The sequence below is a fragment of the Melospiza georgiana genome, chromosome 12, assembly GCF_028018845.1.
Source record: "Melospiza georgiana isolate bMelGeo1 chromosome 12, bMelGeo1.pri, whole genome shotgun sequence".
NCBI lineage: Eukaryota > Metazoa > Chordata > Aves > Passeriformes > Passerellidae > Melospiza > Melospiza georgiana.
The window spans coordinates 6916297-7155576 of NC_080441.1; the positions used below are offsets into that span (position 1 = coordinate 6916297).

Below are 239280 nucleotides of genomic sequence, written 5' to 3' on the forward strand. Positions count from 1 at the left end.
GTATTTGTGGCATTTATCAGCTTCCACTTGCAGACACCGTTCAGAATTGTGGGCTGGTATTTGTGGCATTTATCAGCTTCCATTTGCAGACACCATTCAGAATTGTGCCCGCAGCCCTAGCAGGACCAGACAGGCTCTGTCACAACAGAGCCGAGGCCGCGCTGGCACCGCGCTCAGTGCCCAGCACTGCCCTGCCCGTGGGAGGGACCCGGCCAGCAGAAATGCAGCAGGGATTATTGGAAATGGCACCAAACAAAGGCAGACCCGGGCACTGCAGCAGGGCATGGGCTCAGCAGTGCCACACCTGGAGCACAACCCTGTGCTGTGGGGCCTTGTGCCCATAGAGGGACCCGAGACTGTGGCAGCCCAAGCCCCCTGGCTGTGACTGAGCACTGTGTGGTGAACATTCCCCAGCAGCTCTGGGGTCTGGGGCTGCTCCTCTCCCTGCTCTCCAGACACCTTGTTCCCTGGCACAGGAGAGCTGTGAAAAGTGGCTGGGATGGAGAGGAAGGCACACCTAAAATCCAGAGACCTGCCCAAAGGATATTTTGTTTGTTTGAACCTGTCCTAACACAAGGGTTGAAGCCTGAGCAATGAAACTACAATTATGGTATTTTTCTTTTTTCTTGTTGGAAGTGGCTGTTTTCTGAGCTCAGCTTGACTCACTGGATGATGTGTTCCGATGAAGTTGCTGACTGAGTAAGAAAATCAGAAAGTTCTTAAATACAACCACGGCTCAGCAGCAGCTGCAAAGCCACTTTGAGAGCTGCAGCACCAGCCCTTTGCTGTGTGAGCAGGATCCCTGCTGCCACACGAGGGGACACCAGTGTTTATCAGCCACTGTCACATGGAGGTAAAGCCCAGGCTGACCTCCTTCCACTCCTCCCACACCTCCATTGACTGCAGCACAGCCCTTCCCACCCTCAAGGAGTCACCTGAGGTCCCCAGCAATTCCTTTGAGCAGCAAGGCAGAACAAAGAGCAGGGCCATGGAAGTTACAACCATCAGATTCCTTTCTTTGCTCTATAGCAAGGAATAGCGACAAGTACGTTTTCTCCAAGGGAATCTTTTCTGCTCCCCTCATTCAACATCAGCAAGATACCTGGGTGACCCAAAAGATTCTGTGTGGGACATTTCAGTGTAATCTCTACCAAAATTAATGTGACTGATGGCAGCCGCATTATCCTGCTGGTTTTGTCAAAATTAAATGGTCTCTGGGAACACATTACAATATCCACATTGCAACATGCATGTGCAGCAAACTCCCAGGGCTACACAGGAGTAAAAGGACTTCATGGAGATGGGCTGTGCATGGGAAGTGCTCTTGCTCTTATTCTGGCAGCTTATTTTAGCCAACAACTTGAGTTAACACAGCCTCACTTTTTGCAGTCACTCCTTAGATGGTGGTGTGAAGCAAGAAGCAAAGGGAACCCTGCAGCAGGACTTCAGCCTGGGAAATCTGCACTGGAAGCTCATTTGCACACACCTTCCACTGGAACCTGAGGGAGGGCTGGACTTTTCCAGATGCAAGAGGTTGGTGCTGGCAGGTCCTCCCACTAGGGAAGGGCAGTTGAGGGACGAGAGCTGTGGGTGCTCTGTGAATTACTCAGTTGTTCCAGAGGAGTGAACAGGTTCATCTGCTCCCACCAGGTACCTGAGTGCAGGAGCTGTCTGCAAACTGCAGGAGCATTTCTAAAAAGCTGTAAAACACTTGTTGTGCCGTGTGTCTGAAGAGAGGTGTCTGTATAGGCACACAGAGCTGAGCCATGTGTAAGGATTGCTTAAAAAATCCCAAACCTGGAGCCTGTTGACACCAGCAGAGACGAAGGGGCCAACAGGACAGAAACTCAGAGCAGGCAGGAGGCAGTGGCAAGGCTGTTTGAGTAGCAGGGAGGAGGAAGAGGAAGAGCAGCCTGATCAGGTAACTCGCTGACGAGACACAAGGGCTGCACACGCCAGGGCTGGCGGCTCCAGCTGGCTCTGCCTCAATGAGCATCAGGTGTCAGGGCTCACATGCCAAGGCCCTGCCTCCCATGCAGACCTGGCAGCTGTTCAAATATCTCAGAAATCTTCTCTGGGCAGGCAGATTACAAGGGAAGATGAGACACAAACACCAGGCCAGGAGGGAGCTGCACTTCAGGACTCCCCTCGCCTTTGCAAGTCTTGAGTTGTGTGGTACGAGCTGGCAAGATTGTAATTCAGATCCTCAAATATGAAGTGCTGTTCTAGGAGAAAAAACCTCATCTGAATCTGGATTTGTGTGAAGGGTGCAAGGCTGGATGAGGTGCCTGGTAAGGACAGAGTCCAACAGTTCAGTTGAAGAATGTTTTTAGAACTCAGTTTATATTTAAAAGGGAAAATAAATGAATTTTTAGAGTCCCAAGCTAAACGACCAGGCAGCAGGAGCTAGAGTTCTTGCTGTAACCCATCCAGAACTGCTTGAACCAGTAGGAAACACCTTCAGAAATCTATCCCCAAAAAGTTCCATGAAACAGGGGTGAGAAGGGGGAGAACTGCTCTCAAAGCAGTTCCCATAGCACTGAGAGAAAACAACCTTTTTTCTGGGACAGAGAATACAGGACCTCACCTGAACCCTCCCTCCAGACAGCTAGAAAGCTGAAGGTTCCAGAAAAAGAAATAGGCTTGATGCTTTTTAAAGCTGTCTGGCTGCAGATGCTGACCTGACTTAGTGAACATGTTTGCAGAACAGAGCACGTGTACCTGTGACTGCAGAAATGTAAAATACCATAAAGTGCTCAACAGAGATGACAATAGGAGAATTTTGCTCCACACAACACTTTTTTTGCCTAACCTCTGTTCTTATCTCTTAACTGAAATCCATTCCTTAAATTGTAAATCTGTGATATCTGATGGGCTAATACGAGTTTTACACACTGATAGCATCAAGAGTTTTTAAATTTACTAAGGCTTATCAAAGTCTCAGGTTGCTTGGTTTCTTCAGAGCCTGGAAAAGTTTTCCAAAACTCAGTTCCCTGCTGGTGTAAATATTGTTTGGCAGCATCAGAAAGGCTTTCCAAGGGGAAGTGAGACAGACTGGAGCTCCTGTCTCTTTGAACTCCAGCCAAATGCATCTTAAATTACAAACTTGGACTGGTGTGGTCCTGCTCTTGATGAGAGTTTAAAGAGAATGTAAAACACAATGACACTGATCTTCTGTTTAATTGCCACACAAACCAGATAATTGAATACAGAGAATTAAAATAAAAACTGAGTATTTGATAATACAAAGTTGAGGGGGAAAAATCCAGCTATGCAAAATTACTGTGTTATCAGCGATTCTTGATCATTTTCATAGTTGAAAACGACCCAGAGATTTAATTAGTCTTGGAAAATGTTCTTCCTATAAAATCATGATAAAGGAAAATGTGAATCTTTTTATGCCTAAACAATCAGCAACTATTGAAATGAAGGAAGGTTGATACTGAAACTGAAACATCAGTCTTCATAGTCAAAATGTACAGAAGAATGTGACATGATTTATTTTAGGGCAAAATGTTGGCACTAATAAGCAGTAAAAACACTGGAAAATATGGCAAACTCAAACAGCTCATAGACTTCAATGCCTGAATGAATCACTGCTGTTATTCAATCCAATTGCCCAGAGTCTTGTGTTTATTCTTTTTAAAGTAGTCTTATTTAAGGAACCAACTTTCCAATTTCACATCACCTCAGTGGGATTTAAGGATGTTTAGTTAACAGCAATATGGAGAATTTTAAAACCTTCTGCAGCCCAGCTACTGCACTTCTCACTCTGCAGGAAAGCATTTTTTGGACACATCACCTGAGCATTCCAGCTTTAGATCAGAGGCCTCCTCCTTGCTTTGAACTTTGCAGACTCCAGGAATTGACAGCACCAGTCTCAACCATGGTTCAGGTTAAAAAAACTCCTGACCTTAGATCCTGAATGAGCTACCTGCACAGTGGAAGAAGCTGAAATTGAGACAACACAGCAGGGAATAGTAAGATTAAAAGCATTGCTAACTGTGCTTAACTTCAGTGACTTTCTGTTTTGGTGAGGTATTTGGGCTTAAAACTCTCAGGCAGCTGCATGGCTGCCTGCCAGAAGGAAGTTCACAGCAAAGCTGTTTGCACAGCATCAACCTATTTTTAGTGTAGGGTTTGGGAGGGAGTTTCTTCCTCCCCCTGTCCCAAGCCTCTGAAATGCTCTTCACTGGCAGGCAGAGCCTGATGGCAGTCTTTGCACAGGAATATGGAATTTCTTTTGGCCAGCAGAGTAAATTTGGGTCGTGCATATGTGCCAAGCAACCTGCATGTCTACCCAGGGTATGAAAAGCTGGGCAGCACCAGCCCTGGTTGTTTTCTTCTCAGCTGGAATGTTGTTTTAGGGAAAATAAAAGCAGAGAACCTAGTTTAAACAAAGTAAGATACCATCTCTGGCAAAAATACAGATAAAGGTTTAAGATTCTTGCCACAATAATTGGGTAAGAGAGCAGCCACTCCAAACTCTGTATCATCCCAGTGCACATCCACACACAATTAAGAAGTGGTTTGTGTGCACTAATCCTACATTCATAGGAAGTACTGCTGACACTTTTCTTATTCTTGCACAACAAAAATGTACATTTAAGGTGTGGGATGCATTCACTGTGAAAGCTGAAGTACTCCCAAAAATATGAAATGGAAGCATGGAGAGTGCCTTGCACTGGGTGGTGTCGGGAAGTTTGTACTGACTCTGCAGACATGGGCCACACTGCCAATGTGCCCACAGATGTTATTGCCACAAGTGCTTTTTTAAAGAAGGGATGGAAAAGGAAACACATGGCTGTGAGCCATGGCTGTGCTCCAGAGCTTTGCCAGTGCAGTGTTTGCTCTGGAGCAGCTCTGACCCCTCCCAGGCCTGGGTGTGAGAGAGTCACAGGGTAGTGCATGAACTGGGAGCTCTGCACTGTCCTTATCCCCTGCACCTCCAACCCCCATCTGTGCCTGCAGACCCCTCCTTCAAAATCTAAATTCCAGAGATTCCACAGCCTACCCAGGAAAGGTATTCCAGAGCTTTGTTGTTCCTGCTGTCAAGGCCCATTTTAATGTCTCAGCTCAGTATCTCCTGCTGTGATAGAATCTCTTTTCCTTGTCCTACCCACAGCAGTGGGAAAAAGTGTTTATTTCCTTCTTTGCACCTACCTCTGACTGATTTGAAAACATCTCTCCCATCACCTTGAAATCAGCCCAGTCCTCCATCCTGTCACCCCTCTCATTGCTTTTCTGGAGTCATCTCCAGCTGCTACCCATTTTGCAGGAAGTGCAGTGCCCACAGTTTGACACTATGCTCTGAGGAAGAGGGACCACACCATGTATCCTACAGATTACATTCCTGTTCATACATTCCATAACAACACTGGGTTTTTTTCAGGAACAGGATGCTGTTGAATCATGTTCAGCTGATGGCTGGCTGTAACCCCAGGAGAACTCTTCTGCACAAGTGCTACCGTAGCAGCCTGTCCTGTCCCATCCTGTATTTGTTCAGCTGATTGCAGCTTCTGCTGAAGTCTACAAACACACATTTGTCAAATCCATTGCTGGGCTTACTGCATCACATGCTAACTCTTTTGAATTTGTTCACTTTCAGTTGTATTTGTCTTCTGCTCAGTCAGTAGTTAGCTTAAGTCTGGTGCTCGCTACAATTTAATCAGCATATGCCATCCAAGTTGTTAATGAAAATACCAAATAATCTCAAATCAGAGAAGAACTGCAGAGAATCCCCCTCAATACATCCCTGCAGTGTGAATTTTTAATAATTATTCTGATAAGGTTTTCCAAACAGTTTTTATCACCTCACTTTAAAATTGGTGTCAGACCACATTTCCCTGCTATCTTACATAAAGTCATTAGAGTCACTTAAAATAAAGCTGTGCTCACTGCTTCTCCTCTGCTCAAGGAGTTTGTTAACTTGGTGCAGATTAACAAAAGTTGATCTTTCTTTTAGACACTCACTGATAAGCTTCCCTTTTCCATTAATTTTCCAGTTTAAACTATTGACCCTGAGTTCTGAGCAGGCAGAAGGAAGCAGAGACAAGCTGAGCCTTCAGAGTTTACAGCAGTCCCTTTGTGTCTAATGCTGGGAAGTAATTTACCATATGGGGTGTCTGACTTAGGCACCAGGACACCTACAGTTGTTGTGCTTGTGCTGCAATTCCTTACACAGGGCAGAGTAGGCAGAGCTTGTCTAAGTGAGGACCTGAGAGCCCTCAAAGCATTCACTGCTCTGCTCTGACACAACACAGGGACAATCAAAGTCTTTTCCTCCTGTGCCTATGCCCCCCCTCCACTGCTAGAAGTGTCCAGTCATACCAGTGAGAAATCCCATCCATGAATCAGAGAAGGTTATTCCACAATATCCTACACTTGCCTCAGGTGATTGGATTAAACCACAAAAAAAAAAAAAAAAAAAAAAAAATCCAGTAAATAAAGTAAACATGCATCCTGCAATAACTTCCATGGCATCACAAGCCATGTGATGAAATACTTCAAACATCAACTTTGGTAATAGAAGTCTTGAACAGCCTTTTCAAGAAACCTTTGCAAGATGGCTGTGGATTACAGCATCAATAATAACACTGTGGGATTGTCCTGTGCAGGGTCAGGAGCTGGACTCAATGATCCTTGTAGGTCCTGTCCAACCCAAGATTCTATGAATTCATCAACAAGACCTGATCATTTGGCAACTCTTAATTGAACATGATGCTCAACATTTTTTCCTGACACTTAAGTCTGTGCAGAAAGGATATGCTTGTTTTCAGGTCCCAGTAATTACCTACTATGCTCATTAAATCAACTCCTTGCTTAAGGTGATGACATAATAAAGTCTTCATCAATAGGGCAACAGTGCCCTTTCTCCTACAGAGTTTTCCCAGCACATTTGTTGATACTTTAAAATCACTGACAGGTATCACTGTTTTGCTCTAGGCAGTTGCATATTTGGACAAATCCAGTGATTTCCAAGCAATCCTTTGCTCTGTTAATCCCTTATGGAACATTTCTGTGGTTCCAAAGCACATCCTGGATGCAGGTGCATGTCTGCAGTGTGCTTCACTTGCACTGTCATGGAGCCCCAGCTGATAACCCAGCCCCAAGCAGCTGCTCACTCACTGCTCCTCCCAGTGGTACGGAGGAGAGAACTGCAAGGGTTAAAGGGAGAAAACACATGGGTTGAGATAAGGACAGTTTAATGGGGCAGAAAAAGATGAAAATAAGAATGGTGATGATGATAATGATAAAAGATTAGAATATACAAATCAGGTGATGCACAATCCAGCTCTCACCGGGTGCTGACAGATGCTTGGCCAGTTTCTGAGCAGCAGCCCCAGCCAGCTTTCCCCCAGTTTATGACACCATAGGGTAGGGAATATCCCTCTGGGTCAGCTCTCCTGGCTCTCTGCCTTCCCAACTTCTTGTATCCTTTAGCCACGAGAAGCTGAAAAGTCCTTGACTTAGTATAAACACTACTTAGCAACTACTAAACCATCAGTGTGTTATCAAGTGTATTCTTACACCAAATCCAAAACACAGCACTGTGCCAGCTACTAGAAGAAAATGAACCTTATCCCAGCTGAAACCAAGACATACTCTGCATTCCTTTGGTCTCTTAGTCTAAATTAATTCACTCTTGGGGAAAAAAAAAAAAAAAAGTTCTTGAAAGGTGAGAAAGGGAACCTCCAACAAGTCAGTAACTTTGCATTAAGCAGTGGTAAATCCAAAGCAGCTTACCCAGTGCAGAGTTAGGAACATAGACAGGCAGAGTTACCACCAAGTGCCACACTGTAAGCATGATGCCTTCTCACCTCTCTCCTGGAAATGTTTTCCTGGGCCTGTAACCTCAATAGGAAATACTGCATTTATGCATTAAAATGACAGTTTCAGAAGTGATACTTTTGGAAAAAGGACAGATATGCAAGCATGAAATTCATAACTCATTTATTGAATATATATATGCAAGGATACCAATAAAAAGAAACTAATACTGCAAACTACAACTTTGGAAGTAAAGCCAATATAACAGGAACAAAATATACATAACATTGTAGATAGGAATGCATTTACCCTCTTCCATACATTCCTTGTCTTTACACCTAATGTAAATATATGCTAGAGCAAAAGCTGCAAACGTTGGCCTAACCTGAGTGCTTTGACAAGCAACAGCTCTCCAGGATTTGTTAAGGGCTGAGATGTCACTGCAGACTAATGGCTGTGCATACAAATGCATGTACAGGAACTGCTTCACCAAGTATATAAATCAAGGGCTGTGTTCTGTTTTTTCACCTCCATCACTAATATAGTGGAATCTGACTCTGGTGACATGGAAGAAGAGTTACTAATTGCTATCATGCACTTTCAGTTCTCTTCAGATTAATTTAATCTAATGAGGATTAATTTTCCTGTCAATCTGATTCAGCATATTAATATTTTTGGAATGCACTGATTATCACCTGTCAGATAAGTCTGATATTTCAAATAGATTATCACCTCTTCATTTTTCACTCTGTTTTAGCATGAAGTTCTTTTTCCTATAGGCAGGAGTAAGAGGCAAACTCTTCCATTACACTACATTTTAGGGCCAGATTTGGCAGACTCAAAGCACTGCAGGTGAGCACAGCTTTGTACCTGGAGCTGAGACTTTGTGGAGTGTAGGTGTGGCTCCTACTGGAGCCTTATCACAGACCCTGGTGTGGATGGAGCAGCCTGTGCTGCAGGAGCAATGTTCCTCGTGCCCTGTCCCCCTGCCCTGGACAGCACAGCCACTGCTCTGGGGGACTGACCTGGGGACTCTGGCATTGCCCCAGCTGTATCCTCAAGATATCTGAACAGGATCCTTGTGATGCCTGTCCTTCCTTGGCACAGTCCTTCTGGGAATAGCAGAACCACAGATCTGTGAGACCACAGTGAGTTGGGGAGATCTCTTAATGGAGAGGTGCTGGGGAGAAAGCTCCCTTCTCAGAGGGGTCCAGGCATCTTAAACAGCACACAATCCTCTTGTGAGCAAAAGAAATGCCCAAAGGCAAAATGTAACAATAATAAAATAAAATTTAAAAAAAAATTAAAGTGAAACCAGTTTTTTAAGACAAGCTTTGTTGAATTCATGACATTGAATTCTCTGATTGTGAGATGAAAGCAGAAGGTGCCTAGTAAAAAAAAAAATCTCAGTAACAAATTGACTGTATTAATTTAACTAGCTAATTTAAACATACCTAGTTCACCTATAGAGCACTTTCGTTACTTCTAACATTTCTGGGAAGGCAGTAGATGCTCCAGAATAATCTTCAATATATGCTTGCAAAGATTACATTGCTTTACCAAAAAAAACCTGCAAACCAAAACAAACCCCCAAAAATTCAGAGAGACTGTCTGAAATTCCAAGCTAAAATACACATAAAAAGACAGCAATGGCAGTATTTTGTCTTTTTAAAAAATGATGTAAATGTTGTATACTATGATACATTGTCATGCTTTTTAAAACTACAATTAAGGATGTAAGAGATGTACAGTAAATACACTGCTGAGGTACATTTCTTCTAAATATTAACACCACGACAGAATTACTCCCCAGCAGGTGATGCTACTTGGGAACATATAAATACAATTTTTACATTGTAAGGCACTTTTACCCAGCATACATGAGTTGAAGTCAGTTATGACAAATTTGAGGCTTGTAAGAAAAGGTTTTTGCTTTTGACTTTGCTTCCATGAATTCTGAATTGATGACAGTTTCACTAGGCCATTTCAGCACTCAGGGGCAACAGGGAAATCAGCCACTTGCTTTTCTGCTACCCAAAGGTAAAGTGCTGTTCTGGTTCTTCAAGGCAAGGAATGGGTGAATTTATCCATAACAGGTGAGTTATTGGACTGAATATTATACTAAGCCACTGACACAACGAATTAGAGCTCAGTCTCAAGTACAGTCAGTATGCTGGCAGATCTACCCCATGCAAACTTAGTTAAATACAGTAGCTGCAAACAAAGTGCCTTTTTTCCATGGGAGGGCCATGTCTGAGGCACAAACTGAAGTAATTTAAATATTGAAGGATGCTATTTTGCATTCTAAAACTGTTCTGAGTGGCTGAGAAATGTTCATGTTCTAGGAGAAACAAAACACCTTGATAGACAATTTCAATAATCGATCTGTCATTGCAATTCAAGTCACGCTTTTAATTTTGAAAGTTACAAATACAAAATAAAAATGAGCAATGGCATCATGTTTAGAGCAGTAACTGAATATTTTCTGTACACAGCAATATTTCTTTCCAAACGGGATTATTCTCCAGGAAAGCAAACAGAATTGATTGAATTCTAACAGGTAAAATGTTAGAAACTCCAATATACAGTAATTGAGTCCCTCAAGACATTAAGGGAATGCATAAGAAGACAAATGACACACGTTAAATCTTTTAAAAATACAAGTAAAAAATGCTACAGAAACTCATGTTACATATGAACCGTTTTTGCAATACCAATCACAGAAGAACTGTAGCAGTTTATAGTCAAATCAGTGTCTTTTGCTTGTTTCCTTCCTTCAAATCCAGAAGTTTTGTTGGGAGTTCAGAGTGAAACAAGTCAAAACCCTAAACAAACAATAAGGTGATGTGGTAGCAACAGACAAACATGTGGACTAGGTTCAGCTTTTTGGTTTTATTTAAGTAAGTCTGAGGATGTGCTTTAACAGACCAATTGAAGAAGCCAGTAGCCATTAGAAATGACAAGGTGTTTTGAAAGCAGTCAGAGGACTGTTCTTTAGGTTTGGTATAGCCTAGATCTGAGCGTTCCCTCAAGGAACATCAAATTCTAGCAAGTAGAATTCCATGATGTGATTGTTGACAGAGAAAGGAAAAAAAAAATCACTAAAACAATAAGGATGATACGTGAACTTTCCCATATAGTGGTCATATGATTAAAAAATAAATACCAATCTCGCAAAAAAGTTTGCTTCCTCACTCTTCTTACAGAATATGGGACCTTTATGCACATTCTTGACAAAACATGAAGTGTTCCACACAACAGAGAACACCTGAGGTATGGACGTCAGATATGGTGGCTAAATTCCATAGTGAGTTAAGAGTTGTAACTCTCTGAAGTAAAAGAGATTGGGCTGCAAAGTCCAAACATTTGTATATCAGGGTTTTAATCACACTTGGTGAAGTGTTCTTTGTAAATCAGGACACAGAAAGAGGTGGGTTTTTGGGGAAAGAATGAACTACAGCCCTTTGGCATGAGTTCTAAAGCTCACAGCTCAGAACCAACAGCTGCTCAAGTAAATCTCCCGCAAACAATGCCGGGCGGAATGAGCAATCACAACAGGAACAACCTGAAATGTTCAAGCGTGCTTGGTGTACACAGAGTCCTCTCCTACTGCTGCTGCCCGAGCCAGACCAGCGCTGCCATCAACGGCTCCGGAACTCGTGCAGGAAGAAAATGCAAAATTCACAAAGTACCAGCTCGTTGCCATCAAAGACTTGTCCATGGTGTTAATTAAACTAGCTAAGACCTTCCCTCGTTGTGTGAATCCACTAAACAACTTACACATTCCAAATCTTAAAGTTTTTATTCAGTCCAGAAATATAGATCTTACTTCATTTCAATGTCTGCCTTAACTTTTGACACTGTACATATTACATATCATTTATATAGTGTTTCATTTTTTTCCAGACACTGCAGACTACAAACTACATAATATTGACATGTAAAACTCTGCCACTTACTGAAGGCTCACACACATGAACGTTTCAGGCAGTTCAATGAAATTTCTAACAGAGTTGGGTAGTAAAAAGTTACTAACCCTTTTCTGATTTTTAGAAAACAATTTAAAAGAATTAGTAGTTATGATGTCTTAGCCATTCCCAGTTCTATAACTCTGTCCCTTGAACCTGTTTAAAAAATGATGAAAACAATAGTAAATTTTAAATCATACAGAAAAGCATTTCACAGCTCTGACATTACATCTACATTTAGCAAAGAAATGAGGGCCTCCCTTCTTACACTGTTACAAAGTCAGCCGGATTTAAAAAACAACAAATCCTCCCCGTTCTTCTACAGTATGCCAATAAAAAGTACTCTGCATACACTAGATTTAAATACTTCACTGCAGTAAACTACATTAATTGAATATTGCGTTTCAGTCTTGGTAACAGATCTGTCAGGAGTAACTTCCATACCTAGTTTCCATTGAGCTGCTGCTGAGGAATGTCATTGTGGTCAGTGCCTGATTTGCCACGGCTTTTGCTTTCTCTTTCTTCATCCTCTTCATCTCTTTCATCGTTTCCACTATGGTTTTTACAATAGAGTCTGGCACAATAAAAGGAACAGTGAGGATTTACACTGAAAATATCCATCCAAACCTGACTTCTCTCTCAATTAGTTTTGAGATGTGCTACAAGTCAGTTGCAAACTCCTAAATCATTCACAGCTTCCAGTGAAGCATCAGTTAAACTGAGAAGGAAAACAAGGGTGAAGAGCAGCCAACAGAACTGTGACCAATCCCAGTTTTGCAGCCCTGCCTCTGTCACTGCTCAGTGAATGCCCTCTCGTGGGCACAGCACGGCAGCTCAGCTGCAGCCAAGCCACAGCTCTTCAGGAAGGATGGAAAATTGGGGGGTCCAAAAAGCCCCTGAAGGAAACTACAAACACATCAATATGGAGGAATCATGGCATCAATTTTCTTGATGTAAATTACAGATTATTGGAGAAGGAAAATATAATACAAGTCAAATAATTTTCTCATTTCTCCTATTTACAACAGTACAGAAATTTTAAATTAGCAGAGTAACTGAAATGTTTCATAAACTCAACAACTACTTAAAGATACTATTTTAAGCTAAATTTTGCCCTCTTTTTAAAGAACATATTGACTAGCCAAGTTAGGCAGAAAAAGTGTCATGAAATATCTTTACTTTTGTAGCAGATTCAACAATTACATAGGTCCTTACTTATAAATTCCTCGTGACATGTTCTCAATGTATTTAGCTTTGTCTTCTACTCCACAGTGGTAATGGTATGTTTTTATGCAGGCCTTGATTTCACACCCAATAGTAGCACCAGGCTGGCTGCAGAGTGTGCATTTCTGTGCAGGGGAAAAGAAGAACAACAACATTCAGCATCTCAGTCTTTTGTCTCTTAGTACTCAGTTTAATGCTCCTCATATTTATGGCAAATATTTTGCAACAGAGTAATTCCTCTTCCAGATCATCTTTCCAATGAAAAGTTAATCAAAGACATGGTAAACCAGAAACTGTAAGATAGCAACCCACAAAACATGAACACTAGGATTTACCTGTCTGTTGCACAGAAAATTGCTATGTGATTACAAAACAGGTTATTGCATGTCCAAGGCTATTTTATTGCTGCTGAAGTTAGTATACTAATATATAGAGAGTCTTAAATAATTATTTTCAAGGAAAATCATTGCTAGTTTTTTATTATCTGTCTGATCCCCTATACATTTCTTAGCACTTTAAAAACATCCTGAGTTTTAATAAAATACAGTGTGATGTTTTACCAGCATCCCCATGTCTAAGATCTTAAAATGTTTTCCTTCTAAAATACCAAAACAGTTGGAAACACTGGTTTGTTTCCAATTTTAGAGAATATATTCACTGCAAGAACTGCATATTCTCTAATTTTATGTGCAGCTCCACACAGTGTGTTTTTAGTAACACAGGTCCAAAGCTGTTACTCTCTTATAGTTACAGCACAGCTAATATGAATCATATGATTCTGTGATCATAACAGTTATGTACAATTGTCATAAAGAATCCCAAATACCACAAGCCCAAACACCACTAATATTAAGGTGATTCCTATCTGGCTGCCCTTCCCACAAGTAACAATATATTTTAATTTTGTGTTTAGAAAGAGATGGAAAAGATTACTCCATAAAAGGAAGGAGGCAGAGCTAACAGACCTTAGAAGAATCACTAACACATTAACCACATTCTGCAGGTACATACCATTCTTTTTCCTCTCTTGATTTCTTGAAGTACAGTTTTGATATCAAAATCACCAAATTCTGCCCTTGAAGTTGTTGTTAGCTGGACAGTGCCAGAGGAAAACAACTGTAAAACAAGCAAGTCAAAGTAATGTCAGGTCCAAAGATGATGGATGAACATCCTTCTTCAAGATGAACAAACCAAGATGTTTGGAATTTTTTTTTACAAGAATAACTGAGCACTGAACATCCTGTTTTGTGATCTCAGCATGTGCTTTACCAACAAACTAGGAAAAACCCTACACTGAGCAATTAAAGCATTCCTTCTGATCCCCACCTGACTGCTTTAATTAGAGTTGTTGTTGCCTTGGAGAAACTTCTTTTAAAAGACAGTGGAGTAGACGAGAAGTAATGATAGGATGAAAATATAAAGTAGTAAATGGGAAATATTATTAATTGCATTACTCAATGTTTAAGGAATATTCCATTTCCTACCCTGTGACATATATGTAATTCAGGTTCAACACAGATGTCAATACAGCTGTGAAGTCCTGAGGGATGAAAATGGAGAACAGAATACCATCCCTTCCATCATCATCCTGGTATATTCAGCTTTACCTGCCTTAAAGCTGAAGTTCAGGTAGACAAAGTAACAGAGATTTGCTGGAGTAAGACTCTGGCACAGAGCAGCTCTCTGTTTAGTGAGGGTGGGAACACAAAGTCAATGAGTAACTCCACAGACTGCCTGGACTATTTATTCTTTTTGAGGTACAACATAAACCAGTGAATTTTGTTACCCAAAGCCCCACCTCACTCACGGCACTGTCTGCTCATGTTCTTTGCAATGAGATCCTGTTCAGGCTGACAGTTCTACAAATGTGATCATCTAAAGGCAAGAGCTTCCTGGAACATCCATATCCCACACTCTACTTAACTCACACAGCCTGAATCCACAGGTCAAAAATGAACAAAGTTCATGGATTCTTCTCAGATTGTCTCTGAATGCCTGGGAAGTTGTTTTATTCTTGGAAAGGATTCTTTTAGTTAAAACTGTTTTCTGTTTTCATTTTTAAATACTTCATATGCATTTAGACACTAAGGGAGCATTTTTAATAAGCTAAAGCATCTCCCTGAGCTAATTCTATCTCTTAGCATGAAGCCAACTTTTATTCATATTGCCTGCAGTGAAAATAAATGAATTGCTCACTTTGCAACACTTCAGTGCTTAAGATCATCAGCATACAGACAATACTCAGCATAATTACATGTGAGGGAACTGTATTAAAATCTAAAATAGCAATTCAGACAAAATGCACAGAATAGACTGATTAACAACAATACTCACCATGCACTTATAGTGTGCTGCAGCCTTTTTGGCATTAAATATATGAAGCTTTCCTCTAGCTTCATTTTCTTCTTCACCTGCATGACAGAATCCACATTTAGGTTTTGTATCACTGGGGCTGCTTCTGTGGGGAGACCTGTCTCTCTGAAAGAAAAACATTTTACTAAAATATACTGCTGGGATACAAATAAGGTTGCAATTTTAAAAGCCTGTGGCCACCAGCTGGAGGCTCAGACAAATGCAAATTTTAACAAAACTTATATTTCAGAGAAGAAATATGCAATTCTGTCTTCTAAGAAGTTTAGCATATTTACTGCTTACATAGGAACTGCTTTCTATTTCATCTGTGCCATGTGAGGACGTAGATCTAGTGTCTTCTGATTGCCCTTTTAAATTTGTTTTTCTTGGCTTTCCCTTACGACCCCTCCTTTTTCCTTTGGGAGGTGAAGGCTCCAATTCGTGTTCATTGATATTTTCTTCTAAATCTGCTTTAGAAGTCAGAAAACATCATTAAATAAGATTCTCCACAATTTTATAAAAAATAAACTAAGAAAAAACCCCAAACCAAAACCAACCCACAACCCACCAACACTAGACAAGAAAAATCACAAGCTGTATTTTCCTAATTTTGGTCAGAAATAAAAAAAAGCACCTTTTCCTCATTTATTACAAACATGCAACTGCAGATCCTGAAAACATTACTTCTTCTATGTCATACACCTTTGCATCTTTATAACACAAGAAGGTTTAGTGTTTCTTACAACTTCTACTTTCAGACCTAAAATGTGTCCTCAGACACACATCTTCACCCTCACTGAAAATAACATTCATTTAACCTACACTGAAACTGGAAAGTGTTCTCACCCATGAAATATGCTGATAATTTATTTTAAAATGCATAACTCCAATGTATATTGCCCTTGATAGTATGCCAGTGTACCCAATAACACCTCTCTCCTTGCTTTATTAATTGATGCCTGTTGACTTAACAAAAAAAATTAATCCATTGGGTTATAACATCAAGCTTTAAAACTGAAAAGTATTTACCTTCAGTGAAACAAATCTACAGTTTTATGTCATTACAGAATATTTTTAGATCTGCAGCTAAAAGCAGCCTCCAGTTTAGAGGAAATCATCCCCACAGATAACATCTCATATCAAGTTTTTACAGACTATTAGGATCATAAGAACACATTTTTTAATACAGACATGCCAGAGGCCTGACAAGTTCCTTTACAAATGTCAGCTGAGCTGTGACTGCTGCACAGAGCTGAGCCCAGCCCTTTGGGCACAGTGGCCTTTGCACAACTCACAGCTCTAGAGAAGATACAAATCAATTCCACAAGATTGAGATTGCTTCCAATAAGATCTGGTTAAATTCTATCTGATAATTCCATCTAACAACCAGCTCTATTCAGTCACTAACAACTTTCCTACTCACAGAACCACCCTCCTTTTTTTCCTTTAATCTGTAGCACCCACCCTTGCTTGAAACACAAACAAATTTCAGATTTGTTTAAAGAACATGCACAGACCCTGCTGAAGGACTTTTCTTCTCAAAACCCAAACCACAAACGTCAGTATGAGCCCCCAAACAGAAGGAAATGGTAAAGATGTGGAACATGCACTTGATGCAAATTGCCATATTGTTTTAGTGTCCAGACAGGACATCTTAGCTGCAGACTAAATGCTGTCTTGCCAGCACTTGTCTTTCTTACCTATTATCACATAAAAATCAGATCACATTTCTATCTTGTGATAACAGAGACTCAGCTGCACAAAACATGAAGTCCAAGTGCTGAATATATTCCACAGCCCTCAAGTGGGAGCAGAAGACAAATGAAGCCCTGGCCCAGCCTGGCACACAAGGACATCCTGCTCAGCTCCATCCATTGGATCTGTCACCAATCCCCAAGGAAAGCTACAGCTTCTGCTCAGTTATTAAGGAAGGACAGAAAACTCATCCAAATGCACCACAACAGTTATACTGAAATTTATACAGATCTGCAAATTATTTTGGTTTAAACTTACAGATTATTCAGCAATATACAGATCTGCCCAAGTTGCTAAGACACATCAGTCTGTTTACAACATCCCTACACTTTAATATAAAAACTACTCTTTTCTAATTACATGTCAGAAGCACCATTTATTTTACACTGAAAAAAACCTAAATACATGATGACACAGATTATGTAATGAAAAAATACATTTTACATGTTTTTCTCAGTATTTCCTACCTAATATTACTTTTCATTTGTCACCACTTGCTCAATTCCCTAAGCAAGATTATGCAATTTAGATATTGACCTCTTAGACTGCACATAGCAAATTTTATTGCAATCTGAAAACCCTTCAAAAAGAATTCTCTTTTTATCTTGTTCATCACATGAACTCTCCACTGATTACTCAAAGAAACGTGTGAATATTTGTCTCTACTTTTACAGAAATCATAGATGGTTATTGTAGAAAAGCACTCTTACAAAAATGTGACTATTGAATCCATGACCCTTTAAATGACATCAGTAAGAAGTTAAAAAAATTCCTTCCAAAATAATTCAGTGGACTTCCCTACTATTTCATGAAACAAGACATAGTCCATTCACTGCTATTCTTTATCTTTTCCAAAGCTCCTTGTCAATTTTGTCAGCCAAAATGCTTTCTACCTCAGTCCACCCTTATTTTCTACAATAACATTAAAGCATGTCCTGAACTCTTTACAGTCCCACTTAAAAAAGACAGAAGTGAGTTATAATTGCTAAAAACCAAGCACACCTTATGAAAACCAATTTCTTAGATGTGCCAATCTCCTAACAGAATAAGTCCTTAAGTGCTATTTTTCAGTCTATAATTATTAGCATATTTAAGATCTGAAGAGTAAAAATGCTGTATTTTTAAAAGATAGTTTCAGTGTAAGATAAAAAAAACTTGAAGAATGCAAAGCTTTCTTTAAAGGACAACCCCTCTTCTGTGCTCAAAACTACGTCTTCCAGAGAAGGTCAGACATGAAAATCCAGATGCTACATGACACCCCTTCACTAAAATGCAATTCCTTGAAGATTTACATCTCCTACTTCAAGTGATGTGGACCTAGAGAGTAACAGCACCAAGATGTGAGGATCTGCTCTGCCACATCCATCCTCCAAGCCTGATTCCTCAAACATTAAAGCTCCTCTTGTTTTTACAGCACCCTGAACCCACAGAACAGAACAGGGGGACTGTAACCAGCTGTCAAACACATCTGCCCTGCATGGTCCTCATGTTTAATTCACAGCTTGGTGGGTGCCCTATCCCTCCCCTCAAGCCCACTGCCAGCTTACCCTGAGTTCCTGGCATCTGATGGTTGGGTGTTTCAAACTTCTCATGTCAGCTTGAACTAAGGAAAACACAAAAAGTTGTTCAACTCCTCCCTGACCAGGTGATGTTTTATCATGGATATCACCCATCCTCTGAATCCCCTGAGATTCCCTAGAATTCCCTCTTCAACTACCCCCCATCCCATATCCCTTTACTGCATTGCTTTTTAAAATCATGACAATTTTCTCAGTATAACTTTAGATAAAGTTCCAAGGAGGTTTCTATGAGCTTCCCTCAGAAGTCCCCAAACGCTAGATCTGAAAAAAGCCCAAAACACAACATGGCCTGAGAAAGGGGGGGTAAGGGTAGAAATCAAGAAGAAACAATCTACATTTTAAAAAGCACCTAGGAATAGGATATTGTAAATTCAGATGAGTAGCAACAAGCCCCTAATTTGCATTTTAGAAATCCATGAGCAGTACAAAGTACCACAGAAGGAACCCTGGCAAAATGCTGTATTACATCAACTGTTAACAGGGAGATTTAGCTTCAGAGAGAAATCTAAAAATTCTCCTTTGATCATGACTAGAAGGAAAAAGGATCAAGATGTTTTGCTGTTTAAAATAAGGCTTGGCAGAGAAGAGGCAGAGAAATCACTGATCCATACTGCATCAGCTTGAAATACACATGGAACCCCTTTCCAAAAGCCAGGTTAAAGCAAAGTAATAAAGAATTAAGTGATTTAAAGGTTGTGAAAGAACATGTAAAAAGAGGATGTGTACAATAAATATGGCTTTATTTACATCCTACAGTACCTTAAACAACCAAATAAGAGAGCCAGAAACAAAGCAGGTTGATTTTGTATGAGGAGGATAAAAGCTAAAACTACTGGCAAACTATATTTGCAAGTAGAACTGGACATGAAAAGAAGCCAAAGCATAGAATGTTGAAGGGGCTGAGACATGCTGTTATATTAATCTGAAATCACACATATGCAGGTAAAGTTTTACAGTGCATTTGGGATAAAAGAGAAACTAAAAATTCAAGGAACAAAATCAATCTTACTAGATTTTTAAAGGAGAAATGGAATATAGCAGAGAAAGAAAAGAGTACTTCAGCATGCTTGAGTAAAATCTCATTAAACTATGGCTGAAACCAAATAAACCATATGAGCCAACATCATTGTTTTAAATTGGAAAGAAACATAAAAAAAAAAAACCAAAAGAGCCTTACTGGCCCCATAGTTAATACTAAAAATGTGGATGCATCTATAAGCAATAATAAGAAACAGGGATTTGCAAAAATCCCCTTGCAATCAAACACAAAATCAGGTAAACTAATAATGAAATAATAGTAGTTTTTATCAGCAGATGATGTGAAATTAATGACCAAAATGCTGAATATATTTTTTGTGCTCTCTTTTTCAATGGAAAAAGAATAAGTTACATTAAACACATTTAAATTAAAGTAAGAACCGATAGGAAAAATTTAAGTTACCCCTTAGGTTCTGCCACTAATATGTTTTCCAAAAGCCCCAGACACTTGAATGAAGTGATGACTCTCATCCAGAAGTTATTTGTTATGAGGTATTTAAGATTATTTATTAAAGTACATTTAACATAGAAAAATAATAAAATAGTCCTTACTAACCACACAATTTAAATGTATTTTCAAGCAAAGAAACACTGGCAAAGACTGAAGACAGATGATGCACTTGGCTTATTTGCAGAATCACAAAGCTGATGAATTTGTTGAGCAGCTCAAGCCCCTCTGTGTAACACCTTTCCTAGATGGGAGGGAGAATCAGAACACCACAGGACAGCTCCTCAGACAGGACAAACCCCTCACCACATGACTTCTGCATTTTTCCTTTTCCCATTAGCCACGTGGTTTTCCATAAGAAAACCTTGGAGTTTCTGCACAAACCCTCATTAGTCTATAATGGGACACTGCTAATTCCTGCCTGGACCAAGTGCTGCTGTGGGAACACCAGGAACACATCTGGTGCCACACCCAGAGCATTCTCCAGGAGACAGAACCAGGCTGAGTTAGCAGAGCCCTGCAAGACTTTCTCACCACCAAAATCCAAAGGACCCCAAAGTGCAACATTACAGAAGCATTTACACCTGACTGTTCCTGCAAACAACCTGGGCCACAGAAAATGCAACAGGGAACAAACACTGCTGCTCAAAGAATCCAAGGATGAATCAGAATGTTACCTTACTAGAATGCCAAAAAGTTGCAGATGTTTTTCCTGCCTGGTTTTCACAGCACTTTGGGAAAGTCCTCAGTGCACTACAGATTGCAGTGTCCCAGAGAAATACCATCCTGACTGAACTTACTGAGCAGTGTGAGAAGCACAGATTCCATGTCTGATCTTCACACTGACATGAAAAGGATGCTAACACAGGGAATGTCCTTATTCCCACTGTGGAAACAGAATTCCCTGAGGCTTTGAGCACAGCTACAACAGAAATTACAGACATTTTATTTTCTGACCCCACAGTTCCAAGAGAAGTCACACAGCTCTTTGTTAGTCTTTGTCTTACCACTGTGTAACAAATGAAATTACATTCTTATCTTAGTTGATATTGAACTATTCCTCATCAGCTGAATTTGTTTTAAATCCAACACATCAGCCAGGGCAACCTCACCTGCAGGGAACTGAGACCAATTTCTTTCATTTTACAACAATTATTTTCAGTACATTGGAATAATTTCCAACAAACAGCTCCAAAACATCAGTTCAACAATACTTCATTCTTCACAAACAATAAATGCAATTGTATCAAACTGAACAGTAATTCAACTAATGGTTGGCTGTGATCATTTGAAAGCACTGGCACCAATTCCTGTAACCTATTAGGTACTGAAAACTTAGCTTGCCTAAAACTATGAATGAAGCTGGTACCTGAAGTTCAGTCATTTTGGTAAATTTGTAAACAGCAAGCCAAAACCCTAGATGTCCTTTATCCAGTTAATGGGAACAAAGAACAGAAAAACCACTCTGAATTACAGAAAGGAAACACAGGAGAAATACCATTTTCCCATTCTATGTCACCTAAATACCAGACCATATAGATAAATTAGATAAACCCAACAATGTGTTGAAACAGATAATGAATTTAAGAGCACAGTACTCTGCTGCCATGCTTGACATTTTCATATTCAAAGAAAGCAGAAGGTAGTTCAAGTCCTGTCATGTGAAGAAAAATTAATTCCCATCACTCATTAATTTTGTCTTGATGAGTAGATACCAAGCCTGATGAATCCTCACACCACCTGAATTTCATAACAGCAAAAAATACATCTATGAGATCCTTTTTATTAAGTCTTAGCAGGTAACTTAACCCCAACATAGGTCCTTCAAAATTATTTCCATGCAGCCTCAAGAGATTTTCTTTAATTGTTATTAAGTGTTTACCAGTCAGTCTTTTTAAACTAGAAGTGCAAGAGCCAGACCTCAGACTTGGGCAAGTCTGCCCCCAGAAGCATCCATTTTCTAGGGAAGGAAAGGAAAAATCTCACTATTATGCAGCAGTGCTGCCTACAGAAAATAAACTGTTCTGGACAAACCAAACACTCCTAAAAACTCTTTGAACATCTACTGACATCAGTGACAGAATAAAAATACTTGGACTGGAACGATTAAATCTGGACACAAAGAACCCACAGATGTTCTAAACTGACCAAGAAAAAAAACTGCAACAAATGAATAATAATAAAAAAATCCCAACCAAAATGCAACCCAGAGAAGGAGCAGTTAGGTGTCCATTAAAAAGAACTGATGGTTCCAGCACCTCACACTGGGTGACAGAACCACAGATAAGCTTTAACTGTTCTGTTAGGAAAACACTGCTAAGCAAAGATTAATGAAAATGAAACTAAAACAAGATTAAAAAGAAAGAAAGCCACTGTGTTAACATCTAGCTTCCCTGCCTGGTCTAGTCACTCTCCTCTGCCAAGTCCCTTATCTGGTTTCACACACCACCATTCTTTCACATTTAAATGCCTCCTTCACATTCACATTCTCATCAAGAAACAAACAAAATACAAATATAAAGCTTAATCTCACCATCCAACACCTTCCAGTTGTCATTTCACTTAGCAAACTTCAGCATTTAAGTATTAAGGAAAAAAACCTCCCAAGACCATTCTGAAACTCTGAAAACCACCCTGTAATTTCTGTCTGCTAAAGTTAATCAGTGTTCAATGTACCAAAATACCATTGCTATGGAAATTACTTATAGCATTGTATCAGGTGTATGCAATATATATTTCTACTTTATTTGATTTAAAGGAGGTCTATCACAAATGAGCCCCAGCTCCTGGTGTTATTAAACCCACAAAAATAAATAATAATTATTTTATGGTTAAAGTTTCCAAAACTGTATGGACTAAAATGAAAACAAAGTTTCCAACATTGTATGGACTAAAAAGAAAACAATCTTTGGGAAAGAGCACTGGGTGGAATTTCAGTGAAATATTAAATAAAGAACTGAAAACACGAATATAAAGTTTAGCTACATATAGTTCTAGAACTGCAAAGCTATTTCTAGAAGTGTAAAGCATGACAGAAGTAAATATTTCCAACAACAAAAAAAAAAGTGTGCAAAGTGCTAAATAATGTACTATCAGGTTCTTTGGCCTCAGCTGTTCTGAGTGACATTGAGGGCAGGAGAGAAGAAATACACAATCTAAGAGGCTCTTGATGAGTCTAGATTAGTGTTTTAATAAACTACCATCATCAACATTTAGTAAAAAAACTCATTTTTTTCCCAATATATCTATACAAAATTTAAAAGTCTTTGCTGCTAGAAAATGGCACTGTAAAACTGGAGATAATGGTTCCTGAAAACTCTTAAAGAAAAGCACAAGTTCAGATCCTGCAAGGAATCCCAAACAGAAAAAGTAATTCATTGGCTTTGAGCTCCATGCAGAATTGGAGGCATTTTTAAATACATATCAAACACTGAGACATTTGTGAGTAAGTATAAAAGATTATTTTAAAATATCAGTTAAAAAGATTAATCTCTCTGACTCAAAATGTCTTTAACATTCTGTGTCTGCTAACACACACAGTGACCCCAAAACAAACACAAGATAACGTGGCCTCTTCTCTTTGGAGAACTAATTACAACATAGATATTGTTTTTATTGTTTAAACCCAGTAAAGTTAGAGTTTTATATAGGCACACAACAATAATGATTTAAATAGACTAAAAAATAAAGAAATCCATTTCCTTTGGTATTTTTGCTGCCTTCAGGATCTTTCTGAACATTGAAATAACATCCAAACCTTTACCATTAATAAGTTCACTACCTGTAGCATAAAAAGCAACACATTATCTTAAAAATACATTTGGCATAGGGACTGAAGTAATTCATGAAGTTTAATTTTCCCTAAACAGTTGCATACTCCTCATTAATTAAATCTGAGGACATTTCAGCTTCAAACAATGCAAGAAGTAAACTACCAACCGTTAGCTTACCCAATTTCAGATACAGCAGAAAAAAAGAAAAATACTTAATAAAAACACAACAGCACAAGTAGTTTGGAATTTTAACAGACCACACAATATATCTGCATTTGTGGCATTTCACTATTCTTTTCTGCAAAGCTTTAGTGAATGGATCCATAAAACTTTTTTTTTAAACATTATGATTCAGAAACTTATCTGTAAGTGAACTCATCACAACCCTTTTCATTTACTATTGGGTGTTTCTTTTTTCAAGAGTTAAACTCTATTTACTAGTACAAAAAATAATGAATATTTAGGAACATCAGCAAAAATCAGCTGTTATCTGATAAAATATCTCAGATGTTAATATTGTGAATATTTAACTACAAATATTAGCCAGCTTCTTCCAGGGAATGTGTAACTTCTACCCAAACTTTGGTTTTATGGAGCAGCATATCTTTTGAACATCCTAAAATTTATGGTTGGGGTTTTTTTCCACCTCAATCAATAATTTTTAGAGAAAATACAGAAATCAGATGGACTTCCAAACTCATTGTTTTTCAAAAATATGTAGTTCTAATTTTTACTGAAAACATTTCTATTCTCCAGAAAAATTCAATTTAACCAAGTATCTTTCTACAATGGGAAAAATTTATATTGAATAATTTTACCTTCAGAGTTATGCGTAGTTTTCTTGTGTTTTCGACATAAAATCCTATAAACAAAGTAGTTGAAAACTGTCAAGTCAGTCACGAATCACAGATTATTTACTCATCTTTTAAATTTAAATGCCAGTACATTTTTCTCCCACTTATAAGACTCACTGATACACAAATCTTGCAGTGAAAATATGCTTTTCTAGCACATCACTATTTTGAATGCCACAATCATAATCAGAATTTTTTTGCAACAGTTTCGTTTAGATTCCAAAATGGGGTTTTGTTTTGCTTTGTTGCTTGTTTTTTAAACAAAGAATGTAAAATACAAATTAAAAACAAACATAACAAATGAATAATAGTTACATGTAAATGCCTTGTGAGGGTTTCTCTCTTATCTGAGCTTTATCATGCAAAGCACAGTAGTAGTGATATGTCTTGTGACATGTTTTCACATCACAGCCAATGGTCGCTCCAGGACAGTGGCACAAAGAGCACATCTGGAAAGGAGAAGAAAGAAATACTAAGCAAAAAGTAGCATGAATTATGCTGGGTTCAAAAATAATATATTTACCACTCCTGGTGACAAAAAATATGGATTTCTGCATTTGGTATTACTCTTCCTATCTCAGGTGTTTTGCATAATTTATTTTAAAAATTAGAAATTTGTTACAAGTGTGCAACAGTGCAATAACCATCAGATGCATTACCGACTCAACCACCATCATCAACTCAATGAAGAAAATAAGTAATTTATTTCTGTGGAATGTATCTAATGAAAGTGACACAGCTATTCACCTGAATATCCCTCTCACAAGGACAGTCTGTTTGTACCGACCATTTCAGAAAAGTTAAAATCATAATTTTACCTCTTTAATTCTGAATTATATTATAAAGGCAAGAGGGAAAAAAATTACACCCATTTGAGAATGAATCCTGCAGTCAGAAATACTGCCAACCTGCAAATTTACCTCAGGATCATCAACTGACTTTCCTTTTTTTTCTAAAGTCCTTTCCAAAACACTGAATTTAGTGAAATATTTGGTAAGTACAATTAATTTATTCCAACTAAACTAAATTTTGCTCTTTGTACTTATATTGCAAAAAAGATTAAAAGTGAGGCTGTTGCTTTACTCTTCTTTCCCATTAATTAATTCTTCTTGTATCAGACACACAGATAACAGCAGCTATCTAAATTAGCTTCTAAATTGCTCATGGTCCTTCTTATAGTGTGGTAGAAAAGGAACTAATTGACAGTATCACAATTTTTTTTTCTTTATTGTTCTCAACTGACTTAATACTCCCCAAAATCTCAGGATTTCCCATTAAACTGACCTCCCAAGACAACTGGAGCTTTTTCTTTGTATCCTGCATACTGTCAACACCCCCAAAAGGTTCCAGTCGATTCCAAATCTAAGTATGCAATGTAGGATATTCCCTACATATATATCTATATATCTCCCTATCTCTGTGAAAGCATTTTTTCTCCCCTGCACTCACTTAGTCAAGTTCTCCTTGCACTCTCAAATATGCCAAAAAAATATACCACCAAAGTTACCAAATATACCACCAGCCTGTTTTTCCATTTTAACGAAGTCAACTGAACAGTAAAAATGTCAAAGCCTTGGATCATCTCCATTTACTCCTCTGCAAGCTCTGAAATGGTACAGTTAAATGCTGTTGCCTAGTTGTTATCTCATTTTTTATGGGAATTTTATCTCATAAATCTGTTATCCATTATGGTTTTATATATCATAATTGCTGATCAAAGTTCTTTAGCAAAGCCTAGGCTTATATATCCGGCCAATCAAGTGTAGTCAGAACCTCAGTTTTTCCAAAGCCAGAAATGACTAAAAGAAAACTTTCTTTTTATGAACACCATAATATTTCTGTAAAACAAAGCACACACATTTCATCCATGTTCCTAGTAAGTAATAAAATACTTATTCCATTGGTGCATGTCTGCTATCCAAATGATCACTAGCTTAAGTTATATTGGGTATATTAGAAGTTTGATAAGCTGCAAATTAGGTATGTTCTTCAAAAAAAAAAAAAAAAAACAAAAAACCAACTTTTCCATTCAGAGATACTAGAAATAAAACAGAAAATTTAAATAATTAAGATATCAGTGATTTGTACTTCTAAATATTTAGACTTCGTAAGCTGCTGTGTCTGGCCTACCAAGGTCTGAACCTAGCACCTTTTCTCAGACAGATCTACTGCCATCAGAAAGTCTCTACATTCTGTCACTGTCCCTCTGGAAATGAGGTCTCCACTGTGAGAGCCCTGCTGGCCAGCAGCACCTCCTGAGGGAGCACAAACTGAGCCCAAGCCATCAAGAAATTCACCTAAGCCAGTGCTCTGGGGGTTTTTGCTGAATGTGCTCCCCTAGAATGGACCAGGCAAGCAGACCTGAGAGAAGGGATTTGTGCTAATGATAAACCTTTACCTTTAAACTTCCCACATGCCAGTGGAGAAAGACAAATTCCTCCAGAGAGTGATTCAGAGCTGCAGCTCTCTGCCAGCTACAGAGACAGGCACCTAAGTTAAGATCTAAAATTATCTTGTAGGATTTCTCAAAGAGGAACCAACTCAGGACTGTGAATCCATTACACTGACCAGATCCAGGTTTTCTACAAAAACCTGAACAAAGTTCCTGGTACACACAGCTGTGAGCTCCAAGAATGGAGCCATTGCAATAGAAGGAACATAAAGAGATTCAGAAGCAGAAAGAGAAACCACCAAAGACAAAAGAAAAAATCCTTTAAAACCCTTTAAGACACACAAGAATCAAGAAGTCTCTTTATGATCATTAGTTTCATTTACTACCATGGTCTTTGGAAAGCCCTGATCACAACATGAATGACTTGTGAACAGTTATTTCTTTCAGCTAATTAGAGCAAATGAAGTTTCCTAGATGGGAAAAGATTCAAATGAAGCAGTGGATGAAAGAGTAGACTATTATTATAAAATTGTAGTTCTACAAAATACTTTGGACTTCCTTTAGTGGTGCAAGAACTGGTAAATACATAGAGTGCTTTAAATAACGAAGCTGAAAGGTTTTAATGTGAGGAGTGAACTGATCATCTTGTAAAATTATTTTAAGAAGAGCCTCATTCATTTCCCCAAATTGGAAAACAACTAGTTCTAAATAAATAATAATAAAATGATTCCTTATGAATTTTTTAATTCCAGGAATTTAAAAAAGTCACTGCTGTGCAATCTCTTTAATTTTTTAGAGCTGCAATGACTACTGTACCCACATATCTCATAAACCCTCTACACTCACAGCATTATTTTTTAAAATCAATATAAAAGGAGCAAAAGGTATATTTGGTAATTTAAACTAGATTTTGGCAGTAAACCCATGTACTGGTAAAGGCACAATAACACCCTTCCCAGGAGCCTAAAGCGTGGATTTCTTTCAGAAATCTAACAGAAAATATTAAATAGATGAAATACACTGAACAACTTCCTTGCAAACTTTATGGAGGGTATGAAAATACTGTCTTTCATTTTCAAGATCCAAAATAGGGACTTACCAGTTTTGTGCCTCTCTTTATTTCTTTCTGAATGTCTTCAATAGAGAATCCACCAAGACTCTCATTATCAGTGTGTGAAGAAACCAGTGCGGACGAGAACAGCTAAAATTGCAAAGACAAAATCTGTATTTTAATTTTTAAGGGCATAAGTGATAGAGAAATTTATAGATATGAGACCCACCAAATTGCAGTGGTTAATCACGTGTGCCAATTCCAATCTGGGGGGTTTTTCCACGTGTTGGCAGCGTTTTCCCGGCTCCATCCCACTCCCGGTCACTCACCATACACTTGTGATGTGCCGCCACCTTCTGGTTCTCCGACATCAGCAACTGCCCACATTCGTTATCTTTATTCGAGCGACAGAAGCCACACTTCCTTTGTCTGGAGGAGACTTTCTTCTGTCCGACTGAGCTTGTCATGGTTTTAAATGACCTTAGAATGCCACTGCAATCCTCTCAATGCTACAGGGAGAAAGAACTGCAATCAGCATGTTAATATCAACAAAAGGCAAATTAACATAGCTTCATAAATAAAGTATTGGATGCTTGGAAGTGATTTGTACCTTTTCTTTATGCTGCTTCAATATAGCAAATAAACAAATGACTGGCAGAGGCACTATTTGGCCAAATTTTAATGAAATTATTTCAGCAAGAAAAAGCAGTTTCTTTACAAAATAAGTTTGAGAATTAAAATAAAACATTGGATGCTAATACAAAAGCAGAAAACTGAAAAGAAGAAAGTGGGAAATACAACAAGAGAATCGTCGGGGAAAAAAAGTTACTGCAACTCATTTTTATAGTTATTCATTACAGGAAAGGAACCTGTGGAAAATATATATATATAAGTACATGCAATGAAATTCATGCTATTGAACTTCTTCATAAACAGAAGCAAAGAAAACCAGAGTCCAGCACAGCCTCCTGCACAGGTTCTGGCTGTAAAGGCTCACAAAGTCTCAGGGCAGATGAGTGAAGAGTAGAGATGAGATGATAAAATGTTACCACTTTTGGTATCAGAGGTATCTTGTGGCTACTCAAACAGCTTTAGGAACAAAACTTTAGACACCTCTCTGAGGTGCTGCAGTGGAAACCTCCCCATGAGCAACAGTTCCTTTGGCAGCACTACACCAGTTTTCAGTGAGTGCACGAGAGCTGCAGTTCTCAGCTCAGAAAAGTAACTTAAAATTAAATCCAGTATGAATCACAAACTTTCAAAGTGCTACCAGCAACACGTTTCAAAATGTAACACTGAGGTCACAGAGCTCAACTCAGGCACACACAGCTCGTGCAGAAGTGAGAATACTCAATGAGTGCATGAATATCATTTGCTTCTACATCTACCAAGAAATAAAAAAAAAAAAAATCATCTTCTTCAAATAGACTTTCTTAGAGCTTTTTACTTTGGAGATTTGAGCCTTACTATCAGAATTTGCCACAACTGCAATAAAATCCTCCTCAGCCTTTCTCTTCGTTTGACTCGACTAAGTAAGTAAAGCCACCGTAGGGTCTGATATTTGTGTTGGAAAAAAGTGTAAAATCCAGCCCCAAATAAGAGAGCAGAGTTGCAAAACATCTGGACTGGGCTACAATGGCACAGATCTGCATGAAAATGCACGGCTGCTCTCTGGAAGTGGCATGGGCAGAGCCGGTGCTGTCAGGAGCTCATAATGCTGCTATCACTCACTCCGTCCTCAAGTTTCCATCGGCTCCTGCTCTCAGACCCTCCTGCTTCAAGGGATTTTCACAGACCTTGGAACTGCTGGCCTGCACCATTTATTGCAAAACTCCTCCTGCTCTAGAGGTGCCTGTGCTGCCCCCCAGGCTGTGCCCTCCCAACAGCTCCATTTGCTTTCTGTTCTAACCACGAGCAGTCCGAGCGCTGCCGCACACTCAGAACAAGAATGCAAAGATTTCGGATCTTGCTGATTTGCACAAAAAATGTAAATGTGCCAATCTGGATAAACAAGTCACACCCTTTGCAGTGGCAATAGGGAGTCCTTAAGTGTTAAAACACAAAAGAATTATTATACTGTATTCCTCTAAAGAAAAAATAAAGAGTATTCTGTAATCCCTTCTGAGCAGAAAGAATGGTTCCTGAAGAGACAGACAGATAGATATGTGTGTATGTATGTATATTAAAAAAGAAAAATCTGGGCAATTTTTAAAATTTAAATAATATTCAGGAGCAGAAAAATACCTACAAAAGACAAGTAGGAAGTAATATCACAAAGATTACTTGTTTACATCTCACATTCAACAGATCAACATAAATCACACAGGGGTGTTTACAAATATACTAACAAAGTGATGTAAATGCAAAAGTTCTGGTTTTGTATAAACAGTGTGGTATATAAACATACAATCACTTGAGTCTATCAGTTTCATTTTCTATTCAGATTATATTATTAAAATATTGACACCAACGATAGCAGTTATTAAAAGGAAGATCAGGAATTTCCCTGTAGACGTGCACAGGTCCTGCTGACTCTCAGCAACACAGGAATTACTAATAATACTACTCTTCAATTTAAGCAGCAAGTTTGTATTTTAGAAAATGAAAGTAATTTATAGCACAGATAAAAAAATTTTAAGTGGCTCTCATCATACTTCATTTGTAGGAAAAACAACTTTGCAAGACACAAGATTGTAAAGAAGCTGCTCAGAGCTCGCTGCTCTGCACTCCCAGTGCTCGACAGGGACGTCACTGCAGCAGCACCGGGAGCTGACACAGCCTCACTTCCTCAATGCTTCTGCAGAATTAGATCTTTTAAGGCTCACAGTGAAGTTAAAAATAATGTCTATCTTTACTCAATACACAGATGTTGATGTTTAAAAAAAAAAATCAAATATATGTTTTGAAATACTTCACAATTAGAAATAATTAAAACTTGAAAAATTATTCAAAACTCAAACGAGCCAAAAAGGAAGTTCACGTTCTTTTCACCATCAGATTAAATTACTCCGAAAGCATTTTACAAGGGTATCTAAAACTTTTCTCTCCAACCCCACGTTTGTTGAGGGGTTTTTTTGTTTGTTTGTTTCACTGGGCATTTACCCTATTTATACATTTTTTAAGAGTGCTGAAAAAAAATTTAGCATGAGAAACATCTATAGACCTCTCCATAAATTACATTTGCTTTCTCATAAATGTGAGAAGACACTATCTCAGATCACTTCTCTTTGTGCCAAAATGCACTTATCCTGTCCATTAAAACAAGAAACAAAACACATTTTCTAAGAAAGATGAACAAAGTAATGCAGCTACAGCCCCACAATGCTGAATCCAAGCACTCAAAATTCTGTTTTCTTCTCTCAAGTTAAATCACCCAGAACAACTAATCTAGTTTGCCAAGTATCAAGCTACATTTCATTGGAATGAGAAAAAATGCAACTTAAAAACAGCTCAATATTTTGGTTTTCATTGTTTTAAAAGGGTAACAAATGAGTAGGAATTACAAAAAACAGTGATTACATCTCCTGTTGATAGAATTTTGTTTGTCAGCTTTGTCAGAGTCTCACAGACTGGCTCACAAGGAGTGATGTACTGTGGAATCATTGGCTGGGAGATTTTCACTGTCTCCACCAAAATAGAACACAGATACTACAGACACAGAGATTATTCCATACAAATCAATTTTCCATGAGCTTGATCTAAGAAATGAGAAGTTACATGTACCCCAGAATCACAAAAACACAAATTCACTCATCCATTCTCCACCAAAAAATTTGGGTTCATTTGCATTCACATTTCTTATGGGCACCAAAGTATTAAATGTGGTGCTTTCCCTCCCAGCATCTTTATTTTATCTTTAAAGCAGCAGGTTTTACACCCTCCTGTAGTTTCTGTGCTGCTTTATTGAGCTCTAGGCAACAGATTTCCTGATGTAAAAGTGCAAGTTCAATAACTCTCAGGCACGGGATGCCCTCAGTGCATGAGACATTGCTCAGCACCAAAGAATGGAAAGTAACCTGCACTTTAATTTCTATTTATTGCCCAAACCTGTTTCAGGAGCCTGATTACAGGAGTTAAAACCTCACCTGTACTTCCTACAAAGGACAGTCATTTACAAGCTGCCCATGTAAAGTTTGTTTTGCTGTGTAATCTGTACGATTCCCAAACTAAATTTCAAAAACTTAGAATTTATATTTGTGAAGATAATTTCAGACACCTGGAGAGAACCTGTGGGAAGTAAACAAGCTTCAGAAAATGCCACTGCAGATGCTGAAGTGGTTTGGTCTCTCAGGAAGAGCTACAGAAAATATTTGTGCTGATTTTGCCAAGATGCTCACTGGAGATACCAGAGTCACAAGCTTACAAGTGCTTTGCAGTTTCCCGGGTCGGACACCCATTGTTGGGAGGTTTGTTTTGGAGAAAGGGGGAGTGAAGAAGGGGAGAGGGGAAGTATCCTGAGGGTTCTGTGGCTGAGAACCCAAATCACAGGTCCTATAGAAATTTTTATCCCAGAGTTACATTCACACAGCATCCTACAGCCACTATAAAAAGTAGGATGGGAATTTATCCATGCAACTTCCTTAAAAAAACCCAAAAAGACACCGAAGAGGGGTCAGATTCGAGGGGAGAAGGGCAAACCCTCGAACGCCTGAACAATGAGAGCAGAGCAGGTGAGTACGGCTGACACAAACAGAGCCCGCGGTCACGGAGATCTGGCAGCCGGCGCTCAGGGATCTCCAGGAAAGTTTCCATCCTCCCCCGGGGAGCGGGGCCGATAGCGGCGCCTCCGCCGCCGCCTCCCCGGGGACGGCCGGGGCCGGGCGGCATCTCCCGGGCAGGATCCGCCCGAGCTCCCCGGCCGGCACCGCCGGGCCCGACCCCTCCCCGAACGCGGGGCTCCGGGGGGAGCGCGGGGGGACGCGGCAAGGGCGACCCCCTCCCGATTCCGTGGGAATTTGGGGAAAACGGGACCGGGAGACAAGGGGGGGCGGATCCTCGCTGCAAGGAGGGCGCGGGCCGGGGCGGGCGGAGCGAGCGGCACCGCCGGCCCGGGGAGGGGGCAGGGGGGCGGTACCGGCACCCGGGGCACCCTGAGGGGACACTGCGGGGCGTCGCGACCCTCGCGGGGCTGCAGGGGCCGGCTGAAGCCCCGGGAGCGGCCGCGGCTGCGGGCGGGCGAGCCCCGGGCCGGGGGCTGCGGGCGGGCCGGGGGCGCCGCGCCTGCCCCTGGAGCGCGGCGCGGCGGCGGCGGGGCGGGCAGCGGGCGCTCGGCGGGTCGGTGTCGGTCACTCACCCGTGCGGCGGGCGGGGTGCGGGCGGAGGAGCCGCTCGGCACGGCCCGTCCCCGCTCGCGGGTCGCTCAGGGCCGCTCGCCCGCCGGGACCGGCGCGTTCATTCGGGGCTCGGGACGCGCCGCCGCCGCCGCCGAGCGCACGCACGCACGCACGAGCGGACGCACGCACGCACGCACGGCGCGCCTGGGCCGCGGCGGCGCTGCGGGGCGGTGCCCGATTGGCGGGAGCCCGGCGGCCGCCGCTCGCGGCCTCCTCTGCGCACGCGCGACGACGCGCGCGCCTTTCCCGCTCCCGGTTCCCGCTGCCCCCGCGGCGCTTCTCCGCGAGGCCGGGAAACGGAAGATGGGGCTGTGTGGGGAACGGCGGCTCTGCGCATGCGCTCCCACCGTCGCCACTTCCCCCGCAAGGTCCCGGCGCGAGCGAGCGCGGTTGGCGGGAGGCACGGACACACAGGGAGCGGTGCGCATGCGCAGCGCTCACCCGCAGCCGTTGTGGGGGGTGCGCGCGGCACTCGCACTGCTGCGGCCGCGCAGCCGCAGTGCCGCGCGCGTGCGCAGAGCGGGCGGCCAGGGGCGGGCGGCGCTGCGGCACCGCGCGCGCGCCCCGAGGGGAGGGGGGAGCGGCGCCGCGCGCGCTCCCTCACGGTGTGCCCCTACCCCCCCCCCCCCCCCGAGCCCCGACCGCCCTCACGGCCCGGCGGAACGGAACGGAACGGAATGGAATGATCGAGGTTGGCGGAAGACCTTCGAGATCATCAAGTCTAGCCCCCCATCCACCACTGCCACCACAACCCCTAAACCACATCACTCAGCGCCATATCTCGGTGCCTCTCAAGCACACCTTTGGTTCAGGAGGTGCAGTGGCAGTGCTGGCTGATGTGGTTTAGTGGTTTTGGGGTTGCGGTGCCAGCGCTGAGGGGATGGCTGGATTTGATGTTCTTGAAGGTCTCTTCCAGCCTTGACGGTTCTGTGGTCCTAAACCACATCACTCAGCGCCAGATCCAGACAGCCCTTAAACACCTCCAGGGATCGTGATTCCATCTCCTCCTTGTTCAGCCTATTCCAACACCTGACCACCCTAACACCTGAACACTGATTTTTTTTTTTCTAATACCAAATCTGAATCTCTGCTGTCGCCGTTTGAGGCCGTTTCCTCTCCGTACAGACCCGGCAGAGCAGACCGGCCCCAGCTCACTCCACCCGTCCCATGACGGGTGATGAGCTCCCCCCTAAGCCTCCCGGAGCCCCGGCTCCCTCAGCCGCTGCCCATCAGACTCCCAGTCCTTCCCAGTTCCCCAGTTTCGGTCTCTCCCAGTTCCCCAGTCCTCGCAGGAGGTTCCCCAGTCCTTGCAGGAGGTTCCCCAGGCATTACAGGAGCTCTGCTGCCCTTGGCTCCAGCGCTTCCATGTCCTTGTAAAAGTAAGAGGTCCAAAACTGAACGCAGTGCTTGAGGTGTGGCATCACAATAAGTAAAAAAATTACACTTCTTTTTTACAAAGTTGTCACATTGCACATGTTGATCGAATTACAATATAGTGAGACACCCAAATGCCGATACACATTTGAATTTTCAAGCTGCTACCATTTTACGCCACAATACATGGATGTTTTACACACATATGTATCCCTGCAGAAATTATTCTGCCATCTTGTTATTTTGTTTGTTATATTTCATAAATTAATTTTATTAATAAAAGTTTTCTTCATTTAGTTTCAGAATCCACTGCATGTCTTGAGGAAAACCTCTCCTTTCTCTTTGGTGTTCTTTGGTGTTTATTTACCGGTGAATGTTTATTGAATATCAGCTGTTGGGAAGGGAAATAAAGCCATAAAACAATTGCTTTGGGTTTTGCCTGAAAAACCTTTTCCAGTGGTTGTGCTTCCTTGTGAAGACAATTATTTTTGTTCTCCTCTGGCAATATTTTTGTCCTCCTTTGGCACTTTAAGGAGGAGCTTTAAAGGGCAGCATTTGAAAATACAACAGTAAAGATGGTGGTGATGGTTGTTTGATTTTGGAAGTCAGTGCAGAGCCAGTGCTGCTGTATAGCCTCAGCACCTGTGGAGGTGTCAGGAGAAACTTTCTGGGGAGAATCCTCCAGATTTCATGTTTAAGAACAAGGCTGAAAACCGAAAGTGTGGAGCACAGGCTAGATGTGGAGGCTACAATTTGAGTACTTTATCAGAAACTGATATTTAGTTGTATTTTAATCCTGATATTCCAAGCACGAGTGCATTTTCCTTTCTTTCTAAAGGAACTTAAAATGAACATAGCCAGCAGCTTTGCTCCTTCCAGCACAGCAGCTAAGAGCTCTCTAGGGATGCTGCACCTCACAGGAATACTGAGCTCTTGCACACTCACTTTCAATGAGAGGCTCAGCAAGGCAGAAGAATGAATGAGTTTTAGAAACAGCACATCCAGCTGACTTCATGTTTTGTCATCGTGGTGTTTTACAGCTAATTATTAATAACACATTATCCCAGGAATAATGACCATGTGCAGCAACATCCCAGATTTAATGTGAACTCCTAATAGCAGGTTATGATGAGCCAATTGGTTTCATGGGAGAAAATTACAACACAAGGAGATCCAAACTTTATGTTAAACTGTTTTGACTATGTTGGCAAGGAAACCACAGGCATTAACAACTGCAGGAGCTTTCAGAACTTCTCAGTACCTTGGGTTTGGCAAGCTCATTACCCACAAACTCCATTATTTACTTTCATCCATCTCAAGAGAGCAAGAAATGTTGCAATAAAGAGTCTAAAAAGACAAATTACAAAGTGGAGGTTGTCATTTAGTCACAGACAGCATTAACCCAGTTACTCTGTAGACCTCAGACTTATACAGAAATCATTTATCTCTCATCAGAGACATGATCAGCTCTGTTGATTTTCTGTAGGCCAGCTGTAATGCGGTCCAGTTTACAGTGACTTCAAGTGTGTGCAGTTAATTATTTTAGTTTAAATATTGGAGAATAAAATCTCATTTTTTTTTCCCATGAAGCAGTACCTGATTAAAACAAACCTCAAACATTATATAAGGTCTGTAAGAACAATCTGGAGGGTAATTATTTAAGGAAAATCATTTTTAGAACAGGTTAAATCCTCTAAAAAAATTTCTTTAGCTGCTGTATTTCTGTGAAGGATTCAAGCACCATCCAAAATGGAGCAGTCAGACAAATCTTGTCCATTCTGCAGCCTTGGTTTAGGTACAAGCTGTAGCTGAGGTTAAGCAGGGTGAGACCTCTGCAGCTGCCAAGAACAAACAGCCCAACCAAAACCCAGCTACTCACTCAAACATCCCTCACATTCTCTCTATGGACAGTGCTTTACACCTTATGAACAAAGGCAACATCTGTACAGGATAAGATTGCAAAGCAAGCTCTGCCAGCTTGGCTTTAAGGACATTCACAAAAAATGATTGCAAAGAGAGGAATGAAAATAATAAGAAAATGGATAATGGGTGTGAAATGTTCTGGGAAAAGAGAACACTGAATGGCTCAGCCATTCTGCAGGTACTCCCATTTATATCTTATCAGAAGGAAAAACAAAAACCCAAACAAACCAGTAAAACTTCTTGTAATTTTATTAATGGTCATTCAAATGTAGTTTAAAGATGATAATGAGGAAAGTTGACTGTGTGTCCTGGCTGGAGTCAAATATGGACATCAAAGTCCTGTGCCAAGGGAATTTGTGTCAGAAAGCTTTGAGCACCACCCCAAAACACTGCAGGCAAACAAGTCTCTTCTCTGATTGCACTGTACAACAGCAGCTTGGTTTTAAACTCTGGAATAAGTCTAAGCCAATAGGTATTAGATACTTAATTGCATTTGCTTGGTTTTGTACAAGACTGTTCTTATTTTCTTTCATTCTCAAAGGAGCTACAAAATGTCCAGATGTTAAATCTAAAGTGAAGCAAAACAAGTCCTTATAAATCCCCTTCAGAAGAACAAATGTTGCCAATGGTGACTGAAACCCTAATTACTACTACTGATTATTTTAGCATAAAGATGTGTATAAGGTACAGCGTTCCCAGTCCTGAAGCAGCTCTTTCATCTTCCACAATTACAAAATACAGAGGTTCTTCACTCACTCAAATTCACATTAATTGAGCACAAAACACAGGAGTACAGCAGCACATTGGCTGGATGAGTTATCACACTGTGCTGTATCCATAAGGACGCTGGTTTAGTGTTCTGTACCTCAATAGCTGCATCTTCTGTGTGCCACACGCTGCTCCCTGTGGTTCTGGGATAAACGCTCTGTTAAAGCATGAACAGATGCCTTTCCCAACCCAAGCCCAAGGTTTGTCTCTCAGTTTCTTGTTATTTCACATGGTATATGTTGTGCCATTAGAGTCTCGTGTCACTCCATCTCACTGCTTTTTTCTCTCTGTCTTATCCATATAGGTCACAAAATTTACAAGCAGGAGTTTCTATCTACAGGTTTATACTGCAGCCAGCATCTGCTATTTCCTAGACCTCTAATGCTGTGTTATACAAATATTTAAGAGATTATATTTCATATGTATGGACAGAGGTCTAGGTCTCAGTTACTTCATGCCTTACCTGTACTTTGGTATCTTGCAGAGTTCAGCATGACACAAGCAACCAACTCGGTCCTGCTCCTGTACAATTCACAAAATAATACTTAAAATGAGATGAGCATTACATAGCATCAGGATATTATAAGTACAAAGATAAAATGGCAACAAGAAGTAAGAATTTCCCACCATTTATGAGGTGGGAAGTATAATCATTGTTCAGATTCTTCTTTTGGAAAAGGAGAGAACTGAGAAAAATGTGAATGCTGAGTGTAGGCTTAACCAGTGGGACTTCACTGCTAATATCAAGAACATTGGATTTTGTAATTTTTTATTTCCAAAAGTAATAGAACAATACCAAACAAATTTGAAAAGGATTAATACAAGTTGTACTTGTTTTGATTTAATATGTAATTAATATAGATTCTGCCCTTGTTTTAAATGTACAACAGATGTTTGTGGTTGTAGTCAGTAACTGGAACATGCAAACCATTGAGGCTAGAGGTATAAAGAAGATAAATTTAAATATTGGTGAAAGACATTATAACCATTTGGGTTCTAGTATTTTTAAGGTTTTTTTTTTCTGCTAAAATAGAAATAGCTAATGCTACTCTAATTTAAATAACCATCTTTAAGTTTCTGAATTAAACAAGTCAGGGGCACTGGATGGTTCTAGGAGCCATTTTCAGAGCTATTGTTTCAAGCCATCTGTGGATTATGACAAACATCTCCTCATTTGAATTCAATATATTTTTAAAACCATCAGCACTTCCTTAAAAAGAAACCAATTTCAGTTGTACACCTCAGTTTTCCATCTAAGAGAGGAGTTCACAGTTATGGGTTTAACATATTCCTGTGTTTTCTGATACTGAATATCTTCTTTATAGTCAGACAATAAAGATATCCTAGACCCGCAGTTCCTATACTTTCTGAATGAACAAATGCTGTTAACTTCTTTATGATTTAGGGATCACTGTCAGATCTATCTGAAAACATTGGCTTGTGAGTACTGGCAGAGCATTGCAGACTGTCCTTTGGGAATACCTGCATGAGACAAGCAAAGCTGCAAAGAGTGGGTAAGACATGGGTGTTAGAATGACATTCAGAGTGAAACATTCTGGGAACAGTCCATAATTTTGGTCAGGCTCCCTCAAAAGAGGTGGATAATCTCTGTATGTGATTTGGGACTTGACTCTTGCTTATGTGGAGTTTATATCCTTTACCCTAAAGAAATCCTTTTTATATCCTTTTACTCCCAGAGGAGATGTGAGTGATCACCTGTACCTTTATTTTTACAACCAGCTCACCGACCTTTTCTGAGTGATTTTAGGCCAGCAGCTCTGCCTGAGCCTGGCAGTGACAACGTGTGGCTGGGGAGGGAACCCGCAGTCCCAGCTGGGACTGACACAACTTCGGGAAGGCATTTTCTTCAGGCTGTTTTTCAAAGCACAAGATGACAATTTTGGTGTATGGCCCAGGACAGTCTGTTGTCTGGAAACCCACCTGGCCTCACAAGGGAACTTTCTGAGAGCCCCAAGCTCTCCCTGTGAGAGAGATGATGATTATTCATTAAATATCAGCAATCAGCACGTCACTACCTCTCACACCCACACAGAGTGACTTGTTGCCAGCTCTTGTCCCAGAGCTGCTGGCTTTGAGCTCAGCTGACACAAACCACCCTGCAGAGCTCTCATTGCTTTACACTCCAGCAACATTGTCTGCCTGAATGGTGTGGAACAGCCGGGCAGAAAAGCTGTAAACAAAACACACACTGCCTTTGTGTTTTATGGCAACTTCCATGGTTTTCTGAACTGAAAGTATGGACTTTCCAGCAAATTACATTAGTGCTGCTGCAAAGGCTTTGTGTATTGCTATTTGTTACCTGGCCAGCAGCACAGAGGCATCTCAGTGTTGTCCAAAGTTCTTTCCCGTTTCCAGTACTTTTGGCAATGTGTGTTGCCTTCATGCTCTCGTATCATCCTGTAGAGGATAAAATTTAGTTATCACAAGAACTACTGCCTGGCAGGAAACCAGCCTTCTGACAGGTATGCAAAGGCTTGTAACAATTAACGTGTCTGTGTGTGGGCTAAAACTCACCAGGATTTTACATATCCCATCAAACAGTTCTTGCCAATTTTCAGCTCATCACTTCATGGAAATGCACTGCAGTTATCAGCAACCTATTACATTTAAGATTAAAAAACAAAAAGCAATTCTTAGTGCAAATAGACTGTGAAATGTATTTGAAAAGCAAGATAACAATGGCAAATTATATTTCAAGAGCTTTCTTCTAACAGTAACTATCACACTAACAGTACAACATTGGGACACTGGGAATACTTAAACTTGATAGTCTCTCCCAAGGACTGCAGTAAGCTTTAATAAGACTGTAAAGTCATTACCTGGAGCACCATTTACCATGGTTTCACTTGTCAGAAGTCAAGAGATGGACAGTATTTTAAAGACCCATGGCTCAGATTCTGCCAGTGTACACTGCCATGCTTCCATAGTCTGAACCTGAGCATTAATTCTCAGAAATATCCCGGGAGTATGGAAAAAATGTGCTAATCAGATTAGGTGCAGTGTTGGACTTTTCACTTTAAAATAGTAAGCCTTAGCTTAAACACATGGAAAATCTAGGAACTGCTATAGTGCTGAATTTGTGTTCATCTCCCCTTCTTCCTGTAGCTCATTTGGTGACATTGTCTATGAAACAAAATTGTGGGAGTAAAGCCCCAAAAGCATTTGCACCCAGGAAAGGCACCAGACCACTCACTCAAAAGAGATTTTAAATTAAATATGTAATAAACTTTCAGGTTCCTCCTTCCAGGACAGGCATGATGAAGAAGGAGCAGTGCTGGGTGACATTCTGCATGTGAGAGCAAGGACTCCAAGAACTAAAATCAGCAAATGGCAAGTGAGGGAGTTTTACCACAGGAGAGGAGAGAATTAGGGAGAGTTCACCATGGGAGTCAGGCAGGAGATTAGTTTTCATTTGGTTTAGCTTCAAGTCAAATGTGCTTCTAAATCATTGCAGAGAGAGATGAATGCAGTTGAGATTGTGGATTTGGGAGACAGAGGAAGAGGGAGAAGATTGGCAGCAAGATTTCCTTTGGCCACAAATGCCGTTTTTGCTTTACAAAAGCAGAGATGAATACTGAGCTGTGCAGGCTCAGCCCCGTGTAGGGCAGCCTGGAGAAGAGAAGCCTCAAACGCAGGACAGGACAAAGGCCACAGAAAGCTGCTTCAGCCTGTCACCCCTGAACTGGATGCTTCTGCTTAAAATTTCCCAAACAATTCTGCAGTGTCTCCCCTTCCTCCACTTACTGAGCTTCAGACTCGACCATGGTACAGCTGTAATAAAAGAAATTAACAAACCAACAAGTTTGAATCAGTGCAATTTATTTTACTTTCTTGCATCCATTTTTGTTTGTCTCAAATTGCCTCTACCCCGTTACTTTTCCATTTTGAACACCCTATCCCCTGCCCCCCTCCCATAAAATGCAGCTTCTACTTATAGGGTAATTTTGTCCTATAGCTTCTTATAATTTGATTTTTTTTTTAAGCTAGCTATTGTTTAATTACTACTTTGAAGTCAATTTAGCAGAAGAAAAATCCCTAGTTTAAGGTGGCTTTTTGCATCCCCACCAAGCTATTCAGCAGGGCATTCATCCAGGATACAAAACTGGGCTGAAGCTTTAGGAGTTGAATGGATCACTCCAGTAGAGATTTAATTTCCATGAAATTCCTCCATGAAAATCCACTCACTCCTCTTAGATCTGACAGACAGCCAAAGACCAGCCACTACCTTTGAATTGAGTAATTCTTAAATGCATCCCACCCCTCTTTGCCCCCCGTGTAAATATGAATTGCTGAGGCTCAGAGCGCCCGGGCAGACGACTTTAAACCACGCACAGAGCGCGGGCAGGAGGGGAAGGAAAGGCAAGCATATGACTCTGTGACGGCTAAACTTGGGGTGGCTCCATGAATGAGCCCCAAATCGCTCTGCTGCTGTTCCCGCAGGGGTCCCGGTTCGCGGGATCCTGCGGGCAGAGCCGGTCCCGGCGGCCCCGGTCCTCTGGCCCGGTGTGACCGCCCACCCCATGCCCATGTCATTGCCGGGTGTGTGCGTTGGACATTGAACTCCCCCCGCATCGCGGCGGGCCCGGCCGGGGGCGGTTCCCGATGGTAACACGGCAGAAGCCGCCGGGAGCTCGGTGTGCTGCCGGCAGCACGGTCCCGGTCCTGGGCCAGCGCGTCCCTGTTCCCTTCGCAACAGGAATCACCTCCATCCCATCCCATCCCATCCCATCCCATCCCATCCCATCCCATCCCATCCCATCCCATCCCATCCCATCCCATCCCATCCCCATCCCATCCCATCCCATCCCCATCCCATCCCTTCCCCATCCCCATCCCATCCCATCCCATCCCCATCCCCATCCCATCCCATCCCATCCCATCCCATCCCATCCCATCCCATCCCCATCCCATCCCCATCCCCATCCCCATCCCCATCCCCATCCCCATCCCCATCCCCATCCCATCCCATCCCATCCCATCCCCATCCCCATCCCATCCCATCCCATCCCATCCCCATCCCCATCCCCATCCCCATCCCCATCCCCATCCCCATCCCCATCCCATCCCATCCCATCCCATCCCATCCCATCCCATCCCATCCCATCCCATCCCCATCCCCATCCCCATCCCCATCCCCATCCCCATCCCCATCCCCATCCCCATCCCATCCCATCCCATCCCATCCCATCCCATCCCATCCCATCCCCATCCCATCCCATCCCATCCCATCCCATCCCATCCCATCCCATCCCATCCCATCCCCATCCCATCCCTTCCCCATCCCCATCCCATCCCATCCCATCCCCATCCCATCCCATCCCATCCCATCCCATCCCATCCCATCCCATCCCATCCCATCCCCATCCCCATCCCATCCCCATCCCGGCCCCTCGGACCGGGGGGTTCCTGCACACACAGCACAACCGGAGCCGCCGGTGCGGGTGCGGATTCCGCTCCTCTCCCCCCGCCTCCTTCCTCCCCCCGAACTCCCGGATTTCCTCCCACTCGTGTGCTTTAGGAAACGCTCACCCCGAAGTCACCACGTGCGGCACTTCATGGCTGGGACAAAACATGGGGGGTTGTTTATTTATAAAGCTGTAATATACCAGGCTGGCAAGATTTTACTACATTTATTCACTCCGCTTTTCTCCATTTAACAGCTGCCAGCTCCTTATTTTCCCGAGCGATGCTGCATTCGCACCGCTCTGTGCAAACCCCATTCCCGAGTCCCGGCTGCTGCTTTAACTTTGCTCGGACGCGACCTTGGCTGTTCAAATTTCAGTCCTTAGCTAAGCGCTGCTTTTCTCGCCCGAAGCGACTCTTCTGAAGTTTGCTGCTTTTTCCCTTAAGCTTTGTTTTAATCCCTCGGTTTCGAGACCTTTCCCGGGTGATGCCCGTTGTCTCTGGAAGCGGGGGCGGGCAGGAAAATGAGCCCCATTTTCCCGTTTTCCCATTTTCCCGTTTTCCCATTTTCCCTCTCCCCTCCCCGCAGCTCCAGGCGCGCTCCCAGCGAGCCCCGGCGGCTCCCGGGCATTTCTCGGCGCGGAGCTGCGGATGCCTTTGCATTCCAGGCACAATGACCCTCTGTTCCCTGCAAGCTTTCTTCGGCTCCAACATCTAAATCACCAGCCCCGCAGCAGGCAGAATCCCCTGCTCCTTCCTTCTTTGAAATGTTTATCTTTGCACCTCCTAACTCAGGTTCAAATGCTCCAACAAGGAATTTGGGAACCCCTTCTTTTCCTTTTGAACTCCTTTTCCTCTAGAATTTTTGTAATTGCCGCATTGCAGAAGTTTTTTTGTTTGTTTGCTTGTTTGCTTTCACTCTTTTTTCTCCCTTTCAATCCAATTTTTCAAACATCACCGATTCAGATGGATTAGCTTGACAAAAAAGTCCTGAGCACTGAAATTAGGATATGGTATCTCCTCCCAGAGTTTTCTCTCCATTCTTAAAAGTTTGTTTGCTATCACAGAGCAAAAAAACAAAAAAGTTTGAACAATATAATTTCACTTTGATGTGAATGCTGACTGGTTTTATTCTAGAAAGGTTTAAAAGTTTTAATACTTTTCCTTGGCAGTCCTGATATAAGGAAACTCACATACCAAGATGGTTTTAGTCAGTGTGAGAAGGGGTCTGACACACACCAATTAAACACACAGGAGCTCAGCTGTGTTTTAACTGTTGGTGTGGTATTAAAGCTTGATAAAGCTTTATAAAGTATTATATTAATTTGTTGGAGGAAATATACACTTTTAAAAACCAAATAAATGCTACAGTTCATGCATTAAACAAAACATCTCAAAAATTCAGTCAATTTTCTTGGACCTTTGTTTGAAATGTTTACATTTATGTATTACAAACCATATTTGTTGTAAACTTACTTAATTCAATCCCATCACCACTCAAACTCCTCGGAGTTCTTACTTTGTTTTAATATTTGCATTGGGATCTGAATATTTGAAACCCGGCTGCGGTTTGGGCGCTGAGTGTTATTTAAGAACTGTGGAGGTGTCAGACCTCATTACACCGAGCTACTAGAAAGCTCTGCAGAGTAAGGACAGGCAGCAGAGGCTGCCTCTGGTAACCCTGACAATTGCCCTTTAATCCTGACCTGCAGGATTCCTGATATTCCAGCCACAGCCCATTCTTTGTGCACAAACTGAGCAGAGACACAGAAACACATTTTTATACAGAAACACATTTCTGGAGGATCTTCAAGGGTATCTCCAAATCCCTGACAATTTAAACTAAATTAGAACATGAATCAAAACTTCCAGGAGTGAAAAATTTGGAATATGTTATTGTCATGTTTACCCAGATTTATCTGTTCAGGTATTTTTTATTGCACCATAGTTGCTGAACTTAAGAAATGAAAAAAAGTTATTGCTAAAAAGAGAAAAGTAACATTTTATCTGGATTTACATCAAAATCCCATAAGAAAAACTATTAAGTGAAATAAATTGCAGAAGGATTATGGTAAATGTTTGCTTGTTCTCAGAATTGGATAATCTAAAAAAAAAAAATATATATATACATATATATATATGTAAGAATTATAAGGAATATAAATGAGACACAAACAAGATTTTTGACACAGACTTTATATTTGTGGATGAGGAAAATAACAGCAGTAATATTTCACTTAATCAAAATTAAATAATTGGGTAGCAGTGAGTTCAGAGATGCTTTACTGGGTGTTGAGGATCCCCTGTGTGGTATGTGTATGGGTAAATTGAAATACAAATGCTGCAGAAAGGATGTCTTCTACTTCAGTTTCCATTGGTACTTGTCACTGACCTTAGAGGAGGTTCAGTGTAAAGTGGAGGCAGTCTGAAGTCCTGCATTTCTGTCTCAGTTGACTGAGGATTAATAATCACAGAATCTGTCTTCCTCCTCTGGGGGATTTTGAACCTCCCGATCCAGCAGTGATCAGACAGTAGCTCAGTTGTTTCAGCCCAGATTCAAACAAGCAGGTACTTCTGTCTCAGAGGTCAGCACCATGCTGGGATCTGAGACTAAATTAATCTGGAGAGGAGTCTGAAGTCACACAGGAAGAGTCTTATTGATCATAAGAGAATGGAAACTTCCCCTGAAGTCATCCCACAACGCTGTGATGTGCACTGAGTGCAGCCTGTTCTGCAGGGAGCAGCTTCTGCAGGGCAATTTGCCAGTGGTGCTTTCATGGAACTGGTCAGGAACAAACCCACAGCTGGATAAAGAACAGAGGGAAAAGAGAAAGGAAGGAAGGAAGGAAGGAAGGAAGGAAGGAAGGAAGGAAGGAAGGAAGGAAGGAAGGAAGGAAGGAAGGAAGGAAGGAAGGAAGGAAGGAAGGAAGGAAGGAAGGAAGGAAGGAAGGAAGGAAGGAAGGAAGGAAGGAAGGAAGGAAGGAAGGAAGGAAGGAAGGAGGGAAGGAGGGAAGGAGGGAAGGAGGGAAGGAGGGAAGGAAGGAAGGAAGGAGGGAAGGAGGGAAGGAGGGAAGGAGGGAAGGAGGGAAGGAGGGAAGGAGGGAAGGAGGGAAGGAGGGAAGGAGGGAAGGAGGGAAGGAGGGAAGGAGGGAAGGAGGGAAGGAGGGAAGGAGGGAAGGAGGGAAGGAAGGAAGGAAGGAAGGAAGGAAGGAAGGAAGGAAGGAAGGAAGGAAGGAAGGAAGGAAGGAAGGAAGGAAGGAAGGAAGGAAGGAAGGAAGGAAGGAAGGAAGGAAGGAAGGAAGGAAGGAAGGAAGGAAGGAAGGAAGGAAGGAAGGAAGGAAGGAAGGAAGGAAGGAAGGAAGGAAGGAAGGAAGGAAGGAAGGAAGGAAGGAAGGAAGGAAGGAAGGAAGGAAGGAAGGAAGGAAGGAAGGAAGGAAGGAAGGAAGGAAGGAAGGAAGGAAGGAAGGAAGGAAGGAAGGAAGGAAGGAAGGAAGGAAGGAAGGAAGGAAGGAAGGAAGGAAGGAAGGAAGGAAGGAAGGAAGGAAGGAATTCTGGCCAGCTTACCAATGAACACAATTAGCCATGACACATCTGCTTCATAATAAAGGGAAGACTGAGTTCCAGTGGAGCAACAAATACAAATACAACAAATACTCATATAGTCAGACACTGGAAGTTTGAATTTTCAAACACCCTAAAGGACATTGTATTGTGTAAGCGAAAGAAGCACTTCTAATTTCCTCCCACCATCCCCAACTGAACTTTTCTGCATCCCTGTTCAGACTCCAGCCTTTGCTTCATGCTGCAATCAGCCAATTCAGCTCAGTGAAGAGAAACTGAAGGAGAGCCTCCTTTGTGCCTCTGTCCTGCTCCAACACCAACCTGGGCACACAGGGAGCTGCCCCAAGCACCCACCCAGCTCTGCCAAGCTGGTTTGCCTCAGAAACCTCAGCAGCACAGTAACTCTGGATCTCAAATCTTTGGATACCCATCACATAAATGGATTTTATGCATCTATGTGAGGCAGTGTACAATGTGACCTACAAAAATAATTTGTGCTGGTGTAATTGCCTGGTAAATCAATTAAAAATTAAATAGGAACAGAAGGAGTTACCAAAATTATTCCAAAATGGATACAGGTACTCTGGGCAGCTTACTCCTACTGCAGAGGTAAATTATACAAGCTCAAAGCAACTGACTTGAGTTATACCTGCCTTTGGAGCTTCCCACATTCAAGCAGCAGCTCTCCAGCCTTGAGCTGATGAAAAGCTCTGGAAATGCAACAATTTTGGTTCAAAATCTCTGGGACTGCAATCTTATACTCTCAGTTTTGCCCTAAAAATGGGCTTCCTTACAGTATGTGTTAGACCTCTAAGCTAAACTGATAGCTAAGGGGCATAGGAGAGGAGAGAAAGAGAAATTCATCAAATTTCCTGCTGCAGCCGGATCTCAGAGGAAGTTGTTGCTTCCTGCAGCTTGGGTAGCCTTGGCTCCCTACAAGCCAGATGGAGATTCTTTAAAGAAATATCTATTTAGGTAAGTCAAAAGCTGGGCAGGAACAATCAGAGAGAAGTGCCAAACAAGGCTGGAAAGAACACCACCAGTCACAGAATCACAGAATGAGCTGGGCTGCAAGGGACCTTAATGATCAACTAATTCCAGCCCCTATCCCATGGAAATGGACAGTCCTGCCTGAAAAAAACCCAGAAGACACCAGATATTATGCTCTGAGGATAGATAACCCCACCATTATGCTATAGGAACAAGGTGCATCCACAGTCAAGCCCTGTATTTGTGAGTGACAAGGACATTGTGGAAGGGAGTGGAGAGGTATTGCTGCCTGCAACTTGTGACCTCAGTCCTCTGCCAAAAATTGCTGAGCCTGTAGGTCTAAGGACAGAGAGACTGATACTGCAATCCCTCTCTCTTTTTTATTTTTTGTTTTCAGTGCGAGTCAGTTGGAGAAGCAGCTTTGGTTTGGAAAGTATCCCTTGTCTGACTCTCTAACATCTGACTTGTGAAGAGCTGCATTGCTCTGTAGGTTCCCAGGTTTTCCTGGAGGTTCAGCACTTTATATATAAAATTTCACCTCCTGTGGGCACCTCTGTGCCCCCTAAGGGTAGTGGAAGGGTTTGGAGATGTCTCTACCTGACATCCATGATTCCTGTGGGTTGTACTGGTTGTTGGACAGAAGTCCAGGGAGTGTTGGAAAAAACTGTTTCCCATCCTGCACTCCATCCTCGTGCAGAAGAGCCCTGTGTGAACCCCTGACAGGTTAATGGAGCTGGGGGAGCTGAAAGGGCACAGGAGAGCAATTACAGCTCCTCATACTCCCTTAAAGGTATCTTGCTTTTCATCAAAACAATAAACACAAAATATGTTCCTGAGGCTTCTAATAAAGGATGACAATTTTTGTAGCGTGTAACTTCCAACATGAAATTATAAAAATAATATTTAAAATGCAATTATATGGCTTGAAGTGTATTCTCTATGTGACTTTCTTGTACATGGTGCAGGTTCATCTATATAAAATGTCATGGAAATGTGTGACATATATTATTATGTGCTTCAGCCTCAGCATTTACTTAGCCAAGGGTGTAATTAACACCTTGATAGAATGAAGTACATCCTATTTGTATAAATAAATACATCCTATTTGTATAAGTAGTGAGTGTTTGGTCTACATTGAGCAAGAGCTCAATATATGAACATTTATTGGAATAAGCCTTCCTCTCAAGTTTTCTCAGCTTCTGTCCTTGTCTTAAATGGAAGCACTGAACAAAACAGAAACAAACCATTCCTAGCCCCAAAACCTATACTTTTGTCTGATATTATTTTCTTTTTGTTTTAGGAAATCCTATTTGAAATTACCCTTCAGGCTGAGATGAGCACATGGAAATGGCAAACTGAGTTTAGGAAAATTGGGTCATCAAACAAGACAGGACAGTTTGGAGCAGCCAGGAACTGCTGCTTCATTAGAAGTTAAACCTTCACTCAGTAAATGTCAGAGCCACCAGTTGCCAGGGAAATCACCTTCCTATGGCACAGATGAGTGTGATCTATACATTCACCCAGACAAAATATCCAGTGTTAAATATCAGCGATTCAAGGCTGCTAATCTGGAAGTGACTCTGCAGTCTGGATTAGATAGAGCCAATATTTGAGCATTCCAGTGGCTGACAGATAAACTGGTTTTGTGTAATTCTGGTGAATTAGAAATACTTTCAATTTCCAAAGAAACAAGGGATCTGAACAACACAAAAGAGAAAGTCTTCTGGATGTGGGTACTTGGTCTTTTCCTCCAATTTCCAGGTGCACTCTATCTGCTCTTCGGAAAATCAGCATTGTACCTTGAGACTACCAGCAAGAGGAGGGACTGCAGGGGATCCAGAAAATAGCTTTAAATAGATTCTGTTATCTTCTTTTTCAGGGAAGATTTGGAAAGCTTTGGTATACATTTCAGTAACAAACCCAATAATTTACAAACTGCAGTGTTTATGTTGGGAAATGTATCCTGCTCTTCTGTGAGCAAAACAAAACGTCCTTATCATGATGGATTACTTTCTGAAAAAAAAAGAAAGAAAGAAAAAAGTGAATGGATCACAGAAGCTTCTGCCTGGCCGAAAAGGGAAGATGGGAACATGCGGCAATCCACTGACAAGTGCCATGAAATTTTTCAGAAGTAACTGTTTCAGGTTTTGCAAACTTTTTTTTTTTTTTAAACCAATTTATTTATTTATTAGGAAACTAAACAGAACAACCCTTGCTCAGAGGTAACACACTTCCCATGGAACACTTTACCTTGGGAAATAACTCACATTTTCCATCTTTAAGGGATGGGATCAGCCTGAGTGCTGAAGCACAGAGGAGCCTGGCACGGCACCGCAGGCTCCAGCACTTGGAGTCAATGAATAAATCGGGAGTCAATGAATAAATATCCCAGCCCCAGCAGCAGGGGATGATTCTCCTCTCTCCCAGCCCCTCTCCCCCCAGGACCCACCCTCGTGTCTGGCCATTCCCCATCCCCTGCAGCCCTTACCCAGCCCTTACCCAGCCCTTACCCAGCTTTTCTGCCTTTTCTCTGCTTTTGCTGTGCTGCTCTTGCTGGATGTTGGGAGCTGCTCCAGGGGACGTGGATGTGCCCAAAGGAGGGGAGTGACCACCAGGGCTCTTCTCCTTCAGAGCTGACCTCACCCAGGGCACCAAATTCCAACAATTAAATGGAATTAAATGGAAACTGCGCCTCCCCTTAAAGAGCCACCTTGTATCAGAAACACAAAAGCTGAAACAAGGATGGGGTGTGCTGTGAGGATGTTAAAAGAGATGCACTATCACAAATAACAACATTTATTTAGTATGATTAATCTTACTTTATGATTAATCATACTTTAAGGATGAAATATACATGTTTAAGAAATGTGCTTATTTCAAAGGTGAGCTGTAAATTTCCTGTCTGAAATTTAGTTTTCATTAGTGTTTTAAAAAGCATAAGGGGTCCTTAAGGACCATGATTTAACTGGAAGAAATAATAAGAAAATATTTAGATAATAAAGAAAATAATTCGTTAGTGCTTCACAATGAAGTCACAAATAGTGAAGTCCTTTTAAAAAGACAGTACAAAATTAATTAACCAATTTAATTACCTCTAGATATTAAAGTTGTGCTGCTTGGCAATCATTATTTGAATGCTAAAAACTACTCCAGGATTAATTATGTGACTCTATGAATAGATATTTATAAAAGTTTGGCTATTGAACTCTGTGTTTAATGAAACCTTTTCTCTTAAACTGCAACCTTAACTACAATTTAACAAATCCTTCAACTTGAGTTCTGCTACATGAAATATCCTCTATGTCTTGACCAAATTTAAGGTCCTTTAGCAGCCTTTTTATGCAGAATTTTAGGCTAGGAGGAACAAAAGGATGCACTTTTCACGACCCTGGAACCCTGTGACCACTGGGAAATCAAAAGGGTGGTGACACGAAGGAAAACTATTGTCCACAAAAATAAGCTCTTCAAGGGGCACCAGGAATGCACAATAAAATCCCAGTTTCCTTTGTGTAGCTGTTTATGCCTATGGCTTGCATCATCCAGAGCTCAAGAAAAGATCTAAACTAAAAAGGAATTCAGGTTTCTAAGAAAAATCTATGTTCTTTAAAAAAAACCCAAAAACTTTGTGAAAAAAAAAATCTTTTAAGAATTCATCATTTCTTTACAAATAAAATATGTAAGTCTGAGGTAATGGAAATCCTCCTGTCCTCTCTGTGGGAATTGGAGAGGAAGATTTAAAAAGTGATTCCAGCAAGTAGAAGCAGATGGGAAAATAACCTGATTTGTCAGAACTGGAGGATTTAGTGAATTTGTTGCCTTATTTTGTTACTAGAATGTAGCAGCATGCAAGAGCTTAATCAGAGAATGAGCTCTACTTCGACCTGAAAACATTTCAAGTAAAAACGCAAAAGAAAAAAATAAAAAAAGGAAAAGGACTGGTCTTAAATTCTTAATTAAGCAAAGCTGCAATTTAACTTCATAGCTTTTTCTTTCCCCCCGAAGGCTGAAAAATATAGAAAAACAGTAAATAAAAGATATAGAAAAATGTGTGAATCTCATGGTACACTCTCTGAAAGTAATTTATCATGTCATGTTTTGTCAGAAAATTTTTTAAAAAGTTTTTGTTGTTTAAGTCTTATTCAAAGACTTTTTCTAATTCAACTTGAAATCAGTGAAGAGAAAAAATTCCATTGACTTTTGTAAGCTTTGTCAGGGAACTGCCTGGTAATTTATTCAGAACATTATAATTAAATTTTCTTCTCATAAAAATGTTCAATAAAAATGTGTAAAATTTGCAGTTACTACACTTTTTTGGGGGGGGGGAGTTAAATGTCACTGGGGTATTTGCAGAGCAAAGTGAAAGCCGTGTGAGTGGAACAAGTTTAAGCAATGAAAATGGTCAGATACTACTTGTAAGCAAAAATGAAATCAACAGATTTTTCTCATTTCTCCTTAGAGACTTTCCAAGAAAGTAAGCAACAGCAGATTTGGAGAAAAAAACAAACAAACAAAACCACAGTTCAAAAAGCTGTAGCTTTAACAGTTTGCTTTTATATCAGGAAAGTGAAGAAGGTTTTTTTTTAAAGAAGGATTATTTTAAAATTGTATATTTTTACAATTAAACCGATTGTGGGAATTCATTAATGGGGAGTGATGCTAAAAACAGACACATTTTATGTTGCAGCTGCTGGCCATCTCTAAATAAATATAAAAGAAATCACTTTTGGAAAAGACGAACTGCGTTGAAGGCAGTAAGTTTTAAGCTGCTAAGGGGTTTTTAACGATGATTTCGGGGTGTGGGTTTGGCCGGAGAGCAGGGACGGGATCCTGCTGGAACTGGCCGAGCTCAGGGCGGGAGGAGCCGCAGGACAAAGCCCCGAGGAGCCCAAAGGCTGCAGTGACCTCTGCAGCCCTGGGGCACCGCCACAAACTGCGCTCTGCAGAGCTTTGGGAACCGAGCTGCCACATCTCCTGCCCTGAAAAGAACAAATTCACCTGGAATCCTGCGCAATCGTGTAACAGAAAATAAATAATTTCATCTCTCTTAAAAGGTTGATGTGGTTTTTTCACATTTAATCAAAACTTGCTGTTACAAAGGTTGGAAAGAGATTGCAAACAGGCAAATCTCTCATGTGTTAGAATTCATATTATTCTCACTGGATTTTCAGTCTTCATAAAGTTTTGTGCTTTCTGGTTAGTAAAAAGAGGAACTATTTCCCTTCTGGGCAAAGCAAAGCACTGTTACAAACTACAGTGATGCCACAAGCCATGGCAGTCATCAGCATTTTTAAATGCAACACTCATCAGGAGGAATTTAAGAGAAGAGGATCTGTCTAAATGAGTAATGTAGAAAGGAAAAGTCAAGCTAAATCAAAATAAACAAAACAGAAAGGCGTATTTTCTTAATACTTTACATTACAATCTGTGTAAGGTACAAAATCTCTGATGCACTGAATGCTTAAGTTGTGCAGAGGTTCACGTGGAAAATCCTGCTGCAGAATCTGCATTTTGGTTTTACATATAAATTTTAAAAAATTATATATACTGAGTGTACTCTTGTATTTTGCCTTACAATCTTCTAAGTTCTTAACAAATTGCACAGAGTTCTTTAAAGCAGAACACCCAAAATCTAACACAGAGGTACGTGGCAGAAAATATACTTTAAATCATTAAACAGATATATTTTTTCTGCCTTTTAATACAAAATTCTGGATCCATTATAACAAAAGGATGCACTCTGCACGACCTTGAGAGCCTGTGACCATTGGAAAATCAAAAGGGTAGTGACACTAAGGAAAACTATTGTCCAGAAAAATAAGCCTCTCCAAGGGGCACCAGGAATCCACAATAAAATCCCTGTTTCCAAGAAAATTCAGGCATTTCCATCAAAAAAGACTGGTAAGATAAATAGAATGTCCTCATAAGCCACAGATTCTTAATAATACAAAATGTCTAAGTCCATGGTAAACAAAGCCCCAAGGAAAACTAACATCTCCTAACTCAGGCTTCTCAAGCCCTGGGTCATGACCCAGTGCCTCGTCACAAGGTACCTCAAAAGCATTTCTGAGCTGCAATTGCAGGGAATTTGTTTTGCATAACATATATTTCAGTCAGAGTTTCACTCCTTGCAGAGCTCATACAACTCCTACAGCTGTCTCCTTGCTCATAGGTGTAATTTCAGGGTTAACAAGGATTGCTGTTGTTATCTTTTAAGGATTTCAGTTTCCATGTGAACACACACTGATCTGAAAGAAACCCCAGCACGTTAGTTGCTTTCTTGTTTTCTGCCCTTAAATTTTGTGCATTTTTGGGGTACAATCCCCAAATTTTTCAATAAATCCATTTGGAGACTTAAAATAATAATAGTAAATTAAATTTGCTATACATTTTTGCATTTTGCTTTATAATTTGGTATTAAGACTCTTAACCTTTCAATTACTTTTTTTTTTATTTGATTATTTTCAGTTTCTGTTAACGATTTCATGAGAGAATAAAATATTTGTGATAGATTCAAATCTCAGAATGCAGTATTTTGTGACAAATGAGTGTGGCTATGGTGACAAAGTCGTTTGCAGAACATCTGGGTTTAGGTTGAGTCCTGCCTGTAGCACTAAACTGATTTTATTCTACCCAAATCCTGAAGGAGGCAGAAGCCAACAAATCTTTCATCATTTTTTGCTGTTCAAAGGCATTTTTGCTATCGAATGCCATGGTTTTGCTAGTCAGCACTAGCAAGAATTAATTGAACAAGGGAAGTTATACATATCAATATTTTTAGTTGATTTATACTTTTGAAAGGCTCATTCTGCAAATATTTAGATACTTCAGTAAATCTGCTCACATATACAAAATTACTTGCATGTTTAGGTGTTTGCAGAATTGACCCATAATTTCCATAAAAATCTAAAAAAACCATGCCTGATTTTTCTCAAAGAGTTAATAAAAGGGGCATCTATGATGGGAGGATGTGAGAACTAGATGATTTATTTATTCACTCAGTTTAATACAAATCAATTTAATACAAATCAGTTTAATAAAAAATTAATACAAGTAAGTGTTACTGCCTCCAAGAATTTCTACACTTTGGCTTTAATTTTAACTTTTTATTCCTAAAAAAAAAACTTGTGGGGAGCATTCCTAAAGGTAGAATATGGTGAATTTCAAGGGCTGAATAACAATAATCTGTGTGTTTTCACCAATTTTTGCAAAGCTGACAACTCTGTGATGTAAACTGCAAATCTGCCATAGCTGGTTGCATATGGCTCATGTTTAACCAGAAAATAATTCCATGTAAGGAGCTGCACAGCAAACAGTTCTTAAACACTGACAGGACCTGGTGTCTTGAGAAGCATGATTTACATGGAGAAATACCTTTTGTCCACATCAGTTTTGTGTTCTTTGTGGGTTCATGAAATCACAGCACAGAAGTTGTTTCGTAATAGGCTACAGAGCAGGAGTAAATTTATGCAAAAAGGGAGAGGGATGTCGTTCCCGACCTCACAGCCCTAATTTCTAGGGAAAGGCTGTGCCAGCACGGGCGATTTTCGCGCATCATTGGAGGCAGGAGGCGTCTGCGGGCTGGAGGGCGGCAGCGGCAGGACGGACGGACGGACGGACGGACAGAGGGAAGGCTGTGTGTCCGCTGCAGATCCTCGCGGCTGCCAGCCAACCTCTCAGCGGTGCAGAGCAGCTTTCGCTGCGGTGCCGGGTCCTGGGCTGCCGTCGGATCCGGGGCTCCATCACACCGTGGATGCCGTCGCACCCCGGCTGCCCCCGGAGCAGAGATGCTGCTGCTGTCCCGGCTGCAGCGGTGCCGCCTCTGCTGCGCCCCACACGTCCCTGTCCCTCCCTGATCTTACAGCCAGCCGATCTTATTCCGTCTTTGGAACACTTTTCTCTCCCAGGGCTGTACTTCAACCTGTTTGCAGCCTGGGGGCAGAGCCACACCGGCTGTGCCGGCAGCCGGGAGATGCCGCCTCCCGGAGGGTTGTGCAGCTGGGACAGGGATGGGGGATAGATAACGCCTCCTTCTCTCTGACAGACATTCAGTCACCTCATTCTGAGGCAGAGAGGAGCTTCCCTCCTAAAATGACTTCTTTTTTTTTTTTTTTTTTTTTTTTTTTTTTTTTTTTTTTTTAAGTGTGAGCTCCAGCCTGTACCCATCCTCAGCCTCATTTCCTGTCTGGGCTGGATCTGTGGACTTTATTTCTCTGAGCAAGCTCATTTTCCCACTATGCTGAGGTCAATTACACATTTTTCCTCGTGGTAAGGTTTGTTTACCTCCTGTCATGCTGTTCTTTTCCCACAGAACATTTCGAACTCGGGATAACAGGATCATCCTTTTAGTATGCACATCCCAAAATGTGTTAAACAACTGTTAATGTATTTTATCTTCTTAGTAGGGATCTGGAGCACGACACAGGCACTGGAGAAAAGCGTTGCCTTGGGATGAGAGGTGAGATCCTGTGTTATGCCTGTAGCCAGAGAAGTGGGAGTATATAGCAGGTTTAAGATGGTTTTCTGCCCTTCTAATCCTGAGCTGCTCTGCAGGCTGGGGTAGACATCCTAGTGCTTAGTCAGCCTGAATCTCAATGTGTTTTAACTAACCTGTGAATTCAGCTGTTCCCTGAATTTACAAAATGCTCCTGTGAGAGGCAACAATCTCTAAAATGCACCTTCCAGTGCCCAGCTCCTGCACAAGTGCTGGGAAGGGAAACCATTGGAGGGGAACTTTGACAAGCTGCATAATGAAATACCTCCCCCAAACGGATGTAAAAACTACTTCACACTGTCCTGCTCCAAGGAGCTCATCCTCTCTGGCAGGACTTTGAATTTAATGAACACAGACAGAGATTTCTGTCAGTACTCTTGAAGCACAATCTGATGTTGCACAGAGAAAAGGGCCTGAGGGATGCTCTGGATGCTGGCTGAAGGACGAGCATCCTGCCACTTGCAGGTGGTTTACAGAGCCTGCCCTGCACCTGCTCAGGTTCTGTACATTTAACTGTCTGTAACCTGCTCAAGTTTCTGCTGAAAAAACAGAGGAATCCTTGCATTTCCTACTGCATGTAACTGTTAGAATTAAGAGTGGAATAAAGTTCCAGCTGGTTTTTTGCTATGCATGAAGATCAGGTGTGTGTGTAAACTCCCACATTTCCTACATGTACAACACCCAAACATCTGCCTCTTCTTAGAGGCTGCCTGACAGAAAGAGCTCCCAAAATCTAGCACCTGCTTGACTCCCCTGAGTGCACACAAGCTGCTCAACAGGGGAGAGGTACATCTCTTCTCTGGGATCAACACACAAACCACAGGACACAATGGAAACATGAAGACAAGGTCTGGTCCCTAGGTCTTCTCATCCGGTCCTTACATCAAATATTGGTAATGTATTTGGATTTCAGAGAAAAATGCAGGCAATGCTGTACATCATCCTGCAGTAACAGTTAATGAGCCCAACAAGATAACAATTTTATGTGTAACCTGGAGTCTAACAGTAATATACTGACTCATTTCTAAAATGCCACATGGGGTAAGGGAAGTATATTTTGGAAGGAGATGTCTCATCTAGAAATGACTTGAGCATATTTTTAAGTTTAGGCATAGAAAAAAAAAAAAGGTTAAACCAGTCCTGTTTAGTTCTCCTGCCCTGAAGGAGGAGTTCAGAGAGTGCACAGAGGTGAGTGGGGCAAATTCTTCCTGTGCTGAACCCATGGATGGGCTGAAGCAGGAGCATTCATGTCCAAATTGCCCACCGTGTGTATAAAATGTGCAGGAGCAGATTCATGGTGCAGCCTGCCTTTGTAGCTTGTTTTGATGGAAAGAACATCCCTCCTCAAGACACAGCTTTCATGGTTTGCAAATTTACATACTCCTCATTTAAGCTATTTACACAGTTTTAAGGGCTTAAGCACATATTTGGATTATGTGGCTCAATTTTAAGATTGAGCCACATAATCCAAATATTAAGATTTACACAAAATCTAGACAGTTCACAACATATTCAGATTGCCAGCTGTGGAGAAATAAAATCTATTCAGCAATTTTACAATAGGGGAAGTTGTGCACTGTTACAAAATAGAAACTATACTTCAGAATTAATATGCAGGGACATATGCATGAATTAAAATGCTGTGTTACATACACAAATTAGAAAACTCATCAAAATACCAGCAATATTTGGCAAAACTGGAAACCTGTGCATGAGAGGAATTCACCATCTGGCGTGAGATGAAGCAGGGAAGTCGTTACACAACAAAAACCTTCTGATGAGAAAGGCAAATCTCAAACCACAGAGGCTTTAATGCAGTGCTGTGGGCAGGTAAGATCCATGATTATCAAAAGGGCAGGAGGATGTGTGGGGTGACTGAAAAGGTGTTTAACAAGACAGACTATCCAGAGAATGTGAACCAGGGAATAGATGGCCAGCATTCAAAACTCTGCCTTCAAGAATTGATTTTGACACGAAAAAAAAATAAACTCTGTTCCTCAGCAAGTTAATGTGGGAAACATTTCTAATTTCAGCATTACACATGGCCCTATCCTGCACCACATAAAGACTCATTTAGTTATGCAAGCAGCTGCCTTTCAATTTGACAACTTATAACCAGTTTTCAGGATGTAACCCACCTGAAATGGGAAGGAAATAGATGAAGAACTGAGCGAAAGGATGAGTTCATTTAACTTCCCATGATGTTGTGAAGGTGGAGGTAACTCACAGAATCAAACCCCAGAGAAATTGCATAAAAGAGCTTTACAGAAATGTAATTTCAGCCTGCAAAAAAGTAATACATAATAAATGAAAAGGATTAGAAAGCTAAATGCAGACTTTAATATACTTAGCTACCAAATTGTGAAGATAAATGAGGCAGAGTTCATTCTATACATTTAAATTTTGTTATAATAAACATGTTTATAATAAATTGTCAAAGAGCTCCTAAAAGGACAGGTTTGAGACATTAGTATGCAGCAGTCCTTTACAGCATGTCAGAGATACAGTAAATGTTACATTATTTATTAGAGCAATCAATACAGTTAAAAAAAATTAAATTAGACATGAAGTCTATGCCATTACTGTACTCTTGTTTCTTATTTTATATGTAGATTTGTCTTATTTGGGACAGGGCTTAGTGTTTTTAAGTATATTTCACTTAGCTAAAATGCAAGGTAACACAGCTTATTTGTAGCCCATTTTCCCTTTTAAATAGTTTTACAAATGAAGCAAACAGAAATTAAAAGGTGAATGCCAGTTTCCAATGTCTTACGAATACAATGACAAAAGTGTGAAATATTTTTTAATAAAACCTCTATCATCAGTAATTTTTCATGACAAGTGCAAGCACATAGAAACAACTCAGAAAACTAATACTGAATTAAATTTTTCATTGACATTGAGGAAATTCTCAAGGTATCTTTTTTTATTCTGTCCTCGCAAGAGAAAAAATTTAATTCTACATCTTTTTCAGCTGAATGCTTTAAAATAAAGACAGTTCAGCAGCACGTGACAGGTAATCCACAGTTACACAAAAAACCCAAAGTGTACAGAAGACAAATGAAGACAACCTTTAAAGAACTTCACTGCTGCAAAGATTTACCAGAGTTGTGACTGTGTGAGAATTCACAGGAAAAGTTTGCAGCCTCCTTCTTATCAGAAGAATAAACTCCGTAGCTAATGATTAAAGTGGATTCTCTTAAATGTTCCTTTGAGTTTTTGTTTCTTTTTAAGATGACCTGATCTCTCCACACATTTTCTTCCAAAAGTACAAAGTATGGTGTCTGAAAGACTCCAGACCTGGCTATAAAATAGGGGTTTGGACACTGATTTTATACTGGTGTTCTGCCAGTTTAGAAGATCTTCAGGCTTTCAACTATTCCCAAAGTTTTGAGAAATAAGTTAATTTTATTAATCTGTCAGAAATCTTTCCATACAGAAACTAATCTCTGGATAGTTTGTTTTGAAAATAAATTTGTTGTTTCATGAAGATTCATCCCTCCTGGTTGTTTTTGATTTCTTTTATGCATTTGGATAGTTCAGCACAATTCACTGTGCCTTTTCCAGTATGAAAAAGTTCAGATAATAATTCTGATTTTGGTAGGGGAGCAGAAGCAGAGCACAGAGTCCAAGGCAAGCCTTGATCATAATTGTTAGAGTATGAATGAATCAGTAACCAAGAAGAGAGAGAACAGAATTATCTGCAGCAGAAAAAAAGTGAAAAGTGCAGTGAAGGAAACAGAAATATCTTCTCAGCACACATGCATACATGTGGATCCATTACAATAAAAGAAAAAAAAATTCTGTGTATTTGTTGTAAGGGTGAGGTATAAATTTTTCAGAATAAACTCTGAAAGTGATTTTCAGTAATTTTTACAAATTTTTTTCTCCTGTCTCTGTGTATGGATTGCACCTCACCTAGTTTTGCTAACAGACCTCCAAGCCCTCCCCACAGCAACGTGTTTTACAAGCACCACCTTGCAACCTATAAATCACTGTGTGCTTGAAAAGGCCATCAAAACTCTCTGCCCAGCTGACATGGCAGAGAACTGCTTTCACTACACAATACCCTTGAAAATATTAAGAAAACTTCTGGCACTTTTTTCTTTGGCCATTCCTTTTTTTAGCAACTGATGTATTTGCAGACCCCAGGACTCCCTTCCAAGATACACAAAAACACAAGTCAAAGGTCAGCAGGAGGATGTAAAAATACCATTTAATCTTATCTGTGCAACACTTCATGTAGCTTTATTTCACCATTTTCAGGCTCTCTTTGTTGAAAGACTAATTTATTTCTGAACTGACAAAAAGAGATAATCAATTTGCAGCATGAATTGAGTAAAAGCTCCTACCCTTACATGTAACTTTGTTCATATATAAGATTTGAATATGCTTATGATACAAACTTTTATATTAAAGAATTAAAAATCAATGCACAGCATACAAAACATTTTTATATAAAGTTTTCTAGTACTGTGTCATGTTTATTTGCTGCCAGTTTAAAAAAGTTTTGCTTTACAGAGTTAGACATGAAGTATCTTTTCTCTGAGAATGTTTTCCCTGTTACGCACATATGAGTTACTGGGACACTTGCATTTTCCATTGCTGTGCCAATTCACTATTCTGTTTCTCCAGGGGTGTTGATAACAAATTCACACACTCATGCTAAATTGCTGACTTCAGTGTTGAGCATTTTGCTCTCTTTTAGCATTTGTGGATCGGGACCTCAGAAAGGCACTTTGCCTAATCCGCAGAAAATTCAAATTTCGAATTTGACGGCGTCCTCCATTACACGTGATCTCCCTGCAGCTCCCAACCAGTAAATTCCGTATCAATCCCGGGCACTACAACACCAAAGTTTGCAGAGAGCAACCCGGCTGAGGTTTTTCCCTGATGATTTAGAAACAAATTGCAGTTTCTGGAAGAAAAGCAGCAGGAGCCCGTGGCCGGCAGTGCCTGCGCGGAGCCCGCCCGTCCTGCCCCGGCCCCGGCCGCGCCCGGGCTCGGCCGCTTTGTCTGAGGCCTCACACGCGCTGCACCTCGCCGGCCTCGCCCTCCGACCTGCGGGAACGGGGCCGCGGAGCCCGAATAAAGAAATTAAACACTAATAAATACGGCGGGGGAACGACGACGACACAAAAGCCCTTTTCTCGTTGTGTGCGAACGCAGTCCCGATAGATACTGCCCGGTTTCCATGGGGACATTTTGTTCTGACTTCAGATCCCGACGATCGGGGTGAGCTGAGGCACTTTTGGGGCTCTTTGGCCGAACCGAGCAGGGCTGCCCGGGGAAGTGGGGCAACACAATTCGTTATCAATCGATTTTAGGTAATTTATTCTTTTTAAAAAGATGATTACTCCTAATCCCTGAGGAACCGTGGCCGCTGGCTGGGCACAATTAGCACATTTTTAGCATTCCTGCGAGGGCCGCCCGCCAGGGCAGGACAAACACCCCGCGCTGGGGTCCCCAAGCAGCCCGGGAGCGGGGAGACCCCTCGGGGGGCTCCAGGTGCCGCAGGACCCCTCGGGATGCACCTCTGGGCTGCTCAGGTGCTGGGAGGCCATGGCGGCTGGACGGCGAGAGCCGCCAGCAGCACCGTAAGAGCCCAGCTCGGCCGGGACAGGACCCGCCACGTCATTTCGGGGCTTTTCACCCCAAAACGACCCAGGTTTCCTCCCATCGCTGCGCTGGTGGCCCTGAGCGACTGCGGCCACGCGTGGCCGTGGCGGCTGCGGTGGCTCTGGTTCCACGAGGGACGGGCGCAGCCCCCACATCCTAAGATCTCAAAATCCCTCACTCCCGATCGCTCACTCCCATCCCCGCCGAACCCCGCGGCCAGCCCGCCCCGTGCCGGCCCTGCCCGGGGTCTCCTCCATTGCCGTCCCCCCGCGGGAGGAAGGGGCGGCTGGGGGCGGCGGCTGCCATTGGCCGGGCAGCGGCGGCCGCAGCTGCAGGACACAATTAATTATGCTAATGGCGCGGGGAGCGGATGTGCTCGCTTCCCCCCGATCCCTCTCCCCGTTTTTGGCTGGCCGGGCGGGAGGAGCCGCCCTGGCCCGATCACATGATATTGTCTTCGCGCCACTTTCGTAAAACCCTTTTTATTCCAGGGCTCAGCTCGGCTCTAAGGTACCGTGTTTATCTTCCCCTTTCCCTGCTCTCTCCTTTGCGCTCCTTTTTTTGTTTCGCCTTCCCAAAACCGGCGCAAGCCCAAGGGCACTCCCCGCTTTGCGCCTCTTCTATTATTTTATTTATTTTATCGCTTTTCTCTTTTTTTTCCCTCTCTCTTTCTCTCTCTGCTCCGCACCCTTCCCTAGCCCCGCCGCAATCAGTGCCGGCCGGCGCGGGCTGCCCGGGGCTGGGGGACGGGCACCGGGACGGGCACCCCTGAGCCGGGGCTCGGTGCGGGGAGCGCGGGGGCGGCAGCGCTGTGCGGGGCTCGGGCGGCCGCCACCCACCTGTAGGAGTGCGCCGGGCTCGCCCCGCGCCCCGCGCGGGCCCGCGGCTCCTCCGCAACGCGGGGCCCCCCGCGCCCGCCCCGTCCACGGCCGGCGGCTTCCGCGGCACCAACAATGGACCGGGGAGGCGGCGGCGGGAGAGGCGGAAACTCGGGGCGGTGCGGGGTGGCGGGTCCGGGGCTGGGGGGCTCGGGGCTGGTTTTTGGGGGTCCCCGGGTGTTCCCCCGGGCCGTGAGGGGGGTGTGTGTATGTGTTGTGGGGGGGTGAGGGTGTCTCGCGCCGCCCCCGCGTGGCTGGTGCGCGTGGGGCGGGGGGGAGGGGGCGCGCGCGCGGCGAGCACATGGCGGCGGCGGGGGGGGGGGTGTGGATCGGCGGTGCGCATGCGCGGCGAGCGCGGGGCGCGCTGGGGGTTGTAGTGCGGAGGGGGGCGGGCCGGCGGCGCGCGCGCGCGGGCGGAGGGGGCGGTCGGGCGCGAGCCGCACCACGCGCTCGGCGGAGGCGCCGCTGCCGCCGTCGGGGCTCCGCGAGATCCCCGCGCGCGCTCCCACGGCGGCCCCGCGCAGGCAGGACCGGGCGGGGGCTGGGACGGCGGCACCGGGCGGGGGGGCCGCGGGGAGCCGGAGCGGGCACGGCGGCGGGAGGCGGCCGCGCTGCCCCGTCGGGCCGGGACAAAGGGGCCGCCCGCTGCCTTGCGGAGCCGCCCTCGGTTCAACTCGGCGCTGCGCTCGCGGCTCCCCGGTGTCCCGGGGCCGCGGGGCGGGCTGGGGTCCCTGGCGGTGGCGGCGGGCACAGAGGGGGGGCGAGCGGGCGGCTTGGCGCGTTTTTGGGGCTTTGAATGGAGGACTGCATTTCCCACCGTGCATTGTTCCGCCGCGCCGCCGCGCGCGGCCCCGGACGGGGCGGGCAGCACGTGGCGGGGCGCCCCGGGACCCTCCCGGGACGGGGCCGCCGCTCCCCTCTGCAAGTGCCGGTGCCAGCGCCGAGTGGCACCCCCGGGGATGCTCGGTGGCAGCGGGCGAGGGGGACGCCGTGCACGTGGCGAGCAGGGCCGAGCAGTGCCGGTGCCCGCCCCCCCGAGCAGATGGTCCGTGCTGGGAGATAACGGCGCCCCGGGGCAGATAAAGCCCCGCGGGGCTGGGGGCCCTCCCGGGCACGGCCACCGGCACCCGGAGCGGCTCCGCTTCGGGTTGAGCCCCTCGGGGGGCGGCCCCGCTGCCCCGGGGCATCCCCGACCGGAGCCTTCCCACCCCCGCAGGTTTGTAAGGCCGGGTCCTGACAGCGCGGCTCCGGAGGGAAGTGGAAATTTATTATAAGGAAAGTTTCCTTCCTCCGTTGCGGTGGGTCCGTCGCTTTTGTGCCGCACCGCAGCTCCCGCATCAGCTGCGGGACAGATACTCCATTATCCGATGCGGAGTTGCAGATCATGTGTCATAACTTATCCTGCACTACTGGGGGGAAATGTTGAGTGATTGGTGATGCAAGACCCTCGGTAAAGCTCTAGGAGAAAGGTCAACTAAAATGTCTCTCGTGCTGCAGTAACACATGAGAGCAGGAAACTGGGATGTTTTGATACTTTGCATTTTAACTGCCACTAAAATCTGGAAGAAGCCATTTTTACCTTAATTCATGGCAAAACAAGATGAAAACCTTTCCTCATGTGGTGTGCCCTCAGTTAAACTGCCTTCTGAAAACTCTTGGACCTATTTCTTCTCTATGCTTTAATAAGAAAAATCTCTTCTAAATTGAGAAGCAAATCCATATCTGTGTTATGCAACATTAATATTGGTCTTCTCTCTTGGCAGGTATTGTGCTTCAGTCAAGATGCTACTGTGATGCTTTAGCTGTGCTGAAACAAGACCTTGAAATTGAAGAGTTTGTGTCTGATGATGGGCCTCGAGTTGTGCAAAAGTGCTTACAGTGCAGGTAGAGTTTAGGATCTACTGCAGTTTAAGCACTTCTGGCATCACTGTGGCAATTCCATGATGGTGGCAGGGTACGGACGGAACCAGGATTGTTGTGCTGTGTTAGAGCCACGCTGCAAATGGTCCTTGTGTTAAGGTGCATCTAGTGCAGTTAGTGATGTAGCGTAGAATCTACTGCCCTAAATGCTCCTTCTGGCACAAGCTGCTGCCTGCACATCCAGAGAAACTGCATCCATCTGCCTTTGGCTCAGCAATTACTGTTTAGTTAAAGGTTGTTTTTTTTTTTTTCCATTGAAGGCAATTGCTCAGGAAGTAGTTTTGTCCTAGCAGTATCAAAGTGCTCATAGTGCAGGTAGCTTGGAATTGGACCTACTGTAATGTGGGCACTTACAGTACTGCTAGATAAAGTGCATCCTAGCCAGTGCCAATTGCTGGAGAAGATAGTGCTGATTACAGTCAGTTTTGCAGGTTTGCATCCCAGCTTACTAAAATTGCTGTGCAAATCCATGCAAAACTGACTGTGGTGGTGGTAAATCTGTGGTGAATAATGGGTTTTCAAGCTTTTTTATTTTTCTTCTGCCCTCACCTCCCTGCCCCTCCTTTTTTTTTTTAATTTCAAATGGAAGATGTGAAGATGCCTTGCACTGATTTCTCCATGGGTGGGGATTTGTTGCATTACTTGTAGCTGTGTGTAGAGTATTGCACTTGTCCCGGCCTGTGGAGGAAAGGAGGACTTGTCATCAGGCTGAGCTGCCCCAGGTTTGCCAGGTTGGTCAAGCTGTTTGTTTTGCTGTTGTCGGGTGGATCACGATGCAATTTTGATTAGTTTAGTAGGAGAAAAATTGCACGGTATCCATCTGTAAACCGCAAGACCTTCATCGCTGACAGCGTGCCTTGTGTCACTGCTCCTGCTCACAGGACTGTGAGCTCTCACAGTCCTGTGCTGGCTCCACAGCTTCAAGGGACACCAAGAAAGAAAACTTCCACGCTAAGGTTTGTCCACCATTTAAAAAGACCAAAAAAGCCCAAAATACGACGTGGAAGGGAAACTCCATGAACACTTGTGGTGGTCCAGGGAAGCACATTTTGGGGGTTTGTTCCTGTAATGTGTCAGTGACTATATGGTGGACTTACCAATAAAAAGATTTAAAACTAAAACTCGTGTTTAATGGATTTCATTAAGTGTGGTTGCAGTAGACAAGTAAGAATTAAAGGAGGTTTTTGCTGATTGTGGGTCACAGCCTCCCACAACCTCTTCTACTTTGATTTTAAAGAAGCATCTTGCTGCTGCTAATTCAGGGAGAATCTTTGCTAGGAAGGGGATGTTGCTCTCCAGGCCAGAAGGATGTCCACTCTGTGCTCACCCTTAAGCCATGGTCGTGCTCATTTTTTTATTGGCTCTTTGACTCTCTCAGCCTTGAAGTTGGGAGTGGAGCTGCATCCTATCTGGAATTGCTGCCTTGGGAGTGGGGACCCTGTGGTTTGTGACTGGCAGAACTGTGGGGCTGGAGCTGAAGCTGCTGTAGAAGCTGATTATAAGAGCTGAGAATCTCTGTGCTGATGGAGTGGTGGGACCTGGAGGCTTTGGAAAGGGAGGGTGCTGAACTGTGGGTGTGCAAGGTTTGATGGACATGATGGTGTTGAGACTGCTCCTGCATTGCTGTCCTGTGCTAAATGTTGGGCTTTGGCCTTTTTTGAGTGGTTTGTTTACTATGGGCAACCTCTTGAGGGGGTTGGTTGTATTCTTGAATTTCTGGATGTTTTTTCTAGCCTACCCCCATAAAACTGGTTACATGTGCATTGTGTAGCCAAAGTTGTGGATGTGCCCCAGCACTGCAGCGTGGGGCTGCTGCAGTTGCCTTGGCACAAGCAGATGTGGTCTGTGAAGTGGGTGGGCAGCACCAGCGAGTTTTCAACGCCCTTTTTTTCCCTCAGCTAAAACACTGTGGGATCCGAAAGACTCTTATTGCTGGTCTGGCTTACTGTGGCCAGCTGGGCTGATAGCACTGTGGGTCCCTGCTGGAAGCCTGTCCCCAGTGTCCCGTGCCCAGATGTGGTCTGGGGCTGGCTGGGAGCAGCAGGGAAGGCAACATGCCAATCACAGCAATACTTTATTGTTTGAAACTCTTATTGAGGGTGGTGCTGCAGCTGGTGGCTCTGGATGATTTTCTACCCCAGCATTTAATCTGAGCCTGAGTTGTAATCTTCCTTGTGCCTGGAAAGCTGTAATCTGGGCTTCAAATCCCTCTGCAAACGGGAGGAAAAGATGTTCCCTGAGTACAGAGCCCTTCTGGCTGCCCCACGTAGTGACAGTGAGGAACAATGGGTTGGAATGTATGATAATTGTGATTTACTGCAGTGTACCAGGAAGGCACTGGGATGTGTCTGTGCTGGGAATGAGGCTCAAGTTTGCTGTGGTGTTAGTGCACTCTTGGGAGATGCCCCAAGCCTGGCTTTGTATTGTTAAAACTGAGCTGCCCCCAGCTCTTTATGGGGTCTCACTGGTGCTTTTGGGGTGATGCAGGCACTGAGCTGCCCCCAGCTCTTTATGGGGTCTCACTGGTGCTTTTGGGGTGATGCAGGCCTGTGTTGGTGGGGTGGTACTGGAGGGAATTCTGTGCCACCAGCACTCAGCACAGCCAGTGTTCAGTGTGAGGGGCTGGTGGGGCCATCCCAGGCTGTGTCCCTGGTCAGGGCTTTGAGCCCTGTGTACAGTGTGTGTGGGCCAGAGCCTGAGAGGGTGCCTGAAGCCCCCTGGGCAGGCTGAGCTGTGGGCAGATCCCCCATGGCTTCAGCAGGGAGCAGGGTGGTGCTGGAGCTGCTGAGGGAGGGGTTGCTGTGTGTCCCTGTGGGCGAGAGCTCCATCAGCAGCGTAGTGTGGTGCTGTGCTGCCGAGTGTCTCCACAGTCTGTTCTGGGTGACAAGCCTGCCGTGCACTTTGGGTGCTTTGCGTGGATTTCCCTGACTCTGCTCAGAGTGCTGAAATATGGAAGGCAGCTGAGTGTTCCTGCAGTTGTAAACCAGCTCAGGCACTGGGGGAAGTGAGATCTGCTCCTGGGAGCAGCTTCTGCAAACTTGTGCCCTCTGTGTGCTTATGCTCAGTAGTAAGTTGGTTTTATTGTCAGGCTCTGGTCCTTGAGAGCACAGCAGGGTAGGTGGAGCCTCTCCAGGGCTGAGGGTGGAATGGTGAGGAGGGGTTAACCCACAGGGTATGGGAATTGCAGGATTTGGAAGTCAAAAATGCTCCTTATTAGCCCCTGAGCAAATATCTAAGGCTGATGAGGAGTGAAATGGTGTGAAAAGAGGCTCCATGTGATAGCAGAGTCTGGTTCTGAACTAACTCATCACTGCAATCCCATGGAGGCAGCTGTGTTATCTGTGAGCTCCTGTGTCCTTTCCTCTTGCTGAGGATGAACTCTTACCTGAGGATAAACTATTGGATTTCACACTTTGCAGAGCCCCTTTCCGAGGTCTCCCAGCCTTGCTCACAGCTGTGCCCAGCCCACAGCCTGTTTTACACTGCCCCAGGGTCAAGACTTAGGTTTCCAAAGGTTTAAAAATGCCGAAGCTGCTGTTATGAAGCAACAAATGACCTGTTTTTATACTAGCAGCACTGAGCAGAACTGCCTTGTCTTAAGCCCAGAGCATTGCTTTGGGAGCTTTTTCAGGAGATGTCCTTGATTCTGAGGGTTTGGGTGCTCTGAATGATCAGTGGAACCCCAGAAGGGCAGAAAAAGCTCAGAAAAACCCCACAAACAAGCTCTACTCCACAGCAAAGCAGCCTGAGAATGGTGGGTTTGGGTATTTTGGATGTCTGAACTCTGAGGGATGTGCAGAGCTGTGCAGTGTGGGGGCATCCACTCTGTTTTTGGAGCTGTGGAGTTTTATCTCTAGCTCCCTGCCAGGAGGGAATCCACAGGATCTTGGGCTTTTCTGGTGTGCCTTTTGGCTTGCCCTGACCCTGCCTTTGGGAAAGCTGAAGCCAGGGGTTCTCCCATCTGCTTTGGGATGCTCTGTGCAGCCCCTTCTCCCATGGGAAGCACTGGGGGGTGCAGTGCTCCAGCAGAGGAGGGAAAGGATGGAATCCCCCTGGCTGTGTGTGCCACGGCAGGGATGGCTGTTCTGCTTCTTAAACAAGGAGTTTAACCCATGAGAAGTTGTTGGACATCGATGCTGAAGGCTGGGGCTGTTCCTGGGATGTCAGAAAGGAGTCAGCACTGGTGATTTTTCACTGCAAGTATATAAATAGGTACACTGGGACGTGAGGGCTGGTCGTGGAAAGAGACAACTCTTGTTCTGGAAACTCCAGAGGGCTTCTAACATCACAGTGGCTGGGCTATTTTTGTAGAGTGGGAATATTTCATATTATTTCAGTCTCCTTCCTGTCACACAACACTTTGTTGTTTAATCTGTGTGTGGTTATTCCCAGCTGTAATCAGTGATTATCCTGCCGAGCACCCCATGGGTGCTTTGTTTTTCTCTTAAGGGGAGCTTGTTAATTCAGAAGTATTAAGAATTATCTTATCTTGTTTTTTAAAAAGTATCTTCTGCTGTTGATGGTCTTCAGAGGGGTTTTTAAATAGCATGTTCATATCTAAATCAGTGCAGTACAGCCAGGTAAGCATTTCTAACTGGTGAGTTTTTCACATGGTCTGTGTACTCACTGTCCATCATCTTTGGTTGCTCCCAAGTTACTTTTTTTTCAAAGTAATCACAGTCATGTCCAAAAAATCTGAGTATTTTTAAATTTTTTTCCACATGTTAACTAGGTTTAAATCATAGCTGACAGAGAGGAATAAGTGTTTCTGATTTGCTGATATTGGTCACTGGACCAACCATTGACCAGATCCAAACCAGCTCTTGACCAGGACCTGCTGGCTGAGGAAGTGATTGTGTGCTGCACCTGCCTTTTGTATCCAATCCCTGTGATAACGCACCACAATAACATTCCTCATTCTTTTTGCCTTTTTACACCTACCCAGGGATTTGAGTTGCTGTGCTGGCTGCAGCCAGGTCATAAGTCACCAGTTCTGTGGTTAATTACCTTTCCCACTCAAAGTGTTGCTTTGTAAAGGTTAAGTTTCATTTGCCAAAGGATTTTATGAAATGTAGAGAATTGCTCTACTGAATCAAAGAAGAAACCATCAATGCTTTTTTACACTTATATATATAGGTATAATATGATAAAGAATAATAATAATAATAATAATAATAATAATAATAATAATAATAATAATAAAAAGAATAATAATAATAATAATAATAATAAAATAATAATGATAAAGAAGAGGAAATTGGAAATTACCATTTTGTTATTCTGGTGATACAGAGCTGAGGTGATATTTTTTAAAACTTTTTTTTTTTTTTAAAGGAAATTTAAAGGTTTCTTTGGTGCTAAGTACCATCCTTGTGCTGTTCTCTGCTGGAGGAAGCACCCAGGTTGTTTCCTGGGTAGGTATCCTGCAACAACAGCAAATGGCTGGCAGGACAGATTGAAATCTTCAAAGAACAAATCTCTTGGGACTTCAAAGGCCACTCTTTGTCAGCCTGCCTGCCTGTCCAGAGAGTCATTGCAGCAATGAAAAGAAAATTAAGATCTTCCTGCCCTGAACCCACAGCCCCTTTCCTTCCTCCAAGGCCAGACCACTCCTCTGTGTACATTCCCTTGTCCCTCCCCATACCCAGCAATGCTGCAGGTGCCTGTTGGTGCTTTAATAAGCAGCACTTTTGGAAGTGGCACTGGCTCCCAGAACATCCACTTGTGTTCATTTTCAGTGCTCAGAGATGGGTGCTCAAATCCCTGCAGGAGGCTTGGAGATCCCAGCCTGCATCCCTGTGCTGAGGTTGGCTGCTGGAGGGGTTGATGGACCTTCAGCTGCAAACTGGTGCTGCCTGCAGCTGAGTTTGGAGCTTTCCAGCTGGGATGTGGGACGAACTGGGGACTGATGGGGAAGGACCATCCCAGGACATGGGAGCTTTGCCCTGCCCATCTATTCCAGACATTGCTCTGCCCTCAGACAGGCTGCAGCACTGGCCTCTCACAGGGCTTCTCACTTTTTCATTTTCCTCTTCTTATTTCCTTACTAAAAAGAGTCCTTTGTACCAACAGAAGTGTACTGGTTTCACTGGTGAAAAATGCGGATTTTCATTGATACGGAGTAAAAAGGATGTAAAAAGATGGGAAAAGAATTTAGTCTTTGCTTTCATTCTGAGTTTATGCAAACCTCCAAATACTTCTTTCCTCAAAGGACCAATTTCTGCTGAAACAAAATGATGATGATGATGATGAAAACCTTATAAATCGACCCTATAGCCAAAAAATGTTAAGCCTTATCCTTCAACCCAAGAGTAGCATATGACAGAGCTTGACTGGCTAAAAATGTTTTAGTTCTCTTTATCATAAGAAAGAAGAATGAGATGGCTGCTCACCCTCTGTTGTGGGGAGGCTTCATGGTAAGTGCTTCATCTGTAGTAAAAGCAGTGGTTAGCTTTGAAGAAAAATTTAAAATGAACAGAATTAGGGCTGCATCAGCAGAGTGTGGCTCTTCCACCACCAATCCCACGTGTGAGCAGTGGGGATGGAGGGAGCATTGCTTGTCATTCATTGCTCCTTCCTGTGCAATTCTGTTAGGGCAGTAAATACAGCAAAATACCCTGGTGTTAACCCTGATTGCTGCCTCGCCTTGGCTCTGCTCACAGGCCATTCCCAAGGCAGCCCTGTCGTAAACAGACCTGCTCAGAATTATTTTTATGTACCAAAAATCTCTTTTACCCAGTTACGCCTCACTCTCCAACTAAAACACGGGCCTGGCTTGTTTTAGGAGGTGCTGACAAGCAGATAAAATGGAATTAGAGCCTGTGCTGCTGCGGGCAGGGCTGCACTGCTGCCTTTCGTGGCTCCTCGCTCTTGGGCAGTTTGTGTTGCAGTGCTGGCGCTCCAGCTGCTGGGAGCCTGCTGGCAGAGCACGGGGATCAGCAGCTCCCAGAACCCCTGGGACGTGGATCTGTGTGAGTGCCCTGCCCTGTGGGCTCAGAGCCCCCCGTGCAGCTGCTGTGCCCGAGGTGCCTCAAAGCGGCGCCCGTCGGACCTGCTGCCGTGAGAGACTCACGGAAAGTGTGCGTGGGGAGGTGAAGCTGCAGCTGCTGCTTGTCTGGGCTGTGAAAATCCATGGCCACCATCCAGGCTGATCCTTTCCTTGCATTTATCCCTATTTTATATTGGCTGTCATAAGTCAGTGCCTTCAGGGAGGCCTTGAAGCTGCACAGGTGAGATGGGGACAGGACAGGTCCTTGGTGCTTGGACTGCACCCAAGGAGTTTTGCAAGCAGGAACATTAAATGAAGTTTGGAAGAAGTGGGAAGATGCCTTCCCTGTGGATCCACACCAGCTTGTGGAGCTCAGCTGGGCACCCACTGTCCCCCAGCATGTCCTTGAGTGGGAGTGGTGGCACAAGACCTCAGGGACTCTCCTGATCCTGGGCTTAGAAACTGCATCTGTGTTGGGCAGGATTTGCTTTGCTTCCACTTCCTTCCCGCTGTGGGATTCTGTTCTGCTTTTCCCATGTGTTCAGAAGCCACTGGCAGTGAGAATCAGCTCAGCTGTGCCTGTGTCCCATCAGGGGCTGGGGCTGCACTGTGGGTGTGCTGGCTCTCAGGGTGATGTGCAGGTCCATTCTCTTGTTTTCTGGCTGGTTTTGGGATCCTGCAAGCGCCAAGCAGCAGTTCCTGTGTCCTGTTTGCATGTCCTGTGTGAGCCATGAGCTGCAGCCCCATAGCAGAGCTCTCACTGGGGCCGGCAGCTGGGCACTCTTGGCCCCCAGCATCACCCCTGAGCTACTGTCCCAGCTGCTTCTTGTTGAGCCTGATCTTGCATCGGGGCTGGTTTGGGAGATCTGTGCATATCACTAATGTAAAAAAAAAAAAAAAGTTGATTGGGTGGGGAAAATGTAGCTTTCTCAGCTCTTACTCAGCTTGGTTTTATTTATTCTGGTTAATGTTGATTCTGGGTAAAGCTTTTATTCCCTGTCACGATAAGCTGTGCCTGCCCCAAGAGGCTGCCCAGAAACCACCTGTGAGTGCAATTTCCTTTCTGAGCTGCACCCTCATGGAAAGTGTCACTGGAGCTGTTTGGGAAAATCTACTCACTGTTCTGCCCAAACTGACAGCAAATGGGGCTTCTCCTCATTTTGGCTGCTCGCTGTCGCCCCATGGAGGGTTTGCCCCTCTGTGGGACCAGCTCGGGCAGGGCAGTGGGTGCTGCAGCCCTGGGGCTGTGCTGGGAGTCACCCATCCAGCAGAAGTGGGTGCTGTGCAGATGGGAAGGGGAGTAGGCACAAAAGGGGCTGAGAAAAAGCTGTGTGTGACTTTGCTGGGAGGGATTTTCTCCCTGCCTGGCTCCTGGCCCCTGCCCTGACACATTGCTGGACAGCTTTGGTCCAAAATCTTCAGCCTCCTGGTTTTTCATTCACCACATGAGGGCAGGCTGTTTCTAAGGAAAATACAGCGAGAAATCTTCATTCAGCTCGGTGGATAAATGCTCCAGCTCCAGGCTCGGGAGGGCTGAGTGCTGCAGCCCCTCCAGGTTTTGTTCCCCAAAAGCCAAGGGGGATGTGATGAGGTGGATGAGGAGCCAGGGCCTGGATGTGCAGTCCCCCCGAGCTCCATCATCCCCCTCGCCCAGGAGACCCCTCCTGGAGCCGTCTCACTGCGTTGTTATTCCTCTGGGCAAACTCCATTTACTCTAATGGCATTATTAGCTCTGCATAATAAATGTCTTTTCCCATCGTGCTGCTGCTCCTGCAGCTGCAGGTTTGTGGCGTTTCCCTGCCCTGGTACCCACATCCCCCCGAGGGCAGGGATGCTCTCAGCATCAGCTCCCTGGGGATTTACCACCACGGTCCCCACTGGCTTCACTGCTTCTGCCTGCTGGCTGCTGTGCAAGTTAACACAGCTTCAAGAGGTTTAAAAAGTGTTCAGAGTTAGCTGGAGTTTGTTGGGTAGCTGTTAGTGCTGCCTCTGACTTGAGTTTATGCCTCTCCTTGATTTTTAAATTTTTTTATGGACATGTAGCAGCCCAGTGGGAAGGTATGACTTGAAGAACAAAGCAATGTGGATTTGTCAGTGTGGCAAATAATAAAATTTGTCAGTGTGGGTTTATGACCTGTGGAGTTTAAGGCAGGGCAAGGACACTTGGGGTGTCAGAGGAGGCTGCTGAAGGCTTTGTGCCCTGGGCAGGAGCACAGGGGTGACAGTGGCACAGGGGCAGCCCTGAGGTGGCTCCAAGGATGTTCCTCTCCAAAGGAACTGTCCCTCTTCACCTGCACTGACAAAATGCTGTGCCCCCACTGGCAGCACCAGCTGCAGTTGCTGTGTCTGAGGGAATCCTGGTGCTCCCAGTCCTGCTGGCAGAGCTGCTGTCACCACATCACTGGAGGGGACACTGGAGGGGACACAACAGCCTGGGATGGGCAGGAAGCCCAAGCCCCTCGCTGAAAGGATGTGATTCCTGCTGGGAAAAAGCAGAATCCCACTGGATGTTATCTGTGGGATCAGACACATCCCAGTGACTGCAACCAACCCCGAGTCCCTCTCAGTTCCCTTGGGAATGGTGTGGGTGGGAGCTGTGCTGGGGAGCCCTCTCAGTGTGGCTCTGCCCTGCTCTGCTGCTCTCTCCAGGTTTGTCAAAGCTTCACTTGGGAAACACAGAAACCAAAACCCCACAGTGGAGCAAAGAAAGCAGCAAACCCCCAAACCCCAGAGGTGGCTGCTGGGGGAAGGGTCCAGTGTTGGTGTTTGGAGCCCTGAGAGTGAATTTGTGCCCTCCTGCTGCTCAAAACCTGATTTCTGCCCAAGCCCTGCCTGCCCTCAGGGCTGTGCCTGCAGGCACCAGTGGATTTAAATCAATGTAGATTGTTCCAGTCAACTCCTCCTAGAAATGCTTCTGCTTTGCTTGCTCTCTCAAATAATTTTTCATGTCCGCCTGTGTGAAGCATTTGGGAGGACACCTTGGATCCATTTAAAGTTTTTATTAGTGTCTTCAATCTGATGGAGCTGCTGCAGCTCTGTCCTGTGCCACAGATGTATCCTGGGGGGAGAATGGGCCAGGAAAACACAACCTGCACTTGTGGCAGCCCTGCTCTGCCTCATCCTCACCCTTCCATGGCACTGTGACTGCTGAGGCAAGGCAAGTAAATCCTGGCCTTGGGGCTGCCAGAGCCAGAGCATGTGCTGGGCCCTTGCCCTGACCACTGACAAATTTATTCTCTCTTTCTGCATTTTTTAAAATTGGGGTTTTTTTTTCCATCGAGAGGGGCATAAATAATTGGTGCTGAACTGTTGGGCTTTTTCCAGGTGGGAAGAGGTGGTTTTGTCAGTTGTTTTTTTCCTCACTGTGGTGTGATGAGTTGAAGTTCAAAGCAGCATCCAACAGCAGTTCAAAAGCATCAAAACAGCATCAGGGGAGGGAAGTGAGCAGGTGGGAAATTTCTGCCTCCAGGATGTGGCCCCTCAGCCCCAGTGGGGACAGAAATGTTATTTATCTTTGGTTCTCCTCTGCCATCACTCTCCTGTGGATTTACAGGAGTAAACAGCAAACAGGTCATGGTGGAGTTTAAGGATTGAATTTGGAGAATTATCCCCTCCATGAGTTTTGTTAATCTGTTTACAATGAGGGGGGAAGAAAAGTCAGTGCCCCGTGGGTGTTATCAGCTGATGAGATAAAGCCTTGGCTCCATCCCAGTCACCTCCCTGGTGCTCCCAGCAGGAGCAGGACCTGCCCAGGGGTGTGTGATGGTGTGGCTGGTTTGCTGCCAGGATGGAGCTGGCTGGGGAAATTGCTGACCTCTCTGGCTGCCAATGGTAGAATGGGTTAAAATAACTTCTCAGAGGAAAGTTCCCTCTGTCCCCAAGTCCTGTGCACCCCACCACCCAGAAAACATGGAGCACTGAATTGGAAAACTATTTTCACAGTGAATAGACTTCTCTGCTAAGTATGTAATCAGGTAGCAGCAGGCACAGGAATGAGTTAGTTGGATAAACAAAACCCAGGATTGTGGGTGTTAGCCCCTGGCTTGCAGCTGGTGTTGTGCTGGTCCCAGAGTTTTGGGATAACAGCAACATTTCCACCATTTCCTGGCACTGGCCCTGTGGGCTGAGCTCCTGCAGTTCTTTTATGCCCCTGTGTCAGGGTCTCTGACCTGGTGCCAAGCTCAAATCCAAGGAAATCCAGAGCAAATCTCTCTGCAGAGCTGTGTGCTGTTGGTAGAAGTGAAGGAAAGCTTTCCAGCTGCTCTGCAGGGAAATCCAGCCCTCTGCAAAATCCAGGAGCTGAAAGTCAACGAGAAAATTCCCCCTGACTTCAGCTGGGCAGGATTTGGGTTGGCATTAAAGGCTCAAAGTGCTGTTGCTGAGCCCAGCTCCATTGCCCCCTTTCCAGCACTGCAATCTGAGCACTGACCTCTGTTCTGGCAGAGTTCAGCATTCTGGATTTGCTGCTGCTCAGCTCTGCTGTGGTTTCTGAGGAGCTGGAGTGCTCAAACAGGGTTTGAGCCCCTCTGGCACAGGCTGTCCCTGCTCACAGCCCCTTCCCTTGGCTGGTAACCAACAGCTGGATTTCCCACCCCGTACCCCACAACCTGCATTTCATTTTCCCAGCTTGGGGTCACTGCTGACCTCTCTGGGCTTTTCTCAGTGGCTCTGGCAGCAGCCTGGCTGTGGGCTCGGGATGCTCAGCCTGATGCCAAGAACCAGGATCTGCTGTGCTCATGCAATGCTCTTCTGCGTTCAGCTCACCCTTAAAACACCCACAATTGCATTTTGAGACTCAGCACTTCTCTGGATCTGACCCTGGGAAAACAAAAGGCTGCTCCAGAGTGGTGTAAGATGTCCAAGGAGACAAACCACTTGACCTAGGCATTCTTTTTATTTTAAATCTGTAGATGCACAACCATTGGGAGGGGAAACAAGGCCAGTTTTTGTATTTATTGCTTTCCAAACAGACCAGGATTGCTGACATGCTGCCCCATTCCTGAGTGCCCTTAGTGACCAATCTTTAACATCACCCCATGGTGGTTAAACACAGATTTAACCCTTCCCTTTAGATCCAACGATCCATGTCTCTGGTGTCCTTGAGTCCTTCTCTTAGGGATTTGCCTGTGTTCAGGCCAGTTCCTAAGCTGACTCAGTGCCAAGTCTGTGGTGCTTCACTTGCCCTGGGGTTCTGTTTTAGCCACGATGGGCAGAAGGGATGTGACAAATTCCTGCAATGCTACTCGGATGAGCTGCTGCCCCTCAGGGTTGTGGGGGCACAGGGAGCCACAGATTCCTTTTGGACACAATCCTGCAATCAGGGTGAGCTGCCCAGCTCTGCTCCTGCTGGGACTGAGTGATGCACAGGGTTTGGGTGTTTTGCCCAAAATGCACCATTATTTGCTTTTTTCCCAGGCTGTTTCTGCCTGGGGCTGCTGTGGGGTGCAGAGAAGCAGTGATGGCAGAGCTCCTGCTGGGATCCCCATCTCTGTGCTGAGCCTTGCAGGCTCCTGATTTCTGCTCTCTCAGCTTCTGTGGGGTCTCACACTGCCTCCAGCATCACACCCCTGTGAGGTGGGGAGATGTGGGAGACACCAAACCAAGATCATGACAGTTCTGAGGCTTGGACATCAGCCTGCTCCATAATCAGAGGGAGCAAAAGGTGAAATCCTTGAATAAACATTTGTAAAACACTTGGGATTTGTAATTAAATACTGAGCAAGCCTTGGTGTGTTCTGCTGTGCCCCGGAGAGGCTCTTGCAAGTCACAAGGGATGGTCTGAGGTCTCCATGGTGGTTACAGACTCTCTCTAAGGCTGTGGGGGATGCATTTAGGGACTGGAGCAACCCCAAGATGAGGCTATGGCACTCTCAGAGCTGGCAGGCTGGAGTGGTGGCTCTCCCTCCTGAAATGCACCTGCCCAGAGCAGGGCCTGCTCCTGCTCTGCTCCAGTCTGGACAGTTGCTCTCTTTAACTTACACCACAAAAGCTCAACGTGGCTTTGTCCAGGTGGATCCCAGTGTGGTTTAAACACCATCACATTAAAAGATGCAAGTGGTGTCAATTTAATAATTATACTGTATTTCCACAACAGATGTTGACATTTCACTATTGTCCCAGAATTAAATGTCAAGTTATTCCTGCTCAGAGCTACCCCTGGAATGCTCAGGGATTCCATCTGCAGCTGTATTCAGAGCCTGCCTGCTCAGGCAGCGTTTCCAAGCAGGTTTTACATGGGCTGTGGTGAGTTCACGTGTGTACCCGAGAGCTGCCTGGGTTAATTAATTCCCTTTCCACACATTATAACCTAGAGAAGCAGAGCAGCTGGAGGGGGGAGGTTTTCTTTGAAGAAATCAGTAATTTTGCACATTGTGGGACCAACTTTTGGATTTCTGCTGCTGTTGCAACCTGGAAAACAGAAGCAGCAATCAAGAATGAAGGTGGAAGTGAATGCTGCAAACACGACAGATACATGATTAACTTGTAACAATTCATAACCCAAAATCCAGTCCAGAAACACTGGCACAGCTTTTAATTTTGCACTTCTCACTGCTTATGAGAAATCTCTAGCTATGCCTCTGAAGCACTTTCTGTGCCCTTGGCAGCTGTTGAAGCACTTTGCCTTCATTTGAGGGGTCAGGTAAATATCTCCGTGCACCACAGAGCTGACACAGGTGCCACGAGCTCTGCTGGTGCTGAGTGCCCCAAACCTCCTCATCAGAGGCAAACTCTGCTTTGCTCAGCTGTGCAATGCTGTCTGAGCACCCTGCCCTGCTGCAGGGGAAAGTGCACTGGGGGATTTGGGGAGACAGCAGGGATGGAGGAGGATTCCCTTGGGCAGCCCCTGATCTGCTCAGCTCAAGGAAAGGAAAGGAAAGGAAAGGAAAGGAAAAAGGAAAAAGGAAAAAGGAAAAAGGAAAAAGGAAAGGAAAGAAACCCTCAGGGTCTCTCTCTTGTACCATTTTCAGATTGAATCCAGATGCCTCCAGACCACCATAAATGGGTGAGGGGTAGGTACAATAGGAGGCAGTTTTGAAACTGTGGTGACAGGAGGGCAGCTAATCCACCCAGTACTTCTGATCTGATAGATTATGGGTTAATGTCTCCTCAAACAAAGGCCTCAGGTGATTGCAAGTATTTCCAGAAAAGAGACAAACCACCTGGTCTCAGCCAACTCTGCCATGAAATTGCAGCTCACACCAGCCATGATCTGGGCCTCAGGGCCACCTTTTAGGTGACAAAACCTAAATGTCCCTGTGTTTTTTGGGTGGCAGCTTGCAGCATGTGTGCCATTTTCAGCTCTCTGAGGGATTGTTGAGGTTATCAGCCAGAAGCTCAGAGAGTCCCTGTTTCTGGATAGTCTGAAAATGAACAAAGGGTAATAAAAAATAATTTGAGGAGGTTTTATTATTATTACATTTAGTGTAGGGTTGTTTCTTTAATGCTTGATATGTTTTTTCTACACTAGATAGGTGAGCTTATATTACATGGTAAAAAGCTATTAGTTTTCTCAAAAGATTGTCAATTTTCTTTCTAAATTGCTAAATTAAATTCTCTATTTTATGGGAATGCTCTTTCATTTGTGCAAAATCCTGTGCACAGATAGTTAGGCCAATCTCATCATGCAAGACCATTAGATGAACTAATTGGATCTGTCTTACTTGTACATTTCTATCAGGAATCTCTAATAAATGTGGGAATCCATTTGGAAATGAAGATGGCATCTTCATCTTGGAGCCTTGGAGATTTCTGGTGTTGCAGTTGCAGCCTGAGCAGAGCCAGGGGGAATGAGCTGCTTTGCCAGAGCCTTGTTCCAGGGTAGGAACCTGACCACATTCATGATCCTCACAAGCTGCTGAAGTGTGATGGTGTTCACAGGGGTCTGAGGATGAGGGAAGAGATGAGGATCTGACTCCATGTTTCAGAAGGGTTGATTTATTATTTTATGATATATATTATATTAAAACTACTAAAAATAGAAGAAAGGATTTCATTGGAAGGCTATCTAAGAATAGAAAAAGAAGGAATGATAACAAAGGTTTGTGGCTTGGACTCTCTGTCTGAGCCAGCTATTGGCCATTAATTAGAAGCAACCAACATGAGACCAATCACAGATGCACCTGTTGCATTCCACAGCAGCAGATAATCAATGTTTACATGTTGTTCCTGAGGCCTCCAGCTTCTCAGGAGGAAAACTCCTAAGGAAAGGATTTTTTATAAAAGATGTCTGTGACACTGAAGGACGCAGTTTCTCCAGGGTATTTAATTGATGCTGACCCCAGGGACAGCCCTGTCCCTTTGGGCTGTCACCAGGAAGGTGTGAGGGTGACCTCAGTGTGGCCACTGCTGATCCTCCTCAGAGCACTCATGGATTTATCTCCTTGCTGTCCCAGCAGAGCAGAGTGAAACCATCACCCCCTGTTGGAAATGGGGAGCTGTGGGAGCCAGGGAGCTCCCAGGGTTGTCTGGTCTGGAGGCATCTGAGTGGAGCTTCCACACTCTAAATCCCAACACTTCAAAGCTCACCTCTGCTTGGTCTGCCCTCCTGTGGATGCTCCAGAGGCTGGCACAGACTATCAGTGACTCCTTTCACACTCAAGTCCTCATCTGCTGGGTTCAGCCAGGGGTTTCAGGCAGGGCTGCTGTTAAGGGCATTGCTTTGCAGTTTGGAGTTGCCATTGAGTGGCTGGGGGTCCCAAAGGGTTGGGGGCTGCTGGCCCATGTGCAGGGTGTTGGAGCTCTCTCTGTGGCCGGATTCCTGTCCTGTGAGTGGGGACAGGTCTCTGTTCCCCGGGCAATGCCTGGCCTGGCAGACACTCTGCAGAACAGAGGGAACCCTTCATGCATTCTCAAGGTGCTTGGACTGGCAGGGTGTGTTTGTATTGGCTCAGTGCTTTGTATCACACAAAAATGAAGGATTTTGCTCTTACACTGAATATACTTTCCTGCTGAATCAGAGTCTTGCTTTCCAGGGGAAGCGAAACCAAAGCCACCCACACTCACTTTGTGAGTACTAAATACTGCTGACTGACACAATTCTCACTTGTGAGAGCAGCTTCTCATAGAGCCAGACCTCTTCTCCCCCAAGATCTTCCTTCTTACACTTTCCCAGGTCACCAATGGTGAAAAATCCCTGAAGGCCATGGGGAAGGCCTGAATGCTGCTTGCTCCACACTGCCAAAATCAGCTGGACATTTACTGCTGGCCTCAGGGAAGGTGCTGCCAGAGAAAGGGGGGCAAGGGGAGGTAAAGTCACTCAGCTCAAGCATGTATTGTTTAAATTATTCACTCTCTTCTAAAACAGACCATTGAATAATACATTGTGGTCACTTTTATTTTTAAATTCTTGCCCTTAGGCTGAGGTTAAAATGATGTCCTAAAATGCCACTTGCACTCGGGTTCCTCTGGAGATGCCCCCAGGCAGGGCCTTGGTCCCTGCTCTGCTCACCTGTGTTTCATGGCTCTGGGTCCTGAGTTGGGCAGAGTCAGCTCCAAGTCCTGCCCAGGCACCTCCAGTACCAGGAGACTGCTTTAAACAACTCCAAAGCACTGAAAATAACAACCTTGGCCTTGTTTCTATTTGCTTTTTCCATTGCTGGCCAAGCTCTCTGGGGTCATTTGTCAACAGCTTTGTTCCTTCTTCATTAATGAGAAGTTTTGACCTAATTGCACTAATCCCTGAGTTTATGGAAAAGCTCTGAAGTGCCCTACACAGTCAGAACATGGAGCAGTGGATGGAGCCCAGTAACTTGTTCTCATCCTGTTCCTGTGACATGCTCACACAGTGATTTCTGTGTTTGGAGAGAATTTCTACTTGAGACACCCATAGTTCAGGTGGGTTTTACAGTCTTATTTAAAAGACAGGGGGAGTCAGAAGAAAATACCTCTGCATCACACTGACCTGCTTCTTAACTTCTGCTTCATGTTTAATGGTAATAACATAAACCAAATCCCCCAAGAACTGTTTGAGAGCCTGACATTTATGCATTGTATGCAGGAATGATTTAGCATTTAAAAACAAAATAAATCTCTCTGTGTTAGGTGGTTCATTATTCTAACTGATTGGAAATGAGACAAATGTGAATGTTTAGTGAGGCTCCTTTTAAAACAAAACTTCCCTTCTGTCGATGAACTGTCCTCCTCCACAGGGCAGTGAAATCTGCCTGAGCATCCAGCAGGATAATTAGTTATTCCTTGGGAAATGCCTTCAAATGCACCAGTGTTAAATCTTTCTGGGTTCTTTTATTAATATTTGCCTTGTGCAAGAAAGATGCAATCTTAATAGCCAGCCCTGTGAGATCTATGAACATCCTGACAGAGGCAGGCGAGGATGCTGGTTCTGAAAAGCCCAGGGTGTGCTGAGCCCTGAGCCATCCTGCAGTACTTGGGTGGCTTCTGGGGCAGCTGCTGCTGGCATCACCTCGGGAGGGGTCGGTGCAAGGCTGTGGTTTCCCAGGGGATGGGCTGGAGCAGGGACAAAGGATGAGGGAGCTGCTGATGGCAAGGGACAGCCCTGCACGCCTTGGGGAGCCCTCACCTCCCAGGCAGAGCAGGGTTCTGGGACACAGCCATGCTCAGCACAGACACCACATCTGTGATGGGAGGCTGGAGCAGGAGAATCCCCAATAGGCCCAGAGAGCCTCTGGGAGCAGGAGGTGTCTGCAGCAGAGGGGCAGAACAGGGCTGTGCCCCATGGTGAGCAGAACGTGCACCTGGGGAACATCAGGCACTTCTCTTCTGCTGGATGAGGCTCAAAAAACCCCAGGGGCCTGGTGGGAACCTGGAGAAAGTGCCTGTAAAGACAGAAAATCCTTTGGTTTGCAATTTTTTCTCCTTGCCATGGAGTGCAGTGACCTTTCCTTAATGAGAGAGAAGAAGCCTGAGAAGGAGGGAGGGGGAGGAAGAAGATGCTGTGGAGGAAATGTCAGCAGCAGAGGTGGTGCCTGTCCTGCTGCACAGTGGCTGAGCCCCTCAGCAGCCTGCTCCAGCCCCAGAGCCACCCTGCCTGGGATGGAAACTCTTCACATTCCTCTGTTCCAGGGTCTGCTCCCTTGTCAGCACTTGGTGCTTGCTGGGGTTGCTCAATCCTCTGGCTCCAGCAAGGATTCCTGATCTGTATTGGTGAGCGAGTGGAACTCTCTGTCTCTACAATTTATTGAATTTTTGGGTATAAAAGCTGACACTTGGTCACCCATTTGCTCTTTTACCCACAAAATGGTGTTTGAGGAGGAGACCCACACTTGTGATACCTTTGGAATGCCTCATTACCCTGAGACTGGAGACAGCTTCTGCACGAGCCCAGCAGCAATAGTCCTCTATTACGTCTCTTCACAGAGTTTTTGCATATAATATTAAACATTAAAATAATTTAATAAGGCATAAATCAAATTTTACTACGGTGCCACTGCGCAGGATAAAAGCACTCCAGGAACTGCACCTGAATGTGTCGTGGCCTCCTCTGGAGTGGGAACAATTTATATATTCAATATAACTTCCCTTGCTTCTGCTGTAAATCCCATCTCAGAGCTGTGTGCTCTCCTCTTTGTGCAGTGGGATTTTGTCAGTTTTGCAGCTCTCCCTTGGGGCTGCCTGGGCTGCAGAGGTGCAGTGTGGCTCTGCCCCTGCTCTGTGCCCCCATCACCTCTGCTCCAGCAGCTCCCGAGCTGGCGCTGGGCTGTGGAGCCTTGCAGAGGACTGGGAGTGCTGCATCTCCCTGGGGTGATATCCAGAGAGCCCCTGTGCCTGCTCTGAAGCTGCCAGGCTGCTCCCACTGTGTGGAGCTGATCCCCAGCTCTGTGATTGCACATCCCAGCTCTCTGTGTGAGTGGGGCAGCCCTGGGCTGCTCATTGTTGGCAGCACTTTATTTCCGTAGGTGAATGCTCTGGGCTGGTCCCTTCTGGGCTGGCTCCTGGCAATGTCTCCTCCGTTGATTAATCACCAGGAGATGATAAATGAAAATATCAGCTTGAGAAATGCCTGCCCTGTGCTCCCAGCAGAGGTAGCAGTGCATGGTGAGCAGTTTTCTGCCATCCCTTCTGTTTGATTCCCTCTGCAGAGCTGCCTCTCAGGGATCCTCGTGTACTCAGGAGCTTTGCCAGTGCTCAGCCCCCCTCACTTGGGCACTGGTGAGGAGTGCTATCAGAGCCTTCCTCCCTGAGGTCTGCATCCCACCCCCAGTGTGCCCCTAACTGCAGCACACTGTGTGTCTCATCCTTTTATGCTCAGTTTGGGTTCTCCAGAGATGGAGGGTGTGTGGAGGAGCTTTTGAGCCACACCAGCTGTGTCTGTGCACTTTTGATTTTACAAAAGATGCAAAATCCTTCAGGTGACTGCATGGTTAGCTATACAGCCAGCTGCCCCTGCAAAACTTGTGCCTCATCCACAGTTAAGAGCTCATTTGGAAAAGTTGAGGTCTGGATGGGATTTTATTCATTATTATGAAATATTCTGCAATTTTTTGGCCTTTAACAGGAGAGAAGACTTATCAAATCCTCTGTAAAAAAGAGATCTCCAGGACTGGAGCTCAGAGATTTTCCAAGGCTCTGGGAGATATTTCTGATGTGTGACTGAAACCAGTACATACTTGGAAAAAAGTTCTAGGTCTGAAGTATCTCACTTTGGACAGGGAAAGTGATTTGTCTGTGCATTCTTGATGTACAGCCCTATTGGCATCTGCAGTGTCTTTAAGTGATGTATCTCTCTGAAGGCTTCACTGCTTCTGCTGTGTGATCTGCTCCCAACAAACTCCAGAGAGCGAGTGATTTATCAGCCACTGCTTTTGAGGGTGAGGAAAAGGCTAATGCTTTATGGATCTATCAGCATTCCTGTATGGCACACAGAATACAATATCCTGCCAAAGTGGGGAGGGATGTCTGCTACCTGGCAATCCATCATCTCTCCCAGTGCCCCATGGCAAATGCACTTTTCTTTTTTCCATCAGGCTATGTGCAAGTACCGTTATACAGTGAAGAGCTTCTCCCTTCTCCTCCTCCACAAATGGTTATGAAAACCTGAAAGCGCAGCTTCTGCAGGGTGCAGAACAAGATGGGAAGGGTCATTTTGGCTGGGAGAAGACGTCACTGCCTGCAGCTGCTGGTTCCAGCAGGACCTAAGAGATCTCAGGCAATGCAGCTGTGCCCCAGACAGCACAACAGGAGCACAGCAGGGAGGAGAAACCCAGGCCAAACATGCCCATGTAGACTGCCAGGTATGTGCCAAACCCACACAGATGTGTCAGCAGATGCTGCAGGATTTTCTCTTCTCCCTTGCCCCACAGTGATTTCCTCTGTTACAGGCATGGCTCAGCTGACCTTGTCCCCATGGAGCTCATCCATCCCATCCACAGAGCAAGTGAAATGTGTTTATAACCTGGAGAGCATCTACTGGGGAGTATGAATCCCTCTCCTACATCTCTCCTTGGTGTTTTAATTGATTCAGGGTTTTCCCAGTGGAGAACTTCATAAGAGCATTTGATAAAATCAGCTACACACGATCCTGCCTCTCATTACTCACAGGCTTGAGGCAGGTAGATGATTAAGTGAATTTTTTACGGTGTGAGCAGTTGTAACAAGGGAAATTATCATCCTGGATATGAGACAATGACTTGGCTCTTACTACATCTGCTGGCAGACAACTAACCCAGTGACTTTGCCTCTGATCTTGGAGCAAGCCTTCTGCTCTCTCCTCCAGGACAAACCTGCATTTGCTACCCCCCATTAAAAGGACAGGCCATATGGATGTGCCTGTGCTCAGGAAAATAGCTTCAGATGTTCATGGGGCTGATGTTGCAGTTCTGATGGAAGTCAGAGGGTCTGAAATTGTCACCTTGGGAATGTTTCTGCAGACACTGGCGGGGGAGAGCATCCTTTGGGCTTGGGGCTGGAGGTGCCACAGAGCATGACATTATTGTTGGTCCATGGATAGGATGGGGTTCACCCCTTATTTCCATTTAGGTGCATCCCAGACTTTATTACCCCAAGAAAAGTCAGTAATGCTAGAGTAAAAACTGGGGAAAATGAGTTTTCCATTAGGGAAAGTTTCCAGTTAAAATGTGAGTTCTTTTTCTTCCTGCCAGCAGACTTTGGGTACAACTCAGAAAAATGACTGAAAGAAAGGGTTGCCACTTGGTTTTGTTACATGTTTCTGGAAGCTTTAACTTGCTTTTGACACATCTCCTTGTTGATAAATACACTTTATTTTCACAGGGAGTCGTTGTCGAGATAATGTCAAATCCCACTGTGCAGCCAGATCCAGTAAAGAGCAGTAATGTTGTTTTCTAATTTGTCTGAAATCCTAAAGCACTCCCTCATCTGAGCAGAGATACCTAAATGGCACCTATTTGGCACTGGGTATAATTCTTTGCTCTAATGGCATGCTTGACAGTATCTGTGTACTTACCTGGAGCAGCACAAGCCTCCTGTACCTAAATGAAATACACACAGCACGTCTGAAGATGAACACAGGAGATGCTTGAATGCCTTTTAGACAACTCTAATTCAGGCCATAAACATAATATAGATTGCAATATTGTATATAAAGGAGTGCTTCAAACACCAGCCTTTGTGCTCTGCAATTCAGCCCAATTGATTCCTGACCTAACACAGCGCTGTACCCGAAAGTGTTGCATAAACATAACAAATCCATCACCAAATCAATGAAGGAGGTGCAGAAGAGGTGTGGCAGCTCTCTGGGGTGATGGCTCCCATCAGCCTCAGCCTGTGTGCTGGTGTTCCATGGAGGGCACCAGGAGAAATGAAAATGGGAAAAGGATGCTCCTCATCTGTATCACTGAGCCCATGCCTGCCCTCTGCTCTGCTGAGACCAGGCACAATTTGCATTGAGGAGCACCTGCACCTCTGAGCAAAATGAAATTTCTGGATTTCTCTGAATTCCTGCAAAGCAGGACTTTTTGCTGCCCGGTTAATGGGAATTTTGTCAGTCATGCTTACAAGAAACAATAAAGGGATAATAAATAGTGCAGTCTGTGGACAGCAACAGGCTCCGACAATCCATTACCCAACGAGACGTGTTGCACATTCCAGCTTATTAGACGCATATCCATAATATATTTTAACAATCTCTCCCTGGCAGGCATTTTCCTAGAACAAATACACAGTTTGGACTTCCATTTTTCACCCCTGTTCAAAATTTCAGAGTGAAAAAGAGCTAGTAGCGAGCCATTAGCAATAATTTGATCCTGCATTTGCGCTGGAAATTTTAAATAGATTTTTCTTCTGTTCTTCTGCTTGTACTTGCTCTGTCATTGTTTTTCTGTGCATGGTGCAGGCTGGGGGCGAGCAGTGAGGAGACTGCCTGGGCACTCACTATTTTGGCAGTTTTTCATACACGACCCTTGCTGTTTTAAATAGAGCCTTTCCTCACCCCACCTTCTTGCTTCCCACTTTGTACAGCTGCTTGCTGAGTGATGAGCAGCGTGGGCCCCCTCCAGCTGAGGGTGCAATGCTGGTATTTAGGGTCTTTTGCTGGTGAGATGGAGCTGCAATGTCCTTGCAGCTGGGGGACACAGGATCTGACCAGGACTGTGAGACCCTGGGGGACTTCAGCACAGTGAGTGAGGCATTCCCAAAGACTGCATCTGGAAACTGGTGCAGAAATGGAGAAACACGAGCTGCTCATGTAGAGCTGGCTGTTTCTAGGTAGCTCCTCTGGTGATTTGTCCTGTGCACACCCAACAGACCCGTGGCTCTCCTGGGCGTTCTGGAGACTGGGCTATCCAGATTTCAGTGCTGCCCCGGGGGTGCTCAGTGATGCTCACAGCCCCACACTCAGCACCACTCTGCCCTCACGGTGGAGTTTCCGGGTGAGTCCCACTCCGTCCCTCACCCTCACGGGAAGGGTCCAGTGCAGTGCGTGGAACCTCGCCTTCCCTTGCAGCCCCGGCTGGCAAGGGCTCAAGAGACGCTCTGTTCACTCTCGGTGCAGCCCTGTGAACCCGTGCAAACCGGGCACCGCGCACCCAGCTGCAAACCGGGCACCGCGCACCCCACCTCCCACGGCAGTGCACGCGTGGGGCTACGCAGGGTCCGCACCGCACAGGCACTGAGCGAGGGGGCACCGGGAGCGGCGCTGCGAGCGGGGTGAGCCCGCGGCTGTGCCGGTGCCGGTGCCGGGATCAGTGTCCGTGCCAGGGTCGGGGTCGGTGCCGGGATCAGGTATCGGGATCAGGGTTGGTGTCGGGGTCAGTGTCGGGATCAGGGTCGGGACCAGGGTCGGGGTCGGTGCCGGGATCAGGTATCGGGATCAGGGTCAGTTCGGTGCCGGGATCAGGGTCGGTGTCGGTGCCGGGATCGGTGCCGGGATCGGTGCCGGGATCAGGGCCGGTGTGGGTGCCGGTGCCGGTACCGGGCGGGATGGCGCGCACAGGTGCGGCGCGGGGCGGGTCGGGCGTGGCCCGGGTGGGCGGGGCCGCCCCGCGGGGCCCAATGAGCGCCGGGGCGGTGCCCGCGCGGGGCGAGTTTCCCGCGGGCGGGGGGCGGGCGCCAATCAGGGCCGGGGCGGGGCAGCGCGCGGGGCCGGGACCGGCGCCCCGGGAGCGCCGCGCGAGGCGCGGGCCGAGCTCCGCTGCGCTGCTCCCGGTCCCGGCGCGTCCCGGCACGGCGGCCATGCCCGCTGGCAGCGCCTAGAGGAGCGCCCCGCTGGCCCGGGAGGATGTCGCGGACCGGCGGAGTGCTGCTGCTGCTGCTGGCGGCCGCGCTGCTCGGTGCCCCGGCGGCCGCGCAGCTGGCGGGGGAAGCCGCCTGCCGCCCGGTCCGCGCCGCCTTCCAGGTGCTGCAGCCCGGAGCCAAGTGGGTGCCCGAGAGCCCCGTGCCAGGTGAGAGCGCTCTCCCCGAGGTGTCTGGCCGGCCGTCGTTGTCTCGCCGGGGGTCACCGGGGCCGTTCGGGTACGGGGCGAAGCGGCTGCAGTGCCTGGAGCCGGGGCTGCGGGCCGGGGTCGCCGTGGGCTGCGGGACGCTGCGGAGCCGGGTGCGGGCTGCCCGCTCTCCCGCGGGGAGCTGCCCTCCCCCGGCTGCAGGAGCTGACGGCCGCTCGGTGCTGGCGCGTCTCGGATGTGGGGATCACACGGAGCCGGTGATTACGTCGCGGCAATGGGAGCCCGCTGGAGAGCGGGTCTTTATTGCGCTCGGTTTGTTCGGGAGGGTTTTGCACCCCGGGTGCCCGAGGTGAGCCCGGCGCTGCCGGAGGCACCAGCCCGCCCCGTCCTCGCTTGCCGCTGTCGGGGTCCGGTGCGCGGTCCCCGGGAGCTCGCGGTGTCCCCGCCGGGCAGCGGACGCTCCGTGCGCCCGTCACGTCTCTGCAGGTCCCGGCTCCGCCAGAGCCGCTTCCCTCTGCCCGGGGTGTGCCGGGGTCCGAGGCAATCCCGCCCTGTGGGACTGCTCCGACAGCATCCCAAGCCTCATCCCAGCCTGAGCCCTGGGCTGCGCAGCTGCGGAGGATGGGGCTGCAAGGAGGCAGCCGGCGCTCCCCGGGCTGTGCGGGAGCCGTGCGGGGTGCGAGCCTGGCGGGTCTGGGAGAGGTGATAGGTGTTATTGTGCTCTGCAGTTCCCAGTACAGGTGGCTGCCGGGCTGGTACCGCACCAAACCTCACCACCTACCCAGTGCGAGGCTGCTTTCTGTATATATGCCTCATTCCTCTTTTAAAATGTAAGCGGAATACTTGAATTCTTTGCGTTTTAAAGGCTTTTTGGGGGCTCGGGAGTGCCGGTGCTGCAGGTGGTGGCTGTGTGCTGGCAGTGTGCGCGCACAGACGGATCGGGTTCAGGCTGCGTTCGGAGCTGCCCGAGAGCTCGGTGCTGCTGTGCCGGGCTCAACACGCAGCCGAGAACGCCTGCCCTGAAAAGCTTCAGATCAAAGTATGAAAAGCAAGAGATAACAGGCAAACGTGACAGGCAGGGGAGGTGCAGTGAGATCATCGCCAGCGGTGGCTGCTCTTAATAACGATGTGTTGAGTTGGGTTTCTTGCATTCGGTGTCGCACAGGCCACAAACACACGGGTTCCTTCAGCTGTGAGCTGCTGGCTGCAGCACAGGAGAGGGAGGGGAGAAATGGGGTGTCCGAAGCTGGGACCGTGAGGTGCTGTGGCTGCTGTAAATCCCAAGTCTTTTGGACTGTAGCAATGCCTCAGCTTATCAAGAGCTGTGAGAGATATGAGAGGAATTTAGCTGTAAGTCCCGGTGAGAGTGTACCCTTCCTATCCCTACCTGCCCTTACATTCTCTTCTCATGTAAATTTCAACACTTAATGCTCCTTTCAGACCAGCTGCAGGAGCAGCATCTCTTCTCTCTCTGTCCCACACAGCCTCAGTCTCCTGGTCAGTAAGGAAGGGGCACTGGAATACTTTCCAGTGAAATGTTTGCATGGAGAGTTGCAGGAAAGAGCTGCTCTTATCACCACTGAGTGGACAAATTCTGTTTGTCAGAAGGAAGTTGTTTCTTTGAAAGCCAGTGAGATTCTTGCTTTGATTCCTAGGTAACTTTGCTGAGTGTGTTTTTACACACTCCAGGGAGGTGATGGAGGGGTGGGCAGGTTCCTGGAGAATGGCTCCCATTGTATTGAGGGGCTGCAGTGGGATCAGTCCTTCCCCAGAAAGCAGCAGCATCCCCCAGCCTGGCCTGGCTGTGATTGCAGAGGGTGTTTTTGCCCTGGTGTCTTCCCTTCTCAGCAGGGTTCAGGTTGCTGGGGTTCCTCAGCTGGGTTCTCCCTGCCCTGTGAGCCCCAGGTGCATCCCTGACAGCCAGGAGGAGTGAGGAGCCCTGTGCTCTCTGCAGAGCCTGTGGGCAGCTGGATCAATAGCTCCTAACAGGGCTGGTGTTTCAAGTGAATGCTTCCAGCTTGTTACAATGATAAAGTTCCCACATATCAAATCGAAAGTGGATTTTACATTTGCCTAAGTACATAAACTTGATCATAATTAAAGCAATGACTGCTTGCTTATACCTTGGATCTGGCCCATCTTGCGTGACTCTGTGTGGTAATTACACTTCAGAGCACTTGCTTCTCCTACTAGCAGCTGCATAAATCTCTGTAATAGGGGAACATCACTCAAGGACTATTTTCCAGGCATCTGTTTATTACTTTTTTTCCTTTCCTACATCTGTCAATTAAAAAAAGTTTTGGAGTTCCCAGCCACAAATCACCGTGGAATCAATTCTGAGAACCTTTCCCAGTGGATCACACCACACTGGAGAAACTGAAGTTAAACAACTTATTTAAAACGTGTTTGTTTTTTTTTTTATTTTGACACAATTGTCTCTGGAAGGCCCATTTTGCATTATGAGCAGTTGCTGCTGAAGGAGTAAGTAGTGGAAATGCTGCTGAGTTGCAGCACACTCAGGAGAAATGTCCCACAGCTCAATTTTACTGCATCAGCATGCGTGGGCTGGAGGGACATGGGCACAGCAAGCTACGTAGGAGAGCTCGGAAATAGACAGACCACACTTCTAATTTTACAAAAACCCAAAAAAAGGCAATTCTGTTAAATGTGAGGGAAGTGCCATGCTGTTTCGTGAGCAGTGTTGGTGTTCTGGGAGTAGCTGCAGGCGTGCACCAGGCACTGAGAGGCTCCTCTGGTCCTGCAGTGTGGGGACCAGGATTTTGTCACTCTGGAGTTGCTTTGGCTGGCTCACAGGTGGGGAACAGCAAAGCCTAAGTGCTGTCAGCTGTGGCTGGCTGTTCTGAGGGGTGGGAGGGTGTAATTCATGGCAACACCTTGACTGGACCTGGATCAGAGATGTTGTGCTGGGGAGAGTGAAGGCAGGGTGATGGGAGGGTGCTTTTCTGGGTTTTGATGAAGATGAGACTGAATGCCAGCCTGTGGTTCTGTGCTGGGGTAGCTTCATGCTCAGTAATAACTAAATTCTCTTTTTGCTATGTTGCCTGTCTTGGTTTTCTTCCTCCATTTGTCTTTTCTCTGCATAATTTCTCCTATCTATAAACAGCAGCTTGAATTTCCATTTCTGCTGCTCTGTTTTTCTCTCCTGTCTGCCATTTGTGTTTCTCTCTATTGGTGGTGACAGGTAATTGGGCTGGTTCCTGTGGGTGGAGGGGAAGGGGTGAGCTGGTGCCTTGGCAGGATGGGGACAGGGGATGGGTGCCTCTGCTCTGGAACAGTGGAAAACTGAGGAATATTTATCTTGACAGAAATATATGTTGGCAGATCTGTTTTCCTTCTCCCGCAGCAAAGTGTTATTTCCAGCTTTTTGTTCGTTTTCTTTGATGGAAGCAAATATGGATTCACCCTAAGAAAATAGGAGATTAACCTTTTGGAGTTGAGGTGTAATGCTTTACAAGTGGCTGGCTGAGCATGTCAAGCTTTCTTCTCTATTTTTTATTTTTGGCAGCTGGTGTGTGTCAATGTGCAGTTTAAAAATTAAAAATCCCAACTCTTCCTGCTGAACTCGACGTGCCTTTGCTCATGAGCTGGTTCCCTTTGTACTCCTGCTCTTTTATTCTGTTTTTCCTGAGTGGGACTAATGATGCTCCTCCCTGTGCAGCCTTTCCATTTAGCTTAGCACGGTGGTTTAAAAGCTTAGTTTACTAGATAATTGAGTTTTCTGTTCTTAATTATTTCAGGCCTGCAAGTTGCTCTCTTGATAGTTGAGAGCAGGAGCAGAACCCTAAAATTTAGTAACCTCCCCAGGCAGTGGTTTTATAGTGAGATCATTAATTTTATTTTTTTTTTCCCAGGGGTTAACTTTAACAACATCCTGAACAGTGTTCTTCCTGCTCTTTGGAATGGCTGTGGGATGTGTGCATGTGACTGTAACAAATCTGTGTGGGGGAGTGAGTGCCCAAAGTTAACTCCATTGATGACAGTGTTTGTGCATTTCTTAGGAGGAAACTTTTACTCTGCAAAACCTATTTTTCACTGTAATGTCTTCTTTTAAAAGATGTGTTTTTATAGGGTGTTAGATTTGCATGAGAATCATCTGGCCAGCATTGTAAGAGCAGGGGAGGAATCCAGAGTCAGATGGTCTTGTGAAACACAAGATGGAATAGAAAATAAAGGATAATTAAGCAGTAATAAATATCCCATGTACTATGCATACTGTTCCAACTTAAATCACCTATTGAAAGAGTTGGTTTATAATTTATATCTCTTTAATTAGGTTTATAAAGATCAGCATTAAATCTGGGTTCTAAACAGTTGCATTTCCTTTTCCTCCCCCTAGATGCTGAGCATTAAAAGGCACTGACAGATGCACAACCCCCTAATCACATCATTTAAAAGGTTCTTAATAAAAAAGTATTGAAAAAGCTGGGGGAAAATCCACTATATTTAAATGTTGACTCACTGCTTTTATCTATTTAAAGCATGATGCTGGTTGTAAAACAACTGGAGGAGGCAAATTGACCCAAAACAGCATATTTCTCGTGGGTAATAGTACAAATTGGTGCGTTAGGAGGGTGGGAGGAACTCCTCTGACACTTTCAGACTGCAGAAGGCGAAGGTGCCACTGCTCGGAGTAGCAGAGCCCCTCACGTGGGGAGGAGGCCGCAGGGATGTGGCGTGAAGCAGGGACAGGTTCTTATTTTGGCAGTGCCTGGGGTAAGTTTGGGGGGATATTAATCTAATTTTAGCTGCCGTTGGATCTGGGTGGGAAGGCTCGTGTGCCTCAGCGTGCACAGCTTGCCTGCCTGTATCTGATGACAGGGTTGAAGCTATCCTGGGATGCTTAAAATCAAAGGAAAATCCTTCAGCCTTGTGAAGGAGTCCACAACTCCCCCTAGATGATCTTGAGGGTTTTTATTTTTGACATTTAATCCACTGAAATGATTTTCACTTCTGCTGTACTCACCACCTATCTGCGGGAATAATTGTACATCAAAGTCAAATGTAATGGTTTAAATTCACTGCCAGTAAAAATTCCCTGTCGGGAGGAGGAAGAGGCAGGGTGCTACTGAAATTAGTGCTGCTTTAGAGTTTATTTCTGTCAGCTGGGAGCCTATGCAAAATTGCTGGAGCATTTACACTGCTGTTCCCCAAGATGGCATAAATGGCACAGTTGTGATGGAGCCTGGTGCTCCTGCACCCATGCAAGGAAGGGGCTGCAGGCAGTGCCTTCTCAGCCGTGGGAGTTGGGTGTCAGAGGGTCAGGCTGCTGCGCTTGGCATCTCATCATCTCACTAATCTTGCCAAGATTGGTATCGTGAGCATCCAAATGCAATTTAATAAAACGGTTGCAGTAATTTGAGGGACACTTTCTTTCTGAAAATGAGTTTGTAGTGATTTATAGCAAAAGGAGAAGGTTGTTTGCAAGGGCTGAGACTGGCATTACAAGGTGTAATGACTTGAAACTTTAAGAAAAAGGGGTTGTGTAGGTTGGGAGATAAAAACGGTCTTAACAGTGAAGGGCCATTAGGCAGCGGAATGGGCTTTGCTATCTCACAAGCCGGAGTATGGCTGGAGGTGTTTGTGTTAGATAAAATGCTCAGAGGGGGTGGATGGGGAGGCTGAGGTAGGATTTGATGACTCACAGGACCTTTTCCCGTGCATTTTTTTGGAGGCAGAAACGTGTGGCACCCTAATTCATTTACTGCTGGTGTCTGCTCTGTGGGCTTGCTGAGCGTTCCCAGGCTCAGCGCGTCCTTCACGCTTCCCGAGCGTGGTCTGCGAGTCCTTGGGGCTCCTGGGGGCTGCAGAAAAGGCTCCTTCCAGCAATGGCACGAGCAAACCCCAAATACATTGGCCGGTCAAAAGCTCTGTCTCTGTTCCATCTGTGTCTGTGGGGCTGGGGTCAGCGGGGTGGCCTGGTGGCTCCTGGGGGACTGGCATTGAAACCTCCCGTCCCTGCTGCTCCTGGGGGATTTGGGGATGGAGTGTCGGAGCCAGCTCGCCATCTGGGAGAGCCATACACAGAAAAGAGCTGGCAGATGGGAGTCAGGCCCCCATTCCCTGTCCCTCTGTGGCAGCACTGTGCCAAGAAGGAGCTTTTCCCTGCTACCTTCCAAGAGCCTGCCCTGCCTGTGTTGTCCTGTTGTGTTTACGTTTCTTAGTTGGCTGTCTCTGTAAAACATTTTAAGCCGAGTTAATTCCCAGGCTTTTTGCCCCCCTCCTCTGTGATTGCTCTGATACAGCATGTGTCTGTCTTTTTACTGCAGAAAAAGAAAGATCCATTTAAGGGGAGAAGTTGGCTTAATTGCTAAAAAGAAGGATGGGATGTGAGTAGGTGACCTTGCTGCTTCCTATCCTTGGCTTTAACTTGCAGAGACCTCTTAATTGCCAACTCTCAGATTTTCTATATTGGTATTTCCATTAATCATGGAAGGATTTTTATTTTATAATTTGAAATGTGTCCGAATATAATAAATGTAGGAGGAAATAAGCTTTGTATTAAAAAGAAATTTATGGGCATACTGTAGTGTTAAAGAGACCATGCTAAGCCTTTTCGTGGTGTAAATTGAGTTGGGTTTGACTTTAAAAAACCTCTTTAACTTGCTGTTATACAACTGCTTCTCTCATTAATGCAGTATCTTGCTGTTACGTGGTTTTATGGTCCCTTTTATTTTTTCAGTGCATGAAATACCTGTCGCTGTGCTCCTCTGGAGTGGGTGAGTTCACAAATCACTGAGGCTTGAGCTTGAGACATTGGTGGTGCTGGTTCTGTGCCAGAGGGCTTGAGGAAGGGATTTGTTGGGCATCCTGCTTTGCAGAAGGGGAAACTGAGGCAGTGGGGAGTGATGGAGTCAGGATGGAGGTGTGGACCCTCTTTGTACAAGGTTTTTTTGCAGCAACAGCAGGGCCTGCACTGGTTAAATCTCCTTTCCCCACATGCAATGCATGTTGTAGATGAAGTGTTTCATGTTCCTTTTCCCATGCTGTGCCAGGGAAGGGATGGGGCTGGAGGGAGGAGGATTTCTGCTGTCGCTGCTCCTGAGCCCTGACAGCTGGTTTTCCCTTGGCACCGTGCACGACTCTTCTTCAGGAGGCACACGATTGAACTGACATTAATATTAATCCTGTTCTTCTAGACTACACTTGCAAAAGTGACTTTTGACACTTTCTAGTAATTAGGGAGGGAGTGGATGTGGTAAAAGATTCCTGTGAAGGAGAAAAGACGGGAACCTGAAAGGAAGCGTAATCCTTCCAGAGCAAAGATGTAAATTACCAAAGTAGCTTTTGCTGAGGAAAAACCCTCTATAACGAGCAGGAAGGCAGAGTGAGAGGTGTGAGGAGCCTTCCCTCTGTCAGTGCTGTTGGTCACTGGCCTGGGACTGCTTCCCAATCCAGGTTCCTGGCAGAGCTGAACCTAGCAGCAAACTGCTTTTTTTGGGCATGATGCAGTTTGGGTGGCAGACAGAAAAATGTGGGTGCTGGCTGTTCTCTGACCCTGGGCAGCCATTTGTAATGGAGCTGGTTTCTGCTGCTTGAGTTTCTAAGAGCAGCATCAGATTGGATGTGTTTTGCATAAGGAGAGCTATTTGCTTTGATACGAGCTTGTTGCTCTGCTTGTGTTTGGAGCCTCAGTTTGCTCTTAAAAGTTGATGGAAGATGGGGCCTTTCATTGCTGCTGCTGATTCCAACTCTTCTGTTTCATCTTCTCTTGTCTGAGCCTAGAAAGATTTCTATTTTCTTCCCCAGATTTTATTTATTTATAGTTAACAACACTTCTCTTGAAGTTGTCTACTTTCTCCATAAATAAATGCTTTGGGAATGTCAAAAATGAAGTTTAGTATCACTGAGCAGTGCTGGAGGTGCCAGAGCAAGTGGTGTCCCTCTGCCTTTGTCCCCCGGCTCTTGTCCCATCCTGGTGAATGTGTGAAGGTGCTGCTGAAGAGTTTCTTGCCTTGTACAGTGCTCAGAGCATCCCTCAGGATCTGTCCCTCTGCATTGGGACAGCCGCAAATGAAGCAATTTCTGCTTTGCCTGTTGCAAAGGAAGGATGGACTGGGGACATTTGGTTGTACAATTTAAAAGTCAGCTAAAAAGCCAAGTAAATCATTGTAGTTGTGTCCTTCTGTTATTACTGCTGTTGCTGGGGATACAATAGGGTAGAAATTGCAGGCAAATAGCGCTGTTTCTTCCAAATTACTTCAAGTCTTTATGCAAATCACGAGCCTATCCTCCTTGATGGAACTCCATCCATCGCTCTATTCCTTGTAAATCCACAGCCTCAAATCCTGTCTCTGTTTTGCAACTTTCCTGCCCTCACTGACTCCTCGCTGCTGTGGGCAGACAGGGGACAGCAGGGTGAGGCTGGGATCACTGCTCAGCACTGGCATAGTGGGGTGTGTGGGAGCTGGGGCAGGCACAGCTCTCAGGAGCCACTGCTCAGCAATCTGGGCTCTGCCTCACCCACCCTTCCCTTTGGCCAAGCTGCTTGCTCAGGACAAATTCCAGAAATGCCATCAATTTGCCTGAACAGTAATTGCTGGCCACAGTGATGCTTGGAGTTGGCTTCCTCTCTTAATGTGAATTGTTTACTTCTCCTGTGCCTCTCCAGGGACTGATCTGCAGGTCTGTGTCACCAAGGGCTCCACGTGCTGCACGAGGAAGATGGAGGAGAAGTACCAGGCAGCTGCCAGGCTGAACATGGAGCAGCTGCTGCAGTCTGCCAGCATGGAGCTCAAATTCCTGGTCATCCAGAATGCTGCTGTCTTCCAAGGTGAGCTGTGGTATTTTTGGGGTGCCCAGGATGAAGGGGGAATTGATGAATCTGAGTCCATGTTCTTAGAAGGCTAATTTATTATTATATGTTACTATATAATATTAAAGAATGCTGTGCTAAAACTATACTAAAGAATAGAGAAAGGCTTAAGAAGATATTAATAAAAAACTCATGACCAACTTCTCAGTCTGACACAGCTGAACAGTGATTGGTCATTGAGTAAAAACAATTCCCATGAAAGCAATCAAACATGCACCTGAAGTAAAAGCAATTCACATGAAACCAATCAAACATGCACCTGTTGGTAAACAATCTCCATTCCACATTCCAAAGCAGCAAAACACAGGAGGAGCAAATCAGATAATTATTGCTTTCATTTTTCTCTGAGGCTTCTCAGCTTCCCAGGAGAAGAAATCCTGGCAAAGGGACTCTTCAGAAAATGTGACAGTGAGCACTGGGGGTGCTCCAGTCCCCTGCAGGAGGAGGCAGCGTTTCTGCTCCTCTTCCTCAGCACTGGGCAATTGGAAGTGCAAATGGCTGGAAGCTTTCTGTTTGCTTGTTTTCATGTGTTTGAAGATATTATAGATGCTTGTTTATGATTAGGGATGGAATATACCTGGCTTGCTGAATGGTTGCTCTGCAGGGCTTGTCCTAAATATTCCTGCAGCTGTAAGAACGAATGGAAATTTAGAGGCTGAACTTCTTGAGGTGCAAATAAAAAAAAAAAAAAAAAAAAAACCACAACAAAAAACCCCAAAAAAACTAAAAACTAAAAAACTGCACCTTTCTAAGAATTAAAATCTCTATGCAAGTACTGTCTGGTCTGACTCTGGCAGTCCCAAAATAGGGGCTGCAGTGAGGTGGTCTGGTTGTCACCTCAGTGTAATGCTTGGTGAGATCTGCCTCAGCTGTGTGTATTGTTATTGTTATTCACTGCACAACAAAGTTGGTTTTTCTGTGGGAAAGGTGGCAGAGGCTGCTGGTCCCCAAATGTGCTCCCTGGTGCCCCATGGGGTATTTGAGTATTGGTGCCCCTGTGCTCTGCTGTCTGGGGCAGCTTTTTTTAAAATGATAATATGATGGTGTTGTTTGTTTGCTTGGATTTTTTTGCAAAATGTATCTTTATATTTTTTTTTTTAGTGTTGATGCACACTAGTTTATGCCACTTAAATCTGCAATAATTTTTTTAGGGCCTCATGGTTAATGTGCAGTGAAATGATTGCTTATTTGTTGAGTGCTGTCCTATTGAGGTTCCATCATTCTGTATTAATGGTGTTTTTGCCTGTATTTAAAAAAGAAGTCATGGGCAACCAAGCGTTTTTTCCTTCATGATTATATTTTTGCAGAATAATTGATTTATTTTTGTTTATGCCTCACTAATAGCAAGACCCAAGACCTGCTGAAGCCTGTGAGATCAGGTCAGAGCTCTGTTGTGGGCCACAACTGACTGATGAAGTTTAATATGTTGTTTTTCTCAATGTAAGATCAAATGAACTGCTGAGGAGATAACAGCACATTTTTTCCCCCCAGTAATTCTTAATGCATTAAGATCCAAATGCATTAATAACCAGAATGGAGTAAAAGTAATGAAAGATTGGTTTCCTAGGCATTGGAAATGTGGACCAGCTTCAGAAACGGTGAATAATCTGGGTGGAATACAAAGTGTGTGCCTCCCTCCTTCCCATTTGACAGAAGCTGCAGCATTGGTTTTTATTGTGGGTGGGAATGACACCTGTGGAACTGCAGGTTGTGCACAGCAGTTGGGTGCTCTGGCTCTGAACTTTCTGCCTCTTCAGGAGACAGTTGAATCCTTTGCTTTGATTTTATTATCCCCCCATTTTTTTTTTTTCAAAACTGTTATTTCCACCCTGGCCCAGGGATCCGTGCAGGGTTTTGAAGCTGAAGTTATTGTGAGCAGCTCTGGTATGTGCAATTGCCATTCTTGGTGGTGGGGAAGAAAAGCATTTAATTGGAACAGTTTCTGACCACTTCTGCTTATTAAAAAAGCTCTAAAGTGACTAAAAATCGTTTGCAGTCCCGTTGCAAGGAGGAATTCCTAGCTGGAACCATTGAGGAGCTCACTTTATCTTGTATAAAGTGTTTTGGGCTTGGAAGGACAATTCATTAGACTTGGAACACCATTTACTTTTGTTATCTTTACAATTAATCTGGAAGTTTGTAGAAGAACACTTTTTGAAATAGGTTGATCTTTTGATTGCTGGTTGTTGAAGAGTGTTTTGATGGTTGCAATGCCAGAGGCTGCTCCAGCTGTAGGAGTTGTGCAGGGCACTATTGGGGGGATGCTGGAGTGGGCAGGGAGGAGGAGCCCCAGTGTCCCCTGAGCATCTCCTGCAGGTCCTGGGGACAGATTCCCTGTGACTTTGGGAGCTGGGAGTGCTGGATGGGAGAGCTGGAAGCTGTGCCAGCTCTGAGATGTGCTCTGGCAGGGAACAGAGCTCCCAGTGTGTCCTTGGGTCAGACCCCCAGTCTGGGGACCCAGTGCAGAGGATGGATAATTGCATCTCTCTCCAGAGAGGGGAAATGTGTTGGTATGGAAACACAGCTCAGCCACTCATATTAAAAACACAAATGTGAAATCCTTCAGAGTTAATTTTAATATTTTTACCCTGCCATCTAAAGGGACTGCTAGTCTGACAAGCAGAATCTCACCCAGATGTTATTATTTTGCACCAAATTTAATTTCTTCCTGCTGAAGGTAGAGCAGCATCTCTGCTGATAAAGATCAAGGGAAATTGTCTGGCATTTACAGGAAATCTCATCCAGGCCTATCTGTTACAATGTTCACTTAGCAAAGTTTATTAGATTATTAGTTTTAGACCCTTGGGCATTTTCTTTATTGCAGTTATGAAGGAAAAATCCCAAGCAAAAAAATCTTCCCTTCACTAAATTTAAATGGTACAATTAGCTCCTGGTCTTATCTCGGAGGCATTTTTTAAAATTATGAAGATGATTTAAGTAGTGATTTAATCTTTTGGAAACTTGCTGTGTTTGACAGTGTTAAAATGGATTGTGGCTGCCTCGACTGCAGTTAAATCTTACTCCAGGATTTTTTTGTGGGCAGTTTTTTCACTTTTCCTTGGTGTATCCCTGCTGGTGCCTCCTGGTTGGGCTTCTCAGCTCTGAAGCTGGGATGAACCCCATCACCTCAGAACTGCTCATGTCTTGTTATGTTTATTGCTAAATGTTCTCATCCAAACTAAGCAGTAGTTTGTGCAACTCAACTGCTGGAGGGACTGGTGAGAACCTTGCCTTTGGTTTGCTTTCCCCCTCTTTTTCTTCTGATATTAGATCTTTGCTTTTTTTCAGTGAGGGAATTGAGGGAATTTCTGGCCCTACCACCATTGAGTCTCTTCCTACTGAAACAATGACAACAACAAAAAAATCCCTCAATGAATTCTGTTGATTTCCTAAACATTAAATCTGAATGGCTCAACTTTGTGAAAGGTGAACTTGAGCAGGAAAATACCAGTGTGGCTCTTCTTTATCTCCCCTTCCCTCACTAAAGAATGCTGTTCCCTGGGTTGTGTGTGTGCACGTTTATCAGCCTGATTCCTCCTGCTTCCCAAGCTTGGGAATTTGCTTTTGAATGGTCACTGAATTTCTTATCCTGCATATTGGCCACATTGCTTTGTGGATAACAGACTTTAAGCTTTAGCAGCTGCTCACTTGCAGCTTTTGTGGTACATTCCTACCAGTTCTCTGTTCAAGGGAAAAGGTACTTGAAAAGGGGGAAAGATGGTGACACAATTAAGCACAGAAGGACCTCTGAGAGAAGGGGGAACATCTGCACCCATTCTTGGTGTCAGATTTCCTGTTAATCTCCCCTTCCATCGAGTGAGGAGAGCAGGAACAGGAGAGCTGGCTGTGAGGGACTGCTTCTGCACAGAGAGCTGCTTTCAGTATTTTAAGTGATTGCTCAAATAAGTGAACAGCAGAATCTGGTGCTGCCTCTCTGCAGCTCCTTCTCTTGGTGCCAGTCCCATCCTGGAGGGACATTCCTATGTGGTGCCAACATGGAGCTGGGAGTGTGTCAGTGGCTCTGTGATCCCCTAGCAGTGGTGTAAGTCATGAGACACAAAAGGGGGCTGCTCCTGACCCTCAACTGAGCTGCCCCAGTGCTGGTGTGGGTGCAGAATTTGCTTCTGTCCACTTCCCAAAGAGCTCCTGTGGGGCTGCACTGCTGCTGGAGCTTGGGGAATGTGGTGGATGTGGGAAGGTTAGGAGTGTGCTAATCCAAAGTGAAAAATTGCCTGGGATGCTGCAGTTGAGGCCCCCTTGGTGAAGACCTGGAGGGGTAAATGAAGTCCTGGTCTATTCCCTCAAAGCCAGTGGCATCTTCCCTTCTGCAGATAGCAGCTGGAAAATAATAAAACCTGTGTTGGGGGAAACTTGCAGGGGCTACAGGGATTTGAGGGGATGTGTGCTTCACAGTGGTTTCTAGGAAGGCCATAATAAATCAACACCGACAAACCTGCCTGTACATGTTTATTTTCTTATTCTTGGGAGAATCCTGTTCCTTTTCTCCTCTGGATAGGGCCCTTGGTGGCTCTGGCAGAGCAGCTGCTGTGGGGAGGATGTCGATTCATCTCTCCTTGTGCGCTGTGGTAGGATAAAGGCAGAGCTGTAACTCTTAGTCCTACCAGGCAGCTCTGAAGGCTGTAAATCCTCCATTAGGCATAAATGCAGCCATTTTGGTTATTTATAGTTATTTACACTGTCCATTCATATCTGTCAGGAATGAAGGCAGTTCTGACATTGCAAGCTTCTATCAGGTTATCCTTAATCAGTTTAGAGGCACCTAAGCCACAAATATATCAAATAGCCAATCCTAATGTTGGAGTCCTCTAAAGTATGACTGAATTATTTATTTTGTTATGATGAAAATGTCTGGGCTTTATTGGGTTTTCTTTGAAGAACTTGATTCTGCTTGAAGTCTGGAAGATAAAAGATTAGCGATTGTCTCTCCAAGTTTCTTATTCCAAATCCTTCAAGGCTTTTCATTTTTCAAGAGCCTGTGTTACTATGTTAGAGTCAAGGTGAGGGAGCTGAGATTTCTTTTATTCCATTAAAGAGGTTTAACTATATAAAGTATTTTATCTTTACTAATTATGCCTTGCACAGGTAAGTCCAAGATACACATAGCAATTAGGTGAGAAGAGATTGGGCTGTGTGGTGGGAGCTTTTGCACATTAAGCACCACTGATACCAGCATTGCCCAGCAGAGCTTGTCTCATCATTTGGAATAGTCTAGTACTCCAGGGTCTTTAAGCCAATTAAGTTTTGATAATTCAAGGAGGTTTTTCAGGTGTTGGCAGTAGGAAGAGCCTTGGGTGGACTTCAGCACTGCATTGTTGCCTGTGGTGTGTTGGGGAGGGAGGAGGTGATATGGGGCAGGTGGGAGAAATCTCTGGCTTGGAAAGTCAAAAACTATTTGTGAATGTGGAGGTGAGAGGTGCTGGGACTGGGGAGGTTTTGGGGCTGAACCAGCCCTGCAGAGGGGAGATGGGACCTGCAGGTTACAGCTGTGCTGTGAGGATGGGCTTGGCTGTCTAGCCAGTGTGCAGGGCTTCTCAGCTTTTCTAAAAAGGAGGAAAGTGATTGCAATTAACTGAATAAATGTATAAAGTGATGCTTAGCAGGACTTGAAAGTGTCCTGGGTGGGGTGGTTAGTTTAGTAGCTTCAGGTGAGAAGTGCATGTGAAAATGTCAACTCCTGCTTGCGGGCTTGTAAAATACTAGGCTGACATTTCAGAGTGGACTCAAAGAATGAATCCAATTCATGGAAGAGAATATTAAAACTCTTATTAGACTTTACAAGTAAATAAGGTCAAGAAACAGATCTCTGTATCATCTTATCATTCCTCTTCCTAATTAGTCCTCTGCTAACTGGAGCCTTGCTGGTCCCTTCTGTGATGCACCTATCTCCACTGTGGCCCTTCTCTGCAAAAGCTTTTTAATTTGTTGTTGCTTTAATATCTCTTTTTAATAATTTGAATTTAAAATAGGAATTGTCTCACTGGATCAATTCAGGCTGGTGTTCTGCCTTTGGTGGGGTTTCCTGGCAGATGCTTTGGATGCCCAAAGTTTGTAGTGGAAAACTGTGGTGATACATTTACCAGGTTGAAAAGGATGCTCTAACCCAATGATTATGGGTAGGTGGAAATAATGTCTGCATAATGAGAGATCTCTGGTTGTCAGAATTGGTCTAGGGAGGTAATGTTTCCTTTCAAATAACCAGAACTTATTGTTCATAAATCACAGTTAATCTGTTTATTACACCAGCACACGATGCTGGAAGTCTGGAGTGTGCCATAATGCTTAGCTTTAGGAGCAGAGCTGTAATAGTTGCAGCAATTTCAAATGATTTGAAATTGGGGGATCAGCAAAATGCAGGAGTTTGTGGAGGCTCTGGGCATTAAAAATGACTGCTGAGGATTGATGAGTTTCTTTAACAAATTGTAAAATCCATCATGCAGGAGTTAGGGCATGAAACTGCCCTCCTGAGCCACATAAACCATGGCTTTGGAAGAACTGCATGACAGTGCATGCTACCGGGAAGGGATATTTTGAAAGATGTTTGGTTTTGCTTTTGTTTCTTCCTCTCATTGCCTGAAGTTTCCCTGCCAGCACAGCACTGGCATGCAGCTCATGGGGCTCTAGGGGTGCTGGATGGATCCTCCCTCAGAGGAGCCTCTCATGATGCTGGGCCTGAGGTGTGGGGCTCCCCTCCTGGCTCAGCCAGTACTACAGTGCTCCCATTTCCCATGATTTCCCAAAATCCTGCTCATAGTGGAGAGCTTGGCATGTCTCTGGGGTGTCTCCTTGCAGGAGGGACCTGGTTGGCTTTGGCTGCTGTTTCCCTGCATCCCCTCACCCATGGCCTCCCATGCTCCCACCTGCATTTCCATGCATGTGTTTGTTGACTGCTGCAGGAACCCTCTGGCATGTCCACAGAGCAGCAAATTGTGTGGTAGGAGACATCCCTGGCCCCCAGCCCTTGCTTTTGGGGCCTCCATGGCTTGAGGGGTGCAGCAGTGGGGAGCTGTGTGTGGTTCCCTCCCTGTGTTGTGACTCTGTTTCTGCCCTGCAATTAAACACTGCTGACGTCCTTCCCCTCTTGGGTGAAATGAGCCTTGGAGGTTAATAAGGGGCTTTTTGTGACTGCCTGTGTGCTGCTTCAGCAATTTTTAAGCATGGTACTTGGTGTCTGAGCCCAGGACGCTCAGTTCAGGGTGTGTGGAGGAGCTCCTGGATGTTTGTGGCTCCTGCTGCTGGGGGCTGTCCCCTGCCAGCTCTGCTGCTGCTTTTCTGCTGGGGAAGGGGATGGTGAAAGGGATATGGAAGGAGATGATGCTTTCTTCCTTCTGGAGGTGAGTGAGGAATTGGCTGTGTGCACCTGGGCCTGCTTCATGGTATTAATGCTGCAGCTCCACAGGGATGTCTGGCCCTGCAGGAAGATCTCAGCCTTGCTGGGGTACCTTTGGCACCTCCTGCAGCTTCTCCTTGTCCGTGTGGTGGTGCTGCCCCTGTCCCATCCCTGAACCATGCTGGCAGAGCACAGTGCCTGCCTGCACTCCCTGTCTGAGCTGAGAGACAGCAGGGAGTGAGGGCTCCCTGTTCCTCCACGTCTCAGCTTCCACAAGTGGCTGTTTGCTGTAATTACCTTCTGAGCTCCAAGTTATCATCTTTTGATAGTTCAAGTACTAACGTTCTTTAAATGCCTCCCAACGCTATAAAGCAGTCAAAAGACATCTCTTTAGCTTGCAGTAAGGTGATATAAATGTCATGTTACCCTTGAATGTGGTATTTATAGAACTGCTTGGTGCTGTTGAATATTTGTGTTTTATCCTTTGTAGTTTCAGTACAGAAATGGGCACAGCAGCATCTTCCATCACTTGTCCTGAAAGGATATATAGAGGCATTCTCATCCTGCAAAGTGCTTAAAATGCAAACAAGAGCTAGTTTGCATTTGCTGGGGAGGAAAGGAGGAAGGAAGCCAGCATCCAGCAATAAAGACAGGGGCTGTCTCTGTAACGAAAACATTTTGCTAGATTGTCATCTGCTTCACTTTTAAAGCAGCAATAAGATACAGTGATAAAATGGCCAATGGTGCATTTCATCTGAGGGAAATGAACTCTTGCTGAGCCAATTAAACTGTCAATACACTGTGGTTTCACGTTCCCCTGAGCAGACTGGGTCACCTCAGGTGTGTTACTCACTCTGACTTCACCACTGATGTGAAATCAATTTTAGCAATTTATAATCTTTCATTCTACTGTGAAAGTATATTAATCTGTGAAAAACACCACTCAGTCAGTGAGGACAGATGACATCTTTCCTCAGGAGTGTGTGTGTGGCTGGCAGTGCCTCTTGGATTATCTGGTGCACGCAAAAGTGTAACTTTGGACACTCTGGAGGCACTGACAATCCAGTTTTCAAGCGTGAGGTTTTATACTTAAAATGTTCAAAAAATCATAGCAGTGCCTTGGTCAAACTTTCCACTACTCATGTGAAATTGAGTAGTTTGAAATTGGCTTTATTCCCTCGGCCCAGAAGAGGCAGAGCTCTCCACATTGCTTTTGGTATCAAACAAGTGCTTGTGGCAGATTTATTACTGCTCCCTAGAAAGTAAAGCAGATGTGTCTGGCATGGATGGTGGAGAGATGCTGAGGGATGTGGGATCTTCTGTGTTTGTTTCTCAAACAGTATATTTGGGCTTAGGTTTCTCTCCTGCAGCTGTGAAGAGGATGCAGGCTGGACTGTGGAAAGCAGAATACCTGCATGAGTCCTTTTCATCCAGGTACACTGGAATATGCAGTACCTGGTGCTGTGTGTACTTGCAGCCCTCAGAGTGCAGCTGTCAGAGAGTCATGGAATCATTTAGGTTGGAAAAGACCTTTAAGCTCATTGAATCCAACCCTTAAGCCAGCACTGCCAAGCCCACCAGTAACCCTTGTCCCTAAGTGCCACATCCACGTGGTTTTTGAACACTTCCAGAGGGAGTGTTAGATGGAATCTGTGACTGCTGGGGTGTGCACGGTGCCTGGGCTTATTTAGGTGTTTTTGATGGGTGCTGGATTGTGGCCTGTGTCACACTGGCTGCTCAGAGAAGCACATCAGGGTTTGAGTGTGGCAGCCAGGGATGCACAGGAGATGAGGGAAAGTTCTGATGTGTCAAAGTGAAGCCATTTCCATGAAGTATTGCATTTAGGAATTAATGCATCTTCTATGACAGATTAAATGTGGGAAGCACTGCATGTTTAATCTGCTACTATTTAAAAAAAACCCCAAAACTTAATTGGAAAAAAATCCTCTGAATGTGTTCTTGGGAGAAAAAAAAAATCACAAACCTGTTGGTTTGCAAGTGAAGATTAAAAAAACCAACCCTCTGAGATAAGGCAAACCAAGGAGCAGTGCAGATCAATTGCAAATGAATTCTTTTGCTGATTAGCTCTTCCCAAATTTGTCATCTTCAAGTAAAAAAATCTATGATGAAGTGCCATAAAGAAGCAATTTTAAAAGCAGTAGAGAACAGTAAGGCTGTGTCTCTAGGATTACAGCTCACAGCTTTGGCATTCACTCCTTTTGAAGGAAATTGGTGAGTAACAGATTGCAGTAATGCAGAGTATTTGTATTGGTCAAATTCCTATTATGATCACAGTGAAAAATGATGTTCCTTTTTCTAGGGAAAGGAAATTAAATAGGCCTACTAATCCATGTAAGGAGATTGGTTTACATTAAAAGGAGGAAAGAATGTGAAGACTAATCAGATCAATGCATGCTCTCTAATCTATCTCATTAAAAAAATAAAATCAGATTGCTACTGAATTTCTGAGGAATTATATTGAAATGACACACATGCTTTTACTGCCTTTTAATTATGAAATTATTTCAATCTGCTTGAGTCTGCTGAGTAAGTAGGCTATCAACTGTTCTTAAATATTGGCTCATAAATTCAAAGTAGTTCTTTAAATGGGAGCAAATAGCATCCCTGGTCCTTCAGCTGAGAATGCCAGCCCAGATCACGACAGGGTCAGAGCTCCCATTTGTCCTGTGGAAATCTGTGCTGGTTGATTTAGGTGCACAGCTTCCCTCTGGATGAGGCTTTTAAGGTTGTTTTTTATGCTGTCAGGGGGGTGCTTGGTGTGCAGTGTCCAGCTGCACAGCCACGATCCAGCTCCCTGTGAGACCTGTGGGAATGGTGGTGTGCTCACTGGGTGCTGGCCTGGAGGCATTGTCACCTGTGGCTGTGTCAGCACTGTCCCCCTCAGTGGGGCTGTGGTGAGCAGCTGGGGGGGCTCTGCAGCTGAGCCTCCTCTTGTGCAGAAAAGACATTAAAAAAAATAAAACAGAGTGTTGTCTAAAGAGAAAAATGAGAAGAGTGCTGAATCTCTTGCACAGCATTTCTGCTTCCAGCAAACACTTCAGTCACAGGGAGCTGGCCTCTGTTCACATGTCAGTGAGACACATTGAAAACTTGGAGTTTGTTTGGCTGAGGAAACACAGGACAGTGGATAGTGCTGCTCAGCTTCTTGTGGAGCAGGGGGATGGTTGGTGACCTTTCTGTCTGTGCAAAGAGCTGTGTGTGGTGGCAGGATGGTGTTGGACTGTTGCAGTATGACATGAAATGAATGACACTCACATGCTGAGGTGTCCAAGGCAAAAAAGGCACGTTTATTTCCTGACCTTGATATTTACAGAATTCCAAAGTGACCATGGACTGGAGGATGAAATTGCCACCTCTGCAACCACACTGGTCATTACATTACCATACTGTGTTACATTTTAAAAACTCCTAAAAACTCCTCTTTGGGCCCCTTCTGCCAAGCTGGCAGGGTCTGCTCTGACCCTTGGACCTGACTGCAAGCAGAGGGTGTTGTTCCATCAAAAGAGGATTAACTTCAGCTGGCTGTGCCATTGTTTTCCAGTTGTTGATTAACTAAGGATCTCAAAGCTTGCTTTCATTTCAATCTCACTTATAGTTTTTATATTCTCAAAATCTTTTGCCAGACAATCATATTTATGTTTTTATGTTTATCATATTTATGTGTTTCATCTTCCCCAGCAGGGGGATGGTGGTGTGCAGCTGGGGCATGGCCTGAAGGCTGGCAGGCTCTGCAGGAACAGCCCAGCACCTCCTGGCTCGCTCAGGGCTCACATCTGCCCAGCTGTGCTGGGTTCCTCTGGGGATGGGGCTGAGGTGCTGCTGGCACAGAGGGGCAGCCACCCACAGCAGGGACCGTGGGGTCACACTGCTGCTGCAGGGCTGGAATAAATGGAGATAAATACCCCTGCATCCAGAGGGGTAGCCTTGAAAAGGGGGAAGGATCTGCCTTGAAAAGCACTGACGGAGCCTTCACTGTCCTTGGGAATGAGCTTTGTGGTTTCTGAAGAAAGACTAAAGGTATGTTTCCATACTGAGCAGCTCTTCTGTGTGTGTTGAGAGATGGCACTTGTGTGTTGGAATTTGCAGCAGCTGTAAAGCTGGAGGTGATAAGTTACTTTTTCCCCTTTCTTGCTTTGTTCATAGATTGTTTGTTTAGAGAATGGCCTGGAAATTATATTGGTAACCTTGTACATCACATTTTGCTACCAGTGAGGAGTAAACAATGTGTTTGACATTTGAAGAAATGGTTCATTTTCTAAGAGATGTGATTCAGAATCTGCTTCTTGAACTAATGGACAGTATAATGCTATTTTTTTACTAGGTTGCATAGATTTTTACCTTGAAGATGCTCTATAAAGTGCACTGCATTACCAGTGTTAAATAAAAGCAAACGCTTCACATCAAATGAGAAGGCAGTGTTTGAACTGGAGAGAGGTTCAAACCCATTTCTTTGTCTAGCTTGTGATGCTTCACTGTGATATAACAATAAAAAATAATTAGACTCACTAGTAAGTAAATATTTGGTACTGAAATGCATCTTGAAGATGCAGAGCTGGAAGCAAGTAACATCTCCAGATGCATGTTGATCTCCTAGATTTGTCTCACACTGACAGCTAGATCACAAAATTGTGTCCAGAAAACTGCATCAGGGCATCATTGAGGGGGAAAAGTTTATAAAGATTATGAACAAACCAGGCAATCTCTGCAACCTCAATTTGGTTTCTTGTGCACTGGAATACAGCCTTTAATTATAGCTTCATGTGTTTTCCCATAAGCTTCTTCCCTTCTGTAAAGGCACTGGATGAATGTCCCTTAATGAGTAGTTTTCTTTTTCCTTGTTGTTTGATGTCTATTTTTGAATACTTTTAACTGATACTTAAAGATAGAATTCTTCAAAATTTTCAGTTGCATGTGAGTACTTTATTTTCATGCTGCTTCATATGCTCACCACTGAGCAGAAGCACATTTCTTTCACAGGTAGAAAAACTAGAATTCAGAAGGACCCTAATGAAGACCTTTTGTGCTCATGCAGTGTAACAATAGATATTCAAGTTTTAGGTCTTGGGTTCAGCTTCTTTGGCTAAAGCTGGCTTTTACACCACAGTCCTTTGGTCCTCTGAAACTGGCAAGGCAAAGAGCTGAGGGGCAGTGTCCACTTTTGGGTACTTTCACTTGGTCTTCAAGTTAATAAAAAGAAGCATTAATGCACCAGGCCCTGGGCTCTCTTTTAAAAAGTGGGAGCTTTCAAGGTTGTTAATACAAAAACCAAAAAAATTCAACTCTTATTCCATCTCCCACTCTCATGACAAAAATGATTTGCATCTGGATGTGTTCCTGAAGGTACAGCAAAAACACACGAAACTTGACCACACCTCCAAATTGTGACCAAAAAGTTCATGTTTATACAGACTTGAACAAAATCCTGTCAAAAGCTGAGCTCTGTTTCAAAGTCTGGGAAATGCTTTAGCTAATTAAAGAAAAGGTCAGCAGGATTTCTTACTGTAGGCAAAAAAGGAAAGATAAATCTTTCTTCTCTGCCTTGTTCTTAGAAGCAGTTGAACTGTTTTGGCTGAAATTAAAATTTGCCTGAGGCAGACAAAAGGCACATGAAGTTGCAGTCCAGATGGTTGGAGTTTGGCAAAATTATAGGTAAGTAGGAATAGGATCTAAAGATCAGAAGCATCAGGCAACTGTAATAAGCAGGGCTACCAGCTCTTCCTGTAATCAGTTATGATATCTAATCTAATGTCTCTTGCAGAAAGCTCTTATGCTGCTCTGAAGTGTGATCATTCATTCAGGGAATTGGAAGGGACTCAAAGCTGCAGTTAAAGTGAGTTTGCTTGTGGAATGAGAGAGGGATTTTTATCCTCTGGATATGTCACCTCCTCTCAGCTGGATCTGCTGTGGCCATGTAGACCTCAGGTGCCTGTGATGTTGTTTTATTCATCCTATAATCAGATGTGTAATAGATGAACAAAACAAACCTTGATCACAAGCAAACCTTTCATAACTTTGAGTTTATTACTTATTTGCTGGTGCATTTGTAAAAAAAAGTTTTGCCCCAATCTTGTAAATGGTTCTGCCTCTTTTTTCATTTGTGCTTGTGATGCTGCAGGAGTCAGTGTAAGCAAATAAAGGCATGTGTGGGTATTTTTCCACTCAATGCCATTTTCTAAACCCTTTGGGGACTAACCCAGCAAGGGAACTTAGTTTATGGGCTGAAAAATGATCACCCGTTCAAGGACTTGACTCTAAACACTATGAATGTGCCAGAAAATGTTTAGAATTCCTTAGTGTGCTCAGAGGAGAGGAGAAACGGAGGAAGAAAAGAAAGAAAAGATGTGATTTTATCTGTGAGAGGAGCTGCAGAGAAGATGCTGCAGTAGCCCAAGTTGAGGCTCATGTCACCCTTTTGTGGAGAAAGCACTGCTCAGTTCTGTCAGTAGTGTTGATGCTTGTGGTTCTTGGAACAATAAAAAGTGTAAGGACCCCCAGCAGGCTGGAGCAAAGCTTCATTTGGAACAGGTGGCCCAGGGGAGTGTTTGAATCACTGTCCCATGAGGGATTTAAAAATCATGTAGGTCTGGTACTTGGGACATGGTTTAGTGGTGACTTGCCATTGCTGGCTCAGCAGTTGGACTCGATCTTAAGAGGGATTTTCCAGCCTGAAGGGTTCTGTGGTTCTGTGATTTTTAAGCAACACCAAAATGTTGAGTTGCTCTGGGTAAGAGGCAGTCTGCCCTGTTTATACACATTTTTGGTATTTCTGGCCATCAGCTGCAACAAGTGATGAAATTGGGTGGTGACTGAGCCCTTGGATCTTTAGGGCTGTAAAACTCTAGTGGAAATGGGGTTGGTGTCCTGCACCTTCAATGCCCATTGTGTCCCAGCCTTCCTGCAGAGGCTCTTCTGGGGAAGCAGAGATATATATATATGTATATATAAAATCTCCTTTTGTGCTTCTGCAGAGGTGTGAGAGGGGACATAACTCCCTGTGATGTGTGTGCAGGCTCCAGGCAGGGTGTTTGTGCTCGGGCTGGAGCCGGGGGCACAGTAAAACAGCAGCAGCTGAGCTCAGGGGTGACAGGGCACAGAAATCAGCACTCCCATGTGTTTTCTCTGAGGATGACCCCCTGCCTTGCCTTGGGTGGGCACCGAGGGGAGGCTTCAGGGATCCCTCTGAGACAAGCAGAGTCAACACAGCCCTTTCCTTCACCCCCTCTACAGACAGCTGTAATTTTGGGTTGCCACCTCTGCGTGCACAAGTGTCAAAGAAGGAATTGGAGGCTGACTGAGCCCTGAGGATCAAGCCTTGCCACTCTGCTCTCCTCTGGGCTTTGCATGCCCCTTCTCCCGAGCAGCATGCAGCTTTTCAGCCTGCTCTCAAGGCAGAGCCATTTGGTTTGGTGCTCATATGTTTAATTTGTGTTTGCTTTTCTAAGCAGCCAGTGGCTGACACTGCTTGGCTCCCTGGCCCCCTCCCGCTGCCTTCCCCTCCCAGAGCGAGGTGCCTGAGGAGGTCATGCAGTATTAATAGGGAAGCAGATCTCTGATTTTGTTTCTGCTTATGGACTCTGACATTTCTGACGTTTTCTGAAGTGTAAAACGTTTCTGAGAAAACAACAACTTGGCTTTTACTGAAAAATTAATTATGTTGGCTCTTTGCCCGTTGTGGTGGGCTTCTGACAGAAGATATGAGGGGCAAGGGTGAGGTGTGGAAGGACAGCAGGAACATCAGGGAGAGGAAATCTGCATTAAGGTACAAAGATCTGATTAAGCATGGATTATCAGGGAGTGATGGAAACTCTTCAGAAGGCATTACCTTCTGTGCACTTATGGTATAGAGCTAACACACATCCAAGTTTATTTGCTTCATAAATTTGGTTTTTCTCTAATTACAGTTAACAGACTATGGCTTTCTCTGCTCTTCTGTGATACTCTGTCTCTGTACCCCTCCATGCAGAGTTACACCATGTACAGCTCCTTGTGTGCTGCCCTGGGGAGCGTGTGGGAGTAAAATGGGGAAAACCAGCTGGGTTTGGTGCTTGCATGCACTTCTTAAGAGTTACAGACCCAGTAAAAAGCACAAGAGGAGGCAAAATACCAAAGGGCTGTGCTGTTAATCCTTTGTGACCTTTTCAGTGTTGGTTTTCCTTTTGTCCTTTGAAAGGAAGGGATCATCAGGGAGCTTTGCAGTAGGACTAAGGAAAGGATAATTCAAGTTCCTGCTGAAATCTGGGATTAGGGACAGCTTGTCCACATGAATTGCCATGAGGTAGCACTGGCTTGTAAATACACACACAAGTGTTTCTACCCAGCCCCTGTATGGGACAGTGGTGGTGCTGTCTGGTCTTGCTTCTCTCTGGGGTTTGCAGTCCAGGTGCAAACAGGTGACAGAGTTGAGTATGGACAAAAGAGGGGATGTAAATAAACATGTGTGTATTGATGAGCATGCAGAGATCTGTGGTCTCAGCATTACAGCAAAAACAAAAGAAAGGTGGGAAGGAAGGACCTGAAGGTGTAGAAATGAGTAGCTTTGCCCATGGTTCTGGTAGCCCTTCAGGTGTAGTGGAGCATGGGAGAAAAAATTGTCAGACAGTATTCCATTTTATTTCTTCAAGTGGTCATCAAGAAGAAATGGAGATAAAATATGGGCTGATAACATGAACAGAAAAAAGGAGTAGTTATTGTACTCAGAGCTTGCTTGGCCATTAGTATTCTATTAATTTTCCCCCTGCTTCTAATGATATGAGGAACACTGGATACACTTAAAAGGATGCATGTCATCAAAATGGTATCTGACAACAGTCTCTTCACTGCTTATGATGCTTTTGATTGTTAATGTAGCTAAAATGTAAATGATCAGAATATAAAAACTCCCTTTTGTCTTCCTAACATTTTCATCTGCCTATTAAACAGATTACATGGGAAAGTGAGTAGTCTGTTACTTAGTACAGTGGTGTCACTTTGAAATGCTTTATGGTATAGAATGAAGTGTCCTTGGTTTGTGTATTTTCCTGGTAGTAATGAATGCCATTCTAGGCTAAAGTCATACTTGCTCCTTCAAAATGCAGTTGCCTTGTCCATAATAGATAATTCTAGTTTTAATGCACTGTGTTACTGTCTTGCAGAGTTTTATGTCAGGATTTTAATAAGAACAAGTGGTGGAGGTGTAGAGCTGAGTTGGGCTCTTTCTGCAGACAGAGTTCAGAAATAAAGAGCAGAGCACTTCACTGGAGACTGGGGTCTCCAAAAAGGGGAACTTTGGCACCAGCACGAGCAGCTGTGAGGCTGGTGCTTGGTCAGAGCTGAGGATGGGGCTGTTCTGGTGTGCCCATGGGCTGTTCTGGTGTCCCCACGGGCCAGCTGGAAGGGTATTCCCTACCCTGCACAGGTTCCTGCAGTGGGTGTGGATGGGGAATGGGCTGGAACTGTAACTGGAGCTGTTTGTTTCTGTGAGCGCTGTGGTGAGCCTTGGTCATCCATGTCCTGCAGCTGGCATGGCACTGCATCAGGACATTTCATGGGCATTTGTGGCTGCCCTAGGGCACTGCCAGGCTGGCACTGAGGTGGCTGCAGGTCACCCAGGACCAGGGGTGAGTAGCAGCATAACCAGTGGTGAGGAGGCAGTCCTGAGGTCTCCTTGTACAGAAATGTGCCAGATGCCTCAAACTTGAAACTACTGACTTGAAAGTCGGCTCCCTGTCTCCCACAAGGCTTGATTTGCCCTTCTTGAAGCAGTGATGTTGCACACAGGTCCCTAAAGCATGCATGTTTTCTTTAAGGAAAGAGCAATACCATCTGCTGTTGCATCGTAATCAGTTTTGTGCAGATACAAATGGGAGATGGAAGGTCACTTCTTTTGTTTTCATTTGGTTCCTTCTTTCAGGAAAACTGCAGAGGTGTCACTGGATGCATGGGGGGCAGCTTTTTGTGTTCCTTTTCCATTTCAGTGAGGGTTACATCCAAAGAGAGCAAAGCATTTGCCACTCACCCTCTGCAGACCTCAACATTTCACACTTCCAAGCTGGAGTCTTCCTTGGAGAGCTGTGCTGGCCTAGATAAACAATAACTCTGGAGATTGTCTTCCCTCTGAGGTTTATTTACAGAAAGAGTGGTCAAATACTGGAATCATCTACCCAGGGAGGTGGTCGAGTCATCATCCCTCGAAGAGTTCAAAAAAAGACTGGATGTGGCGCTTGGTGCCATGATCTAGTTGAGGTGTTAGAACATGGGTTGGACTGGATGATCTTAAAGGTCTCTTCCAACCTTGAATTTCTGTGATCCTGTGATTTAGGGTGTGTGGAGCCTGTGGGATCCTGCTTTGTGTTGACACAAGGTGCAGATGGTTGGAGGAGAGGTTGGTCTTCAGCTCTGGGGATGGGCTGGATGCTCTTTGCAGGGAGGGAAACCTTGGGGTGGCCTCTGCTTATTTGCTAGGTCCCAGCTTTTTGGGGCTCATCTGAACGCTAAACAAGCATGTCTCCTTGACCAGTCACTGATGAACACACACTGCTGATTGCCATGCTGGAAAAAAGCAAATTTTTATAGTATTCTACACTACAAGTATTTTTTTAAAAGTACTTTTTTACTTTCCTGTAAAATGAGGTGAGCAATTGTTCTGTATTGACAGCTGGCTTGTAAATCAGCCACTCACTTGCCAGATGAGAACGTGGAAATGCCTTATAAGCACTTTGATGTTTTGTGATTGTTTTAATTCCAGAATGTTTAGAACCTCTTTGCCTTGGTGCAAAGTAAAATAAAACATGGTCTCTGACAGGTGCCAAAACAAGCATGGGAGGAATCTCTCCTCTGAGGGTCTGAGAAGGGGATTTGCAGAGGAACTGCTGCAGCCCCCAGGGAAGGAGCAACATTGGCTTTTGGATGTTAATTTCATTGTTTAAGGTCAGATTATGTTGATCTAAATCATGCAACTCATTCCATCAACAAGCAAGACTATTTACATAGCAGAGGGAATTTAAGTGCTGCATCTCTCCCTGGGTTTGTATTTAGGCTGCACCTGAAAAAATAAACTGGTGTCCATGTTAGGAGTGAGTTTATTATGCTTACCTTGTTGGAGAGGTGTTGAGCCGGGTATTTCCCTTATGGCAACTCACTTTTTATTGGTGTTTTTATGGCCCTTGCTGTGGTTGCCATTCATCTTATTTGACTTCAGAGCTGGTTTTCCAGTTGCTCTGTTTCTTTTGCAGTGAAATGAAGCAGCTTCTTCTCCACATACAGAATTACTTTCTTTTGACCTCCTCCCCTGCTTGCCAAAGTCCTACCCAGAGTTAATTTTGATGCCTTTGTAAATATTTTCAGTGCATAATGCAGCAACAGTGGCACTGTGTAGAGAATTCAGGGAAAAAAATCAATTTGAGAGCTGGACAGGAAAATGCCTGCTAGGTAAAAAACATTGGTTTCAGAAAATACCCCAAATGTCACAGCTTCCATTTTCCATCAGCCCAAGCTGCTGCCTTTCAGCTACCATGACCCAAGGAGGTCTGGGGATGGGTACCTGACTCATGAACAGTTTTGCACAGGGTATCCAGTGGAGGGTTTCCATGGGAATGGTTGAGCCTTGTGCACATTTATTGTTTTCCCTTCTTGCTTTATTGCAGGGTACCCTTGGAAGTGGTGTGAAGGGGAAAATCCCTCCACAGGCAGTGGTGCCGTCTGGTTGCTCTTGCCTTTGGGGGACAAAAACAGGTGCCAGGACACTGGTGTGACTTTTAAAGGAGTTTGTGGCTTTGTACAAGACCAGCAGCATGTCAGAGGTGTGCATGTGGCAAAAATCTGACTGTCAAAGAGGAGACCTGAAGAGGGATGGGCCAGGACCGTGTTCATTTGTTGTGGTGCTGTGGCCAGGGGTCTGTTGGCATGCACAGGGTCAGCAGCTGCCCTGATGCACGAAAATGGACATGTTCACTCTAAACCATAATGAGCAATTTGAATTTTGAAGTTCTTTTCTCCTCTCTATTTTTTAAATCACGCTTTCTTCCCTCTTTGCCTCCATGCAGAGCTCAGCACTGGCCCTGAAAGGGCCTTCATTATTCCCTTCTCTTTTACATTGCTCTGAAACTTGCCCTGTGGCTTGCACACCTCTGACTGTACACAACACAAACATTTCTCTTTCTTCTGTCTCTTCCTGACTAGACTGGGTCCTTTCTACAACCTGGTGAAATATTAAATGAAGAATCTTAGGAGTTCTAAAGTTTGTGTTGAACTCTATGCTGTGCTGAGAGAAGGGTCCATCACCAGATCTTCCACAGTCCTCAGATAAACTTGCATTGGGAGATGAATGGAGATAACCTGATAGGATCTGATCCTTTGGTAAAGTGATCATTACAGTGCAATGGACTTTTCCTTTAGTAGAAATCTTCATCTTCCTTTTTTTTTCATGTTCTAGTTAGAACAGCCTTTTCTTGTTGCCTGCTTCTGTCTTTCCCTCTCTTTCCCCAGAAAGAAGGGGAAAAATACCCCACAAAATTTTGAAGCAGTAGTTTAGGTTTGTTTCTTGTATCAAGGCGTTCCCATCCCTTTGGATGGGAATTTCCTTGCATTTCAAGACTACCAAAGGAAAGCATCACCCTTGAGCAGGAGAGGTGTGGCAGGAGACCTGGCTCCAGGAATTGGACAGACTGGTCACCTGCTCAGACCTGTGTTGCTGGAGCTGTGTGGGATCAGAGAAGCTCTGCTCTGCTCTGCTCTGGGAGGGCGATGACATTTTTCTTGCCTGTTTGGATTTCCAGAGAGATAAGATGTCAAATGGAACTAAACCAGCATTCTGCTCCTGAGAGCCAGGACTGGGCTTTTTGTCTCAGTTGGGGCTGTTTTCTCTGGGATTGTCTTTCTGCTGGAGCCCTGCTAAGTGTTTAATAGGTGCACCAGCTTCTGGGATTACAAGCACTTTACTGGAACCCTGTTTTGTGTACTGATATTCCCTATGGGAAAGCAGTGCTCAAGTGTTAAGAGACTGGATTCTGTTTCTCCCACCTCATATTATTGCCACAAATCGTATTATTTTAATGGAACAGGGATCCTTGTATTAGAGAATATGTTGTTTTGGCAAAAAAATTAAAGATGCATAGGAATTGTGATCATGTTGCAATAATTGCCTCAGTGGTAACATTAATGCTTTTTTCACTTCACTTGCTCCTTCTTGATTGAACAACCCTTTTCTGTAGGCTATAAATCTCAATGGCTTTACTAATAAAGAGCTAAATAGTCTAATAATGTTTCTAAATGTAGCATGGCTTCAGTGTTTTAGGTGAGTGCAATCTTTTGTCCAAACCCCAGTCCAGCCTGAGGGGTGTGACTGTGTCTTAGCTTCACAGTGATTTGCAGCAATGTCTTTGTTACTAAACTCCTTCTGTGGGGGACAGGTTCAGAGTTTAAAAAGTGATGTAGTTACCCAGTAACAGAGGGCTTTTAGTAATTTGAAATGGGAGATCAAGAACCCCAGTGAATTGCATCTGGGGGTGGTGCCCTTCTTGCCATGTGTCCAATACAAATAATGAAATGCTGCAATATATTAATGGCAGATCTTTGAAACCTGTGGTTTTACATTATGTCTGAAGCTCTGTTTTGCACCACCACCACAGAAGTTTCCCCACTCATTGCTCTGTTTGGGTGGATGGTGCTGCAGGCAGAGGCACTGGTTTGGATGGTGGGAGCTTGGGTAGGGTGGGTTTAGGGTTGTGGAGCCCTGGGCATGCAGGGAATGGAGATTTTGTCAGTCTTGTGCCATTCTTCAAAGTAGAAAATAGAATATTCTTCTGAGCAGGGATGTCATCTGCCTGAGCCCTTGCTGGAGAGGTGCTTTTGTTCTGGAAATGTTGGTTATTCAAATTGGTGAGAAGAAACATTTAAAGGGTTCTTAACTGCAGCTTAAGATTTTATGAATGGCTTTTCTTGCAGCTATAGCTGAAGTAAAGCCCCAAAGTGTTAGATGGTGCTTTTTAGCTGTCACTTGAAGGGATCAGCAAGTGTTTAGTCATTTGGAATCGCCAAGTTTGTCAGATTGCTAAGGGATAGCTTCCTGGGGAGTCAGAGAAATGAGACACTTGAGCACACAGCTCTGGGTGCCATTTGTTTTCTACTCCAGTTGGCATCATTGCCCAGGAGCACTAAATACAGTGATATTTTTGGATTTCTTTAGGGGGTGGTGTTTGTGTAGAGCTTAAATGTTTACCAGTCCAGCCACATACTAGAAATGCCTCAGGAGCTCAGCCTCTCAGGAAATGAGCAGGAGCTCTCAGTGCTGCTGCTGGAGCTGGCATTAGCAGGGTGATGCTGCTCCACAGCGCTCTTCTGCACATTCAGCAAGACCTTTCTTTGATGAAGTCACTTTGCTGTCTGTGACTTCAGGCTGCCATAAATTATTGTTGCTGAATCAAGAGTGCACTGACCCTAAATAAAGCCTCTTGTAGAAAACACCCTGGGCTAAAAGACCAGGCAAAAAAAAAAGTGTCCCTTCTGTAGCAGGTGCTGCCTTTTCTGAAGCTTCATTCTGCTGTTCTTGTACATGTGCTGGGCTGGGGGCTGTGGTCTGTGCAAATCCCTCCTTCAAAAATTAGTGGAGCAGAAATCCTGGGCAGGTATGCAAAAACCTGTCTTATGTGGGGACTTGGGTAAATGGAATTATTTTCATACATTTTTCCATGTGTGATGAAGAGTCAGTTTGAAGCTGGTGGGGGGATGATTTGGGACCTGCTGGAACATGGGTTAGAAGTGACAGATGCAGAAGAACACTGTCATTCTATCTGATGATGGAGTGGTGCTCTCAGATGGCATGGTGTGCTCTCCTTATGGCAGGCAGTGCTGCAGTGAGTTAGTGCTGCTCCATCCTCCTGGAGAGGGGCCCCAGCTGCATTTCCCTGAACTCTCCTTAATCTGTTGGGCTCCCAGCTCATTAATGGACTGCAAAGCTCAGCTCCTGAAATTCTTCTCAAGCCGGGATGTGACCTTTTGTGGCTTTTGCTGTGTGCCTCTAGCACGTAGCAGCGCTGTTCTGTGGCAGACCAGGAGAGAGACAGTGTTTTTCCATGAAGGTTATTTGCAGGTTTGTAGCTCTGGAACAGGGGCAGTGGGGAGATTCACGACAGGACCCACACCTTTGGTGGGCTTAGGGGGATTTTACACTCCCTGGAACATGTTTGTGTTGCAAAGGCAAAACTCTGGCAATGGGCTTCACCTCCCAGGCACAGAGAAGCAGGGAACAGACCAACTGCTGTACAAATCTCCCTTTGGAGTGTTTTCTTAGCAACCCAGTAACTGTTCTGGCAACAGATGATAAACGAACGGGGCTTAACTTTTAAGAGATAATGTTAAGCTTCCAGAACTGGGCATTGTGCTGGGAGCAGCTCAGCACAGCGAGCTGTCGTGCCTACATAATAAGGTTTTTGATCTGACAAGTTTTCCTGTAACTTCAGAGCAGGCTGGCAGGAGCAGAGGCATCCAGGGGGAGGCTCGATGAAATCTGTGCCGAGGGGGTGCCAGGAGGCTGCCTGTGAGCAGCACAGTCCTGCAGGGCACTTACAAAATGAGCAATTTGTGCCTCATTCCTTCAGGGTTTTTTTGATAGCTAGGTAAGCTGTTGCTGCAGTACTCTCAGGTGCCTTTACCTGCTTACAGGTGAGGAGTGTGTGCATGTGAGAGGCACCAGGAGCATCCCCTCACTCTGCTCCCCAGGCTGCCTGCAGAAGACAAGTTGATGCTTTGCAGATGTACCCAACGTGCCTGGATATAAAACATTGTGAAAATTCTGTGAAGAAGCTCAGCCCCTGGTCCGGCAAGGGCTATCTGAGCAATACCAAATGCTGAACCAGCTTTGATACCTAAATTGCTTTAGCAGGCTTTAATGTTTTTATTGCTTAAAAGAGGCAGAAGATATTCTTTTTGATGTGCTGGTTTTAGAGGTTTTTGGTTTTTTTTTTTTTTTTTTTTTTTTTGAGGAGGAAGGTGTTAGTTGATAAAGTGCACAGAGAAATAAATTTCTTGTATATATCTGAAAATCCTTATTTTGTCTGCATTCCACTTTCATCTTATGTTTCCTGTCAATTTATGTGCTTTCTGATAAATGCCACCTTTTGGTGTAAAACAGCTTGAATATTTAAAACATGGCATTTTGATTAGCTAAACTATAGATTTGCTTTGACATGTCATTTCTTTTGTTCTAAAATGCCCTGACAATTCATATCTGTGGCAGCCAAACAAGCAAATTTATGTACAAAGCTATTGTTCATTCCTGAAGTGTCACTGCTAAATGAGATGGAGTTTAAGCATTTGATTCCCCCCTCTTTGCATGATGGGAGGTCCATTTCTCAATAATGAAACCAGTTTTCTTGCAAAAATTCAATTAAATGAAATATCAAACATAAATCAGAATGGAGCTTGCTTTGAGTTCCCATATGTGCCTATTGCTGCAGTGATAACACTGGAAAAGGCATTCATTCTTCAAACTGTGCTTTTTGTCTCAGTGTTGTTTTTCTGGAGGAGAAAACTCACATGAAACAACAATGAAAAACAGAATTTCCATGGGCTACAAAGCTGGTCTTGATGTTCTCAGACTTGGAGGTGTGACAGCCTCTCCCAGAGCTCAGTGGGACTCCTGTAAGTGGGAAGAATTTCTGGAAAATGCTGTTTTCCTATCCTCAGGGATGGCTCAGACCAGTTGTTCTCCATGTGCTAGAGACTCATTGCAATGTCATTTCCATATCTTTCTAGAATCCTTGAAATGGAACTCTTGGTTTTCAGACATAATTTCAAGCAGTGTTAATGCCTTTATTTCATCCATTTGTATGAAATAGGAGAGTAAAGCCTTCCCTTGAGTTCTGGTTTCTGAAAATCTTTGCTGTCAGGACCAATGTGTTTTTTTTTAAAAAGATTCTTGTTTTTAAAGTTTAAAACCTTCTGGTGAGCTCATAGTGTGAAAATACTTTTTTTTCCCCTGTGTTAGAATAAGATTATATAAAAGGCTAACAGGTAGGTTAAAATACTTCAGATATATCTTGGAAAATCTATTTCAATTATGTTCTGTGTGCTTTTAGTGGAGACAATAAATCCTAAAGAATTAAGAGAGCCATAAAGATAAGTGTTATAGGAGAGTACGTCTCACATTTCACCTCTGGAAATTAAAATATTTGCTGTGAAATCAGATGTTATAAGGGTCACTGCTTTGCTTGTGGTCATTAATAGCAGGAGGTGACTGTTGGAAGAGCTAAGGGAAGCCGCTTCCCATAACATGGAAATTAAATGTGCAATTTACTGAAAATTCCCTTCCTTTTGAAATGGCTGTCTAATGCCAGGCTCCAAAGGGAACTTTGCTTTTTATTTCAAATTTGCATTTGGACGGACCATCTAAACTTTTATCTGCCTTGCATGAAGTATTGATTGCATTAGCATAACATGAAGTCTCTTTTCTGTTTGTCCAGTATAGCTGGGCAGTAAGGAAGATAAATTAGTTAAATTAGTTGTTTCCAAGATGTTAATGTTGTAAAAGTGAGAGCCCAAAGCAGCTCAGATCCAGGTCCCCTTGGCTGTACCTGTGTGTGCATCTCCAGGGGTGTCTGCTGCTGTTAATGCCACTCTGCTGCTGCCCAGGGGAAATTTGTATGACAAGTAACAATTACTTTGGACAACTACTGGCACTGCACTCAAAACCACCCCCAGATTTTATTGTAACAACATTTTCCACATGAAGACAGTAAAACCAATGAGGCAGAGCCTGCCTGGCCTCCTCCTTGTGGCTATGGGAGAGTTGTTGCAATGTCATAAATGGCCTAATATGTCTAAATGTGAGCTCTGTAGCTGAGTTAGGGCTTTTGGCTGTGCCCTGTAGTGCTCTTCTGTGGGTTACCATCCTGTGAAACTCTGGGTGCAGCTCTGGGGGCTCCTATGCCGGTACTTTATTTTTTAACTCCTGCCTGTATTGCTTTTGCAGTGCCTTCATTTGTTCCAGGGGTGGGGTGGGTCAGAGTTCCTGGAGCAGGGGTGGCTCTTGATCAGGGGTTTGTCAGCCGCTCTGCACCAGTATGCAGACCAGTATATGGATGAAATTCTATTAATAACACTCGGCACAAGCTCCAGGGCTGGGGCTGTGGCTCAGATCCCCCAGCAGGGTGGGAGCACCACAGTGTTTGGAGAGGCTCTGTAGAGCTCAGCTCCAAAGTGTGGTGGTTGTTGTTTTGTTCTGCCAGGGAGCAACAATCAGTGTGTAAAGGCAGTGCAAACATTGAGTTCTCATGGCTCACATGACAGCTTTCTGATAAGCTTTTATTTCTCAGACCCCAAGGTATTGGCTGTGTTGGGGCGGGTTTCACATCCTGACCTTTCTGCTTTGTTTTGCAAGAGCACAATGATATCCAGGCACACAGCAGGATGCTCCAGGGACTTCCCTGCCCTGAGTGATGTGTTCCCTGGGGGCTGCCAGGCAGCAGCTGGGCTGACAGATGAGCATCTCATCCCAGGAGTCCCTCACTGCCACTCTGCTCAGCAAACACAGCACTTGGGCATTGTGCTGGCAGTCCCAGGAGATGGAAATCTCTGTGCTTCAGCCTGCTCCTTGCTGTGATCTTCCAGTGAGGAGGGGAATGAAGAGATGCAGGAATCACCTTTTTCACTTAAATCATCTTTTGCCTTTGCATCTTGTGTGGTGTAAGCTACGTGCCAGAATTATTTCTTGTAGGTCTCTACTCGTGGATGACTTGTTCATAGGCTGGTCTGTTTTTGGAATTTTTTTTGGCTGATGGGATAGTCTGGTCTCAGAAGGGATATTTTGGAGTTTTTAGGCTCTGTATTGCTCACCCCTTATGTTTTTCATTTTTTCCCTCCCTAATGACTATTAAAAACAAGGCTGCTCCAGGTGAGTTGGTTGGAGAAGTTTGTTTTAGAGATGTTTTGCTGATCTGGGGTAAAGAGGCATCCATTTAACCTTGTTTAGAACTGCATCTCAGTGAAAAGCCATGCAAAGGATAGGATGAACCCTATCAATAGAGTTCAAACTACCTTTGCTTTAGTCAAACTGAAATCTAGGATGAGGAGTTTTCTTCCAACACCAGCCCCTCTTATTGTTGCTTTCCTCTGGATTCCTTGTAGTTGTCTTGCATCTTTCTTAACATCTGGCACGGCAGAGTGGATTTGACATCCAGTTAATATTTCACCATTTGATGACACAGAGCAGAAATTTCTCCTGTTTTATATATGGCACTTGGCATCACCCCTCCTGCCTTCCTTTTCCTGCCCCTTGAGCAGCCTTGGCTGCTTCTCCTGCTGTACTCCTGCCCATCCTGGTGTGTTTGTCCATGTGCTCCTGATGGTGGACATCTCTGGGCTCTTGGTTGAGCTGACTGAATCATCTCCCCAGTTTATCAGAAGATGTTGAACTGTAGTTCTTGTTCCCCAGAAACTTGAGGGGTTTTTTTTGGTTGGATTTTTTTTAATCTCCTCTCCAGTGGGGTCCTATTAAGAGCTCCCTTTTCCATCAAAGGGCAGCAGGAGTGCTCCTTCCCCTAAGTAGCAGTGTCCCTTAAAGCCACACATAGTTTGGGTGTCTGTTATGCATTAAGCAATAAGACCAGAAAGATGACTTGCAAAAACCCTGATTTATGCCCAGTCTGCTTTCTTTCCTTCCTTTAATGCTGTTAACTAAGGATGGCCCTTTCAATGCAGAGGGTAGTGACCCTCAGCTTTTGTGCTGTCCCCCATCCCTGCCAGCCCAGTGGCACTGGGGATGCTGTGCCAGCCCTGTGTCCTTCACCAGACCCTGCTCTGGGGTCCCCTCCCATGGGAATGGGTCAGCCTTTCTGCCTCTGTTTATCTGTAAATAATGGCCAGGCTGCAGAAATGTCCCTGGGTTTGTTCTGTCTAAAGCCATTTTAATATGCAGCCCCTATCCTGGGTGTGCTTCTGAAGGAGCTGTGAAACTAAAACCACTGCATTGTCACTTGGCATAGATTTGCTGCCCAGGTGCTGTGTGTGTGTTATTTTTTGGGATTTTTAGTGTGAAGAAAAGGGAATGATGTGGGATGCTGGGAAGGGCTGTGCTTGGTCTCAGGGGTGACTGTGCCTTGGCAGGCCTCTCTTTCATGTTTGCACATAAAAATGAAACCTGTGATTCAAAGTGGCCCAACTTGGACTGGGCTTTATGAGTCACTGGTGGGAGAGACTGAAACGTTCATGTGGTGAATATACAATGTCAAATGTGGGACACAGTGCAAGAAATTCAGTTTGCTGAGTCGCTGCAGGAGTACAGAGTTACTGAGTGCTCTGGGCCTTGCTGGGCTTTTAACAGAGGTGTAGGAGGGAAAAAAATCTGCCCACTGGGAACCTGCTGGCTAGGCCTGACCTCTGCAGTCTGTTCACTGAATAATTTAAGCTGGTAAGGATGTCTGGAGCTCATCTGGGCAGGGGTTGCAGTTTCTAAGTTCCTCTGCAGCTCGGGGCACTGCCCCAGCCCAGGGGCTGCCATCTCCCAGCCCGGTGAGCTTTGCCTGCATTTGGCTCCCTTTCCCTGCTCATGGTCTCTCTGTTTATTAGTCCTGCTGTTTCTCTGCCTTGGTGTGTTGCTGTTTTCAAAGATGCCTTGTCCCTAAATTCTGATTCACACACAGGAGTTGCAGGGTTGATATGAAGAGGTGATTTGCTGTTGATTTACCTGGTGCTGTTCATGGGCATGAATTTTTCTCTTCAGCATATTGAATTAGCTTGGGTCACTAAGTTTACAGGGGGCACCAGTTAAACCAATAGAACCAGCTTGAAATGATTACCTGATGGCACATGCAGAATACATGAGTTAACAAAAATGATTTAGGCCTCACAGAGCTCATGGGTTATAGTAATGTCCAACTGCACATAACTGTGAAATATTAAGCTTGGTCCTGGCATCGTTAAATATGATGAATCTCTGTCTCTGACACCATCCTCCAGTGACCAATGCCTCCAACAGGCATGGTTCTAATGCAGAAGTGTTTGATATTTGAGGTGAGGTGTGAACATTTTGAATGTTGTCTGCTTTGTGGAGTGTCTCCTACCTCAGGACTGCCTGGAGTTCCCTCAAACCCAGCCTCCTTGTGTTTGTTCTCAGCACTGGGCTGTTTGTGTTTTCAGTTCCTCATTCTTCATTAATGATGTACACAAGTGTCAGCAGAGCCTTCCTCTCCTGTTTGTTGCTCCTTGCAGTCATTGACACAGAGGCCTGTGTGATAAAGACTCATCAAAGTCGTCATTACTCTGCACTTATCTGCACACACCTGTCTGCTTTGTCTGTAAACCTCTCTTTGATCTGAGCCTGTTTCTGGCTCCATGCCTCATTATTTACTTTCCTGTAGCACTCCCTTCTGAAGAGCACACATCTCTTCTGTTTAATTCATGATGAAAATATATTGGTGTTCATATTTGTCTCTCTTTTTAGCCCAGGATACATAACAGTGACAAAACCCCTGAGCCTCCCAGTGCTTGTCTTGGTCTCAGGCTTGGTCTGAGATCCTGTCTGCTCCCAGCCCAAGGCAGCTGCTGTGTCAGGACTGTGGCTCTGGCTTGGCTTGTCACTGTAGGGAATTCAGTGACAGCCAGGAGTAAAACCTGGACTCGTGCTTGCCTCCTGGCATAGCTCAGAATCCGTGTAATGAATTGTATTTCATGTTTTTCATGCATAGCTGTGCTTTGCTGGGGAAAACTGACAAAGCAGTCAACACCAACTCCATTTGTCTCTTTCAGTTGTGCTGCAGGAATTATGTTAAAAGAGATGTCTCTTTTGTTGGGTTAGCAGATAAACTCAACCTAAAGTTATTTTCCAACTAAAATTACACTGTGATTCTGTCCTCTTGCTCAGGCAGGTGTCCCACACCTGTCCATGTGCTGCCCCAGCATGGAGCAGCAAAGCTGGCACCCAGCCCTGTGTGATCCCATTGTCCCCAAGGCTGTCCCACAGCCTCCAGTGGGCTGGGGAGGTGACTCCACCCATAAATATCCCTGAAACCCAATTCTGGGAAACAATTGCTGCTGCTGGGTGGAGGCAGGCGAGGCTGCCCAGGGCCCTGGCTCCCAGCTCCCAAAATCTGTGTGTTCAGTGTCTCCATTGCAGCTGCCATCAGCACATCCATCCACGTTCCTGAGTGTTGGTGTGGGGAGAGGAGGAGCTGGACAGAATTCCTGGAGGCACAGGAAGGTAACGTTTATCATCCCCACCCACAGATCCAGGCACTGTGTGTTCAGGGGCAGTTTGGCACTCCAGTGAGTTGGTTACACACCGTTGTGAGTTTTCATTATTATTTCCTGCAATGAAAAGAAAAGCATTAAGTTAAGGGATATAGACCAGTATATGAATGAAATTCTATTAATAATGTAATGCCTGTTCTTAGTGGTCTGAGAGTTTGGTTGCTGGTATTTCTGTCCCCTCCTCTTTTATCTTGGTTTGCAGGTAGATGAAGGTCTGGTTGTTCTTTATCCATATTGAAGGATTAAGACCCCAAAAATTTATGTTCTCTAACACAAAGGCTGCAAATAAACACACCAAGTAGTTAGGTGCTGTTGAATGCTGTGGTAATTACAGAGCATTAAATGACATTTGAGATAAAATCCCCTATGAACACACAACGGCTGTCAAGGTCAGGGTTTAACAAAGCTTGTCATTCCTATGCCTTAAAATGCAGATTGCACACCAAGTCCCAAAGGCCTCCTAACAGTGCAGGAGCTCTTTCCACCAGCAGTTGCACAGAAGTTTGAGCATTTCTCCTGAAATTAGTGAACCATTCATGAAGTCACGTGCTGTTGCGAATTTAGTTTTTGGAGAGATTGTTTAATTCCATTTGGACACTTGAGAGTTTATTGGTTAACAGGAGTGATAGCTTTCCTACAGCACTTATTATGCTGTTAAGGGAAAGTTTGCTGCTCCTGGTTTTATACAATTAGCCAAGGATGAGGGTTTGCTTTTTAAATTTTTTTCCCCCCAAAGCTGAGCCTGGGTAACTGCAGGGAGAGGCTTGAAAACCCAGCCTGGTCTTGCTTTAGAGTCTGTCAGGAGATAAATTAAATGAATCTGCCTTGTTTGTATTAAATGCCCTCGATTTTTAGCCTAATGACTTCTTTTTATTGCTTTGGGTGGGCCCAGAGTGAGCACAGGCTTTGCTGACCACAAACCCTCTGCTGCAGAGCAGTGTGCCTGTCCCAAACCTGCTCTGCTTTCCCTGCTGCTCCATTTACCTTCATCTCATCCCTGCTGAGCAAATTCCAGCCTGCCTGGAGGAGCATCATCCCCAGTGTGTGCTGCTGGCCAGGGGCTCCCGGAGTGCTGGTGGGGGGCTCTGAGGAGGACCCCAGACTCTCCCGTGCAGCTTCCTGAGCCTGCTGCCAAATTCCCCTGTGTGCATGGGATGTGATGGCGCCTGGAGAGCGGAGGGATGGCACGATGTGTGTCACTGCGTGCCCTTCCCAGTGCTGTGGCAGCTCCTGGGGACGCTGCAGCCTCTCCTCCTGCCCTCTGGCTCCAGCCTTGCTGTGCAGGAGCTCTGGCTCAGCAGAGCCAGGGAGCCACGTGCTTTGTAACTCGGTTTGTCCAGGCTGAAGAGGATTGTGCTGCTTCTGCTGTCACTTTGACAGATGTTTGCACTTCACAGACTGAATGGACTCGCTGTAGTTACATTTTGACTGAGGTATCACATAAAAAAAAAAAGTAGAAAATAATAGGCAAATCCCAATAGCACAGCCTGCCAGGGTCGGTGGGGCTGGTGAGGTGGGGGAAGGAATCAGCAGTTCTGGGCAGCAGTTTCTCTCTGGATAGCCATTTCTAATTTTAACAGGGTCTGCAGGCACTCGCTTTGCTGCTTCTGCTGCTGAAGTCGTGCTTCCTGAGCAGGCTCCTTAATTACAGTGGTTTAGCTCAAGTCTGTTTGAAATTTTTTTTTGACTAGCGGGTATGAAATGGAATTGGATCTCTCTGGAGCATTGAGATTGGTCAGAGCAGAAAGAGTAAGAAGGGAAAGTTACTTTAAAGTGGTATTCTTGAGAATCTTGCATCGAGCTTTGCCTGGTTTTATACCCAAAATACCACTTAAGCTGATGTTCATGTGGCTGGTATAAGACAGCAGAGTGTAGCCTGTAATTTGGGCTGCAGCTATTCACAGACCAGGCAGCACACTGAACCAGATGAAGCCAGATGCCAGCTAAATCAGCAGCATCCTCTTGCTCCCTTTTTTTTTTTTTTGCATTACGGAATTATATGTATGGAACTTGTTTGAATAATAACTATTGAGAAGGGAGAACTTGTCCCACTAATCATGAGCTTAAAATAGAATATTTATCTCAAAGTTGTTGCTTATACTTTGCTTTGCATCTTCTGTCTTGTGCCCTGTGCTGCTCAGTGGCTATGAGGCTGTGTTGGTCCAAAATCACAGTTCCCATTTAAAAAAACCAAACCCCTTATTTCAGTAAGATAAGATGAAGAAAGCTTTAAAGCTTTTCAAACCAGAGAGCACATGTCATCCCTCTTGGGACCATTGGTAAAAATTGATGCAAGAGACCAAAATTAGAGAGAGGAAATTATAAAATGCTTCTCCCTGCTTTTTCTTTTTCTTTCCTGAGTGACTTTAAAATATTCCCTTCCTGCAGATGGCTTGCTGTGCTGGGATGCCCCATATGTGGCATCATGTGTGTGCAATTACACATTTAGTCTTGATAAGTTGGACGTGTTTCTGTGGCCGGCTGTTTGTCAGTCATCAGCTTCAGCCCCCCTCCAAAGAGCCAGGGCTCTTCTTCCTTAATAACATTTTAGATCCTTTTCCTTCTCAGCTGAGTGACAGATATTAGCATATTCCTTTGGAAGGTGCTGCTGGGTGTTTGTACCAGTTGATGGGGTATTGGCAATCACAGATATTCTGTTTGTCGTTTAGCTCAGCGAGAAAAAAACGTGTCTGAATCTGATAAAGGAGAACACAGAAGCAGTGCTGGCAGCCAAATGTCTGCTTTAGCCCTAAATCACTTGTTTCCTAAAAGGAAAACAAATCTGAAGTGTGAAAATACCTTGGAGAGGTATTTTCCTGTCCATGGGAACTCACAGGTACTGATGAAAACTCAGCACATGGGGTTTGTTGGAGTGAATGAGCTTACTGCTGGTTTGTGCATTATTTTTTTTTTTAAGTGAAGAAGGCATGTTGTCTTTCTGCATAACTCTTCCCCATGGATAGCTATGACAGCTCTTCTGTCTTGCCTTCCTCTCCTGTCAGCATTAGGGCTGGATCCTGGGGGTCTGTTGAAAGGAGCCTTGTAAAGGACAAGGTGGATTGCTGGGCTGGATTGAAATTCTTGTTGCTTCCAGTGTGGCAGATTTGGGTGACTAACTGTCCAACAAACCCATCTGCTTGGGATTTAGAGGAAATACAGGAAAAGCAGGAAAAAGCCTGCTCTGTCAGTAGTACAGCATTAGAGCACACAGTGGGAACAGTTCTAGTCCATCAGCTGCAAAAATGATCTCCATCAGTAAATACCACTTTTCTGCACACAGGATCTGTTTCACTCTTCATGTGTGTTGCTGAATTAGGAATTGTGCTATTAAATTAGCTGTGAGCAGAGTGGTGTGTGCAGATAGGAGCGAAGGCTGCTCATACCTCATTCTGCAAAGGATGCAAAGGGAGGACATTTCCTCTCCCCATGCAGGGCCAGGTGACTCATTAGAGCATGTGCCTGTTGCTGTGTTGGGCTTTTGGGCTCTGTTGTCAGTTGGGACTACAAGCCAGAAATTAGTAACCCTCATGTAAAGGTTTCTCTTTAAAAGTACAGGTCTTTCTCAAAGCAGAGGAAAGAATTATGAGTTGCAGTCACTGGTCAGAGTTCCTGCTGCTGGTCCTTCCCCTTGCTCTCCTCTGCCCTCTACCCACCCATTGCTGTCTTGCTCTTCTCTTGTCCTCACCTCTTTGTTGAAGGCACCTTGGTGGTTCTTGTTCTGGTGCTTTGCTAACCTGAGGGGGTCCCAGGGGGACAGAATGTGGGTACTGCAGAGGAACAGATGTGCTCTACAGCACAACAGTTCAGAAATTAAAATACTTTTTAAAATTGTCCCAGTGTTAGCAAGAACTGGCTAGTAATTGCTGGCCTGTGGCTTTACCTCTGTCTGTTCAATCCCTTGTGGGGGCTGCTCTGATGCTGTGCCCCATTTCTCTTGCTCTTACCGGCTGCAGGATGGAGGGTTTGGGACACGGCCCCTGGAGCTGGGATGGCTGACACATCCCCACAGCAGTTAAGTGCTGGGTGTGAGGTGTTGCCTTATCTGCTTGAAGGTCCCTTTTGCAGCCAGAAGGGCATTAAAGACCTCTTGGTACAGCAACACTGAGGATCCCTCTGATCCATGAACTCCTTGTGGAGAGCTCAGGAAGAGATTCTTACCGAGGCAGGTTTCCAGCATTCCTCTTAGCAGCTCATTAGCCCTGAGCACTCTTGGATAAAATCGCCCTGGCATCTCTCCTGCAAAACTGCAAAACGTTTATTTTCGAGTGCAATAGATCTGCAATTGCCACCTGTACTGTGGGGTCACTGTCCTGTTCAGAGTCCTGACAATGAAGCTGTGAATGCCAGCTGTGAACTGGATGAGTGGTACCTGAGACCTGTATCCACACAGGAGCCAGACTTCTTTTCCCCTTTTTTTTTTTGCTAGAGCATAAAAGACACTCTTCTTCTTATTCCTCATGGCAGAGTCTCCTGCATTGCTTCTGAATTGAGCTTTTGTGAGAGGTACAGAAACAGAGATGGGCAGAAAGGTGGGTGATCTTGGGCAGGTGGCCTTTGTTTTACCAGCATGGGGGTAGCAGGATGTGGAGAGGATGAGGATGCAACTGGGCAGCACCAAGCAGATCTTCCTGCATGAGTCAGTGAGGAGGATTTGTGGCCTCTCCTGGGCTGATGCTGGCAGTCACAGGTGCCCTGTGATGGACGTGGTGGCTGCCTGGGTTGGAACTCAGCTCTGGGTTTAATGGGCTGAACTCTGGCAGAGATACTGAGGATGTGTCTGAGACTTGGCTCAGCCCCAGGCAGCTGTCCCAACCTGCACTTTGTGCCTTGCACACCAAGGGATTTTTATATCACCATCAGGCAGCCAGCACTCTTGCAATATGCTGTTAGTTGTTTTAATGCTATTTTATTCGTTAATAAATTCTTTTAGCTGTAACTTTAATCTGTAATGCTTTGGTATGGGGTGCCTGGGGAGGAAAGCAAGAATCCAGAAATCCTGTGAAAGCTTTTAATAAAGCATCAGCCCTTCCTGCAGTGCAGTCCTGTGGGAATTAACTGCTCTGTGCACGAGTGAATTCTCTCCCAGCCTTCCATGGGTGGCATCACTTTGCCCTCAGCTGGCACAGCACATGCTTGGCTGCTCTCTTGAGTGTAGTAAATGGGGCAGAACTTGTTTTCTTGGTGTTAGGGGACAGCAGTTCTGGAAAATGGACAAATCCTTTAAGAATAATGGGCTCAAGCATGTCACTAAAGCCTTCCATGGTGCTGGACTGGTTCCTTCCTTGTCCAGGCAGTGATGACAGAGCCCTGATGAGATGCCTGGTGTTGTGTTTCTGGTTCTTGTGCTGCTCAGCAGAGCTTTAACCACAAGCTGCATTGAGTTTGCAAGCAGTGGAGCCCAAACCAGTATGCCCTGCATGAAAGGTGCCCCCAAAAACCTGGGGCAGGCTCCCTCCAGCTTGTTTGATGCAGCTGGCACTGTGGTAGCCCTTGCTCTGTGTCTCCCCTGCTGATGTGGGACGTGTTTTGTCGTTTTCCAGGAAAGCTTTTATTTGAGGTTGAATTTTTTTTTCCTCCAGTGGGGGAGAAATTAATTACCACCCTTGCTCCTCTTACTGCCCTGAAGACCAGAAATAGTCAGGAACTTAATGTTCAAATGGCTCTAAAAACCAGTATCTCTAAATGTCAAGTTAATGTGCTCTGGGAACAATGTGACTCAAGGACCCTCTGTGAGCATCAAATTGCATCTGCTGCCACAAGGACTTGTGGGATTCTCTGAGGCAAACACAGTGGGGAGATTGAGAGTTTATTTCAGCTTTTTTCAGTTCTTTCTTCTAAAAGTAAAGTTTTATTTTTCTCATGCCTGTCCTCGCCACAAATGCAGCCTGAACCTGTCTGAGATGGCAGATTAAAAATGAAACCCTCATGAATGAGAAATGCAGCCTGCATTTTTTATGATGGCAGAAAAAGTAAACCCATTTTAAAATGTGCATATTTTTAAGAAAGTAAATGACTAAGTAGGTGAGATGTAGGTATCAATAAATATTTATTCCAAAGAAGTAATTTCTCAACAGAATTGGAAATTGTCTCATCCTTTTAGGCAATTAAAAATCAATGTTTGTTTTTCAGAGTGGAAGTAACATTTTTTCGGTTGCTTTTGGAGCGTGGCCACTGTTGAGTGAAAAGTTTCACAGCTACATGACATTTTTTTCAGAATAATTGCACTAAAAGGACAGGCTGATTTATAGGATGGATTGAAATGATCTTGAAATGCAGGGGAGGAAAAACCTCCCAGAATGAGTGAAATCTCCCAAATGTGAAATTGTTGTCTGAAAAAGAAGTTGGAAATGGGGCTCTGTGGTCTCCAGGTGGGCAGATGGTGAGTGCTGAGGCTGGGTCACATCCACTCAAGGTGTGAAATGGCCGTGGAGATTTATTAAATTGAGACAAATAATATATTCCAATGAGCCTTATTTTATAGACCAGATAAACAGATTAAAGCTCTGAAAAAGATGTGAATACATATTTAATATCTCGAGTACAGTTGGTCACTACTCGAGTGGCTTAGGTACACCTTCCACAAGAACTTAGGGACCTGATTCTGGGATTTTGGGGAGGAGTGTTGGTGCCTCCTGAGCCTGTTTTCTGTGTGTCTTTGGAAGCCTTGGTGGTGCAGGCAGTGGCATTGAGACAGCACAAGGGGCAGAGCAGTGATCACCACGCTGAGCTGTGAAATGCTGGCTCTGAGCTGCTGTGCTCGGTGGGGATCTGGTGTGGTGGGAACACCAGGTCCTTTGTGCTGCTTGAGTGGCCCTGTCCCCTCTGGGCATCCTGGCCATGTCACCCAGGTGGTCACTGTGGCCAGCAGCTGCTGCTGCCTTCCTGGACTGGTCAGCTGAGGTATTCACATGGCCTGTGAACAGAGAGAGATTCAGCTCTTTCCTGAGAAAGGCTGTGAGAGAAGCAGAGAAAAGAATGATCATAACGATTCTTATCTCATTTGCTGCTTCTGTGTTTGTGTTTCCCATGTGGAATGTGTTCTGGAGATTGTTTACCCGAGGTGATTTCTTGATTGGATTCTGGTGATGGTGTTTTGGATTCATTGACCAGTTGGATCCACGTGTGTTTGTTGGGACTCTCGGGCAGAGTCACAGGTTTTTCTAGTTAGTGAGTGATAGTTCTTGTTAGTGTAATATAGTTATAGTATAATAAAATAATTAATTAGCTTTCTGATAGCATGGAGTTGTGGGCATCATTCTTCCCGCCCATCAGGCATCATAGCACCAATAGTCAGCCCTGTGTGTGAGGTCACTGTGACCAAAAAATGCTGTACTTGGGTGAGGGTGGTTTCATTTTGTGGGGATAATCAGAGGGAAGAGTTTGATTTCCTCCCACCTTTTACATTTGTGTCACCTCTCAAACAGTGTGCCTGTGCCTTGGCTCAATGGCTTCTTACACCGACTGCTCTAAATGCATTTTAAAGAGCTGAGGAATGCACACACAGCAAGGTCATATAAATTAATAATTATCTAAGTGCTTCTGCCCTTTTCTGCCTCCAGAAAGGAGGTGAGGAGGGAAAAAACTTTTAACTGCCTTTTTTTTTCCTTTAAAAATCTCCCAAACTAGTTGTCAGGGCTGATCCTGGGCTCTGCTGTTTCAGCCACAGCCTTGGGCCCATTTGACTTCGTCACTGTCACATTGCCTGTGTTTGAGCCAGCACATGAATTTTCATTTCCAAACGTGTTTGGGTTTGTAATTCATACAGTGCAAATAGATTAATCACAAGCCATGCAGAACTTGTAATTATTAAAACTTGGAGTACAGAAGAGGTATAAATCATGACAGCGCTGCTTTCCAGCTGCCAATTAAAAATGGGAATTTAAGCTGCCTGAGCGTGGAGGGTTTAGGTTGGGAAGTTTCTGTGTCTTGAAGAAGAGTTAATGAAGAAAGTGCTTGCTCATAACTTCTCATTAAGTAACAACTGGATTTATGAAATACTGGCACTAGAAGAATAATTAGGAGCTTTCTATTATTGATGAGTTGGACTCTTAGGGAAGGATGCATTATCTCAAAGAGCGCCAACCCCGAAGCCTGGGCTGGTGCTCCAGCAGCAGCTGGAAGCGTGCCTGGACCACGTGGAGCCTGCCTGGGCTGTGCTGGGTGCTGGGAAGAGGAGCACATCCTCAGCTGGGTCCTGCTGCTGCCAGGCTGTGACCGAGCAGGGCTGGTGGGACCAGGCTGGCTGGGACAGAGTGTGGGACGGGATCCAATCCTGCACTCCCTCCTCCACAGTCACCCAGGAGTGATGCCAGGGCAGGGGCAGCACTTGCTGAGGGGTGGGGAGGTGGCACTGAGGACCATCACTGGGATACCCAGAGCAGAGGGGCCAGGAGAGTACACCAATGCCATTTTCTGCCTTTTTTGCCCTGTTCTTTGGTGATGTGTTAGTGGCACCCAGCACACCACAGCCCCCATGGTGCTCTGGGCTCTGCCAGAGCTGTGCCCATGGAGCAGATATCAGGAACCCCAACTGTTACTGACTCTCAGTACCAGAGCAGAGTTCCTTTCCTTGCAGAGCCAGAGCTGCTCTCATTCTCCAGGGAAGCCTCAGCCTTCAGGCTCCACGCGGGGCTGATGGAGCTGGGCAGCCCAAGGTTCTCCATCATGGTTCCCAGGGACTGTGGGGACTTCAGGCAGCCTTGTAAGGCTCTTGTAATTTTAAAACGTTTTGATAATGTTCCCCTCAGCTTTAATGTTACACATCCCTGCCTGTGTTCCACAGTAATTGAAAGGGATATTGGGCAAATTTGATCTGTCTGCCTTTGACTTATGCTGTCCTTATCTTGGCCTTCGTGTCATTAAGAAAAAAATTGGTATTGATCTGAGACTATACCACTACATTGTGCTGCAATTTTTCTTCCTTGCTAGTAGAATATAAATCGATAAAAGGCAGCTGCTTGCAACGTGGGGCAGATATGATGCTGTCATTTATATATTGTAAATCCAATGATAGCTGATCAAATCAGTGCGTCTGCTGTTCCAAACCCGACATGATTGAATTGTCAATAAAAAGGATTTTACAGTAAAGGAAGTTCTGCTGGCGATGTAAATGCCTGGAAGCCTCACTAAGTTTGATACAAGATGAAGCAGTAAGCTAGGCTATCATTATATAATTCCAACAGCCAAAATATTTGGATACTTGTGTTCTCACATGATAGTGGAGCTGGGAGGAAACCTTTTATTGAAACTTGTTTGAAGGAGAGTTATTCTGAGACTGAGGAATATGGATGGCTTCTTCTGAAATGAAGGTATGTTGGTGAGGGCTAAGAGAAATAGTGTAGGACTTGTTTGAAGTGAAGATGTGCAGGGTCAGGTCATTAGCAGGAAGGTTATCAGTGTTTCTGTTTGCTTGGAAACAAATCTTGCAGGAAGGAATGTGATTGATAGGATGGTAAGAAGAAACCAGCTCTGCTCCTGTGTGGAGTCTCTGTGAACATGAAGCCAGAATATGGTTCATGTTTTATTTTTCTGGACTGCAGAGAACACTGGTTTATGATAAATCTGTTCAGGAACCTTTTCTTGGGAGTTGGGCTGGAAGGTGCTGCAGGTAGTGCAAGGTGGTCCCGAGCCATTTGAGAGCTGATGGAGTTGCTGCTGTGACTTCCCTGAGTTGATTCAATTTCTGCTGCCCAAAGACCTCCCTGTGCCTTGTCTCAGCCCAGCTGGAGAAGCAGCTCCAGCAGGGAGAGAGGCTGCAGTCTGCTCCCCTGCATCCCCCACTGCAGCGTGCTGGAGTGGAGGTGGAGGGGAAGAGGATTCAGGGAAACACATGGAAACATATAGTGAAATCTAAGAAAAAAATGTGCCTTTCCAGAAAGACCTTGCATGTGAAACTCTTGGACACAGCCTCATGTAGTAGGTTTTTTTTTGTGACCCCATTTGGTGAGATGTAGTGAGACCAGATGAGGCTGTGAGATGATCTTGGCTGGATCCTGAGGGTATCCATGTAGATGGTCACCCATGGGAATGGGTCTGCATCCAGCAATGTGCTATTTTAAACTTGTTCATTCTTTTTGGATGCATTTTCCCAAGTTAAATGGCCAGTAGTAATGTGAGCTTTCATTTCTACCGATGAGCTTGGACCAGCTGCTGCCTGGTGCCAGGGGTTTGCTGTGTCAGAGATGGGAGCTCTGTGTCCCTGCAGGGCCGGCTGCCCTGGGCAGCTCCTTCAGACTTTCCCCACAATCTGCTGCAGGAAACCCCATTCCCTGCCCTGCATTTCTGCTCCACTTTTCCCCTGCTTGGTGGCTTCTCCTGGACCTTGCTGATGCTGTAGCTTTTAAAGGATGTGCTAATTCAATTGCTTGTGATGGACTGTGTTCTTAATCTCTTTATTGTGTTTCACCAATTTAGCTAAATCCTAAATCCATTAGGTACTCTCAGATTGCTTTACAAGTGTCCAGAGGAGGTGTTTGCAATAAATCCAGCCTAATACTCTCTGCAGACAGGGTTTAAAGACTTCAGACCTGGGCTGGAAGCAGAGTTTAAGGCTTTCAGGCCCGGGCTGAAAGGACTGATGCAGGAATGAGCTTGCACAGGAGCACAAAGGACAAGAAGCAATTCAGCTTCTGCTTCTTTACTTTTTTTCCCTACCATCTAGTTGATGTTGCTGTCTACTTCACTTTCTTGATGGAGGGAAAAACTTTGAGATGTGTGTGCTGAGAAACCAGCTATGGATATTCCCAGTCCCCTTTCACAAAAACCAGCGAGGAATCAAAATGTTCTGTTTGTTAAGTGAGGGTGGCAAAGCTCAGAGACAAACCCTCAACATTTCCTGTTAAATGCTTTTTCTTCTTTTTTTTTCCTCTCCTGTGTGAGGGTCGATGTACTGGCATTGCTAAACACAAACCTGCCACTTGCAAACTCTTTGCTTTCCTCTGTTCAGTTTGTGTTGCTTTCATGCTGCTTAAGCCAACAGAAATGCTTTGTTGTAGGACAGGAACTGTAGCTAATCATTCATTCAGGAGCAAAGGAAATTAGCTTTTTCTCCCTAATTTTCCTTTCCCAGCTCTGGAGGCAAACCCTGGAATGTGTTTGGCTCTGGGGGTGCCATCACACCCCGGTGCTGGCGAGGGTGGGAGCCCCAGCCCTGCAGGGTCCTGGCTCTGGTGCCACTCAGCCTGCAGGGAAAACACGTCTGAATTTCCAGGGCTGCATCTGGGAGGAATCATTTGTGGTTTGTGGCTGTTTGGAATGGCATCTTGTGCTTATATTCTGCTCATTAGGTCTGGGGATAAATGGCATGTCAGCCTGGGAAATGGGGAAGGGTAAGATGCCCGTGCTTTAAAACTGGTTGGCTTTCTTAATATATAAAGGTAAAGGCTGTAACTCCCTGAAGTCAGGGTAGGGTTGCACTGATGCTTTGTAAAGAAAGAGTAAAAATGCTCAGGGGTTTTATGGCACTGTATCTTAAGCCAGTCAGTCTTTGGGAGATTTGGGTATATTTTGTTTTAGCAGGGAAGTAAAGATGAGGATGGAACATGAGCATCTTCATAGGAAAGATGAATTTGCAAAATGTTTTGCTGTCTCACTTGAGTGGAAGCATGTGGTTTTCAGTTCCCATAACCTCAAGGCTTTACCAAATCATGATTAAAGCCCTCAGAACAATGTGATCGGCATTAAAATTGGTAAGTTTGAAAAATGATACACTGTGAGGTTTTCCTTAATTTACTTTTCTTGTCTGCCAGCACTACAGGTCACAGTTTCAAGCTTTTCCCATAACAGCAAGGGCTGGATTGTTTTGGTTTTTAATTGTAAACTGAGGTCTTTATTTAATCGGCTCTGTCCAAAGCTGGGGCTGGCAGAAAACAACAGATTGTGCAAGCTCTGAGAGCAATTCCAGTGGTTGGGAATAGATTCAGCCTTTGTCAAAAGTGAAACTTTCTACAAATGTCACTTATTTGAAGTGGGGAGTGTGCCAGTTGAAACCCACACGGCATTTATATCCCTTAAATTATAAGGTATGAAAATATTCACCTTGCAAAAGGCAGTTGTTCTTATTAAAGGTTGGCTTAATAGCTATCTCTATTTGAGCCTTTTGGGGAAGAAAAATACACTATTGACTGCATATACAAATTGGATGATAATTTAGGTAGTGCTTGATGGCAAATCAGGAGTTCATCAGAGGGGTAGATGACACTTCCAGCATTTTATATTGTTACTTTTTTTAAAAAAAGTTGTATCCTGTTTAATTCATAGTTAATGGTGGTTAATTCATCCATGTGCAATTAAAAACGCCCAATGCAGACTTCATGGAGACTGCACATAAAGCACAGAGGCTTAGCAGGGTTTTAGAGATTCATCTGGGTGCCTGGAATACAGAGGATCTTTGCTTTGGCTTGTCTAAGTGGTCTTTGTTTAACTGATAGCTGCTAACTTTGTTTAACTGATAACACATGTTGTGCTGTTACTGGTGTTGACCTTTTCCCAGTTAAACAGGCTTAAAATGAAAGTGTTTATGGGGGGATTCTGCAGCCCTGGCGTCCATGGGCTCTTTGTCTGGGCAGAGATTGGGGGTTGGTGTCTGGGGCAGTTCAGCAGAGAGCTGCATGTTTGCAGATTTTAAAGGTTTTTAACACACTCCCTGCACAGCCACCCTGGGCAGGAGCTGCTTTTTCCATTGCCAGTTTGAGCTTTGCCACTGTGGTTTCATTGCACTCTGGGTTTCTTGAGCATGTAAAATGCTGTCAAATTGGTACCAGGAGGAGGAGGGAGGTTTGCAGTTCAGCCTCGGGCTCAGCAGTAGCAGGGAAATCAAAGGAGTGTTTCCTGCCCCTCTCTGGAGCCTTTAGAGAAAGGCTGGTCCGTGTCTGCTCTGAGCTGCCGCTCCTGGACATCAGGAGGAGCTTTTCCAAAATCTGTCACAGTGAATGGACTGAGTTTCAAGAGAAGTGTCAGCAGTGGAGCGAGTCTGTCCCATCTGATCGCAGGCAGCTTTTCACTGAGCCATGGACTGAGCCTGCTGAGAGCCTCTCTCAGCTCTGTTCACCTGCTCTCAGCTGCCTTGAAGTTCCAGGGAATCTGTGAAGTGTTTGCAATGGAAAAGCACATGGGGAGGGTATCCACAGTGTTGCAACGTGACTGTGGTTAAGGTTTTTCCAGAAATGCCTTTGGGGATGCGGGGATGCTGCAGGGCGTTGTTGCCCTTCTGCTGCCTCCAGCTCCTTCCCCTGCCTCCAAAGGTCCCTCTATTGAGGGCTCAGGGTATTCTTGGATGGAAGTGTGGCTGCCCATCAGCTGTGGCCAAACTGCCCTGGGCTTTGCTCTTTTTGTCCTGGCTCAGGGTAAAGCTGTCCTAAGGGACCTTCCAAGGTCTTTGGTGAAAAGCTAAAAACCTTGGAGAAGTACAAGAATGTTTGTAGAATGCCATTTATTTCAAACAGGAAAATTACATAAATGCAGGATACTGTCTGCAAAGAGGATGTTCACCCCTCTTTGCCCATGTTGAGAAGTACATTTCTTTCCTGATGCCAGAGACAAGCATACAGGACTCCCCTGCTCTTTTCCCAAGGATCTTTTCTATTCCATGGTGCTGCATGGTGCTGGAGCTCAGCTTATCTTGGGCAAGGGAGGTTTGCACTCAGATCACAGAATCATTTAGGTCTGAAAAGACTTGAGGATCATTGAGTTCAGCTGTGAACCCAACACCTCTGAGCCATGTCCCAGGTGAAATGTCCATGCAACCTTTGAACACTTCAGAGATGATGGCTCCACCACTTCCCACAAGCAGCAAATGCTCAATTCAGAGAGTGGAAAATGGGTTTGCTCTGCTTTTTCATTTCTAGAGGTTGTTAAAACTCCCACTGTTTTGTTATCAAAAAGGATCCATCTCTGACATGCCTGAGCCAGCCAGTTAAGTGCAAACATCACAGGAAATGAAATTCTTGGTTCTTGACAAGAAGTGAAAGAGAAAATGGCTTTTCAAAGGGAAGTGTTCTTCTGGCAGGAACAATGGTAGGCTTGGGGTAGGAGAAGATGGTTGTCTTTGGATCAGAATTCTCTGTATTTGAACCTGAGCTCTTTTCCCCCTTGGTTTTTCTCCATGGATATTAAAAAACTCCCAGGTGTTGATTCCCAAAGCAACTCAGTAATTGTACCTAAATTGTTATAACCTCTCAAATAGGTCAGTGCTTCCACTGGAAGAGGAGATTATGGATGGGAGGGGAAGCAATGTGAAGGTTTAGAAAAAGGAATAAGCCTTTTCTTATTCAGTGGAGGATATCTGTAGAGGGAAGCGTGCAAGCAGTTACTCAAAGGCTCCCTAACACATTAAACACCTGCAGAGGGGCCGTTTCAGACAGGCCATGCTGCAGTATGTCTTTGAAATGACCCTCATGGGCTCTGCCCTCCCTGTCCAGCAATAAACTAATTTTCAGGACTAATGGTAAAATTCTGCAAGGCATGAATTCCCAACTTAAATAGATTTACAGTGAGTTCATAGTTCTTCCAGCACGTCTCTTGCAACCTATTTGTGGTGGCATCATTTTAACACTCACGGTAATTGAAAAAATTGTCAGGATTTACAGTCTTTTCTGACCTGTGTTTATCATACCCAGGAAAGACTCCTTAATAGACATAACATTTGGAGTATGGACATAGACCTTGTGTGGAAGTGTTCACAAGGAGGTCTCTCTGTGTGGTGACTTCTCCTTGGGAAAAGGGGGATTTTGGAATAATGAGCAGCTGATGCTTAACAAATGCCACCAAGAGGATCCCATGTGCTAAGAGTTGCAGAACAGACAAGTCAGAACAGTGTAGTGATGAAGATGAACCTTCAGCTTTGGAGGCAGTATATTCTGTGCTGGTTTCCATATGCAGCCTTTGAAATACCTGATCTTGTTTTGAGAGGACTACGATGAAAGTATCCTTTGGAGAAGCTGTTTATTCTTTTCCCAGGCATATTTGTCCTTGCTCCTTTTGTTATCATTATTTATAAATCAGAAGTTGTATTGATCTGGAGATTATGTGTTAAACCATGTCTGAGCAGTGGTTGCTCTATTACTGAGAAAAGCAGCTGCCATAAAACTTTTGGTAAATTTATCGATCGATACTCTCCATGTTCCTCTGCAGAAAAAGAGCAAGCTGAATTTTAATTTACTGGGAACACAGCTGAACACGTGGCCCCCGTGGGGCAAGGGATTTAAGCCTGTGAGGAACTTTCCAGAGATGAATAGTGCCATTACTTTGCAGGGGATTATTCATGTTCTTGAAGGAAAGCCTCTCTGGAGCAGGCAGTGGAGCCTCCGATCGATTCCTGGCAGCTGTGGCTGTGAGTCTTGCTCTGGAGAGCCAAATTATCATCTCGTGCTCCTGTTACAGTGCTTGCCTTGCTCTCACAGGGGGGAATAAGGAGATGATAAAACATCTCCCTTGTAAAATGAGTGTTAATCAAACCAGGGCTTTGAGCCAGGACTAGCAGGATGCAGGAGCCACGTGGGATGCTGGGTATGGACCAGCCATGGGCTCAGCTGGTGCCACCAGGATGTGATGTCCCTTCTCTGCTTCCTCCCTGGGCTGGGACCTGCCCATGCACCAGCTTAGGAAACAAAATCAAAACCAATCAAACAAAGAGAACACACAAAAAATATACCCCAAAACAACAACCCCCCTGAAAAAGCAAAGCAAACAAGCCCTGTTCAAACAAACAAAGGCAACCCACAAATAACCCAACCCAAAAAACCCATCAAACACACAAAACAGTTTTCATCAAAACAACCTCCCCCCAGCAAATCCACCAGTGATTTGGGGGGCTTCACTCAAGGAACCAAAGAGGAAGGAAGAGAAGAAGTGAGTCTGGTGTTTGGAAAGTGCTAAAGCTGGAACCTGGGGCCATCGTGAGGTCTCCCCTTTTTTTGTTTTTTTAAAGGATGGAAATGGTGCCTGGGGTTTGTGTGCCTGGCATGCCCTGGGTCCTGTTACTGGGGTGCTGCTGTGGCTGTGGTGTCCTGTGTCAGCCCCTGTGGTGTTTCAGACAGGAGGGGAGGGCTGGGTACCCTGCTCCCTCTCGAACAGATGCTGCTAAAATATTCTGCATTTGCTCAGTGGCTCAGGTGCTGCCAGGGAGCATTGGAGTGCCTGGTTGTGCCCGTGCTCCTGAGGTGATCCACAGTCTTATGACCATGATGGAAACCTCTGTCTTTCTCTGAGATGTCTTGAGACAAAACTAGCTTGGAAATCACTGAAATGCTTTTCAGAACCTGGACATTGTTCTGTGTCTTGAAAACTCCTTTGGGGGAAGAGTTAAACCAATGTTGGTTGCTGTATGTTACTGGGTAAATGGCTTTCCCAAGATCTGCCAGCACAGGTGGGAAACTGATAACAGAAATAAAGGGGCTGGAGTGACTAAAGAATGGTCAACAGGTGCCCTGATATAAGTGCAAGTCCTACGTGTGACTGTAGGGATCAAGAACTGATCTTCTGCCATTTGCTTTTCCTCAGACTGTTGAGATAACTTTAAAGAGAATTTGGCCAGGAGAGATTATTAAGGAAGGAATTTGCTGCTTAAATAAATAGTCTGCTCTCCATTGTTGGAGACTTAACAGGCTGATAAAAGCCCTCTGGAATGAAAGGGAGCCTGGAAAGCCAGTCTCAGATCTGCCTTGCTCTAAAGTTACTGAGACCAATGCACTTCCAAAGACTTCTTTTCGACTTTTTGAGTACAAGCTCAGTTTGCGGCTTCCTTTATCTTCATTTATTCTGATGAATAAAGGAATTTGCTAGGCTTGCTTTTTTTTTTTTTTTTTCAGAAGTTGCTTATAACTTTTAGTTTAAAATAAATAGAAGAACTATGCAAACTGGTGCCCTGGTCTTTAGAAATGCTTGGCTTATAAATTTGGGTGGGAGTGCATGAAATCATTTGCCCTCTACTTGATATGTGTGGCTTGTCATTCATCTTTGAAGAGGTGTGCTGCTTTTTTAATATCCTGATAACCCCATTAGGTGGATGTTGCAGCCTCCAATTAGTAAAATAAGGCAGTGTGGGTGACAAAGTGATGGGGTTTTATTGGTCTTTTTGTGGTTATTGTTGTTTGGTTTGTTTTGTTGGGGTATTTTTGTTTGGTTTTGTGTGTTTTTTGTTTTGGGGGGAGGGAATGTGCTTTGTGTTTAAAAATAAAACAAAAACAATCCTAGATGTGATTTTGCTGTGGTAAAATGCTTGGGTTTGTGATACCTGATCAGTTACCCAGGGCAGAGAGGTCTTTTTCCCAAGGTTTTTGTAGCTATTCCTGCTGCACTAGGCTGTGCTCCCTGGCTGAGCACCTGGCTTGAATTAAGTGTTGTAGATGGAGTCTGTTGTCTCTGCAGCAAATTGGAGAGGTAAGAGAGACTAGGAGCAAAGAAATGAAGTATTTGGAATTAAAAAACCAGGGAAGGTGAACTTGAACCCTGAGCCTTCTGTGGGTTTCAGCATCAGGATGGGGGCATGGAGAGAAGTTTATCTTTCTCTCATCTGCCAGGTTACAGCACAACCTTTACCTCCACCACAGCGACCTTTCAGCTGCAGAAGCCTCTTGCATCCTCTCACTCAAATTTTCCAGCTTGTGCTCCCAGGGTTTGATTTGAGCCTGCTTCTCCTGCTTATTCCTCTTGCCCTTTGATTTTGATAAAGAATCATGTTCACCCACCGCTTGCACCAGCCTCGACTGTTTGCATTTTTAACTTTGTCTGTATTAAATTTTCAGGAATCTGTTAAGCATTCACACATCTGTCACGGCACGAAGCGTTATCTTTCTTGATGCTGGGGAAAACAAATTACACAATGGATGTGCAACCAATATTTAATGAAAAACACCAGCAAACGTGATGCCCCAGAAAAGATTTTACTGCGGAGTCATTCTTGTGAAGTGTTTGCTGTGAGATTTTTTGGGGTTTTTTAAACTTTCACTGAATGTGGGTTCCCTGTGTCGACTTGGGTACTCCCAAGGGATCTCTCAAGGCATCCTGGTGCCCCTCAATAAAATATTGCTTGTCTGTGGTTCCATTGCAGTACCCTGACCCTGCTGTCATGCGTTTGTGGGTGGCAGAGTGGGGTACAGAGCTTCTCCAGGCAGGGTCTGGTCCAGGTGAGGGGCTGGCTGGAAATGAGGAGCTGTGGGCACCAGCATTTCTCATTTCCTTGCCTCTGGGCTGGTAGCAGCTTGTGTTGGTGAGCTCTGCAGTTTGCATTAACCAAGTTTTTGTGTGCAGGATATAAATATTAAATGGGAGAAGCACAGTGTGACTAATTGTGTAACAGCTGGACTGTTACCTGGACTGGAACAGGAGCGTTTTCAGGGCAGTTTGAGAGGGTATAATGAGATGGATCATACAGTATTTTTATTAGAAACTTCAGGGAGTGTATTTCAAACTGCCAGGGCGCTATATAAGCTGAACAATTAAACATAAATGGCTTTGGAGCTTGGTGTTTTGATAGAAACAGATAATTAGGAGAAGATGCTTTTCTGATAAAAGCATGAGGATTTAGCATTGGCTGGTGAGCAACACTGGCTTGGAAACTTTGGCTTCTGTGGTAGTGAAGGCAGCGGGCATGGAGATGGAAAAAGCTCTGTCTTATTTAAAGATGGGACCTTTACTCTCTTGGGCTGGTGGTGATGGAGCAAAGGTAGAAAGTGCAAACCTTGATGGCTTAAAATTAGGACAGAATAACAGGATTGTTCTATTTTTTATTACTAATGCTTTGAAGCTAATCTCATAAGCTTGGGAGCTCGAGACCATAATTGTTATGGTGACAATATTGTAAAAGTAATCAAAAAAGCTGTGTCATAGTTGGAAAAAAAAGCATTTCCTAAGCTTTATACCCAAATGTGCTCAGTGAAACAAACCCTGTAAGAGCAGCAGTGGCACCATCTGAAGGGTTCTGTAATGCCATAGACAAAAGTAATTATACTGCTTAGAAGAGCTTTTGTCTCCAGATAATGTTGTTAAAAACTTGCAGTGTAGTGTAAATCATAACAGAACAAATCTGGAGGCTGCTCTTATTGCTGCCAGGGGAAATTCTCTTAGATTTTGTTTCCTTTCTGCTCGATATATTGCAAACCTTTTCCAAGTTGGTAAATAAATATTACCTGCTGTTTGAAAAATGACTTGGGGTTCATCTCACCAGTAGTGCCTGTGGCTGCCAGACCATTATTGCAAACAGTTGTTCCTCTCTTGGTGAGCTCTGCTGTGTTTTGGGAACACAGGCTGTTGTGATGGGGCTGAAGTTGTCTGATTCATTGGAGATATTAAAAAGCATTTCCTCTTTTTAGAGCTCACTCACATGAGGATTCCTCTGGCTTCTTTTGCCACTTCTGAGCAGTGTCACAGCAAGAGCCAAGTCAGAAAATACTTGGTTGAGCTTACAAACACCCAAACTTTTAGCCTTTCCTTGATGAACATTTGAATTCCAGTCCATGGAGGTTGGTAGTTGTTTTGAGGAGCTGAGCAGTTTTGGCTTTTAGAGGTAAGGGCTGTTTAGAGGTTTGGGAACCTTGGGCCAGCAGGAGAGAGAGAGAGTTCATGATTGCAGGATTTGTGTGTCAAGGAACAGGAAAATCAGTGTTATAGGTGCAGTTCTAGTGCCTTGGTACTCATGTGCTGTGGGGTGCATGGGTCACAGAGTCCTGTACTCCACCTTTGCTCCCTTCCCAGCTGCCCATGGACGATGAGCTGCTGGTGCAGCAGGTTTTGCCGTGCAGCCCCTTCACCTCTGCTGAGCCTTTGCCAAGGAAGACTTGATTGCTGTGCTGAGTGACACCCAGCGAAGGACAGCTGTCCCTGTTGGAAGCTTGTCTTTACAGCAGAACCAGAGCAGGACATCACTGGAGGGGGAGCGTGAGGCCTGTGGCATGTCCTGGTGCCATGGTGGACCCTGCTGTCCCTCCTCCCAGAGGTCACAGTGCTGTGAGGAGGTGGCTCTGCTGCTCTTTGGTGAGCTGGCATGGGAGTCAGAAGGAGGACAGACCTTGTCTCACCTTTCTAAACACCTTCAGCTGCTTGTGAAGCAGCACTTGCTGAGCTTGGAATTGGAGGTGCTTTGCTGTAGCTGCCCCAGCTCTGCAGCTGCCATCAGGTTTTGGCTCTCCCCTCTCCAGTGGGATGCTAGGTGGGAATGGCTTGCTGGGGTCACCTGTGCCAGCTCCTTGTGGCTCAGACGACTGCATCACATAATCTCTTAAATAAACCCATCAAGTGGCAGGCTGGGCTGAGCTCCTGCAGCCTGGGGCAGCCAGCAGGTTAATCCAGAGCTCCTCCGGCCCCGCCGCCAACCCCTTTGAAGTTTGCTGCAGCTTAAGAGCCAACGTGCTTTCTCAGGCAAGCTGGCATTTTTACTAAGCAGCAGACTCTTATTATCTGGGCTGAGAACACAGTGATTTCCTTCTGCTGCCAGTAATCCCCACTCAGGGCACTGTTATGCTCTTTTACAATTTATTTTCTCTAATTGCCGGTTTGCAGCGGCCACGCAGCTCTCCCTGGGCTGTGTTCTGGGGAATTTTTGCACTTTGAAAGGAGCTTAGTCCTTCCTTCTGGCTGCTGGAATCAGGTATTTCAGCAAGAGTCCAGCTTGAAAATAAGTAATAACCTGTGCTTTTCATCTAGTGACTGATATCTGTGGTCTAGAGTAGGTTCAGCTGTTTCATTCATCCTTTGGGAGTCCTGATGAACTGCCCTTGACTGAGGCAGTCAGGATGTGCAGCCCCAGGGCACCAGTGCTGGGCTGGTGATGATGCTCTGGCTCCCATTCTGTAAGTGCTCCCTTGGCTTCTCTTTCCTGGTGTCTAAGCCACAAGCAGACAGTTTCTCCAAGAGAAGTACTGTGGGAAACTGTGCCAAAGTCTTTCCTAAAGTCCAGGGAGACCACATCCCCAGCCTTTGATCCACCAAGCTGCTCACCTTATCACTGAAGGAGATGAGGTTGGTCAAGCAGGACCATGGCCCCATGTGGGCTGGGCCTGATGCCCTGGCTGTCTTGTACATGCCATGTGATAGCACTCAAGGTGATCTCACCCTGCCAGGTCCTGTCACATTTGCCAGCCTCCAGTCACTTGGGACCTCCCTGGGTATACAGGACTGCTGGTAAATAATGGAAAATGACCTTGTGAGTTCTTCTGCCTGCTCCCTCAGTACCCTTGGGTGGATCACATCCAGCCCTGTTTGTGGGTATCTAAGTGGTGTAGCAGAGCCCTGACCATTTTCTCATGGATTATGGGGACTTTGTTCCACTCCCCATCCCCGTCTTCCAGCTCAGGGTGCTGGGTACCTGGAGAAGAACTGGTTTTACTAAAGACTGAGGTCAAGAAGGTGTTAAATACATCTGCCTTTTCCTCATCCTTTGTCCCTGTGTTTCTCCCTGCATCCACTAAAGGATGGAAATTATTCTGAGCCTTTCTTTTATGGCTAATGTGTTTAAAGGAACATGTCTTATACTCTGCTGTGTGTGCATCAGTGTGTGTACTCTACACAGGGATGGAGATTGTAAAATGTGAGCCCTGCTCAGCTGTGCAGTGCTTTTGCCTGCTGAAGTTGGGGGCAAGTCTGATGCTTTGCTTTGTATTCACACTGCTTCAGCCAGACCTGCAAAACAGCTGCCTTAAATGGCAGCTTTTGAAAATATCCTTGAAAAAAAAATAGAAGAGAGAAAAGATTGAACTATGCTCCAGCAATGAGTTTCAATAATGCCATGTTGTGAGTGGGGCGGATTTTACCAGCAGCAAACGCAGGCTGTGGGATTTTTATGGGGGATCAGACGCCTGTGTCACATCTATAATGCAATGTCCCCCCCGTGTCCCTGTGAGGTTCCCTCGTGGGAGCACAGGGGACTGACCCTCAAAGTTTCCTCCCGTTTGAAGTGCTCAGAGCCTGGCTGAGGGTCACTGCAGCTGCTGGCAGCTGGGGATATAGAATTCCTGCAGCCAGTGCTTTCTGAGGAATATTTCAGAATAAGCAACTACTGTGGGAGTTGGGTGGGAGAGATTTTGGATGTGTAAGACTTCTTTTTTACAAAGTTTTATTATTTCTTGCATCTATTAATAGGGCAGCAGGAGTCTCCATATGCCTTTATCGTCCCTGTTGCGCTTTCTAATGGATATATGCAAAAGCTCCCAGGCGCATAAAACAGACACTCTCAGCCAGTTATTACGGTAAAAATTATGTGCATGTCATGACCTTTAAAGCAGTGGGACTGTGTGTGCATGCTCTTCTGATGCACCACTGTTCTCCATTCCTTTCTGAAGCCCTTCTCGCCCTAGGAGGTTTGCATAGGAGCTTGGAATATTTTTCTAATCAGTGAAGAGTCTTTTGGCTCTGATGATAACTGGCAAAGCACAGAGGAGCGAGAAAATGGAAAAGTGGTGACTTTTCCTAAAGGGAACTAACAGAGAAGAGGGTAAAGGCGAATGGTGAGGCACAGCATGAAAATCCTGGCACTGTCTCCACTGCTGTCAAAAAAAACACACTGGTCCAAAATGTTCTTTGTGCTTTTTGAGGCAAAAGCTATTCTGGTGTCCTTGAGAATAAAGAGGGAGGAGAAAAGTTTTGTAATCCACATGTCCTCTTTAAAGAAACTTTTTTTTTTTGTTGTTTTAAAACTTTTAATAGTACAACCAGCATTTTATATAGCGCAATAGTGCGAGCAGTCTGTGTCACACCTGCTGCTGTGTTGCCTGGGGAGCTTTGCCATCCTCTGTCTGGGGTTCAGGAGCAGGATGCTGGCTGTCATGGCAGGGAGAGAGGGGCCCTGTGTCCCTGCACCACTGTGCAGGGACAAATCTCTGCTGTGAGGAAGGAAGGATTGCTGTCCCCTGGGAGCACAGATCTTGGCTTGCTGGGACAGTCCTGGTGTGAGTGTCTGGAGCTGTGGACAAAATGCTTCAGCACCATGCCTGGGAGGTGTGCAGGCACCACATGGGTGGAGACACTGTTTGCAGAAGTATATCAGTAATTTCTGCTCTGATCACTGCTCACACCAGAGCTTTCTGCATGCTGGGGTGTAGCAGCAGCACCCTGTCCTTCCAGGCATCCCTGAATAGGGTGCACCCAGGAAGAAAGAGCTGGAAGTTCTGGAGATGTGATGGTCTTGAAAGCTCTTGGGTAAGCCAGAGGTTATGCAGGGCGAGCAGCAAGGCCCAGCATTGCTTGTGCCAGTGCTGATACTGAACCCCTGAGGAGATGTGTCAGGCCATGCTCAGCTGCGTTCCAGCCTTAACAAATGGGGGAGAGAACTCTTATGGCTTTAAAAATTAAACATTCCCTTTAATTATTGAGCATGAATAATTTTCATGCAAATTGAGCCAGGATGTGTGTTTCCAGAATGACAGAGTTGAGAGCAGTTACATGGTGGGGTGTCAGTGACCTGTGAACTGAAAGGCTGTTCATTAATTTTAGCATTTTATGAATAGCACCCTGGAGGGTGGGACATGGGCTGGTGGAGCAAGCTGGCCAAAGGAAAAGGCTTTTGTTTGCACTGATAGCCTCGCCTTCTGATGCTTTAAGATGCAAACTGATGTGTGTGTGTAGGTATGTAGTCCTTATTTAGTGGGGTATGGATATTTGGGAAGCCTCCTGATGATGAGGGCTATAATTAAAGGAATAACTGTGGGGCTTCCCTGCTTACCTTATTGAGGAGATGTGGGCTGAAAGTCCTAAAGTTTTTGAAGGTAGAGATGAGAAAATGTGTTGTGGTTTTCCTAGCAAAATGATGGTGTCTGTCTAAAAGTTGAATTTCATGGGACAGTCTGATGTGTATGAGAGTGCTCCTGGCTGGGCAGCCACAGGTGGATGTGGCACCACTGGCTCTCAGCATGCTTTGGACAGTGGAGCAGCTCCCATCCAGGGCAGATGAAACATTGGATCTGCAGCTGAAGTGAGCCTGGTGCATTTGGGAAAACTGCAGCACTGTGGGGGCTTTTCCAGTGGCTTTGAGGACACGTGGTGCAGGGTACCTGCTGGGGGTAGAGTCAGGATATTGTCTGTGATTAAACTTGTATAAATATTTTCCTTTTCATAATGGAATGTCAGCATTTACTGTTTCCTAATTTTAAGCACTGTACAGTTTGTCAAACATTTATCTCTGCCTTAAATTAAGTCTGGAGATAGAATTCCTGTTAATTTCAAATCAATATGAAAGGGGGGAGAGAAAGAAATTGCAGTCTAGCCTTTTTCTTGAATCAATATTTTCTTTAAAAGCTGAAATGTTAACTAGATCATAGGGGTTTTTTTGCCATTTTGAAATGTAGCTTCTGCTTAAAGAATTTATGCATTTCCCCTGGAAGTTGCTGATGCTGGTGTTTTGCAGCAGGCACGGCTGCCAGCAGGTGTTTGACCCAAGGCAGGCAGGATGGGGCCAGCCCTGGCAGCAGTGATGTGGTGGAACATTATCCTCCCTGTTTGTGGGCTCACCATCTCTTAGTAACGTTTTTTTGTTGTTGTTGTTGTTCTGTTTTGCAGAAGCCTTCGACATTGTAGTGCGCCACGCAAGAAACTTCACCAACAGCATGTTCAGGACCTACTACCAGAGCATGGGGCCCAGGGCTCTTAAATTTGTTGGAGAACTTTTTACTGACATCTCGCTGTACATACTGGGCTCTGACATCAGTGTCAATGACATGATAAATGAATTTTTTGACAGTTTGTTCCCTTTGGTTTACTCTCACTTGATTAACCCCGACTTCCCCGATCCCTCTGAGGAAATGACCGAGTGTCTGTGGGCGGCCAGGAGAGACCTCAAAGTCTTTGGGAACCACCCCAAGACGATGATGACGCAGGTGTCCAAGTCCCTGCAGGTCACACGAGTCTTTCTGCAGGCTCTGAACCTGGGCATCGAGGTGATAAACACCACTGACCACCTCAAGTTCAGCAAGGAGTGCGGGCGGGCGCTGCTGAGGATGTGGTACTGCTCCCACTGCCAGGGGCTGCTCCTGGCCAAGCCCTGTGCCGGCTACTGCGGGGCCGTGATGCAGGGATGCCTGGCAGGTGTGCTGGAGATCCAGAACCTCTGGAAGGAGTACATCCAGGCTCTGGAGGGGCTGACCAGAGGCATGCATGGCATCTATGACATGGAGCACGTCCTGCTGAGCCTGTTCTCCGTGGTGCGCGACGCCGTCGTCCACGCGCAGAAGAACGAAGGGAAGCTCTCGACAGCTGTGAGTAGCTCTCTGCAGGTCCCCAGGCTCTCTTGTACATAAAATGTGTTGAAACCAAGCTGTTCCTTTCCTCCTGCCAGCAAACCCCAAGTGGCTCCAATTACCAACCCCTTCCCACCCCCTTCTGACCTTCCAGAAAAACTTTTGGTAGCGTTTGAAGCTGGTGTTTGCATGGCCTGGGTTTGCATCAGGGCTTTGCCTCTTTTCAGGTTTGTCAGAGCAGAAGGGTCTGGACTCACCCTAGGGTGTGAGATTGGGAGCTGAGATGTCCCAGCATCCTCCGTTTTCCCTGAGTGCTGTGCTTGCCCTGGGTAGCTCTGAAAGGCTGGTCCTGCTCTGCAAGTGTCCTCTGCCTCCTTTAACATCACAAAAATGTTCCTCCAAATAGATGCCAGGCAGAGGCATGTGCTGTAGCATCCCCTGATTTACCAAAGAAGAGCTGATTCTCCATCTTTTAGTAACTCATTCCAGTTTTGGGCTGCATTTAATGAGATTACTTCTTATTTTTACTTGACTCTTTAAAAACACATTTCAGGAATTTCTCAGCCTGTTGAGAAGCTGAGGCTGTCTTGCACTGAAAATCCTGCTGCTCCATTTGAACACCAAGGACAAATGTACTGTGATACTGTGGTGCTTGTTCTGCAGAGATTTTTCTTGAGACACAACTGAGCTGCTCTGTGTAGGTAGGGAAGAGTTAGAGATGGGGCAAAGGTGTAGGAGCGTTGTAATAGTTTGCTTAAAACCAAAGATGATTAAAATCTGACACTGTTCCCCTGTTATCTGCTTGTTCCTGCCATTCTTGACTCCTGTTTACAAAAGAGCTGTGTTTATGTAGGTCGCTGTACTACTTGCACTGTAAGTAACTCTTATCTTTTTTGGGGGTACCATGGAAATGGATCAGCTTATGGGCTTTGAGCTGTGTGGCACTGAGCCAGAGCACTCTGTGCTGTTCTTGTGCTGGCTTTGCCCTGCCACCACACTTGTGCAGGCTGTGGAACGTGGTGGTGGCACTCAGGGTGGTTTCCCAGCCCAGGAAGTTTGGCTCACATGGAGCATGCTTTCCCCACTGCTTGGAAGGGGTTTGGGGACCAAATTACTCTGGGTTGGATTGCTGTTGGGTTGTGGTGACCAGGAGGAGGCTGTGGCTGGGCTGGGTGTTGGGCAGCTGGCCCTAAGCAGGACTTGTGGGCAGCATGTTAAGCTCCAGGGCACAGTGCAGGACATTGAGTTTTAACCTGCCTGAGTCCCTTTCTGCAGAAAATCACTGTTTTACAGTGACACTGTTTTACAGCAGTCTGGAATCACTGCTTGAGCAGGGACGCTCCAGCTGAGAGTCAGGAGCAGCAGCTCTGCTGCTACAGAGCCAGGGGAAGTTCTCCCATCAGCCAGAACCATCTGTCATCCCTCTCTGGAGCAGCAGAGGAGCAGAGATGTAACTGTAGGTTTACCTTGAGTGCAGGTGAGGTGGAGAATTCATGTTGCAGTTGACAATGAGAGAAAACCCAGCTCAGCTTTGAGCCCAGTTGGCATTTCCAGGGCACTAAGAAACAAAACTTACTTCTGTATGTAGAGTGAGCCTCTCAAAAGATTTATTTTCATATTCAGCTGTGAGCAAAAGCATCCAGCATGTTTTCCATCAGTGAGCCCCCATGTGTGTGGGGGCTAAGGCAGAGCAGAAGCACTGTCCATGTGGGCTGTGTGCCAGGTTTTGTGAGCACAGACCTGGGCACTGCTGTAGGCTCTGAACAGTGTTTGTTCTCCCATGTTTTTCTTTTATTGACACGACAGCAAAAATGCACTTTTTCTTGGAGATGTCCATGTATGCAGTGAGCAAACACGACTGTCCCTTATATTACTGAATATTGACACCTTGATCTGTCTACAGAGAGTGAGTTTGTGGCAGGACAAGCAGCTGGAGCACCACTAAAGTCATCAACACAAAGCAGGAGAGCTACAATCTGCCCATCCTCTGCTAGACCAGAACTTAACTTCCTTTAAGTTAATAAATTAACTTCCTTTACAGTTAAAATTACTGGGCATTGCAAAACCATTCAGTGCTTTTGTACTTGGTGAAGCTGTTGGAATTCGTTAGTGCCATATGTAGCTAGGTACTTACTTAACCATAACTCCTCTTGATTATTTAATACTTCAGTGATTAGTTTCTTTGCTCTAGAGACATTTCTGCACTACTGGAGTGAAGGAGAAAAAAATCCAAGCCAAACAAGCCAGTTGCCTGGCAATTGTCACCAAAAAAGAATGGCCACTGGATTTTTGAAGTTTGTTTTTAAATCACTGATGTTACTCAGCTAAGGGTTTTATGTCAGACCTGAGCCCAAAGCAACTTTTTTTTTTTTTTTTCACAAGTGAGGATATGAGCTGTTCAGTGGAGAAATAAGGCAATAATGGAAGCACACAGTATTGCAGAGGGTCTAAGAGCTGAGCTGCATCAGGACCTGGGGTAATCTGGGGTAAATCTCTTTGTAAGATATCACTTTGTAAATGATAGAATACAACTTTTTATTTAGCTGTGCTATGATGAAAGTTTCTCTGTTAAACTTATCAGCACATATTGAGTTTCAAAGAATATACCTGGAAGCCAGCAGTTATATTTAGTGTAATTCTGTAAATATGATTGTTTTTAGACACTGTAGCCTTACCAAAGTATGAAATGCCTCAGGGGTTTTCTTTCAAAATGTGGTTTTTACACTCACTCTGGCTTCTCATATTGACCCCCTTTATTACTGACCTTGGCCACCACTGGTTCTGTAGGCAAAGTCCAGTTCACCTGCATGGTATTAAGAATAATGACAGGTTATTTAATTGTCATTAAAATCTTCTGGAATTATGGAAAACTTATCTTCCATGCCCATAGTGATTATATATGAATAAAACCACTAGTGCCCTCGCCTGTCCTTTGGGCTTCTTTTCTTTTTCCCAGCACTGGTGACATTTCTGCAGCAGTGGTTTTCCCTCCTGGTATTTCAGATCCTCAGGCCTGTTACCTGGCTGAGCATCTTTCTCCATGTGGTTGTTCCTTTTTCCCCTTTGCCACCCCCAGGCTGGGTGTGGGCATTCCCACACAGACCTGGACCCCAAGGGCTCCTGAGTTTGAGCTCCAGAGGTGCTGCAGAGCCTCCAGGTGGGTTTCTGAGGAGCTCTGCGGACCCCAAGAGGAGGAAATCATGCTGCTGTAAATCTGCTTTTGGAAGCTGTGTCTCCAGGCATGCATTTAAATGGGAGCCTGTGTGTTGTTGCAGGTCTGTAAACAGCAGTGCAGAACAGTGAATTCAGTAATGTGGCAGTAAACAGTTCCCATCCCAAGCCTTGCTTTAGTAGCTAATTTGTCAGCTGTGGTGTGTGTTAGGGCTTTATTATTTCTACAATTTGTCTGCTTAAAAACTTCACCCCTAAAACCTGCTATTAAAATACTTTATCAAGGAGGCTGACTCTCAGGGCACACTGGGAAAAAAAATTGCTGGCTAGGCCAATATCTGTATTAATTTTCTAATCTCCTACCTTTTCCCTGGTTGAAAATCTGCCTAGTATGTCCACCTCTGGTAGGTATCTTAACCATGAATGTAGGGAAGAATGATTTTAGTCAGTCTCTTTGTGCATTTTACCACAAACCAAGACAACTGGGAGAGATGCAGTACAAATAAGCTTAATAAAATATTCAACCCAGCACCTCCAAAAGTTAATGCTTTCTCTGGTATGGAATTACAAGGGAGACAGTTGGGGGATCTTACTTGGGTAAAAGTTGATCTCCTCTGAGGTTAGAATGATGGAATGGTTTAGGTTGGAAGGGACCTTGAAGATCATCAGTCCTGAGCCCCCCTTCCACTATCCCAGGTGGCTCCAAGCCCTGTCCAGCCTGGCCTTGGACATTACCAGGGATGGGGCAGCCACAGCTTCCCTGTGCCTGTGCCTCACCACCACCACCACAGTCAAGAACTTCTTCCTAATATCCAGTCTGAACCTCTGTCAGTGGAAGCCCTTCCTCCTTGTCCTATCCCTCCATGCCCTTGTAGTAAGTCCCAGTCCAGCTCTCCTGGAGCCCCATCAGGCCCTGGAAGGTGCAGTGAGGTCTCCTGGCAGCTTTCTCCTCTCCAGGCTGAGCAGCCCTGCCTCTCTCAGCCTGTCCCCATAGCAGAGATTCTCCAATCAGCTTTGTCACCCTCGCTCCAACAGGTCCATGTCCTTCTTATCTTGGGGCCCTTGGAGCTGGAGATGATCCAGGTGGGGTCTCGCTGGAGTGGAGGGACAGAATCCCCTCCCTCCCCCTGCTGCCTGCCCCATTTTTGATGCACCCCAGCTGCCCAGCCCCTGCTGCTCCCCTTGCAGTTGTTTGTGCAGCTCCACCTGCAGAGCATTGCCTAGAAAGGGAACAGCAGGGAGCTCAGCAAAGTCTTTTTTTTTTCCACTCAGAACTGATGACTGAGTTTTAGGAAATCCTAATAAATTGCAAAATTAACCAGAGCTTTGTTCAACCACTTGTACTCATCAGAAGGAGGGAAGCAGAAAGGTGCCAGTGCTGTATGGGAACAGAATGCAATTCGCAGTGTGCTTGTCCTGTGAGCAGATCCCTGCTGCTTTACCTTCCTGCAAACACCTTTAAAAGACTGTTTAGGTCTGGGTTAACTAGGTTATACGGCTGTGCTGCTGGGGTGCTGTTGTGGTGATGCCATTGTGCAGGCTGGGTTTGGTGTTATCCCAAAGCTGAAGTGCTCATCTCACCTGGCTCAGGGGGAGTGCTTGGTGTGAACCCAGCTCTGATGGCCTTGGGAAGCCTCAGAGGCAGGAAAACTGGCCCCTTGCTTCCCTAGATTTTAGGGAATCCTGGCAGGGAGTTCCTGAGTATGTTGTAAAGATAACGATGTGCTTTGGTTGATTGTAGCACCACAGTAACATTGCTGCAGTGTGTGCTCAAAACAGCAGTTCCAGCAGATACACAGGGCTGAAAATCAAGAATATGCAAATAAAGGGACTTTTGGCACCCAGGAATGAAAATATCACCCATTGCCATACACAGGTTTAGTTCATTTGTCAGCACAGTGATGCCAGGCTCCTTTCCCCCAAATGCTGCGCAGGAGCTGCTTTGGGGCCATCTCACCTGGTGCCTTGCTGGGAGCTGCTTTGCTCAGCAGGTTGCACGGGCAGGGAGCTCTGGTGAGTTTTCCCATCTGCAAATGGATTTTTCTGTCTGTACTAGAGCTGGCAAGAGCTTTGTGGGGAAAGCTTTGAAATTATGGCGCTGTTTGCGAAGTCCTTCCCTCTGAGACGCCGAGATCGGTTTCTTTGTACTTTTAATGTGTGTTGCTTTTTGTTGGCATCTCTCCTGGGAGAGTCAGCTGGATGTACAGACTCTGTATTTTCAAGTTCTTTATTGGCAAAGTTTAATCCTCAGGCTATTCTCTAATACTCTCTGGTAGCTAGCTCCATTTTTCACTTAGAGCTGGAAATACAGGAGAAGTTTTGGTTTGCAGTGATCTCAGACCCCCTCAGAACTATCCCAAGGTGTGTGAATTGTGTATTTTGTTATCCATTTTGTGATAGGCAGTGTAAGGTGCCTGATAAGCGTGTTAAAGCAAGCATCTGTTCCCCCTGCAGGATGAAAATAAAGCTTATTTGGAGGCCAGTATCAGCAGCATTCCTATTCCTGTGAAAACACCTTGGGAGTACTATGATTAGTTGTCTGAAGAGGTTTCAGGTAGTAAAGATTTTCTGACACTTGGGGTAGCATATGGCAAAGCACTGAATTGCAAGGTGTTGATTTTGAGCTAGAAAGCTCCAGCCTGGTGGCTTGGCTGGTTGGTGCTCAGAGAATAAGGGCAAAATTTATTAATGCCTGCACTTTTGTAACCCAGTATCAACAATTTTGATCCAGCTATTTTGGCACACTGCTGCAGGACTGGAATCTCTGGTTTGGTATGCAAATATGCAGTAGCAAATTAGGGGCCTCCATCTCATTCTTGGAAGGGACTTTGGCATGAATGCTCTTGACCATCACTTGCCTCTCCAGGGGAGTGAGACTCAGAGGTTATTCTCAAGCTAGTGAAAGCTTTTCCTCTTGTCTGGCCTGGGGAGGGAGACATTGCTGTCACAATTAATTAATTAATTCACTTGTAGCAAGAATTTTGCCTGTGAGGATGCAGGTGGCCTTTGGTCAGGGTTGTCCTTTTCCAGTGTGGGCAGAGTGGCACGCTGGTGTGCCCTCCTGCTTGCCCTGGTGGCATGGCAAGGCTTTGAGTCAGTTTGCCACTGAACTGGGTCTGCATGAAGCAAACTGAGTGTGTGGGGCTCTGCAGAGCTGCTGGGTGGAAGCAGTGGCCAGTGATGCTCAAACCTGTCAGCAGAGGTTTAATTTAAAAATAGCATTTGATTTTGCTTCTATTTGGAAATTGTTATATTATACTCTTCTTTGTTCTCCTTTTGTCCTTTTAACTGGATGTGTTCTGGCCTCTGAGATGTGCCATTTGAAGGGATTTGCAGTGAGGCCTTTATTTTAAATAAAAAGTAGGAGGTCGCTGCTGACAGTGCCCCTTCCTCACACAGCAGCACGTGGAGCATCCTTTGACAGAGTGTTTGATGTCCAACCCAACTTTGCACTGAAGACCACAGGAATCTGTTTGTTGACTTCAGTCTTGAGACAGATCACTTGGCTGGTGGCAACTTCATCCCCACTACTCTGCAGCTCAAAAGAGCTTTTTAAGGCTACTGCATTTTATGGATGGGAATATCATAGAGAACCCACTGAGCCTGGCTGGTCTCCCTTCAGATCATGTTGGCTGCATTGCAAGTGAGATGCACACAGGTTTGTGTGTGATGGGGTGTCTTGCATCTTTTCCAAGCTGAAGTCAGAACAAGCCTCAAGACCTCATGCAGTTTAATTACTGGTTATGTGTAGCTGTCTGCATGCACTGTGCCTTGGCGTGTTCCTTGTTTGAGTGGAGGAGCTAATTTGTTGTTTTTCAACTGGCTCCCGAGTGTTTAAAAAGATATTTGGTTCTGAGATGCCCTGGCATCAGTACAAAGAGCTCTCAGAGTTAGTGGGGCAGGATACAGGCTTAACAGCTGGAAATGAGGGTACACAGCTTTGCAATGTTTTGCAGATTTCTGCCCTGCACAGAACAGCTTCTTTTTTTTCTTATCTCTTCTTTTTCCTGGCTCCCATCCCAGCTGGGTTGGAAGCTGGACCTGGGATGCTTTGGATGTAGGAGAGGAGGGAGCTGCTGGTCATGAGGGAGGGGGTATATGGGGTGCCTTCAAGCTTTGAAATTTCAGGCTGTCTGATTTTTTAAAATAATTTGTAATGGTCAAGAACATAATGGGAGGTCTCTAAATAGATTGGATTTAAGCAGGAAAAAACCGAGTTTCATTCTGAGCCAAAGATCACACCATCAGAAACTTCCCTCCATGTGATTTGAGGCTTTGTCTGCATCAGAAACTGTGGGAGAGGTTCTGGCCAGGGAGGAGCTGCCCCTCTGAAAGGGGAGGGTTGGGGCACAGCCCTTTCACTGGGGCTGTGTTTGCAAATGAGCTTTGCAGCTGAAATTCCTTCAGAGTTAAACCAGCCTCATGCTCTGGGTCCTTGCTGAGATTGAGATTTGGTTTACCTGAGGGATGCTGCAAGCTGGTGCATGGCAGGAGCAGGAGACTGTTAGTGTGGGCTGATGCTGAGGGGACTGCAGAGGAGTGATACCCATGGCATGACCTGCCTTTATCCTTAACTCAGTCCCTCCAGACATGCCTTTGCCCTGTACATTTACTGTGGAATGGTGGAGCTGCCTGTGGAATTCTCTGTTCAAACTGCCCACACATCTTTCTTTTACCAGAGAGATCAAACCCCTGAGCATCAGCCCTGCAGACGTGGCTCCCTGCTCGCTGCAGCCTCCTGCAACCCCTATTAACAGAGATGCCTTATTAGCAAAATATATTCTGGCCCATTTCCTTTCCTGAAGATTTCTGTCCTTGCTTAGAGCCGCAGCTTTGCCAGCCCAGAGTTGTGCTCACCAATATCCATCTCGCTGTGCTTTTTACGCTAAACCCTCTTTTGGCCTCATTATCCGTGGCTGCCGTTTGCACTCAGGCCTCCGCCCGGGGTCATCCACCGGGCATCCTTCATCTGAACGGCCTGAGTTTACTTCCAGTGACAGAAACCCCCGTGAGTGCTGCTGCCTTCAAACCAGAGCTATCTCTGCCATTAGCAATGCTGATGAATGAGCCAAGAACAAACCAGAAAGTTAAAAGGGACCCTCTGCAAAGCAGGAGTGGTGCCCAGAGCTGCCCGGGCGGAGCAGCGGTGTTTTGTTTTGCACTGCAGAGGATGAGGGGCTGGGTTGCAATGAGTGGTTTTGGTTCATTTTGAATTCTCTGCCTGTGTGTGGTGCTGTGAATTGTATCATTTTTGCATCTTATTGTAAAGTGGCTTTGAGGTACCAAGCATGAAAGATGCTAAATACGTTTTGCTGGGGAAAAAAAATTTCAACAAACAATTGCCACAGATTTTTCATCCATCTGCTGCAGCAGTGCACCCCTCATTGCTGGATCCTCACTGCCCTGTCAGGCCACTGCAAAAAGAACTGGTGGCCTTTTACATCCCTACCTGTTGTCTTACCCCTCTAATGAGCCCCCGAGGGCACCGAGCCTGCTTTCAGTAGGTGAAGTTTGCTGCTAACTGCATTATTCTTGCAAAGATTTGTTTAAGCAAGAGCAGGCTGGCTGCAGAAAGCTGTGCTGATAGCCTACAGCTACTTGGGCAGAGCTATTTCTGTTTAAAAATAAAAAGAAAATAAAAAGCAAGGCAGCTGTTGGCAAATTTTGCAATTCTTTATGCAGGTGTATCTTTGTAACCTAATCAATTTTCACACCCAGTTCTCTTCCGTGCTACTGGCAAAGGTTGAGATGATGCTCTGAGGCAGTGACCTGGAGAGAACCAGCTGGAGAGCTGGGCGGTTACTGAGGAAAACTTGGGGGTGACTGATGTGCTCTAAGTTATGTCTTTCTGAAGCTTATTAACTCCTGGATTGCACATATTGATCTGTATCACTGTAAAATCAACCTCGTGCTGCTGCTCTCCAGAGAGCAGAGTGCAGGTATTCCTGTGCCTGTGCTGACACCTCAGTCATCCATCCTCTGTGTGCTCCCTGAGGGATGGCCCAAAAGCCATGGAGCAGAGGGCAGTGGGGCTGTGGGAGGTGATGCTGGAGTGGCTCTGATGGGCAAAATGTCACCATGAGCTCAGTGCAGATGGGCCCAAAAGGGTTTGCCCAGCAGAGGCTAAAAAAACACCTAGGAAGGTCAGCTCTGAGCTTTGCTTCATGCAGTTCCCTTTGTTTGGAGCCAGAAGGAAATGTAGTAACTCTTCACCTGTAGATTTTGGTGCAAAATGTTTATCTTTTCCATCAGTTGGGGAAATTCCCAGCTTGCAACTTGCAAGGTGAGTGGAAAGTAATGACGATAAACAAAAATGCATTACAAGTGTTTAGTCAATTTTTTCCCCCATCTAATGATTCTCCTACCTAATTTTGGAATTGTTGTGTATCAGTGTATTGGAATTCACTTCTGATAATCAAATACTAGTCCTCTGTTTGATGCTGTTAATAAAGGTGTTGTGATAAAGTTGGATTAATTTAATTTCTGTCTGCAAAAGGCTATTGTTGAATGAGTCCCTTTAATACATTAATCAGACATACAGCACTGTAACAAGGTTAAAAGTGCACACCGATTTCCATTATAAAGATATTCTCAATCAGGCAGAAACTAATCTAATGTTGTAAGTCATTTTGTAATTCAATTGTTCTAACCACAGTACATGTAAAAACAAGATGTCTTCCAATAAAGTCTCAAAAAAGCCCTGCAGATATTTATATCTTTATAGAAAGGAATGATTTACATTTTCAATAAGCCTTATTTGTCTTTAGGAAAAAACCTAATTCCTTTATCGAGCAAAAATCTAATGGGAGCCTTTTTACCTTGTTTGCCATGTTTTGGGTATATTATCTTGGTGCTGACCTGTAATTGGATTAGGTTAGGCCTGACTGTCAGGGAGAAAAAATTGCTGTGGATCTGGTAGCTTCAAAACTAAGAAAAAAATCTACAGATGAAGTTAGAAAAGAAGAAAGAAAAAAGAAAACAGGGCCCTCTCCTTTTGTTGGCCTTGAATGGATTAATTTTACCAGCAGCTAATCTCTGCTGCATGGAGCTATTTTTACTATTTTCCCTTAATGATAATTATTATGTTTCTCTTTTAGACTTTCACTGGAGAGGTCCGTGGCATGGCCATGGGAAAAGCCTCATGCCCCATTGCCAGGAGCTGCATAAAGTGTGAGGTTGTTCTGAGCTTTGCTGGAAAACAAATGTCTGTAATTTTTCTGCTGAAGAGATTCAGCAACTTCGCTGTTGAAATTATTTGGAGAGTTTTGGTGGCTCCAACCTTTTCTTAGCAGAGACTGGTGTTTGGAAAGAGAAAGGTGGATGGGGGGAGAAAATAGTTGCTGCTGGGAGGATTATTTCTATGTGAAGGTTAAAATAAGTAGGGTGATGGTAAGGAATGGGGAGTGCCTAACCCTTTGGGGTAGGAGGGATTTCCATGCACCATAGGAAGGGAGAAGGGCATTTTATAGCAAAAAGTACTTAGAGGTGTAAAAAACCTTTGGGATGGTTTTCGTATGAGCATTTATTGAAATATAAATCTGAAAAGCTGTGTGTACCTGTGAGCGTGGTCTGTGCAGGCTGCAAAACAAGCATTGCCTTTTACCTGCTTGTTTTGAGATCACCAGTTACAGCAGATTTAGTGGTAAGCCCTGTGTGTTCCATTTTAAATAAATATTACACTTGCTATTGGATTGCTGAGAGAGAGAGAGAACTAATTAAGGAGATGGGATATCATCTGTAAATTTTTCTTCCCTGAGATTTTATGAGCAGTAATTTGAAAAGAGCCATATTAAAGTCATTCAGGAACAAGTTAATGCTGCGTTTCTGAGAATATTGCCCTTCTACTCAAAGATTATATTAAAGAATAAACAGTGTACAGTAGCTAATTGCTAGCTGACACATTATAATGGCTTTATACTTTCAAAATTGAATTGGTCTGGTTTAAGGGAAAAAAAAAAAAAGGGAAAAGTAATGCAGTAACTTTTTAATTATTTAACAAAGTATTTCTCAAAGAATAATTGAATCTGGGCTCATGGCTGCAGGGGGGAAGAGAGGCTGGTAGGTATTGACCACATTTGCAACCCAACTGACACGGCTGCTGTTAAATACCCTGTTACAGGCTCTGACTCTGGCTTGTGTTCCAGACTGATGGCAGGTATCTGTTTTTCCTCTCTAAATTAGGCTGCTAGGAATTTATTTCTCTGGGATTGTTCCTTTCTGTAGTGCCGTAGGCACAAACACAGTGCAACATTAAAACCCACAGAAATCTGCCAAGGAAACCGATTAACCCATGGAAGGAAAATAACAAGCACGTGGTGATTGCCTGGAGCTGTCCTGCTGCCTGGCTTTGCCCAGTGAGGGTTTTTTTAAGATCTTGGTAAAAACTGGTGATCCCTCAAGCCCATTCCTTATTTCCCAGCCTGTTGTGATGGGGTAGATTTAATTGCCTGCAATAGGAGGGTCTTCTAGGGACCCATAGCAGCAATTGTGTGTTAGAGCATGCATGGAGTGCAGTTGTATAATTAAACTGTGTTTAGCATCCTTAGCAGAAGTGGGCTCTGCTGCCTTGAGTCCTGATTTTCTGTCAGGTGAGATGAGTCAGTGCTAATGCTGAAATCAGCTGTTTGAATTTGGAGCATCCTCAGCTTCCTTGGGGAGTCAGTCCCAGGGGCAGAGCAGCAGCCTGGGGTCAGGAGCAGCTCTCAGAGGGTCCCCCCTTTTCTGTGCTGCCTCCTCAGCCATGGAGCACCTTGGGGACTTGGGGCTCCACCAGGAGATGGACTCTGGCTACTGCCACCTTCTGCTCCTGAACCTGGCTTTAGCCAGTCTAACGTGTTCTGGGTTTCTCTGGATTTTGCTCCATTTTCCCTTTTGCTCTGCTGTAACCCTCCAGGCAAGGCTGGCTTCTCCTTCCAAGAATAAAGTCTTAGTTTGGTTGTCTAAGAAATATCAGATTGCGCAGATCTAAGTTAAAACCATAGTGGTGCATTAGTATGCTGCAGGGCCCTGTTCCAGGAAATGTCTGCACATAGGAAAACTGCTTAAGTGTGTGCCAAAAATTAAGCAAATGCTTTTTTCTTGACTCTCCCAGTTGGTTGGCTGCGTTGGGTCTGAGCCCTGGCTGGTGCTACAGCTGCCTGCCCTGTGGTTTGCTGCTGAGGTCCAGCCATCCAAACTGAAATACCAAATTCTTTGTTAAATATGGAATTAACAAAATGCTGGAGAGAAAGACTGACTTGAGAAGTTGTGCCTTAATTATATGTCATGGATTATAAAGACAGAAGGAACAACTGTGATCATTTAGTCCTACTTCCTCTCCACCTATAAATAACAATAAACAGGCTTTTGCTGAAACACAAAGCTGCTTTCTTTGGTGGATTAAACACTCCATGCTGGGGACGCCAGAGAGAAGAAACATCTTGTTTGCATTATTTTATGTAGGTTTGAAAGGGCTCGACTCAAGCTGAGGTCACGGTTCCTTTGAGAGAAAGGGCATCCTGTGCTGGGGGAAGCTGGGGCAGTGTGAGGGTTGGGACGTGGTGGGACACTGTGGAGGTGTCTTGTGTGCTGCATTGGCCATCACATCCTCCTGGGGACAGGCTGGTGGCCCACCAGCAGCACCGATTGGAGCTGCAGTGGTTGTTTCTTTCCAGTTTAAGGCATGTGAACTCTGATGCAGTACGGGGATGTGCAGGTGGAAATCCTGCAGCTTCAGCAGTTGGCAGCAAGGACTGAACCCATAAAAAGTCTCTTGTGCTCCTCACTGCTGTGCTGGGCTGGTGCACCCTCACCCTTGTGCAGTCTCTGGGGCAGAGTGATGGTGTAACCGTGCTGTGTGTCAGACCTGCCAGCTGCTGTGTCACCTCTGTCACGCTGACACAGGTGGCTGTGTGTGGCGCCCATCCTGCTCCTTGCCCTGAGAACCAGTCCCACCACTCCTCTAGGGCCTTGTGTTTCTGCTGTGACAATGACCTTCTGCAAAGCATTTTGTGATCCTCTATGTGCAGGATGGCAGTTGGGATTTAGAACTAGATGATCTTTAAGGTCCCTTCCAACCCAAGCCATTCTAGGAAAAATCAAGTTATATTTACTTTGAAAAATGCCTCCTTAATGCCTCTGTGTGGAATTAAGGAGGCATTTTGTGGTTCTGTAGCAGCTTGAAGGAGCTGGTCTTCAAGCCAGGTGGTGATGGCCTTCAGTACAACCTGGTCTGGTGGCTGCAGGGTCCCTGGGTGTTTGTAGCCCATGTCTGCAGCATGTGTTGGGCGTCACTGCGGGCACTGGTGTGACAGGCACTCTGTTATTTTAAGCATTAGTGTTTGTGTGCATTTTACACATTATAGCGTTGCATTATTTAAGGGTGATGCATTATTAAACGTTCTCCTCAGCACGGAGAGTAGGTCACTTCCTCTGATTCCTGTCTCTGCATGAGTGAGTTAGGATGCTGTCTCTTATGTAATCCTTGCAGTCTGAATAATGGAGATCGTAATACTATAGAGCTGATTAATAACATTTAGTACTCCATTAATGAGGAATTTTGTTGGAGTGTTCATTGAAGACATCTGTGTTACCATACTCAGTTTGTTCTTTCTGCTTGAGTGCCTGGAACCAGAAGAACAATCATTACTTAGTTAATAATGATGTGCTTCCTAAGATAAAGGCTTGTAAATTCATTTTTATGCCCATAATCACATTTTTCTGCTGTGAGAAGAGTGGGGGAGGTGGGAATTGTCTCTTTCCCATCTTCCTGACAAAATGTATCTAATGATTAGAAGCATATAATAAGAGTGTTTGTCCTAGCCAAATGTTTCTGCACTCCTGTTAATCAGCGTTGGTTTGAGAGCGCGGCACCGTTTGTGGAAGGCGATGCAATCACTGGGGCAGTGTGGCAGATTTAAATCTGTAATAAAAGCCCTGGGGAAATTAACAAGACAAAACATTAACCACAGACTAAACATTAACATATATTAGCATTTTTATTACACCTGTAGAAATGGTAAATGTGCTTGGTTACTACTATTAAAAAGTTTATGTTCTGTCCCACATCATCGCAATGTATATTTTTGGTTTAAGCCCTTTAGAATTTAATTAAGCGGAATTCTGTAGCAGCACTTGAGTAATAGACTTCAGGTTCACTTTTATGGTGACTTTGAAGATAAACGGGGCACAAATGCGATCTTTATAATGCTAATAAGACTTGTGATGTGTAGTGGAGCAGGTTGTTAAAAAGAATTGGGGAAGAGGCACCAATTCAAGCTGCTGTCTTCCTGTGGCTTTCAGCCTCCCTGGTCAAACTGGGCTCCATCACTGAAGAATGCTCAGGGTTTAGTGGGCATCACTTGGTTCCTCCAAAGACAGCAAATCTGTGGTCTCTTGATGTTCTGTGCACTCTGCAGCAAATCACCCTTTCAGAAGCTGTGTTCAAATCAATTATAATAGTTAATCTCTTTTCAGTTTGATGTGTGGCTTCTCCCAAAGGAAACCCACGAGTAAGTATAAAATGACTTATGTGAACTCCAGAGAGCAAAAGAGATTGTGGGAGGAAATCTTCAAAAATGAGGGCATCCCCTTGAGGGGAAAAAAATACTGTGTCTTCCTGGAGAATGAATCTATAAGCAGAAGAATTCATAGAAAAGGCAAATGGAAACTCCATGTAAAGTTTAAGCAAAGGTCAAACACAGCAAACTCTCCTTTAGAGCAGAGTGGAGCTCCTGGGCTGAATGAGAAGTGGCAGCAGCAGGTATCCAGCAGTGTCTAATGCAATCCCTTTTTCTCCAAGGAGAAGCTGATTAGCTACTTTTTTTGGTTGTTTTTTTTTCCTCTTCTAAATCATCTAAAAAATTACCTTTAAAATGTTCTTACTTTTAAAAGCAGAGCTCAGATTGGCACTGAGGATCCCAGTGTGCTGCTTTCCAATCCTTGCACCCCTGTATTTCCTGCTGATGTGCAAGATAAGATGTTTTTGCCCCATGTGGCCACACTGCCTTGTGCCTTGGCAGCAGAATCTTGGGTTCTGAGTTGTTGGAATGGCTCCTGAGGTATTAAAAAGTCTCTTTTTCCCAGCCCCACACTCGAAGAAGTAGTTGAGATTCCTCGGCTCTGTTTTTCAAGGTTGTTTATTTGCTCTTATCCAATACATTGTCTTTCTGACCCAATGAGATCTGTCCAGTAGGTTGGGCTGTGACACAGTCCCTGCCCTTGGGGTGGTGTGACCTTTTTATACTAAAATCTATATGTAGTTTATTTACAATAATTTTCCAATACCTATCACCAATGTTAGACAGTCTGTCTCTACTCTAAACCAATCCAGAAGTGTCACCATCACATCAGAAGATGGAGGACAGGAAGGAGAAGGAGAAAGACAGGACACGCCCAGATTCCTCCATCTTGCCTCTTGAACCCCCATTCTAAAAACCCCAAAATTCTACTTTTCCACGCTGTGGTAAATTCACCATCATTCTATTCAAACCCTTGTGGCTTGTAACGCTTCACACAAAGTTGGTGATTGTTACCATGGGTTAAAATTGAGGGCACAGCTGTCGTTGACTCTGTGCCGAGGTCTCTGAGCCCCTGCCAGGGTCTTGAGTCCTCCAGGGCAGTCAGGAGAATGTCCTGGGTTCCACCAGCAGAGCAGGTTCATCAGGAGCCTCAGTGGTGTCAGGGATGCCATCCTGCCATAGCCAGGCTGGAGCTGCCCTCCATCAGCTGCACGGGGGCTGAGATGCTTTGCACAGAACCTGCTGCTGTGGTCAGTCTTTCTTTGATAATTAACCCAAACCATCCCAGTTTCCTGGGCTGGCAGGTGCCCACAGAGATCAGCACTGTGCTTTACACCCATCCATCAGCTCAGCTGTAGCAAATCTGATCCCTGCAGTCCTCAGACACCTCTTATCTTAAATTAATGGGGAAGCCTTACAGTGGGCTGCTGCTGGTGCTGCTCCATTAGCCTTGCCCCTGTGCTCCCCTCAGATCAGTGTTCCCCCTAAAGCTGAGCCAATGTTCCCCCTGAAGCTGAGCCAATGTTCCCCCTGAAGCTGAGCCATCGCAGCTGCTGCCCCCGGGCACTGCCCAGCCCGGCTCTGGCACCTCCTGGGGCTGCAGTAAAGAGCTGGAGCAGAGGTTGTGGTCTCCTCAGAAGGCAAAGTGTTCCCCTCGTGGCCTGGGTCACACTCCTCATGGAGGAGGCTAATTAAATCAGGTAATTAGTGAGTTTGTTAATGAGCTGGGGCAGGATAGTTTTGCTTGGGCTGTTAAAGTGTTGGTGGCTTTGGGGGTTTGTAAAAGCTCAGGGCTTTGGGAAGGTTTTTCTTGCCTGGTGTCCTTGGCAGATAAAGTCCAACTCCTGTTGCCTAAAAAAACACTCTGGCATTTGATTTACTTAGTCATTTTTTTGTGGCTTAATGTGTCAAACTTCAGCCTATTCTGCACTAAGGCAGAGCTCTTGCACTGACTGTACTTTAGATAGGGCTGGTGTATATTTACCATCCCCCTGGTAGCGTGGGGAGGACAAGAGCCAGCGGTTCTGTTCTGTCAACTTGCTTTGAATTTCACATTTATATTTCTCTGTTGGAAGGAAACCACTTGTTAAATGCTCTTGCTTGATACAAGTGTGGCAACTGGATTAGAGATGCTCCCTTCCTTTTGCTCTCCCTCTTGCAGACACACACGGTGCTGAGGAGCTGACTGTCCTTGCTCTCCAATACTTGGAGAGCTGAATCATCACACTTGTTTCTCCTCAAGGTCTGAGCTTGTATCTATCCCTTCTCTGACTGCATTTTTCTTTTCTTTTTGGAGTCTGCTTTAAAATGGCAATGGTTAGGAAGAGATGGGGGAGCTGTGTTCATGTGTTCCTGAGCCTGCAGTGTGGACACAAAACGAGGGAAAGATTGAAACAAGATTTCTGAGCTGTTGTCCTCGGACTGCTTGTGGCCCAGCAGACTCTGGCAGATGGTTTGTGAAATCCTTCCCTCCCCCAAAAAGCACACACGATGCTGCCCCTGCAAATGAGCAGGCAATCTGTTACTTCTACTTTCACTCACTTTGTTTTAAAGTTCAAATCTCAGACAAGTTTTTGTTTGACTAAAGGGTGACAACTATTTCACTGTGGCTTCACAAGATGGGCTGCAGGGTTGGGCTTTTTTCCTGAGAAGGTTAGTTAATGCTTGAATAAATAAGTAAAAACTTGGTGGAAATTTTGAGCAGTGCATCCTTCTATCTGTAAATATTTCATCTGCTGTCCCGTGTCCCAGCTAATACAATCCTGTTTGTGGTTTCATCCCACACAGGAGGGATGGCTGGACTGGGTGATCAGTGATTTGGCTTGATGATCCACCATTGAACTGGATGATTGTAGAATTCTTTTCCAGCCTTATTCATTCAATGAATCTTGGAGCCTTGGTACCCAGGTGTTGTGAGGATGCAGCTGAGCCTCAGCTCCTGAGCAGGACTTGGGAGCAGAGGGGCTGAGCTCTCTGCAGTGCCGGTGGCAGATGAAGCATCCCCACTTTGCTGGGTCCCTCTGCTGTTTGAAGCAGGCTCTCGGGTGCTGCCATTGTTCACACTGTCACTGACCCTCCCCTCCCATTCAGTGCCTCCCTGCATCCTTGGGAAAAAGCCTTGATCCTGGACTTGCTCTTCTCTCAGAGTTTGGGAGGTTTTGCCAGCTGAAAACTGGGCTTTGGAAATGGATTGGAATTTTCACAGAGCTGGGGAGAATCAAAGGGAGTCATCACAAATGGCAGCTTCAAGTGTCGAACCTTTTCCCTCTCCTCCACTTCATGTGTCCATTCAGAGCTTGGGTGCAGTGATGCTGCTTTGTGGCACTGCTTCCTCTGTACCCCCTGTCCTGGAGCTTTTGTCTATCTTGTGTTTCCCTGGAGGAGGTTTCTGGCAGGTCTCATCTCTGCCTTGGGCAGAGGAAAAGCCCACAGAGACCCCTGAGCATCCTGACACTGTCCTGCTGCTCTGCCCTTTGCAGGGACTTGGCACCAGCCAGTATGGAAAGGGCATGGGGACATCCCCCATTCCACAGTAGGGGGGGTCTCAGATCCCAAATGCCCTTCTCCAGCTCTCCTGCTGTCCTGTGATTTCCTCCTATTCCTGTCTGCTTGCATCAGGGCACTACCTGTAAACGTTATGAGTGCTAACAGAAAGCCCAAAAGGCAAAGAAAATAGCCCAAAATGTGATCCATTTTCTGAATCCCTTCCTCCTTCTGTTTATGAAGCCTGCCAAGTGATTTAGGAAGGGCAGTAGGGCTGATACCTTCTTATGCAAAACTTGGTTTTGGCAAGGCAGAGAGGAGGCACAGCCAAGGGAGGGCACAAGAGGAAAAGCCAGGTAAGGTGCTGCAGAAACTGCCCCCCTGGCAGCTGCAGGAGCAACTGCTTTGGCAGAGGAAACTGCAGGTGCAGAGGGACTGGTGGCAGCATCTCTTCCCACCATGATGAGAACAGAAACTGCAGAGCCCAGCTCCCAGGAGGTTTCTGTTTTACTCTTTGTTGTACGGCAGCCTGAGCAAACAAACTCTGCTGCTCTTGATAATGAAAGAGGTGACATTACTAATTTATTTGCCCACCCAAATGTAGGATGTAATAGAACAGAATTAATCTCCTCTCTTTACACATCAGATGCTTGTAGCTTTGGGTGGCAGGCATGCTTTTAACCTCTGGTGTGCAGCTCCCTGGGATTGCCTTGATTCAATGTGGTGTGGAGATAAATGAGGTGCTGCAAGGAATGGGCATTTCATGGGTGGGTGGCTGGTCCCAAGCCTGATGTGGGTGGTGGGAGGAGGCTCAGAGGAAGAGAGGGTGGTGTTGGCTGTGGTGTTTTCATGGTCCCAGCCATCAGCCAAGCTCCTTTCACAGGCCAGCATGGGTGAGTCCTGCAAGAGCAGCACAGGGTGGATCAAAAGGAGACTTTGACAGTGGCAGTGATGGCACAGGAGGACAGATGTGCCTTGGCAGTGTCCCAGAGAAGGAAATGGTGGCAAACCCACCCACAGCAGGGTCTGCAGCAGTGGGCACTGCTGGGTGAGTCTCGGGACAGTGGCCATGCAAGGGAGCTTGAATGAGGCACTTTGGATTCCTTCCCTCGATGCTGCAGGCAGTTCCCAAATAATCTGTATGCTAATGAGCTAATTTGTGCCATTAGCAGAACCCTATTAATCAGGGCCTCCCACAACATGGCTGGGCTGTGGCCCCAGTGCTTGCTGTATTTTAGGGCCTGGGTTTTTAATTTAGTAGTGATGTGTATGGGGCTCATCCCTGGGCACCTGCAGTGCAGTCTGTGCAGATGCTGAGCTACCTCAAGGTGCAGAACCAGGAATTTTTCTTCACAGGTGAGGTGTTTCCTAAAGTCTGACAAGAGAGAGTCAGACTAGACTGCACTAGAGTGCAGAGTCTTGAGATGCTGTGGTGCTCAGGAAGGAAGGAGCAGGGAACATCTCAAGCCTCCCCCTGCCAGCCTAAGTTTAACTTGACACAGGAAGACTTGCCTGTCCCACCTGCAGCTTGGGGGTTTTGGTAGCCACAGGAACAGTTCAGTGACATTTTACCTGAACTTTCCTGCATTCCTTCCCCTTTTATACAATAGCCAGGTTGTAACCTTAGGACAGCATTTTGCTTTCAGGTGCTTGCTGAGCTCTGAGCAAGATGGGGATGACAGGAGGACAACAGCTCATGTGCAGGTGCCAGTGTGCATCTCAGCTGTTTGCCTGCAGTCCCAGCACTTCTCTCACTGCTGTGTTTGTGCTTCCAGATCAGCAGGATGTGTGGCCATGCCCAGCAGAGGCAGACTCGATCAGCTCCTTATCCAGAGGACCTTTTCATTGACAGGAAAGTCCTGAGAGTGACTCACGTGGAGCAAGAAGAAACCTTGTCGAGCAGGAGGAGGTGAGAATGCTGAGGCTGAGCTGGTGCCTGCTGCATGGGCTGCAGGAGCAGCCACCAGATGGAATGGCCCTGTGGAAGCAGATGGAAAAGCTCCTTATTTCCCCTACCCATAAATCTGGCTCTGAGCATCAGAGCTGCTCTGTGACAGGCTCTGAAGTGCAATGGGGTGTCCACATGGTTTTCTCACCTACTGCACCCAGGTTAATACACCAAATGCCTTGTCTGGGTTTCTTGGGCTCTGTTATAGTGTCTGAAATACTCACAGGTGTAGTTACAGATAGAAATGGTCACTCCAGATTGAATTGTTATGTTACACCATGTGTAGGTAGAGGGAATCTGTTTCATGCTTTTTGTGTAGTATTTTGTGGTAGTTCAGAGATGTTAACAGCCTTTCACTGAATATTTTCAAAGGAAGCAGGTGCCTCCACTGCTGGCACTGCACCTTGTGCTTCCTTCCCTGTGTAAGTAAAAGCTGTAATTAAGTGGGCTCACAGTGATGTGTCAGGGAGCAGCATCTCCCCTCTGGATCTGAAAACACACCCAGGGATACACAGTGCCTTTACTTCTGTCTTGAATAAAAGAAAAATCCCTGTGGAAGTGAAACAAGCAAGCTGGGCAATTTTTGAAGCTGGCAATAGACTAATTTGGGTGGATTTCTCTCTGAAGACTAACAGGGCCACATTCTTGACACTGTTCCCATGAGATACAGCACCAGGGCTTGCATTCCTCCCTTGTCTCAACACGTCGAGGTTACACAGCCCAGGCTCTGACAGAGATGTCCTTTGAAGGCTCTGAAGGCTCATGAAATCTGCTGAGATGAATGACATGGGTTCATAGCTGCAGATATGGAGGGTTCCTCCCTGCCCTGCAGGAGCTCTGCTCCCCAGGAACATTTCCTTCTGCTGCTCTCCAGCTCTGCTGGGCTTTGTGGCACAAGGCAGGGCCTGGGATGTGAGAGCTCAGTGCCATGGGCAGTGAGGCTTCTGCTTGGAGTTTGCCACAGCTGATGATCCAGGTCTCACCTCATTTTGGCTTTCCAAGTGTTGGTTGGATCTCCCCCCGCTGTTAGTGCAGGAGATGGAGGTAGGAGGTGGTTCACACAGGAGGTGACTGCCTGGAGCATCCCTTGGATTGTGCAGGGGCTGTGGGCTGAATTGCCACCCTGTGGAGGGGCTTTGGCTCATCAGACAGACCTGTTCATTAGCCTGGGCAGTGACAGACGGGATGGTGGGTGGTCAGAGGCAGGGACCCCCTTGCTGCCCGGCTGTCCCTGCGGGCTGTGCCAGCCCCTCACGGCAGGAACGGGCTCCGAGGCAGGGAAAAGCAGCGCAGAGCACAGCCCAGAGCCTTCCTTGTGCTGGTGTCGCCTGCCCCCAGCACAGAGCCCAGAGCCTTCCTTGTGCTGGTGTCGCCTGCCCCCAGCTGGCTGTCGCGGGCTGTGCCTGCAGAGGGAACCCCGCGGCATCCCAAGCAAGGAGGGATGAGGGAGCTGGACACCCCCTGCACACCACAGTGCCCAAGGCTGCAGGGCAGCTCCCCACAGCTGGCAGGGCAGGGATAACCCCTGGACAGCACCCAGGGGATGCCCCAGAGTGCTCCCTGCTCCAGGTGCTAATTCCTCATCATTCCTCCTAGCGAGCAAGGAGGTGAGCAAAACCCCTTGCCAAAGGGGGAAATGTCTGAAACCAAACAGGATGACTGTGAGGTCAAGCCTTACTGCCTCCAGTCCCTGCTATGCACGTTATCTTACTTTTGGTGCTATTTATCTAATTAAATGTGCTGCTATTCCCTGGTGACAGCTGCTGAGCGTTCCTGAGGGATCAGACCTGGGCTGGGGGGATGTCACATCCCACTCCAGAGCCTCTATCACCCCTCTGGAAACATCAGGGATCCCATGGTCAGTCTGTGGTACTCTGGCCCACTGCAGGTGACCAGCTGGAGATCCTTGTTGCTGAGAAGGGAGAGCACAGGCTTGGGATGCAGCCTGATTCACATCCCCTCTGTTGGTGCAAGCTCTGCTCCTGCAGCTCCTGCTGCCTTCCTGCAGCAGAGCCATTTTGATGGCATAACCTGCCCCTTTGAATGCAGACTGTGACCCCTTGGCCAACCCAGTGCTTCCCTTGAAATTGTGTCCCTTTGATGGTGCAGCATGAAACACAGCCTTAGCCATGTGTGCAGGTCTGTGCTGAGAATGTCAGCTCTGGTCTGCCACCAAAAATGCCACCTGCCCTTGCAGCAGTGCTGGATGGCCAATGTCAGCCAGAAAAAGCCCCTGAAGGGCTTCTGTTGTCTTCTGCAAAGCAGAGGGGACACTGAGCCCTTGCTGCTCAGAGGTACCCCATGGATGTGTGGCCTGAGCCAGTGGCACCTTTCCTTGGGTGCTGTGGGAGTGCAGAGACTGTGCCTGACTTTTGCCTGGTGCAAAGTTGGCCTGAGCTTGTGCTGCCCCCATATCCCTCCCCATCACCAGCAGTTTTGGCTGGGAAACATGGGTTCAGCCTTTGATTGAATAACATCAAAGAAAAACAGAAAGAGCTACTGATGCTTTGTGGTTTGTTTGCACCTAGCTGCTTTAATGTTGGTTGTTTGTGTGGGTACCTTCACTGGTTTAAATGCACCAACCTCCTCTTTTCTTCTTTTAACTGAGCACCCTTCTCTGTCCCTTTCTTCCAGGGAGCTGATTGCAAAGCTGAAGTCCCACAGTAGTTTTTACAGCCGCTTGCCAGAGTACATCTGCAGCCACAGCTCTGCTGTTCACAATGACACCCTTTGCTGGAACGGACAAGAAGTCGTGGAGAGGTGAATCTCATCTCCCTTGCCCTCCTACTCCTCCATCCTGCTCATTTTGTGTTAACCAGGCACAGGAGCAGTCTGAACAGGGCATGATTTGCTCCCTCAGGGTCCTTGTGCAGAGCAAGAGTCCAGCAGTGCTGCAGCTCACAGGGATGTGTGAGGTCTGCACAGACTCAAGTGGTTGTGTGCTGCCCTCCACTGAAATTTCTGTGTAGTGAAAATTCTGCATCCATGGGATTTGGGATTGGTGGGATTTGGTCAGGGTGGGCAGAGACAGGAGAGCAGCAGCAGCAGTTGGACCCTGCTCCCATGGGAGAGTGCCCCACACTGCTCTGGAGCAGCAGCAAGGGCATTGTCCCCATGCACTGCAGGGGCTGGGCATGTCTCCAGCCAGGCTTGGTGCCCTGATAGCAGGACAGTGTGGTTGGCATCCCCTGCCCCACCTAGGGAGGGCTAAGGAAGGCTCCCTTGTTGGATTTCTCCTTGCTGTGGCTCTCAGCTGGAGGAGGTGAGGACCACTGAGCTCTGGTGGTGCCACTGCTGCCCTGTGACCACCTTCCCACCACCGAGTCCTGGCTGTCCTCTCTGCATGGAGCCATTCCCACCAAGGTCCAGCCTGTGGCTGCTTGGCCCTGCCCCACTCACCATTTCATACTGGTGATAATTGAGGTTAACAGGGGCAGGCAATGCAGGATTCATACCATAAAGAGGAAGGAAGTGTTAATAGAAATGGAGATTTTTCTTGTAAAAAATTCCCCTTGGGAACGTTAAATAATGTGGAAATAGGACTTGGAAATGTTGTTTTCTAATTATACATAAATCTCCTCTAATCAGTCTACTTTGCAAAGCATCCTTTGCTATTGAGTAGTTTGCATAAGGGAAGAAATAGAAATAAGATCAGGAAGTGGTGAAATGTTGAGATATTAATTATGACTTCTTGATCAGTAACTTCAGGTGGTAATTAGCCTGTACTTGCAATACTGACCTGAAACACTGAATAGACCAAAATAGCATCAAACTCTCTTTTGAAAAAAAATTACTCAACATCTAAGATCACAGGCTTAGTAAAATGTACTAAGGTTGCCTAAGGAGAAATGTGTCCTCTATTGGTACTTATTTCTGGAAAATCTTGTGTTTCCGTGCCTGAGACATTCAATTAGAAAGAGAAAGATTATTTCAGTATTATCTCACTGATTGTTAATTAAAACTTCTAAAGCAGGGCTGTAAACACTGCAGCTCTGGAGAGGGGGAGCTGGGGTGAGGCCTTGGCCAACAACAATTCCCTGGGGTCACAGCCTTGGTGTGGATCCTGTGGTTTGGATCCTGCTGATGTCACAGCTGGGGGAAGTGGTGGCAGTGGAAGGGTGCTGAGTCCAGATCCTCCTGCAAATGTAAGTTCAGAGCTATTTGCTGATCCAGCATGACTTCAGGTGACAGATGGCCTTCAGCTTTCTGCTGAGAATACCAGGGGACCATCCTGGGTACAGTATGGCACATCCTGTAGGAGCCATGGCAGGCAGGGGGCAAGGCAGGGAGAGGATCAATCTGTGTGCATGAAGGGGGCACCAAGATTTCAGCCCCTGGCTGCTGAGTTAAGGAATAAATCCTCTACTGTGCCTTTCCACTCCTGTCCTTGCCCCCTCTGATCTGTAGCACAGATATCACCACCTCTGCCAGCTCCTATGAAATACTAGAAACAGTTCTCTTACAGATATTAGAGATTTTTGCTGTGAGCAGGGAGACTTCAGCTAAATAAAGCTGAGCTAAGATAATGGTCAAGGGTGCTCTTCTCCCAGGAGCCACTTGCAGAATGTTTCAAATAGAAAGATGTAGTTAAAAGGTAGTTAAAATGATCTCTGCTGGCTGCTTTGTGTGCTTTGATTTCCCAGCTTGGCATCTCTCTCAGAGTGTCTGGGAGGATTCCTGAAAATCGGGAGCATGTGAGGTAACAGTGCTGGAATACCCCAAGCTGCCAGTTCCTTTATTTCAGTGTTTTCCCCAAGAGGGAGCCAAGCATCTGTTCGTGGTGTAGCAGCTCTTACTGGAGCTATTCTGAGAATGTGTTTTATGTACTGGAGGAATTCTCTTCTCCTGCTGAACTGGTGTGTGTCTGTTGCTGATCAGACTCCATCTTGCCACTTTTTGCAAGAAGTTTGGTGTGGTTTCAATACCTGGTATTAATTCCAGGGTCCTGTCCTGGTGCTTGTCCCACATATGTGGTGGCTGCCAGGGGGAAGGATGGAGGAGCCATGGAGGGATGGTTCCTGTTCCTGTGGCTGGAGTGTTGGCATGGAGGGGCACATGCTCTGTGAAAGGACATGCAGGAGAGCCAAGGATGGGGTGTTTATGTCAGTGACCAGCTCAGGGGAGCCAAGGATGGGGTGTCCATGTCCAGCTGGAGTGCCTGGGGTTCCACCTGGAGGTGGATGAGGAGCTGACCAAGGGCTTTGGGGTCAGGATTAAAGGGAGGGCAGAGACAGGTGATGTTATAGTCCAGCTCTGCTTCAGGCCACCCCACCTGGCAGACTGGGTGGGTGAGACCCTTTATAGACAGACAGGAGCAGCCTCACCTTCACAAACCCTGACCCTCATGAGTGACTTCAACCCTGGTCTCTGTTGGAGGGACAGCACAGCAGGGCATGAGCAATCCCTGGGTTCCTGGATAAACTAGAAAGCTCCTGCTGAATCTGCTGCTCAGATGGAGACCAGGGCAGAGCAGTGGTTGGCTGGATCCTGTGCTTCCGTGTGTTTCCATGTCTGGTGCTGTGTGGGCAGTGGATGAAGCTGTTTGACCATTGTTGGGTCTGTAAGGTCAGTGTGAGCATCTGTATGAGCATGTCCAGGATTTGATTGTGTTCTTGTAGGGATTGTGGCTATTTACCTCTTGCATTTTTAATGTGGTACCTGAGTGTTCATTAAGTTAGAATAGAGCCCTACTGATTTATCCATTTCTAGACCTCCCTCTCATGACAAAATCTGTTAGTTATTCTAAGCCCTTTTCCTATAACATGTTAAATCAAGCCTGGAACAGCAACTTCACAGTCCTTGCCAGTGCACCCAAGGACAGGATAATACAGCAATGTGTGTCCTGTTATTTGATGGAACCAGTCCCTTCTGCACTCTGCAGTCCTCCTCCTCCTGTGGTTTTTTGACTTGGTATTTACTCTGTCCTGTTTATCCCAGTGCTTTGTTACCCACAGGCAATGAGAGTTTCTCTCCTCCTCATGGATTGGATGTGCTCAGTGTATTTCCACTGGGTCTCACTTCCTAGTCTGAGCCTAGAACCATCCTCTTTTTCCTCCTTGCCCTTAAGCCTCTGTCAGTTTGGGGCTCCAGTGCAATGCAGCAGGCTGGAGTATTTTATCCTGCTTTTAATCCCTTGGTTTTTTTAAACTGAATCTTACTTTGTGATCATTTGCTTCTCTCCATTGGACCATCTAATGGCAAGAATTCATCTCCTTCCCAAGGTTTGATCTGTGAGTTGATAGTTTTATTGCCATCCCTATTGTGGATTTAGGAACATGGTGCCTTAAAATGACTGCTTGCAAACAGTGGTAACCGTACAGGAAAGGTTGATTTTTCTGTAATGCAGAACAGTGCCTTGTGCCTTTTGCTGTGCTTTTGCATGGTTGAAGAACATAAGCCAAAGTGGGAAGAAAAAAATAAAAGGCAACACATTCCTGCTTTTCACACTTTTCAGAGTGTGTAAAAACACACTGTGCTTTTATGGGACACCACAAAGGTTTATAGCAAAAACCACAAGTGGCACATTTCACCACTTGCAAAGAGCTTGTTGAGGGTCACAGTGCTTGGTGTTTGTGGTAGCTGGAGACCAGACCTGCTGGATCTGTGTCTGTGCATCCCTGTGCACCTCTTTGCAGCTTTCCTGGGCTCAGTTCCAGGCATTTCCTGAGACAGACATGTAGGCATGGTGGGTTTGCAACAGCTTAACCCTGTGATGCTCTTCCTTTCCTCTGTCTTCATCCCCATCCTCTCACAGACTTGCTGCTGGTGCTGTTAGTGGTGAAATGTTGTCCCACCTCTCTTATCCTTATCTCCATCCCAAGCAGGAAAAAACCAGAGGTTGATTCTTATCACCAAGTCCCGACTGAGTAATTAGCTCATTTAAAGCCTTCAGCTTAAGTCAAGTAGGTGTTGAGATACCAAACTCACCTCAGTTTCTATGGGAGCTCAGCGCTGGAATCTGAAAGGTGATTCGAACTTTATATATAGTATCAGGGTTTTGCAGCATTTAATACTAAAAGCCTATTAAATCTAGATTCTCAGAGTTTAGTAATCTGCTTACATGAGTATATTCTTTTGAAGCTGTTCTGAATAGACTGACAGCAACATCTGCCCACTGCAAAACTTGTAAGCACATTGAGCCTTGCTGTTAGATATGCCACTTCCAAATTTCTCAAGACAAACATGTACATTAATCTAAATCACCAGCATAACTCTTGTTTTCTTTGTACCAATTCAAAATTAATATATTTTTAGCACCTTGCCAGATTCTCTTCTTCAAGCTAGAAGTCTCATATTTCCCTGCTGTTGCCAGTGTGCTGTGGTTTGTTTTAATCATACAAATCATAAACAATGAAAGCACAATTGGAAGCAAGACAGAAAAATGAGATTCTGTAATTGGAACAAAGGAAATTCCATGCCAGCAATAACCCTTTAGTTCATGAAGGGTTTGCTTATTTCTGGCAGTGCTGCAAAATATCTGATCCAATGGAATCCCCAAAGAGAGGGTTGTGTAACTTTTCAAGCCCATAAAACACAGCTTTGTAGCAAGTATAAGCTATAATGAAGGGATACTAGGCAAATTCAGTGGGTTATTGAGTGGCCATGATAGTTTCCAGAGTATTTCAGAAAAGAAGATAATGAATCTTCTCTATCCTGTTGCTTGGTCTCAGGTTTAGCCCGTTTTTCCATAATCTATTTGTCTTGAACTGAAATAAGAATAGAGGGAGACTTCAGGCTATCAACTCCCATTGTTTTGTTATGAACATTACAGTTTTTGCTGCTCCTTCTGAAGTCCCATCTCCAGAGCCAGGTGATTACCTGAGACCTCAGGTTTATGACCAAGGGCATCCTCTGCAGCACCCTCACTGCTGCAGAGCTTTGTGTGGGCAGCTGGGAAGGAGCAGCCCTTCTCTGGGCAGGGAACTGACACAGCAGGATCTGAGGGGGCTCTCTGAGCCTTCCAGGTGTTGATATTTGGAAATCCAGCAGAAAATGGTTCCTTTTTAGTTAGGTGAGAACACTCCCCACTGAGAGCGTTGGATCCTCCTGGCTGCTTTTGAAGCAGCTTGTTTGGAGCTGCTGCTGGTGTAAATTGGCTGCGGCATTTCGAGCTCTGCAGGGACTGCCTGGACTCTCTGCAAGCAGCAAACAAAGCCAGGAAGGCACCTGGGAGCCATGCACCCACCTCTCCCCTCTTCTTGCACTCCCATGAAACAGATGCCTGTATATGGCCATGGGATAGAGGGGACACACAGCCCATATGGGAGAGAAGAGTTGGGGGGGACCTGCACCCCACACCAGCCGTGTCTGGGATGGGGTGGGACTGACCAGATGTCTCTGGACCATCTGTTATTACAGAGAAAACTGTCAGGGAAAGAATTGTCACCTCTTCTTGGAGGCTTGTGGGCACATCCAGGAGTTGCACCCTCACTGCAGGGCAGCATGAGTGAGTTGGAAACAGATTTTCAAATCTTTTGGCCCCCACTGCTGATGTGGCACTGAGGTTGTCTCGCTAAAACAGAAATTAGCAGGGTCAGAGAGTAAAATGTTTAGTGGCTTCACCACTTGTACCACCTTTACTGACCCATGAAAACGAGCCAGAGGTAAGGGCTGGGTTCATGTAAAAAAGGGGGGGGTGAGTGACAGAACTTTTCTTCTCTTTCTCCATTTTTCATTTCTTTTGCCTCTGTGGTAAGGACTCGATGTCAGCAGTCCACATGATCTGTAGTAAGTCACACCTTGAAATGCAGAGCAGCTTTGGGGGTCTGGGGGAATGTTGCTCTCCCAAACTCAGTTACCAACTCTTGTGCACTGAAACCTCTGTGTTGTGTTGTGTCTGTGTTGTGTTTGTCCCCCACCCTCTCTCTCTGACAGGTGTAATTCAGTGAACACAGCAGAGGGAGAGCCTGGGAGGGATACTGTACTATTTAAAATGGAGATACATTTGAATAAATAATTTGCAGCTGGAAGGCAGGCATGAATTAATTGTTATTTGAATGACATACTTTCCTTTCCTTTTTCTAAAAGTGTAATTCTTTATGTTTGACTTTCAGGATTGCTTTCTTTAAATCACTTGTCAGGCATTGCAGTAACTCACCTCAAAGCCTAGCAGGGCTCAGTAGGATGAACACACATCTTACACTCATTGCCATGTATTTAAATAACATTTGTCATCTTGGCTTCTTTGCTCTGAAATGAAAGCTTGGAATGAGCTGCATTTGGGCTGGAAAGGCCAAACATTCACAGGAGACCTTTGTGGATGGTGGAGAGGAAAGGAGAGGGAAATCCCTCAATTTGACAGCATACTTGGGCATGTATGTCTGGTGTGTGAGAAGAAGCAGGAAGGGTCTGCAGTTGTACTCTCCCCACAGAAAACTTCAGATTATTGGTGTTTTCATAAGCTGGTTGTCTTTAAAGTAATTTTTAATGAGGGCTGCTTATCAGCACATTTAACAATGTGGCATTTGTGTTTGGAAAATGCCACATCCCCAGCAGGAGCCCATGCCCAGGGAGCCCAGGCAAGGAGATGCTGCTGGCTGATGTTGAGACACGTCAAAGAGAAAAGTATTTTGGGCTTTGCCTATGAAGTGTGAGCCAGACCACGCTCATGTTGCAACACTGATACCCCTTCAGCACAGACCCCCAGGGACTGGGGTGGGGGCTGTATCCTCTGTGCATATTTGCTGTTCCATGCTGGTATCAATCCCCGTGGCAGAGGCACCAGATGGGTTTCATGGAGTGGCACAAGTGTCCCTAAGAAGGGGCTGGTTTATTGGCATGAGCTGCAAACAGCTCGAGATGGCTGAGAGATTTCTCTTTTTCTGCACTGATTGGAGAACATGGGAGGAAGGGGGTGCCTTGGCTTTTTTGTCTCTGAGCCCATCGACCCTCCAGCTTGGGGGGGATGCAGAGGAGCCTGTGAGGGTGCTGTCCTGGGACCCCCAGCTTGCTGGGGTCTGCAAAGGCATCTCTCTGCCATATTAAGGCCAGGCTGCTGGGCCTGGCCTGCAGGGAGGGGTGCCAGCTGCCTTTTCCAGCTTCTCTGGCATTTCAGGAATGCAGGTCTCTCACTGAAGCTGCATTTCAAAGCTTTTAACCCTTTGGTTGGCTGCATCCCACTGAATGTGGCCACTCCAGGCTGGTGCTGGGCAGAGAGTGGCACAGCTGAGGGGATCTGGTGGCCCCCCTGTGTCTGAGCACACCAGGAGGTCTCAGCTTGGACAAAGTGCCCCCCAAAGCACCCCAGTCACACAGACCGTGGCTCTGCCTGGTGGGATGTAGCAGGTCCCCATGCATCTCCTTTTTTGCAGTTCATGCTCAAAAATGTGCAGCTCTGAGCCCATTGCCTTGCTGCTCCAAATGGTGTGTGTAATGTTGAAAATTGTTTATTTTGGATTGGGTACTTTCTCTTGTATGTGGCCGGGTGGGAAGCACCAGGAGGTGACACTGACACTCCATTTCTCCAACATCACTGTTTTAGGGAGAATTCCCTCTGCTAATGCTTTCAGGTTTGCTTCCTTCTCTAGCAGACTTTTTCCCCTGAGAAGGCTGATCTGAGGTCCTCACAACCCCAGCAGAACCTTCTGCAGAGCAGTTTAAGTCTCTGGACATGGAGTTATGGTATAGTATTGCTGTAGTACTGTGTTCCTCCCTCCTGTACTACTTTGTGTAGGCTACAGAAATCCTCTCTGGCAGCTGCTGCGTGGATTTCAGAAGGGATTTCGCCCACTCAAACCAAAGCTATTGTGTTTGTTTGTATAAAACTGTTTAGGAGAGAGATTGTATTAATTTAGGGATGCACCAAGTGGGCTTGGTTCTGCTCTTGCTAAAACCTGTGTGAGTTTCCTGATTAAATCTCTGAAACCACAGGAGACCTTTCAGCAATGCACTTCTGAGTGTTTTGAATTAAATTTGCAGTGACACCAAAGACAGGAATTTCTTTGTCATCTTTACACTCAGGCGTGCTGTGGATGTTTCCACCCAGTCTCCAGATGTGTTTGCCAGGCTGGCACGGTGGCATCGAGTGGCTGTGTGACAAAGGAGCAGCAGGGTTAATGTGAAAAAGCTCAGCCCGAGTTCCAGCACCGGGCAGGTCTGTGCCTGCAGCCTCTTCCCACGAGATGGTGCTGGAGCCTGCAGGGCTGTGCCACAGGGGCAGCTGCAGCCTGGCCCCAGCCTGGCCCCTTCTCCCCATCACTCACCCTGCACCCACCCTCCAGCTGCACTGAGAGGGCTTTTCTGCCCTGGGAGCCAGTGTTTCTCAGGTATAGCTGTGTTTTGTGCTTCCCAGGAAAAGGTAACTATTAAAAAAAGGTGTTTTTTGCAAAATGTTGAGTCCTGAGCCCCAGGGACAGGGAGTGGGGTCAGAGCTGGAGCTGTGCTGGTGCTGAAGTGCAGGGTGTGATGGCTCTGCAGGCAGCTGGGGCTTGGCAGAGCCAGGCTGATGAATCTGTGATGCCTGTACGTGGAAATGCTGCTATTGCCTGGAAAAGGAATTTACACAGGCATGTGTCCTGCGCTGCAGGCACAAACACCTCCCTGTTCCTGTCCTTGCTCCTGTGCCATCTCTTCAGTGCCACATCTGGTAGGGTTTCCAGCCATTAATGGGGATGCATTAGGGAGTGCCTGGTGTTGGGGACCAGCTGGAGGTGCAGAGAGCTCCTGTACATGGAACTCCTGCTCTGAGATGGCCTTGCAGTGGAAATCTGACTCAGTTGTGTAAGTAAATGATGTATTTCAGGTCAGGGCAGATTGCTGCTGCACCAGTATAGATCTGGGGTTGCCTTTGCATCCTCACATGTCTGAGTAGATCTCATCCTCTAGAGTTTAAGCAGAGTTTAATCCAAGCCCCTGGGTATCCTCAAGTCTCTCAGTGTGCCCTGATAGCTCTTGTGGTCAAATGTCCTCATGCCTCTTGCTTTCCACCCTAGCAAAGCATCCTCCCTGAGCTGGCCCCACCATCCCTCCTGTCTCCCTCCCCTCCTTTAAAAGCCTGCTAAAGTCCCACTTTCTCCCCAAACCCTTCTGAAATGGGCTGGCTGTGATTGCCTGAGCTTGCCTGGCAGCTGAGGATGGAAGATGAGCTGGCAGGGGAGAAGGGAGCTGACAGACAGGGAGGCAGCCACTGGGGCTGGTGCTGGGAGCTGGGTGAAAACATGATGAATGCAGGAAGGAAAATTGATGCTGTTTACCCATGGCACTGGAAAAGCAGATGTACAGTGAAGCAGAGTGGTGCTGGTGTTATCTCAGTGATCTCACTTCGGAGGCTGTGCCTGGCTTTGGTAGTGCCTGTGCTGGCAGCTCTGGGAGATGAGGAGTTGTTCAGTGCTGCAGAGCAGCACAGCCCATCCCTGGGCTCTGATGAAGGGCAGCAGAGCTCCAGAAGGCCCTGGTGTGCTCTGTGCCCCTGCTGGGGCTGCCTGCAGGCCGTGGGGGCAGCCAATGGCTCTGGCCCAAACCTGAGTTTGAGTTTGGTGCTTGTCTTGTGCTGGAGCATCATCAGCTGTTACCCAGGTCCTGAGTGCAGGGATGTGTAATTCCAAAGACAAGTGTGCAGCAGTTCTGTACCTCATCCCATCCCTTTAATCACTCTGGTAAACTTTGTCATTTCATAAATCTTGCAGCAAGTGAATGCATATTTCTTTCCTAAGTGCTGATGAAAAAGCTGAGTGCAGCTTGGCTGCTCTCCTCTGCAGAGCTGCCCTGGCAGTTTAATCTGGTCTGTGGGGGCTCTCCTGGTACCTGTGTAAATCAGGATAGCCTGTGGTGCAGAGCCCAGCTCTGTACCAAAGTCAGGGTACGTTCTGTCTGAGCAGTTACTTTGATCTCTAAGGCTGGATCTCATCAAAGGCTGAAATCAGGATTGTTTGACAACACCTATTTTCCATTAGCAATGTTGACAGCATTAATTATATTCTGATGCTTTAATTCTTTATTACTGAAATCACACATCAGTGATAGTCATTATTTTGCAAGGGGGTTGATGTTATGCTAATCAGCTTGCAGTTAACTGGGTCATCCCACTCATTTTTTTGGCTGTGGGCACAACACTACTGCTCTTGTACTGGAGTGTCTGTGGTCTGCCAAGATTTATTTTAAACAAACATGAGCAAGCCAGAATTTCTGAGCCAGCTTTTTTAGGACTCTTGGGTGCAAGTTATGTGAAAATATTTATCTCTATTGTATACTGTTTAACATCTTCCTTGGTTACTAATGGACTGGAAAGGACTTCATTGTCCTCAAGTGATACAACTACATCATCTTGCAAAGTCAGAGCAAAAATGTTTATGGGAATCTTCTGTCCTTTCTTTGTCATTATTAACTGTCTTGTGCTCTCTGTTTTGGAATGGGCTGGTGCCTGTCTTGGGATTTCTTAGTTTGTACTGAACTTTAAAGCTCTCTTCTCTATTAGCCCATCACATCGTGATCTTCTGTGTTCTCATTCCCACAGGTACAATCCCCAGATCACAAGGAATGGAGCAAAAGCCCAGGCTGGCAACCATGAGGTGAAGGTGAAAGGTCTGGAGCCAGTGATCAGCCAGATTATTGACAAGCTGAAACACATCAACCAGGTTTGTGGCAGACAGCAGGGCTGTCTCAGTGGGCGGTGTCCAAATCAGCTCAGCCTCCCCTGCACCCTCAAACAGAGATCCTGGGTGTCTCCATCTGCAGCAGCCCTGTGTGCAGAGCTGGTCCCATCCCAGCCCTGCACACACCAGGCCCTCAGGGCACACATGGCCAGTCCTGTCCTGTTGGATGCTGCTGCTGTGGTTGTGCATGGTGCAGCCTCCCAGGACTCAGCCTGTGCCTGCCTCATGTCTGGGTGCATGGCTCAGTACAAGAATGCTTCTGCTGGGCATCATCCATGCCCTTGGCAGTGCAGGTCCAGGAAAGATGGAGCTGATGGGGTGCCCTTGAGCATGATGTGCTGGCTGGGGGCCATGGGGGACATACCTGATGTCCCCTCTGGTTGGAGGAGTTCCTTTTGGCATTGCCCACAGCTGGCAAGAAGGGTCACTTTGCTGTGTCTCCCTGGGCATTTTCTCCCAGTCAGTAACGGGGAAATGGCAGAGCTGGATGAGATCCTTTCTGCTGGGGAGGAAGCTTCCTTGCCACTGCCTCAGACCTGGCATCCTTCCTGGGACAAGCAGTGTCTTGTCTCTGCCCATTATGCCACGCCAGGTTAGGCCTGTGAACCAGCCCTGCTGCTGCCAGGGCATCGGGTGGCAGCTCTGCCAGGGGTATAGGTGGCAGCAGGATGAGGTGGCAGCTCTGCAGAGTGTTCAGCCTGTGGCTGAGCCTCCCCAGCAGTGCTTTAGGCCAGCAGGGCTGGGGTCTGGCTCTGTGTGTCACTGAGTGTGGATGTCACAGGAGCTCAGGGGTGTTTCTCACAGGCTGACAGGGACAGGCTGGGCCTGCTGCTTTGCCAGGACACAGCACTGGCACCTCACAGGGCAAATCCTCGGGTGCTAATGCTGTTACCACAGCTGAGCTGACCCAGCTCTCCTGAGGGAGCTCTCCCCAGAGGGGACCTTGCCCACGAAGCTCTGGGTGGGTTCCTGGGGTTAAGCCCAGCTTTGCTGCCCAGCCGGGTGGGCTGTGAGGGCGGCTCTCTTTGGAGCTGCTGGCTGTGCAACTTTTCTGCTAAGCTCTGCTTTCCTGCCAGGGGACTGCCAGGGACTGTTTTCACAGCCATTCCTGTTTAACCTCCGAGGCAGGCATGCCTCATTAGGTGCTGTCTGGGAGCAGGATGCAGCAGGGGATTCGGGGTCCCAGGAGCACCCCACAAAGCAGGAGCTGCCATGGGCAGTGGCCCTACAGCCTGCTCTGCCTTCCCACACAATCCCTGTGCCATCTGCCAACAGCCCATCATTATTAGAAGGGGAAAAGCGGGGGGAATAGCATAATCAGCTCCCTATTAAATGGGGTAGAGGGCAGGCTTCAACCTGCAGGTGATAATGATATTTTGCCGTTCACAGTGAGAAAGTTGCAGTGAACAAAACATGGTTATTATGTACTTGAAACTGCTGACATAAAGTGGTTGTGAAATGCTGGCTGCCAGACTGGGTCAAGTTAGGTCTTTGCTGAACAGCTTGGGCTTCTGAGGAGTGGAGGTCTGTGGGGTGGGAGACCCTGGGTAAACACTGCTGTGCTCAGCTCAGCTGTTTGCAGCAATCTCTGTCAGCTGCTGCCCAGAGAAGAATTGTGGTGAGGGGTGAATTTGGTGAGTATGCTCAGCTCAGTCACAATCTCTTACAGTGCTTCCCCCACTGGCTTGCAGTGTCAGGTTGGAATTCAGGTTGGAATGTGTTATGGGGGGGTAAGTAAGCTGTTTTGGTTTGAGCAGCATAAATGTAAGAGCCTGAAAAATGTCAAACTCTCTTGTAAAGCTGTGTCTGAGAAAGAGGAGGAACTGAGAATAAAACCAGGAGAAAATGGGAAGTGATTTGTGCAAATTAATTACGAAGTTTGCTCAGAGAAGCTGCAGCTGCCCCATTCCTGCAAGTGCTCATGGCCAGGCTGGATGGGGCTGGAGGAAACTGGGCTAAGGAAGGTGTCCCTGCCCATGGCAGGGGATTGGAACTGCATGATCTGTAAGATCCCTTCCCACCCAAACCAGTCTGTAAATCTATTAAATGATTCTGTTCCTGTGGAGGGTCTCTAGTCAATGGTCAGTAGCTTATACACTAGGAAAGCAACTGTGGAGGTTACTTAAATTTGGGATTTGGGGTGTCAGAGCTTACCATCACACTTATTTTCTTGGCTGAAGGAAGTTTTGAGCTCTCTTTCACATCTGGAATGCATCTTGATTGCCAAAGAGTATTAAATGTGGAAGGAGCAGCAGCTCTGGATGAATTACAGTTCTGTCTCTCAGGTGTTGGCTTCAGATTTGGGAAGCAGTGGGAACTCCTGAGCTGCAGAGGGTTGAAAATCTCCTTATCCACCAAGCTCAAGGCAACAGTGGCTTTTAAGGATTTTCAGACATGCAGGATCTTTTGGAGAAAGGACCATCTTTGTGGTGCTCAGAGCTGTAAACTGGATTCCCATGTGGCTACCTTTAAATTACAAATCTTGTACGATGTTGTGGCTTCCTCCCAGTGTGTTGTGTTGGAGATACAGCCTGGATTTTGTGGCTGTGGGCAGACTCAGGAACCATGCTGTTTGGTTCAGCTTTCATAGAGGTCCACAGCTTTTATTTTTACTTGGAGATTTTTGCTAAATAACTGTAATTTGTTGATGGCTTCACCTTTATTCCAGGATGCTCCTGCTGCTGGAAGTGTCTGTTTTTTCAGTGTTGTGTGTACAAATTGTGCTTGCTCCTTAGTTCATGTCTTCTCAAACCTTATTTGAGTAAATGTACACACATTCACATGAGAAATTCTCATGAAACCTTTGCAGTTTGAAATGAAAATGAGGTTTGTGCATTAGAGTTAAACCCATGGGGATTGAAAGAAGCAGAGAAAACCTAACCCAGAGAAAAGGGGAAGTGCCCCAGACTATATTTTTGTGCTTTGAGCACCTTTGAGCATTTATTTATTTTTAAATAAATAAATGAATTAAACACAGTGCCTGAGCTGTGTGCTGTCTCAAGGCAGCCCTTTCTGGATGAGTCTCCCTCAGTGCTGCCTATTCATCACCTCAGACCATTTTTGTTTCACCCAAATGTGTGATTGTGGCTGATGCTATTTTTTGTGCATTGGTGGGTGAGATGCTTTATTATTGCCATATTGGAATTCCCCCCCCCCCCCCCCCCCCCCAGTTCTGTTAGATGTCTACTGAGTTTTGATTTGAGTTATTTTTGTTGTGTGCCCAGAGGCATGAACAGCCCATCCATAAATATTAGCATTGTTATCTCAGCTGGGAGGCTAAGGGTCACCTTCAGGAAAATGAGTTGGAATTGGTTCCTAACTTTTATTTCCCAGAGTGGACGGGGTCTGTTTCTAGCTGGAAGGGTTTCACTCATCCCTTGAGTGAAGCTATATAGAAACTGAAAGGTTATTCAGTGTCAGCACAGGGTCTGGCTCAGATTTTCTGTGGCTGGGTGACGTCCCCAGGCAGAAAGCTGTGTGCAAGGTGAGCCCTTTCCTCTGGGCACTCCATTTTCCTCCACGTTTGAGTGGCTGACACATGGGGTGAGCTCCAGGTTCTAACAGCCTGCATGGAGGTGGGAGCTGTGGTGTCACCTGTCCCTGTCCTGGCAGCCCTGGTGATTTCCTCTTGGTCATCCTCCTCCACAAAGGCTCTGGAGAGAGGCCCTGAGTGATGCTGGTGTAAGGATGCAGCAGGGACCTGTGGTACCAAACTGATGCGCCACTCCTGGTCCTCCCTCCTGTCCTGAAATAACTTTTATGTCCTTTGCAGTGCCCATGGGGCTCTGACAGTGTTGCAGCAGATGCTTTACCTCATCCTTAATGCCATTACCTCTTTAAGGTTGTGCCCAGTTGCAATCTCTTTTTTATGCTTAGGTAAATCCTGGTGTTTATCATAGTACTGTCTCAAGGAGGAGGAGCATAATTTTTTAAGAAAAGGAGGGGAAAAACACACCAAAAATTAATAGAGAAATCCATAAAAGGAAACTTAGCTGGGGAAGATGTGTCTTTACAAAATTGAATGGCCTGGAAACATATTGTACATTTCCAGACACTCGAGTTAAGGGCTCATTTAGAATATTTCAGATATACTGGAGTTTGACAGTTCTTTGGTTTCCACATCAAACAATCTGTAATTTATTGCCCCATATAGGGACTGTGTTTTTATCATATTGCATATTTTCTAGCCAGAAATCTAACTACCATATAACCTCTTGAAAAAATAAACCCTTTGGGGATGGGAATCCAGGCAATGTGCTTTCACAGACCCTGAGAAACTCCCTTTGATTTATTTCCTTGCAAATAAGGGGAAGACACAATTTCTTGGAGCATTACAGCTGTTCCCCCAAGCCTTTCTTCGTATGCTCAGTGTAAAGCCCCAGTCCTGCAGTGAGCCCTATGTGGAAGAGCCTCACGTTGCTCTGGAGGGGTTTGCAGGAGGATGAGAACAAAATTTAGAAGTTTTACGAGGCAGTAAAACACACAGCTATACCTGGAAAGGGGGGGAAAAAATAAAAAAGCCTGGGGGCCCAGAGGTGTGAAAGACCAGAGACAAAATAGAGCTGAAGTTCACAAAAAAAGCACAGAGCTGAAGTTCACAAAAAAAGCACGTCCTGGCATTTCCAGGGCCGTGTTTGAAGCTGGTTTGATCAACCAATATGTCCCATATTTGTTTGTAGGTTTAATGGGCTGTTTCCAGGCCTGGCTGCTGGGAGAGGGCATGGTGGAGGTCACCCAGAAGTTAATTTGGAAGGAGGCCAAAAGGCCACAACTTGATTGAATCAAATGTAAACAAAATAGGCCTGGGAACGGTGTGATGCCCTTGTGCCTGAGCCCCTGCAACCTCCTGGCTGCAAATACAGAGTGTGGAGCACTGGGACCAGTGAGGAGGGTCTGACCTCAGGGTGGCAAAGGGACCCAGACCCCGCTCAGGGCACACAGGGAAATTCAGAGTTTATTATGGGAGAGCTTTGGGAGCTGGGCACTTTGCAGGAATATATCTCCTCTTCAGAAAAATCCATTACTTTTGATGGATTTGGTGAAAGTTTTCCCTGTGCCTGCTAGGCTCTCTGAGGTTTATTATTCCCACTGTATTTTAATTCCCTGATCAGATGAAGCTGCATAATAATTAGAAAAATGTGCAGAGTGCCAGATCGTTAAATAATGCAAGGAACAACACTAATCACTTGAAAATACAATATTTAAATTGCACCAAAGCAAGTCACTTTTGACTCATTTTCCACCTTTAATAAGTTAGTAGTACAGTGTCTGAAGTGCTGTATATATGCAATATAATCTATCAAGTCCTCAGAAGAAATGTTAATAAATACAATAATTACTTGGACACGCCTTTTGTTCATCATTATTAAACAGTTTGTAACAATTAAAATATTAAAACCACATGTTGTTGAAAAGCAACCAGACATTGCAATTATTTCTTACTAAGGCTATTAAATAAAATCACAGAAGATTTTTATTTTAATAATAAATGCATTTTAGAATGGATCGGTTAATTCTTCTTTAGTACACAAAATGATCTATAGCTCCACCGAGTCTAGGCCTGGTATTTAAGTACTAATTCCATTGTCCTTTTAGCTGTGCCTTGGCTCCCATTAATGCTGGGTAAATGCTCTCCCACTCTGCATGGGGTTGGTACTGACAGGATTTTGCCAGGGCAGTTAAATCAGGGGAAGTGTGACCCTTGGTAAAGAGAATGTAATTAAATTTGAAGGTATCTGACTGTCAGCTGACTTTTCAAACCCAAACCCCTTCTTTCCCTCTTCAGGAGGAGCAGCACCTGCCTGGACCCTCTGGCAAACCCCCAGGTGTATTGGGATTGTTGGGGGGATGCTGTACCCACAGGTCACCCACACTGAGGCTTTTTAAACAGCCAGGGGTTGCTTGTTCCTGGTGTTTGATGCCTGTTTTCAAACAGAGGTGTATCCTGGAGTGCCTTATATGTGTGAAGGGTTTCAACTTAGTGGCTTCAGCTCCAGCAGGGACACAGGTGCTTCAGGTGTGTCCTGCAGGGACCATCCTCCAACAATGCTGTGGAAATCAGCTGTGGAAAAAAACAGATCCACACCTTTAAAGGAGATGAATTTGCTTTTGTGTCCAGAGCATGCAGCTGATGCCCAGTGGTGCCTTAAAACAAACACCAGATATCCTGTACCAGAGCAGAAGTTTATCCTGTTGTGGAGGAAACAAACCTGCAGGAATCCTTGTACAGCGAAGTGGAGCTATTGATAGCAGATTAACAGTTAATTACAGTCATTCTGGGCCTGGTTAATTGTATCAAGTGTCACCCTGTACTGTGACTCAGGCTGTAATTTAATCGGTGGAGGTGTCCTCCCTGATGGGCCCAGTAACAAAGGACACAGCTCTCTGGTGTTAGTGTGATGTTAGGTAGTTTTCTCATGGTTTTCTCCAAAATTTGACTTAACATCAAGCTGTTCCTCATTAAACTTCTTAGCTTGGCTTTGACCTGTGACTGGCTGCAGAGACTGGGTTGTATTTTCACGCTCGTGCTGCCAGACCCATGCAATGAGAGATTGCCCTTGCAGCCCTTCAAACTGTGGGCAAAGAGAGAAGTTTGGGTTGCAGCAAGGTTTGTTGTTGCCTGTTGCTCGGCTGTATTGCCAGGAGTGATATTTAAGAGAAGGAAATGTGCTTGGCTGGCTGGGGACATGTGTAAGGGGATGCTGCTGATGCAGCAGGGTCAGTGAGGAAGTGGCAGCAGCTGGCAGCAGGTGGGTGTTTGAGCCATCAGCAAACACCCTGAAGGGCAGGAAGTTACCTTTTATTTTTGGCAGGACCCCTTGAATACCTCCTGCCTAAGGATGGGAAAGGAGTTTACTGACCTTTTCCTGCAGCACATAATCTAAAAGCTGAGGGTGAGAATCACAGAGGTGCATTTCAGGGCTTCCTTTGGGAGTGTTGTGTCTCACTGAGGGAGGGTATAAAGTCACCAGCTTTGAACTTAATTTAAATCCTGAGTTGCTTCAGCTGTTCACTTGGTGTCTGCATCTGTGTGTGGGAGAGCCACACCAGGCAGGGCTGCCCCTGCCTGCAGCTCCAGAGGCCTGAGCCTTGCTCTGGGAACATTCAGCATCAGTGATGAGTTGCACCCAGTGTGTCAGCAGTGCCCATGCTGGAGCCTGGATGGTTGTGTCCTTATCCTGTTGGGATGGTTGTTTCTCTGTCCTGTTGGTAGATCCATCCTAGGTGCCAGTATTGACACTAGACAAGTTGAGTCCCTGGAGTTTTTTTTGGTTTTTGCAAGCAGCATCTGTGCTCTGAACGCAGAGGAGAGCTGAGAGCTCACCCAGGAGCAGTGCAGCCATCAGCTGTTAATTAGAGACCAGCTGCCTCATCCTGCCCAGCCAACGGGTTTGGGGGTGTTTGCCATGGAGTCCTCCTCCCCCTGTCTGATTTAAGTCTCTGCTGAAATCAACAGCTTGATAATTAACCCCACGTTGGGGTTGTCTTGTCTGCTGGGAGATAACTGGATTATAAGGCAGCTGTTCAGTTCCCTGGAAAGCTCTGTGGACCAGGGCACATCTATCAGAACTGCTTGTAGTTGCTTTTTGGGCTTCCAAAGCCTTGAAGGGAAGTGAATGCAAAAGTGAAACTTGGAAAGAGCTGCCCAGGTGGGCAGGATGCAGCCAGGGTGACTCAAGCTGATATTCTGGCAGAAACCTCTGTGCAGCACAACACTGCACAAAAATACACGATTTGAGGAGTGCCTATCCACTGGGAGCTTTTAGGGGAAAATGAAAGAGGCTGGGACAGGGGTTTGTGTTGCAGGAGGAGAAGAGGAATTTAAAAAACCCTTCTTGCCCAGCTCTCAATTGCTGTTTCCTACCTGGTGCCAAGGATGGGATGTTTGTCTCACAGGCTGCCCTGCGGACATCGCCAATGGCCAGAGAGCCGCCAGTGTGCCAGAGCCTGAGCCAAGAGGAACCTCCCAGCTGCTCCAACAGGCTGGGCTGGGCAGGAGGAGGCTGTGGGAACCCCTGGCTGCTGCACCCCCTGCCTGGGTCACCTGTACAGACCCTGATCCCCTCTGCAGAGCCATGGGGCTGTTAAAGGTGATGTGAGACCTGCACGTCCTTCCAGGTGCTCTTGCATCCAGGGCACCTTCCACCCAGGCCAACCCTGCTCAGATGTCTGAAGGAGGTGGTTGATGGTTCCACCTCTGCCTATTTTGTCTTGTTTCTTGTGTTCCTGCTTTGCTTGTTGTCTCATGTTTCATCTTCTGGTGACGTGCACTTTGGGCCTTCCTGAGTGGTGTTTGGATAGAAGAGCAGGGTTCTGCTCCAACAAAACTAAACAAAATATGGAAAATATGGGTAATGGCAGTGATGGGTCCTGGCCCATGTAGGCTCCCACACCCCTTCTTCACTCAGCTGCCAATGCCCTGAGGGGTGGCTGCTTGAGAGGTGGAGAAATTGCTCATTTCTAGTGACGCAGATGTAGGAAGGGATCATGAAGGGCCAGCGATAGTTAAGGCTTGGAAAGGCAAAACAGGAGAAGGGGCTGTAGTAGCCCAAAGAGGAAAGCAGCATTTCTCCAGCACTGGCATTGATGTAGGCTCAGGGGATGAGGCAGAAGCAGACAGGGACTGCCCAGGACCCCACCAGGCTGGGCTGGACCCCTCTGCCCTGCTCGGCACCCACACTGTCCTGTTCCTTCCTACAGCTGCACAAAAACAAGCTGTAAATAGCTGGGGTGGAAGGGGAAGGAACTGGATATAAGGTGAGTGAGCTGATTGTAAAGCCTGAGTAATCTCATTTTCACATGTGCCCGGTGATGAATGAGCAGTTGTTCAGGCCAGGGAAGTGACACCTCCCCTGCCTGGGGACTGCAGACAGGAGCTGGTCCCTGTGCCTGCCACCGTGCCAGCCAGGGCTTGACCTCCACAGGAGCATCCAGTGCTGGGCATCAGCCTGCCCTCACCAAACCAGAGCAATCCTTAATGCCCTGGAAGCCCTTCTGCTTCCAGAAGAGATTTACTGTGCAGTGCAGACTCGTGTTAATTACTGCCAGCACTTAGGAGTCTTTATCTGTCTTCCTTTCCCCATAGGGATGTTGGCAGTTTGGATAGCTAATCTGGAATTAAGCTGATGATCCATAAAGCAGGGCCACCCTTTGGTCAATAATTCACTGCTGTCACCAGCTTCTTTGTGCTATCAGGAGAGTGACCAGGAAAGCTGATTTACTGGCAGCCCAGAGCATCTCCTCTGGAGCTGTGGAGACAGTAAAGTGGGTCCTGCTGTGCTGGTAAACCCTGAGTGATGCATGGAAGGGATTTTTCCTGTTCCAGGTATTTTGAGTGCTAGAATTAAAGACTAAAACATTTTTATGGCTAAGGAGCCACAATATAAACTCAGAGCTATGGTTCACAACTTTAGTCAGCCACCACCATGGGCTGGTGCAGAGCCACAGGGCAGGAGTGACTCAAGATCAGTGTGTGGGGAGGGAATTCAGGGCCATCCCTTGCTCATGCTGCTCAGAGCAGGCAGGAGGTGCTGTCTGGGGCTTGTTCTGCTGAGTTCAGCTCCAGTAGCACAAACCCTGTGATGTCTCAAAGGAGGCAGCACAGGGAAGTGCAGGATTGGCCTTTAGAGCAGCTGAGAAAATGGCCATGCCCAACTCACCATTTTTCCAAGCACTGAAAATGACTTCTCCATCTTCAAATTCTGCTTTCACTTTATTAACTTTTGATTAGTGATCATTCTTTGTTCTTCTGAGCCTGAAGTAGGAATTGATTGAGGAACAGGTTTCTTCTCTGCCCTGTCTGTGCTGCCAAGGTGCAGCCAACTGGAAGGATCATAAGGAAACCACAATTCAGATGTTCTCCTCCCAGAATGGGTTCTTCTGTCTTCTGGGCCAGCACTGTGATCAGAAGGGCCTGCTGGTGTGCACACACTTATGTGTTCACTCTTGCTAGACAGAAGTATGGATCTTGGTTTTTGCAGATATTTAAAAAATTTTAAATATCCTTATTTTGAAATAGACTTTGGTGCTTGGCACCAGGGAACATTGAGTTTTTCTGTAATACGTGTTGCATTTTGCTGCTGCCCAAGAGGGGAAAGGCTGTCTGGAGCTTGGAAAGAAGCAATGAAAAGAATGATGCTGTTGATGTTGCACTGAGTTTGTATTGGTGCACGCTCCTGTGCCTCTCCACAGAGTGGATAAACCTAAGGGAGCTGGGAAATAGAAATGTGGTGTGGAGGGCACCAGCAATCTCATGAGGGTTGGTTAAATAATAAAGCATTTGCTAATAAAAGAAAATTTTTTCCATGCTATTTCCAGGGCTAATAAGCAGAGGAAGTGGAGAGAATAGATTCTGCTGTTGCATGCTTGTGCATGATCAGGCCACCAAATTCAAAACACATGAGTTTTGAAAAAGTCCACAACTTCAGCCTTATAAAATGGGTTCCTTTCCCTGATTCCTGCCTGTGATCAGATAATGACCTTGGTAAGCAAAACAAGCCCAGCTGTATTTCATAATGGGAATATACTTCTGTACATTGTAATGAGCTGTTAACAGGGAACAGTATCGTGTGAAAATCTGCACGTTTCCCATGATGCTGCCCTGATTCAAAAGCCACACATAAATTACTTGGTATTGCAGATTTCAAGGTCAGGATTGGCCAAATAAGATCTAGTTTTTCACCCCCAAAAAACAATGTTTTTAGCAGGCTGGAATTTAGAATGGAAAAAGCTGATCTGTTGGGAATCTCAGGAGTTGTGAGAAGTGCTTTGGTACCTGTGTCAGGTGCTTGAAAGTGTGTGGCTGGAGTGGGAGTGATGAAAGGGAAAATAACATTTTTGCTCCTCCAAAACTCCTCCTTACGAGGCTCCTGAAGGAAGGCATCCTGAGCTTTGCAAGCAGTTGTGAGCAGTTGTGAAATTCACTGAGCTTTGAGAGGTTTCTAACAGAGCCAGAGCTGGTTTTCCCTGCTAGGATGAGTTCCCAGGGTTCCCTTCCTGATGCCAAGCAGCACACAGACACATGGCTGGGGCTCCAGAGTAATTTCTGCACTGAGGCATTTTTTCTGCTGGATGTGAATACTTGATTATTAAGCATATATTACAATTCTGAATATTATTTTAGCTGTAAGTTTAGTCTCCATCCTCTCCAGCTTTTTAGGTTTGATCATATTCCAGAGGCTTACTAAAAACATGCAAAGAATTTCAGCGAAACTCTCTGGAACACTTTTTGTTAAATTCTTTCAGTCATGCAAGCTAAATTAAATGACAGCTCTGTCCACCAAAAGATTACAAATATCAATCAGACTTCTCCCCTAAACTCATGAAGGAATTAAATGTTTTTCTAAAAGTCTTCTATTCCCCTTAATAATCTCTTTGGCTGTTCTCTTTACTTTACATATTTTTGAAGTGTGTTGAAAGGGATGATTTCTGCCCTAAAGGAGCACATTGCTTGTAGCTTGCTGACAGTATTTAATCTGAATTTGTGGGCACAATTTTGGGTATTGCTCAAATTGATATTTGCAATACTGCGGGCTTATTTCCAAAAGGAGAAAACAGCTATTAAACTGCAGTCCAAGAAACATGATGCTGAGCTCTTTTCAGAGATGGGAGATTAATGATAAAAAAGTATGTTGCAGCTCCAACTGTTTATGTTAAAATTGGAAAAATAGGACCAGGTGGGCTCAGTGGGCTGGTGGGATGGGGAGCTCTGAGTAAAGTGGTTGTAAAGAATGAGGAGTTAAAAAGATTTCAGCATACAGTGGCCTGTCCAAGACAAGCTGAGTCATTACCCCACATCACTGCATCTGTTTTTGTCTGGTCACTGTGCAGTTATGAATAATTGTGTAAATCACGTGGGATGCCCTGGGGAGCTTTCTTAGCAGGCAGGCTCAGCACACCGTTCCCATCTGCCTCGTATTTTAAGCTGCAGGGAGACCACAAGACAAGCCAAAGAGCCAAGATGGCCTTGGAAACCAGATGGGACTGCCCAGTGTCCCCGGAGTCCCTCCTGCCCATCCTACCCACCCAGAGGGTGATGGTTTGAGCTGTGTCCAGGTCTGGGCCCTCAGTTTGGGGAGGATGTTGAGGGGCTGGAGCAGGTCCAGAGGGGGCAGCGAGGCTGGAGAGGGGCTGGGAACACAAACCCTGTGAGGAACAACTGAGGGAGCTGGGGGTGTTCAGCCTGGAGAAAAGGAGACTCAGGGGGGCCCTCCTCACTCTACAGCTCCCTGAAGGGTGCCTGTGCTCAGCTGGGGCTGGGCTCTTTCTCCAGCAGCGCTGACACAACCAGAGGTCACAGCCTCAAGCTGCATCAAGGGAAATACAGGTTGGATAGCAGGAAAAAGTTTTTCACTCAAAGGGTGATAAAGTTCTGGAATGGCTGCCTGGGGAGGTGGTGCAGTCCCCATCCCTGGGTGTGTTTAACAAAGCCTGGATGTGGCACTGGGTGCCAGGGTTTGGGTGAGCTGTTGGGGCTGGGTTGGACTCTCTGATCTTGAAGGTCTCTCCCAACCTGGTCATTCTGTGGTTCTGTGAAAGGGATGAGGTTGGAAGTAAAACTGGTGGACAGCTGATCCATTAGGACCTGTAGTGAGGAGCAGGGGCAGTTTGTTGCCATGGTGGCTGTGTGGATGGGCAGGGAAAGGCCCACAGCCCCCTCGGAGGTGTGGGGATGTGTGCCTGGCCTCCCACAGAGTGCTTGCTCCCTTTCCATCAGCTACATTACAGTGTATTTTTGCCATCATGGTTTAACAGAGAGGAGCAGATATGACAGTAAACTCTTACAGCTGGGTGAGTTGTGTTTAAGTTAAAGCTATCTCACTGTTACATACCACTTTAGTGATCACCAGACTCTGTATTTTCCTGCCTCTTACCATGGGCTTTAAACCACAGGACATGAATAAACTGTAATGTTAGGGTGCAGTCTGCTCTGCTTGCTATTTAAGGATGGGGAATCTATGTTCAGTACACCAAATATAATTTCATAAAGCATGCAAACCATCAGGGAGCTTGTGGAGTGGTTGATGAGTGGGCCTAGGGCTGCTGCTCTGGATGAAGATGAGACATCCAAGAGCATTCCTGTGTCTGGATATACCATTGGAGTGGAGTGGGACTTGCACCCCATGCCTGGTCTCCTGCTAACTCCTCCAGTAGGTTTTGTGTCATGGGCTCCATTTCTCCCACAGGCAGCAGCAAAATTTAATTGAACCTCTCTATAGTTATCAGCAGCTGGGGAGGGTGTGCCTGAGGATGGAGCTTTTCTCCTGGCAAAGGAAAGAGCAGTGTGGCAAAGGGATGTCACGTTCACTTGATCCAAAGTTGGGGCCCATGTGATGTTTCTCAGAAAGTTCCTGTTTTATTGTGGCTACAAAGGCATAGAAATTAAGCTGCTAATTCATGGCATGCCAAGGAAGAAAGTAGTACTACGAGAAATGCTCAGTTATTTTCATGTTTGAAAACACACAATTGAAAAATCCTGATTTTTTGCCTTGCCCCCCACTGAGCTTATTAAATCTGAAAATATCCCAAAGCTTAATTCTCTCTGCCAGAAAGTTCCTCTGCTCTTTTGGGTAAGGCATGAAAGTTGGGCTGCTTAGTGGGGTTCTGTCTGGCTTGTTCTTTTCCTGGGATGTAGGGGAGTGAGGATCCCACAGGGCAATGAGGATCCCACAGGGGAATGAGGATCCCACAGGGCAATGAAGATCCCACAGGGGAATGAGGATCCCACAGGGGAATGAGGATCCCACAGAGGAGTGAGGATCCCACAGGGGAATGAAGATCCCACAGGGGAATGAGGATCCTGCTGCTGAGCAGTCGTGGCCCCTTCCAGCACAATGCGCTTGGGTTTTGACAGTGGTGCACTGGGTTTGAACTGGTGTGTGTGCTAATTAATTAATTAATTAGCTGCTGTGCATGACAGATCCTCCTTCCAGCTCAGCTGAGGACTGCTGTTGCTGGGGGCTTTGTTTGGAGGAGCAAAGTGCAAGTGATGGTGTCAAGGCTTGGCTGGTTGGCATGTTTGGTGCCTGGGTGAGATCCTCCCTGTGCTACCCCCAGCATTGCACTTGCCTTCTTTGTTTGTTATTTTTTGTGGTTGCACCATATTCCGGGAGAAGCTTGTAAATGTCTAAACAAAGTCAAATTCCTGAAAAGTGAACTTAACCAGCCTCGGCCAACGCCTGTTGGAGGCCATGAGAGCACATCCCCTGAGTTTTGAGGAGATGAGCAGCATTTTGCTGCCTGCCATGGATGTGGCCAGCATGGTTCTCACAGCAGGCACATGGCAGGAGAGCCTTGCCTCAGCTGGGGAACCCAGAGGGGTCTCACATGGAGCCATTTGTTTTTCATTACGTTATGCTCCTCTAATATAAACACTGAGGTATGTGGACATTGCTGTGGACAGGGCGAGCCAGATGCCAAAGGCATTCCTCCAAGGCTGTATAAACTTCAGGAGATAAATATTTTAGAAACTGTTTTCTAAGGCTAGCATAATAGTTTAAAAATATAACCTAGATTCCAGATATTAAAAAATGCCTTGCAAGGCATGCATATTGCTGCAAGAGATGGAACTAACCAAACCCCTGAAGCATGTGGAAAGCTCCCATTTTGCAATATCTTCTCTGTTACTTTATCCTTTTCCTTTTTTTTTTTCCTTAGCGCTGAGATTAAATTCAAGAAGCTTTTAACAGCAGAGTGGCAGTGATAGAAATTTTCAGCATATATTAACTAGCTGACTCACACTTTTTCAAAGGGGATCTGGGTTTATGATGGAGTAGCTGGCTGCTTTCAGCAACAGCAGAATCAGGGAAGTCAGCGAAGAGAGGAAGCTGATAGTTTATAATGTGTCTAATCCCTGTGTGTGCTGTGATGGGAGTGTGGGGAGCTCCCACCCATGTTTGGAAAATGGTCCTGACCCCGTGCTCAGGGGAGGCATTCAAGTCCTGTCTCAGGGATCTGCAAACTCTCACTGTTACGCAGGACCCAGCTTTAAAACATCCTTTAAAATATGCTTTCATTGTGTCGCTTGGCTACCCCAAAAACTTTCACTAGCATCCTCTGTGCTTCAAGAGTGAGAAATGAGATTTTTAGGTTATGTTTGTGGGGTCCACACAGACCTGAGAGATCTGTCATTTCCTTTCATGTGTTACATCTGAAATGGGAGAGACAATTCCTGAAAGCAGTGAGATTCCCTGAACAGAGGCTCCTCTTGCTACTGTTTTTATGCCTGTCTGGCCTAGCTTTGGGCATGTGTTTTGTAGCTGACCCCAGAGCTTTGGTGACATTGGGGTCTGGCAGGGCTCTTGTGATTGTCGCTGGGCAGAAGCCCAGAATGACTCAAGGTGGTTTTGCCTCCTCCTTTTGTTTCTTGCACTGCAGTTTTTTGTGCAGATTTGTCCATGAATGAGCCTGAGCTCCTCAGTGCTTTGGCACAGGGAGTGTTGGGGTCCTGTCCCACTGTCCTGGCTCCACTGAATCCTGTCCCCCTGTGTCACCTGCTCCCCCAGCAGGTGAGGATGAGGGAGCAGGAGGGTGGGAGAAGCAGTGACTGACTGTGCCCCTCTTGTCTTCCAGCTGCTCAGAGGGATGACTTTGCCCCGCCGAAAAGCTCCGGGAAAAGCCGCGGAGGAGGAGGAGGAGAGCGGGGACTGCGACGATGAAGATGAGTGTGGCAGAGGCTCTGGGGATGGAGAGCTGAGAGTGAGGAACCAGCTCCGCTTCCTAGCAGGTGATGGGGATGTGGCACTGTCCCTCTGTGGGGTGCAGTGATGGGGATGTGGCACTGTCCCTCTGTGGGGTGCAGTGATGGGGATGTGGCACTGCAGCTCTGTGGGGTGCAGTGATGGGGATGTGGCACTGTCCCTCTGTGGGGTGCAGTGATGGGGATGTGGCACTGCCCCTCTGTGGGGTGCAGTGATGGGGATGTGGCACTGCAGCTCTGTGGGGTGCAGTGATGGGGATGTGGCACTGCAGCTCTGTGGGGTGCAGTGATGGGGATGTGGCACTGTCCCTCTGTGGGGTGCAGTGATGGGGATGTGGCACTGCCCCTCTGTGGGGTGCAGTGATGGGGATGTGGCACTGCAGCTCTGTGGGGCAGAGGTTTTGGTGATGATGTGGGGAGCTGCCCCTGAGGCCTGCTCAGGTGGACTCACTGCAGACACCCTGAATTGTCTTGGTTGGCCGTGGTGCTGGTCCAGGCAGCAGCTGGAGAAGAAATGCCTCTGCTTTTCCAGGCTGGTTCTGTGGGGGGGCATTGAGAGCAGCCCATTGGTGAGGATTTGAGGCAAGGTGAAAATCTGATCCAGGTCCCAGGGTCACCCTCTTCACTTCTGCAGTCCTGAGATTGGAGATGAGCTGCTCATCTTCCTGGAGGGCACCAGAGAGTCAGGAAGGTTTGTTTGACTGCAGCAAATGATGGTTATTTACGATGTAGCATATAGAAACCCCCAATAACTTTTTGCACATACCTCAGGCTCATTTTGCAGAAGTGATTTAGGTACTTGGAAGCCTAAAAATTGCTTTGCTCGCCAGTGTGAGTCATGTCCTTGGTTCCTCTGAAAACAGCCCTGAGGCCCTGCTGGGGTTATTAATGAGGCAGCCCCTGGTCACCCATGGGGAGGAGAAAGCAAAGGACCAGTTGTGGTTAGGGCACTCGTGCTGCTGGTGTGAGCCCTCTCCCAGGCCCATGAGCACTCTGTGGGGCTCAGCAGCATCTCCTGGCTTGTTCCTGTGAGCAAGCCCAGGCTGCTGGAGGCTGTGTCCAGCAGGGATGAGCAGTGCTGGGTGCTGCTGGAGGCTTGGCCCACTTGGTGCTGGTTCCAGTGCTGCACGGTGCTCTTTGAGAGACCAGACAACTGAACCTGGATAAAATCAGCTCTGCAGCTTTGAAGTTTAAAAGGCAAATTTGGGCTCCTAAACGAAGCACAGATGTTTATAAATTCCCTCCCATTGGTCTGGGATAATTAAAATATCCTTAATGAAGTGAGAGCTGAAATATTAAATGCCAGTCTCATATCAAAGATTATTGACACATTATGTAAAATGCATAAAATACATATATTCAGATATTAAGTAAGGGAAAGAAAAGACTTTTAAAGTCCTCCACTCCAAGTCTGAAAAAGAAACACAGAATTTTGAGAGGGCTAAAACACACTTAATTTCATCCAAGAACTAAATAACAAAGTTTATGTTAAGGAAACACAGGTGATTCACAGTGTCCTGTGCTGAGAGCAGAGATACGTGTTTCATTTTCCATGATCTTTGTGTCACACCTTGATGTTATTTTTAATGTGTTTCTAATTTCCTCTTAAAGCCTTCCCCACACTCTCATCAGTGATCTCTGAAGTTGGGTATGTGATCCTTTCTGCCTCTCTGGTTTAATCCCTGCATTGATTTCCCTGTAACTTGCCCCTCTTGTCACCGTGGCACAGAACATGCAGCAGGAGAGGAGGACTTGTCCTGTTTGTGCTGCCTGTGCTGTGGGATGGGTAAATATTAACTCTAGAGCAGTTGTGTCTCTGGGGCATGGGGCTCCTGGCAGGTAAAATCTTTGAGGTGCTGAGAGTGTGGGGTTTGTCCAGCAGGGCTTTGAGGCCCTGACTGAGCTCAGAGAGTGTGAGCTGTGCTGTCAGGGAGGCTTTCTCCTTGCTGGCCCCTGCCATGTGCTCTCTTTTTGTGTTTTGCTTTAGAGCAGAGAGGTGAAGCTGATATGACAGTGACAGAATCCTATTTGCTTGGTATTGGATATAAACTGTGACTCTGTTCAAGTTTTATGTTGGAAACCAGCCCAGGAAAAGTTGCTGACGGTGTGGAAATACTCATTTTCAACATTTTTGAGAATGATATTTCTTTTTACTTTGAAAGGGTATTTTTCAATTAATTTTTTTTCCATCGTATCACATGTACATAGCAAGAAATAAAAGGGACCAGAAACCATTCCACATTCCCCCCACAAACTTCCACAAATTCTAAATTTTAGGGTAGCATGCCCATTCGAAACGATGCCAGGCTTTGAAATCTGGAAACGTTTACAAAATGAACTTTTACATTTAATGTGGCTTTATCTCTCTCCTTCCTAAGGTGGTTACCCTGTAATAGAGGCAGAGGGATGGGAGTGGCTGGGTTGTGTTGCTGAGCAGGGCTTTCATCAGGATGCTCTGCAGTGTCAGGGCAGGGACAGGGATGGCAGGCTGTGCTGCAGTGCAGTGCTCAAACCAAACCCCTCTGAGCAGGTTTGAGTCCTCCTGCTGGCCCTCCAGGTTTGGGGCTTTCCCCTCCTTTCCTCAGGTGCTTGAGCAAATTGGAGAACAGTGGAGAACTCCTCCCTTCAAAGGGTTTCCCAAGCCTTGCAGATGGACTTGGTGATGCCTTGAGGAGGAGGAGAGGTGAATTTCCTGAACAGCCACCGATTTTGGCTGTTGGAGAGGTGAAAACTTTGGCAGATTCTGCCACCTCTGAGGTTTTGCATCTCTCATGGGATTTTCTCCTGCTCCCCACTGTGGCTCCTGCCAGCTAACTGCAAGCATCTGCTAGGCACTGGCCTCACCAAGATGTCCCCTCAGAAGGTCTTGAAAATAAAGAGATAAAAAAAGAGGGGGAAAAAAATGTCATTCTAAAATACAGACTAGTTTTGATTTATCGTCTGTTGTATAAAATGTAACCTTTGTTTCCTATTTATAATGAGCCTGCAGTAACTGGACAGTCAACCTAAACTTTAATGATTTAAACATACTTGTAAACTGTCAAGTCAGAAGTTTGTGAGTGACTATAAACATATGTTGGTGAGCCCTATATGCTAATAAATTCATTATTATGTTGCCCCAGTGGGAAACACGGAGATGGCAGGCTTTTTTTCATGATAGGTCTTTTATTGTTTGTCACATCTGCAACACATTAAGGGTTTTGAAGGCAGATGATGTTTACAATAAGGGGGAGGGCTGAAAACCTCCCAGCTCAGAGAAGGAGTGCATCCTGTTTGTCAATGGAGTACCCATGGAGCCAGCACCCTGGCCGTGCAGCTCTAAAAATAGAGCTCTGTACTTCTATTTATGCCACTCCAATGGCAAGGCATGTCTGCAAATGAATTATAGCATTTCCCCCCAAATTATGAGTCAGTGCAAATGTCTTCCAGGCTGTGAGATGCAGACATGTGCTCCCAGCCTGCTGGTTTCAGCCATCCTGCACCAACAGGCACCCAAAGGAAAAGGAGCCCAGGGTGGTTGGGGCTTTGCTGATGCTCCAGCCAGCCACTAATGAGCTCACCTGGGCTGTGCTCACTCCAGATGCCACTTGGAACCAAAGAGGTTGTCCCCAGTGAGCCTGAAATTAAAACATGGATGCTGGAGAGGCTCCTGTGCCAGGTGTGGGCTTTATTAAATGCTGGGGAAGAGGAGGTGCAGGCGTTCCAGGGGCTTTGCAAAGGTGGTTTGGTCCAGCTCAGCTGTATCCTGGGCTTCTCACAAGCTTTGCTGGGAGGAAAATATCTGTTTTAGTAGCTGAAGCACCCAGAGAACGTTCTGAACAATCCAGCAACTTGGAGAAGGGGTTGGGAGTCTGAGGGGAAGATTTACTCTTCCAAAATATCTGTGTTAGGCAGCAACAAAAGTTGTCTTGGGAACAGATGGATTTGGCAGAATGAAGTAGAAATAGTTTGTCCTGGGAAGGGAAGTTGGCCTCATCCCATGAGATATGTAAGGATAGATGTGTGCAATAAAAATTTATAAAGATGGCTCTGGAAGTTTGTGTGTGTAAAACAGCTCCCCTGCCTGGCTGCTCCTGCTGCAATGACCTGCAGTTATTGAGTTTTGCTCTCAGCTGTCCCTTGGCCATTTCGAAGCCCCCAAGGAAGTCCCCAGTTTTCCTGTGCCTTGCCCATTTGCTGCCAGACCCTTTGTGGTTTCCAACACTTCATGCCATACCAAGGTGCTTTCTGAAGAATCAGCACAGGCTCCCCCTTGACCTACCCAGATCTGTAACTCTTCGGTGACTCCTAGCTTGCTTTGCCACTGATTTGTCCTCTTGGCAGGGCTCTTTTTTCTGAGTGCTCTCATCATCAAATTGCAGATTTGAATATTGCCTCTGAGCTGGCCAGGTGAGGTGTGTTCCCAGGTGGAAAGGCTGTTTGTTGGTCCTTTTTTCCATGTTACAAAGGTGGAGTTGCTTCCAAATGGGAATTTGGGATGCACATCACAGGGCAGGGGAGGTCTCTGGGTGTGCCCTGTGTGGCACAGGGTGGGACCCCTGTGTTTCTGTCTTGCACCACGTTTTTGGAGCTGCTCTGAAACCCTGTGAGCTGCAACTTCCATCATGTTCTGCCCTCAAACAGCTCCCAATGCTCAGGAAAGCATTCCATGTCTGAGAGGTCTCAGTGCTGAGATGCTCCTACAGCTCAGCCTTTGGTGACCTTCCTCCCTTCCCCCTGTCCTCTCCTGGGTTTATTTCAGGAAGGTGCCACCAATCCAAGCTCCCCCTATTGATTTCAGGAGGGTTATTTCAGGAGGGTGCCATCCATCCAGGCTCCCTCCCTCATTTTGGGGTCGCACCTGTACCAGGGGACTTCCCTGTCCAGGTGGAGGCTGTGAATGGCAGAGGGGGAGGCCAGACAGACAGGGTCACTTTGGGTGCTGCCCTCCTGGTTTCTGCTGCTCATTTCTGTGGGAAAGGTTCCTTAGGAATGAGCATTTGTGCTGGAAAAGGGATGCTCCCAACCTGGGGACAGCAATCAGAGTCTGCCCAGGCTCACTCCATGTGTGTGCTGGGAGAGAGATGAACACCAGTTAAAATATTTACAAGCTGATGCATTCCCATCCTTTATGGGAATAAAGAGCAGTGATCCCTGCTCTGGCAGTGCCTCCAGGGTGCCTCTATCCCAGCACCTGTGGCTGCTGCTCTGCTCCATTGGCTGCTCATCCCTCTGCTGAGCCAGGCATTCTCCAGCCCCCAAATGGCTTCTGAAATGCTCCTGCCACAGGTGGGAGACATCCCCATCTCTGTGGCTGTGGCTGACAGTGCAGGGCCACGTGGCTCTTGTCCCATGCTGATGAACAGCCTGCAGCCTTGGCTGGCCCTGCTGACAAATATCCTGTGTGCAGGACCAATATTTACTGTGCCTCAGCAGGGCTGGCCTGGCCTTGGCTCAGGCACTGCCTGAGATGGGGTGGATTGACACAGCATCCTTCCCATGGGCATTTCTATCTGCTAAAAGCTTTAGGGCTTCTAACTACCATTTTAGTAGCAGAAAATTACTTTTTTTTTACTTTTTTTTTTTTTTTTTCTCTCCAAAGAGAGTGCTGTTGAATGCTTGACTGAAGCAAGGATAGCAGAAACATGCTGTTTTACAAGGCATTCATCCTGTCCCAGGGTGAAAAAATGACAAGGCCAAATGTCAGCTAGATTATCCTGATGGAAGAGCTGGAATTGTACAGACTGAAACAGTGCAATAGTCTGATTATTGTTCTATTTCAAATGTTTGTGTTTATTGAGCTTTTCTTTTAATGAAGGTCTGGTTGAAAGTCAAGAATTCATCATCATTGTCTAAATAAAACCTAAAAGATGGAGAGGGAGTCACATGTAGCAGTTGACTGACCCTCTAATTGAGTGGCAAGTTCATTAATTTACTTCTGACGTCAGCAAAAAATGATTTTTTTTTTATTGACAGACTGAGAAAATTATTGGTAGTGTTTGGAGGAGGACTTGTTCATAGCATCCTTCAGCTGGCTGTGCTGCTGTGACTCTTGCAGGCCTCACACTGTACACTGTGTGTGCATTTGGAAGGGTTCTTGTGACCTCTGTGCCTGGATTTCCTCCAAAGAAACACTGATTCCATGACTGAAGAAGTAGAAAGTCATTATCAGAATTTGTGCTTTGAGAAAAGCTACATATATGCAAAAGCCATCTATGGAAGCAGCAAGTAAATCCCCTGGGCATATTATCCCATGGGTCTATCTTTTTTGTTTGTTTCAATTTCACTCCATTTTTAAAATGTTTTTTAAGTTTTTCAGCGTTGTGCTTACAGACCCAAGTCCATCTGAGCAATTTGTATCTGGTATTTTTAGGACTTCTCTGCCCTGGTCCATTCTGAACCAAAGCAATGATGCACCATATTTTAAAGAGCTGAATCGGAGGAGGGGATATTCATAAATCACATGATGCATCACATTCCCAGTGTGAGCTGGTCTGAATCCTTCTTTGGGAAGCTCTGTGGGCTCAGTGTGGGGTGGCTGGGTGAGGCTGAAGGGCTGGAAACTCACTAAAGGTCAGATGAGATGGTGCCTCTGCTATAACACAAAAATGTGCCAAGGTCTCTGGGAGTCTGGGACTGCTCATCACTCCCAGATGTTTGTAATGCCAGTCTGCTGGCAAAGGGCTCACCCTCTAGTTAGGCTGCAAGTCTGAATAACAGCTTGTACTGTGCCAGGGTGTCTGAGGAGATGCTTTTCAACAGTGTAATTTGGGAGCTAATGTTTCTTTAAATTGTTACTGAGTGCAGCATCTTACATGACTGAACACCTCAAAACAATTTCAAGTATGCAAAAATGTGCCCAGTTGCAATAGTGATGGCCATATTTATCCTTAAAGGGTGATGAATCTGTTTTTTGTGGCTGAAAAAGACATGAATTCTGATGAAGTTGAGAAACACAATTCCTGACTTGGATACAGCCTTGCTTTTTGGTTTGGTGGTTTTGGGCTTTTTTTTTTCCTTTTTGCTGTTTTTCCTTGTGGAGAGGCAAAATAATTTAGCTGATTTTCTTTTTAAGGGACAACAATGAAGGTATATTTCAGACAGAAGCAGATCAGGTGCTGCTTGCTAAAGGCTCAACAAGATAACCTTACGCTGATAGTGAGGGCACTGGATCTGCACATTTTGTTGTACAAAGAGAGGTTTGTCTGCGAGCCTGATAACAATATAACATGTTGATTGACTTTTCACATAGGAGAGGGTGTCCCTTTCATGAGTGGCTTGGCTTTTGCTAATGCCTCACTGCAGGTAAGCTGATAAGAGAGCTTATGGGATGTAATAAATGAGGCTGCTGGGCACAGCCCTGCTGAGTGCTGTGGGAGAGGCTCTGGGCCTGGCTGATGTGTGTGCCCAGCACTCGTGTCAGTGTGCCAGCCCTCAGCTGTCAGACATCACAGGATGCCCAGGGCTGGGCCATCCCTGTGCTGCAGCTCCTGTTCCCAGAAAATGTGCTTAAGGCCAGCCTGGATGGGGTCTGAGCAGCCTGCTGCAGTGGGAGGTCACTGTCCATGGCAAGTGTGGTGGAACTAGATCATCCTTAAGGTCCCTTTGAATGACAAAAGAAAACAAGTTCATAGAACCAAGGTCCATCAAGGACCATAAAACAGGTCTGCCCAGAAAGTGTCGTGGGGAAATTCAGCTGCGTCCATGAATGTTGGGCCTGGTGTCCCTGTCTCACTGAAAGTGCACAGGAGGAGGGCCTGGTCTCTCAGCTGTGGCTGCTGCTCTGCTGTCCATCCTCTTGCTCTGAAGATGTCCAGGAGAGCAGATGCTGTGTCAGGTGGATCATGGAAACCTTCACTGGAAACGTTTTGGGTACAACTTTCAGAGCACTTTTTGAGCCCTATGTAGGACAAGATGGGGAATGCTCAAATTGTCCAGGCTGCCTTAAAAAGCCTGACCTCTTGGTTCCCCCCTTCAAATTGGAACAAATGTGTTTGTTTTTGTGCAGGTGGTGTCTGTGGCCATGACCTGGCAGTGTGGGTTGCAGCATTGTGGCAGCAGCCAGGAGCTCTGGGGAGCTGGGCTTGGCTTAGATGTGGTTGGGTGAGAGTCTGCATGGCAGCATCTCCCTGCCTGCATCCAACAGATCCCTGCATGCTGCAGGCAGCAGCACTGCCCTTTGAAAATTAGTTTTTACATCTTTCCATAAATAAAAATGTATGTGTCTGTGAAATAATCGGGCCTGATTAAATGAAGCTCTGAGTTCAGTATCTGGAAGATGTGGGGATCTGGATGGAACCTGGATGGAGCAAGAGGCATTGCTTGAGATGAGGTTTTTAAAATTAAATCAGTGGACAGCCCATGCTGGACTTGTGCACAGACCTGGCCACAGAGCCTGTTGCTGGTTGCTGTTGTTCCCCAGAAGAAAGAAACACAGACCTGCCCAGAAGGCAGCCTCTTTTTTAGTCCTTGCCAAAAAGGTATGGGGAAGGGGAAGAAGGATGCTTCTCCAGAGAAACCTCCTAGGATCCTGGACTTTGAGTCCTCATTTCTGTCTCTCTTCTCACCCCTGGCTTTGCAAGTGAAAATAGCATGAATTTGGGTCTGGCCTGCAAATCACTCATCAGTGGGTGCATTAGCAGGACAGGATCAATTACTGAGTCAACACTGCTCCGTGTGCTCCAGGAGCAGGGGATCCATCATGTGTCAGGCAGGAGCTCTCCTGGGCTGGTGTGCATTATCCTGAGCTGTGCACACACATCTGTGGGGCTGACACCAGCAGTAACATGAACTGAACCAGGTGTGTTTGCCTGAGCAGGGCTCCCCTGGTTCCCAGGTGGGCGTGCAGCAGATCCTGACCCCCGGTGCTGGGATGGATGAGCTGTGAGGTGTAGGAGGGGTGTCCCCCTTCCCAGGACCTGCCACCCCCTGTGCTCTGCCTTCCCCTGCATCCTGCCCTGGGGCTCTCACAGCTCCAGCAGGGCCCACCTGGGTTTCTGCCCCAGGAAAAAATTCCAGGCAAACAAGTGGTGCTGGAGTCTGCTGGCTGTGCCAGCTTCTCTGGGGCATCTCCCTTGGGCCAGAAGTGCCCTGGCTTCACAATTTAACCTCCCCTCATGTTGCTTTTAGGGCAAGCCAGAAACTTTCTGATGGGAGACTTTGTGTTGCAAACTGCCTCTGCTGGAACTGGGAGGCAGTGAAGCTTGCTGGAGCTTTGGATGGGATTTTCTTGTTCTGGAATGAACTGAAACATCTTTCTGTGCCCTTGCAGCAGGGAAGTGAAGCAGCAGCAGCCTGAAGCACAAGGTAATGCTGTCTGCTTTCACTCCACAGCAGCTTCTTGTCTCAAAGTCTGCTTGAAATTACATTTTTAATTATACCACAGGGGGGAAAATCCCCAAAACCAAATGAATTGATTGGACTTTGTTGGAATGGTGTGTCAGTTGGCCTTTTTAAAATTTTGTAAATTTAAACAACAAAAAATTTGGACACTTTTTGCTTTTGTTCTGCTTTGGAGCAGTAGCACATTCCCCCTCTTTTATGGGAATGGAAATCTGGCATGTTGACCAGCTTCTGTTGTTTCAGAAAGCATCTTCAATGGTATTTGGGGCTCTCAGTGACATCTTGCTGTCTGTCCCTGCTTTTCATTTGCTCTTTGCTTCCCATGGGACCTGGAGTGATGCTCTGCCCTCCCCTCCTGCAGGAGCTGGGGCTGTGCCCAGCACGGAGCTGGAATGCAAACCCAGCAGCACCTTCCCTTCCCTTCCCTTCCCTTCCCTTCCCTTCCCTTCCCTTCCCTTCCCTTCCCTTCCCTTCCCTTCCCTTCCCTTCCCTTCCCTTCCCTTCCCTTCCCTTCCCTTCCCTTCCCTTCCCTTCCCTTCCCTTCCCTTCCCTTCCCTTCCCTTCCCTTCCCTTCCCTTCCCTTCCCTTCCCTTCCCTTCCCTTCCCTTCCCTTCCCTTCCCTTCCCTTCCCTTCCCTTCCCTTCCCTTCCCTTCCCTTCCCTTCCCTTCCCTTCCCTTCCCTTCCCTTCCCTTCCCTTCCCTTCCCTTCCCTTCCCTTCCCTTCCCTTCCCTTCCCTTCCCTTCCCTTCCCTTCCCTTCCCTTCCCTTCCCTTCCCTTCCCTTCCCTTCCCTTCCCTTCCCTTCTTCCCTCACCTTCCTTCTTGGAAGGTGAATCCCTGTTTCTGTGCATCCCATCTCCAGGCAGGTGGGAGCTGCTGCCTTGGGCTGGCTCTTTGCTGGGTGAGAGGGGCCCTGTGCAGCACTGAGTGCCCACGGTGCTGCTGCTGCATCCCTTGGAGGTTCTGTGATGTGCAGGGATGGATGGTTTGCAGTGGCTGCTGAGCATCAGGTTTGGCAGCTGGACAGATTGCCAGGCCATCTGTCACTGCCTCAGTCCAGTGCAGGAGTCCCAGCAGGATTTCTAAAATGTAAATTACAACTGCAATGTGAGACACATCCTTTTGCTTTGCTGTTTTTTTCCTCCCTCCTTCCTGTTTGAATTCAGTATCTCGAGTCTGAAAAATTGCTGGACTCTAAGCTATTTTGCTTGTGTCTCATGGATACTGGAGACACTTCCTGCACAGGGAGGCAGACATCTGCTCCAGCCTGTTTTTGGAGTTTTTTGTGTCAGACAGCCTGCAGTTGGCAGGTGGGAGCCAGTGGTTATTATCAGAATCTGAGTAATATCCTCTGTCTCCTTGATATCTCTCTGCCGGCTGCTCTGCAGCTTTGGTATGTTTGCTTGTCCTCTTCTGCTTCTCTGTAGATCATTCCAGTAAAAAGTAAATAAAAAAAAAGGTTGTGTGCTCCCCAAAGTCATCACAGAACACAGCCTGCAGTATCTCTTCCCTTGTCCACATAAATCACTGCTAAAGCATGTGCAGGGAATGTGAAGGAATGCATTTATACCCAAAATGTTCCCCTCTCCCCCTCCCTGTGGAAGCAAACTTCCACTTGTGCTTCAGTGCCTGTTCTCAGGGAGCATCTGAGCACCATTCCCTCCTGTGTCCCTTCCTGACTCCTGTAGCTTTATTTGGGCTTTGGTGCCAGTCAGAAAGCTTTGCCCTGGAGTCTGGCAGCTCTTGTGGGGATGGAGATCCTGAATCTGCCCTCTCCAGTCAGGTTTGGATTGCTGGTTTGGATTTCCCTTCCCACCCCTCATTGCTTTATTTACCCCAGAACCATCAGGGATGCTCCCTAGCACTGCAGTACCAGAGCTCAATGGTTTTCCTGGGCCTCAGACCAGTCCCCCAGCCCTGCTGACCTTGTTTGCAGTGGATAAATACCAGCTGGTGGGTCAGGTTTGGATCTTGGAGGTTCAGCTGATGTCTTTCCCTCTCTTTGGCTTCTCCAGATGTTTTTTTGTGGCAGCCCTGAGCAGCAGAGGTGGTGCAGCACCATGGGCAGAGTGGCTCTGGTGCAGCCTGTGGTTCCCTCTATAAATAATTCCTCTGAACTTGGCCCTCAGGTGCCTCTGGGCTGCAGCACCAGCCTCAGGCTCTTGTTGATACTCTCTGGTCTGCTGGGCCAGACACCTAATGTTATTAGCAGACACTAAATAGGTCTCTCTTATTTAGTGGCCTTAATTTATTAAATCAGGCAGAAGTGCTGTGGGAAGAGGAGAGCTGGAATAGGGAGCAGAGCAAGCTTGAGTTTGTAATTGTCTGGATCAGGCCCCTGGAGATCCATGTGATCTGTGCACTAGAGGCAGTGCGATTGCAGTGACTCATAAACAGATGTGCCCAATTTACATTGCAGCTTAATACCTTTGTTTAAAAAAAATTGCCTTTTTAAAAAGACAAATGTGTTAAAGCAGATGTTTCCAGTAAAACAAATACTTGTGTGATTTACAAACAACTTCCTACCGCCAGAACTCATTAGAAAATGTGGATAAAAGAAAAAGAGTTCCTGTGTACCCAAAAGGATCCCAAAATAAGGACATAGCAGGGCAGTATTGCTTCACACTGAACAAAAGTTACTGCTGTGCTTGGGTTGGGAAGCAAGAGGTTCGAGCATGACTTTGGTTGCTGATAACTAAGGTTCACCCTGACCAGTTGCTCACACTCAGGAGCAGAAACCTGTCTGTAAAAATACTTAACCAGCTTCTGTTATGTAGGATAGAGGGTAACTATATGGGATTGCCTGGGGGCTCCTAAATCCCCTCCATCCCACTGAAACCTGCACTGGGGGACTGGATGGCTGCAGGATGGCACTGACCCTGAAGCAGAGCTAACAGGAGCAGCCCCTGGAGCAAGCCCTGCTCTGAGGAACCCCTCCCTGGGCATCATCTCCCCACAGCAGGAGGGGATGCTCAGGGGGTTCTGTGCCTCTGCCTCGCCTGCAGCTCAGGTGTGCCTGCTCACTGCTCCTCCAGCTTTTGGGAGGGTAATGCAGGCATGCACTGAGAAGCTCCTGCTGTTCCAGGTCTCTGAATTTTCCTCCTGCCCTGCAAGCCCAGCGCTCCTGTTTCACTCTGACACCCCATGTGGCCCTAATGGGTTTCCCAGGCTGCAGCTCCAGCACAGCCACCACTCTCTGTTAGCTGCAGGGGCTGGCAATCCCCTTTGCCTTCCAGCTCTCTGCAGCACAGGTAGCATATGTTTTTAATGCACTTGTCACCTATTTTATCCAGGCATTTATTGCAAAAGAAGCAGGGCCAGCAGATGTTTGTGGGTTGGCAGGCTGCTCCTCTCAATCCATTGTGAGTGCCCTGGACAAATGGCTGGTCCAGCTTCTGAGAGGACACAAAGTCATGCAGGCAGATAGAAAGATGGGGAGGCATCCAGCAAGCCTGAATGGAGCAGAACAGGGGAATCAGGAGCAGAGAGGGTTTTGTTTCTTTCCTAGAGCACTGCAGGAGAGTGACCGAGGCCGTGTCACTGTGTGGATTTGTTCCAGTGCAGAGTCAGCTCAGCAAATGCTCCAGTGAGGGTGGTTCCTGCAGCATCTTGGGGTGCCTGCCCATTGTTCTGCTTCCCATGGGACTGTGGGGGTGCCTCTTGCAGCTGGAGAAGCTGGAGGATGTCTCACCCAGGAATGGTCACACAGCAGCCAGGGGCACACAAGGAAACCACCAGGATGGTGTGAGCAGCTCCTGTTACTTCTCGTGGGTGTCTCATCAGGGATGTCCAGTTTGTCATTAGGAAAAATGACTGCTCATGTCAGGGGCTCTTGAGGAGAAGCAGGGGCTGGGTGGATGCCCTGGAGGGTGGCTGTGGGATGGGACTGCCCCTGGTGTGTCAGCTTTCCCTGCCTTGCCATGGGGAGTGATCCACAGCCAGACCTGGAGTGCTGCCTTCCCATGGGGACCTGCTGGGACGTGTCCAGAGGAATTAGAAGTATCCTGGGGGGAGGATTCTGCTGCTTCAGGGCACTCAGAGGTGCTTTTCTCAGCTCTCCTGTCAATGTTCCTGAAACCTCGCCACAACCCAGCTCAGTTTTAGCCGTCAGTGAATGGAGGCTTGTGCTTGGCTCTCAGGGACCAGAAGGTTTCAGTGCTTAATTAATTTCTTCAAAGTGAAGGGTGTAATTAATGCCTGGGGTGTGCTTTGAGACCCTAGAGTCTCTTGGGCAGTGTGAAATCTGCTTTGGTCTATGAAAATCATCTCTGGCCAGCCCTACACACCAGGCATGGGCATCTCAGCATAGCCACTCATCCTGTCACAGGGTTTGGGGTCTCCTGCTCTCTGCTGGTGCTGTCTTGTGGAGGCCATGGGCAGATGTAGCCCAAAACATCTTTCCTCTCCATGCTGCCAGTCCCCAACCAGTGCAAATCGTCCTCTGGAGCCAAATGGAAAAAAAAACGTCCCCTAATTCCTTAAAAAGGGGGCATCTCTGTCTCCTTCCCTGCTATGCCACACAAACCTTGGTGATTTGTTCCTGAATTCCCTTTGTTTTTCAGCAATTTCTTCAAAAGGGAAAATTGTCACCAGTTGCTTTGTGCTGGCATTAGAGTAAACTATCTTTCAAAGTCGAGGCAAACAGGGTTAAAAACTGATATATTTTGGAAGCTTAGGAGAGCTTAGGCAAATTTCCTTCCTGACATCTATAAAGCTTTTTTTTTTCTTGCTGTCAGCATTGTTTTTGTGAGTGTTAAACATGAACATAAAGGAGAATGCAACAGATTGCAGGTATGTTGAGTTCCAGCACAATCAAATGCCATTATTTAAAGAAGATGCTTTCAACCAAGTCTTTAAAATTCCCTCCTCAGTTATCAATTTTCAGGTGTATAAGTGCACAGAATTGTTCTCTGTCCCACCCCCTCGTGGCACCATCACTCACACTCTGGGTGATCCACAGACATTTTACACCACCAAGCATTAACAGAAATAAATTAACACTTTAAAAGCTTAAGTGTTGTATTTCATAGGAGTCAGGCAGGATATTTGGAAGGGAAAGAAATGTAAATGGAACGAAATTCTTAAGCAAGATTATTGATATGACAGGACTAAAGAGCTTGGGATTCTGTGAAAAGTGCCTCTTTTCATCCCTCTAATAAGTCCATTACTTGCACTCGGGAATATTTTAAGGTCCTTTTCATGCTGACTCTGGAGTTGAGCATGCTTTGCATTTCAAGCTTTGTCTATGAATCAGTAGAAGCCAAAGTTATTTCTGCTTTAAAATAACAGGAGCAGGGAACAGCTAATCTCTTTTCATTCTGAGTCCTTACATTATTTTACTGGACAGAGTTTGTGTTGGCTACAAAACAGGGCATTCACAAAATCTATGAGAAGGAATTTAGTCTAAGAATGAAGCCTAGATTGCAGTATGCATAAAGACTCCTTTTCCTAAGGCCATTAAGAAATTCCAAATCTGAGCTATTTTGAACAGTGACATTAAATTAGCCTTGCTAATTCCAGTAATTCAAGCCGATAGCTGAGTTTACAAATCTACTAGATGAGGCCTTCCCATAATTACAATCTCAATGTGCTTTTCAGCTAAGGTGAGTTGGCACAAAAAAAAAGATAAATAAATAAAAAGGGGGAAAATGCTCTTTCTGTTCTGGCTTTTGAGATGAATATCTCTAAAGAACAGTTAAGCAGCTGTATTGCACCAATAAGACATCCCCTGTCCTGGACTGGTAAGTTCATTTTGCCTTTAATGTGCAAGAGAAATGCAGGGGAGAGACTGGATTTTCCCCTGCTTTGTTTTTTCTGTTGTCTCTTTACAAAGGAGAATTCATGCTGCCGGTGCTTGTAGTTCAGTTTTTAGTTGTTTATTTACAGGTGGTAATTGTTCCTGGGAAAAGAAAGAGTGTGACTGGTTACCCTCTTTTGTGGGCAGAAAAAAACCCCAACCTTTGGTGGATAAATCCAGGTTAGAGCAGGTGCAACAATGATACAAAGGTGCAACTCTTATTATTCCTCTGTACAAAGATGTTGATTTGCAGATCCCAACACAGCTAAACATTCCCAGTGTGATGGGAGGGTTTTGAGAATGTGTTTTCAAAGCCATAAGGCACAAAAACATGAAACAAATAAAACTGAGTGCATTATTTAAAAGGGTGTTAATTTTATTAGAGCCGAGCTGAGGTAATATAAGGGCAAACCTAAGTATTCACATCAGCACTTAACTCGGGCTGCAATGTTCATAAAATGTCCTTTTGATCAAGCTGTGAGTGTTTTGATCCTTATTCTGTGAGCATCATTCAAAGTGACCTAACTGTAGCTCCAAACAGGCATCTGCAGCTGCAGAAGTCCTTGAGCAATAACAGGTCAGGAACTTGAATGTGTGCTCTGCCAGGAATGCTAATATTGCAATCCCTTGTTGTTGTTGTTGTTGTTCCCAATAAGAAGGAAAGGGCAAAAACTCTCACGAAATAAAACTTCCCAACAGAAAATTGTCCTACCAGCATCAACTGTGGATACTTGTGTCAATAATATTAAACAAAATGATGATTTTAATCTATCAGACTAATAATGGCATGGCTGCTAAATAATTTTATATCATCCCCACATGGGTGTTTGACCTTTCTCTTCTTGGTAGCACTGTCACCACTGGCACATTGGTGATTTTCCTGATTTAAGAGGATGTTTTTCTCCTGGGCACCCCCAGGATTTGGGTGCAAGTCCTGCAGCTCACAAACCATGGCAGCACATTGCACAACCACGTGGAGCCTGTTTGGAGTAGGGATGGATGCTTGCAGAACCTGGCAGTCATCCCACCTTGTCCACAGGCTCAGGTACATGCAGCAGATTGTGCCCCCAAATACTGCTTATGGCAAAGTCAGGTAGAAACAGCTCTGCCGTTTTTAGGGTGCTGCTTTTGCTCTCCAAGGCTGGGATGATGGTGGGAAGGAGTGAGGTGGGATGGGGGGCACAAGCAAGGCTCTTTTTCTGAGGCAGTGAAGAGATGGGGGAGGCAGAAATGCAATTCTTGATTTCCAGGAAACTCTTATCTCTAATCTCTGTAATCCATTTTAGAGAGGATTTTGTGATTTTGAAGGGATTTACAAACTGGATTACATAGCCTTTTTATTTTGATTTTCCACTGTGATTGTGACATCCCTGAGAGAGAGAGCCATGATTGCTTCAGATAGGATGGAGAAGGAGGCAGCTGTGTGCTTGGGCCTTGGAGCCCTATTGAGTTGTCACCTCCTTGCTGGGTCAGTGGAGGTGTCCCCAGAACAATTTGGATTCTCCCACATGACCGGTGTGTCCTCATCCCTGGCACCTTCCTGTGGCAGTACCAGCTGTCCTGGGGAGATGCCAGCAGGAGCTCAGGGCCAGTCCCCTCCATCCCTTGCTCCCTCCCTCTGCACTGGGAGCAGTCCAGGTGATCTCCTTGAGCTCCAGCATGGTCCCAAGCATGACAGGGATGCCCTTGGACCCCAGGAAGGTGCCAGTGTGATGGCAGAGATCCAGCACAGCCCAGGCACTGCAGCCACACTGTCCTGGTGCTCAGCAGGGGTGACACTGGGATTCCCATTGGAGCTGCCACCACCATTCAATCCAGCTTTTTGCACCCTCATTCCAGTGCTTTGGGGTCAGGGTTTGCTCTGGCCTGGGAGGGGCAGGGAGCAGAAATCAGCCAGGGTTTGTGTCAGAGGTTACAGGCACCCAGTGAGCAGGTGGGCTTAATTTGTGTCTTTCTTCACTGCCATGCAGTGCAAAGCCAGGTCCTGGTGTCAGACTACAGAGGCTGTTCCTGGGGCTGCTTCCAGTGCAGGGAAGATTCCTGAAGCTGTTAAAACATTCAGCCTATGAACCCAAACCTTCTTCTATATGAAGTGGAAAAGTTGGGTGTGGTGATGTTTCCCAGGACCTTCTGCATTACTCCATTTTTACAGTCACTTTAATGTTGTTTTAATGCAGGTCCAGGATTTTTTAAAAATTGGTTTATTTATGCAGGTTAATACAATGAGAAAAGCCAGGTGATGCTGTTGCCACGTGGCTCCCTTGCCTTGGCAGCTCTCTCACCTCAGCTCCTGCTCCATGCAAACATTCCCCTGGCATGGAAGGGGGAGCTGGCTGTCCCTCCATGCTGGGGACCCTGGCAGTGCCAGAGCACCAAACCTCAGGAAGTTTCTCCAGGAGCAGAGGCAGGCTGAGCAGAGGAGCATGGAGCATGAACCTGCCTGCCACTTCTGCTGTGGGCTGAGCTGGGGTGTCCATGCACAACCCAAACTCTTGGGTTCTGACCTGAAATCTCACTCGAGATATTTCCCTTGGCATCGTGAGTTGTAGCCTGGTGGATGTGCAGGGATTTTTCACTGAGTGTAGACATTGCACAAAGTCCTTGTCCCCTCTGACTGAAGAGGCGCATTCCTGGTTGCCTACTTGAAGCAGGAATGCACAATTCCCTGGTGTCTGTGGCCTGGGCACTTCCAGGGCTGGTTTCCTCTCACAGTGAGTCACAAAGGGAGGTTCAGATGTTCCTGGGTGCCATAACACCACCATGAGCTTTCCAATCAAGCATTGAGAAACATCCTTCTGCCTTGAGGGCTGCTTTTAGTGGCTAACATCTGGAAGGCAGCGACCATTGCATTCCCCTTAGGACTGCATTTTGTCAGCTCCTGCTAATACCTGAATGTCCTGAGCTTAGAGAGTTGAAGGCCAACACATAGCAAGAAAGAGCTTCCTCTCCTGGTCATATCCAGGAGCTTTTGGGGAAGAAAACACGAAGGAAAAAAATTCACTTAGATTGGGAGTATGTTGTTTTCAGTCATTAGAGGGAATATGAAGCATTTAATTTTGCTCTGCTGTCACTGAGAATCTTACTTCCCAAAATCAAGAATGTACGGAGATGTCTCAGGTGAAAGCAGAGTGGTCAGAAGGGATCACTTTGTGATTTAGATCTTGAAGGTCTCCAAGCAGGAAGAAATGACATCTGGGTGGGCTGAGATACTCAGGGATCTGCAGGATCATTGCTTGACCCAGTCTTGTATTGCTGCCACTTAAATAATTTCACTTCTATTCATACTCTCCTGTTTACAGCTATTCCTCTTTTTATTTCTTGACTCCTGTCTTTGCAGATGTTTTTGGCTGTATGTGTTTAGCTCCCTCTTCTTCAGTGCTTTTCTTCTAAGCTCTTTTAGGTAGCAGCTCTTGTTCTGGACTCTACATCTGGATATCAGACCAGGATAATGGTGCTTCATCAGCAAAGTACAAGGATTCCAGCCCTTCCAATTAATAATGCTAATGAGATTTGTTAATTTTTAATAGATTACATGAGTGCATTTTGCTAAACACGTTTTTGTGGCTCCGCTCCGCGAGTGCAGTTCAGAAACTCTTTCACGCTCTGCCAAGGGGAAAGTGAGGAATGCAATTGCAGATGCCAGATTCTCTTCAGGGTAGATCTAGAACAAACCAAGGAGCAAAGAATGTAACGAGTACATTCTCAAAGTAAACATAGGCTCAGGTCATAAATGATGGCCCTTCCTTGCCACCAGCCTCTGGCCAAGGTGGGGGGATGGAGCAGTTGATGGAATTGGGGTCATGGTGTAGCCCCTCTGCCTGTACACTGTCTTGGGTTTTCAGGGTGTTTTGTCCTTTCAAAAGCTTGTGGATGTGTGTGGAGAGACTTTTCTGGTAGTGCTGGAGGTTGGGGAGCCAGGGTGTGCATACTGGCTGCCTCAGTGCCTCGTGTACCCCAAACAGCACCTGGTTACACCCATGGCTGGGACTGAGATGGGCCTTCCTCACATCGGGGTCCCACCAAATCAATTTACTGCTGCCTTCCAGAGAGCATTGATCCTGGGGAGCTTCCTCCCCTGTTGGAGCTGGGTTTGTGGTGGTATCTGTGGTACCTGTGGTGTCTGGGCTGATGGTGAACATGTGCTGCAGGCCACAGGCCATCCTTTGGCACATCAGCAGCCCAGAGGTGGCAAACAGGCAGGCGGGGGAAAAGTCTTGGTTTGCACATCAGCAATCCCAAACCTGATTCCTTTGGGTCTCTGCCCAGGAAGTTGGTTTTACCCCTTGCTGCTGAGCCATGCCAGGCTCTCTGGGCCATGTTGCCGATGGCAGCAGGGTGATGTTGAGCTGGATTTTTTCTTCTTTTTTTTTTCCAAATCCATATTGCCAAGAGCCGCACCTCCTAAATTGCTGTGGAGGAGGTGGAGAAGCAGAGGCACAAGACCATGCACATGCTGCACATCCATCTCAGTGATCTGTGCCAACACAAGCACCACAGCCAGCCCTGGCTCATGCTTTAATTACACAGCGGCGCGGCCGCACCTACGGCTGGGCTGTTGCAGCTCGTTGTGCAAGAAGACAACTGGCAAACCTGTTGGTGCTCCAGGATTTTAATGGTAATAAGCCAGAGGGCAAAACCTCCCTGATGAGATGAAACCATGCTTGGCTAGGTGTTTGGAAGAGTTTAAGGTGTTTTGGAGAAGCAGCATGTTGGGAATCTCGGCTGTGTCCATGCAGTTGTGGCTGTTTGTGCCATGTAACCCCATGGATGGTTTCAGGTGTTGCCTTTGGGGAGGCAGGGGTGTGTTTGTAATGGGAGCTGTTTGCATGAAAAGAACAGATAACTGCAGGCTGAAGCCAGCAGAGCTTGTGCTGTTCCAGGAAGTGTTTGGGATGAAATTGGACTGTTCTTCTACATTTCAGGTGCAAACACCTGTGAGAATGAAATGGTTGGTGCTGTAGAGAAGGAGAGATTTGGGAGCCAAGGTGAGGCAGACTGGTGTGTGGAATCACAGGCTCTTATGCTTCACTTTTTAATGAGTGAACAGTTTGGGCTTGACTCAAGCATCTCTTCCTTTAAGAAATCCTGTCCTGTTTTGGAGACAGCCAGTCTGCTGCATCTATTGGCATCTTCTTCCCCACACTGGAGATGCTCGCTGCTTTAAAAAATTACACAAAGCAACGCACTCTGGAGTTTGTCATTTTCAGTGGCAATGGTAGCAGATGCTTTCCTGGGAAAAAACAGTCCTGAAGGAAAGATGCAGGCAGATGCTGGCAGATGCCCTTCCTGTCTGTGACATTTCTACTTGATGTGTTTTGCATTCACTGGAAACACAATCCATTCCCTTCACACTGCAGTGTTTCCATCATGTGCAAACCAGGGCCATCACCACAGCAGCCCTGTTGGCTGAACATGCTGTGTTAGGCTTCGTGGTTTCACCTGTGTCGAGATCCCGTCACGGCTGCACGAGGCACTGGCAGAGCTGTCCAGTGACAGGGGAGGCAGATTTCATGCCTGGCCATCCATTCTGGCTCTGTTGCTATATTGGGTCCATGGCTGGAACCATCTGCTGGGGCAGGCTTGGCAGGCAGGCAGCCCAGATGCCTGGCTGGGGATGACATTCCCTGGCTCTGGCTCTGGGCAGCCGCCGAGCCAGCCTGCAGCAGCAGGGCTCTTGGAGGTCATTGGCCAGACATTTGCTAGCAGCTCTTTGCTCAAGCCTGTGTGGTCCATTTTGGGGGTGAAAAGGGGTGTTTTGGTAGGCAGTGTTGGATTTGGCAGAGCAAAGCCTGTGTGCCAGTACTCCTCCTCCTCATTCCTGCTGTGCCAGCTGCCATGGGACATTCCACCCCAACTCCAACCCAACTTCCTCCCAGTCCAGCCCTATTTTATAGCCACCTCCAAAGCTGGCGTGGTTCAGCAAGAAGAGCTTTCTAATGATCCCTGCCCAACAAGCTTGTGCAGAGTCAGTGTGGCAGAGTCAGGAGGCATTTCCCCTAATCCATGGGAAAATGCCTGTGCTTTATTTCATGGCTGTGGAGAGCGCGGGCTGCGGGGCTGGCGCCGCGTTTTGTCCTCCACGCTGCGAGGCCATTGAAGCTGAGGCTGTCCTGGGAGCACAGCACAGCAGCTTTGTGTTAGAGGGGCTTTGGTGACAAAGGATGCTTCCGGAGGGTCCAGCTTGTGTGCGGCTGGAGACCTTTCAGCAGCTGTGGGAGGATGCCGGGAAAGCGCCCGGCTCGCTTGCGTGAGGAGGGGCAGGGAAAAGCACAGCTAATGATGGACTATTATTTTAAAGGGATTATCTAATCTGCAGCCCAGAGGACAAGAGGGACCAGAATGAGTGAAGATTGAATTTGTAATTAGTGCAGATTGTTGGTAATACCCCCTGGACTCTGATTATAAACAGAAACAGATTTTTCTGGTTTCCTGCCCTCCCCCCGAAAGGCTTTGCAGGCCAAAGGGCCACTTTGTACTGGGAAGCTGATGCCAGTGAATTGGGTGATCAGAGCTGGGGGAGTGGAGATGTTTAATGCTGGGTAGAGGGGAGGCAGAGAAACACCTTCTTTCAGGTTATTTTGCAGCATAAAGGCAAAGTTTCGGTGGATGTGGCCAAAATGGAGTATGTGGAATGTTCGTTTCAGTTACCCCAGCAGCCATCCTGCAGCTCTATCCCTGATGCTGAGGCTCCTTCACTCCTAGAGGCTGTGGGGGGCAGGGATGTGGGGGTGACCAGGTCTAACCGGGGATCCTAAAAAAGGCTGGAAATTATGATGGAGCCCTCTCAAGAACTACCTGGTTAGGAACATTTGCTAATTTATGTTCCTGGATTTGAAAAAAGTTTATTATCAATAATATAAGCAGTAAGATCAGAGGCAGTGGGCAGAAACTGATGCACAGGAGGCTCCATCTGAATATGAGGAAGAACTTTTTTACTGTGCAGTGACTGAGCACTGGAGCAGGCTGCCCAGAAGGGGTGTGGAGTGTCCCTCACTGGAGATAGACTCAACCCTGTGCTTTGGGCTTGAGAGGGAGCTTGGACCAGATGAGTCACTGTGATCCCTTCCAACCTTACCAACTCTGTGATTCTGTGATGTGTATTTTTAATGCTGTTATTGCCTGGATTGGCTGCCTGAGGTCTGCTAGAGGCTCATACTTTTTATTTTCCTTTCCTCTGAAGTAGCAAAGGTCATTAGGAGTTAAGTGAAAGGGATTTACAAGGGTTACAGATCCATTATTAATACAAAATAAAAGATGCTTGGCTAAATCCATCACGCCTAAAAATACAGTTGGGCACAAATAAGGAATAGGATACAATGGAAGGAACAGTGAAAACAAATGGCACACCCAAGCACTAAACTTCTGAAGCAGTTAAGGGGAGGAAAATAGCATTCTAATCTCTGATGACAAGAGGGTTTCTGTTCCCTTCTCTTTAATTTGGCCAGAAGGAAATAGTGAGAGAATCACCATCCCCATTTGGGTGAAATGCTGTGATTTAAAAACTCACCCTTACTCAAGTTGAGGTGAAATCCCAGAATTGGAAAATTTCCCACGCAGAGAATATGTTTGGAACACTCATTTTGGTACTGGCTGAACATTTCCAACGGGATTCAGCTGCTGCATTGAGACCCGTGCAGGAACTCGAATCTCATAAATTACATCCCAGAACAAGACTGTAAATGGGGCCGTCAAAACCCTTTGTGCTGTTAAGGACCTTGCTGAAACACTCTTTTGTTTCAAATTTCTTTTCTAAAGGGAAGGCAAGAGTAGTTACTCAGTTCCTGGAGAGTTTTTTAGGTTTGCTAGGATGTCCAGTAAGAGAATATCCTGCCCCAAAAGCTCTCATGGTCACAGGTCTGGGAGCCTGTGGGTGCCTGACAGTGCTGTGACCCCATGGAGCATCTTTTAGGTTTCAGGAGCCTTTGTAATGTGTGGAAATACCTTCCAAAACACACTAGGGCAGGTTGTGATCCAACACTGTGCCAGCTGAGGAGTCTTGTGTCAAACAACCAACTGTGAAATAATCTGCTGTGATTGTATTAACTCCAAATCCCTCCACTTATTCTCCAGAAATGAGCTTGGGAAAAGAAGGTGGTGCAGGCAGGCTGTTCCCAAAGTGCCCTGAAGCCTGAGCATGCCTTGTGCCAGAAGGATTTGTTCACTCTGTGCTTGGAAAGTGTCCCAGCACATCCCTTTCAAGGTGGCACCTTTCTCCCTGTTCTTCCCGTGGGCGTGCGGTGCCAGAGGACAGCAGCATATCTGTGCTGCTTAGAGGAAAAGCAGGAAAGCTGTGGAAAAGAGGAATTGCAGTGTTTGTGGGGATCTACTAGAGAATTCTGTTTACCAGGCGGGTTCTGCTTGCACCTGGCCCTCTCTGTGCTTGGATAACTGCTCCCTTTGAGCCCTTTCTGACCTCCTTTGATGGCCTGGGCTGACTCACTTGTCATGCTAACATCCTTCTGCTTTTGTTTTGCAATGTTTGGGTATTTTTTGATTAAGAAATACTGCCTGTTTGCCTTGGCAGTGGTGTTCATTGGATTGATGTGGCATTTTTTTAGATAGAGGGCTTATTCAGTCTCTTGGATTCTTTCTCAGGGGTGGGGTGGGACAATCCAAACCTTTCCAACATGCTGGTGATCCAGGAGGCTTGTAAAAATCTTGAAAAAGGGTCTCTTCTGATGGAAACCACCAGTGTCCTCCAACCCCAAAGGCCAGGCTCTGAGGATGAGACAAACCAGGCTTACCTGATTCCCATTTGGGATCCCAAAGGAGATGGCAGCAGCACAAGCAGGGGCCCCACTGCCTTGAGAACATGCATGAGTCCACCCACTCAGGTAGATCTGGCTAATGGCATCTTTTTTTCTTGGCCCTGAGATTTGCTGGTGTCTTGCCTTTCCACATTGCCAATTTGGAATTCTTTATTCTTCCCTGACCCAGCAAGACAAGGGCAGCTGTGAGTTACTGCCCAGCAGGTCCCTTGTAGCCAGTGATGTTCCCACAAGCTTTCCCCTCTGTTCATGTCATGCTCCTCTGCCAGTGCTGTCAAAACTTTTACACTGGATGCTTTCTTGGATTGGAACCCACATGTGCTTCATCTCAAAGTCTCCCTGTTGCAACACCAGCATGCCCAGGGTGCCTGATCCATTCACATTCCTTCCTTTGATGAGGTGGACCAGGGATGGGATGTGTTCTCAGTGCTATAAGGAGCATATTTTGCACACTCTTATGTAAGATTGCAGGAATGCAGAGCTCCCCAGGTCCTGCAGGAGCCAGGAGGCTTTGGTGAGCAAGGCCTGCTGCTGACTCTGGGTTTGGGAAGTGTTGGTGCTCGCCAGGATTTCCTCACTCCTGCACGCATCCTTGTTGTGCCTGGGGAGCAGACACAATTTGCATTGCTAAACACCCCCTCCAAGCTCAGCTGGTTTTCCTTGGGAGTAGCTCTCCAGTAAGGCACATCCCTTATTTCTTTAGTTTTCTCTCCAGTAAGGCACATCCCTTATTTCTTTAGTTTTCTCTCCAGTGAGGCACATCCCTTATCTCTTTTGTTTTCTTACTGGAGCACCTCACAGTTGGGATTTTTTGGTCTCCCTAAGAATAAGATTTGGTGTAGGGTGCTGAGACTGGTGGGTGCAGGATGACAAGATGTTTGCTAAGCTCTTCTGGCCCATCTGTGACGCCTTTGGCTGCACCCAGCCCCAGGTGCCCTCAGCTGTGGCAGGGCTGCCCCAGAGCCCCAGTTTTGTGGGGGCTGGATGTGCTGTGTGACAGAATGCTGACACACACCATGAGTTACTGACACCTCTCTCCTTCTGCTTTCAGAGCTGGCCTATGACCTGGACATGGATGACATCTCTGCAAATAAGCAGCTCCTGAATCAGCAAAGCAAGGATGGAGCTGCAGTCCCCAGCAGCGACCCAGGGAGTGCAGCCACCCACCCCAGTCCTGCTGCTGGCATTGGCCTGCTCCTCCTGCTGCTGCTGTGCCACCGGCCATGAGCACTGCTGCTGGCATCACTCTGTGTCTCTCCATGCCTTCTTTCAGTGAGGAAGATATTTGGAACCTCTTCTGAAATATATGCACATTTCCAAAAACAGGACAAATGCCCTGAGTCAGTTTTTCAAGACTCTTCAGAGAAAAAAACCCCAGATTTAAAAAAGTGTTGGTTCATGGCAAACTAGTAAATATCTAACAGTGCTTTTTAAAGATAATCCTGTTAAATATAAGCAGGTTCATATTAAATTGTGTTCTTCACAGTTTTTGAACACTGAGGTCTCCCTTGCTGTTAGGGTGAAGACCATGTTTCATTTTGAGTTGTTCAAACATGCATGGGGTACAGAACACCTGTGGTTCATGAAATACTCTCAGCACATATCATACCCCTGATTCCTAAGTTGACTTAATACAGATTTTTTCTGTAGTTCAACCGGTTTTTGTACTTACTCCAAATTCAAGTCTCACCCCTGGGAATCTGATCAGGACATAACAGAGAGCATGTGAAGACAGGGGAGAGAGAAGATCAGACACTTGGCAGGAGGAAAGATGCTATGGAAGAGGAGCTGTCCTGCCCTGGGACTGTGGTGAAGATCTGCTCCCCTGGGCACAAAGCCCACCTGCACCATGGCAGGTTGGAGGTGATTTTGCTGCTCAGCCCTCAGCCAGGTCCTGAAGCCCTTCAGTGCAGCTGGCTGATCCCCACCAGCATCCTTGTGGCGCATGCAACAGCCTGGCTTCATTCTTCAGGAGTGAAGCACCTCCTTTCCCACGGGAAACCTGTGAGCACAGCCCCAGCCAAAGGAGGGATGTACACTCTGTGCTCTGAGGGTGAACAATGACTGGCCAACCTGCTGTGAAAGGGGAAAAGAAAAGGATTTACAGCCTTTTACAGGAGCCTGAGGCAGATGAGACTCTTACTCATGTGTTTCTTTGCATGTTCCTTTACTTAAGCTATCTCTAAAATAAAGATTGGTTGCTCTCTAAGTGGAGCCCTGGCAGTGGCCTCCCATGTGTGTGAGACAGCAGCCTGTGTTGAACCAGAGTGGGCAGCCTGGGGACACCAACTGTGCCCGGCTCAGGGACACCAGGACTTGGCTTGGTCTGATTCAGTGAATGGGCTGGGCTTGGTTTGGTTTCTGGCCAAGATGGTTGCATATTTCTGTTTAAGATCTGCCTTTACTAGAGTGTTTCTGTCTGCAGTATCTTAAGCTGCAGCGTGTGCACGTACTGTGCATGCACCCCCTCACACACACGTGCATGCTTCGAATATTTGTGTGCATCAGGCCTCTTTTACAGCAGCTTTATGTTTAGGAAAGAGTAGATAATTCTAAACCATGCAGTCAGATGGAGAGTGGAAACTTTACCCAGTCTGAGTGGTGGGGCTGACCTGTCTGACTCTGATTTGAAGCCTTGGGATTGTGTGAAGTGCTTTGGGTCTGTGGCAGAAGGAGAGATGATTGTAAAAAAATAACAGCAAAAATTGTTAACTCACTGTTCACCACTCCTGATGCAAAGGAGCAGATCTGGGCTAACCCATGGCATGACCTGATGGTTAATTGTTGGAGAGCTGTCCCCAGGGTTTCAGAATCTCATGTCCCATCCACACCAGGGTGAGTGCTGGGGGTGTTTGGGCAGTGCTGGTGACATGTAGTATTCCTGTAAGGGCTGATTTTTTGCATCCATGCACGGTGATGTGGTTTTGTATTTTACATGTTTTTGTATTTTCTATTTTCCATGTTCACAAACCAAACCGCAATCCTCTCTGTCTCTTGGGACTGTGCTTTGACCCCTGGTCAGAGGGGTCCTGGTGCATGGGGCGGTGCAAGGGGGAGCCAGTGGTGGTGCTGGCAGAGGCTTTTCTTCACCTTCCTGCTGCTCAGCTCCTCACACCATCCCAGCTCTCCGTGCTGCAGCTGGCTGAGCCCCTGAGCCTCTGCTCCACCAAAGGGAATATTTTATTAGCGCCACTTGAATTTGAATCACTTCTTCCCTTCTGATCATTTTCCTTTCATCCCCTGGGAGTGCTGGGGGTGGGAGTGGGCTGCTGGGTTTGTTCACAGATGATGTGCTGCCTCTGCCTCGCCAGGTATCGCTGCTACCAGTGCAGGGACATCATCTCCTCCCATATTAGGCAGGAATATTCTGTGTGCTGCTGCCTCCTTAGATAAGCAGCAGGATGGGAGGGGGGCAGCAGTTTTTCAGTACGAGTCCAGTGTGTTTTCCCTCTGAGGAGCTGGTGTGGGCTGTGCCTTGCTGTGTCTCACAAAGCCTGGTGGGCTCTCCCACGTGCTTCACCACCGTGTGATGCTGCTGCTTCTCAGCAGAAGACCCCTCTGAGGCATGCTGAGCCTGGTTTCCCTCTGCTGTTTAGCAAAGCTGTGCTTGCTGGAGACTTTGTTATGATCAGAGATCACAAAAAACAGCCTTTGAGCCCACTACCTGCCAAGTTTATATAATAACAGATTATAGCCTGAGAAAGCAGCTGTTGAGTTTTCCCTGCCCTGGTTTGTGCACATGTTTTAACAGGGGGTTTGCAAGGAATGCCCTGGCCACCAAGGTGGAATAGAGCTGGTTGGTGTTCAATTTTGGGCAGTGTTTCATTCCCATCATGAGAAATAAGGAATAGATTTTCCCTGTTTGTTTCCCTACACCATTTCTGTGTACTGTGCCCTGCCTTGCCATGGGATGGGGCCCCTCCATCAGGAGATGGGCACTGTCACCTCCCCTCTGCATGTGTACCTGCAGCTCCAAACCTTGTCCCAGGGCAGGCAGGTTTAACAGTTAATACACGGTTATTTCAATTTTTATCATTATTGATACTATTATATATTATTAATGAGTATACATATCTCATATTTATCATGTTTATTTGTGTCAGGGTGGAGGAGGGCTCGAGCTGCTGGCAGGTGCCAAGGCTGGAGCTCAGCTGTGCACACAGCACCATGATAACACAGTGATGTCAATTCAGCACCAGTGGTGGCCACTTCTGACCTGCAAAGTGTCACCAGGGTAAATACCTGGGGTTTTAGCTGAATAGAGGAGTTCATGGCATGAAGGTGCTTCTGAGAGGGGAAAAACAAACAATGGAACAACTCCTTTCAGATAATTTTTAGCTTTGTGATGAAACCCAGGGCCAGTGCTGATCTGTCACTGACTGCAGTCCCCAGGTCTCCCTGAGTAGGGCTGTGGCTCCTTGGTGCAGCTGCCAGCAGTGTCCCAGTGCTGCCTCGTGGGCTTGGGACCTTGTGCTGGCACCTGATAAAGGCCTGGCAGCCTTGGGAATGTTTCCAGTCTCTCTGGCTGAGCCCTCACTCCTGCCAGTTAACCTTAGTGCTTTGTGGCCACTTCTGCAGCTCCTTTGAGCTCCACTCACAGCAGTGGGGTGCCAGGAGCCTGCTGGCCCCATCCCATGTGAGCAGCATCACCCCTCGTGCACTCTGCAAAATAAAAAAACTGCACTAGAGCTAAAACTGCATCCCTGGAGGGGTTTGCAAGCAGCCTTAAAAAGGTGATGAAGCCAACACCTTTCCCCGTGTCTGAGGGTGGTGATGAGATGCAAACATGTGCTTAGCATGTGGAATGTATTTCTGCGCTAACCACGCATCAAATTATAATTTAAAACCAAAATATTTTTGTTGGATGGGAAGTTCCAGTTCATTAATCAATTGACTAATAGTTTAGTGCTGGAATGGTAAAATCTAACACACTGAACAGCTGCTGGAAACAGCTGGTGCTCACGGCTCATGCTGTTTGGGAAAGTGAAATCTAAAGTGTCTCAGTTTCGTTTTTCAGGGAGATTTTCAGAATTCCTCATTCGTCTCCATGAGCAAAGCCCTCAAGCCCTCTGGAGCATGGGCCCAACAAGGATCCAGGGCTGGATTCACTGGAGCTTCCAAGTGAAACAAAATGCCCTTTGCATGGAGGATGCAGAGAGCCCCATCAGAGACCTGGCAGCTGGGCGTGTTCCTGTGGGTCTGCAGGAGGGGGACACGAGGGATCCTGTGCTCTCAGGTATTTGATTTGCACCTGCAATCCTGTGCTCTCAGGTATTTGATTTGCACCTGCAATCCTGTGCTCTCAGGTACTTTGATTTGCTTTTCAGTTCAAACTGCTGAGCTATGGGCACAGCAAGGGAGGTGCCACCAACCAGAAGGGCATTTTCCAGCCCTGGAGGGTGCTGGCCACAGCTCAGGGTCCTGCTGGGGTGGCAGGCTGGGCACTGCTGTGCTGGGAGGGACAAGGGGACTGTCCTGCCTTGTTGGCAGCTGCTGGTCCATGGTGAGGTGGGTGGGAGGTGTTGGTGGTGGGCAAGAGGCACCAAGGGAGCAGGGAGACAAGCAGGCTGCAGCAGGGGTGGTGCAGAAGTCTCTAAAGTGAAATAAATGAAACCACCCAAACACTCAGAGTGCTCCAAACAGCCAGGTGTGCTGCTGAGACATCTCCTTGCCATGCTGGAGCACACAGCCCAGGGGTGGGACTGGCCAAGCCCCCCAGACCTGTCCTGCCCTGCAGCCTCTCCAGCTGCCCTAGGCTAAAGCAGCCCAGGAATATCCTTTGGTTCCCAAACACTTGGGCGCCTTGGTGGGAATTTCCTTGACCTTTCCAGCAGCACTGCAGCTTAATGATTGACAAGTGCTGCTAAAGCTTTACCAGATCACACACCACACCCCCTGGAAGCAGGTGGCCATTCCCAGAAACCCAGAGATTTTATAGTTTGAGCTCCACAGCTGGGGGGTGACTCAGCTGGGCACCAGGAAAATCACAAATTCTCCCAGTATAAGTAGTTAAGTTTGCAGGTACTGGGGGAATGAAATCAGCAGCCAGAAGGGAATGGGATGAAAAACTATGACATTGGAGGATGCTTGCTGGTCCTTAGTGTTGGAATTTGGGTTTTTTCTTAGGGATGTGGTGAAGGTCCCTATATGAAGAGAAAAAGGTGGATTTTGTTCAGCTCCAGCCTTGCTTGGCTTACTCATAGGAAACCTCCCTAAGAAGTAAAAGTGGGGGAAAAAGCAACCCAAACCCACAAACAACCCCTTAAATAGTCTTGTCAAAATGTTACTAAGGGCATTCCCTGGAGATGAGGTAACTGAAATTTTGGCATAGGAAGATGAAGCACTGTGGCATGTTTATACAGTCAGCAAATTTACTGCCTTCAAAATGAAACCCCAGAAAAGCAGTGGGTGTTAATCAAATATCATTTATTTTGTCAAACATTGTATCCTTTTGAAAATAAACATCTTGGTGTTGTTTTGCTGAGAGCGTGCAGGGTCCGAAGCGCACGGCCACGCTTGGAGCTGCAGAGTGATGCATCCCACAGTCCCTCCTGACAGACAAAGCCATTCCCTGCAAAGCCCTCGTGTCCAGCTCCTGAACCATGAGCCATGTGCCAGCCCTGCAGCCCAGAAGGTTTGGAGAGGGAAAATCCTTGCTGGTGTGGGGTTTTTCCTCCTGGGTGCTGTGTGGTGTGGTGGGTACCCAAGGGCACTTTGTGAGGAAGGAAGGGCCCCACTAGAGATTATCCAGCATTGTTTCAAATGCTCCAGGGAGATGGAACACTTCTCCCAAGTGATCCAGCCCATTACCAGTGTTGAAAACCAGATTTTTCATAGCCGAAGTACAGATTTAGCCTCAACCTCCCAGTTTACTCACTGTCTTCTCCCTTGTAGGAGCCCTTCAGAGACCTCAGCAACTTCTTGCAACGAGTCAACACGTTTAGGGATCTCTGCCATTTGTTTTTGTTTGCTTTCACTGCCGTCTCTGCTGTTATTATTTCAATGTGCAAAGATGCTGCACGTCCAGAAAGGAAATCACTGCTGGATCCAAGCAGCACAACCATCAGCTCCAGCTCTCTGTAGGCTAATCACTAGAAAGAAGTGGAAAGCCTGCCTGTAGCAGCCTGTGTCCCTTCAGTGTCATATTATATTACCATCCACCATGTTAGCAAATGGGAAAATAAACATGAGCTGGATAGCAAAGCAAGAGGCTGTTTAATTACAGATGTGAAGAAGAATGACGTTTGTGTACATTCCACCCAGAAGTGGATTAGAGTGGTGACCTTTCCTGTGGTGTGAAACGGGTTTGTTGTGGAGTGCAGGCATCTCGTGTCACTTCAAGATCTGCCAGACATTTTGTTGCCCCTGTTGTTTATGGCTAACATTGGATGATGTCTCTTGAATCTGAATCTCAGCAGCTGACAGCATTTTCTGAGAACTTGTCATCTGGACTCCATCTAGCAAAATTCCGGGTATTGGGTGTATTTGTTCCCATTTGATGGGAAAACAAAGTTTTATGGGAAAAAAAAAAAAAAACTAAAGGGAGAATTGGTGGCATTTGTGACTCATGATGTTGAGCTGAAACTTGTGGAACAATCCAGGATTTGGCCCAGGGTTCCAGACCCATGGTGTAAGTTCCTGCTATTGCCTGACACCGTGTGTGGGATAAACATCTCCTGAATAAACATCCCCTGAATGTGGTAACCAACATGGACACTTGGCCATGGCACTGCCACAGAGCCATCAGGGCTGGCTTTGCTGTGCTCAGCCTCCTGTGACCACGTCAGAGGAAGGGAATACCATTTCCAGCCCACCAAAGTACCAACATCTTGCTTTCTTGAATTATTCTAGCAGGGCCCTTGCTCCAGATTCATGACTGTTCTGCTCATGACAAGGATGACAGAGCAGGAGGGCAGGGAAGGGGATTTTTTCCATTGGTGTCACCAGCCTTGGTGGTGTGGAAGCCCCTGCAAAGGATGTGCTCACCACCTTGCTGGTTCTGCAGCCCAGGCTGGGCACTGCCACCTGAGTGGCCCTGGGAGCCCCTGCCAGGGCTGCCAGCACATGCTGGGACTCAGAGGGCCAGGCTGGCAGGGTGGGGCAGGGAGATGCTGTCTTGGCCACTAATTGGCCTGGTTAATTGCAGAGAGGGTCAGGTCAGGCTCATCCTGCACACTCACTCAAACCTCTGTGCAGCTTCCGTGCTTCTTGCCTGAAATCCGTTTTTACGGCCTTTGAAGAGTGAACATTTTAAGCATGATATAGACAGATCATTTAATTATTTCTAAGGAGACTGATTGATCCCACTGCCTGATGGGCTGCCAGACTCCATCCCTGGTGACTGTCTGGCAGAAGCTCCTGGTTGTTGTGGTCTTGACCTGCTAATCCAATCTCTAAAGGAATAACTCAAGATCCTGATGTTCCTGTCTGCTGACTGTGGGATAAGTGGATTCCCCTTTTACCACATCTTTTGCACAGCCTCACATGGCATTTTGGTTAAGGTTCTGCTCTTGATCTGGTTGCTGACAGCATGGGATGGGGTGTGGATGGTTTGCAGGGCTGTGGAGTGCCTGGATGGGCTCTGTGCTGCTGCACAGGGATTTCCCTGTTTGTGCTGTTATCACTGTGAAGCCCAAGGGAGGAGCTGGCTGCAGGAGCAGGGCCGTGAAATCTCTGCTGCCGGAGGTGCAGGGGAAGGTCAGAGCAAGCCATGGCCAGAGGGGTTTCCAGAGGGTGTCTGGAGCGTGCAGGAGGGACGAGGGAATGCTCTGCATGACAGCCCAGCCAAACCTGCTCTGCCTCTTTTAAGGGGTCTCCACTGATGTTACTTGTCCCTGTACCTGCAGTTTGTGGTGCTCCATCCCAAAATAGTCACGGTCAGACAAAGTGTTAAAACATAATTGGCTCAGTGTTGCTGAGTGTGATGAGCCCTGAGATGATCACAAAGTGGGAAGGAAGGTGCTGATGCTTCAGCTCCTGTCATGTTCCCATGCTGGTTTTCCCCTCAGCCTCATCTCTTCCATGGGATCCTGGGCAGGTACATATCAATGGTGATGTCCAGGTTAATGAAACCCTTTGTTTTTATATTTATTCCACTTGAAAGTGTCCCTCAGAGAGGGGCCAGATGCTCCTGCTTTTGAAGCATAGCTCTGCTGGGGGCTGAGAGCATCCCCTACCCCAGCACTGCTGTCACAGGGGCACAGCTTTCTGCACAACTCACCTCTGGCAAGACACAGTCTGAGGCTGCACCATGTCCCAGCAAAGGAGGAGCCCCTTCTGCACCAGGTCCTGCAGCTGAGATGTGGCTTAGGTGACTTAGGAGCAAATCTGTGTTTCTGGGACATGAGTGCCAGTTAACAGGCTCAGGAAAAAAACACCCATAGGAGCTGGTGTCACTGTAAATGTCACAGTATTATCCCAGCAGTGGCAGAGCTGGCTGGCGGAGCCTTAGAAAAAAAAATAAATTTTAACGAATTTTTAAATTAAGAAATTAATGAATTAGGATGTCTGTTCCTGCTATCTGTTTTTTTGCATGATTTGGGTGTGAGTTTTCAGTTTTCCCACTGCAGCTGTGGGACTTGGGGAAAAAAAAAACTTGTTTAAAGAGCTGAGACAACAATTTCAAGTGCCGGGCACTTGCATGAAGTATTGTGAAACCTAAATTGCAGGATCTCAGCACTTCTCATGGTTACTTTCAGGCAGAAAGTAAAGGCCAGTGTCACAGGAGAAGAGCAGGCACACAGCTACCTGATGCTTTGCTTCTGAACCAACACAGAGATGTGAGTCACAAGGAAATTTTCCCCAGGGAACATTTTTTTGCCCATTAATAGCAAAAAGTGCTGGGTGTTTTTTTCCTTCTTGTACAAGAATCCATGGTGAGCATCTGCACCATGGGATCCACGAGAGCTGGGTGTTTTGGGGCAGGCAGGGCAGGGTGCTGCAAGGAGGAGAGATGGTGATTTTGCGCAGAGGCAGTGTTGGAAATGAGGTTTGAGCACGGCACAGAGGAGACATCCCTGGAGCTGCTCTTTTAGACCAAGATGGAACCAGGAGTGGAAATTGTGGACACAACAGCCAGCAGGATGCCAGGTCCTCCAGTGATGGGCTCTGCAGAGGATGTTTTGCAGTCTTCTCCTCCAAAACACTTTTTCCAGAGGAAGGAGATGTGGGGCTGTGCCCAGCCCCTGCACTGGTCACCCTGGGAGGTTCCCAGCCTGGGGATGCTGAGCATTGCTCCCACACAGGCTGTGGGAAGTCACAGAAGGTATCAAGAAAAGTCTTTTATTTTATTTTTTGCTTTCTCCCTCTATTAATTCTTCACCCACCCTGCCCTGGATGTGTCTGAAGGCCATGGGTGCTCCCAGCCTGCCTGCTGGAGTTCCTAACCCTTGGACAGACACATCAGGGGGACAGTGGCGCTCCCGCTGTCCCCATCCCGGCAGGACCACCCACCCGGCCCCACACATCAATCAGCCCCGGCTCAATCTCGCCACTGGCCACCTCGCTGACCCCACCATCTCCCTGCTGCTCCCTGGGGATTCAAGTGCAAATGCCCTGGGCCTGGGCTGTCCTGCACCGGCCTCAGCCCTGGTGTGTGCTGGGCTGATGCGGGATCTCCCTCCAGCTGCGAGACCACCGTGTCCTGCCTGATTTACAGCAGGAAACATTGACTTGCAGGCTAACCAATGGCTGGGGGTTTTTTTTATCTTTTTTTTTTCCTTTCTTCTCTTCTGATCAGCTGTTGAAATAAAATGACTTTCATTTTTTCCCCCCTCCTTTCTCCCCAGTCCATGCCCAAACCGATATATCGGTTAAAAATATCATCTGTGAGAGGAAAAGGCAAATAAATGAGTACATCAAAGCCAGCAGCCTGGGGCCGTTGGGTTGGGAGAAGAAATAGGGCTAGGCCTTGGGCCCATTATCTTGCTGATATCTAATGCCACCACTTCAGAGTGTGAGAATGGAGCCTTTTTTTTTCCTCAGCTGAGCGTGCTGGCCCTGCTGGTGTTTGGGAGCACAAAGGCCGCCATCCACCCCAGCTCTCAGGGCAGACCGTTGACATGTTGCTCTCAGATTTCATTCCTGAAAATCTGGAACTGTATGCTGAACAAATAACATGATCTTTTTCCTTCATCTGGAAAGGATAAAAACAATTGCTGGCATTCTGAGCCGATCACTCTTTCTTTTCCTCTCTCCTCCCTCCCGCTTTCCTTGCAAGCCCCGACTCGCTGCCCGCAAGTCACAACTTGCATATTTTCATTTGAAAACTTTAAACCATGGGGGGTGAGGGGCAAGAATGGAGGAGAATGAAAAAAGAAGATTAAAATAAAAAAAGGATTTCAAGCAGCAATGATATAGCCATGAGTGTCCAGCAGCCACTGTGCTGCCCCAGCCCTGCTGGACAAGGGGGATGGAGCTAAAGGCAAGGGATGTACATCCCTGCTGTGGAATGGATGGTGCTTAATCCATTCAGGGGCTGGGATGGTGAGGAGGGTTGAACCCTCTGGGACCCCCATTATATCCTCTGATGGGCATTGAACCTGGGAGGGGACAGGAGCTGTGATCACTTTGGTCCAAGGCAAAGTCTGGTGAGTCCTCTCAAGCAGCAGGGCTTAAGCCAACACTCATCCTGCATCCCATTCTCCCAGCTTGCTCCTTCATGGATTTCCAGCAGTGCAGTGTTGGGAAGAGGAGCCACATCAGCCTGTCCAGCCAGATGATGCAGAGGGTGAGCAGTGTGTGCTGCCAGGACCTTCTGCCTGCAGCAGTGGGTGTTTTAAGCGGGTTTTGTTTACTTCCACCTGTGCAGCACAAACATTTTCCACTCTGTGTTTACAAATTCTTTTGAAATAGCCTATAATCAGAATTAAAAGAGTGCCTGAGGGTAAAAGAAAAAGTCTCATCATTATTTTTTTTATGTATAATTATTGATACTGAAGCCTGGTACAGAACAGAACTGGGTCATTCCTGCTCAGAGCTGGTGCTCCCTCTGCTCTCCTTTGACCTGTTTTGCTTTCTGCATCTCAGGTGATATTAAAGGAGTTGGCCACTTGTGCTCCCCTCTGCTGACAGAATCCTCAAAGGCAGTGACGCGCATCCCTGCTGGGATGAGGCAGATGTCTACAGACCAAACGCCTGCTGGACTGGTGCCCAGGTGGAAGTGCTTTGAGGGCAATGAAAGGCCCCAGATGAAGTGCTGGTTGCAGTAATTAAGACCTCTGGAGCTCCCCCTGGTAAGCTCACACTGATCTTTCCCAAGTTGTCAAAAACCAGCTCTGGCCTCTGTGCTGCCCATCACAGAGCAGCTCCATGGGCTGGAGCACGGAAACCAGCGCTGCTGTGGGAACCAGCTGCCTGCCCACAGGTAGAAAATGCCATGAGAGGTGATGCCCAGCATCAGAGGGGACTGGGATGGCCTTGCTGACAACTGTGGGGCAACAGGCTCCCTCTTGTCCTGGCTCTGCTCCACAGTGTTTAGCTGGCACCAGGCAGTTCAGGTGATATGCAGCTATTACTCATTTTTAATTAGTGCCCGCTGGCTGGGTTATCTGCTGCTCTGAACATGCCTCTCCCTCTCTCTCTCTCCCCTTTCCATGTTGAAGAGTATTTCCTGCTGCTCTGAATAGTGCTTGGGGTTGTTCCCTGTGCCCCAGGTCTGCAGAGGCCAAGTCCCAGAGCTGGTGGGACCACCAACAGCAACAGGGGCCATTCCAGCCACATGTGCCAAGAGCTTTGGGCTCTGCTGATAGCAGGGTATGTTTTCTCCATGTACAGGAGATAGGAGGAAAAAGATAGCCAGCTTGAACTGTGGCCAGGGAGGTTTAGGTTAGCCATTAAGAAATGCTTTTGTGCAATGAAATACCAAGTCAGTAGCTGGGACAGACTGCACAGTCTTGACTGAGGAGGGATTTTGAGAGCAGACAGGGAGAGGACAGCTTGAGGTCGCTTTTTCTGGGCCAGGGAGGAAGGCATCAGGTGTCTGATGCTTTTTCCAGTCCTAATCTCTGCAGCTCCAGAGTTTTGTGACCCCTCCAGATGGGTGATGAGCTTATCTGTGGGCCAGGAGGCTGCACATTCTGGAGTGTGTGGGCTGGCTGTGCCACTGCTCACAGCACCCACAAACACCACTCTGCCCCTACCCTGCCAGTGCCTGTCCCAGGCTGGCACCAGCATTGAACCAACTCCTAGGAGTGCAGTAAAGGCGAAATAAACCAGTCCAGCCAGCAATACCTGCTGTAAATATAGCTCAGGATGGCCAAGGGAGGGCTGAGCAGGGGATTGCTGCTGGGAAGGGATGGAAATGCAAGAATGAGTTGGGGGCTTGTTTCCTCTGTCATCCTTGAATTGTGCCACCCATCTTCTCTGCCCTGCAACCACTGCTTCCTCTCAATCCCCCTGCCTCAAGCAATCCCCATTCCAGCCTCACTTCATGGCCATAGGAAGATTATGTGAGTGTGGATGGAGAATTAAACATCGTGGCTGTCATCACACTGAGAAGGGCCTGGGTGAGGCAGACACAGGGTCCCATCTCACCTCTCACCCCTCCTCAGTGGCAGCCAGGTGTGAGGCCATCTGGGGCAGGGAGGATGGGACATGTCCCCAGGAGTGCTGTGCTGTGGAAGATGTGCAGGTGAGTCCATGGATCTGGGATGCCAGCCCAGCTGCCAGCACCAATCTGTGTGATGCCACTGGGGACATGCAGCCTGGGGACCCTCTCTGAACCCCCAGATGGGGGGATTGAGGAGGAGAGGAAGCCATGACCAGCTCTGGAGCAATGGTGACTGATGTTCACTTGCCAGGAATCTGTTGGGGAATATTTTTATCCTCTGGGTGTGAGTGTGCTACATGTCAGAGCCATCTGCCACACAGTCACTTTTGGGAGAGCTAGGGAGTGCAGGCATGAAAATCTGTGAAAGTGAGTGCATTCCTGTGCCCTTCAAAGCTGGGTGTCCCCAGGTCTCCTCCCTGTGGTGCCTGGGGACAGAGCTGGGATGACTTCTTGTCATTCTGGGGAAAGAGACAAACTCTTGCATTCCCTAAAATGGAGATGGTCCTGAGCTCTGCAGAGGAAGCCCGGTGCCCTGCAAGCTGTTTCAGGCATGGGGAGCTGAGTGACACTAACA

At 46.1% G+C, this 239280-nt stretch overlaps 2 protein-coding genes across 3 annotated transcripts; one reads left to right on the top strand and one right to left on the bottom strand.

Annotated features, from left to right (window-relative positions):
* Nucleotides 1-7936: 7936 nt before the first annotated feature.
* Nucleotides 7937-33588, bottom strand: PHF6 (PHD finger protein 6). Of its 2 annotated transcripts, XM_058032641.1 has the most exons (11): nt 33499-33588; nt 28535-28714; nt 28254-28355; nt 25078-25211; nt 24727-24770; nt 15618-15784; nt 15297-15440; nt 13974-14078; nt 12954-13087; nt 12183-12312; nt 7937-11894 (listed from the first exon to the last, which is right to left on the bottom strand). In XM_058032641.1, the coding sequence occupies exons 2-10, from the start codon at nt 28670-28672 to the stop codon at nt 12183-12185; spliced, it is 1098 nt and encodes a 365-aa protein (XP_057888624.1). In that variant the 5' UTR covers nt 28673-28714; nt 33499-33588; the 3' UTR covers nt 7937-11894. The 2 variants fall into 2 exon arrangements, with proteins under 2 accessions (XP_057888624.1, XP_057888625.1); XM_058032642.1 differs by having other exon boundaries at nt 7937-12312; nt 15618-15781.
* A 54522-nt stretch (nt 33589-88110) lies between these two features.
* Nucleotides 88111-227366, top strand: GPC3 (glypican 3). The gene is made up of 8 exons (XM_058032627.1): nt 88111-88306; nt 96936-97097; nt 151210-151904; nt 171814-171947; nt 174621-174746; nt 185437-185557; nt 201146-201299; nt 226209-227366. The coding sequence occupies exons 1-8, from the start codon at nt 88144-88146 to the stop codon at nt 226382-226384; spliced, it is 1731 nt and encodes a 576-aa protein (XP_057888610.1). The 5' UTR covers nt 88111-88143; the 3' UTR covers nt 226385-227366.
* The last annotated feature ends 11914 nt before the right edge of the window (nt 227367-239280 follow it).

What these genes read in the sequence shown, in the direction of transcription:
- PHF6 (XM_058032641.1), bottom strand. Translation starts at nt 28,672, where the DNA reads ATGACAAGCTCAGTCGGACAGAAGAAAGTCTCCTCCAGACAAAGGAAG. An exon ending in TAAAGAGAGGCACAAAACTG is followed by an intron (nt 25,212 to 28,253) that starts GTAAGTCCCTAT and finishes TCTCCTTTCCAG; the next exon opens with ATGTGCTCTTTGTGCCACTG. An exon ending in CAGCACACTATAAGTGCATG is followed by an intron (nt 14,079 to 15,296) that starts GTGAGTATTGTT and finishes CTTGTTTTACAG; the next exon opens with TTGTTTTCCTCTGGCACTGT.
- GPC3 (XM_058032627.1), top strand. Translation starts at nt 88,144, where the DNA reads ATGTCGCGGACCGGCGGAGTGCTGCTGCTGCTGCTGGCGGCCGCGCTG. An exon ending in GCCCGAGAGCCCCGTGCCAG is followed by an intron (nt 88,307 to 96,935) that starts GTGAGAGCGCTC and finishes GTGCCTCTCCAG; the next exon opens with GGACTGATCTGCAGGTCTGT. An exon ending in AGCTGAAACACATCAACCAG is followed by an intron (nt 185,558 to 201,145) that starts GTTTGTGGCAGA and finishes CTTGTCTTCCAG; the next exon opens with CTGCTCAGAGGGATGACTTT.